This window comes from Lichenostomus cassidix, chromosome 10, assembly GCF_008360975.1.
Source record: "Lichenostomus cassidix isolate B80296 chromosome 10, HeHo_3.0, whole genome shotgun sequence".
NCBI classification, from domain to species: domain Eukaryota; kingdom Metazoa; phylum Chordata; class Aves; order Passeriformes; family Meliphagidae; genus Lichenostomus; species Lichenostomus cassidix.
This window is the reverse complement of record NC_139491.1, coordinates 8239258-8485482: the sequence shown is the minus strand read 5'-3', so window position 1 is coordinate 8485482 and position 246225 is coordinate 8239258. Positions and strand designations below refer to the sequence as shown.

The following is a 246225-nucleotide window of genomic DNA, read 5'->3' as shown; positions in this document are numbered from 1 at the left end:
AGCGGCCGTGAGGGGCAGGGAGCCATGGAGTGCTTAAAGGGGCGAAAAGCCTTACAGATCATCCCGTCTGTCTGTCTGTGGGACACTGCCATGTCCACGCTAAACCGTGTCCACAAGTGCCGCATTTATATATTTTTTAAATACCCGCAGGGGCCGTGACTCCACCACTGCCCTGGGCAGCTTGTTCCAGTGCTTGACAACCCCTTCGGTGCATCAATTTCCAGTCTGAACCTGACCAGAGCAACCTGAGGTTGTTTCCTCTTGTTCTACCGCTCACTGCTCGGGAGAAGAGTCCGAAATGTTTAGAGCAGCTTAGGTCCGTCGAGTGCCCCTCCTTGGGAATTCTTTTACATTCTGGATTAGACAAAGAGGTGCCTCAGTTTAATGAGTGAGTTCACTCCACTATCGTTGCACTGGTGGTGAATCCTGTGAATCATAGAATAGTGTGGGTTGAAAGGAAGCCTTAAAATCATCTCGTCTCACCCCTCCCCTGCTGTGGACAGAGAGGGATTCACCAGCCCAGGTTGCTCCAAGCCCCATCCAAGCTGGCCTTGGCCATTTTCAGGGATGGTGCAGCCGCAGCTTCCCTGAGCATCCTGTGCCAATGTCCTACCACCCTCACTGTGAAAAACTGCTCGTGTGTTTAGCGTGAGTGAATGCATCAGGTGAATGTTTTGGTTGTAAATGTTTTGGTTTATTAATATCTTGATTTGAAATCGACACTTAGCAAGTTAAGCTGAGTGACTATGCCATGTGTTTATTTACTTTCCAGATGGCTTAAGCCAGTGACCTTCATCAATGGTGTAGATCTTTGCACAACACATTTAATCCCTTTACAACTGTCACGATTTTTCTTCCAAGCTTGCTATTGTACGGTTTCAATGCTGGACAACTTACAAAGATTAAAAGAAAATGGATGTTTTGCGTGGACAGCTGGGCTAAATGTTATCGTCAGGCAGTTTTGACGGTAATTCACATGAAACCTGGCTCTTTTCTGTTTGTTTTTTAAGCCAAAAGTTAATACTCAAAAAGTTATTTAGCACATCCCAAACCTTTTAAGGACCAAATACTGTCCATTTTTGTTCAAATAGCACCACTCAGTGTTCAGTTCTGGTTAGTGACACTTTCCTACGCCTAGCTGTGGTGGCAGCAATGCTGAAACTGTTTAATTAAAATAAGGAACAAACTTTGCTTATCTTAGCTGAAATGTCAAAAGCCAACAACTTTTTCTTGTTTCACAATTAAGCCACTTAAATCAATATTCAGTAAAAAGTCATTGTTATAAAACTATATATTATACTTAGCCATGTCATTAAGAGCACTTGTACTGTCGTGCTGTGCATGTAGCTAACATACAGAATTTGCAGCAAACTTCCCTAGTTTTGTAGCCTTATGCACTGTCTGTACTTAGTTACTTAGGTGCAGAAAGAAGTATTTATACTAAAATATAATTGTATACAGAAATATCTCCAAACATCTCTTAGCAGGATTATGCTGTGAGTATCCTTGTCACCTGGAAGGATTTAATTTCTGATTACATAGTATTTCCTGAAAACAAACAAAAAGAGCTCCCTATAAACATGTTTGAAAATTGAACATCTTTCCTGCAGGAAAGGTTACAGGCCCATTCAACACATCTCAGTTTCCTTTTGAGCAGATAAAATCTGTGTTTACTCCTAAGAGTAGTTTGCCTTATTAAATGGTGTGAAGAAAAGCTATACTTGTGAAAGAACTGATCTATGTTTTGTGTGTCAACTTATGCCAGAATACAAATTGACCAGAATTAATGGTCTGTGTGATTTACTGAAAACAGTCATATTACTCCCCCTGCCACATGCCCTTTTTTTTAAAGTCATTGCTAAGTAAAATTATAACCAGGTAATTTCAGAGACTCTTCCCCTACTCTTTAGAGTTACAGATTTTTTTTACCCTTTTTGTCTTCTTCTTTTTTTTTGTTGTTTTTGTTTTTTCAATGAAAGAGTTGGTTGAGAAGACCCCAAATAGCAAATAGAACTGTCTAACCCCTTAGTTTACATAAAAGGCTGGGCTGGTTAGACTTTTAATTGCCTTAAGCTTGTCAGAAATGTGTGAGCTAGAGCATGTTTTAAATCCTTTAAATCATAAATCCATTGGTATATATCAGTAATACAAATCATCATGTTTAGTCAAATCTGGATAAAAGGACAAGGTCTGAATGGGAGTGAACATATATCAAGTCCATGAAAGACAAATGTGATCTTATTTAGAGAAAGAGCAAAAAATACTAAAAAGAAGTCATTAAATGAAATGCATGTTGGATGAGAATGTTTTTAATACTTGCCTTTTCTGCCTTGGGAGTGTGTCTACTTTTTTTTCTTGTTTTATTTACTTTTTTCTTTTGAAAATTGCGAGTATGCCCAACTTGATTAACAATACAGACTAAATAATACTGCACAGGAGTAAGACATTCTCTGGGACAATTTGTCACCTTTCATTTAATTATTTCACACTAGCATTATTCTGACACATACTATGAATCATTTTTCTTTGCTGTTATTAGGTTTCTGGCTATTAAAGTGATTAATCTGCTTCTTAATGATATAACTACAGTTTCTTATTCTAACCTATTCCCCAAACACTCCTCTGTTCACAGAACAAAAGGAATTAAATAGTTTATGTGATGTGATTTAAGTATTGTTTTGCAGACACTTGTGGGGATGCCTCCCATTTTGGCTGTGAATTCAGTGTGGAGTTTTTCTGTAATGCTTGTTGCTGAAAAGCAATGAACCTGATCGTGGTACATTATTTTTTGAAATGTAGCAATCCATTAAACAGACCTTTCATTCTACCTTTTACAAGAAAGGGGATCAGGATTCTTGTGTGTTATATTGGTAGTAAGTTTGCTAATAAAGGTACATGAGCGGAAAATTACCCTATATGGGATCTGGTTAAAGACATCCAAAATGGCAATAATTGCTCATTTGGTGTTTTATAACCAAAAGATTCTGCTGGAGAAAGAGGGAATAATTTTCAATGTGTCTAAGACCACCAAATACTTGCCAATTAAAGTTTGGATTGAGTTTTTCACACCTCCATGGTGTTTTCTAGTGGTTTCTGATTTAGACTGTACAGAACATTCCCTTTAGAGAAATTGTATAATGAATATTTTCTCTTCAAATTGAGCTGTTCTATCATGACTGACTGTGTTAGCTATTTGAAGATTTTCTCTTCTGCCTGGCTAAATTTCGTGCAGCAGATGGACTTGGAAAAACACTAGAGTTCTGTATCTCTCAGAAAAATATTGTCATTTCAGAAAGAGTAATTTATGAAAAGAATATAGGAATTTTAAATTATGTCTCCAAGAAATACCACTGTATTTTTCAGAGATCTGTGTTAACTCTGAATAAGCTAAAATAATTTCATCAGCAAGACATAATTCAGCTGAGAACTCTAGTGTTTATTAGTGTAATCAGAAACACCATTAAGAAAGCTCTATGGCTTTTCATATTTCTCTCTTCACAGAACTAGGCACTGTGTATGTTTAGCCTTAGGCAATTTAAAAATGCTTCTTTTCCAAGCTGTGGAGTATTTCTGCAAGGTATCATGAGCAGAACGAGACCAGCCATGTTGTTGGCTAAGGAAATGTCTCAGCTGACTTTTAAGAACTGCTTGCCAGGCACCTGCTTGAAGAGTACTGTGATGTTCACCCACTTCCAGGGTATTGAGTGCATTGCATGTACTGAACTAGAGAGTTCTGTCATCAGCCACAGGCACTGACACAAAATCATTGTGCATGAGGCGTGGTCCTATTTATAACGGGTGGAAATCAGGTCACTGTCTCTCTTGGTTACTGATCTGTTTAGTTTCCATGAATACTCATGCTTGAGATTTTGAAATTTGCTTTTTGTTAGCAATTTTTGTGTGTAAGAAGCAATAGCCTGATTGTCTAGAGAAAACCCCAAACTCCATGACTTAAACTGACTTTGACCATGTGGGTTTTTCAGTCATGAAGTCCTGCCAATGTGAATGCTGCTCCTGAAAGTGGAAGGCAACATTTCTGAATGACCTCTTGTGACCCAAATCAGTCTGTTTTTTCCCACTTTAGGGCTATCTATAGATAGCTCTTCGTGTTGTCTTTACTTCCCTTTTTAGCCTCGCCTGCAGCCTGATCCCTCTCCTTTATTGTCAATTGCCTGTTGGATCAGTCATTGCCCCGCGACATCTTTTCTCCTTTTGGATTTTACTTCACTGTGATGATAGCGTAAAGATAGAAAGCAATCTGTTCCCTTCATTTTCCATGGTGCAAATATATGCTTCAGTCTTGAAGCAAAGCAATGATGTACACAAAGAACACTGGAGATACATAACAGTCTGTCTTCAAATCTTTTCTAAACTTGTTTGGTAGATACTGTATCCCACTGGGCCCCCATCAGAAGCTTATTTGTGGTAGTTAAGGCTTAGAGATAAGGAAATCATAGAGATCAGAATACTTTGGTTCACATGAATCCTTGTTACATAAAATGAACTGTCCAGAAACAGGAACAGAAACTGATTTATGTATTTATACCACAAAACATGAATCAGTTAAATATTTCTGGCACAGCAAAAAGGAACGTGATGAGAATCTTTTGTCCTAAGGGGGAAAGAACATGTGTATTGTAATTGTTTTTAACATTTTCTGCCACCATTCTGCTATTTAAGGGTTGGAGTTGGCTGACCCTACTCTGGCAGTGTATTTATGTCAGACATCACGGCCTACAGAAAATATTTTATATGTCTGAAGACCCTGGCAACTGTTCTAATTTGAGGCTTGGAACATTTTGGTATTTCTGTGTCACAGTGAGTTTGTAAATTAGCAATGCTTAGTTGGTGGGTTTTCTTTGAGCTGTGGGAGAGCAATGGTGTCACAATGAATGCTGAGGATGCAACAAACGGAGTACAAATAATGTAATAAATAAGGAAATTGCTAAAATGGTCATTGCAATGTACAATATACAAAGTGTATTTGCTAGTCCAAACTGAAAAGCTAGACTATCCATTCCATAAACACCCGTTCTGTGGAGAAATAACTTTCTTGCTGAAAGATCTTTCCAGTATTGGAGTCTTCTTATTTATACTTTTCAGTGGAATGGAATGATACAGAATAGGTAATTTTTTCTCCAAGGTTTAACTAAAGCCTCCTAAAAACAAACCAACAAATGAAATGGATTCGTTTAAAAGCAAGGGCTGGAGCTCTTTAGAAAAGAGGCAGAGTATCTGATCTGTCTGCAGGAACAGTATTTTTGTGCTGCTCTGCTTGGGTTTGTGTGCTCACACAGAGCTCTGGGCAGCTTCCACAAGGGGGTCTGTGCTCCCCTTCTGGTCAAGGGAACTCCTAGAAACAGCACAGAGCTGCACTTGTGTCTCATAGATGTAGGGAACTCTTGGTTAAAGTTCAGAATAAAATGGTTAAAACATGTTATTGATGTTCATTGAGGAAATCAAAGAGCAGCATTCCCTTCTCCCTGCTTCTGACAGCAAAAAGGTGTTTTCAGTGATAGATCAGAACTAATTAGAAGGTAAGGACACATTATGAAGATCACCAGACCATAAGCATTGCCATTATTTGAACTTTTGAGAATCCATCCTGGAGGGAGGAAGGAGATACACAAAACAGTGCATAGAGTCATCCTAATCCATATGATCTGTTCATATCTCACTTGGTCCCTAAGAAAGTTTGTTTCATCTAGATAGGAGTTACTGAGGAGCAAGGAATATCAAATAAATTTCAAGGTTATTTAGCCTTTTAACTAGGGCTTTCACATGGAAAGAGAAACCCCAAATACATTTGAGTAACTTTGAGTAGTAGCTATGGCAAACAATAAATGAATGAAAAAAATTGGTGATTTAAAAACTAACTAATTATATTCAATAAAAGAAAAGCTGGTAGATTTTCTTCTTGTTGCAGGGTACACCAGTGATGTAAGTGGACTGATATTTACATAAGATGATTATCAAAGAGGAAATGCATTTGCATTTATCTCCATTTTATGTAGTCTTTTGGCATCAAAAACTGTTCTCTCTCTTAAAAAATTCATGTGGTGATAGTGTTCTTGGTGGAGAACAATCACTAAATCCACAAAGGACGTTTTAATCTCTGTTGATCCTGGCAGCAGTCCTTGGCAAAACTTAAAGCAGCAATGGTGTCTTACAGAAGACTTGCATGATTTCCCATGATGTAACAGGGTATGTAAATGATTCAGTAGAGTCAACTTCGAGATAAAAAAATTCTGAATGGAGGTGCTCATGTAGGGATGCAAGTTCCAAGGCTTGAGAGTACAAATATGCAATTAGGGCAACAATGCAAGCTTGTATGTCAAAATATTAGTGAAAATGTAAAACAAGAAACATCAGAAAACTGGTTACATTAATAAAGAAGTTTCATGTGGAAATCTAGGCCACTTGTGTATGATATCACTTGGGAAAACAGAGAATAAATTCAGAAAGGAGAAAGGTGAATTAACCCTGGGAGACAAGCTAGATCTGAGCACTAGCTGTAAGGAGAGACAAAAGTTTGCCTCTCAGTGGCTGGTTAGAGGAATAAGTGGCATTCTCTTCATTCTTTCAGTCTTGGGGCATGAAGAAACAATCACATCTGACCATGCGATTCTGGTTGATGAGGAATGCAACAGTGACATCATGACACAGAAGGAATCATAGGATCAGAATATCCTGAGTTGGAAGGGTTCCACTGGGATCGAGTCCAGCCCCTGGCCCTGCATAGCACCACTCCAAAATCACACCATGTGCCCAAGAGTGTTGTCCAAATGGTTCTTGAGCTCTGTCAGGCTTGGTGCTGTGACCACTTCCCTGGATAGGCTGTTCCAGTGCCCAACCACCCTCTGGGTGAGGAACCTTTTCCCTTCTATTCAACCAAAGCCTCCCCTGACTCAGCCTCACACCGTTCATTCCCTTGGCTCCTGTCACTGGTCACCAGAGAGAACACTGTCTGTCCCTCCTCTGCCCCTTGAGAGGAACTTGTAGACAGCTACATTCTAAAGGAAGATTTAGAATGAAAATAATTTTTTTCCTCCTCCTGTTTTCGTATCTTTCATGGTCCTGTACCTCTCAAGTTCCATTTACTTTTGCTACCTCTCAAGTTCTTTTCTTCATTCATTTTAGGGTAGTTTTTTCCCCAGTCCTCTATTTCATAGAATCTGTCAGGGCTTCTTGGTCCTTTGGGAATTCATAGGCACTTCAGATGAGACTCTACTGTTATAGGTATTTTTGCTGATATGAATTCCTGTAGGTACTTAATATCATAGATATTATGTGTTATTTTGCCCATTATTTTTTGTAACCACCTGTCTCCTTTCCTCTCTTGTGCTTATTTGTTAAATCCTATGTAAAATGTAGACCACAATATAATTGAAGGGCAGTGCCTTGATCTGTTCTGAAAGTTATATTGAAAATCCTATGGCTTCTTACATATTTTTTTATAAATGTGTCTTATTTGGGAGTGCATTTATAACACTATTTCTGTAGCAAGCATCTTCTGTTTGCTGCATCTTCCATATTATGGAGTATGAAAGAGACTAAAAGCAACAATTATTTGTGGAAATTATATGTGGCCTTTCCCAAGTTACAGGTACATCCCATGGTTCTGTGAAGTTTGTTTCATTTTATTCAGAACAAGATTATATGCTTTCCTGCTTTCATATTATACAGTCAGCATTGACTTATAATAATGATTTTTAAATCTGTTTTTCTTCCTCAAAAATGTTTGTGAAGTCTTGCCAAGGGAAAAAAAAAAAGAAAAGAGAAAGCAACCAAACTGAATACACTGAATAAAAATTTATCTGCAAGAAGAAATGGTTGCAACCAAGAATGGCTGATTCTTCTCCCTGTGTATTCCTAGGAAATGCCAAAACAACTTATTAGAAATAGCCCTGGCTATTGCAAACTTACAGCCTAAGCTGATCAAAGTAATGAGCTTCAGTCTGTAAAATCATGTGGGATGATTCTGTTCCCAACAGCAGGAAAATATGCTGGAAGCCTGGCAATATCTGGTGCTTCTTAATTTTTTTTGTATGACATCTTTTGTGCTGCTATGAATCCTGCACGATTCTAGTTAAATTTGGAAAGCTGGAGGACAGCTTTGCTGCTTTAATAACTTCTACTGCTCCTGTAAGAGGTTTATATTTGCATGCCAATTTAGCATGCTTAATTTGCTACTGAGGTTCACTGTTCTCATTGTTTCACATATCCTGGCATGAACTCATTTAATTTATTCTTTTGTTAGCCTGTGTCCAGCTGGTGAACTGCTAATCCTAGCAAAGGTTATCAAATGTAACAAAAATTAAGCTGGATTTTTTTCTTTTCAGGAAGTAGTAAAGGAGATATTTGACTATAATATCCTTCTCACTTTAATGGCAGATAAATGCAACCATAATCTGCTTATAATGCATAGCTGTGTTTACTTCAAAGAACTGAAATTACAAAATATCATCCTTATCGTTATTTCTGTTGTCCCAAATGAATCTCTACCAAACTCCCATGAATGTTCTCTGAGCCTTCAGGTATTGTTCAGCCTGGAAAAGAGAAGGCTTTCAGGGTCTCCTTGCAACCCGAGCCATTCTGTGGTTCTATGATTTTCATGTTTTCAGACTGAGGTTGGGCAGCATAGAGGACCAATTCTGGATTGTCATCTGTACATTGTAATGTCAGCTCTTAGAGCTGTAAAAACTTCCAGCTCATGCTTCAGCCTTCCTCACATCTTAGACAAAGCCAGGGTAATGGGTATGCTGGATAATACATTATATCCCTGGGAGGCATGTGAAAAGGTTCTCTTTAGCGATTTTTGTTGGCAATTATTACAATGATTGTTGAGACATGCTGGTAAAATTTTCATTTTTTGGCCAGGTGTAATAAATTAACTTCTGTGTCACCATTTCCGCCACTAGGATTACTTGCAGGCTTGGAAAGAGAAATGAACTTCTGAGAAAAAAGAAAATTAAGGACAGTTTTCTTCGAGTAGCATTTGTAATCACTGAATGATTTAAGACCAGCATTTCAGTACAGTATGAATAGGTGATATCCAAAGCTGTTCAAATTTTCCTGTTGTAACTGGAGTAACATTGCTTATATGCTTATAACCAGTCATTAGTGCAAAAAGGAAAAAAGGCAATTCAAAGCACTGAAATTAAAAACATCCCTATGGCAGTTTTTGTTGTCCAGACTCTTATTTGCAGTGTTTCCATGCTTGTCGCTAGAAGCAGCTTGTTTGGAGCAGATGGAATCTTATAGTGGCCTTACAATTCTTTTCAGTAAGAAGTTATTCTCATGTATTTCTGTGTTGTCCTAATCCTCAGGCTTTGCCTGAATAATATCCTGAATAATATATTTGTGTATTAAAAAAAAAAAAAAGTACTGAGGTGCAGTTTTTACCTCAGCTGTCTGGGCAGCCAAGGATCTAGAGTCAGAGCAGGCACTGGAGGCAATGTTGTATAGACATGAAGGGTAAAGACAGGAGGTTTGGAGAGGGAAGTTGAAACCTGTTAATGAGATTCAAGGAGGGAATGAAACGTGATGAGTGTCAGGCAAAGCAAATGATAATTCCACCAATCTTGTGGATACAATGGATAGCAAGGCAGGAACTTCAGGAAGGAAGAGGAGGCAGTGAGACAAAATGATTTTTCTCAATTCAAGAGCAAGAGTGTTCAAGAGCAAATAATGCCTTGGTGCTTTTTTTTTTAACCATAGATACTCCAAAGCACTCTGATCCTTGGAAATTGATTTGTTCTGCTTGTTACACTGATTATTTCGAGAAATTTGCTGAAGATATGAACAGGAAAATGTTTTTCAGTGGCAGTCAGTCCTGCTAAACAGTGTTATGGTGCCACAGTGTAATTAATGACAAATGTGTCATTGTGCCTTAGTCTGAAAGGAATCTAGGATGGATGCCTGTTTTCTCAGGGAATAAAATATCGTTTCACCCTCATTAGACTCATTTTTCACTGAGGGCAGTGGTTAACTTATTTTAGCTATACCAACCTCTTCAATATTCCTGTAAGCCCTGATGGGGACATTGCATTCTGTACCTGTGACTGTTCCTTTGGTTGATGTAGAACTGTACCTGTGGGAGACATTTAATCTGGGGACAGGACCAAATCTAGTTCAAAGAGAAACCCTAGAAAAGTTCATTGTGTAAGCATAAAGGCCTGAGAATGAATTGTTTTGGCATGCTGATCCATTCCTATTGTGCCCAAATTATTAATGCAGACATATGTTAACAAACTGACAATTATTCAAATCTATTTTTATCTTTTATTCTGAGAATTACTCCAAACCTGTGCTTTAGTACCTTCTAGTAGAAAAGAAACAGCTATTTTTGGTTTTGCAAACTGGATTTGTTCTTTAGCAGAAAGTCTCCAGGAGAAAGATTTCTAAATCAACCATAGGTTCACCCAGCCATAGGTTCAGGGAAGGACATAGGACATACCAAACCTGCCCTAAAATCCTGAACTGATTGCTGTTTACTTTAACTGCAAGGTTACTGTTTTGTAACCTTACAGCTGGAAAGATTTGCACTGCAAAGACACAATGGAACTGTGTCATCCTTGAGATTCCCATACACATCACTCATTCCCCCACTCATTATTTTCCCTCACATTTTATGCTGTAAAGGTGATTCATTTACAGAGACAGAAGAGAACAAATACCACTAGGCAGAAATCAATCTGTCTGCACAGAAGCTATTTCTAATGCTCTTTAGAATAGCACACAATTTTTCCTGAAATGTGTTCAAAGCTCATAATTCATATGACAGAATTGTGTATTTGCTCATGTAATTTCTGTCGGATATTTTGGATTTCAGAGAAAACAGGAGTGGCTTGAGAGCAAAGAATTGCTAAAATGATAAACATGCTACCATTTGAACTCTTGAAAATGAACTCTTGAAAATGTAAAAAATGACACATCAGTAATGGATTAACATTAAAATCTCTGGTATACAACAGGAAGCAGGGCTTAAATCTGGGGAAAACAATAGGCACTAAGAGCCTTTGTATCTGGGAAGGATTTCCTTGTTTTATATTTGCTTATAAACATGGCATGAATTCTACTGAAACATGTGGGGCGGTTTTAGTGATTTACATGTCTGAGAACTTTCCCTGGTGACAAAAATAGCAGGAATTTTATTTTTAAAACTTAAATAAAGTGCTACCTAATCTGATTGCAGGAGCACAGAAGCTTCTATTCCTACCCACTGTATTCAGAGCTATTAAGCTGCAATATTCCCAATCAGATGTGTAACAACGCTTCTGGTTTTCAAAGTCAAATGTCTCATATAGAGATGCCACACCAACCAGGTCTTGTTCTTTCTTACTTCTAACAAAAACTAATCTTATTCACAAATTTTCTGGGTGTGTAATCTGTCAGAACAAAAACAGTGCCCTGAGCAGAGTTCAATTGATAATTCTTAATTCCCTGTTTGACTGCTTGCCATGTTTGTAAAAAGAAAATTGAGCTGATCTTTTAAAATGTTCAGAATTGGTGTTTTGTTACCTAGTGGCACAAGCACTTCTAGCCTTTTAAACTTGTTTTGTTCTTCTAAGTTAGTTTCAAGAAGAAAGTGATTTACTTATTAGTGACTGAAGACATTTAATAATGCAGGATTTCTCTGAGATTTTCTAGGTTGGATCCTATCACCTCATATAGCAAGATATTATATAATATGAAGAAATAATGCTTTGCAACAAGTGCTTGAAGTGACTTAATAATCTGAATTTCAAGGTTAGTGGTACTTTTTGTGCCAAGACAGCTATTGTTGCTTGGCACTGCTGGTCTCTGCAGGCCGGAAAATGGGTTTAAAAAGACAGTGAGCTAAGGAACCAAAGTATTGCTTAATGACATACACATGGTGATTGAAGACATGGTGCTACTGGGAAATTAATCAGTTTCTTTAGTCCTCTCATAATTAGGTTTACAGCCTTTAGGGAAGAGCTATGGTTAAGAAGATAAAGAACAAATGTTTCTAGAAGGAGGGGGGGAAAGCCATTCTCAAACTCTTTCCAAAATATGGACAAATGAAAAAAATTGCATTAATACATCAGCTGAATTAATCTCTAAATATAAATTCCAGCCTGGCCTCTCTCTGCAGTCTAAATACTAAATTTACTGGGTTTTTTCTGCAGATAGGAACTGGAGGCCATGGATGCAGCTGCTAGACAGGCATTTTCATGCCACTATTTCCTAGTCAGTGCTAGTTTGCCCAACAGAACCCTAAAGGTAAAACAACCCCCTATTTCCATGTTATGCTTTCAAATGGGAGTTAAACAGCTCAAAAAAAAAATCACATCAAATGCCAAATTTATACACCCAAAGCTGGACACAAAATGATGAGAGATGTAGTGGATCTGTCACACAGATTCCTCTTCACACAGACCAGTTTCAAAGGATTTGTGCAAACCAAGGAAAGACTGATTAGCTCAGGATGCAGAGCAGCATGCTTTGCCTGTTCCAGTAGATCAGGGTCAGCAGCCTTGCAAGCTTGCCAGACAGTATTTTCTTTTCCCAAATTAGAAGTTGTGTGTGCCAATAGTAAGTTTCCTGGTTAATTCTGAACTGTAGATTGAGGGAGAGCCAGGTGCCCTGGCCTCATCCAGAGTCAGGATAGAGCTAATCAGTGAGTCCAGAGGATCTCACTGCTGTGACATTTAGCAGGAGCTCTGAGCCCCTGGTTGCCATGCAAGGGCTATTTTGGCCAGTCACCAGTGACAGTACCCCAGAAGGCAATTCTTCTATTGCAGCATCCAGGTAGAACAAGAAAGTTAGGATTGTCAAAAATCTAGCAGATTTAAATAAAATGGAAAAACAAACCATCACTATGGGATTGTGCAATATCAAGACAGGAAAACATACACCAAAGTTAAAAGAGACCTTATTTCAATTATGGAAAAAGCAGCAAATTAATTCTGACACTCCTCTACCACTGGATTGAAACATCAGTAAAGTTTCTCTTTCAGTTCTTGATAGTTTTTCAGTGCTCATGTGGCAGATGTTCCTCAGCCCAATCACTGTCAGACACTCCTTCATTCTGTAAGTGCATAAAATGATGGTTGACAGCACTGGGGGTATGGAGTGAGTGTTACATGTTGCATTGGTGCAGCTGCTGCTAATATTAGAACAGAATGAAAGCTCACTTCCTGGAGGCATCAGCAAGCTTTATTTGCAAATTTTTTTCAGTTGCATCAGACATGTGGAATAAATTATCATAAACTGCTTGTGATTAAATGTAAAGTACCAGGAGGATTTGCAATAGTTAATCCCTTTATTTCTGGAGTCTGTGAAGAGCAAATTATGCTGAAGACTGATACATAACTGGTTTTCATTAAACTAATGCTCTTATATTATAGTATTGTTTGGTTTAATTATAGAACATAATTTTAGAAATTATAAGCTTTAGAAATAAGGCAGTCATCAATGTGTACTAGTCTATAACTGATGTTATTCTGCATGAACCACAAGTTTGTACTGTGATCCTTTTAAAGTGACATTAGTGGTATTAAAACTTGCTCCAACATTTCATAATAAACTGGATCTTACTTTGTACCAATGTGTTACATGGCTATAGCCAAAAGTAGATTTTTCTCCTAAACTCTGCTGAAGGATAATCCTCTATTTCCATATGTTTTGATTCCAGCAAAGTTTTGAGAGACAGTTTTGCTTTCCATTTAACTAAAATAGATGAGATTCTGACATCTGAAAGGATTTACCACAGCAAATGTGAGTCTGTGTTAAAAAAAAAAAACCTAAAAACGCCTCAAACAAAATGAAGTCAAATTTTGTTAGCATGCAAAAGGAATTAATCTCTGGTCTGGGAAAGTGTGTGAATAAAAAAATAAGCAAGCAGAGAGCAGTAAATGCACTTAGTTTCTCATTTGGTTCCTTCTCGCTTTCTCCTTTTCCCTTTATGTCTCTACCAAAGGAGCAGTCCTCACCGATGTTTGTGATGTAAATGCAGCCATGGCTGGAGCTCTGGACAAGAGGGGCTATGAAGAAGGTGTTCTCCTCCTCCAGTGGCAGAAAAGGGAGCTCTGGATTGCTGGTGAGTTCTCTGGGTCCAGAGAGCTCAACCTGTTGGCTGAACACGTTCTTTCCCCACAGTCCCTGCAAAGATGTTGGGTTAAGTGGATTATCTGCATGGCTCCAAGTGTTGAGGTGAACCTCTAAGCCTGTGGTTTCATGAAGCAAGGTGAGCTGATCTAGTAGTTTACCACTGCTGAAAGGATAATCTTGTTTTTTTCCTCCCAGCTAACACACCCAGCACTTTCTGTGTGTTATCTAGCCCTTGACAGAGTCCTCTGTGAGCCACTTTAACCTGTTCACCCAGCATGAAAAGGGCAGGATTTTCTTGAGTTAATAATCTGAATTGATTCGTGAAAATGGGTAATTAGTGTAGTGGTTTGGACAAGTAGCAAGGGTGGGACCACAGCAAAGAAGGAAGGAATGGCATGAAAGAGAATGCAAACAGAATCTTACCCCTTTTTTTTTTTTGCTTTTTTTGCTCAGATTTATGTGAAACTGCACCATGAGATACAGCCATAATTTATGTGAGGAGGTAAATGAAAGCATTTGTTCAGGTAACTGGAAAATATTTTTAAAGGCAAAGCAATGGAAGAGCATGGAGAGATGCTTTGGGTTGGCATGTGTGCTTCTTGTTTGCCCTATTTATAGCAAACATATTTTTTAACCACATGCCAAGTTAATTAGGCAAGGTCTCCAACTAAATGGCATTTTTGTGTGTCACATGATACCTTTGAAACACTGACTTCTGCACTGAGGGATCAGAAGACTGGAATAGAAAAAGGGGAGACTATGTACACACATCCTTCTTCACAAGGGAAAGCACAGCCATTGCAAGGAATCTCTGAATTGGGGTCTGATTTCCTTGTGCATGTCTTCTTTTTCCATCTGGAAATTTGTTTATTGGAAGAATTTGAGCCTTCCATACACTTGTCCAGGATTTATGGATGTTCAGTAGCTTAGGCAGAGACACTGTACAGTTTGGAGATTCCAGATATGTTCATGTTACATTTTCAGAACAGACACAGAGTGCATTTGCAGTATATCAGATAGTTTTTGGGCAGTATCACAGAAGCCTGCTGTGGAGCTAATATGAGTATTCTCGATAATTCCAACATGAACCAGAAGCATTGAAGTATTTTATAATAAGCATGTAGTTTTCACAGTCCGTGAAATCTTGTGAAGTATGGCAGCCAAACCCTGCTGTAGGGAATTGGGGGACTGTAACATGCAGGAATAGAAAAGAATGGAAACAAAAGTCTCATGTCAGTATGTGCAGCGACCCTGGCCAAAAGACAAAACATGCCACATTCTGTAATTAGAACTTGCCAGGGCCATACTGAAGGCTGTGAACATCAGTTCACAGAATGCAACTTTTCCTGGAGGGTAGGATTTTTTTTTCTGATTTTCTACAAATTTTACCCAATTTGATGTCCCCTCTGTTCAGCAGGTGCACCATATTCTCAAGCACTCACATGCATTTCAGTGAATTTAAACCCTTGGGAACAATATTGCTTAAATTCTGGCTGCAGGGTTTCTGTTCCAAGGCACTTCAAACATCCTTCCCCCAGGACACACCCTGACTTACTGTTGAAGGTGGTACACAATCAGTAGCAGTCTCCTTCAGTCAGCTGGGTGTGCTAATAAGCTAAACACAACAGGCAAAGGAAATACTATTCAGAGGTCTTGAGGTCCCAAGGGCTATGACTCAGATTTGGGACAGGGTGTGAGGAATTGCTTTATTTGGTATCTGCTGCCTTCTCCAGTGCCGTGTCATTGTTAAAAGTGAAAGACTCTCATCCCCACCTCTTTTCTCCTTGTTTATAAGGGTGAGGTATGTGGATCATACTCCTGTTAAACAAACGGAGTGATACGAGGTTTTCCATGTTCTAGATGTAACTTGGCAAAAGCTGAGGAATCCAGAGTTCAGACTGCTGTTGCAGCCATAATTAACTCCAGCACCATTACGTGTAATGCAGCTATGCAGCTCCATGTGGGCCATCCAGTGCCTACCCAGCTCCACGTAACAGGCTCAGCATACTTGCTCAAGTGTTCTGATTTACCGTGGGACTATATAAACACCTCACAACATCTGAAAAATTTCTAAGAATGTGGTGTTTAAAAGATAAGAAAGTACAAGTGGGTGCCCTAACTACAACTGTAGCAGCAATTACCGAGGTAATGTGGCATGAGAGGAATAATCATAGTAAAATTATAATTATAATCCTCTGACCTGGAACTGATTTGCAGAAGTGTTGTGGCTGTAGTTTCTGAATGCTTGGCAGAGGATTCTAAGCATCCTAAAACCATTCCTTCAATCAGATACCACATGCTTTAAGTTTTAGATTATTTAAAAAAACTTCTTTATTTGATGCAGTCTTGCATTAATTTTATAATGAAGGAGACGAAGCTCATTAACAAAAAACTGATGCTTTTATACTCTGTGGTTTTGCAGCTAGTGGCTGTTATGTGAGGTAAATCATTTACATGAATGCACTAATATCCACCATTGAGCTTGTAACCCACGGCAAGTTTTGGTACTAAATAAATTTTAGCTTTCCTCTGATGGCAGTCAGAACAGAGGTTTGCTCATGTCAGCAACCACATGTGTTGCTGTACTGCTGGTAATTGTAAGGAGTTACTGAACAAACTCAAGGCAGGGACTGTGCATTCAGTTTCTTATACTACTCTCATGCCCTAAAGATCAAAATGGAATACTGGGAATGTTGCATTTAAACCAAATCTGACAGGAAGGATTAACCAGGACAAGCACTGATTTAAACTTGGCCGTGAATGTTTCTGAAATACACAAGTAAGAAAAGGTAAATATTGAATGTGAGGGGCATCCTGATCTTTTTATCTGAGCTCACTATTTAGTAGGGAGGGGGAGAAGTTACTTTTACGTTTTATGAATGCCTAAGGATCTGAGCATGCTGTGTCAAGCAGGATACAGAGCAGACTGCAGCTCTGTTCTGTGTCTGTTAAGGAAATGAGCCCCACCTCTGCTAAAATGGGCAAAACATCCTTGGTAAACAGAGCATTGGGCAGAGCTTACACAATTAGCAATTACTCCATGAAACCCAGTCTGGCCACTGCCCAACTTCAACTGAACTTTTATCCTCCTACAACATTTTGTTTAGAAACTATTTTTATTTTTAAACAATAATAGTCTCTACCAACACCCATCCTAGAGGACATCAACTGCTCTGACAGTCATCCCAACTCCTGCTTAAACTGGGAACAGCAGATGCCATCTCTTCAAACAGAAATTATGAAAAGTCAGTGACCAGTACTTCATGTCCTATACATCTTCATTAATGAAAAGGAAACAAATTACTTCCACAATGCTGTGTTGTTACACTCAGTCCTGAACAAAGGCTTCTTTAGAGTCATTGTGACAGCACGTTCTTCATGACAGAAAGGGAATATGTTGGAAAGCTGTCAGTCAGGGAAGCGGCTGAAGCCCTGAAATCATCTCTGCCCTTGGTTTGGATTCGAACTGTGTGCCAGAGACAAAGTATTGTGCTGATTCCAGTTTATGAGAGCCAGATTATGCCTTAGTTGCCTTTCCACAATCAATCTCATTTTGTAATTTGACAAAAAATTTGAATCTTTAGTGCTCTGCTACTTCAAATAATGTCTTAGAACAGCTCCTGGAAAGTGTTGGCAATATAACCACTGTTCTGCAACAGTTTTTGAGTTCAAAGTAGATGGGTACTTGCCCAGAATTACTTGAAACAGTATTAACCACTAATGTTTTCCCAAATCAAGTATCTCCTTCCTTTCCTACCAGCATATTCAGCTCTTCACAGCCCACAGCTTCGCAGCACTATTAACTGGCTGGTTACACTGTGAGCATAGTTATATTGCAGCCATAGTCTCCCCTTTTTGAAAATAGAATTGAAAGCAGCACATTTGAAGAGGAAGTGATGTAGAGAAAACAGGGGGATAGAATTTACTTTTGTTTCATAATCCAATTACTTTGGATACACGGAATCAATGGGGCTATTCCAGCTCTGAGAATAAGGCCTGCTCATGTGACTACGTGCTTGGAATCCCAAGCTCTGCAATTCATGCTGGCATAACTAAAGAGATTCCCGCTTCCAGCTCTCTGTCTGTTCTCCTAGATGCTGTCAGGCCAGTGGGAGGGGTGGAAGCTGAGCAGTGTTCCTGTCCTGAGATGCTGCAGTCTGGGGTAGCAGAGCCAGCAGCCATAAAGTTCAGTTCTTGCTGTCCTGTGAGCAGCACTTGCTGAAGGCTCCAGTTCACAGTCCTTCATGGATTTTGACTTCAGCAGCTGAAAAGGTCACTGTCCTGCTAGCACTCATAACTCCAGCAAAAATTGTAGCCAGAGCCTCCAAACTAATCACAGGGGGTTAAACCCTGTTCTTCAGAGTCACCAGTATGGATCTGTCAAAATCATTGCTTGCATCCAAGGTCAGTGAAGTCAACTAGCCACTGTGTATTTATATGCATGTACACACATACTTTTAAATACACTTCTGCCTGTTAACTACGAGCTCCTGGTGAGCGTTTGATTCCTCTATGGTTCTAAAATGAAGCTGGCTTTGTCAGCAGTTTGTCAAATCATATACTGAGAGTTTTTCCCACCAAGAGGAGTAGTAGCAGAGCAGCACTGTGGGAAAAGTGATTTATTGCACACATGTTATAAGGGAAGTTGCTCTGAGGAATATTTATATTTATGATTTAAATGAGATCATCTGGGGATTTTTCTCCAGAAAGGAATAATAAGAAAATTTTAAATGGATGCAGCTCTGTGTTGTTGTGAGCAGTGACCATGATTTTTTGTGGGAATGTATGAAAAAAACACAAAACTCTTGTTCTGATTTTGAAAAGTAATGTAAGAGTTATTTTGGGAGTATAGCCTCCCAATTCATACCCTTTGGGTGTAAAGCAGGCAAATGTCTGGGTTTTCGGAATAAAAAATGATGCCAGTAGATAAATGTTTGGAATTATTTTGACTGCAGCCAGCAAATATATCTCATCACTATGGTTGCAAAAACAAACACCCACCAAAGAACTGTATCCGACAGGGAAAATAATTAAGGGAAATGGAACAATTTGCAGCTTGTATTAAATTCTTCACATTCCCTCACACAAATCAGTAGTTAGAGGGGTGAACTCTGACCTTGATGTGAATATTCTGCTTGAGTTCTTGCCATTCTGACAGTAGCAAATAGGGCAAACACTACTTAAAAATAGAAAGGAACTTGAGATATATCTTCCCACTCAGAACCATTTTCCATCCCACATTTTTGTTGATCGATGTGAATTCAAGAGTATATTGAAAATAATTTTGATTTTTTATCTCTGGTTTGGATGTAGTTAAAGACAACAGAACTTTCCAGGAGTGCCTTACTGTTAGGAGTTCTGCCAGTTCAAGTTCAGTGGGACCAATCCATAGCTAAGCAAGCAATGCAGTTCTGTGCCACTAACAAAAATAATTTCCTATAAAATATGTTATATTATATAAATATGTTTTGAACTCCAAATATTGTAATAAAAAATAACAATAAAAGGAAGAAAATAAAAGATTGTATATCCACAGTTAGATAGCCATAAAAGGAATATAAAAGTCATCAGAGATTTTGGTGCCCAATGGGGTACAGCTCCCATTGGAATGGCTGGTGCCCTTCCTTGTTGATGTGTTGTGCAGCTGCTAAACCATCAACGTTTAGAACCAGGCTGAACATGAAATTTACACTGTGTTTTTATGAGCAGGGTTGGTTGTAAATAGCCATTAAGCATTGTCTCTTCCAGGACCTAAGGTGACCCTTCTTAGTAGGGCAGTCTTGGAGAGAGGAGGAGCCAGAGGAAGACATCCTGCAGCTATCCCAAAATAAGGTTCTGGTTTTCATGAATCCAAGCCCTGAGATGTAGATGATACCCCTTCCCCTAAAAAATGGCAAAACAAATAAACCCACCACAAAAACCATCTCTAGGTAAGAACCTTAGTCCCACAATGTCCTGTCTGTAGTTTTCTGCTGAGACAGAGGTTGGAGAATCATTGCTCATTTTACCATGAGTGATTCTATCAGCACAAGCTGTGTTAGCAGTTGTAATGGTCAGGGTTTGGGTTACCCTTAGGGTTAGGCTTAGGATTAGTGTTAGGATCTAGAGAGTCAAATATTCTACAGCTCCAAGAACACTGGAGCTGGAAAAGGCATTCCAAGGTGATTCCAGCAGAGCTCAAACATTGCTATTCCTACAGCTTTCTAAATAGGACCAGCCATGGTATTGGGTTTGGGTTATGTTCTGCCTTGCCTCTTCCTATGTATTTTGCACCAGAAAATATACTAAAATATACTGAAATTAATAATTTTCAATTAGTTTATGTAATTTGCCTACAAATTTTAGAAAAGTAAGTCGTAAATCCATTTACCTCCCCTCCCAGACAGCAGTAGGGGTGACATCATACAAAGGGAATGAACACAATGCTGAAAGTGTCCTGCTGGTTTTTATTAGCCTCCATGATCAGGCACATCCTGTGTAGCACCAGTTAAGCTTTACCAGTTTGAAAATAGACAGATAGTCTATGTGAACAACGAGTGAACCAAGAGTTCACAGTGTAGAGAAGCCTCCCTGAACCCAGCAAACAGAGAGCAAAGCTGTTGGGAGCTTTTCAAAGGTGAATGCACAATCAGTCCTCTTCAGACACAGTACACTTTCTGTACAAATTTAACATGTCCTCCTCCTTCAAAATAGTAATGCAGGAATGAACAGGATGAGAGATAAAAGAGGTTAAACTTATTATAAATAGTCTTTCTAAGTGACACCTTTCATCCACAAATGTCTACACACTTTCCAAAACAGAGGAAGAAACTAACCTGGAAACTAAGGAGAAAGTGGGTCCATAGGCAAGGAAGAGAAAAATAAATCCTGTTGTGTATTTAGAACAAATGGGGTACTCTGCAGGTATGGTAAGGTGGTTTTGCTTTTTCCTATATTGGAAACAGAAGATGTAACAAAAACAGATGTTGCTAATATTGAATATTGAAACTATTGTTAATGTTATGTCATTCTTCAGATAATTCTTTTTTGTTCAGTTTTGGTAGACTGACAAGCATTAGCTGAGCTCTATGTGCCTTTATTGGAAATTATGTTTTTCAGTAGTTCCCAGATGAATTAGTACTTGATTGTAAGTATTTTGGGATTCAGTGCTGTGAAAGTTTTGGGGTTTGTCCAAAAGTTAAACTGCAGAAATAGCTGTATGACAGCAGCAAAGGCAGTTTGCTCTTTTGCAAGTTGTAGTGAGCCATAAAGTAAATGAAATGCACTGGTAATAGATATCAACTGAGAACCTTCATGATTAATATGCTGTCTTCTAGAACAGAGAGTCAAATACACACTTGGTATAACTAGGTTAAATAAATTTGCCCCGAGCATAATATTGTTATTGGTGTACTTTTCTTCTGATGCTAAGTGTGATTGCAGCCTGACTGATCTGGGACTGCTGTTGAAGGCCAAGTTCTCCTGTTGCATTTTTATTTTGTGACCTGAATGCCCTGAGAGCAATCATTTGATTTCTCTTGCAACTTTTATATTTCCTGTACGGAATCAGATCTGTAAGGGTCTGGACAACCTCTCTTAAATTCAAACATACATTTCTGACCATTGTAAAAGGACAATAGTCAAATGTTGGTCTGACTTTGTTCTCTTTAATCAAGAAATATGAATATATGTAGAGTACAATATTTTGGTTTTGCTCCAAAAAAACAAAAGCTGCACTTCATTACTTTAACTTATAAACCCCTCAAAATGCTGTTAAAAAGTAGTAATACTGTTCTTTATGAACTCAGGTCATGCAGTCAACCTCCTGAAAAGTGCACTGAAAATGTAATTCCCACCCTCAAGATGCACTTGGTCTGAAGAATTTGCTGCAACATCTATATTTTCTGTTAAAGAAAGCTGCATGAAGATTCTAAGGTTCTCAACTGAATTTTTTAACATTAATTTTTGTTGGCAGAAGACTGTGGCAGCAAATATATTCAATTAACAAGTAGCTTCTAAAACATGCATGTGTTTTTGTGTATGTATGATTAAATAAAAAATCTCCTAAATGACCATTCTGTATATACAGAACCAGGTAGTTCTGTTGTCAAATTTTCAGACATTACAATTTAAAATAAAGCTACTGGCCCACAGAGAAAGCCACTCTTAGGTACTCTATGGTTGGTTTTTTAAGGACTTTTTTTAGAAAAGAGGGAGGTATGAAATAACTGCAGAAAAAGGAATGTGTTTATGTTTGAGATGAACAATCCTGTTATGATATTTCCAAGTCTGCTTTAATGCAGCATGTTTTCATTAAGTTTCAGAGAGATTTAAAAAAATCAATGAAAATGCAGACAGAGCCAAGTAAGAGGGAAATAAAAAATGAATCAAGAGAAGTCTGTGTGTAAAGAAGCAAAGTGAGAAAATGAAAATTTTAATGCATATAAGTGTCTGTGCCAGTCTACTTTTTAGAGACTGCTCTGTTTCAATGGAAGTTCAGTTAGTAGAAACTCAGGATAATTAAAACTAGGAAAAGGGAGTCATTATTTGAAAGTAATGTGAATTTAGCTGATGGAAGAAACAGGTCCATAAACTGTAGCAACCTTTATGAACACTAAATTTAATTTGAGAAGTTTGAATTGCTCTTTTAAATATTTTGATTTCTACTGTATACTTGTAAATCATGACAGTTCTCCATTTATGAAATGTGTAACTTAGTGAATTTCTCCTAAAACTGCAATGCTGATTTTTTTTTAAGTGTTCTGCATATTCCTATTTGTTCTCCTGTGGTGTCATTGACTAGAACCTTATACTTACTAATGTATCTCAAGAAATGTTATGGAATCTCTTGACCTATTATGCAACAGTCTAGTAGTGTTAGCTTATTTAACCAGATACATCTGAGGTATTCCAGCACCTGCCTCAGAACATACGCATAGCTGTAATAGAAACGTGGTGTTTGGGTTGCATTTTAGACACCCACAGTGCTTTATCTTAGCTAATCAGTCTCCTTACATGACATGCTTTGTTACAGCCATAGTACTGTTTTTCACAGTTGTGGGAGTACAAATCTATTAAGACATGGCCTGCAAATCCAGATCAGCCATTGGAATACCATATGAAACCTGGATGGAGTGGTAAGGGTATTGCACAAACAAACTGGGAAGTTTTTTGTGTAGACGTATTGATTTTTGTTAAGTGGGCGGATATTAGGAGTGAAATTTAGAAAATAATGCTGTGGGTCTGAACGAATAACCTCCCAAGTGAGCAGTGCGCTTGTCAGGACTGTGATCTGTCCCCAGCCTGAATCAGTGCAGATGCTCAGGGCCAGCAAACCAGGGGCTCAGAAGAATCAAAGGGTAATTGTAATTGGAAAGGCAAATAGTAAAACGATTGGCATTTCTTTTCACAGCTGGCACTGCAGATTTACCCCACTGAGCATCCTCAGAAGACCTGCATGCTGGGAAATGTACAGTTCTGCAAGAGGATTAGGAGAACCAGCTTCCCACCACACTCCAAACCTGGAGAAGTTTTCAAGAGTCAATCACAGCTGGAGCTTATACTCCCAGCCTGAGGTAACCCATGAAATTTTGCTCCTGGACAGTCATTTTTCTGAGTGCCTCTAAATCAGGTTTTGTAGTCATGCCAGATAACAAGCTGACAGTCAATCAGCTTAAATTAAAAGAGGTGGTGCAAGCTTTGCTGTCCTCAATCCTGTGAGGCTGCTCTGGAAGAGACAATGTCTGCTCCACCCTCCCTCCCTGGGGTACTGCAGCTCCCTATAGATTCTGACTGATGGCTGAGCAGCACAAGTTTCACATCTGATTGGGTCATTACTGGTGTTTTACTGTAGTGACTGATTTATTATGCAACTCTGTGGTTGCACTTTAATCAAAAATCCATATGACTTGAGGAATACAGGATAGGACAACAATCATTAGTCTAGAGTCAGTTCGAACCCTTAGGTGTTGAGTTGTCACCAAAAATATTTGGTTTCCCTTTAATATACAACGCAGCAGATTGCTTTCTTACTCTAAGCAAAAAACTGATATTGAATTAGAAGACCTTGTTGTATATGAAAGAAACTCAAAATACTTAAAAGAGGGGAACATAAGGGCAGTCATGTAGAATGTGATATCTGAAACAAGAGCCAAGTTAAAAAATGATTAGCTGTTTACCAGCCAAAGAAAATAAGTCTCTGTGAGACCTAACCTGCCTACTCCTCTCCTAAGGCTCACATACCAACTCATGGGAGCTCTCTGGTGAAAATGTACATTTAATTCTGATTTGTTTTACTTGGCAATTGTATTCCTCCAACCTTATTGATTTCAGCATTCAATTTTTTAATGCTGCATTTGAATAAAACATACCTAAGAGTTTAATCAATCAATCCTGAAAAATAATACCAATATCACTTCCATTTAATGACACATGGCATTATTCCTAATGATTGATGCAGAAGAAAAGGGATCAGAGCTACACACAGTACTATAGGGTGTAGGTAAGTAATGTGTTTACATGGTGCCAAAAAGATGTTTCTTTTTTTGTTCCTATTCATTCCTGATTATTCTTTCTTAGGCTTTTCTATGTGAATTTATTCTAAGAGACACTGAGTAATTTGGAAAAAAAAAATTAAGAAAACTTTTCAGTATTTTGGGTCTACTTTGAAAACCTTGGAGCACAGTAAGACTTAGATACCCTTACTATCCATGTGTTCTTCAGAAACCACTTAGATTTCATTTTTAACTATATAATTTACTAGGAATGATTGGTCCAGTTTTCAGAGACACATCTCTATGTCATTTCATGTGTATTTGCAAGGACTGGTCATTGATACATACAAATCTTTTAACAAAATCCTCATCACTTTCAACTGAATGGGTTTCTCCCTTAGAGAAATGCCATATATATTTTAAACCTCTAGCATAAAATAGAAATGTAATGTAGACTGAAGACTTTATGCTTGGAAAGTCTGTGTGCTTAACATTGTCTTACATGAGGCTTATGAAGCTCTTTTAACTCCTTCATGTAATGGGGGGGGGGGGGAAGATACATTTTTTTCTTTGGCATGTTTATTACATTACATAGGATGTTTTAGGAATAGCAAAATTATGTACTATTCCAATAAATTCTGTAGATTTTCTTCTGTAATTGATTTGCTGCTAATGAGTCCACTTGGTGAAATCATGTCTGCTACCATTTTCTATGTCTTTTTATGATCTTTTCTCTTGTCCCTGTGTCTCTCAGACAAACCTAATTTTTATCATATTGTGTGCTTAAATCAGATTATCTTCACTGCAATCATCTCTTCAGAGCATAAACACTCAAACCAGGTTTACCTAGTTGGTGTATTTAAAAGTAGTAGTTTACAGAATAAGTAATTAACTGAGTTTCACCAGCAAATGACAGATTTGACTAGTCATTGAACAATCCTCAGCAGGCAAATTTAGGACTGGTTTGAGGTATGTCTACATAAAGCTATGAATGCATATTTGGATAGTTATGTTTTGTTTATTTCTCCTTAGCTCTTTGAAAGTCTGGCTTCTGTTTTATAAAGTTTGTAATTTTTTCAGTTTGGAAAACAGAAGAAAATGTTCTGGTATTTACCTTGCTCCTTCACATGCCAAACATCTCAAACTGAAATAATTTCTGTGTTGTAGTGACTCATTCAGTCGGAGAAACTTAATGCATTTTACTCACATGAATGTTTTCACAATCATAATATTTTTGTGAACTAGTTAAGTGTTATTAACCCCATTTTACAGCTGAAAACCACAGAGAGAAGAGAGAACCCACACTTTCAAAAATGACCTCTAAAACCAAAAGTGCAAAAACTCAGGAGCCCCTTTGGAATTCAGATATGAATCATTTTGCCAGTGTCTCCTAAGAAATATAGCAATTTTGGCAATGCATTCTCTGACTCTTACTTCTTAATTTTATTTGTACCTTAACCATATTGTTTCAAAATGAAATAAACATACACTTTATTCATTAGCCATCAGATCTACTAAGAATAAATAATGCAATCCTGACTTCATGGTGCTGGTGAGTGCTATGCTCCAGCCCTTTATTCAGTAGTGATGCTATTTATAGAAAGCTCCTTCATGTGATGATGTTGCCAGTAACACAGATGTCCCTTGAATGCACTCTATTTTAAACAGAGGTGAAAGGCTAAGGAAAATAGAAAGGAACCCACCTTTAATATTTCAATTTAACAATAACAAGCAGGGTGTGGCCACCCTGAAACTGCAGCTTGTCGAATGCTTGGGAGAAGGGAAGGGTGGGAAAGCTCTCTGCTTACCAGTTCCACAGTCTCGTTAGTAAAAACACATCTGACACCAGTGATTGTGGCCTGAGAGATACAGTGAGAATGGGTGGTGCTTTCAGTAATTGCTGTGAATAAACAATCTTTCTAGTGTGTGGAAGGTAGCTGTGGAATGAGCAGTTTTATGAGTGTTAATGTACTTACATTTTAGAAGCTGTGAATGAAAAGTCAAGAATTCTTGGCTGTTAAAAAAAAGAAAAGAAAAGTTATTTATTTAAAATGCTTCTTTTGCCCCCAAGGACACAGTGACGCTCTGCACATAAATCTTTTCCTGAAAGTTTCTTCTTCATGCTTTAATTGGTGTCCTTAAGCTGGATACTCTGATATTTTCAGTGTTTAAAATGAGACTTAGTGGCTGCAAGTTACAGAAAATGCTGTCACTCCTATTTGACAGTGGTTTGATGGTAAATGAAATTCACAGGAAAGTGTGTAGGTCAAAGACAGAAAGAAATGCTCATTTTACACATGGATAATCCACCCTGGAACAACATGAACTTGTTCTTTTGGGTTTGGGGGGTTCTTTTGTGTGTGTGTATTGTTGTTGTTTTTTGAGGGAAGTGTTGGGTTTTTTTGTTGTGTGTTTGTGGTTTGGTTTTGTTTGTTTGTTTTTAATTAGAGGGTGACAATCTGAACTTTCTGTGAACCAAAAATTTCAAGCTTAAATAATATGTATTTACCTGAAATCAGCTTAATAGAAGCTAAGCTAGCTTCATCCTAGCCCTGGAGAAAAAAGAATTCACATAAATTTCCAACCAGAATAGACTTCCAGTAACCCACAGTCACCCAGAACTTGCTCTCCAACATATGAGGTCACCTGGAACAAGCACTTGATTTTTTTAATTCTCCTTTTATTGGGATTTATTCATTTAGTTCTGATTCAAGAGGAGTTGGAAATGAAGAAAAAAATATGAGTGCTGTGTAGAATCACAGCTAATGTGTTCTGCTATTCCAGAAAACTCTACCAAATAACTTCCACTCTGTTTTATCTAGCTATGAAAGAATTTTATTCTGAGAAAAGGGAGTATTTTTCAGACTGTGTAGCATGGTTGAGTGTCTGCCATAAAATAGGCTGTTCATTCCTCAAAAAAATTCTACAAGTAGGTTGTAGTGAGTCTAGTATCTAGACAGATTTTGTCTGGGCTCATTCGACACATGGAAAAAATATTTCATCTCATTTCTTCGCAAACTGACACCACAAAGCCATTTCATTTATTTTTCCTGACATGTTGTTGTGTTGTTCAGTACTGGATGTAGTCTCCCCTGACTTTGGAACAAACTGGTAGGATTGAGCAAAACTCTTTCCTTTTCACAGTGAGAAGGAAAAATGAGATCATAAAAGAGAAAGTTAACTACGGAGTACCGATTGGGGTCCTTGTACAGAAATGTCAAGCACACCTGAAGTAAATGACTCTGGGAAGGCTTGCTAGCCACACACTATGCAGCTATTTTTGTTGCTTTCTATACCTTAAGGCCTCCTATAATAAATTCTCATCTAGTGAGAATCTAGTGGGCTGTCAACTTGAACAAATTAATAATGCTGCTGATGGCAGAAAATAGCAGTACCTTCCCATCTGGGTCACCTTCTAATCAAAGAAGGAAGAGATCAAACCCCTTCCAGAGATAAGAAACACTAAAAAACTTGCAGGGAAGCTAAATATTACAACTTTTTTCTCCTGCAACTTCCAGCTGGGTGGGGGTGGAGAAGGAAGGAAGATCTGCAGCCAGCTCAGAGAAAGCTATAGTGTTTCTAGAATGAATGGGAAGTGCAGGGGTGTAAAACTTACTGCTATCTTAGACGTGAGTCAGGCTTTACTGAACAAGGGAGATCTGTTTCAGAGTTCCCTGCTGAACTGTGAAGGTGATAGGAGAACAAGATTCATTACAAAGATATTCAGAAGGTGCAAAAAGCTTGACTTGCCACTCTTCTTTTGTCTCTGTGGTTCTCTTCAATCTGGTACCCATGTTAGCAGCGAGGAAGCAAGACAATCTATTGTTACACTGATCCAGTTTGCTTAACAGTTTCTCAAATCAGTGCATAAGCAGCACCTGAGAAAAGAAGTAAGGATGTATCTGAACAAAAAAGTAAATCAATGATGGGGAAGTTCAGGAAATGCAGTGATTGCAGAGGATCCTGATAGAATAAGAGCAGAAAGCCAGCAAGCAGAGGCAAGTCCACCATAAATGTGACTCCAACAGAGTCCACTTTTAAAGAGTTAGCTAATAAATTATTCTAGGACTATAGCTCTTATTCTTGTCAAAGACTTCTGCAAAGAGATCACAGTTTCTCCGAATTTACAGCCAACAAATCAAAGGTCTTTTCATATATATCTTACCAGAACTGGAACTGCTGCTTGCTCACGCTGGCTCAGATGAGTGGCAGGGAATTATCAGTCTTCCCTCATGTCTTTTATCATCTTTTGTGAACCAAGATGTCTGCAGATGCTTAGATATCTGGGCCTCAAAACTAATTTCTACAAAAAAGAGTGCCAGTAAAATGTGAACACTTAAGTGGTCCTAGAAAATGTGAAGGGCAGAGAAGATGGGTGATCCCTCATAACTGAAATCCTAATTATTTTTAATCAACCATGAGTTAACTGTGAGTCACAGCACATCAGGGGTGCAACCATGAGCCTCAGGAGATCTGAGCTTAGTTTCCTGCTTGATGGCAGTTCTCACTCTCTGAAGCTGGACAAGTAATTTAATCACTGTTGGCCATCTCCAGCACAGGAGTGATCAGCTCTGACCTTTTGCCTCTGTTGCCTCTCCAGACTGAAGGCTCCTAAAGCATGGCAGTCTGTCACTACAGTGCCTAAACTCTGTGCAGCCTGATTAGACAAGGGGCCCCTTGCACAGTCATCTGGCAAACACCATAACACAGTTCATAAATTATAATATTTTACAATAGCCCTTTCCGTCAGTTCCCAAGGAGAAGACATAACACATTGTGTTAAAGGAAAAACTCTCATCTGGTAATATTAAAAATGTTCTGAACTGCTCTCTAATCACCCAAGAAGTCAAATGAAGTTGTAAAATCCCTTTCAACAAGTTGGTGTGATTTTAACCTGTCTTCAGGTCTGAGCTTGGAAATTCCTCCTTTGAAGAGAGTTCCTTTGAACAACTAAGGTATGAAATGAATTTCTCGAAATGTTCATGGTCTTTCAGGGTTTCAGGTTTTGTTCTAATATTTATCAATGCTTTTTGGCTTGCTAGAGCCTTTCTGTCTTGAATTCATCATTTAAGAGGGGAGGACAAATTCAGCTATTGCACGTACCTTAAATGCAATGTGATTAATTGCATGTGCACTGCAAAATGACAGCAATGACTGTCTGAACTGTCCAAGCACAGAGAGCTGTTTCTGTCAAATACTTATGGTATGACTGAACACATGCTCAAAGTAAGATCTTTGTTTAGTAAATATTGAATATTCCCTAGTCCTTTATATCCTGTCGTCATTTCCTTTGTACAGCTTGCAGCTGTAGTTTCAAGCCAATGTACAAAAATAATTGGTTAGACAGAGTTCATAAGTGTATTTAACTATGTAACAGAGATATTTTTGATGTTTTTTCTTCTCAACAAAATTCTTGGAGTTCTGTACCTAAACTGTATCCTGCATCCAAGCTGGCCTACACTGACATCTTCTGTGTATAAGTCAGTAGATTCATTTTTTATCCATTTAGTGAGTATAAATATACTGTAATGCACATAAAAATCTATAAATATAAATATACACTTATCTACATAAATATATATTAAAAAGTAGGGAATATATACAAATATATATAAAAAAGTAGGGAACTTGGCTGCAATGTAGTCAGATTGTGGTTTTGGAGACCAACAGGCTTTAGGGTGGAGATAGCCATTGTGCTGCATTAGCTATGTTCTCACAGTTTAAGAAGCAGTAGCTCAGAGCACTTTGGTCCAGACAGAAAAATACCCAACAGGAAAGCAGTTCCCCCATGTAGAACCATGTGTTTCACCAGGCCTCTGAAAAGAGGTAGGTGGAAGGGGATATTGGCTAATTTACAGGTGGTCACAGGTTCCTGTGTGTTGGGCAGGAATGGGAAAAGAGGGAAATTGTGTAGTGGTGAAGCCTCGTGAGAAGGAACATACACTGAGCTGTAGGAGACGTGTGGAGGGTTAGGAGGACTGTTCCCCCTTAGTCTCACAGGACTCACTCCACAGTAATGCCTCTGTGTGTTGGATTTCAGAACAAACATGGAAACCACAATACTGCAGGGTGGTTTTGTCAGTTTTGTGTTGTGGGCAGAGCACACAGGTTTTGGATTGAAATCTTCATTTTATTTTTGCCCAATAAATATTGAAATGGATTCTTGGTTTTGTGATTCTTTTTTTTCTAGTTTGTTGTCCCCTTTCTGCATGTTTCCAATCTCTGAGTTGAATGTGGCAGTGATTAACACGAAGACGGAGTTAATTAATTGAATAGTAAATCTGTGTTAGGGCTGCTGCCTCTCTCAGTTCTCACTCTCTTTTTAAGCTGTGCCAGAGGACTTGGGCTGTGTAGGGCTAGACAGAAGAGGATTTTGGATGCTGTTAACAGCTCTAGATTAGGAGGTATTGAAGGTGTAAGCACCATTTAAGTATGCTGCTGAACAACTCTTAGAAAGTAGTATGATTCAGCTCAGTGGCCTATAGGTAGAAGGCAAACCATTATTTTCACTTTTTCTGCCTTGTAGAATTTATATATACTTCAAAGCCAGGGGATGAAACCTGCAAATTCTGAAAATATTTAAACTCGTTACTTCCTGAGAGTTGTTCTGTAAATGATATCAGAAAAGTCACGGGGGAAAAAAAGTAATAAAAAACCCCCAAATAAAACTGACCAACAACTTAGATGGGGTGGAATTCATGCTCAGTTCTCTGGAAAGGCTCCCAGCCTATGCATAGCAATCCTGAATGGGTAGTGTTCAGCAGGCAGCATCCTATTTTCCATCCTTACCAACTCCAATTGTTGTGATTCATCCAGAGTTGTTTTTTTCCAGTTAAGATAATGGAACAGCACAATCTTCCATGAATATGAAAGTCAGAGCCTCTGACTGAAATTGAAATTGTTCTTTTGACAGAGTAGCAAAAGAAAGATGATAAAGTAACATTATCACACCAAAGGAAGCAATACATTTGCAGTGTCAAGGGTATCAAACCAATGATTAGCATATTCAGTTTCAAATTAACCTCATTAGAAATTGTAACTGTAAAATCTCTTTTGAAAAATTACTTCAAAACTGAACCTTGCCCCGGACAGATGGCTGGAATTTGACCTCTTTGTAATTGCTTTATTTTTTCTCCTTTTACTTTAATTCATTATGATGTCACCAATAAATACAATAATCTGTGTCTTCTGCCAAAATACTTCAGAAAATGCTATCTGTCTTCTAGGGGGAGAGTGGAGGGCAGTTCTGTTTGGTTTTTTTTTTAGTGAATTAAAAAAGAAAATAAATATTATCTAGAACACGTATTTTATGATTCAACAGTCTGAGGCCATGTTAAGAATTAAGAATTATTTTATTGGTGTTTCAGTGCCAATTCATTTACATCATTAATTCTGTTGCAGAAGTAAAACTGCTTCATGAAGTCTCAGCTCCTGGATCACAGCCCACAGCTTCACAGTCATATCTCCTCATGGGAATTTGAACACAATATTCCCCCAGGTGCTACAATTGGGTCAGCAGCTCTCCTGGGAGCTCGGCTGTAGACGGGGCTCTGTGGGAGTTGGAAAGCTTTAGCACTGCTCCCAGACACCATCCAGGGTACAGGAAGGGAAGATCTATTTATTTTCTTCAGGCAGAATATGGAATAGGAGCAGATCTGTATAATGGCTTTTCTGCTCCACAGTTCCCCAAGGCTATTGCTCAGCTGGAAGCAAGGGTGGGTGAGTCAGCAGTCTGTCTCTGTCCTTAAGGTGTCCTTATCCTGGGCACTACTTAGGCAGTAAAACTGTTAAGATTTTTCATTCAGATCCATGACAGGTGGTGGTGAACATATTTCACTGCTATTTCCAGAACAAAAAGTTGTCAGTGTAGCAAAAAGGGTAGCTCTAGCAGCATAGATTTTGAGAAGTAATTTTTTTCTTTCTTTCCTTAAGACTCTGGATTAAGCTCTTTCAGTGTTATCTGGCTCTCTCACCTGTTCCAGCTGCACTAGCAGGGCTGTATTTAGTTTGCAAGGTTCAAGGTTAGTTTGAGGTTGGGCTCAGACCATGGTCAAGAAATGTAAACAGGTGAAAAGCGTGTGAACACATTTGGGAAATGCCAAATGGTGTTCTTCCTCCTCCCCATCCTTGCTAGTGAAAGCCCACTGACATTTTTGCAGTGAATTCTGTAGGAAAGAACAGATAAGCACCAAGACAAAACTGCAGCATAGCCAGGCTCGAGCTCAGATGAGAGTTTATCCCTCCTCTGAAAACCTTAATCAGGCCAAGCTTACGTGGGACTGGTGTTTGCTGACTTATTGTTTCTGCCTGTCCTTTGTGAATCATGGAAAGGAACATATCCCAGTGCTGTCAGAGATGCATTCAGGCTGCTTTAACCTGTTTACAGAGGCTCTCGGGGTATGTCTGCATTGCACAGTAGAAATACCTGTTTTGGCCACACTCAGGTTTCCTCTGGAGCCTGAAGCAGTACCATTGTGCCAGTGGGGCTTTGAGTAAGACTAATTGTCACATGCTGCTCCCTCTGTGTGGCCATGCTGAGGGCAGTGCAGTCCTGCTGCCTTGTGCAGGAGAATGCAGGGAACTCAAAAAGATCTGCACCATGGGGCACAAAGCTCTGCTGTCCTCACACATATTTAGGATTTCTTCTGATTTCAGACTTTCTAGTTTCTGCAAGTGCTTCAGCTTATTGTTGCCTTTTATTTTAACAGGAGACAAACTCACATCCTTCTCACCAGAGAAATCAGCCCTCGTTGCTAGCAGTGCTGAACTATGGTCATATAATGGAATAGTTGGTGATCTCCCAATACCTTAGTTTCTGATAAAAGAGACTGACATCCAACAGTCAGGTATGATGCAATGCTCTTGTTCTTGCCCTAGAGATCCTGTTCTTACAGACCAAAAAGCCCAAACTCACACAGGATTGCCCTGGAAACCCCACTGCTTACTGGGAATGGCTGCTCTCAGTCCTTTTCTCCCCAGCTCCCCTGCTAGCCCAGAACCTTCTCCTTTTCACCTCACTTTCCAGACAGCATCTGCTTTCCACCAAAAGTGTGCTGTACAGGCTCTGAAGAGAGCAAGAGATACATGCTTCAAATCTAACAGAAGTATGAACTTCACAGGACTATTGCTTTGTACATCTCCAGGGAATTCAGAGTTGTATTGCAGTGCCCAATTTCCGTGGCTGATTGGCCAATTTAAGGGACTCAGTTCCACAACCAAGTCTCCTCTGCAGCATGTGACTGGCTGGATGGTACCCCACATGTGGATTTGACTTCGAAGAACTGGGCAGCCATCTGCAACATCTAAAAGTTTAAATTGAGTTTGCTATTATTTGGTTTCTCTTGCCTGAAAATTCCCTGGGTAAAAGCACAGTGCTTGCTTTTATCTCCCTTGCTACTTCCTCAGCTGCCTTCAGCCCATTTGAGCTGTACCTCTTTGCTATCCTGGTTCATGTGAGTAAGTCACTGAGGTGAACTAAAATCACCTAAGTTAAGGTTAAAATTTCTATCTATAACCATGTTTTCTAAGGTGAAAATCATCTACTTCTTTTCCTTCATTCTTATCCCTGCTTCTTTTTTCACACTTTCAGGCACAGCTCTATGAAAGCTGGTAAAGTGTTGATGTAAAACTTTAACAGTTGGCATTTGGTCTCACTCCCACTCTGCATTTCTTCATTTCTTTAGCTGTGATCCTACAACTGTGTGTGGGTTTGTGTTAGAAACAGGATCACTGACATGGTACAACATTTATCAAGGGAGGGAGGGAGACAGGGAGGAAGGAAGGAGGAAAGAAGGACAAGCTTGTTAAATTGACTTCATGCAGGTCTCTTAGAGGATGCCCTTTCCTTCTGTCCTGGCAAGGCTTTCTCTCCCTCCTTCTCTGTCTTTGCTCACCTGAGCAGTCCTACCTGCCACTTGTAGGTCACATTTCTTGTAATCAGCTCTTCATATTCTGTGTGTAGAGATGTGTAACATCACATTAACAAAGTCTTACGTCTTTGTCTTGTGCACCTCTTCACCAAAACAGAAAAGTGTACTTGTACCACTAGGGCATGTGGCACACAGAAAAGAAGCAGCACGTCAGATTAAAATAATTGCAGTTCTGTATTGTAAGGAGGATGTGTTAACAGGGCTTTTCAGGCAAGTCTGTTAGCCTCTGAGTGCTCATGGGGGATGCTGGGTGGTATAATGATAGAATTTTCACATGACCAGAACTTCATTACATCATTTGTTAGCATATGGAATGCCACAAGGGAGTTCTACTTTATTTAACACAGTAACAATGAACAGCTGGCTGCATTACAGTCCTCTGTGTCAGAGAGGATGCAGTCAAAATACATTAGTCTAGTTTGAAACATTCAAATTACTTTTTTGTAGGCTGGCCAGTATGCCCTGTGAGTGAGCAAAAACAAGGAAAAGACAACTCAATAGTGGAAATAAAATGTCAAACATAATGAGAGACTGAGCGCTAAGCAGAGAAAATATTGGCATGAAAGGTGTTAGAGGGATTTAACCTGTTTAAGTGACATGGATTTTAAAGGTATCTAGTTTCCAGGACTGCTCTGTTGCCTACCAGGACTTTAAGCCAAGGGTTATATATGATACAATGTTGATATCCCTATTCTGATAAAATTATGATTTTACTTGCCTGAAAATTCCAGTGTTAAAAAAGTCAGCTATTAGCTCCTTTCGTATTCCTGTCAGTTTAGCAGGGACATTTGATCATTCCCAGCTACTGGCATTGCCTTGTCTATTAGGATTGTTGTGCAGCACCTCTGCTCCCTTCCCCTCCAGCCATATCACACAGCATCATTGCTGCTGCACTGAGGGCACCAGACATCCCTGACAGCTTTGATATGTATTACATAGAAAAGTCTGGAACCTTCTGCACACTAGCACTGTGTGATGTGTCCCAAAAGCTGGCATGTGCAGTTGCAGTCCCTGTAATGGCTAACAGGCTGTGCTACATTCGCTTCTTCTTTCTCTGGGCAGCCTTTACCAAGTCTCCTAGTTTTTCCAAGTCTCAGCTCACCAACTAGAAAATTAGGATTAAGCATAATTTTCTCACGTGTTTTGACAGATGGATGGTGTTCTCTGATCTATTCCATAGCAAACCAGAAATACTCTGCACAAACTCCCATTTATGTAGGATTTTTAGAGAAATTTACTCAAGTACATACAGTATTATACAAGTTAATAATAGGAAGAAAGGGACTTAGATGTCACTTCTTGACAGTTTGTGGTATTACCCACAGACCTTTTCAGAGTGCTTTGCAAATGCAGTTTTACAAGCTGAAAAGGACATTGTGTTCCCACAGTTCCTATAAAAGATCTTTTCGTAATATTAAAACGACATTGACAGGAAGCTTTCTCTCATGACTGGCCTGATTATTTTTTTATTTAAGTATGCATGGTTACATTTTGGCATTTGTATTTTTCTAATGGCCAATAGAATAACACCATCATTAGCTTTTCTTGTCATTAGGCACAGTTAGACATATTTAGCAAGTCCAGTCTTACAGGAGCTGCTGGTGTCTTTGGGCACTGGTGTTTTTCTGCTTTTTCCCCAGCTCACCTGCTATTCTGCTTTGGACACAGATGGCCAGAACAAAGAAAGGGTTTCCAGCTTTGGCCTTACCAACTGCTGAATGAACAACTATTTGAGGTTTTGTTACACATTTAAATCTTACTTACTCATACTTAAATGCCCAGACGAAAGGGGATTCAAAATTGGGAAGGAAAAGAAAGAAGAGTAAAAATTCAGCAATAGTCTTGAGGTATCACCTTGAAAGGAGATTTTAACAAGATATCCCTGTTTAAGGCTGAACAATTGGAAAAAGGACTGAATGATATATTACAGATTTTTTTCTTCAGACACACTTTTCTGATCTGTGAAAGACAGTGAGGGTGAAACACTTTCTTCAGTCCCAAATACAGTGAAACAAAATTCATCTTTATGAAGATGAAAACTAATCTTTGATCAGTTCCTCTGAAACAAATACAAAAAGACTGACATAGCCTCACACCTAACAGTCACTGATGGGGAAAGTGAGGACTGAAGGTGTTCAGGGTGGGTGAAATCAGCCTAGTGCATTGACTTTCTGCTGCTTGGGTCCATAACTGCCAAATGCACCTTTGGAAATGGACAGGAAAACACAAAATGCAAAGGTTCTGCCAGTCAGCAGCAAGAAAACAACACTCCTGCCTTTCAAGCAAGAGACATTCAAACACAAAGATACTGTTCTTAAACACAGCTCCTTGTGCTGAGGTGTTAAATCAGCTTATTTACCTAACACAAACATGCCTGGAATCTGTGAGAAGGAAGGTGCCTGCCTCCTGCAGCATCCCAGCTGAGGAGACAGGCAGTGGGATGTGCAGGCAGTGCTGGTTAAAGGAGGGATGAGAACAGTAACCTGACTCAGCTTGGTCTTTGGATGGTCTCATTCTAAGTGAATTAAAGTAAGAGATGTAGCATTTCATGTTGGCTTGAACATTTCAAATTACACAGAGGACACAAACGTAATAAAAATTTTATTGCCTTCAGAATAATGGAGGGATTTATTATGGCTTTTGTGTGAGAGCAAATGCTGTAATTAAGGCTGCATTATAAAAACAAGTGTGACAAGAGCTATTTTTAAGGTTCTCAAACTCTTTGACAAATTCTCCTTTTAAGCTTTCTTGCTTCCTTTAACAGTGGGGGAAAAAACATATGATGTAAAAAAAATCACAATCACAAGCCCATATTAAGCTTGTTTTAAAAAAGTAGAAAATTAAATAAAATACATATTCTGATTCCAGTTTTCATAACTTAACAAAAATAGGTTTAGAAGCACCACAGTAGGGTTCAATGGGGAAAAGTAGCTCCTATATAGCATTTTCTATGCCTACATTTTTTAGATAAAGAACAGCTTAACACGGTTGTTGCCTAAACTATGCATCCTAAATATTTCAGCACTGAAGAGCTAACATGTATTGCTTAATATTCTCCTTTTTACAATTTAGCATTGCCATTATAAGGCTTTGATGTATTGTATCACTTTACAAAGTCAGTCACTTCACTGTTTGCTCAATGCATGTTTTGCTATATAGGGATGAAATTAAGCATTTCATAATTGATAATTCAGTTTATGTTTCTGGAGTATTTCTGCAAATGCAGTGCCACAATGGACATTTCATCCTGGGACATTCTGGTGCTCAGCAAGAGCTGATCCTAGACGGGGTTTCCTACCTGCTGGGAGGATACTCAGTAGCTGGAGTTATAATGATAAATAGCCTGCAAGTAAAACCTTTTATAAACCCGACTGGATTTAGCCTCTGTGTTTTCATTATAGCCATTTTCCAGACACCAAAAGTTGAGTTTATTTTTTGAAAGAGACTCCACAAGTATAAACTAGAGCATAACTTATTTGTAAATGTTACATGTTTTATTGCTGAGGAGCAGTACCAAAACTTTACACAGGACATTGAATGCAGTGCTAGTAAGGGAAAATGATCCATCCTCCCTATGTAGAAAGCATTACGTCACGAAGGGATGGAAACAAAGAGCTCTGAGGGACTGGGATAGGCAAACTTCCCTCCATTCACAGGAAATGGGTGAAGCCTTGCTTGAAATTATTATTCAGACGTTTTGTGCTGTGAAGGAAATGTCTCCTGATAGCACAAGCTATTGGTTTCCTGTTGTGAACTAACAGTTTTGGCATAACCAAGAATGGACAGGAAGGGCAAATGATTGGGGGTCATTGGAAGGACTTACTTTAATGAAAAGACCAGACCAAGCAAGTGGGAAGAAATTCAGCCTGAAAAAAACCCTGAAATTAAAATGGGGGTGAGGGAAGGGGGAAGAAAGGGGCTCAGATGATGATTGCTACAGTGGAAATAAATCTTTGTGGAAATAAACAGTAACAAAAAAATGTCCCCATGAAATGTTCACAGGGTTAGCAGGGGGAACACTGTTGTTGGGCAGGAAGTATCGCAGGGGGAGAAAGCCCTTTGTGTCCTACCTCATTAAGAGCCTGCTTCAACAAATACATATCCGGCTTCTACCCTGAGGAAAGCAATTTTTGGAAGTTTTCACAGATGCAGAATTGTTTTGGGTTTTTTTTACAACTAGGACCTTAGACCAGAGGCCCTTTCAAGTGCTCTTTCTCAGCCAGGGTGTATAAATAGCAGTGCCAGCAGGTCCCTGCACTGCCTGAGCCAGCTGAGTGTGCACCTTCCAGGCAAAGGGAACTCAGGCAAAGGCTCACACCACATGTTCCTGCCTCAGGCTTCCTTCCCAGCCTGCTGCGAGAGAGGAGAGGCTTCCCTTGTCTTTCCTGAGGCGTCTGGGGATCTGTGCCACCTTCCCAGGCTTGCTGATGCCCTGCCATGTGCACTGCTGTGTCACTGTGGCTCTTCTCTCGAGGGGACAGTGCAGAACTGGTCACAGCTCCAGAGGCCACAGAGCTTCCTCCTGGAGCATGGCAGGGCAAGGAGGCAGCACTTGCTGAGCTCTCCCCTGTCACCCACAGCATTTCACTGTCAGCACCAAAAAGGAAATCTAAAAATCCCTATGGTGTTGCAGACACTTTTTTTAGATGCCAGCCCAAGTTTCGCTTCAAGCATTTGAAGTGCTTAAAGGCTTTTTCTGAAAATCGATAAAATCTGCCTGGATTTTTGTGTTATGTGCTTTTGGCTGCAACGATTTTCACCCTTGCAAAGATTATTTTGATTGTATGAAAATTCAGGTTGTAGAAAATGGCTGCCTGGTTCAGAAAAAACCATGGAAAGAGTCACTTTTTTTTTGCTGATTCTTAAAAGGCAGCCTGTAAAGAGTCTTTTAAGATGCCAAACCCACAGGAGTTTGTAACAATGTGCCTGAATTTGTTTTTGGATTTAATGTATGTAGACTTTTAAAACTTATATACAACATTTCTGCTTTTTACTCTCAGAAAAATACAAACTTCAGTCACATTGGAATCATGCTTTTTTTTTAACATCTCCTTTTAAATATTTTTGTTTCCATTTAGGACTGCCAACATTACCATGGAAACCCCCAAAAATAAAGACTTTCCCAGCCTTGTGAGAGTACACCTGCAAGGGCAAGAATTGCCTATCAGAAGTGACTTCTTCATTATGGGTGTCACCTAAGGACATTTTGTGTGGTCAGTATGACTTTTTATCTCAAAATATATTGAAATTATATTCTTAGCATCAATACAATTTGGTATCTTGCCACAGACCAGTAACAAATGTCTGTTGCTATCCAGTGTGCTCTCTTTAATATACAATCTCAGTTTCAAGAGAAAAACCAGCTCTTGACAAACTGTGGAGTTGAGTTTGGAAGCCCTGAAATAACAAATGAAATAAGCACTCATCTCAGTGAGACAAACATGCAAAATGAAGATCTAATAAGCTGTTTTATTATAAATCATGCCACTGGCTTCAGAAGGACTTGGATCACAGTTAACAGAGAATTGCAAGAATTCATCTGCTGCTTCCTAGTAGAGAGGTGGAGCATATTTACTAGTGAGCAGTTGGCTACTATCAAAATGGATCTGTTTAGACTTGTCAACATTGTTAATTTTATACTTTTTTGTTACAGAATTAAACATTTTGATCTGAAATCTTATAGCTGCAACTAGTTCTGTGCAGTTTTCAAATAACAAAAAAATTTTAGTTAATTACAGTGGCTTAGCATGTATTTTTTCCAAGCAGAAGGCATCTATGGTGTTAGGACTGAATTCAGATAAACTGGCAGTATCTATGGATAAGACTTCAAGACAATGTTCTTATAATTACAAACCCTCAAACCAACATGATATTTCCATTCTTTTGGTGCCTACACTCTGTTCCTAACTATATGAATTGTATATTCTACTTGCCAAATTGTTAAAATTTCCAGTATATGAAGGCTTTTGATATGTGTACCTCTCTGCAGTGTAGTGGAAATTTGACAGCAAGTCTGCATCAGTAATGAGCACCACTGGGAAAATAGAATTTTTTTTGTTTGTTTTTCTGTATTAAGGACTTTCCATTATTCCAAAACCAATGAAAAACTGAACTTTAAATAATGCTAGAAATATACCTTTGTATTATTACCAAGAGCACAGGAAAATCACCTACATATTTTTTGTTGTTATTTAAGCATACTGAAAAACCTAATTTAAATGCATTCAGGTGTCACCAAGATTTGCTTTTCACTGCTGTTTTAATGAGCAAAGTCCTTGGCAAACAGCAAAGAGCTGTTTTTCAGCACAGACAAACCTCAGAAATGTTAACTGTAACATCTGCATGATATGTCTCATACCAAATGATCCTGTTCAAATCAATAGACACCTTGGGAAATTAGATGCTATTCCACATGAGCAGGAGCATCAGACCTCAGCTCTACAGGAGTATTGAAATACTAAAGGAAGAACAAATTTTGTCCTCAAACCAAGTGTTTGCAGTACAGAGCTGAGTCTAAAGAAGGAGAGAGTCATTAAAGCAGAACATTTAGCTGTATGTGACAAATCACTGTCATGAATGTTGTACCATCTCTGACTATAATCTCATTAGAATATTATATTTTTGCAGGACTGGAGCTCCCTGTTGTACAAAAGAAAAAGTTTCCCAAGGAAGTCTGGTGTTTGTAAGAAGAAATCTTTCCAAAAGTGCACAGGTACTATCAACAAGACACAAGAGTGTTGAAGTATTTTTTGCTGAATTTACCAGCTTTAAGTACTGCACTATCAAAGTTTTGTATATTTGCAGTCAATCAGGTTTCTGTGTCACAAGAGAAATGTTTCTCCAACAAATGCTGATTCAAATGCTGTACATTCCCACTGCTTCAATTTTCGCTCTAGGCTAACTAGATGATTATTTAGTGTTGCTACAAGCTGTCAGATTACTTATGCTGCTCACCAAAGAGGTGGTTGTGTTTCAGCGTTAGGCAGGGAGTGTTCCTGTGTGTGCATCTGTGCCCAAAAGGACCATTTCAAAAAGGTTTGTTGCCTATGTTCATTAATAACCTTTAATGTTGGTTGTTCTTGCAGATGGCAGCAGAAGTTGAATTTCCCTGTGAAGGTGGGTAGGAGTGGCAATCAGATGAAACTGGGAATGGGTTATAAGTGCATTAAATTCTTCTGTGACAAAAAGTGTGGAAACTGCAGATAGGTTAAATGCATGAGGGGTTACCATGCGGGGTTAATTTTTCAGGAATGAAGTGGAGAAATTAAAATGAAATTAATTGTAGTGGAATTTGCAAACTGGCATAGAATTGAGGTCAGTCATTGTAAAATTATTCTTCTTCCTCTGGCTGGATGCTCTGCACAAGCTGCAATTCCCCCTCCTACAGTGTTAAAATCACTTCTTTTCATTTGTGCATGCTTTCTGGAACTGATGAGATTAAAACAGCATAATACCACTTCAACTCAATAGGGAATGATTGCAACTGAAAAGCATTTATTTATTTGATGTGAATCATTCTGTAGCACATTTCAGTTCCATACGGGAGAGAGGAGCTTTTTCATCTTTTAAATGTTTACTTAAACAGGAGAAGCGAGATGTCCCTGTCCCTGTCACCTTTACTTTGCTAATGCAGCTGACAAGCACCTCCCTTTATAGTGCTGATGTATGGCAAGAGGACATCTAGGATAGTTCCAGCTATTCTAGTATTTATTGTTACCACAAGTCTTTGCAGTTGTTTATGAGGATCCTGGTCAGTGTAAAAAAGAAATAATGATGTAATATTAGTACCATAGAAAAGGTTACAAACAAAGAAAAACAAGTGGGATTTTTTTTGATATTTTTGATAGTCACTGTGTGTTGGCTCCACCTTGCTAGTAGATTTTAAAAGGAGATAGATATTAAATAGCCACAGGTTTGTCTAAAAATAAAGTAGATGCTTCATGGGGAAAATTTTCTCTTAATTAAGATGACAAGTGAATTGTTGGGAGAAAAACTTAATATTATGGTAACCATAGTATTTGACTTTTAACTGTATTAAAAAACACTGCCTGTTTAATGACAGCTTTCTTACACTAATGCACAGCTTTGGGGTTTTTTTTTTCAACTTAGTTAACAGTACAGATCAGATCCTTTTATTCCAATTTACATACATGCCAATCATTCCAGGATGGAACTAACGATTGTATTGTAGGAAGAGAGAAACAGAGTTTGCAGAAAAAGAACATACACCAAAAAATCTTTTTTTAGGACAATTAATGTAATTGGAAGGAACAGGCAGGCTTTTGGACTCAAAGTCCTTTCTCTGGGTCTGAAAAGGAGTGGCAGAATCTAAGATAGAGATGAGATTAAGGCCCAATTCCTCTTAGTTTAATCTAATTATGTTAGTTAGGCCACTGGAGAGATAAGGGTACTTAGCATGTGTAGAGCAGAGCTCCTGTCCATGTTACAGCAACCATGCTCTGCTGGGGAAAGGTGTGCTGCAAGGAGAGCTCCACAAGGCTGCACATCAGTTTCCAGGGACCTCCTGGGGTCCCTAATTGCTGGCAGGCACCCAGCCATCCTGGCAGCACACACAGCACTACAGCCCAGGCCCTGGAATAGAGGATCTGGAGAGTGTCCATACAGCCCAAGTTAATGATCTGAGGTTTGCACACTGGGACTGTGCCTCCATCAGTGACTGACTGACTGCTGAGGAGCCTGAATCCTTCTCAGAGACTGAGAGCAGCTCAGTGCCTGTCATTTTGGGAGCCTCTCTGGAGTCTCCCCCTTTTGCTGGTGGGAGGACAAGATTCCAACCAGGCAAATGAATGGATTACCAGTAAGTCTTGTTCCTTGGCCATCTGGATGTGCTGCTACCACCAGGCTCATTTTTCAGCTTGAAGAACGTAATGATTTTGGCAATGGCTGTGGCTGCTCCCAATCATTCTTTTAACAATTTCCATTACCCTGGCCAGTTATTTCCAGGGTCTTGGCCTTTTCCTTCAGAGCTATGTGTTTTTATGCTTCAAGATCTCTGAATAGCAACTTGTACAAGTATGTCCCTTTGTGTCTACTCCTCATCTTGGAGCAGTTTACATACAGCAAATGCCTTTTGAATGGGCATGTGACAAAGTGACTCAGACAATGCTCTCTAAATAACCTTCCCATGGATAGTGAGTAAAAAGGAGACAAGTATCAGCTCTCCATTTTGCTGGACAGGGCATGCACACTAAGCATATAGTCAGGTGGAAAATAATGTGGGTTTCACAATGGTGTCAGTAGCAGACCCCAGCTGTTCCCTCCAACATAGCACACGTAGGGACTCCCCAGACAGGGCTGGTTTCAGCTCCATTTTACTCTACAGTTTTGTCTATCTTTAGTTTTTTTTCCAGCCCCAACAGGCATCTTCTTGTGTATTTTAAGCTGAAAGAAAAGTCAGCAAACAAAAACTGAGCCTACACAGGCACCCAGAAACAAAGCTGTCATTATAGCATATGCAACTGCTTTTTCTGAGGCATTGCTAAGTCTTATTCTCTCAGATCTGTACACACTGTCCAGTTCACATCTTAGACCATTGGGGGAAGAAAAAGTTCCCAAACGTGCTTGAAATACTAAACTAGTCCCAGGAGGAAAAACCTAAACAAACACTGTCCCACTCCCTGAACACACCCGATCCTTCCCTAACCTAGGCAGCCACTGACACTCTTATCACTTTCTGCCAGCAACTCTGACTGTCCCATTCTCAGAAGGAAGGCTTACACTGCTTGTACAGCTTTTTGTCACCCCTGCAAATTGCGTGCCTCAGTCACTGAGCCAGCTGTTCTGCTGATGCTTAGAAGGGCTTTCACACACAGAAAGGAACTCTGTAGAAAAATGCTGCTGCCCTAAGACTAGGTGGTGACTAGTGGTGACTGCTCATTAGGTCACCCCCGGTGACTTGTGGTGACTGGCGCCATTCGTTACACAAGGGGCCAAACAGCAGACACACATTTTGGCAGAATGGCTTCTGAATGACAAGTTTCCTGTTATCAACCTTTACCAGTGGATGTACACATCACAGTAATACAGACCAAGCATCTCTAATTACCATTGCTAACTCACAAAAGTAGGCTTGGAGAGTCTTAGCCCCTTGACAGAAGAAGTTATAATAAGAATCAAAGCTGCACTTGGTGACAATTATCAGTTACCACCAGAAATAAAGACATTTCCGATGCCATTTCCTTGAATATATGGTTAATAGTTTCAAATCTTAGAAAGCATGTGCCAGCTCCTCCCCATCATCCAGCTGCACTGACTCCACAGTTTTTGGATTCAGTTCAAATCTTGTTTTCAGTATGACAAGAACTTTTGCCAACACTGTAGTTAAGCAACAAGAATAATGCCAGTAATAAGACAGACAAATAAAAATACCTTAGCAACCAGGTAAGGGTCTCAAGCCTTGGAAAGGCTGGGTAAGTTTTCAGCACAAATAGGACCATAGCAAATTAAGCAGGTTTGCTTAAATTATACCTGAGATGGCCATTCCTAGAAACAGGTCTTGAGCCACAGCCTAACTTCTCCTTTCCACATGGCCTCTGCAGCCAACCTGAATCCAGACTGTCTAAAAGTGCTGTGTCCTCACCTCAGCCCTTATCAGAAAGGCCACAGAACATTTTTTCTGTCTAGCCTTAAACATATGGTTTCATCACAAGGACAGGTGGGATGTGGGGAGGTGAAAGGGACAGGTGATGCTCAGAGCTTGCCAGCACTGCAGGATAAGGGTCAGATGCTGGGAGTGAGCTCAAATTTTCTCCAAGTGTACCAGTTAGTTCATCAATCCCAAATGTGATCCTGGGACCTGATGGGGAGTTTAATTCAAAGCAGTAAATTTGTTCTTTAGGCTGTACTCAACTCACTGAGCTTCCTTATCCACTGCCTCAAGGAAAGCCCCAAAAATTACACATTAGACATGCACAGTTTCATAGCAAATGCAAATACACGCTTTAAATGTCATATGAATGCAGTGGATTGCATTCACAGTATGCTGGTGGCCTACTTAAATACTGGCATTTTCTTCTCTTAAATGCATATGTAATTTATAATAACCAGCTAACATCAGGAAGCTCTTCATGCTCCAAGGCTGAAATGCTTGTATATTATACTTGTATACTGCACTACCCCGAAGACTAATAGTAAAACAAAATAGGAAAATTCACTCCCTAGAGAGAAGACTCCTCGAGGCTTTAAGGACATATAACTTCCAATGAAGGCTTTACAAAAGAGCTGAAAAAAAAGCAGTGTGACTAAGGCTCAAGACTACCCCAACCTATGTCTGTCTGATGAGGTGCCTGTGGCACTGCTGTAGCATTACAAACATGTACCAGTAAATCCATCTCTGAATGCACTTCATCCCTCTTGGGAATGAAGTTCATCCTTCACAATACAACATGGTCTTCTAAACAGAAGGAGAAAGAAAAAAAACATTTATCATTCTTGTGCCAGGCAGAGTTCGACTTGAAAGAAACCGGATGAAATGTGTACCATTCATCTAAGGAACAAATCCACACTACAGATTTGTCTGAGAGACAAGTGAATGCGATCCAAAAAAGCTATCCATTTCAGAATGGGAGGCTTGAATTCAGTCCAACCAGAAAATGCATGCTGAGTAGCATCCATTTATTCAGAGTAGTAATGGTTTCTTCTAAGAGCACGCTGCCTTGATCATTGTGTTAAACATAGTGTATATAACCAACAAAAACTCCCATCTTTGCAAATGCAGGCTATCTGCCAGTTCCACAAAGGGATTTTTTTTCTAAATAGCTACTGCATAAGGGCTGTTGCCTGCAGAGCAGGTTTTGTATGCTCAGCCTACTGCGATCATCAGGTCTGAGTGCACAGTAAATGGAATTCACAAGCCTTTCCAAGTCACCTCCTGTGTAAAGCCCTGAACAGACAGTCCCAGAAGTGAAGTAAGGAACAACTTCCCTCTCCGCCCCTTTGGGCAGCTCACATAAATGCTTTTAGCAATACCTAAAACAAGAAAAACACCTACAGCCACTTCACTGGGACTGACGGAAACAGAACGGAAATGAGAAACTGATTAAGTGGAGAGCCAGCTTCACATGCAGAGAAACTTCCAACTTTCATTCCTAACGATTTTTTTTTAAAAAGTGATTCAGTTTTGCTTGTATTCCCTTTAAAAAAAATAAAAATCTTGGCCCATGAGCTCTCAGTGCCTACACAGATGAAAGCTGTGTGAGGCCTTAAATGACTTCAGCAGGAAACTACTGGGAAGGGGAGGGGTCTGTTTTCTGACAGTCCCATTACACATTTCTAGGAAAAATCTTTCCAAGTTCTGTGGACGAAAACGAAACAGAATTACAGCACTGCCTCTCTTTTGGAGACAATCAAACAATACTTTTCCTGCTCCCATGCTGGAGTGCTGCAAAGTAATCCCCTTCTTTTTTTATCTCTCCTCTCTTTCTCAGGATCTTGAGGTCAGAAATAGCACTTCAGATAGAAGAAATTGTTAGAATCAATGCATTCAAAGTCTGGTCAAATATTTGTTCGTTTCAATAGAACCTTGAGGAATACTTTGTTCTGCAGTTGCATTCACAAATCCTTCTTCTATTTCCCAAACCCCTCAAAAACTGTTTAGTGAGCTCAGGAGTTTTCTGCTTAGGAGCAATGACAAAGCACTCAACTCCTGCAAGACCCTGGCAGGGAAACTGAGCAATAGCAGACATCAGCCAACATCACCCCCAGATCACTGGGGTGGAAGGTCATCTTCAAACAGTATTTCCATTTTTCCCCTCTCGCTAAATTGCTCTGGGAAAAATCCTCTTTTTTAGTGTAATGTAATTAAAAATTAGAAAGCCACCACCACTTACACAGAGCTGCAATTCCTGGCCACGTTGGGAGTTTTAACTGACGTCTCCACCCAAGCAGTGTGTGGAACCAATGTAATGGCTAAGACAATTCAGACCTTAAAATGGAGAGATACTGCAGCTCTAGCTGTTTTTATACATCAGTACAAGAGATTATTGGAAGCATTAGAAAAGAAATAGAAACAGAGGTGAGTTATGGCTACTAGTCTGATGATGTGCAATAAGGAATATGTGAATTACAGTGTAAAAAGCAAGACAAAAGTACAGCATCACTGGACAGTATTACATAGTGCCATGCTCAGGACCAAGACAGGCACAAAAAAGTGATGACTGCTGGGACATACATCATGGGAAACAGGTGCACTGTTTTTTATCTGTGTTTTTAGAAAAGCCATAGTCCTCAAAGGTACATGACAGCCTGGGATAGACAATACAGCTTCTGTTCTGATGAAGAAGAAAGGTTCACTGTGAGCAGACTTGGCCCAACTGCCTAACAGTTACAGTGACTCGATGTGCTCTGAAAATCCCTCAGTTATCAGAAAGCTACAGCTCCCTAGTTATCAGCTCATCCAAGCTAACTCTGCAAGGGCTTTTTTGTTTCTTGAGAACTGAGCTGTGCTGTTTGACCAAACAAATTTCTACCTTTTTTCCCAGTCCTTACATGCAGAGACCCAAAATCAATGGCAGGGCACAATGATGACAAGCATTTACCTTATTGCCAAATATATTTCCATGTAAGTCCCTGCTTACAAGCAGTTCTCAACTAGGTGCTAGTTCTAGATGCAGATTTGTAGCAATTTAATAATTACTTAGTATTTAATGAGTATTTAGTAGTACTTTGGTAGATCTGCTGTCTATCTGGAGATGCTAGAGACAAAGAATTTATCCAGTGAAGAAAATCAAGGTATAAACTGTGTCCCCACTGAAAACAGAAGCTGATTTGCTACCATCAGTGCTTCATATTTTCACAGGGTATTGTGCTGTGTATTTAGAAATTAAGTTAATAAATAAATAAGCAATGGAAGTATTTGACAAGAACTGAAGAGGGGTGAGATAACCATAAAGCACTTCTGGGGTTTTCATCCACATAAACAAATTAATGGTTGGAAGGTTGCTTATAAATAATGAAAAATCATTGTTTGTTTGAAAAGTCGAAATACCCAAACGTCAGGTAATGCAGCTCTTAACTAACAATGTAACAACCTCTCTCAGAACATGTTAAACCTGAACATCCTTGTTCCATATCTGTAGGTAGGACTCACTCTGCAAACTAGATCTACCTAGGAACATTTTTGCACATTCTAAAAGGCTCTAATTCCCCCCAAAAAATGGTGTAAGAGAGAGAATTCTGTATTTTCTGGAATGGTGATAAAATTAAACAGGTTGAAAATAACACTACTACAAATACAGCAGCATTTAAAATTATTAGATTGAAATTATCAATCTGACTTCAGCACAGAGTTAGCTTTTTCCATTAGAAATATATTTAATATCATTTCACTCTGTTACTAACCAGGATTATTTAATTCTGAGGACAAATTTATATAGTTGATATCACTGAAGCACATAAACAAGCTGGGCACTTTTCTAAAATAAAACTGTAGGACGTCAATGCAAATCAACTGTAAAAATATATTTTAGAATTATGTAAGAAGTAGAATAACTTAGTTACAGAGCATCTTAATGAGTAAAAGCAATATTGTTTTGCAGCTCACTTCTGAAAACCAAAACAAAGACTTCCACTTTGCTTTTTCCCCATTGATAAAAAAAAAACCTTGCTATTTTTTGGCGTAAACCCCCAACATTTAACCTTTTTTTGATAAATAATTTTGATAAATAATTTTGATGTATTTTGATAAATTTTTGAAAAGAGCAACACATGAAGGAAGGTCTTCATGAATCATGTAGGCTATATATTTTTTTGACAGCTGAAATTAAATTTTGGAATTAACAGTATTGAGGTAGAGGGGTAGTTCAGAGTTACTGGAAGAAAACTGTCCATCTTAAAACATTTTCCTACAGGTGTACTCTGAACATTCCTTATGCTCTATTCTTTTGACAGGAGTGATTTTCCTTGGACATTAGTGATTCATGATTAGTGACTCCAGATCACTTCAACAAAATGCAGCCTCACAAGGAAGAACCTGCAACAACTCAGAAATCACAGCATTAAAAAGAATCCAAACTCAGCTAACAACTGCCTCTTCTGTAAGTGAAACCCATCCATCTTCCAAAATCATCTCACAGGGGAGGAGATGTCCCCAGCAACAGTAAATGACTGTAACAACCCAGGTAAACTATGGTTAAGGCAATACTTTTGGGAAAAGCTTTGAAAAAGTACTTTGACTCTTTTATATCATGTTTCTATCAGATGGATTTGCTAGATTTTAGCAGTCTGTTTTACTTAAGCTGCTTTCTGATCATCACTGTACATTTGCAAAGTGTATTTATCACCCAGGGAAAGTCTTCTACAGGCCACCATTATTTCCACAGGAAAAGGGAAATATACAGCAAAGGCTTCAAAGATGGGAGTGAATTATTTCATTCACAAGTGCAGCATGTGCTCTCTCTTCTGTAATGACACAGTACAGAAAACAAGATGTAATTAATGCAATTCCTTTGCCAAATGAGTGGGATCTTATAAAGAATTGGCACATAATTCTAATTTGAGCTTTCTTGTTTTAAACAAAACCAAACCCAATACAGAACAACATAATGTACTAACACGGTCTTTCACCATATTTTCCTTTTTCCCCCAATACAAGTGTCTGCAAAGTGCTGGGACTGTAATCAAAGGACACTCAGTGTCCAAACCAGCGTTGTTGATGCAGCCAGACATTTCTGGGTACTACGGTACAGTCATGAAAGTGAACCAAAGAACATTTGGTCTTTTGTTGTCTTACATACCGAGACAGAAAAACATGGCTCTTCCTCTGTTCTACCCAATGAACAGATGTTGGTTTAATCACATACAAAAGAAAATGCTCACGAGTTTCAGACTACGGCTTTGATATTTAGGAGTAAAATTACTTTTCAAAGAAAGTGATTTTCATCTAATTATCTTGAAACTGTTCATAAAAGGCGGAGAGGTAGGGAATTGGATAAATACACCAAATAGGGTTTCCTTTGGAGTTATTTTCTTCAGTTGAAGAGAAAACTAAGGTAATTTTAATAGACAAAAAACTTGTGGCAAGATAGGGAAAGAAGCCTCAGGGTCCAATATAGGAAAGTTATAGGAGATTCCTCAAGAATATGATTTCACAGACCTATGTAAATTCAGATGTCTCCTCTGTTGCTGAACTCAATGCTGAAGACCAACTCAATACACAAGGTTGGCAAAGAGCAGAGTTATTTAAATAGGGGCAGAAATGCCATACAAAAGCCCAAAAGGACACCTTAAAGGTTATACATTTAAGCTGTCCACCAACCTACATCTCTTAGCATCCAGCTCCCCCTCCACCCTGCCAACTCAAATCACCTCATAAATACCTAAGTCAGATTACCCTCCCTTCTGAGGAGCATTAGAGCTCTGACAAACTGTGAAATGCAGATCCAGGGAACACGGATCATGGGCAGCTCTTCAAGACCCCTTTGGAGAGAAGCAAGGTGGCATGAAGGTGGTTGGAATTTGCCCACAGAGAGAACAGGTCATCTGGCCCTTGGTCACCAGGCTCTCTCCATGTGGTCTCTATGGGGATAACGTGCACAGAATACAAAGGGAGCTCCTCTTCACATCTGGGTGCTGCACCAGGAGCAGAGGGTGGAGGGACAGAGATGAAATCTGCGATTCTGATGTGAAAGTAAGATGCACAATGCTGGCATCTGGCAACCATAAAAGACATATGAGGTTGAGCCTCTAGCCAGCCAGGGCATCTGCAAGGATAACAAGAGCTTGTAAGCCATACAGAGAGGTCAGGATGGCAGCAACACAATTATGGCCCATGCTGGTGCTTCTGCTGCAAATTTCCTAGCTTCCTAGAGTTTCAGTAAGAGCCTGCCCAACATCCTATAATTAATTTTAAAACCACAGGCATTCAAAATGCATTGCAAATAACCAGACCCACAAAACATCCAGACATACACCTCCCACTGCAAATCAACGGGAGTTAAGCCCCGAAATACCCCTACAGTTCTGACCAAATATTTTCCCTTTTTTCCCCACTTAAACTCTGCGTTGTGCCCTCCCATTGAGCCTTTCTTGCTCACAGCTTTTTTCAGTGCTGTATTTCACTGTAACTTGTTGAGTCTCACACCCTGCAGTGCCCAGGCAGCAGCACCTATCTGTGGAGTTTCAGAGATAACACTGTGTCTCTGGAGCTTGTAGAGTTCACTTCAACAACTGCTCTTCAGCCTACTCAGATGTTACCAGATCCATTTACAGCCTGTTGGGACAAACTCCTCCAACGACAGCCACAAGATTACAGATCCTGAATGAATCCATGTCTAAAGTAGTATTAAGAAATTTTCATGCAGTTTCACTTACAGATTTTCTTGCAATGCCTAGGACCAATCTGAGTTTCTAAAAAGTGAGTTTTTAATTATGAGCAGAGAAACAATGGCTCACTTCAGCATGAAAAGGAATACACCCACTATTTTTCCATGCTTTGTAATTTAAAAATAGGTCAACTCATTAGCTTTAAAGCTTTCAAAAATGCTAAAACTGAAATGTAGGGCTCAATTTCTTTTTGTTTTTTTAAACCAGACCCAGAGATTGAAGAGTTTTAGACCAATGACCACTTTAAGATGATGAAAGAGGATAAAGTTTTTGAACTATGAATCTAATATAGCCAGAACAGATTGATTCAATAGTAAATTTTTAAACAGAAAGTAAATTTTTAAACATTGACTAAATTTGAAGCATTTAAATAAGACCAGAGCATTAACTGCATGCCAATTCAGAAGTGCTCCAGGGCCTATAATTTGTCACACTGCGCATAGAGATTGAGCTGCTGACTTTTCTCACTTTTTTCCATCGTGTGCATGTTCAGAATGCAAACAGGGGCCAAAGTACACCTGAACAGCCAATTGGGAGACTTCCTATATGTAATGTGAACCAGACAGAATCAATACCTACTGAAAAAAATTGACTAGAAAAGGGCAATTTCTTACTCTGTACTTGAAAACATAACCCTGGAGGCCAAAATTGCTCTCTTGGCCTTTTGTAAATTGACAACAACAGAATTGAGATTAGTGGGACATTGACTCCCAGGGCTTCCCAGGTAACTTCTGCATGACCTGGGGAACACCTTGTGTGCATTCAGTGTGAGACAGAGGTGCCTCAGCTCATCAGGGCCAGTGCCCAGCTGGATTAAAGGCTGTGCTCTCCATCCCCAAACTAAAGTTCAGGTTCCTGCTCCCCAAAAAAAAAAACTGGAGAAAAACTGCTGGTTTAAGATCTTGGTAGGTAAATCAAACCCTACCAAAACCCTACACTGAGCGATCTCATACTTGCAGTCACTCCACCTCAAAATAATTTGATTTTAAAACTAAATTTAAGCAAGTTGTTAGTAATCGCTTTTCAAGTATTTATTTATTTTATAGAGGGAGGGAGAAGAGGAAAATCAAGCAATTTAGCTTTCCAAGTATTTCACATAAAACCCAGAAGAGCTCCATCTGGCAACCAGCAGGATTTCTAAATAATCTAAATAGTATCTTCATAAGAACCAGGCTGTCTATGGAGTGAGACAACTTCAACTTTTACAGCCACAAGAAGCCTTTATTAACATAAAAGGAAATTATAAAAAATTAAGTTAGAACAGGAACAAGAGCCTGGCAAGCTGACAAAGGACCCCAGGAATCTCTGCATTAATCTTGAAATGCTGCTTTTGACTTTGTTGGAATATAGCATCATACTCTGCATGGCTTTAAAAAAACAAAATAAAAAAACCCCCTTAGGTTCAAAGGACTCCAGTGCAATAAAACCAGCTCTAGGAAAATACTCAGTTTAATGAAAATCAATATATAATTCCTTACTTTACCACACAAAAAAACAACCCTTAACATTTGAACATAGTGTGGAAAACATTAGTATTTAATTACAGTCATGGACAAGGCCCTTCATGTCCACAGATGTCTGTCTTCATTAAGAAAATGATTCTGAGTACTGCTGCTAATTATGTAAATTAAATATACTTTTGAACTAGTCTTACATATAAAAAATATGATAATTCTAATTCCCAAGAAAATAAACACCTCTGAGTACACAGTATTTAATTTTCTGAGTTATTCATATGAAGTATCTGGCCTTGCACTTCATACCTAGCCATTCTACTTTTTGGGTCATTTGAGAGTGATCCAAACCTGGTGGTGGTTTGGTGTCACAGGGGAAATATTTAACTGGTCCTCAATGCCCCTGTCAAGTTGCCATTGGGATTTTCTATCAGTTTCTTGGCAAAAAATCAAAGAGTGAAACAGTGGGCCCAAAAAAACATGTTATGGTGATCCTGTGAGTATAGGGCAGCCTTGAAGCTCTGCATTTCCCGCTATCCCTGGGCTACAGGAAGAGAATTTCTATCTTTATCATTGCCCATCTGGCACCTTTCACAGGCAGCAAGAACAAAGAAGTAAAATGTACTGGCCCCTACCATCTGCTTCTGCTTGTGAAGTCTGGAGAGAGCCCGATAGGGAAGAAAGCAAAGAAAGATAAAACCCAACCCTTTCGTTTCCCACCAAACAGTTCTGGCAGGTACAAGTTGTGCCTGTACTTCTTACATATCTTAGGGCCACCCCAGAGACCTCTGGTTCCCTACAGCAACACAGCTGCTGAGCATCCCAAACGCTCCCAGCCCCACGTCCTCATTCACAGCCTTCCAAGGGCCCTGAAAGAAAGGTTGTGCTGTCTGAGATCTGCTTTATTGGATCAGCCACTGTTTTATCTAGAATAGGAAAATTCCTGTGGGTTTAATAAGAGGTATTACCCTACAGATTTTCTCTGGTCCCACCTCCTTTCCCATCAGCCACATCCCCTCTTGCTGCAAGGCTGCATACACCATGTGTTGGCTCGACCCCTTCTGTCTCTGACAGAAGTTTGGCCAAAAAGAGCAGATTTTCTGCTACTTTGATCATTTCCTGTGGTAAAAAGTGAAGGGAATTATCTGACCCAGGGTCTTTTTTTTTCTTTCTTAGTTTTGAAAAATAACATGGCTTTACATTTGCAAGTTCCCTTAAATAGTGTATTTGCTTTCCAACAGCATTTTGCTGCTAGTTTGCTGGTTGCCTTACAGAACTTACTTTTTTTAGAATCAGAAAACACATCGCCCTGCTCTCAAACTCGAATTCAGCTGCTGTATTACATCAATAATGACCTTCCCTATGCTGAAGCAGCAACCACAAGATCATATCAAATTCACAGACAATACAAAGGTGGCAGCTTCTTCCCTGTTAAAAAATTACTACATTTAAAAAACAAGCTTACTTCTCTTGTGGTGGGGATAGCGTTGTTTTTGGCTACAAATCTGCATTGCATAATGTCTTTAGAAATAAGTTAACCATTCTATTAAATGCACTATTAGACTGTGACATATGTGATATAAGCACCCTAATTTTTTTTTTTTTCTGTCAAAATCATCAATATTCCAGATCAGAAAACATCTAATGCTTGTGTAAGCTCATGTTGAAATAGTGACAGTACCTGCTGTCTTAAATGGTGTGGAAGCATTTGGGAACAGGGGCCTAAGTATGGTGCCAAGTGATTATCAGTGACCTTGACAGGCCCTGAAAGTGCACCCTGAAAACTCATCATTTTGTATTTTTTATCCCAGAGAGTACAAAGTAAGCAAACAGCCACGAAAATACCTACTGAATTAATGCCTTGTATCAGAGTTAATATTCTATAGGAATAAATTCCAAGTAAATTATCACAATATACATTAGGTCTTTATAAATGTGGCACTACTGCATTTAAAGTAGATATATTCACACTTAGTAGTGAGACTTCACTCTTCTCATCTCAGAAAAATGCCACAATGTGCAAGTTGTGCTTGTTGGCATCAAAACCCCTTTTTTTGAACTTCGCTGTGCTAATTACATGAGTAGCACAGATTTTGACAGATACACTGTTGAGCTGAGGCCAGGGAGCAGTGTGTGCCTCCCTTTGTGCAAGTTGTACTCTCAAAAGAAATGATTGAACATTTTGTACTGTTAAAATTACTATTGTTTTAAAATGTTATAGGAAGTTACTTTGGTGAATTTACTATTTGTGTATATGTATTTTTTTTAATCAGCCTGTTAAAAAATTGTGGCCTGGCTACATTTCCCATTTTATTTATAAAGCAGAATCGTTTATACATAGCTGAAAAGCAAAGGGAGATCTAGAGCAGTTTGTGTCTTTCAGTATTAAAAGAAAAAGAATATATGCATTTATATATATATATGTATGCATGTACCTCACTTAAAAATGTAATAAGGAACGGGAGGAAGAATCTACAGCAACCTTGTTAAAACAAAAATTGCACTAAACCACTTCAAACAAGATCTTACCACAACAAAAATCAGCATTATCATTGCTAATAATACAGTGCCTTTCATATGCAGAGGTAATAAGGAGGCTGTACGGTGATCCATATAACCTCAATAATGTATAAATGAATCAAAAAGGATCTAATTAGTTCAGCAGCACCAAAAATTATTAAGTAGAAACATCAAAAGAGCCAGCGGGACATTACTTTTTTCTTGTCAGACGTGCTGCAGAGCTGCCCTTCAGAATTGTCTGGTTTGTATGTGGAAGGAGGAAGCATCACTGATGTAGGTCACAGTAACCGAAAAGACCTGGAGCTAAGGGATGCTCCCCATAGCTGTGCCCTGCAGCTGCCCAGCCCCATCCCTGCACGTCCCACACGGAGCTGTGCACCGGCCAGGATCCGTGCAGAGGAAGGGAAGGGTGGGGCTGGTTGCTCAGCTCCTGTGTGAGCCGCAGCAGATAGATAGCACATCCTGGAACAGCCCTGCTCCTCCTGCCCCCGCTGCCGCTGCGGAAAAGGAGGAAGGGTCGCTCGGGAGGCTATCGCAGCTCCCACGGAGACACCCACGAGGGAAGGAGATGCAAAGGACAGCTGAGCAGATACTGCAACCACGCAGAGCCACAGACCTCCCTGGAGATGGCCTTGGCCTCCTACGAGTCCCTCTGGACTCCTCCAGCTGCTCCTGCCATACAGATGGGAAAGCATTCATGTGTGCACACGTGAGAGCTTCTGAGGAAATACCTGTGGAGGCATCTCAGTCAAAGTCAGAACATCGTGTCCATATATCTATTTATGACAAAGCAGTGAGAGGACTTCCATACTTGCCCGCATAGCTGTGGGCAGCCATCCTCTGCAGCACACACTGCTGGGCTCCCAGGGCACCAGAGAAAATCATACCCCGCAGGAGTGTAGCCTGGGCTGACTATGGCAAAAGGAAGTCTTGCTCATACAATTCACTAAAGTCTGAAAAGTTCAATTGAAATAGAAACAAAACCTAACATGGAGGTCCACTGTACTTAAGTCGAGGAATTATTTTTTTCTAACCTTTAAGATATGGATATAGCTTTTATCTCCTCCAACAGATATGTTTGTCCACTACCCGGTAACGTTTCACTCCAATTAAGTGAAAGCATCATATGCAAGAGAAACAATAATGCTATAAAACAAAGACTTTTCACTACTCCAAGTCCATTCCACATCCAAATCCCAAACGTTTCCTTCTTCCAAGGAATAAATAGGACATTCTTTGTTTTGGTTTAAGCCATGGTAAAAACATTTTTAAGGTGCTTCCTCCAGTATCTTTCAATATTGTTCGATCTGCAAACCTACAAAAAAACCCCACAGTTATGCAATGGAGCATGGCAGTCAAACAAACCTGCTTGCCAAAAGACTTGCTCTTCTATTTACCTTTAACAGAACATACAGAAGGCAACAGATCTCACAGACCCACAAAGACCAGACTGACAAAATTCACCATTGTAACCACGGGAACTACTGCAGTATGCACTAAGCTCCACTCACAATTCCCAAGGAATTCAACTGGAGGTCGAATTGCTGCACCTCAAAAGTTAGCCATCTTCTCCTGTAATCTACAACATCAAACTCAAACTGCTTTGACAGAAATCTCTACTGAGGAGCTCCATCACAGACCTCTGAGGAATTAAAGCACCCACTCCAGCAAACCTTCACAACCCCAAGCAGACAACTGGAACATGCCGGGCTAACCAGCAGAGTAAAGTTTTTCAAGAAATAATACTGAAACTCATAAATGGCCCCCAACATCTGCAAGAATTAAGATACAAAACCTTCTCAAAAGGTACCAGCACACACTGATAAAGACAAACAAAGGCAGGCTGTGCCCTGCTGCAGCCACCACCAGCGCTCTGCAGAGCAGTCCCAGTGCAGAGCAACCCCAATGCCACGCAATCCCAAAGCACAGCAATCCCAGTGTGTGCAGCACTGCCCAGCTGTCCACAGATGCAACTGGAGCAGCTCTGTCAGAGGCTCCTGAGGAGGAGGGGTGGTACTGGGAGAGGGACAGTACTTATGAAAATAAAAGAACTGAATTGAAGCCTGTATGCTGCTGTCTAGAAGTTACATTTGTACCACCCATTCCCTGGGGGAAATGACATACAATACAAACAGGCCTAGTTGTTCAATTATTCAAGTATTAAGAGATTCAGAGAAAGGCATCTGAGAAACATAACATTTTAATAGATGAAATAAATACTCCAGTACATGCAAGATAAAAACTGACATTGGAAAAAAATTAAAAATCACTTTTGTTATAGTGTAATTTTGTTTGTTTGTTTAAACACTCACAGTAGCTTTTCCCCCAGTTTGGAAATCAACACATGGAAAACATAATCACAACCTCCAGTCCTTCCACTCCTACACACCAAATGCACTTCTAACCTAACACTTGATGCAAAATAAAAAAAGTCATACAAAACAAAAACAAACAAAATAGTAGCTACATCCATCATCTATGTGTTGTTGGGTTTTTTTCATTTTTTTAAATGAGTAAGAACTGAGGTAACCTTCTTCCTGCACAACCGAACAGCAAAATTTAGAAGGGAAATTTCGGAAGACAAGACAAGACAAACTTTAAAAACCGCACCCAGCGCGATTAAAGCTCTTTTTTTTCTCCTTTTTCTAAGATACCCCCACCTCCCCAAATATAAAAAACTTTGAAACAGTTTTACCATTTGTGTGAAGACCTTGTTGAATAAAGGAAAATTTATCTGCAGATACTTGCTTAACTCTAAAGTAAAATAAAAAGAAGCCAAAACTGGCTACCTTTATTAGTACATATAGTTTGAATATGTTCTGCTTCTTCACCACATGAAATCAAAGGATTGGGCTCATCCAAGCAAATTCTTTGGTATACAAAAAAGGGGTGAGGAGGTGGGATATTATTTTCCTTTAGCAATGACTGGGATCTGAACAGAAGATGTGGGGGTTAATTCACAGAATTGGAGTTCACTGGCGGTAAAGTCCTGGGTGAAGATCTTTCTCTTAGTGCCTGAGATAGCAGGTTGCAACCATCCGAGACGGCGCAAGCTGAGTTCCTCAACCTTTCCCTGTAATCGCTCATTTTGGTGCTACTTTCGGGGTGTTGGGCTATATCCCTGAGGCATTGGGTCAGGAGCACACAAGCAGATACCACACTCATGGCTCCTCCTAGGATGGCAGTTTGCACAGCTTTGCCCTCTGGATTAATGGTGGCAGCTTTACCCAAAAACTGGGGCTCAGTGGCAAAGCCCACCAGAGCATAGACAGACTGCACCAAAGGTCCACTGAACAAGACGCACCGGTTCCTGGTCAGCTCGCTGGGCGAGGTCTTGACCTCCTTGACACAGGCCAAGAGGGCAGAGGCGCTGGTGCTCATACATTTGACACTGAGTTTGAACTGCTCCTTAGCAAATTTATCCTTGGATTTCTCACTGGCCAGCACACAGGCGTCTGTCAGGAATTTCAAGTTCTTGGACATGTTCTGAGAAACCTCCAGCAGGAGCTGAGGGCTCATATCTGCCAAAGGGGTGGTCTTCAAGACCCCGCAGCCGTGCTCCACCTCGTGCCTACATCGGGTCACCTTGTAGCGATCCACCAAGCCAGGCATGGCGGGCTGAGCGCCCGGAGTCTCCACGGCAGCCAGGTAGGCAGCGTGGGCAGAGCACTCGGTCAGGGAGACCACCAGCTCCCCCATCTCCATCAGGCTTTCCCCCACCTCCCCGAAGCGTCCCATGTTGAGCTGGCTCTGGACGTCATGGGTCAAGATGGAGAGTCCTTTGGTCCTGGCAATGATCGTGTCCCTGCACTTCTCAAAGGACTCACCGAAGACAGACAGACTCTCGGTGTTCACCGGCCTGGTCTCGCTCGACAGCAGAAGCAGATCGGCCACCAGTTGCATCTTGATCTTGCAGTGGTCGCAGATAGAGATGAGCTTCTTCCTCTGCAGGGAGCTGCTGCTGGGGATGCCGCCGCCGGAGAGCTCGCTGCTGGACCTGCCGGAGCCACCGCTAGCCATAGCGCCGGGGGGGCACTCGCATGCCGCTCGCTACCCCGCTGCCGCCGCCTCCGCCGCCGCCCGAGCAGTCCCGACTGAGCCCGGCAGGATCGCTCTGCCTTTTCCGCAACATCATTCCATTAATCGCCGGGAGGCAAGAAAAGGCTCTGGGCGCCGGGGCTGCCGCTGCTGCGGGGAGCGAGCTCGGCCGGGGCGCCCGCCCCGCTCCGGCGCCAGCCTCCGCTCCTACGGCGCTCCCGCGGCGGGGCGGCGCTCGCCGGGCGCCCCCGGGCCCCGGTCCGGCATCCTTCAGCTAAAAATACGTAATCTGGTTGGTTTTTTTTTTTCCTTTCCTTTTCGCACGCTGGCTCTCCTCCCTTCCACCGCCTCGTCCGGCTTCCCGGCTGCGGGCTGCTGGGCGAAGTTCCCTTTCCCAGACGCAATACCTCAGGGACGCGCCGCCGCCGCGCGGAGTTGGGGCAGGGGCGCAGCCCTCCAAGTTGCTACCGCGCCCCCGGCGCCTCCGCTCGGGGAGCGCCCGCCGGGCGCAGCTCGCAGGGGCCGGAGGGGCGGCGGCTGCGCACCATGTGCCGCCCCCGGCGCCCGCCGCGGCCCCGATCGCAGGAAGCGCGGCGGAGGGTGTGGCCCGCCCGCCCCGCACGGCCCCGCCGCGCACCCGCGGGGAGCCGGCCCGGGAGGGGAGAGGGGCAAGGCGGGGAGCCGGGACGCGGGGGACCGCGGGGGGAAGGAAAAAAAAAGAAGAAAGAGAGGAGGGGAAAAAAAAAAAAGCTCCACCGGATCCGGGTGCTGGGCCGGGCGGGAGGATCCGTTCCCCTTCCTTTGCCGCTGCCTCACTCCTTCCTGCCGCGATCATTCACGCGGCCGCTGCGCGCTCGCTCCCCGCCGCCGCCGTCCATCCCCTGCGCCCCGGGCCCTCCTCGCCGGCTCTGCCGCCGCACCAACTTAGGCTCTTCCCGCAAACAAGGGTGGTGGCCGCGGGCTGCAGCCGCGGATGCTGCGACCCGCCCGGCCTTGCGCTCCTCCTGCCATCTTCCCTGGCTGAGCAGCCAACTCCCAGGGAAAAAAAAAAAAAAAAAAAAAAAGAAAAAATTGGAAGGAAAAAAAAAAAAAAGAGGGGGAGGAAATCTTCGTTTAAATTCCCTTTCTCAGGCGTTCAGACAAACTACTGGGAAGCGGCGGCTGCGACGGCGCTGCCAGCCAGACGCTGCACGGCTCTGGGGGAGCTCCCCCGCCCCGCTGCCTTTGCTGTAACCTCACTTGAGCCTATCGAAATCTTTTGTGCGGTGTCACCGCCCTTCGTTTAAATCCTGCCCTCCCCCCGCCGCCGCTCCGCGCCCGCCGCCGCTCGCTCCTCCCAGGCGGAGGGGGCAGCAGCGCCGGCACCGCCCGCCGAGCGCTGCCGCTGCCCCGTACCGCCGCTCGGGGCTCCGGAGGGGCTCCGTGCTTCCACAAGCGGCGCGGCCGTGCCGCAGGGAGAGGCCGGCGGGAGGAAGGCGACAGGCGCCGGCAGAGCGCGGCCCGGGTGCGCACGGAGCGCTCGGATAGCGGCGAGCGAGCAGCCGCCCCGCCCCAGCCCGGGCACCGGCGGCCCGGCTGTCGCTCCCCGCCCGGCCCTGCCCCGGGCAGCCCGCCAGGTGAGTGCGGCGTTCCGCTCGGGCTGCCCCGCTCCGGGTGGCAGCAGCCGTTCCTGTGTCACCGGTACCGGCTGTCCCCGGCGGCGGGTGGCGGAGCCGAGTCACCGCGGGGCTCGCCGCTCCATCCCGCGGGTCTGCGGCTGCCCCAGGTACCCAGTCTGGAGCTGTCAGCACGGGATGGGGCATTGCTGCAGCTTTATTCACACAGAAATACTGCCCTCAGTACCGGCCTTGACCCACGCTTTAGACTAATGAAGACAAATTTGGCCCGTTGCTCTCCAGTTCCTGTCGCTGTTCTTGAACACCGGTTACTGTTTGTTAGACTTTAGCAGGGAAAATGTAAACCTACTGACGCTGCTGAGTACTGAAAGCCCTACGAAGACTTTCCCTGATCTGTTTCCATTCTGCAGCACACCGAGAAGTTTTTTAGACGATTCTTGTCAAATCGAGATGTTATGCTCAGTAAGCCTGAGGCACACATAAGATCCTGTCCTGATGGACAGTATCTCCCCAAACAATTCTGATTAATCAAGGCCCATGTTGAAACCACATCTTACATTTGTTACAGATTTTGCTGTAGCTTAAGCTGCAGATAAATAATACTATTTTGCTCCTTTCAATCAGAATTCTCTTTCTAAGTTAGCCTCCTTATTCTGGGGATTTACAATGCATTTAGCAGGTTCAAGAACTCGAAATACATTTGTCCCAATTCACAGTTAACATCCTGCTACATTCCTACTACTGCAGGGGTTTAAGTGACCTTGAAATAAGTGGAAATTGGACCAGAGTCCTCACTTTCAGTTGCAGGTCAGATCCAACGTTGTCCTGGCACAAATAGAGCTCACCTAATGGATTCCGTACATTTAAAGAGCTTCAGACAAGTTTATTTGTACATATTCTTAGCCATTAGAAGAACCTTTGACTTTGTACTTGTAGAGCAGGATGTGAGCAGGATGAACAGAGACGTGAAAGTGGGGGGTTAACAGGATGTACGTGTTTGGGGGGCAGGGGAAGCCCTTGCCATAAAGCCAGGCTTGAGGAAAGGGGCAGTACTGGTCTATGGGTGTGTCCAAAATAGGGTAGTTCTCCACCCATCCCTCCTCACAAAAACAGTGTGAGGGAAATTCTGTTTATTTGAGTCAGATTATAGCAGTTTCAAGAAGGTCATGATTTGGGCCTAAACAATTTTGGCTTACTGCCAGCAACTTGTTTTCAAAAGTATAAATAGGAATGATTTCAGAGTACTCTGAAAAATAAAAATCAATGGGCAGAAGAAGCCATCTGAACTGTATTTCAAAGTACTTTCAGATATGTCTTTAAATGGGGTGAGACAGTTTGCAGCACAAGGAGTGTCTCTCATAAATATTAACCTAGTTTATCTTTAATAAGGATTGACTACATTTAATTAGGGTTTGAAAGATTTCATTTTAGAAAACGTAGGTCTCATCCCTGGCTAGAAGAGATGGTACATGACCTAATAATCTTTTCCATTTTTAGATGCTGCTCCCTGCCATGATGCTCTGTGTGATTTGTGCCGTTCCCCAAGGACAAAGTGGAGAGATCCTTGCTTTGGACAGGTCCTGCAGTGGCTCCTCCACCAGCCTCTCTCCACAGAAACCCAGCTGTGCCTTAACTGTGGCAGTTCCTACAAGCTGACAGGGCCACCAAAGCTCTTAGTAGCTCCTACAATATAAAGCAAATATTTTTCTAGCTCTTTTAATCCATCCACAAGACTGATCCAGTGCTTGTCTGCCTCAGTATTGGCCAGGGGGGATACTGGTAATTTTTGTCCTGTAGTAGGTGTTGCATGTGGACAGTCTCCAAGGAAGTCTTGCCAAATGCCATTCTCTTCCCATAGTAGCCCTGGGTGTTCAGCTTTTCTGCACGTTAAATGTTCAGTGAAGAGTGACCTGGCTTTTGCTTTTTGAAAAAATAATGTGGAAATTCCACCTTACTTAGTCATTTTAACCATGGAAGTGGCATTTCCTGGAGCAGCTCCCTGTTAGATCCTTCCTACAGACTGCAGGGTTGCTGCCCAAGTACACCTGGCCTGGCTGGATTCACTCTTAGTCTGTGTTTACCATGGACCTACAGTCTCGTTCTAATTCTCCTGGGCTGGTAATCTGAGCAGAGCTGAGAGTCAGCATGGTATGTGATTTAAAGTGCCAGTACAGGCCTCTCTGTGATTCAGGAGGAAACCTGTACTCAGTGATGTTTGGGGTGGGTATTTCCTCATAGGTCTTCTGCACACCTCTTCCAGGGAGAATGTGTTCATACCCATCTATTTCCTGGCTGCTGAGTGCAAAGGTGATCCACAGGACTTGGGCTTCTCACTGAATGGGTGTAAAAACTGGGAAGATGTGGAAATCAGGTGGCCATGCTTGGCTTTAAAAAGATTTCTCTGACAGAGTCTGAATGAAATAACTCTCTGGGGTTCAAACCAGCAGGCATTGTCAGATACAAGGGATTAAAAGGCTTTTTAGTGTGGCTTAGTAGTGTACAGAAGATTGGCTTACTTGTATGAGCTCTTCTTTTGTCACATTGATCTTTATTTTGCATTGTGCTTAGTACAACAGAAACTGGAGGCTGAACTCTTCTTTCCTGAATCATCTGACAGGACTTGGCCCTTTTATTGCTTAGCAAATTTTTTTTTTGTGAAGGAGGAATTGATTTTTGCCAGTGTAGCCACTGTTGAGTAATAGCTGAAGAATACCAAGTTGTAATAATTTCATGAACACTGTATGTGGCCAGGTTGGTGAGAGGAAGTTACTATACGGTGGGTTGTACTTCTTTATATTACTTTGCTGTATAGATGTATCGATCTAACCTAATAGGGAGCTAGCTGATGAAGGAATAAAAGGCAATTCAGTGGTTCCCCTGTGTCAGCTCTATGTGACTAAACCCATGAGGTGGTAATTACAGGAATGATAGCTCCAGTTCTGAGCGATGCAGCTGGTTTGTCAAGCTGCAAACTAAAAATCATAGGAGAGTCAGCAGAGACTGATGGAAGAAATACTTCAACACAGAGGCAGAAGCTGGAAGAAGCTGGGCCTTCCTCTCTGCAGCAAAGTCACACAGAAGGAAAGGCAAGTTTGCTCACTGGTTTATTGTTCTTAAGATGCATTTTGTCTTAAATGTTTTGGTGCTGAGTAAGTGTTTTGTGGTCAGTACTTACAGCCATTACTTCATGAGAGACTAAAACTGTGAGGTCTGGGTTTCTCTTGGGTCTGCAGAGGTAGCCATGGTTGATGCACTGGGGATGCAACTTGAGAACTGGTCTGATTGTAGCCAAAAACACAGATCTGGAGGAACAGTTAACTGGGCACTTGAGACATCGAAGTGCAAAAACACAGTCATAAGTTTTGTTTCTTCTTTGGTCGATAAATAAACAGATTTTAAAATAGTGGGTGGGCTTTCACAGGTTTAACTAACTTTGGTGTTCTGATGTGGTGGTTTGTGTTTGTTCTTTTTTTAATATGGCAAATATAGTCAAAAACACAGTATCAAAGGTAAGAACACCATTAATGACACCATTAATGTAAATATCCCAGTTACAGGATACTGGTCAGCTCCCATTTCTCAACTGAAAGATAATACAGCAAAAGAGGTTTTTCCTTTGTTGTCCTTTTATTCACCATTTATGGCACTGTTTTCACCACTTGCTGTATAGAATTGATTGGTTGTCCCCTGCTGTTACCATGGATATTTAATACATCGTCACGAAAAAGAGAGACATTTTTATGAAAAGGGTAATGCAGCTACAAAACTCTTGCACGGAATGGACAGCTGTGCCACATTTGATGTGAACCCAGCCAATAATGGCTTTCTGCTTCTTTTTCTTTTTGCCATCTACACACACAGATATCCCTCCTGCTCCTGGTGTGTCGTGAGGCTGGTGCCCAGGAGAGCATCAGGTGCCAATGTAGCTCCTCATGTCAACTCTCCCTCCCTGGAGCAGGTGAGAAGGGCCAGAGGCAGGTTTGTAGCTCAGTTGCCTTGAAACTCAGAGGCACTTAATGGAAGAATGGCAGATGCTGTTGGGGAGAGTGATCCAGCATAAACAAGATCCAAGACCCTCCCTTAGACTCTTAGGTCTGGGGTTTTTTGAGATCAAAGGAGAACACAGTATTTTGAACAAAATGTGCAAGGGCCCACCCTTCCTGAACTGCACTTTTGGTGCTATGTTCTGCCCTGCAGCTGTAATACCCTACAGAAGGGTTTGGGTTTCTCCCCTCCCTGCCCTCTTTTAATGTATATCATGAGAGAAATTTAATAGATGTTTTCACAGGAGTCTCTGATCCTACACAGCTCTCATTGTGCCTGTGTGTTCTGTGAGCAGGGCTGCTGATCATTAACAGTTTAAGCCTAGCACCTCTAATTCAACAGAAGTTCATGTAATGTATTACTTACATTAGATGTAGGTGCCAAAACTGACCTGTAAACCTGGAATTAAATTGGGACTACAAAAATTAATTTCATTTAGATTGTGAAAATTAGACTATAAATGGAATTCCTGTGGGAACTGTGTAAATCTTCTTTGACATTGATTTCATGTAATTCTTTTCTTAATAGGGTAACTTTAAATTGTGTAACCAGTACATAGTTTTAACCAGCACATTTTTGTAGCTAATCTTGCAGTAAGATGAGTACTAACAGAAACATTCTGGGGTATTTCTGAATTTAAGGATCACACTGTATAGCTTTATTGCAGTTGACTAGGCAGGCATCATACCCCCTCCCCAGCCCTGAGCAGACAGGTAATGATACAAAGCAATCATGTCATTTGTCAAACATCTCCATTCAGCCAATAAATTTTAATTTATAGAATGCACATGCATAGGATAACACAAATTCAGGCTATAGATCTATTTTATGTTCAAAACTGAAGTCAGAATCTGAATTTCAAGGTTAGTACCTGAATCAGAATTTCATGTCTGAATCACAATAGTTAATCCCTAGTCTGGGAAAAATTTGAATTAAAGACTTAATTTTTTGAATTGGATCCAGGAACTCAAGGTCTGACTAGCTCTGGAACAAAAATTTGTGTTATCTTAATAGATGGCAAGTAAGTGTGCTTGTTTTATGCATGAAATTAAATTGAGGACTGAAATTATTCTGAAGCATTCAAATGCTCATGCTCTAGATGAGAGCATATCCTGCTTGCTACACTGCTTTTTCTTGATATTTAGACATGTTCTTGTTGTTTTTAAAGATAACATGTTCAGGTCTGATTCTTCAAGTTTTATTCTTGCTGTTAGTAAATTCAGAGGGTTGGATTAACACATGCACTGTCTGTGCATGAGAGCTCTGGCATTAGATTCTCTCTGCAGGGGAACATTAAAGGCACTTGAGATAATTTGACCTATGAAAACAATAATTTCGAATGTTTTACTGCAAATAACTCATAATATCCTGACATTCTGTAAAATGTATGATAGTGCTTTTGAAAAGGGAAAGATATGCTGAATGTTGGGACAGCTCAAAACTTGTTTGGAGTTTTCTGGGTCTCTTATTCAGCAAGTCTTCTGTATTGTTGAAACCCATGTTGTCCTGGTCCTGCTCTAAGTCAGTAGGTGCAAATCAGTTCTGGTGCCTGTTGGGTTGTGTGAGTCAGATCTCAATCATTTTCGATATTCAGAGTTACCACTACAGGCCTGCCTTGTGCAACACTTAATTCATCTGGGCCTCTGTTAAACATCCTTTTGTGTCAGTAGAATTCTTGACATGAATTGATTCTTCCAGACAGAGCATGTGCTGATAGCAGGTAACCCTTGCATGTTCATCTTCCCTTCTGCATGCTTAGGGCAGATCTTCGGTCTTAATTATCTATATGTCCTTCTGAGAAAGCAGGCACTGCCTTTTCCTTAGTGGAGTCAAGTTCTTTGTTCTTTCTAAGGTTTCATTCCAAGGAATGTCAAGGAACAAGCTTTAAGACCCTACTGTGCTGTATTTGCCAAGAAAAGTATAATGTGACAAATAGGAATCCACTTTAAAACAGAAAATTGCATACAAAACTCTCCCACCAGCAAAGACTTGAGAGAGCTTTTGGGAGTTAAAATTCACATTCTTCTCCCAACTTATAAGAAAGAATGGTATGAGAAATTTTGCACAAATATAGTCCCAAAAATTAAAAAAAAAATCCCAAATATTAACAGAAATTTAGAACATCCTGAATCCTCTCATATTACAGCTTGACCCAACCCTGTTCAATAATGAAAACAGTTGACATCAACAGGGGAAAGTAGATTTGCCTTTCTGATAAGGTGTAACTTTATAATTAAAGGTACTTCTAATAAAACTTGTGTGTTGCAGTAGCAAAAATGACAGTCACAGCCTGAGACCTTCCCTGGCATGACTAGATGGGACTTTTAGCTACAAGGTAAAGCATTTAATACCTTACTCTTGCAATCTGCTGTGAAAGTAGCCATCTATTATCAAATACATTCTGTATTGCAATCCTAATAGTGTTAGCTGCTAGGACTATAAAAACTGTTAAGGAATGTGAAAATGCTTAAGCTATAAAAACATATTGGCATGATTCAATAGATGCTCTGATCAAAACAAAATGTGCTTCAATAAAAAGAAAATGCAATTTAATTTGCTCCTGTCAGTGGTATGTGCTGCATTGCTTTTGTTTCTTGCCTGGGAAAGAGGAACAGCAGAGAACAGGGGCTGAGCAGGTGTTTGTCCTGCAAATGACCCCAAAACAAGCAGACTTGAACAAGTCTTCCCAGACACAGAATTTTGCCTGAACAGAGGTAGTTGCAAAGTCAGAGCCAAGCATGAAAACTAACTCCCTCTCAAATTAAAGCTTTTATTGGCATGACAGGGAAATGTAAAGTGTTATTTGGTGCAGTGCTGGGTGTACTGAACAACTTGTTGGCCTACCAAAGGGAATCAGGTTACTTTTGAGATCCATACCTAATAGTAGTATCAGATCTTAAAGAAAGTAAGTTGGCTTGGTTTGTTCTAACAAAAAAAAAGCAGAACTGAAGAAAATATTTCCTAGTAGAAATTCAATGAAAGTATTTTAAACTGTAAGTTCCACCATTTCAAGATTGGATCTTTATTTTTTTCCAGTGAATGCATGCACGATCCAGTAATAACAAAAGTTAGCAGAAACCTATTTTAGTAAAACCTCATTAATCACGGCAATCTGATATGGTATACCTGATGTTCATTATATTTAATGAGAAATCACCGAGCAAATGTGCTCATTAGTGACTCTGGTATTGGACAGCTCTGTGAGAAGTACTTGTCTAAACCCTGTTTCGGTTATGTACATTTAACAAGCTCCACGAATAGCTCTGGGCTGCTTCCTGTTCCTCAGGCACTGGCAGAGTGTCTGTAATGTTATAAAAGGCATGGAGCTGCAGAGCAGGCTGGTTGTTTATGGGGGTGCTGAAAGCTTGGATCCCACATCCTCCTCTGCTGTTTCCCATGGTATGTGTGTGCTTGGCAAGCTGCTGCTTCGTGTGCTGTGTCTCCCTGGAGAGCCTCCCCAAACCCACGCCTCCTGACTGCTTTTGTTTTGTATTTGCACACCTTGCCCATAAAGGCAGTGGGTTCTGGGTTCTTGACAGGGTCAGAACGAGATCATCTGGGGTGGAAACTAAATGATCTTTAAAGTCCCTTCCAACCCAAACTGTTCCATGATAACAGAATTCTATGGTACAGTAACAGAATTGGGGTTGAAGAGTTCTCTCAATAGAATTGGTTCCTCTGCTCTGAACCTGGTCTGCCTTCAGTGCTGGAATGGAAAAGCAGCCTGTTCACTAATCAGCCTGACTGCAATTAATATCTACCACTAGCAGTAACAGTGATGCTTCCTTGAATTCCCAAGTTTAAACTTACTTGAATCCAAGGTGAGAGGCAGAACATGGTGCTATTTTGTAATTAAAATGCTCCCATGAGGAAAAAAATGAAGACTGAAGAGTGAAATAAGGCTGTGCAGACATTCATCCATGTAATTTGATTTAGATAATGGAAAAATAGCCTGTACAAAGAAAAACCCATATCCTTTTTATTTTTTTTTAAATTTTTTGTGGTGGTCAGATGTTCTGCAGTTGTATTTTAATAAAAAATAACATCAATAGTTTTCTTTTAGAAACTCAGTATTGCTGAGAAGGTAGTCAATGGGCTCAGTTCCCATCCCACAGATTAGCGAACCCGGATACTTCTCATCCTGCTTTGAAAAAAAAGCATCAAGAAGCAACCACATAGTTTGGATGGGGGGCGCTGAGCCATCAGTTATTCACTTGTTTTATCCTCACAGAGCCCAGCGTTCCCTCCCTGCCCGAGCCCTGCAGGGCCGCACCGGGGGCTGCACCGCCTGGAGAGGGACTGCCAGCGGGGCTTGAGCGGGGCTTCGAGCAAAGGTTCGAGCGGGGCTTTAAGCGGGGCCAGGCGGCGGGGGGAGCCGGCAGTGCCCGTCAGCCCCGGCAGCTCTGGGGATCCGCCCGCAGGCCAGCCGGCCTCTGCCTCCTCCCGGCCGCTCCGGCCCAGCCCGGCCTGCTGCTCTCCCAGCTCCTCCTCCCGGCCCGTCCTGCCCCTCTGCTTTCCCAGCTCCTCCTCCCGCCCCGCTGCTTTCCCAGCTCCTTTTCCCGGCCCGGCCCGGCCCGCTGCCCTTCCAGCTCCTCCTCCCGGCCTGTCCAGCCGCCCGTCCAGCTCTTCCTCCCTGCCCGGCGCGACCCGCCCCGCTGCCCTCTCGGCTCCTCCTCTCAGCCCGGCCGTACCGCCCCTCCAGCTCCTGCTCCCGCCCCGCTGCCCTCCCAGCTCCTCCTGCCTCCCCGCTGCCCTCCCAGCTCCTCCTGCTGCCCTCCCAGCTCCTCCTGCTGCCCTCCCAGCTCCTCCTGCTGCCCTCCCAGCTCCTCCTCCTCCCGCTCCGTCCCGCCCCGCCGGCCGCACGGCTCCTCCTGCCCCGCCCCTGAGCGGCCCGGCCGCCTTCCCGAAGCGGCAGAAGATGGCGGCGGCCGCGGGCTGGGCGCTGCTGGCGCTGCTGGCGCTGTGTGTGAGCGCGGCGGCCGGCGGCACCGAGGGCAAGCGGCGGGACGGGCCGCCCAAGAAGAAGGACATTCGCGACTACAACGACGCGGACATGGCGCGGCTGCTGGAGCAGTGGGAGGTGCGGGAGGGGCCGGCGGTGTGACCGCAGCACGCGGAGGGAGCGGCGGGGCTGCCGGGCCGGGCCGGGGCAGCTCCGCGGGGCTCGGCCGCTCTGCCCGGCTCTGGCGAGGAGCGGCAGCCCCGGGCCTGGTCGGGACCGGGCGGGAGGGATCCCCGAGCCCGGCGGAGGGCGGTCGGTGCCGGGTTCCTTCCTCCGCGGCTCTGGGTCCGTGTGTGGGGGTTTCAGAGTCGGGGCGAGCGGCCTTCAGCCAGCCCAGCGCCCAGCCAGGCGCTTGGTGCCTCCAGCAGCCTCCTCTGGCTGAAATGTCTGGTTTTTTCCAAAATATTCACAGATACACATTTTGTGACTGAGGGATGGATACCAGGAGGAATATTGATTTCACGTTCACACAGTAGATACGTTGTTGTTTTGGTTTAGTGTTTTTTTTCCTATCTTCCCTCATAGTAACAACTTCTAATTCCAGCTCCCTCTCATCGCCTCCATCCTTATCAGCACGCTGCCTTAACTTTCCTTGGCGGTTTCCCATCACTCTCTTCTCCATGTGGTTGTCATGCCACTGTTCGGTTCTTTCCACTATTTTGTGTCCCATCATCTTCTGGTGAATGCCAGAACACTGCTCACTGTCATTTATTCTATCCCGAGAGGTTTTTCCCTGGAATAATTTGCTGAAAACCCTGAAGGAATTAATAGAGTGAAAACTTCTACTTTATGTAACACCAGTTACAGCTGTAAGTCAAGATGGAAAAGTGTGTTTTATATGTAAATTATAGGTAAAGTGAGGAGAAGTGTGGATGTCTGCCTTGGTCCTGGTTGGCAGGTTATGGACTTGTTCATCCCATGGATTGTTACTGCATATATCCCTTTAGGAAGGGAGGTTCTTAGAAAATTGAGTTAAAATTTTATCTAAATCAGTAAAGAGGTTGAAGTTCACTTTTCTTGGTATCAGCCAAGGACCCAGTAGGTGCAGCTGCTAAAAATATCAGGGCTTAAGTGATAATATTGCCCAATTTGAACGAAATTTGGCCTTGTAGGAAAAAAATCTTTGAGGTTTTTTCCTTTTCAGGTGGAGCAGGTCCCTGCTGTGGGTCACCATGTGCTGCACAAATGCAGCTGTGTGCAGATGTGGCAGAGCAGCTGAGGAGACACTGCTGGGCTTGTTGGTGTCACTGAGGAGAGGCACATGGAGCAGAGCAGGGACTGAGGCAGGACTCAACAATTCAGGGCTGTTCAGTCTCTGGGATGGTCAGCTGCATGGCATTTTGCCTGGTGGGAGTCAGGAACATGAAAGGCTGGAGGGCTTGGTGGCTGGAGGGTGGAGGAGAAGAAAGGGCATGAGTGCACTTGGAGTGGGCTGAGAAACAAAGGGGCCACTGTGAATTTGGGTGAGAGCAGGAATTATGCCTGGGAATGAGGGGCACAGGGCATAGATCTGTACAGAATCAAATGTCATTACTTTCAACTGAATGAAATTACTCCAAATAATTTTTTATTTCCCTGGCAATTCGTTTAAAAGCATTGGAGCATGGCGACAAGGCTGAGTCTGTGGCTCCAGCAGCTTTCCCAGCAGGAGCAGCCACCTCTGCTGCCCCTTGCACCATGTGCATGACTGCCTGGTGATCTGGGAGAGTGATCTGCTGGAAAACGAGGATGGGCAACAGGGAGAAGAGGCAGAGGTGCTTCAGTTGCACAACTGGAGCTGAAGGAAGCCACCAAGGGATTTTCCTCAAGGAAAGGCACTCTCCAGAAGCCTCAGGTCCTGGGGAGCTGGACATGGAACTGAGAATCTGGGCTGGAGGCCTCTTTGTTACTGAAATGGCATGTGCTTTAAATATTCATTACTGTCACAAGCTCAGGGTTTCTCAGGCTTGACTCTGATCGTTGCATAGGCAAAGGAATTAAGTGACACTTGGTGCTAATTTTAAAAATAAAAATGCAGGCCAATTGTGAGAAATTTGTGAGAATGGGACTGAGGGGAGGAGCAAGGGAAGGAATATGTAGTTTTTCCTGTGTCTGTGTAAAGCTTTCCCTCTGGAACCTCATATTACTGTTCAAGTGAGTGAGTCTGCTAGACTTTTCAAAGCAAAGGCTTACACTTTACCTTCAGTTTTTTACTTTTTAGATGCTTTAAACACAACTGCATGGTAGTTTGTATGGAATCAAGAAAAGAAATGCCACGTAGGGGAGCTTTTGACATCTCTTTATAATACTCCCATTCAAACTGCAACAATACAACTTCAGGAGCATTTAGTTGAATAGTTAAGGGAAAAATAGGTAATCCGTGTTAGCAGCTTGTATTGTCACTAGATCCAATGTCAGTTTCTATTTCATACAGAGTATTTGGAAATGTTTATTTCTGCCTTTCTCTTTCAAAACTCTGAAATAAGCTGGCTTTGTGCTAGTCAAACCAGAGTAAATTAAGGTTCAGTTGGCTTTTAATTCTGAGACATGTTTTTCAGTCAATCACATGAGATTTTTTTATTTTCACTATACTTTGTCAATCTGAGTATTTTCCAACTTCCTCTAAGGTAGTCATGTTCCCACTAAGTGAGATCAGGGACTTTCCTTGGCCTCTCCTTTCCTCCCACTTCACTTATTATAGAAATTTCAAGGCATGTGAACTAAAGAGTGTTTCAGACTTGCAAAATTGAAACAGAGACACAATTAGTAAGGAAAGAAAGGATAAAATCTAAGGCCCCTACAGCTTCTCCTCTGTGGTACCTAAACTTTCAACTCTCTTGTCAGAATTGAAAGAACATGGGTCACTTCTATAGAACAAGTGGGGCTTTGAGGGGTATGGGATACTCCATGGGTGTGGTAAGAGCATGCTGTTAATGCATTCTGAGATGTAGAAATCAAGCTCAGCTCCTGACCTTTGAGGCTTCTGAAGGAGAATAACTTTAGCTGTTGCTACAGTTCGTGTTCCTGAAATAGAGTGATGCATCTTTGAAGTCACAACACCACCTAAAATATCTGCCTTAATTCCTGCTCATTTAGCAGTGCTTGGGTGGATGCCAGTGTAAGACTTCTGTGGTTTTTTGTTCTGTTTTTTAACTTCTTAATTCTGTGATACCAGCACTGTTTCAGAGACCAAGTTCTGGCTTAATGTAAGTTGTCACCATATTCAGTTCACAGTTGTGAAATGTTTTAAGGGCAGCAGTTTGAATTGTGCCTTTCCAAATATTTAAATGGCTGTCAGTCTCAGCAGAGGCATCAAGAGGTTTTTTTTTTTTTTTTCTTTTTTGTAGGATTGATTTACTCTGGGTGATTATGTTGTCAGAATGTGAGCTGCATCTGTGCATTAGAAAAGTCATGAAACCTTTAATCAAAGTCTGTCTGTGGTATAAGCATTGAAAATCTGAATTCTTGTGGGTTTAACTGTTTAAAGACACAAAGTAAGGAAACTTACATTCTCAAGCAATCACATGATTTCCAGAAGTGAGTTTTGACCTCTGAAAGCAATAGCAGATAAATGATTTTTTATATATGTGTATATGAGGCTTTTATTGCAACTTTTGCATTTCATCTTGCACACTTAATATGTTTTTATGAAACTGAAGGGAAAAAAAAAGTTTCCTAGGTGGAATTGTATTGAATTAGCCTTAAGGCTGAAATACTTCTCAGTATGTGATAAACTGAGATTCTACTTGTCAGAATGAAAATGTGCATCATTTTGAGGGGAGGGTTATAAGCTGAAAGAGCACTCTTGGTGAAGGATCTTGAAACAACAGTCAGGATTTCTTTTCACAATCTCCATCATTCAACTAAGAAATATTACATCAAAGCACAATTGTTCTCTAAACAAAGAGAAATTAGCTCCCCACCCTCCCCCAAAAAAATTGTGGAACAGTTGAGTTTAAAGCTTCCTTATTCTTTTCAAAACAGAAAGATGATGACATTGAAGAGGGAGATCTCCCTGAACACAAGAGGCCTCCAGCACCAATAGATTTCTCAAAAATTGATCCGGGCAAGCCTGAAAGCATCCTGAAGCTGACAAAAAAGGGGAAGACTTTGATGATGTTTGTCACAGTGTCGGGAAATCCCACAGAAAAGGAGACAGAGGAAATCACCAGCTTGTGGCAGGGCAGTCTCTTCAATGCAAACTATGATGTGCAAAGGTGAGCTGTTCTGCACAAGGATAAAGTTCTTTATCTGCCTTGCAGAACCCTTTCTTTCTTCCTGAAAACCTTTTCAACTGTTCATCTTTAGCCATTCCCCAGCTCCATCATCCATTACTATTTCTCTGTTTCTGTAACAGTTCATATGCCATTTTGTTTCAAGTCACAGTACAAAACTTGTGGTGTGGTGCAGAAATCTCTTCAGGGCTTATGCACCATGTATAGCCCAGATTCTTTTTATCTCACTGTGTTTCAGCTATTTATCAGTTCTAGCTGCAGGAGTTTGCCTTTATGTGCTTGATGGAAAACATCACACTCTGAAGGCTTCTCACCACAAAGGCTTTTTGTTCGCCTGGCTAAAAAATGTGACTTTTTTTCTCTCCCAGAGAGAGCATTATTTTGAAACAGAAGAATGTTGCACTCTTGCATTGAGGCTGAGAAGGGTTACAATAAGTGTACAAAGCACATTTAATACTCATTAGTGGATTTTACATAGTGCCAAATTAGTTCTTCATTTGTTTCCTTATTCTTATTTCCTTACTTATTTATATACTTCATATATTTTATTCTGAAACATCTTATAAGGTTTGTTTTCTTGTCCCTATCCCCAGGCAACAACACCACCAGCTTCTTGCTCTTAAACATGCCTCAGTCATGGAGGCTCTCTGAGCAAATGCTGGAGTGTTTGAAAAGCACAGAGTTAACTGAAAAAAATACATTTTTTTCCTCTAGGTTTATTGTTGGCTCCAATCGGGCTATCTTTATGCTGCGGGATGGTGGCTACGCCTGGGAGATCAAAGACTTCTTGATAAATCAGGAAAGGTGTGCAGATGTTACTCTGGAAGGTCAGGTTTATCCTGGCAAAGGAGCAGATGGAAGTGAGAAAGTGAAAAATAAAACGAAACCTGAAAAAGCAAAGAAGAAAAAAGACACAGAGAAGAAATCAAATGGTGTCAAAGAGGACAACCGAGCAACCACCCAGAGAGAGGAGCTATGACAGCCATGGTACCCAGACTGAATCCTGCTCTGCTGCTCCTTGAAGGGAATCTGATGAGTCCTGGCTTTGGTGGGGTGGGGAGGAAGGAAGCAGAGACTACTGAGGTTTAAATTTGTGTTGAAATTCACCAGTTTACTGATTGCTGTTGGCCGTTTGTTTAGTTACAGGAAAGGTAATGCTTCATGCCAGCAATTGTCTGCTTTAGTTTGTAATTTTTTTTATGCTTTTGTTGTTGTTTAAAATTAGCATACAAATCTGTGTGTCTAACATCACGGGCTTAATTTAAGTGGAAAAGAAAGAATCATGGTCTCAGAATACACTGATGTTCATCTATAGTAGCTGTGTCCATCTTGGGTGTGCAAATCATTGATTTACAGCTGCTGTCAGAGAGGCAAGTGCAGTGTGAAAAGATTCTCTTGGAAGATGGCTTGATTGACACAGTTGGCATAAAACTGCCCAAAGTTGCAAAGAATAGTGGCCAAAGATGCCTGAAATGACAGGGTTTAGGACATGCTTGGTTAGGCTGCCTGTTTCTTTAAAATAAAGTCAATCTGTTCTGTCCCAAGAAATCTCTGGCAGTGCTTAGGAGTGTGAGGGAAGCTAGGTGGGTACTCAGCTAATGCACTCCAGATGTGTACAGGAAGGACTCTCTGTGCCCTTCAGAAGTGAATAGAATCACAGCACCTGACAAGCAGTGTCAGGGTGAAAAGAGAAGATGAATCCAGGGCATTCAGGTTGCTCCTGCTGCTGAAGGACTGTGCCTGTGGAAGCAGATGTTCCATGTGCCCCGTTACCCAGGCAGTGAGCTGGAAGGATTAGCTTTAACTCTGAAGTTAATTTGGTTTACTGATTGAATGGTTTGTTTAAATATTTGAAAAAGCACAGTTAAACTTTGAGTTAGACATATCACTCACTGATGCTTAATAACCAGATTTTGGTGGTTTTCTTTTCTTGGTACAGATTCCTGACTGACGTGGTTGATTGTAAATGACCATTTGATTTGAATACCATGGAGTTGGATGTATGGGAGCAAAGATTTTGTATAACTGGGGAAGTTTTATTATTACTGGGATTGTATTCAGTCAAATGCATTGCTTAGAATTGTTTCCCTTCTGCCTTACTACCAGTTAGGGACTAAATGCACCAAGTAGTGTGGTCCACATCATTTTGCAGAGGATGAGCACAGTGTTAACTGTCTTCATTCAATACTGGGAAGGTGTTACTTTTTCTTTAAGGTGCTACAATCCAAGTGTTTTGGATAAAAGGTCCTAATTGAACCATAATGGTTGATCTTGTGGAATACTTGGGTATCAAAAGTACAAAATTGTGACTGAGTCCTTGGTCTAAAATAAAAAACCTCACTAAACTCACTGTTTCGCAGAGTAGTAAAACCTTTTAAATAGTTCTGCATTTGATTATGTATTCAAGAGGCAGACTAGCTAAGCTTTGGTTTCTGTATGTAAGGACTCAGTGATGTTGATGAAGGTTCCAGTTGATTCATTTTATTTAATTTTAATAATATTTGTATGAATTTAGGATTAAAGAAACCTTTGCAGTTGCACTTCATTAAACAGGTCTGTCTGTACCTGTTTGAGTGGAAAATTAAAATTTGTTTCTTCAGGATTAACTATTAGTTTTTATATTTCACTACTAATCCAGATGTGCAGTGGAGTTGAGAAGAGTCTCAGTAGATACTTGGATAGTTGAGGTGTGCACTCCAATTCTTGTCTGTAACTAATTTATCATTTGGTCACATATTCTGGGTTTGCACCACCTTTTGTAAACAATATTGCTTCTCATCTCAAGGGAAGACAAAACTATAAAAATGAAATATTAATGAGTTTTGGCTTTTCACAAATTATGGTATAGAGATGACAATTCATATTTTGATCAGAAACACATGGAAGTGCAGTTTTGTATTTCTCCTAATGTTGTTATTTCGTTTTTGATCAAATTGGGTTTGAGACTGTTGGAGAAACAATTACTACACTATAGCTGTAGCCCAGCTTTTGAGTATAGATACCTCAATCTTTCAAAATCTGTATTTACAGTAGATTGGATTTTTCCCCTTTATAGTTAAAAGGAGCTTTGTTGAAATTGAACCAGCCAATGGATCAGGTTTTTTTTGTTTGGTTATTTCTGAGTCAATTGCCTATGCCAAATGCAGGTATGTCTTGTGCCATATAGCTTATTCGAATTTCAAATTGTTTGGGGGTTTTTCTTGTTTGGTTGGCTGGGGTGTTTTTTTAGGTTTTTAATCTATGTGATGACCTGGCAGTTGCTTTTTGCTATAAACCACAAAATGCTGCCTTCATGTTGATTTCTTTTGTCTCCCATTTTTCTTCTCCCTTTTTCGTGCTTTACACACGACAAATACTGAAATATACCAGTAAGTGTAATGTGGCAGTCTGGCAGGATCTGCTTTACCCCAGCCAGTCTCTCTCTGCTATTGCAGTTCAGTACTCAAGAGTAACTTGAATTGCCTTTTTTTCACCGGTAAAGTCTTTGGGACAGTTGCACTTGTCCTGGGACAGTGTTACTTAACCAAATGTTTGGTGATCATTTAAGAAGCTCAAACCCTATCACACATGTAAATATATGCATATATCGAACTAAATATCCTCAAAAAGTTATGTAAGGTCACTTATGGTCTATGAATACCTCAAAAGATTGATTTTTTTCATTGGAGGCTTATCAGACTTTAGAGAACAGGTATTTTGGCTCCACTTACAGGACATTCAGATGCCTCCTTTAAAACTAATTTCAACAAGTAGGGTGGTAATTATAGCTTCTACTATTTCCCTTTTTTTTCCAGTTCTGTACAGAGGTACGTGGAAAATCATTTGTTTTCATGACAGCGAAACATCTGCTGCCTTTCTCCTCTCAGCTTAGTGGTTTCTCTGTTCTAGTGCTATAACTAATTTTTCTGAGCTACTGCTAAATTTTTAACCCAGCTGTCCTACTCAGAATAAACAGTTTGTCATTGATACTACACAGGATGTGGTTGCACTTTGTGAAAAATTTCCAATGGACAATCAACTTTTTATGTAATAAAATACTGGAAAAAATATTCTGGGTTTTGTTGATTCAGGGAATTTGTTGATTTTGTTTTCTTTAAGCTGTTATGATACAAACTGCAACAGGATTTCTGATCTTGACTTAGAGGGGTCAAACTGTTTCTCTAAACAGTCAGGTCAGCCTTGACTTCCAAGAGAATCTGCATTCCTGTCACTGTTCCTGAACTCTTTCAGTTTTGTCCCAAAAAGGAAATCATAAATTTAAACACCATTTTGTAAAGATACGGAACAGCCTACTTTTATCTGATATTTGGCCACTGTTCTCGAGGGGTTTATGGTAAGGCTTAGAAATTATTTCCATTCTTTTATCTCTGGCTCATTTCCTTTTTTATTCAGGAAGTAACATTGTCTTTTCCAGAGGTTTTTTTTTTTTTTTATTATTTGCATCAGACATTTATAGAAATTCAAAGAATCTGTGCCTGAATAGTGGGGATGCCTGTTTTTTAAATGCCTAATTCATTGGTACTCTCATGTTTTCTTTATTAAGAATGCCTTCCTGTGAGGTCCACTGATACCCTTCTGTTTGATAATTCTTACTCTGGGATAAAATAAACTATTTTTGAATATCACTATTTTCTATCTTTTATACTGTGCCCTTTAACAGAACAAACCCTGCTGTATTCAGGTAGTGTCAAATTGCCAGGAGGGCTGGAGCTGCTTGGATTCAAGAAGGAAAACCACTCCACTTGGGTTTTTGGATGATGGTATTTTTCTCCTGCAGCAGTCAGGTTGGACACACAGTGGCTCTGAAGCAGAAGAGCTCTGTGCAGAGCCATTTTTGATTAGCATTTAAAAAGCTGCTGTGACACACAACAATCAAGCTTTGCACAGTTCCAGGCTTTAGCCAAGGAAAGCTGCTAAATGCTTTGTTGCTTTCCCCTGTGATGCTACTTAACAGACCAATATCAATACTGGCTGGGTTATCAGTGGCATTATATCAATTGGTTGTGATATGAAAACCAGATTTGTTCACCCTCATTTAAATTAACAGTAATAGTAATAATTGTTTTTAATTAGTATTATATGTATTTATTATTATTACATAGGCATTAGTATTTTGGGAGGGAAAAATGGGACAGTTAAAGGAGCTTCAGCCTCTTCCCCATCCTACTGGCAAAGGCATTGACTTCTCAGAAACAAACTTTTTTCTTTCTTACTCCAGAATTGCTGTGTCTCTTGCAGTGGGACACAAGACATCCTCATTTTTCTTACAGAAGAGTGGCTGGAATGCTGTAATTCATTGAGTTTATAACCAAAACTTTTTTTCCCCTTAGGTAATTTATTGATACTCCAAAAAAGCTGTGGGCTCATCTTTACTGCCTATAACATCTGCTGCTTTTAAAGGTAATTATCAGCTGTGTCTGAACAGAGGCTGGACTGCTGTGGGAAGCACTGACCAGAGAATTGGGCACTCATTAAATCATTAATATTTAAATTAGTTCGGCTGCCTTAATTGGTGGCAGAGTTACATGTCATCAGGGCTCTGTCTGTGTGCTTTGGAAGGAGGTGAGCAGCAGAGCCCTGGAATTTACTTGCAAGGTGGGAGGACTGAGCAGCACCATGAAGTGAGCTGGATCTTGCTGTAACTTACATAAAGTTTTCTCTGGAGTGAGGAAGGCTGAATTACACAGGAATAATGCAAGGGTGTATTGAAAACAAGGTCATGGTTGAGCACCTGCTGAGTCAATAAAGAAATAAGCAAAGAGGTTTAATAGGTGTATTTATGTGATAATTGCTATTATTTTTGAGAATCATGGCTGCAGGCCATCTTATATATTTACTTTTTCTTTAATTTGTCCTTAGTGCAACTCCATTTCATTCAACTTCTTTTGCAAAAAAATTGGAAATGAGTCAGTTTTCATCCCCTCATCTAAAATATTTCAGAAGTATCCAAAATAGTGCATATTTGAAATTACATTAGACTTTTATATGAGTGTTTTATTATTCATCCTGCCAATTGTGTCCACAGCCATACCCTGTGACTTGCCAGCCCTTGATAGTCAGCTGCTGTACAGCCTGTTAATCACTGTGTGGACTTTAGATAATTGCACTTATAATAGGATGGAGTTGCCAGGGAGCTTAATGGAAGCACAGACATGCAAATGCTTTGGCATTTAAGGCAGCAGTTGAGCACAAGATTTTGAAAAAAAACAACTTTCTTGGCTTTAATGTGGGTGCCAGCTAGTTTGTTGTGAACTAATGAGCTGTGTAACCTAATGAGGGAAAGACTGCTTTCCATTTTACCACCACTCCTCCCAACCTCTGTTCCCACATCACATCCCCATTTAAGCCATATTGCTCAGTTCTCAGATAACCCAACTTAGGGTCTGAAATGTATTTCAGCCACATTGTTATTTCTGTCAGTAGTGATTAGGCAGGACAGTCTCACTTTCTGGGATGAGGAAATCAACTTCAGATTCGTAATGAGAGCAGACCATGTTCAAGAGATGTTGCTGTACCAGCTGAATACTGGAGCTGCTCTAAAGGAAAGCAGAAATAAAAGTCAAAGCAGCTGCATTAATTTCCTTAGGTGTTGCTATCAACTGACAGGTTTGCTTTCAGGTGAGCTATCTGTGCTTCGAGTAACATTATCCTGCACTACTCATCCTACACGAGCACAGTAGGAGAGGAGATGAGGTTAAGGTGGTGCTGGTAATTTCATTGTAGTCTCACATTACACCCTCTGGCAAAGGAGGAGAGAAACTAATTTGTTAGGGGGCTTCCTCCCGAGCAATTTCCTGTTGAATGCTGTCCTGTTCCCTTACCATGTCCTGATAGTGCTGAGACACTCCAGCTGAGCCTCACACTGAGTAATTGCAAACTGATCTGTTTGCAAAGTGCTGGGGCTCTCCCTGGTGTTTTGTTTTGAAGGTTTTACAGTGTACGTGCTGGGTTCAGCTCCATGGCTGAGGGTCACCACAGGGAGGAGCTTCTGAAGGTGTTTTTGAAGAAGCCATGCAAGAAGAAGGAAGGGTGTGGCTGCAGTGGTGGTTTGTACACATCCCTTCCCCCTCTCTGGTCACAAGGTGGGATGGCAGAACAGTCCCTCAGACATTGCTGGGATCGCTCTTCCAGGGCCAAAAGCCCGGACACTTCCCAGTGGCTTCAGCTTCTGCTGGAGGTGATGGACTGGCTGCTCTGAAACTCTGCAAGTGATAAAAACACTTAATCTGGGGACACAGGTAACCTGTTTGCTGCGGTCCAGAGGACTGGGGAGAATCAAAGCTCTGTGAAGCAGCGGAGGGAGCTGGGAGCAGAAGCTGTGACAGCTCAGTTTGGCCCCTGTTGCCCAGGAAAGACTCAGAGTGTGGCTCTCGGCAGGAATATCCTGGCAGTGCCGGCAGGAGGAGGCGCTGGGAGCCGACGGGAGCGAGCCCGGGCGCGGCCACGAGAGGGCGCGCGCGGACGGGGAACGGCCTGGGCCAGTGAAAAATTAATAATAAATAATATAATAAAATATAATAAAATATAACAAAATATAATAAACTATAATATAATATAATATAATAAACTATAATAAACTATAATATAATATAATATAAATATAATTCTTTATTATATTATGATATATTGATTATATTGATATCATATGTCTAAAATACATTATAGTATATTATAATGTGGCATTTCTGGACATGGTTTAGCAGTGGACTTTGGAATGCTTGGTTATGGCTGTTCTACTCAATGACCTGAGAGGTCTTTTCCAAGTTAAACGATTCCATTCTCTTCTAGTCTGTAACATCCTTTTAATAATTTATATTACCTTTATAATAGATAATCTAAATATTAAAATATATTTTGTTAAACATATTAAAATGTATTTTATTACACATATTAAAATGTGTTATACTTTTATGGTTTTCAGTCTTAGGTAACAGATCCACTCACCCCCTCCCTAGTCCCAAATACACACACACAGAGCAGCAATGGCACAGCAGTGATGTCTGCCTGTGTGCTGGCAGGAGGTGAGCTGGGGGGAACCTCTTCACACCTCTCTTTGAGCCCCTCGAGTGGGCAGGGTGCATTTCCAGTTTCCTGTGATCCAACAGTCCCCACCTGCCCCAAACACAGGTTGTCCCCTGGCTGCCCTCTGCAATATCCCCATTCCCATCCCCTTCCTGGCTCTCTCTCTCAGATCCTGCAGCTGGGACTGGACAGGCACTGAAATGTGCTGTGGTCTGGCCAGCAAATGCACCCAGGAGCTGCTTGTTCCCCTAGGTTTTGTCTTTTGAAAGAAGTAGGGAGACAAAAATAAAATAAGAAATTTGCACTGAATATTTATTGTGATAAACATTGTGTACTCCAAACAACTACGTGTTATTTCAGTTGTAAGCCACAATCTTTTGGAAACAACGTCCCAAGAGCTCTTGTCATCATAAACCAGACAGTCAATGCACCACCACGGTCTGTGGACATAGAGAGCTTTCAAGTGCAAAGCAGATTATCAGAAAAGACACATTGCCAACCTCCTTAACAACCTGGACAATGCTCAACTCCAGTAAAAATGCTTCATATGTCTGCAATTTAGTTGTCTTAGTGCCATTGTAATAAATTAATAGAAAATATATCTTTTTTCATTGGAAAGTCTCTAAGAAAATGTACAAACATCTAACTCCGAAAAAGGACCAGCTGTTTCGGCGACAGGTAAAACAAGCATTTGAACAGAGGCAACAAAACCCAAACATCCAAACAAACAAAGAGACAAACAAACAAAATGCAATCACAAAACCCCCACTCCACCAATGGCAACCGTGTTGGCAAACATGGAAACATCTGCAGTGATAAAGCCTTACAGAGAGAGTCCCTGCAGGTCAGTGCAGGATGGGCAGAGAAGCACTCAGGGCATTCACTAGTCAGAGTGTGCAATTGCTACAGCAGTCAGAGGTTTGACAGGAATCCTGTGGCACAAAGCTTTGCTGCCTGGCGGTGGCACCAAGCTCCATGCTGGCTCCAGGGGATGCTCAGGCTGACTCCAGTGGAGCTCTGGGCATTTCCCAGTGTGGCTGTGCCACGATCCCTGCTCTCCCTCGGGCTGGCAGCCTGCAGTGATTCCTGCTCCACATTCACAGCGTGAGATCCACCCCAAAACAGGCCCCGTGTGACAAGCTCGGCATGAGAGAACAAGCTGCTTAAAGGTTTTCATCTCTTAATCAGGTGAGATTGTTTTAGGAAAGGAAAAGAAAAAAGTTTTTCCCTAGAGCCAAGTCGTGTGGTTTCACCCTGAGGATTCCCAAAACAGTAAAATCAGAAGCAACAGTGAAGGCAGCATGCTCCTAGAGGATGAACAAAGCAGTCTAGGGGATATCCCAGCTGGTGGGATGCTCCTGGGCATTGACACACTCACAGGAGCAGGAGAGGGGAAATGGCTGTGGCTAGTGGAGCACAGCAGAGGGCAACCCTGCACTGGGGCTCAAACAAAGCCCAGTCCCACTCCAGGCACATTCCAAGCCCAGCTTTCCTGCCCATCATCTGCTAAGTGCTCATGAAAGAAATATTCCTGCTTTGGTCCATCTCCTGGAAGCAAGTGTGTTCCACCAACACCTCTGCAATGGCATCAGGGCAGGGAGAAGGTTTAGACAACCCAAACTGAGAGACCCAAGGGAATTCCTGTCACTCTGTTCCCTTGACTTCATGGATCTGACACTGTTTTAGCCATCACAGGACATCAGATAAAAATTTTGGATGATCATGGCTGAACCACCAGTGAGACTGACTCTTTATTGGAGTAATTTGTGAAATCCCCAAACAATCATAAGAATTTTGGGGAAAAAAACAACCCACCTTACTGGCCTTTTACAAATGTTGCCCCTTCACTCTGCAAATGGCACAAATGCCTAAGGAGCATTCATTAACAGACTCTTGTTGGGAAGCTGGGAGGGAACACTTGGCTCTTCTTTTTTTTTTTTTTTTTTTTTTTTAATACAATGCACATGACATTCAGTGAATTCAAGACAATTCACTTCACTAGTAAGTCTGAAAAACACATTTCCAGTTTCAAAACCCAGGAGAGGCTTGAGGGGACATACAGTGCTATCTAAATTTTGCTCATGCTTGCCTTGACTTTCAGAGCAATTGATCTAAGCCAGCATCTGCCCAGCCTTTGGAATGACACACAAAATCCTTGCTTTTTAATCTAGCTGCAAGGCAGCATTTTGGATACTGTGGGGAAAAAACCAACAACTTAATTATATAAAAAAGTAGCCATCAGCAATTAGAATAGTTAAGTGGCAATGGAGACAGGCAGAGATAAAGTGGGGAAAAAACCCAAGTCTTACTGGCAAAATTGACATTCTTTGAAAAGCTCATCATGATGTCTTTCACACTTCCCCCCTGCCCTTGGATTTCTTAGAACAGCCACAACCTCCAGAGACACCTTCATGGCATTTCTGTGCGACTGACAGATATATCACTGAACACTATAAATGCTTTCAGTGTTTTACAAGATAATGTTTAATTTCTCAGCTTCAAGAGATGCCCCTTTAAAGTCCTGATTCACTCTGCTCTGCCTTCATTACCCAGGTATTGGTTTGAAGCAGGGGGAAGGAGGTACAAGACATCCAAGCAATGCATTGGGATTCCCACTTTAATTCTTCAGCCACCCAGTCAGACCTCATCCAGGTCTCATGAAACTCTTCCAGGAGGACCAAGGCAGTAACATCCTAAGCTTGAGGACAGGATCAGAAAGGATCAGAAACACACAGCAGAGCAGTCTGATCCTGTTCCCTCTGATGTCCTGCAAAAGGTGAGGGCAGCTCACCCCATTTGATGCTGAAGAAGGTAGGTCCCAGTGTTCCTAGTTAAAAATGGGAAGCCTTGAATGGCATGGCTTTCACTGGCAACCATAAACTGATCCTGAATGTTATAGAGATGGAAAGGCTGTATGAGAAAGGCTGAGAAAATACATGTGCTAATTGACATTGCTCTCCTCCTAGCCTGCAGCTGCTTGTTGAAGGAAAATTTCCTGTTTGCACAACCACTATTAAAACTCCTTGATCCATAGGAAAAACACAGTTTTCTGAGGAAGCAGAAATAGGTGGTTTCATCAGTCTCTGCTGGCATGTTTTGTCCACTCCTTCTGCCATCTCTTCCCCAACTATGTGCCATGGGTTGCATGTACAACACACACCCCAGAGAGCTTGATCAAACCTCACAGAAGCTTTAGGAGAAATGCTTACTGTCCAGTTAGACCTCCCAGCATCCAGGCAATCACTCAGATACACTCTTTCTACCCCAGATTGTCAACCAGTCCTTGAACTGGCATTCCACATCTATGTGAGCAGCTAGTTACACTATGGAAAAGAAAAAAGTCTTCAGACAACTCAGAGGCTGGAAAAAGCAATAATCCTCGATGGTCTTCAGACCGAGAGCTCCCCTCCAAGAGGCAGCACTGAAGTCAGTCTGTCCAGTCTGTCAGTCTGTCTGGTAAAACCAGCACCTGGTGACACAGCTCAGACCTTGCTCAGTCCCACAAGAATCAGCCTCGGTGCCCAAGCCAGCCTGAGCTGCCAGCACGGAGCACTCTGCTCACAGCCAAGGCTCTTCTGTCACACGTGGCCTCTAGCTACTTACAGTGAGATTCCTTTTTGAACAGCAACAGCAACAAAATGCTACACCAGTGGCACAGGCAGGTGTGTCCTGCGCAGAGCAGGCAGTAGTCCATCCGTCCGTCCCTCTGTCCGTCTGTCCATCCCACGAGGCAGTGCTGGCGGCCAGGAGGCACAGCAGGGTGTCCTCACAACTTCATTTTCTTCACCACAGGAATTGGCAGCGCTTGGTAGATCTTGGCTGAGTCCTCGTTAGTGACCAGCTTCACCCAGACGGGGCGGAAGCTCCCTTTGAAGCCCACAAAAGCCATTTTTTCTGCAAATCAGAGCAAATAGATTTGGAATGTGCCAGGACTGAACCACAAACCCCCCTGTGTGTGTGGCTACACCCCGTGGCTGGAGAGGTGCAGGTGCACAAGAGCCAGAATAACACACACACCAGATGGAATCAAGCCAAAAGCTCACTGGAGCAATGACTGGAGCAATGTGTACATGGAGCTGTATTCTAAGGAAATATGGGATGCTCTGGAATCAAGGTGCTTTGCACCATCAGGTCAATGTTTTGAGAGAAAACCAACTAAAAATAAGTTTAGATAAGTAAAAAATCTTGGTTTGGGCATTTAGTGGGGGAAAAGGTGCAATAATCCTATTATTAAAAGGTCTTTTTATTTAAAATTAATCTGGAAAGCCAAACCCCCTGAATTATTTACTTCTAAGAACAACTGCCAGAGCTTTCCATTCATAGCTTTAAACTGAGCATGTTACCCAAAGCTGCAGTGGATACAACCTTTCTGAATAAATAAATTACTGGTCCCAGGATGTTTGAGCACATGCTGATAAGAAACAAGCAAGGCAAAATTTAGATGCAGAAAAAAGGTCCCTTTACTGGAATCATGGGAGATTAGAACTGAGATTTTAAAAAGTGGTTACCTTTTAACCTAAACCCTTCTCCTGCTCCAAGTTTCTCCAGTACTTTAGTCCATGGTCCTCTTGAAATGAATCTTCCTTTAGATGTCACCAGCACTATGGAGCTGAAGGAAACAGAGATGTGTAAAAGGATGAAGAGTCAGAACACATTCCTTGCTTGTTAGTCCTGAGCACTGGTGACTCCTGCCTGTGTGTTCACACACCCATGAGCTACAGTGGCTTCAGCTTTAATGGTTTTCAAGGCTTTCCAACAGTTTGGTCATAGATTATTTTTCCAGTCATGCAAAACCCATTAGAAAGCAGACAGAAGCCACGTTTTTTTATTTTTAAACATGGTTTTCTAGGATGGTTTAAATGTTTCCATCCTACAGTTCCATCCTGCTTTGCTCAGAAAGACCTATCTTCTCCCTGGGATGCTCTTAGTGAGTCTCAAGTAATTTCTTGTTCTTTCATTAGCAGATTAAACCTGAATTCACTTTTCTGAGACTTTTGTTGCCCTGATGCTTTTCCTTTCAGTGTGCTTCTGTTTAAAAAGTGTACTAATATTATTACCGCTATTCCTGACCAGGAACTGGATTTAGCCAGGATTGAGATTGGATTTTTTGCAAAGCAGGATGATGGCCTCTCTGAAAAAACTTCTTACTTTTTATAAAAGAAAAGTCAGCAACTACCATGCTTCCCTGAAGTAACTGCTGTGATGTGATGTGATTTTTGCAGCCTCTAGAATTATTTAAGACAATAGAAACACATCTGACTCCACCTGCATGGAATTGCTCAAACTTCCCCCAAGCCTCTAGAGTAAATGCCAGAATACCCTGTTGATATGCCCACAGCTACTTCAGATGATTTGTCAACAAAGCACTCATATTTGTATTAAATGTTACATATCAGAATTCAAATCCAAACAGACTTAATAACAATTTATAACAATTAACTTCCCACGAGCACTCCACAAGCTAATATGGGAACAACCCCTTTGGTTAATGGGTTTCTGATGTGGTTCCAATTCTCCTTCCAGCAGAAGAACCCAGTTGTCCTCCAAATGCAGGAACACCTATTGGCTACTTACCATGTCTTCCCAAAACTCTGCATTCCTGGCTGCCAGTACTTAAAATATAAAAGGACCCAGCCTTTAGGTCTGTGCAGAGGAATGTGCAGAGGAGAATGTATTTTATTAGTGAATTTATCTGCAGTTTGAGAGAACATACAGGCAGTAAAACATGCAAGCTGTGCACATCTGCATGGATCAGTGCTTTGTGAGTTTAAGCCTGCAGCTTGTCTACAACCCACAACATAAATGTAGCTCTGCAGCTTATTAATCACATGCAGCTCTGCAAATTATCTGGGGTTCAATCAGCCCCTAAATCAGTTTGCATCCTGCTGCTGCCTGCATGTCCTGCACACATCTGGGCTCTTTTGGAGTCAATAGGCACAAAAACACATTGTTGGATGTCTGGAAGCAGGAAAATCCAGGAAAAAGATGAGTGTTATTCAGCATTCTTGTACATTGCACCTGAGTGACAACAGGTTATTTACTCACTGATCTTTGATGTTGTTGACATAATTTTCTAACTGTGCTGGGATTCCTTGCAGAATGGAGTTTTTGAATGTTGCTCGATCAACAACTTTTCCATGATGTCCATCAATCACAACCAGCTGGATTCCCTCATCAGTGAGGAAAAACCTGACACCATCAACCTGTGCAGGGGGAAAAACACTCTTATCTACCACAGTAACACAATTGCAAACAACCACCTGTAAGAAGCACTGATAGTCTTGAGCCATGGGACTGCTCTTTCCATCAAAGGACAGAATTCTGTCCTGCTTAGAAGAAGATGTAGCTGTTTTTTTTTGTTTGTTTGTTTGTTTTTTCCAAAATACAAAGCAGAATTGACCTGGCTCTAACTCTCCAAGGTCACTTTGTAAGCAAGTTTTCCACGAAGATGAAGCAAATCTCTTAGAATTGCACCCCATTAAGTTGGTTGAGAGGATTTGCTCACCTCAATGTATGCAAAGTCATCCTTTAGGTGGAAGTATTGTTTCTTGTAAGTTTCTATTTTCACTTCTATTAGGTGGTCCTTGGTTTTCTGTTTGCAAAACAAAATAAAAAAACATATTTTCTAGTGAGACTGTCCATTACCTGAATGCTGCATTTTCAATGAAAACATTTTAAACCTTGAAATTCAATCAACAAGGAAGCTATGTAATAAGCACTGACTCGCCACATTAAATTGCTAATGAAACTGGGCACAATGGTCACCTCTCTGCTCATCCTGTCACCAGTTAAATTGTTTCACCGAATGGCAGAGTGATTCTTACTTTGCAGAATTGACACATAACTCTCTGAGGCTTTGCTGTGCATTCCTCTTTCAAGGGTGATGAGTGAAAAAAAACCAAATAACAGACAAATATTCCACTTCCTCACCCAGAACCAGGCTGGATACAGGATGCATTATATGAATGAGAATAATTCAACTCAGCTATGCAATCCCCTGTCTGACACTGCTGTTCTTGCAGCCTGGAGGAGCTGGAGGCTCCAGAATCACATCCACTGTCTCCCACCTCATCAGTTTCCACCCTGTGCTTTCAAGCACAGCACATCACATCAGAGCCCCAAAAGAACAAATATTCAACTTCAACCCAAGCCTCATGAGGCTCTCTGCACATTGCAGGAATCTGTTTTGTATTATTTCACATGCCTGAACCACTTCAGAAAAATCAAGCAGAGCTTTCTGACCCTGGCACAGAGATTTTCTGTGTCTGTGGGCACAATATGTGCCAGAATGACAGATCTACATGAGCCATGATTCTGTGGTAAGAAATCAGCTGCTTTACCAGTTGTGCACTGGAGAGTTTCTTTGGCATTGGCACTTCCACAATGGGTGTCTCGATGTACTTGGGATAGGCTGTGGCTTCACAGTCGCTCACACCAGCTGTCTTTGGGATCACAGCTTTGATTCTGATTCGTTCACAGCCCTTCACGGAGCAGAAAGCAAATTTCTCCTTCTCGTTTTGAGCTTTGAGTTTCAGAAACAGCAGCCTGCAGGCAGGAGAAAAAAGCAAACAGCATCCTTCAAACTTCTGTGCAAAAAAAAAATGACACCCAGTTCTACTGAACTCCTTCCTATGCTTTGCAATAGTTTTCACTGCAATGCTTGGTGCAGTGTTTTATAGAGCCCAACACCCCAAATGAAAATAAAAGGGAACACTCATCTCAGAAATGCTTTAGGGAGCTCAGGGAAAGTAAAGCAGAGAAATCAGATAGCACTTGAACACCCTTTGAGCTCTCTTCTATACTGATACCACTATGTAGAAACACATGTTTTGTGTTTTAGGTATTTCTTTCTTTCCCATTGTTGTAATCCTTTAAAAGAAAATAACAGGCTTTACATTTAGTTCCTGTGCATCCCTGTCATGGTGTTTATACATGGTTGCTGTTCAAAACAACAAGGGCTGTGCATGTCTTCAGTTAAATTTTATGGGCTGCACTTTGCTTTTGTCTTTTTTTTTTTTTTTTCCAATTTGTATTCACTTGGTGAAGCATTTCCCAGAGTATTTGGCAGTGCAGCAGAGGCAGTGAATGACTAGCAGCCATGGGAGTCCCAGCAAAATTAAACACTGGTCACATTCCCAGAAAACCTTCCTGGTTTTGTTGTGATCCCTGCTAGTGGCATTAGCCAAATGGCTCACAATTCCAGCAGCATTCCCAAAGCAATGTCCCAATCAGCAAAGCCTGCTGTCCTACCCAGTGTCCTCATCCCAGTAGTAGTAGCCTTTGGTGGGATATCTGTGCTCCAGTTTCTCCATTTGAAAGGTTCTGTAAAAGGTTCCAGTTTTGTATGTTTTCTTCAAGAGACGATTGTGGATGTCTGAGAGAATGGAAAATGTCGTCCCTTTAGGATAGCAAAACCCTACTTGGATCCAGTCATTCCTAAAAATAGCAAAGACCCACATTGTAACAAGTTATAACATAACTGTTATTTTCCTGAGCATGCTAGAAGCCAAACTAAATAATTCACAATAAGTTTTTTCCTGGCCAGTTGAAATTTTCACAGTTTAGAATGGATGAGTGCAACATAAATTAGACACAACAACCATGGGTTAGCTAAGCAATGTAGGTCAGATCTACTCCTGACTTCTACACCTGTGATTTCCACACACCAGGAATGAATTAGCTCCAAACTCCCCAGAATGAACTGTGTTATCTTACAGGGCTTCCCGGGGGAGGAAACAGGAATCTGAGATGTCTCATGAAAAGATGGTGAACTCGATGGACTTCCTGTAACAAGCATGTTCATTCTGGAAGGGCCCAGGAGGTGCTGACCTCACCCATTAAAAATGTGCAGTGACAAGACTGGGCTGGAATGCTGGAATTCAGATCACTCACTTGTTGAAGTTGATGAGCCATATGGCCAGCTCTTCAGGGGCTGTCTTGTCCCAGTGGATGGTGTAGCCTTTCCTCAGAGTTATAACTGGCTGATACTGCTGGTAATGAGTGCTTTTGCTCAAAGCCCCTTCCAAGTAGAGTGGGTGATTGTGGTAGTCATTTTTTATTATTTTCATTTTCAGGTTGGCTGGCTTGTAGGCTTGGATGTAGATCTAGATGGGGAAAAAAATAAAGAGATCACCAAGGGTTTAATGAACTACAGTGAAATGTGCAGATACTCAATAGATGTGAGCTGGTGCAAGCCCTGTGTGCTGTGCACTTATGCTCAATTCCTTAGGCTTCCATTTCCAAAAAAACAAACTGCTTTCAGGCAAAAAGTAAAAAAGGCTCATTTCTTCATCCGCTGAGTTCAAGTGCATGTGCCAGAGGAGGTTACAGCAGGGCTGAGATATTCCACAGCATCCTGCAGCCCTCAGCAGCAGGACAGTATCTGCCTCAGACATCTGACTTGTGCTGAACAAGGACCCTTCTGTGTGGATTTCAGAAGCCTGAAACCCAGCTCAGTGGTTAGAAATTGGCTGTAGTGGCATCACACAGAAAAAAAAAAACCCAACAGTTGCAACACCCAGGAGAAAACCAGGCACTCTCAGCAGAGGAAGGTGCTTCTCCTGGCAGAAGCACTCAGGGCTCCTGTGGTGGGAAGGATGGTTTGGTGGTCACACACAGGAGGAAAAACCAGGAAAGCTGAAGTCTAATTTTGACTGATCAGCACATTTCCCATAACACTGTGGGCAACACTTCCCTCCATAAATCAGGGGGAAATAACCAGCCAACAGCCCATGGATTTATGAATATTAATCTGTGAATGCCCATGGAGCTCTCAGGAGGCTTTGGGCAGAAGTTGTTGGAGCTGTCAGCAGCCAAGGCCAAAGTTCCTGAAAATGTACCACAGGATTTCTCGTGTTCAAAGGCACCTGTGCAGACATGCTGATAAATAAACACTGAGCAGCCTGGAGAAAGTCCATTTCTAAAGGTCACGCTTTACAGTGCCAAGAAATTTAAAATGAGCCGAAGTGATAATGATACTGCAAGGTAAGCAGCCTTACCTGTGCAAAGTGTCCACTGCAGATGGAACCTCTCCAGTCAGGCACATCAATGCAGTCTGGGTGTTTGATCAACCAGTTATCTTCTTTGATCAGGTATGAGCCTGGATATTCTGACACAGAGCCATCTACATCATGAAAAACTGATGTTTTGTCACCATCCATATCCAGATCATTGAACCAGGGGCCAGGTTCTCCGAAGAAGACTCTTGAGGTAATCTAAACAAAACAGTGAAACACATTTACATCTCCAGAAAGGAATTCATCACTTAGAGTACAAGACAAGGATGTCTTCCATCACTTAAGTTGTTCAAATTGCCCATTTTCTGATTTTTTTTTGGCATTGCAAAGTAGCTTGGACAAGAAATAGTGTTGGGTTTGTGGGTCAACTTCTGCATGAAGAAATCTGTGTGCACTAACATCACCTTTAAACAGCCACAGATGTTGGCTGCTCAGCTTCAGACATTGTAGCCTTGCTGTTTGGTGGCTCTGAGGCCTCATGGCTCAGGTGAAATCTGGGCTTGCAGGTCCTCTGAGACAGCACTTACATGGTAATAAACTGTGAACTTCTGAAACCAACCATCCAAAGATGAAAATAATTTTCAGCTGAGCAGGTCTTGTAGGTTGGCAGGAGGATGTTTGATTTGTCAGGCACAGCAGACCCACATTTCCCTGCTGACCATGGGGGAAAGGCTAAAACAACCAGAATTCCAGTCTCACCAGTGGGAAGGTTTGTTTTAAAATTCCAGAGGAAGGTTCAGGGGATGGGGCAATTTCATGAGAGCCACTTCACTCTTTGTTTGCTAACACAGTTTTAAGGTTCCAAAGCCACACTAAGTCATTCCAGTATGGGGAATAGTCAGCTACCTCCCCTGGGAAATGGCTGGTCAGGCAACTTCTGACTGATATTTTTATCCAGCATAAATAAATGTCACATCAGCAGCCTGCCTCGTGCAATGTGAGAGTGACCAGCCAACACTTTTAGGGGAATTTTGCCTTTCCCTTCACATTTGGCACTAGTCAGCACTTTTCCTGACTTGTGGGCAAGCCTGCTAATTTTTTGAAAATTAAGCAACACAAATCATTTCAGCCCAACCACTTTATTTATTTATTTGTTTGTAATGTTTGGTAGTTGCATTTAACAGCTGCTAAAGGTGAACCTCAGCAAAGCAGTTAGCACATATTTGTGCAGACAAATACAAAAATAGCTCAAAAGAACAGGCCCCAGGACAGGGTCAGAGCAGCACCCAGAGGTTCACACTGTAATTCAAAATTTGGCAAACCATTTCTGGCTGGACTCTGCTCTCATTTATGTCTGCAGAACTGGAGTCTGGAATTACCCTGGTGTGCAGGGCTGCAGAATTACCCTGCATCAGCTCAGTTTCTCTGGCTGTTCCCCAAAATCAGTATTTTCTGCTTCTAGGTCAGTCAGGCCTTTTAGAACAGACTTCCTTCTGTTGTAGCTTTAATATTACACTTCTGTTGAAAATAAAGGGGCAGATTCTTCAGTTTCTGAGTTGTACAGAAATGGAAATTATTTCCCCTTCAATGTCACTATTTTCAGGTTTTTGTTTTTTAAACTGATACCTGCTTCTGTTTTGCTGCAAACCTGACAAAGAATTGGCTTTTCTTGTTACTTCACCCATCCAATTTTCTTCCTCTTGCTGTTGTCAAACTTCTTTAAGAAGAAGTCTTTTAACAAAGACAATCGGCAACACCTTGCGTTTCCTCCTTTTTGCCCACAACCCCATTTCCAAATTTCCCAAGGCAGGAAGGGGTTTCTGAGGAGGGTGACTCACGGGGACATCCTCGAAGCGGATGGCAGTGACGTTGTTGTTGGGGCAGCTCTGCCAGGCGTTGTTGAGGCGGAAGGCGAGAGCACTCGTGTGTCGCCCGTCCAGCGCCGCGAACTTGCGGAACGTGCAGTTCTGGACGTTGATGGGTCCATCGTAGAACTGGATCCCCCGGATGGGAAAATCCCTAGAAAGCGTTTGGAGGAGACAAAAAGACTTGGTCATGGCATGTTGGCATCAGGAGGGGATGTATTCCAGACAAGCACAGTCCCACAGCGCTTGTTTCTCGGCTGCTTTCATTTCTCGCAGCCCATAGGGTGACTCCTAAGTTCCTGCTCTGGAAGAGAAGGGATTTCCCTCCTTTTTAGCTCTGTGAAGTCCTCTCATCCTTGCAGCTCAGCTCAAGTTCTCTCATGTTGAACAGATCATCTTTATTTAGTCTGTGCTCCTCCAGGGAAGGAACTTACAGCAATGCCAAAGCATTGACCTAGAGATGAATAAATTCGTGTTTGCCATCAGAAATGAGTTCTGCAGCAGTGAAACCTGAAACTGCAGAGCTGTGCAGACTCCTTGGGCTGAGAAATGGCAAGGCTAAAAGAAGTCCCACCACATCTTTCAAAGGGACTTGGAGAGAAACACTGCAGATCAATTGCAATTAAAAAAAAAAAAGAGTTTTTGAAAACAAGGAAAGATCCCACAACCTATAGGCAGATTATTGAACCTTTATCAGCCTTTTCTGATATCATCTGCAAGGTAAAGAAGACACCATTTTCACACCAATTAAGTGAACAAGAGGCTTAAGCTCTTTAAGAGGCCAAGATAAAATGTCTCAAATTTCATTTATGATAAATGAATTTGATCCCTTCCTCACATGAATGGTTCCCCTTAGAGAATTCCTGCCTGCTCCAGTGCATTTGTTCTGTCTGAGTTTCTGCACACAGCATCCAAGATGAGATATGTCCACATATATGTGTAAAGGATATTAGGAGAGGCATGGCAGATTGGGTTTTCATTATTGCTATAGTTAATAATAAGCTTCCAGCATCACTGCTGACAGCAAAATTGAGGCTGTAATATGGCAGGAAAGCATCATCTGAGCTGTTTATTCACCGGGGTGCTACTGTTAGGATAACTAGGTCTTTAGGAAGCAAAACCATTGTACTTGCAAGCCAATCCATAGGACTAAGGTATAGGAAGAGGCCACACATGAAGTTCACTGGCCATTTCAAAACTCTTTTACAAAGGCATCAAAGTCCTTTGCAGGAGCAGCAGTAACAGCAGCACTGAGCACATCCATGACCACAGTTCAACCCTAGGAAGGAGCTTCTGTGAGCTTTCCCAGCAGCTGGTGGGGACTGTCACCTTGCTCAGCACTGCTGATCACACAGACAGAGGTGCCCTGTTGGCACAGAGTCCTCTTGCTGTCCTCTCAAATCCCCTTGCAAAGGGGATGGGGAAGCAAAGAGGAGCTGGATCTGTCTTGGCAGCCTGCAAGGATGTACCTGCCAGCAGCAGCTGCACAGTGGGGACTCTGGGATCAGGAGACATGAAATGAAATCCTTCCTGTGTAATGGTTATTAAACTGAGGAAACCACACTGGGCTGGAGTTTGTGCTGGGAGCAGGGAGTGCTGGGATGTGCAGAGCTCAACTCACGGGCCGATGGGCAGCGTTCTCCCGCGGTGATCCAGACCCCCAGGTCCCCAGATCTCATTGTCCATCGTCTCAGTGCCCAGGTTTCCACTTTCCCCAACAAACAGGCTGTTCTTGATTTCTTGCTTTGAGCCGTCATCGTGAGGGAAGGTGCCACCACTGAGGAGAAAGGGCTGGAGGTGAGAGGGCTGCTCACACCCAGCCCAGCACTGTGCCCAGGCAGCACACAGTCTGTGCCACACTCACCTCGCCAGGGTCAGCCCAATGCCATTGTCAGCAAACCTGCCAAGAGAAGAGAAGTGCTTCAGGAGAGATTTGGGTTTGCTTTGGTTTGTCATGTCAAACTATAACAGGAAAAACACTGGAGGACAGCAGGGATTAATTATTCTATAGTGCTCAGGGGGGACTCAGGTTTTTCCAGGCTTGTCCCCTGTCCAATTTTGGAAGATCTCTTTTGACCTATCTTGCAGTATATGCAGATCCCATGAAGCAACAGAAATCACCTGCTTGCTCCAGCTGGGGTTGAGATGGTGATTACTAGCCATAGTTTACTTGCCTGATAAAGCTTTATCCCTTTTTCTAATGATCACACACTTTTCTCTGTTAGATAAAAAATCATGCTTCTCTCCCACTCCAACCAGCTTTTATTTCATAGTGCCTTGCCTCACACACTGTGCTTCCCTGTCTTCATGCACCACAAATTGCTTCCATAAAAGAGCTTTGCAAAGGGAACTGGGATTAAAAGAGAGAAGCTTGGCTTCTCTTTCATCAACAGGAACACAGAGATCAGAGCTTCCTTATTAAAAACAAAACCAATTAGAACACCTTTCTATTTTGCTGAAATTTCAAGATAAGATAAATCACAGCTACTGGTCCATGACTTCTGCTTATAGAAAGGCTACACTGAATTGATAGTTTGAGGCTTGGTGGTGTCTTCACACCTCATCACTTCCCAGGATGTCACTGATGCCGGCAGATATTTGGGAGCAGATCCCCTCTCGGTGCTGCTGTCTGTAGGTGGCAGCCCTTCCCACCTTATGGCCTCCTTGCTCCCCTGCAGGCCACATTCACCCTGGCCTTCTTAATGGGATACATAAGTCCTTTTGTAGCAATAGAAATGGAAATTACTCTGGCTGTAAAGACAATTACAGTTTGATGGCTGCTTCCTCCGAAATTGCTGCTGGAAGCTCATAAAGCACTCAGTGTTTTAGCACCCTGCACACACTGCCTTTGCTCCATCAGCAATGCAAATGTCCCAGTGACCTGGTTGGGACCTCTGAGGACACCACTTGGTGGCCATGGAGTGGGCTGGGTACTTGTGGGTCATGAGAAACACAAAGTGTATTGCCCAATATTACATTTCTGACTGTTTGCTACAGCCCTGTTCTCACCAGGTCACCACTGCCAGCTTATCCCACTGGCTGCTTTTAGAGGTTTGTGTCACCCGAAGGTAAGGCAGCTCTGGCTGGAAATTGGACACCAGATATCAGCATGGCAGCTATTCCCACCAGGGTTATCACAATATGCCTTGGAAAGGGGCTTTTTCCTTGTTCTCCTCTTCAATCCTGAGATTGATATCAGGAGCCTGGCTCAGCAAAAGAAACTGCAGCAGATCATCTGTTTTCAAGTGCAAAACAAATATCTGCTCTGGCCAGTGCAGGAAATGGCCTTCAAAGAGCACAACACACACTGCCCAGACTCTCTCCCTTGCTGCTGCCATGCATAGTTTTATGTCTGCTTCATCAGTACCTGCTTATTCAGCATAACCCTGAACCACATAAAACTCATCTGTGACCAGGCTGAGCCAGGAAAGGTGCTGCATTTCGCTGCTTTCTTTTCAAAGCACCTCATTTTTCATGTAAAAACCCCTAGGTTTTAATTTTAGTTATTTGCATCTGTGTGTCTCTGTATGCATTGTGACCATTTTTGAATGCTGGTCAGCATCACACAGAGAAACAATCTGAGTGATCCTCAGCTCAGACAAAGCAGGTTTTGTTTGTGTCAAATAATGCCTGTGGTGGCTTAACATGTCGTCTCCATTTCAGTCTTGGCCATAGGAAAGGTGCACAGCGATATAAATAGTCTGAACCACAGCTATGCTCCCCATAAACACCAGGCTGAACTCTGAGAGTTGAAATGAGGCAAAACTCACTGGCAGTTGTCCAGCCACACATCTCCACCTCGCAGCCAGGCCCCGTGGTCCTGGTTCTTGTAGGCAATAAAGCGCTCAATTATTGCAGGTTCCCTGGGCTTCAGAGGATCAGCATCCTTGTGTGGGCTGTATCTGCAAGCAGAAGAGAGGAAAGGTTGGCCAGGGAAGGTGGCCTTGCTCCCTGCATGGCCCTGCTGAACATCTGGTTTGGGGTAACTCAGGAACAGCTTTGGGACCACAGTCCATCCACGTAGCTTGGCTAGTCAAGCTGTGATGGCCAAACCCAGCTGCCAAGGGAAGGAAGGCAGTTGTAAAGATCTACTCCAAGTTTCCTTCCACCTTTCCAGTATTGTATTGCTGATATATTGCTGAAAGCATGGAAAGTTTGTTATTGCTCCCAAAAGTTCGAGATATTTTTTAAATACTGTTATCCTTTAGCATATTCCTGTTATTTGGATAAATATCCCTTTGTTTTCCCTTTTGAGCATTCTTATCTCCTAACTCTGGCTATACTATGGCCATGAGTATCACTGCCAAATTTTTCTTGCTGTGGAAAGGAATTAAAAAATCTTGGAGAGGGGCTGAGAGTATGTCCTTCACTGCTCCCACTACACAGGACACATGTACAAGATTTATTAACCATGAAGTTCTCAATATGATGGAATACTGGCCTGATTTGGTGAAAAAAAGCAGACACAAGTGGGAATTGCAGGGATGTGTGCCCTCAGCTGCTCCCTGACAGCCTCTGCTTGGGCCACAGCATCTGAGCAAGGTGATGCTGAGCTGGGCTGTCGTTTGCCCTGTCCTGAGGCACCACTCTCCTCTCTGCTGTTGGAGGAGCATCTTCCATCACACTGCACAGCTTAGAAAACCTGGAGGAACATCTTCCATCACACTGCACAGCTTAGAAAACCTGACAGATGAGTATCCAACTCAGTGCCAGCAGCGGATGGTCCAGAGATTAAAATTCATTCCTCACCAATGGGTAGTGAGGCCAAGCTGTCAAATTGCTAACAGATATTCAATAGCACTTTGCTTTGCTTAATAAGCCATCATATCAATCTAAAACTGAGCATCAGGCTGATAGGGTTCCAGTAAATGAATGTTGCTTTGGCAGCTTCATCACTGTGAATTTACTTTCAGCGAGAGATTTAGTATCAGCTCATGTGAATTCCCCAGGCATTGTTAAATACAGATATTTTGAGATGGATTCCAATTTCATTCACATCCATGATAACTGGAGGAACATTACAGGGTACAGAATTTGACTTGGACATTTAATGCTGTAACTGGATGCAGAATAATCTCTCCAACTCTGTCCAGCCTAGCTCACAGTTTGCCCAGCCAGCCCAACTACAGTCATTTATTCAGTTGTCCAGTCCTGACACACGAAAAGTAGGAAACTGAATAAATAACCTGAGGAGCAGCCTATGCTGGTGGGTAATCCCTGAGCACAACCATGACTGCATTATGAATTGTTTGGCTTCCAGGGGCCATTCCTGCCCTTGTATGGCAAGAGAGAAATTGCGTTTTGTAACCATTAACTGTGCCTGTGGCATCAAGCACTTTCCCAAAGCACTTGTTGAGCTGCATGGAAAAGCAGCATCAGGCTCCCAAGGGCAGGCTGCTCTCAAGTTATTTTTTTAGCAGCTACTTTTATCATTTAATTAATCACTTCAATTAACTAAACATTAAAATAATGTAAGTAACATTCACTTTTGGACATGTTTTAGCACCAGCTGCTAGCCAGGGCACTGGTGTGATGTGGATAACTGATATCTGAGCTCCTGGCTGGGGAGGAAGACTGATCCCACCCCTGTAATGCTTGCCCAGTGCATGACTACAGCAGTCTGGGTAACCCACACCCCAGAGATGGGAAGGAGAAAAGGATAAAGTTGTCATTCTCCCCTGCTGAGCTGAGGCTTTCAGCAAGTTTCTCTTCCTTACATGGTTTCTTCTGTCAAGAAATGCAGTTGTGGGGAAATGTAGGTTAGGTGCAATTGGTCTGTCAGGAAAGAAAACCCTGAAACTTGAGAATATTTAAGTCCTTTTATGTGTCTGGGGGTTGGAAACTAAGTTAGGAGCCAGACTCAACCTCTAATGAGATAGAGAGGTGCAAGTGCAGTCCTTACATCAGCCTCCTCTGGGGCCAGCTCTGGGGAAAGACTGGGAATTCTCAGTAGCCACCAGACCACAGTGGGTCTGCTGATATGATACAGTCTACAGAGAGGTTTCCAGTATTTCTAAATTACTCCATTACACCACACAGAGGTTTTTCACAGCAGCAGAAATGAAGGATTGCTGTGTGTATTTAATTGTGATTGTTATTGCAGTGTCAGATTTGGAGCTAGACTGAAGTCAGAAATCAAAGCATGAGCTCCATGACATCAGCACTCCCTGTTCAAGCAGATTCCAAAAGAATGAATAAAATCAATAGCATTCCCAAGAAATGCTTAAATTTCTTATTCCTAAGAAACTCTTGCAGCAGGTTCTGCCCAGAGGGACTGTTGACCAGGCAGTGAATTTTCTTGCTTATCTAAAAAATTCAAAAGTCAATGGAACACCCTAGAGCAGATGTAGCATCCACGCTAGCTCAGCTCAGAGCTAAAGAATGAGGACAAAACAAGAAAGGTGTGGGTATTGAGGGTCCCTTGTAAAGGAAAAATGGAGAAATGAAGTTAGAAATGGCAAGGTGTATCTAAGTGAAGACCTTGCCTCAAAAAAAAGCCACCCCAAAGGCATTGCAATTCTTGTGAGCTTCTTTGGGGCAATTTCGTGTTTTCAGCCAGTGTTTTAGAGAAGTCTTTTCCAAACCAAACCATGCAAAACACTTTACCTCCCAGAAATCAGTGTCAGGATGGGTCTTTTGTCCTTGGCAGAGGCTGGAGTGGTTTTAACACCATTATCAATGATCATTCCAGCCTAAAGGAAAACAAAAAAGCAGTATCACAGTATGTTCATAAATTTTACAGTTCTTTCCACATCCAGACTCTACCTCCATTTGTTCTAAGCCAAAACCACTCACATGATGCTAAGAAGAGCTAATAGCATGTGAAACAGAGAGCTGCCAGGACTACCCAGACATGAATATATCCCCCAAAATTGCTGCAAATTTCCAGAGCTGCACTTTTCTCCTAATTGCACGTATTCCCATACACACAAACCCTCTGCTTGAGTCTAAAGCCCTCAGTAACACACAGCCCCACAACACTGCACACTAAGGAGTAAATAAGCAGACAAGGCGATTAGACACAGCGGCCGTATTTATCCCTCTAGAAGCTGCTCAGTTAATTGCCAACATTGGCAGCGGAGGTGTATAATTAGCCAAGCTGCCAATAGATGCTCCTGGAGGCAGTATTTTAGGAGCTCAGAGGCAGGGAAGCAGTCTGAGCAGAGGGGAGAGCCGCTCTGGATGCCAAAGAGCCCAGCAGAGCAGGTGCTGGCTGTCTCCGAGCTGCCTTATCTGCAGACACAAACAAGCGTGCAGAGCTCTGAGCGAGGCAGAAAGCACAGGCACTAATAGCTTGCAGGCCCAGGGAGCTGGAGCGAGGGGATGGTGTGGTTTTTTCCATTTTTTCCGAGGGTTTTTTCTGTTTTTTCTGCTCCCGTTACGTGCAGACTCACGCGGTAGTTGGAGTGCGCGCGGTTGTTGGAGAACTTCCCCATCGGCACGTGCTCGGAGTAGCCAGGGGAATACATGCCTGCCGAGGGGCCTGTTGGCACGTGGTGCAGGACGAACCAAAAGCCTGTTTCCTGAGGAAGAGAAGGGACAGTGACACTTTGCTGGTCTACACTAGCGCCAGGAGATCTTGGCAAAGCCACAGGATTTTGGGACAAATCACAGCCAGCGGTGCTGAGCCGTGTGACACTCTGCAGCAAAGAGTTTAACTCACATGAAAACTGACATTCACCCTCCTGCATCTTCAGGGTGCCTTGAGTTAAGTTTTGGCATCAATAGTCAAGCATAAGTCAGACTTTTGAACTTTAAAAATCAAATGATTTTTATTTAGTTGCCGAAAAAATTTCTCAAGGAGTCCTAATCGAGGTGCTTGAGATTTGGAAGCTTTGGAAAGACCACACCTCTCTGTTTTAGGCTTGTTTTTCTTGTTTTTATGTCTTCTCAGGACAATAAGGGCTCCTGATGTGACCAAAAATGCCTGTGGAATTACCATTAGGGCTGGCTGAAGTTTCAGAGCACCATTACTGTACTGCAATCAACAAAATCATTGCCAAAGGCTTCTCCAGGACTCCACAGTCACATTTATTTAATTTATTCAGGCTGCACACTGTGAAATTTTGTTAAAGCCACCCAGCTCTAGAAACAGCAAGTGACAAGAAGTGTGGAGCAAAAGGAAAAACATTGTTTTTATTGGTGGCACCAGTCACAACAATGTGTGTCTCAATCAAGCAGCTTCAAAAATGTCTGTGTCACAACAGCAGGTTTTATGCCAGAGTCTCTCTCAGCCTTTCAGGGCTGTAACTGGCCCGGGGTGTTACCAAATAAGAAACTTGTGCACTCACCTCAGATCCAGCAGCTGCACAGTTGATGAGGTTGTTGTGTGGGTTGGCTATCCAGAAGGTGGAAACTGCACTGCAGGTCAGGAAAATAAAGAATGACATGAAAATGACACTTTGAGCACACACCAGTCACCCATCAGTGCCCCCAGTACAGGCAGGGCTGATACCTCCCCAGATAAGGGGTCCTGCCCAGGGACTGAAGGAATGTGTTTTTTCTTTCTCCTCTCATACCTTGTGTCCTCTGTGGGTTCACAGAGAACATGGCCTTATCTTTTAAAATGCCAAGTATTAAATGAGGAATTTCAACTGCAGTTCCAAGCCTGCTATGAAGCTGTCAGGTGTCAATCATGTTTTATGATAAGGTAAATATGTTATTGCACAAGTCACAGAAAAGAACTTTGGCCCCATATAAGCCCTCAGGTTCATTACAGACTCATTTAATCAAGGGACCCAATGAATTGGCACTTAAGGGCTTTTGAAATCTACCCCAATACCTGCCTTTTCCAGAGCTGCTGTGGTTCATTAACTTCATTTGCTCCCACCCTCCTGCACCTTTCTTTTGGGACAAAAGCACTCCCTTTGTCTAAGGCACATAAAACACTCTTAATTGCAAGATTCCCATCAAGGAGGAAAGATCAATCCATCCCTGTCCAGCATTCACTAACCAGCAGGCACAGAGAACTTCCAGCACTTACAGCCAGCAGATTGGCCCCTAAATTTGCTGGGTGAGATTTGCCCTTCTGCAGGGGATGATCCTATGGAACCCTTATGTCTATTTTAATCTTGCCATGAGGAACTTCACAGGGGCTTTAAGCCAACTGATTTTGCTGATGCATTTCCGTTTGTCTGGCTTTATCATGAAAACATAGCAAATTTTTTCTATTTTGGGCCCGGGGCTGGCCTAAAAATAAACAAATTTGGATTATTTACAGACCACCTCCTGCTGCATCAGCAAGGGCAAGGACAGTGTATTTCCACAGTGACCTGTCTTTCAGGCTGATCCCATTCCTCAGAGCCACACGGATTGGGCAGGTTATGGTGTCATTTGGCACAATCCTATTGTTTTCATTCCTAGGAACAGCTCCCTGCCTGCCTCTCCCGAGCTGATGGAGCCACAGCTGTGCTCATCCCCTGCCCCTGCACTGGGACCAGTGTTAGTGCACTCCTGCACTTCCAGGCTGGATGAGCCCAGAGCAAAACAAGCTGTTTTTCTGACCAGACCTTGCATTCTTTTATAAAGGAACACAGGACAGATCAAAGTACCCTAACACCTTTCCATTAGAAATCACTCATTCACATAGCAGTCTTCACAATGACACACAGAATATGTCCCTGTGACTATTAAATGAATTATCAGTGGAAAATGAGGACAATGGCTGATTAACCCTTATTTTATGAATGGAGACATTAGGTGTATTTTATAAACAAACACATATGCAAGAAAGAGCATTGCATGAATTCCTCTCTTTTCCTTGCCAAATTAAAAAGTTAAAAATACACTTATTTGGAAAAAAAGTCTTTTTTTTCTGAGGACAAAATGGATGACACTGAAATCTTCTCAAAATCAGCTGCGATTTGAGATGAGAATGAATGTCAGAGCACAGGAACTCAGCAAATTTTTGCTGAGCCACTGAATTCAAGACTTCACAAGGCATCAGGAATGGCTGCACACTTTGAAAGACAGGTTTTCAGTATTTTAGGTGGGAACCATCTCAATGGGCTTCATGAAAAAAAATTAAAAGTACACCCTAGATCTGTTGGCATCTGAACAGTAGAAGGATAAAGATGCCAAGGAAACTGCTCTCTCAGCTTTGGGGCCAACAGCCCAGACCCCAACAGATGACTACATAATCACATACACAGAATGCTGTCATGGCTAAGTCCTGCAAGGAGAAGGAAGAGGAAAGGAAGGCTCCCACTCACCTGCAGTCCTGCCTGGGTTTGGGGATGTACCCTGGGTAAGCTCCCTCTGTGATCAGCTTGCACATCCTGCTGTCGCGGTCGGAGGGGAGCAGAGTGCTGGGCTTGACCAGCAGCCCCAGGCAGTGGTCAAACGTGTTGCGCTCCTCTGGTCCATCCTCGGTGAAAAAGCAATGGCCCAGAGCATCATAGCCCACCACATCCTTCACCTATGGGTGCAAAACAAAGGGCAGGGTTAGGGTTTTATGCTTCAGCCACTGCATAATTGGATCAAACTTTACAGCGATGGCAACACAGGAACCTCAGCACCCTTTTGAACTCAGAGTCTGTAACCAAAACCAAAAGCAAGGTCCCTCTCAGCCCTTAAGAGCTGATAGTCTGAGCAATAACTCTAACTCTTAATTAGAATTTGTCATCACCTACGAAGTGCTCATTCCATTCTTTTCTTGGCCTGTGAAATCAGAGACTGTCTTAGCATGAGGCTGGAAAAAACACAGGGTGCGGGATGAAGAGAGGACCTTAGATGTTCAAATCACATCTGGGCTCATTCATCTTCATGTGCAATTACACCAGCAGCTACATAAAATGCAACTCAAAAATGCAGCTGAGACTAAAAAATATTTTTCCAAGCTATCAGAGAAGCGGAAAGTTGTTTTCCAGACAGGCTGGCTTGTTTTAGGTTTGACCTAATCTTTGTTTTCAAGTTGTTGACAGAAGCTTTACTTGACCCTGAGACAAATCAGCTGGCATTAATCAATGCTGTTCTGGTTTTGGTTTGGATGATGTTAACATTGCAGCACCGTTGGTTGGACAGAACAACACCCATCACACCCTGGGAGATCTGAGAGCAGGGATGGGAGTTTGAGGACTAAGGAGAGGACTGGATGGGAAGCAACAGCCCTTGGGCACACAGAAAGTGTGTCCAGAAAGGCAGTGGATATATCTGGGATATGGAAAATTATTTCAGGTCTCCATTGACCAGGGGAAGGTCTGGGTCTCCTGGGCTCTTTCCTTGCTGTTCCCATCAGCCATCATCCAATCACCTGGGAATGAGGAAATCTTCCTAGCAAAGGGTAACCTGCCACCATTGTGTTCCTCTAAATGCTTCTGATGAAACAGTGACTGCCAAGGGACAACAGATAGTATTAACCTGGATAGAAGACCTGTTCATCGTGGTGCTCTTGAGAGACCTGGGCATTGGAGTGCTTGAATTTCTTTTGTAAACAGGCTTGAGGCTTCTTTGTCACCTTCATGTCTCATTCCCAAGGCAAGAAGCACCAATTTCAAATAAAATCCCAGGATTAGTGTTGAAATTATTACAAATGTTTTCACATGAGAAAAAACACTTTTCTTGCCAAATCCCCAATACCAGTTTACAACCACAAAGACTTCTATTATGCAGCATCCATGCTCCAGTGTAAATACTCAAATCTCTGAGCACAAGTCATCACAGTAAATTAAAACTGCTAAAATGACCTGCAAAGTGATACATTTCTTTAAGCTACCTCACTGAAATTTACTGCTAACTTCCCTGGTCAAATAAAATTGTATATTTTGCAAGGTTTAGGCTCCTTTATTTAGGTGTAAAATATATGTAGTAAACTTTCCTGCCTTGGAAGAATGAACTCTCCTAGATTTGTAATGATAAAGGTTTACAGGACAGAAGAATATTTCAGGAGAGTAAGCAACATTCAGATGAAGCTTTCCAACATGTAGAGGAAGTCTTTTAACCAGAGATGTCAGAATTCCCCAGAAACTGCTGCCAAATCCTCTCAGTCAGCTCTGACTTGTTTCCTGTGAGTATTTTCATGCACAAGCCCACTGCTAAAATGCTTGGATAGCAAACGAGATGCTTGTTCCAAAATCACTCTTCTAATGCATTTAATTTTTTCTTTGATTAAAACCTTGCTAATAGTCCATAATCTTACATTAACCACGAGTAATTTAGAGCCAGATAATGCCCTTCCTGGCAATTGCTGTGAAGTATAGCTGGATTAGTAAAAGCAGATAGCACTGAAGCTGTTAGATAGCAAAACCTCTTATTCCATGAAGGACAGGTCTCCCCTGGATCCTGCCAGACTATTTACTGACCCCCAGTTAATTTCCTTCCCCAGTGGCTGTTTCTATTTTTGCTTGCACACTGGGATCCAGTGGAGAGAGTGCAAATCAGAGCAAAGTGTCATTCCTGGGATTGCAGTGGTGTAACTAGGTGGGTTTTTGGCCAATATATTAAATAAAACATTGGGTAACTGCTGCATTTTAAAACTATAATTATGGTGAGAAACTCATTTCCACAGATTTGTTTCCAGAAGGACCCTCTGTGCCTTCCAGCTAATATGAATTTGTAGGCAAGTGCAGAATAACCCATCAATGAGGTGAGCTAATATTGGGAGAGTAACTCCTAACAGACTGTGCAGACCCACAGAAAAACACCTGTCATCAGGAATAACTGGATACTCTTTTCTCCTAGACTTTCCATTATCTATGAGTGTCTCTGAAGTGACATAAGTGACAGCAAAGCAAGCAGGGAAATATGTAAATTACCAGCCTGCTTTAGTGACAGTAAAAAACAACTGATGGCCCTCTCCCATTTATTAAAACATTTGCACAGCTACTCTACAACACTGGTGCAAGAAGCCTCTCTGGAATCAACAGCTTAACTTTGAGGACATCCTTAAGTGCTGTGCAATGCTGAGGTTTAATAGTCCAGCTGGAATTTTAATGGCTATTCCCAAAGTGTGGTTTGTGCACATCATTAAGGCACATTTTCCCTCAGCAAAGTACACTTTGGATCTACCTGATCTCAGAGGGAATGAATGTTACCTGGGGAAAGGCAGAGCTCATGTCTGCTTGCACAAATGGAGTTCTTGCATGTATGAACAGGTGGTGCTGCCCAAGTCAAAAGATAATAGGCAACTGGGAAATGTACATAATGACTGCTGTAATCATCAGAGGGCTGTGTGGGTTTCTGTGAATATATCTGGGGGAGAAGGAAGAGGAAAGGAAGGAAATTGGAGTCAGAAATCAGATGAGGAGATGGTGGTGGGATCACCTGATGAATCAAGGCAAGGAGCTGCTGTCTGCAGATTTGTATCAGAGCAATGGAACAACACCTAAGTGATGCAACCTTTGGAGCACATTTTCTATTATACAACTGAACAAACTTGATCAGATTGCTTTAGTTCACTGGGGCTTTCTTTTCAGCCATCAGCAGTAACGATGAGGTTAAAAAAAAAAAACAAAACCAAACAAGTATAAGTAGAGTTTCACATTCACACATTTTGATAAACTAAAATCAACATGGATTATATTCTTGACTAACTAATGTCCTAAATTATAAGATTTCTCTTGGGTGCCTTGACATGGAGGCAAAGTATGTCTGTTCAGGGAATTGTGGTTGTTCAATAACAGCAAGAGAATCAAGTTCCTTTCATCAGCTACATCAGCCTGTCTGAATTTCACCATGCCATCTTGGCTGGGAAAGCTTGAGCACATGGATTCCTATGCCACAGACCCCCCATGGCACAGCTGTTGCTCAGAGAAAGCACAAGAGACAAAATTATTTCCAAATTCTCTGCATGAACCCATCCATCTGACTAATAAGAAAAGTGCCAGGCTCTGGGTTTTTGGTTTGGCAAGTATGAAGAAGCAGGGAAGGAAGCTCTGATATGAGATCCGTGAGCATCTGCAGCTCATCAGCAGCTGTGCAGCCTCTGTGCAGCAGGGAGGTGTTTATGGTGCCACTGGTGACAGTCCATCATGGTGTGACAAATGGAACCTGCAATGCCACCCTGCCACTCTGCACATTAATTGTGTGCCAAACCCCTGGGCTGGCAGCTTCAGATTGGGCAGACACCACATGGCCCTGAATGACTTCTGTAATTTATATGGTAGAATGTCTTTAATTCAGAACCCATGTTCACTGGTTGGTTTTTAAGATCATGTTATAAACTTAGAAGGACAGAGGGCAACCCCAAAACCTCAGATTCATAAATAGCAGATAAAAGCTGCTCTGCAGTTTAAATACCCTTTGTTCAACTTTTGTGCATTTTAATTATGTCTGGGACTCTCCCTTCCAACACTGGCACTTCTAGAGGTATGAACTCCTAATGCACAGTGACCATCCCTGTTACCACTGCCAATGATATGTTTCCACTTAAAACTCTGTTATATATAGTAGCAGGGCTCTTGACAGTACAACTTCTCCTCTTCAGGGCTCCAACACACTTTTTTCCTTTTGGAATCCACTGCCATTTCACTGAATTGGTGAGAGTTCCTTGCCTAGAGAAATCCTGCACCTTTCAAATTTCCTTCTTGAAGACCATCCAGTGCCCCTGGACTTTTCTGCCCTTCAGAACTGCCTCCCAAGGGACTCTGTCAACCAGGCTCCCAAACAGGCCAAAGTCTGACCTCTAGAAGTCAAGGGCAGCCAAGCTGGTGACCACACTCCTTAATTATCCAAGAATAGCAAACTCTTACCTTTTTGTGATCACTATGCCCAATTCAGCCTCTAACCATTGCATCACCCACAAGTCCTTCTGTGTTCACAAACAGCAGGTCCAACATCCTTATCCCAAAAACAAAGGCACCTTTGCATCTGGGGAGGATCTGAACATGTTCTTAACATCCCTGGTGTGCTGTAACTTGTCTGGTAACCATCAGACTCAAATTCTACAGGTTTATCTTAAAAGATTTCTCATTTTAGAGTGCAACTCTAGCAAATCACAGCTCTGAGAGTGCCTAATGTTGTGACTGGCATTGCAAACCCAAACCTTCATTACAGGAAAGATGAGGCACACTTAGAGCTTCTGATTATCCTCTTTAAATAGCAAGCTCTGTGTCTATGGAAAGATCCAACCACTCATTAGAGATGGGCTGGTCTGCAGACACTGCAGTGCCCAGACAAAGGCTCTGTCCACTCTGAGCCACACACAGCCCCCAGTGCCACCCTGGCAGGTTGAGATACTCCTTGTATATCCAGGGTGGGAAGAGCCAGACTTTGGTTTCAACAATAAAACATACCATTCTGCAATAATTAAGCTCTATTCATGCTATGAGGAAGTTTTTTTGCTGCTGCCATTATCTCTAAGGCAGACACTGGCACTTCTTACCAGTAAACCATTGGATCCATGGACTGTGACGCAGCGGGAGAAGGTGTGGTGGATGGAGGTGTCTTTCACATACGTTGGAGGATTGTAGCCTCCTTTCTCATCCACGTCTCCAGCCATGTGGAAATGAATTGGGTAATGCCCCATTGTCTGCTGGCCCATGTATTTCAGTTCTAGACCTTCGATGTGGGTAGCCTTAAAATCAAGACCAATCTGGAGAACAAAAAAATATCAGTCAAGAAACACAGAAATCTGTCAAGGGCAAGGAGAGGCAACACAGGCATAGGAAGGGTTGTACTGTGGCTGCTAGAAAGATTTAGTGTGTGCAGAGGAGTGTATGGCTGCAGGGTGAGTGAGAGAGGGGCTAAGGAAAACAGAGCTGCTCTTTGATTTTCCCACTGCTGCCATAGACATATTTAACTTAATTTTAGAAGGAAAGCAATTTATATTTGTTATTTTCCATGAGTTTCACCCAGCTGGGTTTAAATCAAACTTCCTGAGCTAAGCACCACCGAAATCTAGCGACAGCTGGGGTTGGGATGTGGCGACTGCATCTCAGGTGTGTTGATCACCAGACTCAGTGGCTGAGCAATGTCTGCAGTGGCATGACATACACTTCAAAGCCAAGGGACAGGCAGCAGCAGCAGGGTGGATCTGCTGCACTGTGGGAAGTGGTTTTTTGCTCAACAGCTGACAAGGAATTTTTCCCTTCCTGCATCTCAGTATCTGAGGGAGTGGCTGGAAGGAGGAAAGTCCAAGCAGAGAGCTCCAGCCCTACCTTGATGTGGCCACCAAAGGTGTCAAAATCAAAGAAGGAGCAGAGCTTGCTGCCGTACTCGTAGCACTGCTGCTCCATCTCTCCCATGACCACCACGTTGCGGCTCAGCAGCCCCACCTCAGCCCGCATGTCGATGCCGTCGATCACCTCGCCCACGTGCAGGTATGTTGCCTTCCCTAAAGGAACAAATCCAGTTTAGGATTGCTCTGCCAGTGCTGCTGGTTCCCCGTGGGCTTCCTGTGGTGGGGTTGGTGTGAAATGAAAGGACTACCCGAGTCAGCACTTGGCCTCACCTCAAAGGAGGGAAGGCTGGAGCACAGGTGACACTCAAGGTCTTGGTGAGGTATTTGCAACAGAGGAAGTGGGATTTTTGGTCTTAAGTTGCTTGATTTATCCAGGGAGTTAAACCGACAGCCTGTTAGACCAAACACATTTCCTACCTTGCAAAGGAGCTGCGTACTTTGGATTACAACCTGCTCTGTATGAACACCCGATGCAAAAAAACCTGATGATGCAGCTACTGAGAAGTCTGAAACACCAAGGCTGGCGTAGCATTTCCCATAGGAAGACACTGGGAGCTGCTCAGATCCTACAGCACTGCTCAAGGGTGAGCATCAGTCTGATCCTGCAAACACCACAGCTCTTGATGCAAGCAAGGAGCAGAGTGGGCGGAAAGTCTCATAGGAATTGCCTGGGGACAATCACAGCCCCTTACCAAGTTTGTGGGCTGTAAAACCTCCCACTTCCTGTCCTCCCAAGCCTCTCCATTTTAGATCTACCCTCACACCTCCAACTTGCTCCCAAGGCTTCCTCCTGCCCTGGTGTAGTCAGAGTCAAGTGGATCTTCCATCTACCCCAAGCCACATCTCCCTTTGCCAAGCCAAGTTACTCACAACATCCTCCACACACACCCTCCTCCATGGAGGGGTTAAAAACACAGAAGAATTTCCCTGGCCTGAACAGAAAAAGGGGGAAGTCCAGGCAGTGGGAATGTCTAGAAAGCAAAGCATCTCTTTGTTGTAATTTCATTCAAACATATTCCTACTACCTCCTTCCTTCCGCAGCTTTCTGCAGAGAAAAGCCAGTTGGGAAAAGGTTCATCTTACTGACTCCATTCTGTATTATTCCAGTAAAAATAAGTAATAAACTCTTTAAGTAAACACTGAACTTTAAGGAATGCTTTACTTGCATGTATTTAATTTCCATGGAATCGTTCAAATCCTTAATTAGAAACAAATGGCAAGCCTGAAGCCTGACCATCGCTGCAAAGCACTTTATGCTGAAGCAGAGGTGCCAAGTCAAGGGGAGGATTTTGAACACTGAAACAATATTATCTTTAACCAAAACATGATGCTTTGAGCGTATAACAAAGACAAGCAAACACCATCCACTCCCTCTTCTCCCGAAGCTGGAAGCAGAGTCGTTTGATGGGAATATTGAGATTTGGGAGGGGTGAGTGCTCCGCCTTGCTCTGACCCTGCTGTGCTGTGGGACAGAGCTCACACCACACGTGCCTTCTGCCTTGGCACCTCTGCCATCAAAACCACCTGATCATGTGAAAAACACTCTCTGTTAACTAGAGGAGTGGTGATGGCCAAAGAGCTGCCTGCTCGTCTCAGAAATGAGGGGCTGCAAGGAGCCCTGGATTTGCACCTCACCTACTTTTTGCACTTGTCTCCCTAGAAAGTCCTGGGCTTACCCATGCTCGTGTTGTTGCCCTGAAGCCAGTGAGCTTCATCAGGTGTGTGGCCAAAACCAGACCCAACCCATCCAACACTGGCAGCTTCACTTCCCTTATTCATACACATTAAAAAAGCCTCTGCAGTGAGCACCCTCCACATGAGGATACTCCGTGCTGAAGCCTTGAGTGAGTCTGTAAATGAACACAGCTTCTCCTTATGGAACTGTTTTTAAGCTGTTATTTTTCAGTTTTCCCCAGAGCTGACCTTTCCTTGATTTACTGAAATGCAGGAAGAATTTTAGATAATCATAAGAACATCCTATTTGAAGCCACATTTCCAGGATTTGTGGCAGTGAAATTAGATAGGCAGTTTTGTTATTCCTGTGCTGAGCTCTAGAATAATAAATGTCATGCTTGCATGTATTTAATTTAATTTAACACCAGTCCAGACATGCAAAATAGGGTAAGCACTGACAGGAATGTTAAATACGGACTAACCAGTTTCTAAATATAACTTCTTGGGTGCATGTTTTTCACTCTAAGCTTTTGCTGATTTGACGTGTTTGGAGATAAAAGGAGAGACGGAAAGCAATCCCCTTCCAAAGTAAAAGCAGATTTTGAATAATAGCTCCTTTAATAGAGTTTTGAAAAACAAACCACTTCTCAAGGCAGACAGAAATTCAAGCTCCCTGCAGCAAGGGGGCTGAAAGAAGCTTGTGGGAGACAGAGCCTGGCACAGGAGCCCTCGTGTGCTGTAAATGCTGAAAACTCCAACCCTGGGAACTTCCCATGGGATCAGGAGTACTGCAAGGGGCATTTACAGACACGTGGCACTGCCAGGGAGCTGCCTGGGGTGTGCTTATCGGTGGGCAGGGAACAAAAAACCACAAAAGAATCTGCTCTGTGGTGAGTTCAGGGAGTTCACACGAGGATGGGAGAGTCTCACTCTGCAGAGCTATGAGCTCCCAGAGGGCAGCCAGGATATCTGAGATCCAGAGCACTGACCATGGGCAAACCCCAGCCAGGGATTTGCAAAGGGGCACTGAAGTGGTTTGATAATAAAAAGGCAACCCTGTGCTTTGAAACTGGGAGGAATGTGTTGCTGCTTCAGCATCAAAGCCAATGCTGTGATTTCCCAACCACCAGCAAGCCCTGAGGCCACTGATTCACCTTCTCCTGCTTTGGGTTGGAGCTGGCTGCATCCCTCCTGGATGGATCCTGCCCTGCAGTGAGCTTGTGCCATGGGATAATCTAAACCAAACACAGCCTTGCAGTGGAATAACCTCTCCCTACAACAGACCCAAGTGAAGGACTGGGAAAAACTCCCTGGCTTTGCTGCTGCATGTGTCACCCAGTGCCTCCAGTTAGCCCTGTGTGAATCCACAGGGAACAACCCCTTTAATATGTGGGCTTGCCTGGTGGAAGCCTTGATTCAGCAAAATATGAGCACATTTCCATGCCTGTTACTCAAGACAGTGACTGTTGAAGTCACCAGTTGTTGGTAAGGACAAGGTAATTACTAAAAGGAAATACACATTAAAATAAACAGAGATGATCCACTAATCAAGGGTGTGCTTATGTCATCAAAGCAATTCAAAGCAGAGTTTCTCTGAATGGTACAAAGCTCCAGGAAAACCTGCCATATGTGAACCCAGCCATAAAACCTGTCTCAGGCCTTATCAAACCTGGGAAGGGTGGAATTTTAAAACTATTTCAGCTGCTGCAGATGTGGAAGGGTGCTCAGGTCTGGTCAATTAGACAGAGCTCTCAGAAAACCCTCCCAGGTACACTCCTGGCATTCCTAAATCCCTTGGCTCTAAATGGCTCAAACTGCTAAATCTCCCTTTGAGAAATGAAAGAGGCTCTTAAAGGTCTGGGTTTGGTGAAGATAAACTGAAGTTCTCCTGGAATATCCTTTTTCTCTAAAGAGTCTTTTCTTCTCCTTTGGGCTCTCTAAGGATAATATCCAGTGTCTCATGGTCTTTTGATGTTTCCTAATCAAGTTTTTAAAGGAAATGCTGAACAGAATTTGTCTGTTCAACCCACATGATCCACTGACAGTGAATCCTTCAGGGCATCTTTAAAGTCAGTGCAACTCATTGCAGATGTCAGCCCAGATCTGACAGATTTATCATTTTTGCCAAGCACTTGTCATCACTGGTGGTAATGCCCTTATTGCTTATATTTAATAGCCAACAAATGTTCACATGGGCATCTTTCAAATCCTCATTATTCTGAATTATCCTGATGGGTTTTGCTGTTGTATCCCTAAGCCACAGGCCTGTAACACAGCGTGGGCTTGGTGAGCTGGCTGTCTCCTTGACACAGCACAACCTGATGTCTTAATCAACAAATATTCCTCCAATTCATAACTTTCACAAGGAAAAATAAGTTTTCGGCAAACAGGCATACAGCAATCAGGCACAAACTCAACGTGAACTGCTATGTAAAACTGAGTGTGATTCTGTCAGCTCAGCTTCCAGGCAATGCCCAAAGGTAGAAGGAGCTGTTAGAAAGGACCATTTCACCAGATTTCCTGCCTGGCCCTCAAGCACCAAGGTTAGCTTAAAAAAAGAGCTTTTGGCGAGTTCCAGCCAAAATGATGCCAACTTCTAAACAGAACACCCTAAATCTCTAAAAATATCTGAATTTTGATAGTGGAGTAAATTCTCCCATCCTTACAGCAGCAGATGAATGCTGACACAGGCTGTGAATTTGTGAGACAGCTAGGTATTTATACTTTTAAGTCAAAGTTCTCTGCATGAACAAGATCACAGCAAACTCCTTATCTCTCTAATATTCACCACCCAGTAAGCAGGATTTAAGAGATGTGTTCTCATAATCATAGATTCACCAGTATGTGGGATAATTGGAGTAATTATGCCAGGCATGAACAGTTTTTTCATCCTTTATCAAGAGCATATAAGAGCACAAAAGAGCATTTCATCATTTCTGTTCCATGGTGAAACTTATCAGCATTAGTAGAAACTTCATACAGAGCAACCAAGATGCAGATAAGACTTGTTTCCCAGGGAAACTAGACAAAATACTTGATCTTTCCTACTATCCAGTTCTATCATAACAACACAACCCTTCCTTCCTTCCTTCCTCCCCCCTCCCTCCCTTTGCCCTGCACTGTTGTCCCTCCCCAAACCTTGTGAAGTTGGAAGATCAAACACTTTTAATCTGTTCCCACAGTGAAAATAATCTAGGCACAAAAACTACAAGCAAAAAAAAAAAAAAGTTAAACAAAGAGAGCAAGTGGAGGAAAAAAGTTCCATTGAACACTGAAGTGAGTGACCATTTGACTGGGATCAGGACCTGCAGATCTGAGTCCTCATGCAAACCACACTTACTCAGGGGAGCCACAGTTTTTACATTAATGCAATTACTCCAATAAAGGAGCACAAGAGATCAGAGCCTGTGTCCTCCCTCACTTCCTACACTGAGATTTGAAAATGTCCACAGCTAAATAACTAAATCCTCCTAAAACCTGATGGCAACTGAGTCTTAACTCCCTTAAGTTCTTTTGAAAAGCTCCAATCAATCCATTTCTAGCAAGTAAAGAAAGTATGAGTTTCAGCAGGAAGTATCAAATATAAATAGGACATGAGCTAACTAATGAGTTTGACTTATTTGGCACAATATGCTAAACCATGTCTATTAAAATACCATTAAATTATGAGAGCATAAATTATATTAAAACTTGGTATGCCAAGTGGCTGCCACACCAAACTGGCTGTCCATAAAGCAATCAGACATTTTCTGCCTTTTTTTATATCAAAGAGACTCTTAAGTAGTTCAGATCTGACATTTAGGTTTCATTTTAAAAACAAATAGAAAGGAAAAAAATAAAGATTAAGAGGGAAATAAATCATCATGGGTAGGAATGGTTTTATCATTTGTCTTTCAAAGGGCAAACTTTTAGAGTTCTCAGCTTCTAAGCTAAACCTCTTAGGAAAATTAAGCCATTTCACTTATTACAAATTACATCCCTCTGAGACCCTGTATATAAATGTATGTGTGGAAGGCTTTTGTCAGAAGGAGCAAAGCAATCTTGCCTATCTGCACAGCAAAAGGCAGGTAGACATTTATGATGAATGTTCTGCACCCAATTACAAGCCTGGGCCAGGCTGTTTCAGGGCTGCTCACCTGTGCTCAGAAAGGGGCAATTAGAGATCCTTATTCTGCTAATTACATATCATGGACAGCAGTGGATGAGGTTACACCACAGCCAGGCACAGAGCAGCTCCTGGCTCCTAAAGACAGGGCACATCTTAGCCTTGCCCAGGTTCTATTTCATCTAGACTGAGCTTAGATTCAGGCAGATTACCTTATTTTCTAGTGCAAATGTGTTTTTGTTAGGAGAAAGTTGGATGTGATTTTTATAACTGGACTAAATTTTGCCTTGATTTATATAATCAGTGAAATCCCATTGACGTCAATAGGGTTGCCTGGATATAAGAAAGGAGAGACTTTGGCCCTGGTGTTCATGCCATTTGTGGTTAATAAAAGGAATGTCCTAATTCTCTGAAAGAGCAATTGGAGACCAAGAACACAATTACTTTAACAAGTGTTTCCACTGCTTCTTTACTTGAAATTCACATGAACTTTTTTTGTTGTTTTTAACCCATTATTTGTTTCCTTAAATTAACCTAGTTGTCATTGTTGCAGAAGATGAATGTGATGGCATGAATTTCACAGCTCCATTAGATTATGCAAGCCCTAAATTCCTACATCATCTTTATTTTTACTGGCAATCTTCCAAGACCATCTTCATGATGTGACTTGTATCATACCAGCCTGAGTCCAGCAGCTCAGAAGTTGCTCAAGAAAAATATTCTGCTTGGAAATGTGTCTTCTTTGAAAGCAACAGACATTTGAAGTCATAAGACTATGATACATCCGAACTGTGAATAACATTTTTCTTGGCCTGATGCACATCCCCAACAATGAATGGCTACAGCTCTGTCCAAAGGAAGTGTGTTGGTACCTTCCAGAAGAAGTTGCATCAGAGATAATGCTGAAGTGGTTCATTTCAGAGAAACGAGTGAACTCCCTGGGTGTGTTGGAAGCTCCAAGTGCCCTCATGGCTTCTCTGAAAGGTCTTACAGTAAATGCAGACAAAACCTCTGCCTAGAGCAACAGCCAGTGTGCAAGCAAAGATAATGGCACATGTGTGATTTACCACCAGGCAGGTGCTGCCTCTGAAATACAGCCTGCGTTGCTACAGACTTTTATACTGTAAAATAATGTTTGCTTTTGTAAATTAAAGATGTAAAAAAAAACCTCCATCGATTCAGATAAGGGGCAGTTCATGTGCTATTTCCATGCTCTGCTTATCAGTGTGCCAAAACAAGGCTCTAGAAGGGAAAGACAACTTCACAGACTCAAGTGAAGATTAAATCTCCCACTCTGGATTTCACTGTTATACTCATGCTGGTAACAGTCTGTGCTTCATCATGATTATGCTACTTAATTTGACTCAGTATCCAGAGGCCACTTTATAATCATTGGACTACAAAATCTATTCATCAAAAGCAATTTGTTTTGCATTTGAGCTGGCCACCTACAAGAGAAGAATGCTGGGGCTCTGCAAAGGCTCCCATTCCTCCTTCTCAGACTCACTCTGGCAGCACCCTGCAACTCCAGCTCCCCAGTGCAGAGGCTCAGGACAACTCCCTGGCCACCAGAAATGTTTGGTTAATACATCACCTCTAAGCAATGCCCTCTGGAGACACAGTAAATGGGAAACAGTAGCTTCAGTAGTACAAAACAGTATTTCTAAAATGTAAAATTACAGTTCTTGTTGAATGAAACTTAGGAAAGCAGCCAGCTGGACATTACTTCATAGCCTTACAGTCTCTCAGTCTGCTCCTGCCCTAGCTCACTCTTCACGTCAGCTGTGCTCATCTGCTTTCTAAGAAGTGGTATTTCAAATAGAGTTATTGAAAATTTCAAATACACAACCTGCATCTCTTCCTCTTAAGTAAATACACGTGCTCAATGGCATGCTTGGGGACAGAAGGGGAGTCAGCTATGACAAGGGAAAGCAGAAAGAAACCAAAACCAAGTTAGACGGTTTTCAAGCACAAAAGTTATGTATCCCAAAAGCATCTGACAACCAGCCATCCAATTCAGGTGTCTGTCAATGCTTTCAAATTCTTCATGGAGTCATCTCAGTGCAAATGACAGAATGTTTGAACTGCAAGGCCAGAGCGATAAGATGAAACACCTCACCTGCTACCTTGACCTGGGTGGGTCTGCAGGTTTTGCAGGGCAGCACCTGGAACTCCTCTGCCTGGTACATGGAGTAGTCAGTGCTTGCCACCACCAGCCTGTCCCCAGGCTCCCAGGAGCTCACATCATCCACCAGATTCAGGATCGTGCTGTTCACGTTGGTGTCAATGGTTACTGTGAGCTTGGGTTTCACTGAAAAGCCAAATGGAAGGGAATTTCAGTCAATCTTATCAGAAAAGGCTTGCTCTTTTTTTGTCTTTCACACACACACCGCCCCCTTGGAGTGCCACCAAAAATTATGATTTTCTCATGCCAAAAAAAAAAAAAAAAAAAGAAAAAAGAAAAACAATTAACTCTTCCAAACATGTTTTTTCCCAACTTTGGCTTGGCAAGCAAGAAAACAGGAAAGTATTTTCCTTTAGTTGCAGGCAGGTGGATTTTCCACTAACCCCAGGATAAATTTAAATGTAGCTCTTAGTGGCTCATTCTCACCACACCCACTTTGCAGCAGCCCTTGTGGGCACTGGGTGCTGTTTACAGCAGCCAAGTGGTCTTTAACCTAATGACTGTTTTTTCCAGCAAAACAACAGTCTTCCACCCTTCTTTTCCTGCCAGCGCCAAAAATCCTAATGACCTAATGACCAGGTCCTAATGACCTAATCCTAATGACCAGGTTAGAGGCAGCGGTGTTGGAGTTAATAACTACAAAATGAAGAATTAGTTTCAGACCCTGTTGTCTTCACACGTTCGGATTGACTAATCCTACGTCATCCCAAAATGTTTTTGCAAAAGACAAGGAATTTATAGGAAAAATCTTGCCAAGTATTTCCCACAGCCTTGCTGGGCATTTGAGAAACCACCCTGCAGCCTCTGTTAGCGCTCAGGAATTTTTCCTGAGATAAATCTTTGGGTGTTCTATCCTAGTACATGTCCATAGCCCAGCCAAAGCTTTAGCTTGGAGAAATTACTCAAGTTGTTCTGACACCAAACAAGAGCCAGCCATGGGAAGACAGGATTTCTGCTCTTCTCTGTCCTGGCTTTCAGAGATGGGGCACGTACCAGATTTGCCACACAGGAACCTCACTCTGTAGCTGCGGCAGCCCTCGCCTGTCTGGTGCTTGCCGTGGCACAGGAATTGGTAGTCGTGGCCACTCTTGTAGAACACCTCCGTGGTTAAATTTGCCCCATCGAGGGTCATCGCCTGCAATGAGGATGGAAATACAGCATAGGTGCTGCTGGGAGGTGAAGGGGTTTTACCAACACATCTGTGCCATCAGAAGAGGTCTTTGCTTTGTTTTGGGTGGATGGCACAGCTGTTGCAGAGCAAAGCTCTGTGACTGTGCTCTCCAGCCGGCATTTCCAGCTGCACACACTCTTGCCTTGGTGCATGTCTTTCTCCTGTGTCTATACTGAGACTGTTTTGGGAGGAGTCTGTGAGCTTCACAAACATCTGCCTCGGTGCCCTAGATTTTCTCTTGCCTCTGGTTTGAGGGCAGATGGAAACATTGATGCTTGAGCCCGAATGAACTCATGGTTTCAAGCCTCTGCAGTGCGCTCATTCCATTGCTTGTGGCTAAGCTCTGTCTGAACCTTGCAGAAAACGGGGGTAGGGGTTTTATTTCTCCATTTCATGGATCAGTCAGTCTCTAAAAAAACCCTGAAGCTGCTGCAATGCTACTGCCTGCTCCAAAAGAAACAAGGAGAAGTGGCCTTTTCTCACAGGCAAGTGCCAGCCTGCAGAGCTGCCTTGAGAAAAAAGGCTGTATCATGCCAAGGAGCAGTGAGATATGTAACCTCTCTGGTGCTCCTGCTGGGGCAACATCAGGGTCATGTCAAATTTCACATTCTGGGTCTACAGCTTCCATTTCTCTCGACCCTTTCACAAAAATGTGGCACATTGCATTGGGCAATCCAAATACCACGTGCATTTCAGCAAGGCACCAGGAGAAAAGGCATCTCTCAGTGAAGGGTCTGATCCTGATTCTCTCACTCCTGCAGGCTTTCCTGATTAATGCATCCACCCTGCTGCCCTGGGTGAGATTAGCACCGTCAGCTGGAGGAATGTGCCTCTGGCTGTGCTGTGCTTCTGTTATTATCATCATATCTTCAATTTTCTCGCGTGTAGCAGAGCTGGGGCAGACCAGCTGCTGTAAATCAGTGTAACTTTATGAAAGCAGTGAGCAGCACCAGATTACACTGCTTGAGGATTTGCCCTAAGATCGGCAGGATAAACTGAAAAATGTCTCACTTTTAATATATATGGGGGAAAAAACTTAATTCACAGGAGAGGGAAAAAATGTTTGTTTCTAGAACAGAAGAATATCTTTCTTCTTTTTCTTTTAATACACATTCTAGAAGGGGCTGTAACAAACACCTGACCTCTGTTTTGAACTAAGTTGTCATTTGTAACACACATATATGAAAGCAGAAATGACTGTGAATTTGGTAAGACCTGGCAGAAAATTATAGGGCAGTTTTTTCCTTTCTGTTCAAGAGAGATTCTTTATAACATGTAGCCCTGGAAACTTTCACTCATACTGTCAGCATTCCCATTTGCCTCAATAGCCACATTCTTGTGAGAAAGGACAACTCCACTGGCTCAGAGCATGCAGGGACCTTAGGCTCACACAGGTATGAAGGATTTTATTGTCTCTTTCTAGGCAATGCTTCTGCTATAGCTGTTTTACCACGTGAACATAAAAAGTATATGGTGAACATACACAAAAAAAATACCCTTGTTCATTGCTGGGGTGTTTTCATCCTTAAAGAGGCTTTTGCAGTGTCAGGAAAGGTATCTGACTGCTCCTCAGCATCCTGGCCTGATGGCACAATTATAATACTTAGCTCCAAACAGAATTCAAATTTCTTTCCACAGTAATGAAACAATTGACTCCAAGAAATGTCTGAAAGCTCACCAATATTTCTGACAACCTGCTACAGCTGGTAGTTTTACCATCTCATTACATTTTATGATTAATTTTTTAGGTGGGGTCTATTCCAGGACCATTTAAAACCTTTGAAATTTTCATGTGCTTGCTCCTTTTAATCTTCCAGCAGGGAACCACATATTTCATGATAGCATCTGTGCTGTCCATGACCCCATCTGTACACCTTTTCATGCCAGAAGCCAGAATTTACTGAAAGGAGCTGAGTTCTACCAAATTTGTCTCAGAACAATACGAGACTGTACACAAGATCTTGTTGGTTACATATTAGAGTGGTAAATTAATTGGTGTGTTTCGTTTAGAAACAGAAATTACTGACAAGAACAATTATTTTGGGGGGTTCAGTATCAGTCCAAAGAAGATTTTCCCCTCTAAAGCAAGTGGTAATCCTGCCTACCTGGATGTCAATGGGCTGCCTGCAGATTTTATCAGGATGAGCAGCTTTGAAGTCAGACAGCTTCTCCATGTCCTTAGATCTTGCTTTGTCAGGCTTCTCGAACCACTCTGTCCATTCTACATCTGGAGACAAGTGCAAACAGGAATAGTCATTTGAAAGTCAAGCTTAATGAGTGCAGCAAAAATGCGTGAAGCACAATATGATCTCAGATATCATTCACAAGTTTCTCCACTGATGATCTGATTCCTGCCTCTTCCTGCCAGTCTGTCAGCCACTTTTAATGATGCTGTGAAGTGCAACCAGCCAAGGGAGAGCAGAGTTATTAAAAGCTACATAATTGGCATGTGCACTGTGAGCATCATTAATAGATATGGATTTTGGATCTGTGTCTGCCTTAGCTGCCTTCTCTGATCTTCAGATCAAGTTGCAGCAGTTAGTGTATGTTGTCTGAAATGTGGACATGATGACTGTGCAGTGAAAAGAAGGGAGAGGTTGTGTGTGAGCTCTGAGACCATGGGAGATGGAATTTCATACCCAGTGCAGAAAAGGAAAAAGGATCCCAGTTATTCAGAAGGTCCTGGAGACAACTGGGGAAAGAATCTTTGACTGTTCCTTACTTGGGTTAGTGATGACATAAATAGCAGCTAGCAAGTCCACTCTTCCCAAAAGGAAGAGGATTGCAGTAAAAAGGATGATTCACCATATTTGTCAGCTGTCTACCACTGAGTTAAATAGCCCACAGACCTCTTACCTTGAACCCACTCACTCGTCGAAGAGACGTTAAAATGTTCTCCATTCTCAGCTTTGAATAGTTTGAATACTTTGGCCACAGCTGACCCTTTGTGACCTGTTAAAAAAAACAAACATTGGTAAAATCATGGAATGCAATTGGTAAAATCATGGAATGCAATCGATAAAAGTCAGCACTGAAAATTTAGTGGTCTGTGTGCATGTTTGCATATTTTCGCACCTTTTATCTAAGGGTTTGGATAACCTAAGCTATCCCCCACTCAGCTGCTTCGGATGCATTAGTGGGGAGAAGCAATATAGAGAGAGAGCATTCAGTTAAATGTGTCAAACCATGAACTGCTGATAGCTTCAATGTAATGCAGTGGGAAGTAAAAACATCATTGACCAAATTAATCTCAACTGTAACTCCAGAAACTTCCAGAGATCATGTCGAGACAGCATTTTGTGCAGTAAATACCTTGATATTCAATGTGGTCTTCAACAGAAGAGGAGGGATTTCCTTTAATGGTAATAAAACTCCATGGGTGCCTGGAAAATGAAAATGAGAAATGATCAAGTTATGTGAAGTATGAGATGCATATTTCTTATAGCCCAACGTCCTTAAATTTCTCAGAGACACCACATTCAAAACAGTCTGATCAGTGTCATGGGCATCTTAGTCAAAATTATCTTAACACTCTATATTTCTTCAGTAAATATATCAGAAGAGAAGAAAGTTTGAAGACAAATCCCCACTTAGAACACTCCTGTCACAAGTGTGTTTCTTTTTTGGATAAGTGTTTGAAGAAGCTTGTGTATGACAGACCCAAGAGACATTGGCAACTCCCTGGGGAGCCTGAAAATAAATCTTTTGTGTATGTGTCTGTGTGCATGTGTATACACTAAAGAATATGAAAAGAAACTACTTCTGCTTAAATAAATTTAGCTTATGCTGAAACCTTGCATATGACAATTGTCTTTGGAATGACCCATGAGAATTTCTAACAGACAGACTGGCTGGCAAAGGACAATAAAAATGCTTAGATAGTCTCTGCATGTCTAGTTTCCTTCTTCTGAACATTGAACAAGGATAAAATTTTATGGCTCTGAATTGTCTATTGAAATGTGATGCTATGTCAGAAGTCAGTTCATTACCATCTGATGGTTATGGATCAGGGAGGTCCAACAGCTCTCAGCCACACTGGACAATGACCACATGGATGAGAAAGCAATGAAGACAGGGACTAAAGTGCCTCCCAACACTGGAGGTGAGCCCAATTAAAAGGGGTCAGGGGGGATTTGTACCATCAGGATGGAGCTAGTTCAGGCCTATCTGCCCTTAATGACCAAGAGAATTAAAAAATATGTTTCGAGGTGGTAGGGAAACTGTCCTGATTTTAGCAAAAACTCCCATAGGTTAGGTCATGTCTCTACAGTTATAAATATCTGATCCTTTCAATTGCATCAAGGGCCTTGCAGGCCACCTTACATTGCTGTAAGTGAAGTTCCAAACCACCCTGGGGCTCCAGAAGGAAACACATCCAGACCTTGACAGAGAGCCACTAAAACACACTCAGATCAGCAGTGCCATGAGCTGGGCTGGATTTGCTGCTCTGGGGGCAGCAGGGGCAGGCTCTGGGTCAGCTCTGGTGCAGCCCATGCCATGCCACAGCCCCACCAGACAGGGCTGCTCAAGGGGACACCATCCTCAGCCCCAGCACTGGCCAGGCTCAGTGGGAGCTGCCAACACCACTGCCTTGCAGCCTGCCAGCCAGCCAGATGCTCCTGCTGGAAAACTTGCCTGTGTGCCAATTGCCAAAGGCACTGATGGGCTGTGATCTCCATCCAGGCAGAGAGGGGGATGGGAGCAGGAAGAACACTTTATCACTCACCAGTCAAGATAGATTTTTTTTTCTTATTATTGTTATTATATTATTTGGTAAACCAAATTCGAAACAAGTGACAAAAAAATTACGATACCGCAAAAATAATTTCAAAAGTAATTTTGAGGATAAGCAGCTATTCAGTTCAGCAACTCAAGGCTTGGCCCCACTTCATGTGTTAAAATACTTGTTTCTCCCAGTTATTTTACTGCTAAAAATAGTTTTAAAGTCGTTCAACCCTGACACATAAGGACACATGCAATCTATTTGGGCTATAAGAAATGAAGTGACCAGTAATTCCAAAACCAAACTGGAGATGTTTGTGTGGAATTCCAAAGAGAACAACTATGTCATCAAGTGAAAAAAGGCTTTCTCTTCATTTATTAAAAAAAGGGGGGGGAAAAAGGGCTCACACTGAAAGAGTAAACACACTTTTCAAAAGGAAAACAATTGAGGAGGAATGCAGGATTTTCCTTTCATTCCTAATGTTCTGGACTCAGCAGATGGGCAATAAAAAGAGATTCCAGGAGCACAGAAACATTTTTGAATAAATCAGCATTGCTCATCAGCTGTGCTACAGCAAGGGGGAGTTACACAACTTCACAATCTGGTTGAATATGGAGCAGCTGGAGGTGGACAGGAATTTGCCCATAAGCTCCTGCCAACACCCCAGCCAGGAACCAACACAACCTACGGCTGCAGAGCCTGGCCCAAGTGGCACCTCACAAAATGTGAAACAGAAACTTCCTAAGCCTGGGGCTTCCACTCTTATTCTCCCAGGGATGCCCATGGCCAGCCCCAGCCATCATCAGGAGCTGAGAAGGTCTGACAGCCAGGATTCAGCAGGACCAGCCAGCAAACCCCAGTGCTGGGCAGTGAGTGCTGACAGGCGTGTTAGAAAGAAAAATCCATCTGCTCTCCTCAGCCAGAGCCTGCCTTGGCCACAGAGGTTTAAATGTGTACACGTGTGTGTAGTTTTCTCATTCTGAACATTTTTTTCTGAGTTACTCCAAAAAAAATTTCAAAAAGCACCTGTCAAGTGCATACAACCTTACTCATAGTTATAAATATGTGCCTCAGACATAAACCATTATGTCTAAATCTTGTTACACTGAAGTGGAAGTTCAATTTTCTTGAGAGGAAAAGCTTGGATACACCTAGAGCTGCCTGTGTTCCACTGGGCCATCAAACTGCTTTTCTAAGTCTGGTCCCAGCTGCCATCCAGACAATGTGGGTTTTTGAGAGCTGATGAGCCTAAACTCTGAGAACACTCCTAAAAATATGTTATTTTAAATAATGCACCAGATATTTTTCCACACACCAGTCTGACAGTAGAAGACAGTACTGACCAGCTACTGCCGCATTATTTATCCACATCTCTATAATTTGTAGAATGCAGTTTTGTGGTATTCCAGATAACAGCGTGGCAAGGATTAGCTTTTTGACTGAAAACAATAGCAATGCTGAAAGTAACACTTCCATGGATGAATTTCTGTGGTATTTCCATTATAAACACTGATGGCAAAGTGATGAGAAACTTGCATTAAAACAGCAGCCTAAAATAATCAAGTGCCATTTACTTTTATAAACATATGCAAAACCCATCAATTCCTTCCTGTTGCACAGTTGGGGAAAAAACAGCATAATGTTCAAAAATCATGTTCTGTTTCCCTAATTCCAGCATTTGAAAGAAACCCAGCAGGCTATTGGGCTCTAATATGGGGTCTAGATTTGAGAGCAAGAATTGCACTGATGGAGTAGCCTGGTTTTGGAGATAATTTCTGCCCCTCTGGTTGGTTCTTTGAAATGTGAAGTCTGGTGCACAGGAGTTCCTGCAGCATTTGACACAACCTCTTCATCAGCCACCTCAGATCTTACTCCATCTGTGTGTGCCCAGCTGATACATCCCTTCCCACAGACTCCTTTATTGAAGCACTTCTCCCTACAAGGCAGATTTTGTATGTGTGTGTGTGTGTTCTACAGACACCCTCTTAGTGCCTCATAAAAAACCCCTACATAAATTCAGATAAACACAAAAAATATAATGGCTACAGTTGGGTAAATAGCAAGTATTCTCAACAGTGTGTGTGCCAACACAGACACTGTTTTGGCCACAGAAGTATTTACAGTCCACACCATAAATCCATGTTTGCTAAATTTCTGTGCTGCACAAGTCCCCAGACCTGTACTGGACAAGCTGAGGAATGTGCTGTATGTGTCTGTATGGATGTAACCAGGGCTACACAGCAATTCTTGTACCCTCCTTAATGCTCAGCCCATCTAATCCTCCATGTGTGTATAAATATGCTTCTTAAATCTTTGGGGGATGGCTTGAAAATAAACTGGAATAAGCAACCTGTGGGAACAATATCTTGGAAAAACATCTTTTTTAATGTGAATCATATGCTATTCCTCAATCTGCTAATAAAAATACCCAATATAGACTCTGAGAGCATCTGAAACTATCTAATTAACTGCTAAAACTCCACATTGAGACGTTCCCCTCTTTTTTTATTTTATTTTTTCCCATGTGAAAGAACTTTGTGACTTTGAAAGAGTGGAACTATTTGGACATCTCAGGAACATAATAAAGCCTCTGTGCTGGGAGAACTGGCAGGACTGGCACATACCTAAACCCAAGGTGAAGGAAATGCTTGCTGCCCAGTTTGGTCATTGCTTTCCTGGCCAAGTCATCCAAGTTTCTGGATCCTTCATCGTTCACTGCAACTGACAGGATCATGCCATTTGCAACTCTGCCCAAATACTGAGCCAGGCGAACACTTTCCTCCTTTGCTCTGTAGGTGTCGAACCTGAAATGATAAAAACACCCATAAAAATTTACTGTAGTGATCACCACATCTCTAGGAACCAAAAAGCAAGTTTTTTTCCTGTAAAGAAAGTACTCTTTTGTATTGTTCACAGTAATATTATCCTGTTGCAAAAGCACTTGCTAACAGGGCATTTTCTAACATTGAACTCTAGCTGACAGACTGCAGGGCAGTAACACTACTGGCTCTGTGGGTTTGGAGATTGCTGGTCTAGGAAGAATTGTACAGACATGCAATGCCACCCATTGGAACAAGGTGCTAAAATGTGTGGTTTTGAGTTTGCTGAGATGCTGTCCCCAGCCTGTTCCCAAAGGAGTCAGAAGGTCACTCACCGATCTGAATGGACAACTGCCCCAGTCTTGGGGTCAATAACATGGACAATGACACCCCGGTGGCCCCAGCTCCTTTCAAAGTAATATCCACCTTCTTCCATGCCACCAGGATGAAGAGTCTTGTTTAAGAAAGTCCAGGACAGCTTTTTCTTCCCATGGATCTCAAGAGTGCCTCCTTTACTTACTCCAAGGTACTTCTGTCCAAAGTAAGGGTTTGGCTGGCTGCCATCATCAGCTCTAAAGTAGGAAGGGAGGAAAGAGAAAAGGTTTGGGTTCATATCTGGAGTCAAAGAGCTCTCTCCTTGTGCTGCTGTGACCGAAGGAGAAAAGTATCATGATTTGTAGTGGATTTCTTTCAGCTGCTCCAAGAATCAGGAGCTTCCCACATTGTACAGGAAATAAATTATTTTAAATAATAGTAGCAGCTACTGAAGACCAACAGCAATCTGGAACACAGCTTATACATGCTATTTTCATTATATCCAGGCCAGAGGAAGCCTGGAGCCCAGGCTGAATGCCACAACTGTGTTTTTGAGTTCTGGAGGCAGGCAAGACCCTAACCAGGAGCTAAGGGGTCTAGTGGTTGTTAAATATGAATTCAGAATCCTTGAAATTCTAAAAGATTTTGTGCCAGTCTGCAAGACATAAACATATTTCCTTCAGCTCACCTTTCTCATGCAGACAGAAAGGATGTTGATTCTTTGGCAAGCCAAATGCTTGCTGATTCTCTGGCAAGCCCAAACACCCCAGTGTTCATATCCCAGTATGAAAGAAAAACCCCAACCCTGAATCAATTTTTGTGGGCCATTTAAATTGTTGAAAACGTTACTGAACTTTCCACACAGCACAGATGATAAGTCAACCTGAGAACATGTAATTTTAAGGAACATTTTCCTTCCCTGATGCAGAAGAGAGATGCCAGAACGTTCTAAGGTAGGATTTGATCATGCATACATACCTCCCATATAAGATGATAACCACATTGCCTTGGTAAGGGCACAGCTCACTGCCAATGTGTAGCTCTCCATCATTTTCAATGAGTATGCTTCTAGTACGCAGAATGATGGGCTGCACATCATCTTTAATGACCAGTTTTCCTAAGTAGAGAAGGTTGTGACATTTGCTTTATCACACAGCAGCTCATCAGAGGTTGTGGTATCATTGTGCTAAACCCAGTGCTGGGCTCTCATCTCAGTTTTTGAAAAATTCTGTTCATACACCCCAAAAGAGTCTCAATGCAAATCCTGAAAACATTGATTTTTATTCAGTCCAGTTCTTAAAGAATGCAATTAAGATTTGCATGGAAGAGCACCCATTCAAAACTGAGACCAAAATTCAGAATTAAGATGAATAAAAGCCATTCATGCCAGCAACACTGTGGCACTGTCCTTGGAGACAAAGAGGCACATATGCATCTGCCCTGTCCTGAGGCCCTGATAGCACAACTACTGCAGTATGATGCTAGCAGGCCAGTGGTTTTTTGAAAAAAAAAATGTTTTTTTAAGCAAATTACAAAAGTAGAACTGATCATTCCACTGAGCTACTTGTGTAAATTCTCCAGGCAGGACAAAAAATAGGTTGGTTATGATGGCTAAAGAATCTCAGCATCTCAGCTACCACCCAGCCTCATACTGAGGCAAAGCTGTGCTTGCCCAGCAGCCACCAACATCTCAGCAAGAAGCAGAAAGCTCTCCCAGCATGATCCAGAGGGATTTAAAAGTCCCAGCTGGGAGCAGACTTCACCCAGCCTTGCCAGTGGCACATTTTACCTCCATCAGTGATGTGGATAGAGTGGACAGTGGCGGAAGAGGAGAGAAGCAGCTTCCTGCCCTTGCGGATTTCAACGCGGTTGTCCTCGTTGTGACCTGGGTTCCAGATTTCTAGCTCAGCATCTCTGTCAGGACATGTGACAGCTGCTTCTGCTGGGGAGAGGTGGAGAGTGAAGACAATCAGAGTTTGTGTGGAGTGAGACAGAAGGCTCTGCACCTGGGCATCTTTACAGTATCGCTCAGCATCTCCCCCCTTGGCTGACTCCCTGGAACAGCAGCAGCTCAGAGCAGCCAGTGCATGCAGGTCACGGCCAAAAGAAAACAAACAACACCTCAGGCTGTATGGTTTTCTGTTTTCTGGAAGCATGGAAAAACCCAATGCAAAGGAGCCTTGCAGGGGATGCAGTTTCTAGAAAACTACTGAGAATGGACTTTAAATGAGGCCTTCCTGCAGTGACATTCAGCTCTGTTCACACCAGCTGGACAAAAAGCCTTTCACAAGACTAGGGAAGGTGTTGATCAAAGGATAAAACAGCTATTACCTTTAGAAATACCCCCAGATGCCTATTTTGGTATATATCTTTCCATATAAAGATGTTAAAATATGTTTGTGTTATATATTTTCACTGGAGATGGAAAGAAAAAGAGATCAAACCAACATGAAAACACCAAGCACCAAGCAATTACCAGTACATCCAGCAACAGAGAGCAACAGGAATCCCACAGGTGTGCCTGGGTTTGTGAGCTTTTCCAGGCAGAAGCAATAAGGATTCATTCACTTTGGGATCAGACATCTCCAGCCTCCACACACAAGTTTGATGATGGGCTGCCATGACGTGTTAGTCTGAGCTGCTCTTATATCACATCCAAGAGTCTCATGCTGCAACTATTTATTTAAGATAAAATATTTCTCTGACACAAGCTCAGTTGATATGTGAGCCTCGTGTCTTACCCAAGTGAGAGTCTCACATGTGATGGGTATTTTCTGAGGGTAGAACCCTTTCTAATCCTGGGGAGCTGAGGTCACTGGAAGTTTGAACAATGAGCCCTTTGCTTTCAGAAATGGCTGGGAGTTCTCACCAGCTTTCCAATTTTTATCCCTTAAAACAAAAAAACACCATGAAGGAAACTGCAGGATTGACGAGTCAATGGCAACAGACATGGGATAAACACCTTGCCACTGTGGGACTTGAGGGACATCTGTAATTCCACAGCAACAGAAACAAGATCTGTCCATGTGCACTCAGTTTCCTCTCACATTCCTCCACCAGCCTCATGTCTTAAGAAAACAATATAATTGGACCAGCCATGGCCTTAAAGTCTCCAGGGCCCCAATAAATAGCAATTTTCAAGGTGAGCAAGGGATATTCCATGTGGGCTGCATAGACCTTGTCTCTCTGCAAACTTTTCCCATACACATGAAGTAAATCAGAGAGGGCCAATAATCTACCAGGTAGCAAGTCAGATACAGATAAACATCCAGAGCCTGATTTTGATACCACTTGTGCCAGCTGGAAGCTGGAATTGTGTTAGTAATGTCAGAGGTACTCTCTCCGATTTACAGTAATTGAGAAAAATGAGGAGGTGTTTCTGGGTTCCTACCAGAAGACACACAGAATTAATTAAAGTTAGAAAAGATAAATATTTCAGACAGGGAATGTGGCTTGCATTGTAAATAGATGTTCAAATATAACTGCAATGCACGCTGACAAATTTTTTTTTAATAAAGAGCTGTTATTTCCCTGAGAATAAGGATAATAGAAAAATTTGCTCATGATGAGAAGTGATATAAAACCAAAAGAATAAATTGAAATGTGAAGGTATAATTTATCAGGCAGATAAAGTGAACAACATTAAAAACTTGTTCATTTTTCCATTTACTTGAATATGTTAGTGCCTGAGGAGCTTCCTGCAGTCTCAAAAGATGACTTGTGCCCCCAAATTCATTATTTTGAAAGAGAGAGGTAGACAGTGAAGCCTAAGGGGAAATCAAGAAGAATTTACACTGGTGTTTGGGATGGCAAACAGCAAAAGCCAACAAACCAAAACCAGAGGACCCAAATTCCCAATTTCATCAGCCAATTTGTACCAGGAGCTTTGCACATCACCAGCATCTGCTGTACCAATGACACCATCAGGCTGAGCATCTTCTGCCAGCTGCTCCAGCTACCTTGACAGCTTGATTATTACTTGTGTTGCCATTTTTTAAAAAATAAAAGTGCAAATTCCACCCAGCACAAGGAATTAACTGAATGTTTGGCCAAAAGGGCCTGAGCATGACAATGAGAGGATGCTTGATGCAGCTGCAGTGTTTTGGGGCAATTTGGTCTCTTTGTTCCAAACAAACACAAACCTCCAAATTAGCTGTATATAAATATGTAAATCAAGCTTTTCTTTCCCCATTCCCTAAACTGCTTAGTAAAAGGATTGCTTGGAAGAGACAAAGCCCAGGGGACAGGGATGTCCCAGCCCAGAGCTTTTTGCTATCCACATCTGGGCTTGAGGAATGCAGGCATATGCTTCCCTTGACCTCCCTCAGCCACAGCTATTAGGACCTGAGGTTTCTTTTGCTGTTTCCTTGTGGCAGTTTGTTGGGTTTGTGTTTGGTTGAAGAACGTGTGGCAGCTCTGAGGGATTGCTGAGGGTTCTTTCACCTGCTCAGAAATTTCACTCTTTGCCACTCCAGCTGCCCTTGACTGGGAATATTGGCACATCAGAAAACTGCTTTTCTCCTGAGCTTTCCCACTCTGTCCTTGACTCTTCTTGTACGGAGAAGAGTGAAAAGCTGGTCAATTTAAACCTATTAAAAATAGCATTACAAACCATACCCTTTTTCCCCACGGCAGGAAAACTTACCTGTGCTTACCGAAGAGACTACGAACAGAAAAAACCCCAAACTCCCAGCCAGATTCTTGAAGGTAGGTAGAGCCATTCTTCAGGATTTTCAGTTCTCTGTATGGATAGCTGTGAAAAAAGAGCATCAAGAAAATGTCACTTTTTTTTTTCCCCCAGCTCATTCACGGCGCACAAAAAAAAAAAAGTTAAATCTAGTTTTTGCGCCAGACCAAATCCCAAATCCACTGCCGTTCAGCTTGATGGCTGAAAACACTTCTGTACTGATTTAGGACCAGCCTGAACAGAGCAAGGAGCCATGGGCAGCTCCTCACCCTTTGTTTGGTTAAGGATAAACCCACTCGGGAATCCAAATAGACACTCCGAGAGCAGCCACCAGCTGTAACCAAAAACGCCTTAGGAATGTGGGATAAACACATCCAGTGACAGGGCTCTCTAGGGCTGCATATTCACATGTGCTAAAAAGTAATGAAACACGAGAGAGAAGGCGTTTGCAGAGTGACAAATTTTCACAGAGTAACCTTTGGGTGGCTCCTCTCTTCCCCCGAAATACCCTCAGGTTTTTTGGAAATGGTGTTTTGTGTAACCCCGAGATAAACTGTACTCACACTTCCAAACCTGAAGCATACAGTTTCTTAGATTTCAGATCTAAGAAAATATTGTCTATTTAGTGTGCCAGCTCAGAATTTTCTTGCAAAGCCAAAAGCTGCTTTTGAAACCAGCCTACCTAACGTTGTTTTTGCTTCTTCCCTAGCCAACCCTGAGCAAAAACAAACAAGCAGTGTCATGAAAGTCAAAGTTAGAATTAATATGATTCTCTCTGGTCTCCAGTGATTGATTCTGCAGCTCTGCCCCGGGCTCATGACAATTTATTGACATGTGTATTCAAAGGGAGGCAAGGACACCCACTTCTGTATTCATAAGGCACTGTTTAAAATTCACATGTAGTCCTTGGAGTCTTTAGGTTTTATCATATAAGCCAGTGTCTGAGGAATATCAAAGACATTTATTTGTAGCTGTCATGTCACATCCCGCTGGTGAAACAGGATAAACGTGTGCATCACACCTCTCAGTTCAACACAAAAAAAAAGCATTGGAAAAAAGAATACCAGGGTGCCCCCATTTCTCTAGGGCAAAAACACATGTTATTTTTCATGTCACTTGTTAATGTAAGCTAAATGAAAAAAGAAAAAGAAAAAGAAAGAAAGAAAAAGGAAAAAAAAGGAAAAGGAAAAAGGGAAAAAAAGGAAAAAGGAAAAAAAAGGAAAAAGGAAAAAGGAAAAAGGAAAAAGGAAAAGGAAAAGGAAAAGGAAAAGAAGAAAAAAGAAAAAAGAAAAAAGAAAAAAGAAAAAAGAAAAAAGAAAAAAGAAAAAAGAAAAAAGAAAAAAGAAAAAAAAGAAAAAAGAAAGGAAAAAGAAAAAGAAAAAAACACAAGAAAAAGAATGGAAGAAGCCTGGGTTAAGCCTTGTGTAAATTTTGCAGTGTATATATGCAAAACACACCTGTACTGTTCATAAAGGTGATACAGCTCAAAACACAATGGCAGGTTCAAAACACATGTAATCCAATGATTGCATTCAAAACAGCATTAGGACCAGATTTTGCAGGAAATATTTTGTCAGGGAAATGTTTGTTTGCTTTGGTACAGCATATTTGACAGCCCTGAGCTCTGGAAAGAGCATAGGCTCAGGGCTTGGTACAGTCTGAACTCAGGTGCTGAAATGCTGTTACAGAGCAGTGGGAGAGAGGAATGCACTTAGCAACGCTATAACTTTGAATGATATACATTATCAGAGAGCAGGGCTGTCGCCATGGAATTTGTGCCAGAGCCAGGCTGCACGTGTCTGACATTTTAACAGCATTAACCATCAACGGTGGATAAGCCAGAGCTCTTTTAAAGAAATGTTGTTAGAGGTATGCCCAAAGTACAGCAGTCACCATTAAAATGCCAGGATTTATTAGTGATTATTGCCCAGCCTGAGCTGCAGACCCAGTCATTAGGCTCTGCTTTAACGATTGGGGAAGAACTAAACAAGAGGTAATACCACATGGATGGTCATTGCAGATAAACAGTGTTTCTTAGAGCGTAGGCAAAAGTGTGTGTTAGTGCTCCATAGAGCCAGATTCCAGCTGGTGAGGTGTTGGTCATAAATACATTCAGATGATATGAGAGTTCACAGGAATAAAAGGTTTTCTGACAGTGATGGAGTGCATTTGCCCTGCTGTTGCTGTGTAGGTAGCAAAGAAAAGTCTTTTTTCTGGCCCATCAAAAGCTCAGAGGAGCACCTCTGTTCTGCCCAGCTCATGACTTTACCTCAGACACAAACCTGTAGCAAACTGGTAGGAAACTGCATCAAGGAATTTCTCATCCTTTGCCTTCTCTAGAGCCAAGAACTGCACAGTACTCACCATCAGGTTGTGCAGAATGGCTTCTGGTTTCATACCCCCAGCTGCTCACCAGGGACAGCTTCCCTGATTGCATCCATCTCCATCAGCAGAGATCAAAACAAGCAATCAGACAGTGGGAAGACATCATTTTCAGAGGCATCAGCTGAGTGCCAGGGCTGTGTTGTTTTCACAGTGTCTGATCTGCCACAGTCCAAAGAATATCCTGCTTATTTTGTGGCTGAGGCAGGGTGTTTGATTCGGCTCACACCAGCCCGAGTTCATTGCAGTGTTAGTATGAACTGGCACTGGGCTTGGAAAGGCTGGGAGCCAAGAGGGCCAAGAGGATCTGACTCCTCTGATTCAGCTCTGACTAACACATGGCTGGAAAAATGCTGCTCGGAGGATAATCTCAGGAATTTTCCTTCAAAGCCTCTCAATTAGCATCTCTCCCAAATCCTGGGTGCAAGCAGTGGCATGTTTGATTTTTCTGTTCAATATAAGTGACTCTCCTCATCGCTGTGAGCTGCTGGAGCAGGCTCAGGAGCAGTTATCTCCTGCCAGGCAGCTCTTCCTCGGCTCAGCGCTGGGAGCCACATGGGGATCCAGCCTTGATCAGGCTCCATCCTTGAACAGGCTCCAGCTCTGATGTCACCCCAGTGTCAACAAATCTCCCTGCAGATTTGGACACTCAGAGAGCACAGGGACCATGCAAGTGGCTGCCTAAGCCTATCATCTCCAGCCTTCCTCAAATACCATCTGGGACTTCTCTCTTGGGTGAGAAAAGCTTTTATATCTAGCCATTAAAAGCTGCCTGGCAATGGCAAGTGGGACTCATATCCTTGGATCTGGCAAGGCAGACTCTCTGAAATGATTCCCAGCTGCTGAACCTTTCCAAAAAGTGAACAATAGCAGCAGACAATGCTAAAAGTAGATGCAGGAAGCCATTAGTCCTCAGCTGGCTGCTACTGCAGGTGTCAGCAGTGATGCTGTACTAGAAAGCACACTGCAGAGGGGAATCCCTATCCGCTGCCCTTCCCACAGTTTTAATGCTGGAGACAACGAGCTGCAGACAATTCTGAGAACAAAACAGCAAAGAAATGCTCTGAGGAAGCTGGATTGTCACAGGCATCATGGTGGGGTCACTCAGACACCCTGAATCTGCAGGGTCAGAGCAGAGCTTTCCCAGTCAGTCATTTCCCAGTCATTCAGAAACACACACACCTTGCCTTGCCCCCTTGCACAGCTCTGGGCCAAGTACCCAAACCTGGCAACAACAGTTTTAAAAGTTACTCCCAGTGTTGGATGTTTTAAAGTGCTTTTTAAAATTTCCTTGACTCTTTGGACGATGTGCCTTCAGCATCTGCTGGAGACAGCTCCTTTCAGTGTGTCAAGCAGAGCATAATGGGATCATTCACAATCTGTTAAAAAGGAGGCAAGGGGTGGAAAAAAGCAGCAGCTACCTGATCTGCCCAGACAAAGATGTCAAACAGGGGCAAGAAACCATGTGGCTTCTGTTGCTGCTACTGCCCAACAAAAGAGACCACCAACCTGCATGGGGGCAAAGTGGGGATCCAGAATCACCCCAGAGAACAGGGAAAAGGCACCTTTTAGCCTGGTGGGGAGGGAACTCTCAGCAGCCACGAAGCTGCCCAGGGGTTTGAGATGACCTGTGAGTAAAATCTCTGTCCCCAGGGCCCACCCCTGCCAGGGAGATGCTCTCAGAGACCCCGAGGGGTCAGTGCCAGGGCTGTGGTGCACCAAACCCAGACCATCCCACATCCCAACCCCACTGATGCTGAGGCTGCAGCAGTTTGATATCAAGGTCTGAAGCCTTGCTGCATGTTTCCTCATGCATATGCAGAGAGGCCAACATCGATTTGGAAGCTGATGCTGAGAGAGGGAGGAGCTGTTTAATTAACGCCTCTGCTCCCTTCTTGCTGACATTGCATCTCCTGCTCATGGAATTCTGTGTTTTAGCCCCAGCTGGGAAGATGGATTTGAGGTGCACATTAGCTTTTCCGACCTGAGAACATGCCAGCCCTTGCTGCAGTGACATTCCTGTGCACAGGGGGTTTTCACACACCCAGCCACAGGCACAGCTAAAGCCTTCAGAAAATAAACACACGAATTTCTGGGGATTGCTAATGGAAATGCTGTTCAGTCCCAGCAACATAGCTGCCTCTGCTCCACATCTTACTCTGGTGCTTGCCACCCACACATCAGCTGCTCATTTTTACTAGCAAGAGGAGGAGGATTAAACTCAGGAACAGACTTTAATTCTCAATGAATCAATGCTGGAGTCAAAAGCAACACTCTGACTGTTTTCCCAGTGAACCTCAGTTTCTTATAAATTTATCTAATAACTTTCCCAACAAGAAGGTAATGCTCACATATTCTGTATAAACATCACTGCAAGTTCCTTGGTTCTTGATGTCCATAAAAATAGATTCTGAATGAGGAGTAGGAGTTAGAGGAAATTTTTACAATGAATAATTTACAGAAAACTGAGGTGTTTGCTAATTTGTTGTAATATTGGCAAACTATTTTGAGACAGAAATAAAAGGGGGAAAAAGAAATTTTTTAAGCTATAATTTTTTTGTAGAATTAACTTTTTTTCTGTTTTTTTCTTTTTCTTTCTTTTTTTTTTTTTTTTTGCAGAGGCTTACAGACCTTGAAGAGGAAAGGAAGCAATTTTTGGCTCCGTTAAAACAGAATCGTTTGCAATTCCCATCACTCCACCCATCCGAGGCTGACTGACTCCCAGGTCCACATGCTTTCCAAGTGCTCAGCATTTCACTGAATTAAATCCTGCTCCACCACTGCAGTTTTCCAAGCACCAAGGCAGTGGGAAGCTGAGGCTCAGGGTGCACTGGCTGTGCTGTCCTGCTGCCAGGCACTCTGCACAGCCAACCCTGTGCTTCCAGGGAATGCCAGAGCCACTGTGTCCCCACTGCAGGAATGTTCTGGGGATGGACAGCCAGGTACCCTGAATGCCTGAGATGTGCTGGGCACACCTGGATTAGCTGCAAGCCCACCAGGACACACACAGTCCCTGTGGATATCAGTGGATATCCTGGGGAAATCCCCAGGAGGAGCAGGGCAGCTTCCTTCAAACACAACACCGCGCAGCACTTACCCCACAGCTTCACACACACAGCCTCCTGGAGCATGCCAAGCTAGCAGCAGCCTTTGAAAACATCCCTCGAATGTCCCAGCAGTCCCTGGAGGAGCTGTTCCCTCTGCAGAGCGTCGCTGCTTTGAGGGCTCTTTTCCCTCCCAAGGTAAGGAAAGTGAGTGCTGCGGCTGAAGAGGATCACAGCATCCTGAATCCTCTTCAAACTGCTGCTTTTAACTACCCAAATAGCTGCATCAGGATGTAAATATTTTTCTTTTTGCTTTTGTGGTACTTCACTGTTTGCATCTGGCTCGCCACGACTCCACGCCTTCCTCTCCAGGACATTTGCCATTTGCTCTCCTTCTGGGAGGAGGAATAGAGATTTTTCAGAGGTTTAGGCACATTCCTCTCCTTCCTTCACCAGGCTCTTCCTTTGCCAATTGTTTAGTCTCAGCCTGGTGTTAGAGCTCTGCAAAGTTTTATTGGAATCCAGGGTCTGGACATGTCACAGATTATTATCAAATAAATCTCCAAGAAGCTAAAAGCTTGCTCTGTAAGTACTTGTTCCAATGTTGGGCTTATGCTCATGAGCCAAAAACATCTTGCTTTTTTCCCACTGTACAGCATCAGAAATCATAACAATTAGGTATTAATAGGAGTTCTAAAAGACTTCAGGGATCTCCCTAGAGGGTCAGTTCCAGCTGCTCAGGCTGCTGCACCAATTCTCATCCCATGATGTCCTGTGCACCATGACTTATCTTACCTTTACTGAGCAGCATCAGTGATTTTTTCACACTTTCTGCCAAGCCAGGACCTCTCCCCTGGCCAAACCAAACTCAAAGCTCTCTTACCTGGTGTGGAGATGGAACCACAGTCTCCATCTCTACCTGTGAACCTTCTGGGTGTCCTCTCACCCCACATGCAAGGACCAAGGGCAGAAGGTGTCTGATGGTGGCAAGTGTCCCATCCAAGGCTCTCAGTCCCCTTGCAGAGGCACAGTCAGCTGGCCAGAGCAGGGATGCCAGAGCTACTCACTCACCAGGGAGCAAAAGTCTGGCCAACAAAACACTAACCTTCCCCTGTTTGGCCATTTCTGAGAATTCCAAAGAAACGACGGGACATTAGTTACAAAACCTTCACCTACCTGTCTGAACAGCCCATGCTATTCAAGGACAGGCATAGTCTGAAATCACCTGGTCCTTCACTGTTGTCACCAAGTAACATCATGTTCAAACCAAAGTGAGTCTTTCATCATTTCAGGGTCACTTTGTGCTTAACTGCAGTCAGCGAGGTCACCAGTTGTTTCTCACTTTGCATATAAAGCTCTGTTTCTGTCTTTACTTCAAACAGCAGCAGCATAAACATAAAGCACAGAGAATTAGCCACTAATACTGACAATATTTCAGTCCTCAATGGGAGCAGAAAGTCAATACAAGCATTGCCTGAAGGAAACGCAAGACTTTACCCTAAGCAGCACATATTTTATCCTGGGTTTTGTTCCTGTAGGTCTTTAATTAAATGTTCACATCAGTTAGACAAACATCATTTGACTAGTCATTAGCTTCAGACAGAAACACATTTATAACTCCTGGCTGTGCCCTGTGCTCAGCTCGATTGGAAGTCACTGTCACAAGAGCTCTGCCCACTGACCAAGCAGATGTTGCTGAGCTCACCCAAGATGCCACAGCAGATGGACACTTCTTTTTTATAAAAGCAGACATTAATGGATGAAAAACAGGACTGAAGGGAGAATTCCCTACCTCTGCTTAAGTTCATGTTTTCCTGAAATTGCTAAATTTTCACGCCAAATTTCATTTCCAGTCCCACTGTTACCAGAGAGCAGCTCTTGCTTTTAAAACTCACCTTTTAATACCAAATCACAGATATGTTGAAATGCTTCCCCTGGGGAAGGGCAGCTTGCAGGCTGCTCCTGCTCTGCTCTGTAAGGCACTGGTTGATAAATCAAGTTCTACCACAGAGGGTCAGATGAGAATACATTTATTGGTTATAAATTATACAAGTGAACAGCATCAGTTTGGTACAATGGTGTAAGAACAGCATCAGTTTGGTACAATGGTGTAAGAACAGCAGGTTTTGGTGGCTGTGCTTGGCTCTGCTTGGCTGGTGCTCCCCAGCAGTGCTAACCCCAGGGTGCCCCAGCCTTTGCAGGAATGAGCTCCAAGCACCTCCGAGAAAAAGCAAATTTTAGCAACTCAACAGCATTGTCTGGGCATTGAGATTGTTTCAGCTTCAAGGGAACATAATGCTGTGGAGAAGCAGATTTCTGATAATCAGCATGATTAAGGACTTTAATCCAGGATGATTTGGCTTGTCCTTTATAGCCAAGCATGGCAAAACTCCCTGAAAAAGAGACACAAGGAGAGAAGTGACCCTCTGGGTGTGGCAGTTCACTCACCAGCAGCACAGCATGGACTCCTTCCACACATCCTGGAAACTTCTTAGCTCTTCTTTCTTTCCTTGAATTAAAATAACAGAACATAAAGGAGAGAGAAAAGGTGATGGAAGTAGGAATGAGCCTCACTGAGGCTGTAAACTTGCTGCATCACAGATCTGGGGGTGTTTCAACAAGCTAAGCCAGGTACCCAGATGTCAGTACGACGGATTATTGCTTTACTCTTTATTTTTAAATAATATTGGTACTCTGACACTTTTTCATATTTGATTACCTGAAAATGGTTAGGCACTTGGAATCCTTCTTTTATTAGCTTACATCAGTTTCTTCCTGTTATGCCTAAACTATCCCCCATGTTGACTCTGCTCTGGTCCTCTGCTGCCCCAAAGTACAAAGACATTATGTATTCTTCCATTTTAATAATAATGTCTTGTGTTTATATTATGCTTTCCATTGCAAAGACTCCCAAGGCTATTTGCAGCTGGTTGGATCAAGACTATTCCTGTAAACACTTCTAATTTAAATAAGGTTTTGCAAAACCAGGAAACAAGACCCTGAATCCTGATCCCGCTGGGGTCAAGATGATTGGGGGTTTTTTGCATTTTCCCTGGCACAAGCAATGTGCACTTGGGAGAAATGCTCCAGCCTGCCCTGAAACTCAGCCCCCCCAGCACAGAGCAGTCCTGGAGCTGTGAAGTCAAATAGTCCAAATACCTGAACCAGCAGGAGGAAGCTCATGGAGCAGAACAGAATTAGCCAGACTGGAAACCAGGGCAGACACATGGGTGAACACCCTTGCCCTTAGGAAAAGCAAAACAGGGGCAGCTTGTGATCAGCCAGCAGCAGCTTTGTCCCACTGCCAGCCAGCAGCATCCCTCAGAAGGGGCAGGGTGAGGACAAAACCCCAGCCAGTGTCCCCAGGATGCTGCTGGCCCTGCCTGCTGCTCTCTGTGCCCCTGGAGCAGTCGGGGCAGGAGGCTGAACCAAGCTCCCAAAACAGCCAAGAGAATGGCACAGGTGGTTCAGGGAACAAAGTTTGGCAGAACAAACAAACAGAAAGATTCTTTTCTAATCAAAAAATTCCTTTCAGAAGAACTCAGGGCTTTGGCGGAAGAATGAAACAATGAAGTTTCAGGACAAAAACAGAAAAGGAAACCGCAAACTTTTGCTTTTCAAATGATGAAAGAAGAAGAAGCTTCTCAGGAATCAAACACACTGAAGTGAAATCACTGCCCTTGCTGTAAAGACTCTGCTGTCCTCCCCTGGAATGGTCATAGCAAGGAACTTTGAAACTTCAACCAGAAATTGATACGAATTTCAGTAAAGCAGTAGGGGAAAAGTCCCCAACCCCCTGCAACCCACTTCCCCTCCTCCCCTCCAAAAAATAAGAAGCTGGAAATACAGCCAATTTTCCATCTGATCTCTGCATGAGGGCCTGAAATCTGACTCAAGTTAGACAGCTGTTTTCTTTATTTCCTTATCACTCACATTATTCATCCAAACCTGGACTCAATAGCCCCCAGTTCTCCAGCAGGAAACCCAGCATGGATTTTCTGGACCAATAATACCAATGGATTTCCTGCAGCAATCCAAGGTAAAATTGTAGTAAGGACTCTCCCAAATTGTTGATTTCATAATCCTTCCATCCAAACAAAGCAGCTGAACTTTAGGGATGGAATCTTTATCAAATTATTCCTTTTCCTTTTTTTTTTTTTCTGAGAAAAACAAACTCCCTTTAGGATGAAAAAAATTTTTAGCATAGAAGTTCTCATGGGCAAAATGGGGCCAAAATCCTGAAATTACTCTCCTACTCCTTACCATCCCTAAGCCAAGTGGTTTTTATGGCATATTGTGGTGGGAAATTTATATTGATAAGCACTGTATAAGTGTGTAAGTGTGTGCACATTTTTGGCTGGGAAACACACCAGTAATTCTGCTGTGTTTTCCAACATAATAAGAAGCCAAGGAAACATGAAAAGCAATAAAAGGCCAAAGAAACATGATAAAACAAATATATTTACCTGCCTTGTGGAAGATAATAGGCTTTGCTGAACCTAACCTGACAAAAACAGACATTTCAGAGCTGCCCAGCATCTGTGATATTTCCAGAGCACACAAGAACAAGTGATCTGAAAAGAAGAACAGTAATTACTGCATGATTGCAAAATATTTCTTCATTAAGAATCTTCAAGACCTTTAAGCTCCAATTCAGAGAAGTATGTAGAAGCCTGCTTGACTGTAAGAACACGTCTAAATCCCCTTAATTTCAATCCCATGTAACATTTCCCAAGTTTAAACCTCCATTTAAATGATCCTAAATTAAACCTGTGCTTCAACAATCCAAACAAGCCCAAAAGGCTGTGAGTGCAGAGGGACACTGAGTTGCTCTGCAGTCCTGGGACTCTGAAACCACCTACATCCTGGCTCTGATTTTCAATCAATCTTCAATCTGCCTTTGGTCCTCACAGATGTCCTTTCAGCCCCCAGCAAGTTGTACCTGCAGAGAATTGCAGACCAACTGGTTACATTTAGCTGAGTGACTCATTGCAAAATACTCATCCTACCCAGAAAAAACCTGAATGGATAGACATTGCATGGATATATGGCACTTCATGCACATCTAAAACATGTACATACTCATGCAGAAATGCAGATGTAATAACTCAGGAGTGTTCAAGTCTTTGGTCATGAGCTGCTCCGAAATTTCTTGGACTGAAAGCTGTTTTCTGGTTACCTGACCTGCTTCTTCCAGCAGCCAAGAATATCTCTATCAATCTCTGTTGTTCCATGTTTATGTGGCAGCTCAGAAAACCACAAGGAATGTGGGGCAGACACAAACAGAGATGATCCAGACCATTGCCAGGACACAGGCGAGGCAGGAGAGCCAGCAGGCAGGCAGGAATAGTCATTGGCTCACCCAAGAAAAGTCCCACTGGAAAGTCTGGCACACCTATGATTTTCATCTGTCACAAGAGGCAAAAACAATCAGTAAGAATAAACAGAAATGGACTTGTTTCCCAAATGGAAAACTGAATCACTGACTGCCAGGAAGTGGCTGGACACTGGGATGGGTGCATGGGATTGCCAGTGTCACTGCAAGGGCCTTATCTGCTCCATGCTGGAAAATGACTGGTTTATTTAGAAGAAAATGCCAGTTTTCTGGAAAAGCTGTTTCTATCTAATCTGTACAATCCTGGGAGAGAGATGCTGCTTCTCTTATCTGGCCAATGCTTGGGATTTGTATGTGTTTAATCTGTGGCAGATTTCTCCACAGCTCAATTTTGGTTATGAAATTAGGTAATTTTCCTTTCTTTGTCTATTAACCACAGGTTGGTACACGAAATGGAGTCTCAGCAGTTTTCTTACCTCTCTTTTATGGATGTTTGAACACATTCAGTTATTGCACAGGCAGCATTTTCACTGGTGACTGTGCCAAAGTGCTGCCTGCCCACAACTGCTCCTGAACATGCATCCAGCACCACACAGAATACCCCAGCTCTGGTAGACACTGTACCATTTACCTGCAGCAAAAAAACAGAAGTAGGTTATATGGAGAGAGGCTGAGGAGCCTCAGATTATGATCCTGCTCATCCATAAGGGAGTTACAAGCAAGGAAAAAATCTACATTTTAAAAATACCTATAATTTTAAATGTATCATTAGTACAGATGAAGTGACATCATTGATTGTCGGTCAGTGGAAGAAGGAAGCAAAATTGCTCCTCAAAGTGGTATAAAACCGTGAGCAATGAGCTCATCACATCTTCTGTGGATTAGCAAGACACATTTAGGAAGCCAAGAATCCTGAGAGTAAAATGCTTAGTTCAGCCCTAATACATTTTCCTTTCATGTGGGGGAATTTACTGTCACTGGGCAAAGCAAATCTGACCATGGAGCAGGGGAGAGGTGCTGAGACAGCAGATGGTGAATAGAAGTGACATATGCACTTTTTTTGTTTTCCCTGAAAATGTAAATATCCAAACCCAACCATTCCTTCTCGGTAGGCCTATTCCAGTGCCTCAGAGAAGCTGCAGCAGAAGTGGCTCCTGCTCTTCTCCCTTCCTACAGCAAGAGCTCCTTCCCCAGGTTACACACCTCGAGATGTGCCACAGTATTTACTTTAAAAAGCCAAAAGCTCTCTGAGGATCACTGGTGTGACCTCCCAGAATCCTGGGGAACACAACCTCCACCAAGGAGAGCAGCAGCACAGCAAGGTCAGGCTGGGACAACACTGAACCCAGGATACATGAGATTGCAATGTACAGAGCCTTCCAAAGCCTGCAGGCTCCAGGAAGTTCACATCCCATCCATCTGAGACATGCATGTCTCCAGGGGATATAAGGCCAGACTGAATGTGGGAGCCAAGTATTAAAAAGTGGCTTCTGCAAGATGTCAGAGGATGCTGAATGCAATGTGGGGTCAAGGGTAAGGAAAACATGAATGTCCAGGCCATGGGTGGCACAGGGGAGTGGGGGAAGCAAAGACAGACAAAATCTGCCTGTCCTGTCTGTCCCACACTCCTAAGGGTGGGAAGTGTGTGCAAGTCTGGATGCAAGAACAGCAGAGAGCAACGACCCCTGCAAACAGACCACCATGTGAGCCCAGGAAGCAGCTCTGATGTGTGTCCTGTCCTGTCCTGTCCCATCTGCACACTGCAAACCCCTCGAGGAGCAGCACACAGCCCTCTGGGACCTGGGGCACATCACACCTCAGCCAGCTCCCTCAGCCCTCAGGGAAGCTTGGATCAGAAATGTAGAACATCTCTGACTTTTGCATTTCATTCAGCAAAACAAGAACAAAACATGCCCTTCTTCATTTTCCAAATTTTCCGCGCCTGTTAAGATTCAGGGTAAGAATCCTCCTTTAGGCATTAACCTTTATCTTTAGCTAGGAATACATGTGTTCAAATTAAAACTTCCTTAGAAAGCCTCCAGTTTGCATTAAATCCTTAAAAAAGACAGAGAAGCTTTGAGGATACTCCACCTGCCCCACGAGTGCTGCACACACTGTGCTTCCCCAGACCATGCTGCCTCGAGGAACACCTGCTAGCTAATGGCTTTGAATAAATTTTTGACGACGCAGCCAGTGCAGTAGCAAGGAATCTTGGCTGCTTGTATTCCTGAAGGATGCTGTACCAGCTTTGCTTGGCATTTGTTAGCATTAATTATAATTTAGTAGCACGCAGGCATGTAAGCCTGGGCAGTGTCCTTGCAAGAATGATTTCAGTCACCCTTCTCTGTTCAGACAGACATATAAGGCATGTGCAGGGACAGCCTGACAGCTCCAGACCTCTTCAGTAGTGAAATATAGTTATTTTTATCTTTTAGTGCAATGCCAGCAGAGAAAATCAGAAAAACAAATTTGTTTTTTCCCCTGCATCCTTTGTAAACAATGGCTTCTGGTTTGCTTTTTCCTCCCCTTCCTCTGCATTAGAGCAGTGGTGTTAATTCTTCTTCTGAGGTGATAAAAGGCCTTTTTTTTCCCCCTAAGAGCTCAAATCCTTATTTGAATAGAATACGAACTCCCAGTGACTTTAACTGAGTTAATTGTAAGGGAGAACAATGCACTTGCCTCTTCCAAGGGAACTTCCCATTTCCTTCTGCCAAGGCTCATCAAGATTCTGCAGTAACCTTCCTTGGAGATAAAGTTTCCCCTGTTTAACCACTAGTTCAAATGCAGTAAAACACAAAATACCTCAATGAATGCAGATGTCGAGTGGTTTTGTCTGTCTGCCCTGCCAAGGGATTGGATCTGGATCCTTATATACCCAACTGAGGGTGTGCTGGTGATAGCAACCTGCAATTGCACCAGAGACAACTTTAAAAATTGGCTTGTTAACTCACTTTCATCAGCCAAATTACACTGGGTATCAATGCCTGTACATACATGATCCCAAAAGCAAGAATCCTTTACTCAAACTGTGATCCTGATTCACATTTAAATGTTCATTCTTAGGACAGTATTTATGAAAGGGTCATTGCAATGCAGTTTGAAGGACCCTCTGATAAACACTCTGGCTAGAAGCAAGCTGAGGATGGATTTCATATGTTTTGCCTGGCTATAAAATCAAGTTCAGATCTGTACTAGCCTGAAACATTTCTGCAGGATTTAGAGTGGGGTGAATTTACAGTAAATGAGAGGAAAAGCTGGCTCTAGTTTTCCAGATATTCCTGTTAACCAGAATTACTTCCCACTTTGAAACACAGCAGCAATGCTGTACTTTGGAATTCAAAGCTAATCCAAAATAAGCCCTCCCAAGAGCCCTTTTGTTCTGGTTTAAAAGAAAGAAATGGTGGGGAGAGGTGCCATGAATGTGCACCCACATGCTTCTGGTTGAGCATTTTCTTTGAGGCAACATTTGAAGCAGAAAACCAGAACAAAAACCCTTCCCTCCACACGGGTTACAGGATGCTGGGCAGATTCACCTTGGGAATTCCCTACAGCTCCTCCTTACACGGCTGCATGCACATTGTGCAACATCAGGGGCTGTTTGACCCACCAGGGTTGGTACCTGGGGAGCCCCAAATGCCTGGCAGTGGGACTTGGGGTGCTGTGACATGGACATGAGGTGCCGGACATGGATATGGGGCACTGGGACATGGACACAGGGAGCTGGACATGGACATGGGGTGTTGGGCAGCTGCCACCCTTTTAAAGGACTTGGGGCCACAGCTCCAGGGGTGCCCAGGCCACATGTGCTCCATGATTTTAATCCATTCAATCCTGCCCATGCTGCAATTCAAGCTGAGGAAATTATATAAACAGCTCAGTCCAGCTCTGGGATCAAAAAGATGCATGAGCTTTGTAGGGATTCTTCGTTCTATTTCTTTTAAAACTAAATATTTGTTTCTATTTGTCTGGAAGAAAGAATGAGTAAGCTTGGTTCCTTTCCAAGCATCCAGCATGTGGGGTTAAAAAAAGAAGGGGAAACATTCCCACTCATTATGAAATAGTCTAAAAAACAACAACAGGAAAAGAAAAAAAAGCCAATCCCCTAACTTCTGTACTCTGAAAGGCTAAAAACATAACTGCTGAACTAAACAGAGAACCAAAACGCTGATACTGCCAGAATTCAGTTAGGTTAAACCCATCAGTCTGCCTGTCCCAGGTCCAGATGGCTGCTGGCAGCTCATGGCTCTTCCCCCACAGACCCACACGTGTGACCATTTTTCCTGCTATTTAGTAGTAAACAATCTGTTTATAGAACTTGGGCAGCCTTTTTTTATTACTTTTTTTTTTTTTTTTTAAAGGAGGATTAATTACCAGATTGGTGTTTCACAATTCCTGTGATGAGAGAGACCTGGCCATCACCAAGGAGCCTGGTTAGCAGGGAAAGCATTCTGGGGTTGGATTGCTCATGGGTTATGGTTGAATGAATAAATATATCCCATCTTATTTTCAAATCTGGCATTTGTGGATTGATTCCTGAAGTAGCTGCCTAGTCAGGTGAAGCATCATGGGACTCATGGTTAAACCACAAAACACTTTTTTCCTGCCTAACTATTTTAGCTGAGTGAGAAACAGAGTTTCGTAATATGTTTTTTTAACCAAAGGTGTCCTAAAGTCTCACAAAGACAGTGCAAGAGTTTTAGGACAGTCTTTGTACCTCCAAAATAAAATATGTGCTTTGGTGCTCTCCTTTTTTCACAACATCTGATTTTTAGAATGTGATTATCTCAGAAATCTCTTTTTATGGGAACATGAGGAGGTTGAAACATCACAAACTGTCTCAGTGTTGGTCATGAGAGAGCCCTTTTTCATGGCCCTTTGGGGCACAGTGAGTTTAAACAAATATTTACACCATGCCCACACCTGCAGCAGTGTAAGCAGCAGGGATGCACGAGGAGCTGAGCCCAGCCAAGAAATCAGCCCTTTTGTGAGCAGCACTGCAAATCCCTGCTTGAATACAGACACAGCCTGGAAACCCATTCTGACCTGAAATCAGTGAAGAGAGCATGCAAGGTGGACAGACCTGGATTTTAACTATGAGAGAGACAAAGGACATGCTGGGGTAAGAGAAAGACCCCAAGGAATCACTGCCCACCCAGGGCACAGCAAGGCTCACCCCAAAACTCTGTTGAGCTAGAAGAGTTTCTCTCCAGTCCCATGGGGATTGCTGGCCCAGGAGAGAATGGCAAGGCAGGGCTGGACACAGGGCACTGTCCCTGTCCCTCTCTGGTGGATATCTGCCACCACCTGGAAAAGCCAGGCTGCCCTGGGATAGCAGAGGGTGACACACAGCAAGGCTCCTCTGTCGGCACAAAGGGCAGGCAGGGGCAAAGGGAAAAAATGAACTTGAGGGCTTGAGTACAGGAGAGATGGTCTGCAGCCAAGAGTACAGTCTTGAGGGGAAAACAAAGAAATGTCCTTTGAGGTTCTCTTTCTGCTTAGAAAAACACAGCAAATCCTCAAAGCCAAAGAAAATCAGATTTTTTTTGCTTTGTCTGGAAACAAGGGCTGCTTATTACCAAGGTCTGATCCAGGCACTCCGGCTGACCTCAGAGGACTTTGAGTCAGGTGCCAGCATGGCTTAAAACCAGGGATTTTCTCTTCCTTGCCCCATAAGGCTGAGGTACAGCCAGTCACATACCCACTCGTGTCTCCTGGGGCAGCTGGTTCATCCAGAGCTGCTGCAGGAGAGGGAAGCAGCATCCAGCAGACATTTCACCAGGGGCACAGATTCAGGAATTAGAAAGTAATCTCCAGCTTGAACCAGAGCCACAGTCTAAAGAGACCTGCTTCCTCCACTTTACAGCAAAGTTTATTATTATGGTTTCCATTAAAATCTCCCTCTCCCTGGCTGTTTCGTCAATGTCAGTTTAGAATAACTAAGGATAAAGTTAAATCATCTTTTAACTCCTGTTTCCCCAAATTTCAGCATATGCATTTACAAAAAAAAATTGCCCCTATGGCTTTCCTTCATCCTGTGATTCCCACTGCCACCCTCTTTCAGAGAAAAAGTCTCCAAAATAAAAACCTCCAGTACAAGCCTTAGAGCCAAAGCTGCAGCTATAGTACAATTCTTATACTGATTCAAAAGGATCTTCCACAAAATACCCCAACACCCCTTCCTGTCTGTGGGATGCACTTGTGCTGTGCAAAGCAGAAATCCACAAGTTTACACTTGAAAAGAAAAGCTGAACACAAAGATAATTAGGTCTTTGGGTTTTTTCTCCTTCCTCCCCTCTTAAGTGGCTCAGCAGGTAACACCAAGATGCCTGAACCATGGTTTGCTTTCCTTGTGTCACCAAAGCCTTCCAGGGTTTAAAGGTATTCTTTGAAACACCTGGAATCCTGGTTAAAATGGAAAATATAGGTTTGGCTTTCAGAAAGAAAGCAACACCTTCATCATCTTTCTCTCTGCGTTCTACAAAGCTCAGGAAGTCAAAGTTTCTCCAAAGGGTTCCTTCAGGTAACCCATCACCCATCCCTGCCTGCAGAGCAGTAAATGAGGGGAAAACACTTCAATTTGGTGAAATCAGGGGATCTGCATGCCTGGACCTTTACTTCTCTTTACACACAGAGAGCAATAAAGCAAAGCTATTTCGGCCTTGTTCTGTTTTTTCATTAAAACAAAACAAAGCTATCTACAGGATGGAAGAGGGGACAGGCTGTTCTAGAATAATAAATCAAAGCCACACAAAGACCCATCAGCTTAAGCCAGATGCTGCCCTCTAGATTTTAACCAACTCCAGCTGTGTCATAACACAGGACAGCTCGACAAGGGATATATTTTCAGATGATCTGGCCTCTGACTAGAGGAAATGAAAGAAATGCAGCAGAGCTGTATTCGTGGAATATTTTTAGGATGGAGTCCCAAGACATTTGGCTGTTTCATAAGGGTGATTTGCATTGCGTTAGCACATTTCACCCCCCGAAGTCACCATCACAAAAAGAGCTTATCACTACCCCAGATGCTGGGAGCCAGCTTTGGTGCTGTACTGCACTGCCTGCCACCTCCCTGAGGAATGAGAAAGGCATCAGAAAAGGAAAGCAGAGGGTGAAAGAATTAAAAAAAAAAAAATTAAAAAAAACCATAAAAAACCACAGATGTGACCATCTTGAGTGGCCAGGTCATTTGGGAATAGGAGTGCTACAGTACAGTGTGCACAGGAGAAGGCTAAGTGAAGTAATGAAATAAATTGCACCAGGACTGAAAAGATGAAATGTAAAGCACCTATATTGGGGTTTGTGGAGGAAGAGATGGAAATAAGTACTTTGCCACAACAAAGGGCTTGGGAAGAGCTGTGAGAAGGGAAGGTATTAGAAGTTATTCTCTGTGTAAATATTGGAAAGAGTAAGTGGGTTGTTTTCTCTTTACATCAGTGGTGTTTAACAGCTTCCTATTTAGTTCTGTACTTCAGTTCTGTCTCATCAGCTTGTACAAAACCCACTGTAAACACCCAAAATACCTGTGGGTGTGGCTGAGCTGGGCTCCAGGAGAAGCCAAGGAAGAGAAGTCAGCACAGCTGAAGGATGGTTCCTGTGACTCTGCCCTGCAGGGGATAGGTGAGATGCCTGTGCTCAGCCATTGCCAAAACTGAGAGAGAGATGCAGCCTCAGGCAAGAAGCAGTAATCAGGCATGGGCTGCCTGGGACATGGAGCTCAAAGGGAAACAGATGTGTGTGCATCTTCCTCAGCCACTGCCTTGGCCACCGAGGACCTCCTGGCTGCCCCAAGCATGGGAAGCCTTCCTCTCCTTCAGGGTGGTCAATAAACTAGGGGTTCTGCCTTATTTCCCTGCTTAAACCTCTCAATTCTGTATTATTTACCATTCTGGGGTGAACATTTGTGGGCAGAATAAGAAAAATTTGAAGCAACCTAAGCATCTTATGAAAATTCTATGTTTCACCACTTGGCACATCAGGAATTCCACAAGTGCCTGGTGACTTGTGGCACACACAGCACAGGCAAGAAATGAAAACACTGAGTTTATGGTAGATCCCAAATGATGAATTCAAAGTCATTTCAGAGCCCTACCTCAGGACTGGGGGAACATATGTAGCTTTAGATGCTCTTGTGATTAAAGACGAACACAAAGGAGACAAACTCACTTAAACCACAAGGGGTAGAAGTCAGACCTGATAAACAAAATGCCAATCTAGCAATACACAGGAGCTTTTCTTAGTCTTCTATTTTCATTCTTAGGAGTTTCTAGCAAGAGGAACAAGTGAAAATATTTTCAGGTAGAAAGTCTAACTTTCCAGATTAAATGACAGTCATACGAATATGTGTAGAAAACTAACTTGAGCTATTTAAGGTATTTGCACCCCAAAAGTAAGTAATTGTGTTCACAACCTTTTCCAGAGAAAAAGTTCATTTCATTTTATAAATAAGGAACATTCTTCTTTCTTTTTTTTTATTCTTGTTCTCAGTCAAGCCAAATTTTTTCATGTGTTTTTACCAGAAAAAAATGTTCTTTGGAAAAGAAAAACTAAATATACACCAGCAAAAAGCCAGTGTTCAGTGGGTCCTAACCATTTCAAACATTGCTTTGAAAATTTTTGAGAATCTGCTGACACCAGAATGTATAAAACCTGACACTTCTGCCCCTCTGTTACTGTCATTCATCAATCCCCAGTGCACTTCATGTTTTTACCACTGCCTTTAGCCTTCTTGTTTTCTTTTGGAAATGGCTGGATGAAACAAACCCAAGACGTCTTTGGGGTTTTTTTGGTTTTTTTCACCAGGATATTGGCATTTGCAGTTCTGGCTCTTTCAGGTGAAGCAAAAACATCAGACAAAGTGTTAAAAAAGTGTTCTTATGTCTTGGCAATGAGCAGGCTTCCCGGGATAAGCAAAAGCATAAAAAGGACAAGGGAAAGGCAAAAAAGCAGGCAAGAGGTTTCCTGTTCTGGAACATGTGGGAGATAGAGATCTGCACGTACACACATCCATACCTCATTTACAGCCCTCAGAACAGCCCCTCCAGTTCAACCCTGAACTCTCAGCAGCAAAGACTCTCAGAGAAATGTGGTCAAGCAGGCAAAGGAGGGGAGCCTTTTGTGAGGGGTGGGATGTAGAGCGAGTCACGTAACTTGGAGATGAGATTTGGCTGGAATAAACACCGAAAAAAATGCATGTCTGGGGCTCTGACTGCCTGGGAGAGGATGAACAGCACTTGTTCAATATTGTGAGCAATACACAATATTGGTTGCATCAGGTGGAGGATGAGTCCTGGGCAAATGGGTGTCATCTCGTGCTGGGTTTTCTGGTTGTGCTGGATGTCAATCCTGCCTGTATTTTAGCAAAGGGAACCTCTAGGCTGATGAATGTTTTTCTAGAAAAGAGCTCTACTGTGTTTATTGACACGGTGTGTCACACAGCTGATGGACATGGAAGGGCACAGTCCAAACCCTGACCTCACTGATGAAAATCTGGGGTAAGCTAACGAGGGAATGCCATGGAGTACAACTAAAAATTACATATTTTTTCCTTGGGCTTGAAAAAACAAGAGAGTTCCATGCAGTGAGTCAGTCTCCCCCAACTGTTATTCCTCCTATTTAAAAACAACCCCTCTGACATTTTGGTCAACATCTACGTGAGCTGAACTTTCAAAGGGAGTGAGAGAACTGGGAATTTAAAAGTTTCCTGTTCATAATATGGGAACCAAGCAGAAATCCCCACATGTTGCTTTGGTAAGTTTGCCTCTCACAGACTGAATTTTAAACTTCAAAGGACAAAAAAATGCATAGCCCCCATTCAGCCTCCAACCCATCCCAAGAATAAATCACAGCAGGTCAAGGTTTCTTGCTCTCAGTCAGGATACAGCTGCTTTTTCTCTCAAAAAATTTCTCACAACAACTTGACCAGCACTTGGCTGAATGTCCTCTGGCACAAAACCTGCTTTCAGGACAGCTCACCTCATCTTCAGTCAGCATCACTGGTGGGGGAAGAGGAGCAGAAATACCCACACAGCCCACAGGTGCTGAGAAGAGCAGAGAAAGGGCTGCAAAGGATTTGACCACATCTCTGCCACTTTCTCCCAGTTCAAGTTGGTTTCCTTGGACCCCCCATTCCCCACCAGCTCCCTGCAGCTGTCACTCATTCCTTTTTCAGATTTTTTTTTTAAGTTTCCTGTCTCTAACTCAAGTCCAGTAAACACACCCAATCCCCCCACAATGGCAAACATGGCTATTGGGTGAACATCCAGGCATTTTTTTCAGGACCTTGCATTGAGGACAGACTCTGCTGGAGGACTGCTTGTTGCAGGGATAGTTACAAGTCAGGTGTGTGTTTAGCTAACTAGAGTCATATATATTGGGATTTGAACGCCTTTCCTAAATAATGTTATTTAGGAAATGCCATTAAAATTTCAAAAGCATAGGCCATATCTTCATATAAATTAAAACTTTTTATCCACATCTCCTAAGGCAAAAAGAATTTTTTTTTGCGTTTGTGAAGCTCAACAAATTACAGGAGGGATCCTGCCCTGAGGTACAGATCTGCTGATCCTCATGAAACCAAGGTCTGACTCAGACAGCATTTGGCTTGCAGACAAATGTATTCAAGCAAAAATAAGAACTTCCTGCATTTAAATACAGTACATCATCTTATCATCTTTTTTCCCACCCTACATGTTGTCATGGAGGAATCACATCCCAATTCAATTTCTATCTTTGAAATGTCTTTCCCAATTCTCTGTCACTGACTATTGTGTATTTTGTGTTTTCCTGCTGCTGTGTCTTGGATGCACATCAGGTCAGCAGATCCCTCAACACACCCAAACCTCACTCCCTGGGCCAGGAGAAGGGCAAAATTAGGGAAAAACCCTCAGATTTCACATGCCAGGCTGCAAAGTGACGAGCAGCTTGGTTTGCCATCTGGGGACAGTCTGATGCTCAGATTGTCCTAATTCCTGCTGTAAAGCAATCATCTCAGGAAGGATGTGTCTCCTCAGAGTTAATCCCAGCTGCAGAGGACAGAGAGCAGCAAGGGAGCAGGGGAGGAGCAAAGATTTTAGGGTTTTAGGATTGCTCAGACACAGCAATGCCAGCACTGGCTTCACCCACCTGTACTGAGTGGTGCAATCTGCAACCTGGTGCTCTGGCAAATGTTTTAGCTTCTTTCCAATTATTAAAAAAAAATACGTATCTTGTGGCTTTCATTCATGGGCTGATCTGTGGGTAATTTAAGGGATTTAAATAGACAGAAGGGAATTGAAATATATCTGCTGACTTCTGTGTTGTGTGGATGATTAACTCTGAATCACAGACGTTATCAGGAGGAGCAGGCTATGAAACTCAAGTAGCACTTTCCTTATTATTATTATTGGAAATAGTGGTGGTGTTCCTTGTATTGCATCCAGATCTAGGGGCTGGAGGGGTCAGAACTCATGCATGTACAAGAACAAGAAAGCATTCACAGCCTTAGACTGTGAGCTCCACTCTGAAATACTAATTATGCCTTCCTGAGCATTTATCAACCTGGGAAGCAAGAGGGAAAGCTCATTGGGAACGAATGTGAAAGAGAAACAATTTAGAAAATATCTCCAAACTGGGCAAGACTGCAACAAGCACATTCTAGCCTTGTCTTGTTATCTTTGTTTTTCTCCAGGCCTTATCACCACTGAGGAATTTAATCGCAAAAATGACAAGTAGCTGAAAGTATGAATCAGACTGGCATTGAATAAGGAGCCACAGGAAAAAATCTACCTACACAACCTTAGCAAACACAGATATAATGAGTCCCCCAGAGCCTCAGTGCAGGCTTGGGCTGTGTGAGTTTCCCTGCACTGAAATCTCCACCTTTGGATGGGTTGCAGCCTGTGTCACCCCAGGTCAAAAGGGTCCAGGATTTTTAAAGAAAAGTTCAGACACAAGCTCATCCTGGGCTCTTGAATTTTCAGATAATTAAGGTTATTCACTGGTGAACATGATAACAAGCCCCAGCACAGGTGTGCAGCCCTTGAAATAGAGGAGTTGAGCAGTGAACCTGTGCCCAAACACACAAACACCCCAGCAGGGGAAAGACAGAACATGTGCCTGAGCTCACATGGGCATCTCCCCTTTTGTTTGCTGTTGACAAGAAATTTGGACCTCCCCTCCCTAATTGTTTTTTAGAAGACTCTCATAAGGATCAAACTCCTGCCTCAAAGGCACCAGAGAACACCAATATGATGAGCCTCACTGTACCACTCTAGGCACATTTCCCTGAATTCTCCCTGTCAAACCAGAGAGCCCTAGCAAGGGAAAACCCTTCCCTCTGAGCCTCAGCAGACCAAGTACAGAGGTATTTCCCTGCTCCCATTAAAAGCAAGGAATGCTTAATCTAACTGCCACTGCTTTCAGGCTGCTTCAACAACATGACTTATTACACTACACTTCAGATATGTGCTTGGAGGAGATATAATTCTTATCTTTAGATGTGCTGATAGCACCAAGAAGCCTGGCTGACTTACTGAACAGCCCTGTGCCTTTGATAATAGTATTTGCCTTTGCTGCTTCTGTGATTAGAAAATTTGCTCAGGCACAAAGCCTGGGTCATTAAATTGGAGGATTAAATTTCTGACTTTGATTGCTGTATGAAGTGCCAATCTTTGTACTGCTCTCCAGCACCCAAAAGAAGGCATTTACTCACAACCAAATAATGTTTTCCAGCCTCTCCTCCATCTTTTAACAAGCCTGAGATTCTCTGTGGACCTTTGTGCTTCAGGACAATAATTTTGAGGAAAGCCCTTAACTAAGTCTTACAGATAATCCTCAGACTTCTGTGAAGCAGAAAAAAAAAAAGTACCAGAAAAACATCCCCCTAAAAAACAACTCCCAAAACCCCACAGCCACACCACCCCCCAAACAGAGAAACCCAAAACAGAAGGAAAGGAAAGGAAAGAAAAAGTACAAACAGCTTGGAGGGGGTGAAGGTCATGGAAACCACTCCAGCAAAGAGACAAAACCAATGGAGAAGGGATCTGAGAGTTCATAAAGGTGTTGCACGCTTTTTTCTGCCCTGAAAGAAACCCTCAGCAGATCTGGACTGACTCTGGAACACACTTCATTCCTTGGCATTAAAATTCCAGCCTGTGCTCTCCTGTTCACTTGCCAAAGCCTTCAGAAGTTCCTTGCCCTGCACTATCCCTCTCCAGAAGCATCAATAGCCTTCTTCCTGCTCATCCTGGCAGGGAAACTCCCAGGCATTAATTAGACAGACAACTCTTATCTGTCGCTTCATCAGGCATTTCTGCTGAGCCTGCAATGTTCCCCAGCAGCCTGAAAACACAACCTGCAGGTCTCCATCATGGCTTTATGTTTGCCCATCAGTCAGTGGGAGACACAGATCCCATGACAAGCCAGTCCATCTCTCCCTGGGAGCAATGCTGGCAGGAATGGAACATCCCTTTGCAGCACATGGAGACACAGGAATTCTGTTTGCTTCAGCCACACAGCTTGATGAAAGCAACAAAACTGAAGGATTACTCTAAACATGGTTTGGGTCAGTGGGAGGAAGGCACAAGTACTGCAGCAAGATAGAAAGAAAGGAAGCAGGATAGAAAGATAAAGATCTGCTGGGTGGCTGTGCTGTGACTGGTGTCCTCCTTCACTGAGCAAATCCACCCCAGCGGTGCCTCTGAACTCACTGGACAAGATTCTCAGCTCACAGCGCTGCCAATTTCAGCTGAGTCATGTGAATTCATCCCCACCAGCTCCTGCCCACCCCAGGAATCTGGGCGTTCCAGCCTTCTAACAGATGTCTGGACTGGCATGAGTTCCGCTGGGTCTTTCTGCCGTGCCTCAGAGGCAGGGAAAGTGTTAATCATGCAAGTATTCTACATTAATGCTGTGCCTGACTTCCTGAGAAATCCAAATCCTGGTACACATCTCCCTGTCAAATTCTTTATTTCCCCTCTGACCTTCCTTCAGCCAGCACAGAGCAGATCACTCCAGAAGCAAGGGCAGCCTGCAAAGGTAGCATCCGGATATATTCATCCATCAGCTCACAATGACAAGACTGAAAACAGTTTAACCATTCACTGAGGTTATTTCTGAAATTATTAATCCTAGAAGATTGCTATTAAAATTCATCCAGACATTATTAGGTTTGCAGCATGTGTTTGGCACAGATGTTACGATATTCAGAGCTCATTTTTTGGAGATTATTCAGTATCTTGAATTTAAAAAGAACAAATATAACATAAAGCCACTTGAGACAGGTAAAAGTCTTCCCTGTTTTTCTGTCTCTGATTACTCTGGGCTTCACAATCTGAGATTTCTTTCATTCCAGAAATCACTGGAATACAAGGCTTAGTAAAGGTCATACATGAAATTGCTTAGGCAGGCACTTATTTTCCTTCAAACTCCTAAAACCTCTTTTTCGTCTCAATTCCTTCACCCTTCCATGAGAATCTCATTTCTCCATGTTTTTCCATGCAGTCTGGAGATTTCACTGTTGCATCAGCCTTAAGTCTCATATGAGTGAGCATCCAACATACTTGAGGTGGAGACAGAGCAGCCACACAATTCACTCCCAATTATTTCTTAGCAAGATGCTCTAAACGAAATAAAGTAAAACTGTGGTTTTCCTTTGTTACAGTATATTTCTTTGTTATAATTCTTCAAAACAGATACCTTGCCAGCTGTTTCTGGATCAGAAAACACTGCAAACATTTGCCCAGTTCAAATAACTGCTTTCATACAAGGCAAAGGGAGCCACAACCACATTGTGGTTTTCAATAGTAAAATGTAGTTAAATTGATGCTTGAAGGAGAGTTAAACTTCAGGCTGAGCTTTACCAAAGCCCTGGTGCTCCCTTCAAATTTAAATCTATGCTTGAAGATTGTGGGCCAAAGCTTTGGCAAGTTGGCCACCAGTGACTTGGCAGAAGATTTAGCTCTGCAATTGCAAGGAGAGAGCTCACCATTTTAAGACAGACAGTAATTGCAAAGATCAGATTGTTCACGAGCAACTAATAGGTTTTCCTCTTCCTTAAAGTGCACAAAGATATATTAATACAGAAAGCAGTGATTTAATTCTGATAATTCCCCTGTGACAGGATGTCTGAACACTGACCATGTAGCCACCCAACCATGGCCCTACAGCCACTGCATCTTTCAATCAAGAGGCCCAGGTGTGTGTTGCTGGCTGGAATGGACCTTTATAAAGAGGAAACACTGCCCTTCTGGGGTGCATTCCCATGGGACTTCATCATGGCATCAAAGGACAGAATTTTTAGATTTTTTCAGCTCCAAAGTTCGGGAGAACTAAATAGAGCTCAAGCTTTGGCCAAAACTATCCCACCCTAAAGCCACAGCAGGGACACTGTGCTGGAGGAGAAGCAGATGGATGTGGGGTTGGGAAGACAATACTGTAGGGACTTGGGAACCCTCCAGGTTTACCAGCAGAACATGCAGCTTCACGTCCTCAAGCGCCTTTGCCTTCTTTCATGCCAGCAATCCCAAACCTGCTTTGGAAACCTGAGCCTGTGTTGTGTGTAATCAGCTGAGGTTTCACTTGCAGACCTCTGTTCTTTCACCCTAATGTGTTTTTAACAATGACTGAGGGCTCAGGCAAGCTGCAGAGCCCAAGGTGGTGGCCAGGCTTTCTTGTGGTGTTCATCCCTTGCAGCTTCTCCTCTCTGCAAACCATGGCAATGCCACTCCTGCTGAGCTGACTGGGTTGGGGACTCTCTGCTAACAGGGGAACCAGTGCAAAGCACAAGAATTTTCACTAAATTTTCGTTAAAAACCATAAATGAAATCATGCAAAATGAAGAAGATTGCAAGGGGGAAAAGTAGCATCTAAAATGGATAAACTCTGTCTTTATTCAACACTAAGAAAATGTGGGAAATAAATACAGCACAGCCTGCAATTCTGCTGTGCTGAGACCTAAGATTTTAAAAGTTTAGTTTGAAAGGAGCAATGATTCCAGTGCTGTTTGGATTACAGAAGATGCAAAGTTTTGTGCACATTCTGATGTATTTCTGCACTTTATATATATGGGAGATAAATTATGTGTGCAGCAACAAGTACAAATAAACGAACCAGAGCCAAAGCTCTTCTGGAGGGATTTCAGGGACAGCAGGCCAGGACTTATTTGGATTCTGTTTCAAAACTTTCTGGAAAGAGAAGCCTCTCTGCACATCAAAAAAGCTGAAACAGAGTGAAAGCAGAAGCATCTCTTTGCATCACTAATTGTCAACATTTAAAACTTTGCTTCCACATTCTAAGAAATTGCTGAGACCTTCAAAAAGTCACTTGTGAATAATTTGGGAAAATGATAAAGCTCCAGATCTTTAGAAAACAAAACATTTTCTATCAACATAGGGCAGTACCTGTTGAAGTTGAGGGCTACAGGATGACATCCCCAGGTGCTCTGCCATCCCCCTGGATGATATAATCCTGCTCGAGCATGACGCCAGGCTGGTACAGCTGGAACTTGGCTCCATGGGGTGGGAAAGGAATGCTGCTCTGGCAAAGCACAAGGGCAGGTTCTCAGGGCATCTGGCCTGCATATAAAGCTGAGGGCGAAAGGAAAATGACAAACACATCCATTAAGCCAGCCAGGCTCAGCCATAACATGTGCATTTGATCATCGTTGCCTGTAAATGGTTTTTGCCAACGAAGAGTTCAGAACATTTGGAAAGTCACGGAAATGTTTCCAGTTCAAATAAAAAGGTAAACCAGAAATAGCATCTGCAGCCATCCATGGGGACACCCTGAAGTGAGATATGAGTTGTACAGTGCCATAAAAATGTTCACTATTCAAAATCTTTAGGGAGAAGGGTAATCAAGGAAGCATCACAAACTCTTTTTTTTATGAATTCAAATAACTGCACTTTAAAAACAGGCTTATTCCATTGAAAATACAGAAAACTGAAGTTATTTCAATGGGTTTTGGATTAGGTCCAGTTATCTAATAGAATCCACATCTTTGCTCTCAAGTAGCAGACTAGGCTGAAATTCTGGGGGCTAAAACTCGATGACCTGATTATATGACTTTATACACTAAATACCACAGGCTTCAGCAAAGCTCTGCTTGCAGGGACCAGCAGATGCCTCTGACCTGTAGCTCAACTACACAGGGTAATTACAAAACCACACTCCACCTGTGTGCTTTTTCTGCCCTGCCAACACGCAAGCAAAGGGAAATTCATGTGGCAAACATTAGATTTAAGGCTGAAGGCACAATGCACCCCTGCTTTCCACCATGTGAAATTCCAGTGCAAAAGGAGGATGCACAGCCAGTCATACAAATCTGTCTCTGCATGCAGGGCTGTTGCAGGCAGCTTGTCATATTCCCTGAAGGGTTTCAGATGCACAAAGGACAGATGAGGACACCTATAATCCTGCTGCCTTCATTCTCCTGCAGTGTAGAATAACACTCTTTGCATCAGGAATTTAAATCATCCAGCATAAAAATCCATGGCAGCTCAGAAATGTCTAAGCTTCTACATGAGCATCCATCCATCAAAATTATTTTTAAGCACAATTTATGTCTTTGAGGTAGATCTAAATGGAAGCAGTAGTTTCTTATCAGATTTTAATTTCTCAAGGATACAAGTGCAGCCAAGAAGAGCAGAGAGGTTGAGACTCCATCTATCAGGATATCTGCCTGCTAATGCAGGGCACTCACATCTCCAGATCTGCTTATCTTCCTCTTGTCTACACACACTGAAAGCTCTGCAAAACCACATTCTCTCTCATTGGTTTGTATGTGGCCTTGTTTTAGTTAGGCATTTTGGTGAGTTCAGTTCCCAGCTCCAGTTTCATGCCCAGGAGGATCCCATGCTTGTGCCTTTTCCTGGTGTTGACATTGAGCTCCTGAGGATCTCAAACAGATAGATACCTTTGCCTACTCCTCCCCTCTCCCCTGGATCCAGCAGCCTCATGCTGAATGCCTAAGTTCAACATTTGGGTCTCATGCCAAAGGAACAGTCCAAAAGAGGCTGTGGATGTCCCTTGGATATTCAGTCCACTCCTCCTTTCACACCATTACACTTCAATGATGAGAAGCTGTTCTGAGTGGTATCTGCAGATACTCAAAGATTAAAGTGGATCCCAGAATGATATTAACATAAATTCCTCCTGATGGCTGAAACTATTGATCAGGTAATTCACTCCAAACAATCTCTGGGCAGCAGCCCATTTGCTCATTCTTGACGGATCAAGGAAGAATAAATTATTTGTACAGTCTGATAAAAAAGCCTTTTTTATCTACGAGTGAAACCAAGAAGAAAAACCTATTTTGCATTCACATTCAAACCACGTTGGAAATCCAGTCACACAGTGCAATAAACTACATTTTAATCTCACTCAGCCCCATCAGGATGGGGTAGTGCTGGGGTCAGAGCAGGGGATCAGCCAGGTACCTTCAGCCCAGAAATCCCATCAGGGTATTAATTGTTCTCAATCAAAACAGCATTTTCTAACAAAAACCAGTTGGAATGAACTCTTATCCTGCACTCACCACAAAATTAAATGCACAAATGATAAACCAAGAAAGGAAGGAAATGCATTCAGAGAGTCTCAAAGATTCCTACATTACAGACTACCAAGAACAAGCTTCCTATGTAAAGCTATTTGTGTAAAGATGAAAAAAAGAGTGAGCAGGTTCTTAAGGTTCTTGCTACTATTGCTAATAAGTCCAAGGAAGGGCTGGAAGAGTTTGCAGAATACTTCAATAAGATGATGAGGAAAGCAGGTCAGAGATTTGTTGGTATCATTTTCCTCCTGATGTGTAGGGACCAAGTCACAGGTCTGACATTAAGGATAAAGATCACAGCTGTTAGGAGAATGAAATAATGATAACAAGAACAGGGGAAAATGCCACATATGCATTATAGAAATGTTTGTAAAATTACTTGTAAATGACTTGTAAAATGTCATGTGGTCTCCTGCAGTGACAAACTAGCCACTGAGTGAATGCTCTCCAGAACTGCAAGACAGCAAGAGTGTGATCTTCAGCCCCATGGAAATACAATAGTATATCTGACAGACCTTTAAAAATGTTTCTTACTAAAGGAGGTTACAGCCCTGATCAAGAAATTCAGATCCTGTGTGAAGAGACTGTTTGTCCATGTGAGGCATCACTAAGTCAACAGGAATGAAAAATTCATCTGCTTTCTAGAATGAAAAATCCATCTTCATTAGAGCCACCTCCATTAATTTTGGTCACTTCCATCAAAATCTTTAAAAGAAAATGGGTCATAAAGAGACTTTACAATAAGAGAAGTGGTGACAGCTTAATGTGGTAGGAGAAGAAGAGCTGGTTAAAACATTATAAAATGTGAGCCTTCTAAGGCCTGGGTGGCTTAATGAACATAGTTGTCATTTTAGCTGCTTGACACTTCATGCTGAAGAGATGTGTCAGATTTCCCCATGCTTACATGGCAATTTTCCCAAGGAGATGATGAAACTGAGAAGATAAGTTCTTTACAAGTCAAGGGGATCTGCTATTCAACTGGAGAGTGAGTATGAAGATAAGCAACATGCCAAGTTTGGAAATTACAATCTTGATTTCTGAGAACAAGTTTTCTTGCTTTCTTGTTTTGTTACTCTTGTTTTGTTCTGCAGTGCTGTCAGCTGTCAACTTGGGGCAAAAAACCTTAAAAATGAGGAGAATAAAACATACCTTCTCCCCTTCTGGTTGGCTGACTGTTCAAAAAATGCTAATGTCTTAGGGAAAAACACTTTCTCCATGAAATATCCAAGTAAAGAGTTTAAAATTCTTGCAGGAGGAAAAACAATGTAGCTTTCTTTCTCTATACATGCTAGGATGCCACTGGCATCAGGAAAACTACTTTGATTTTCAACTGGTATACATCAGAGATCCAAATTGAACATCTTCATCCAAATACAGACACCAAGAACTGAGAAACATCTCACAGGCTTTTCCTTCTTCCCAGTCTGTGAGGTGCTGAGAATCCCCAAACACCACAGATATCCTGAGACTCTACAGTTTTCCTGTGGCTAGAAAATCACTGCTTGCCACCTCCTGCATCTCTTGCTTGCTTAACAGTTTGGAGCATCACCACCAAAACCAGCCACAGAAGGAGTGCACAGAGCCAGCTGAAGATGTGAGACTGAGAGATGCAGGATCAGCACAATTGCAAGCATTCACTGCAAGAACAGAGTTAACAAAAATGGAATAATTTCCATTTCAGCCAACAGCGGTGAAGCAGTGACTAAGTGAACTGGTGTAAAATCAACAGCACTTCCTACAGTATTTTAGAATTGCAAGGCATCAATTTTTGTTAATTCAAAACTGACACTAATTTGGCTATGTGGCAGGCTCTTGTGACTGTCTAACACCTTTTTAAGCTTATAAAAGAAAACAGCACATACTGCCAAAAACTCTGCTTATTTTAATAAAGACCTGTACCAAAAAGGAGAAGTTTCACAGCTTCCCCTGATGAGTTGCTGTGATGTCTGCAGGCAAGCACTTTGTGCACAGCTTCAACCGCCCAGTGGGAACCAAGGCACTGTTCCTACAATTTATATAAAAATCAGAAAAAGGTTTGGGAATCTCACCTACATTTTAACAAGTATTGCAGGTGTCAAGGAGTCTCCAGTTCCGTGCCACTGGAAATCTCACACACCTATGTGGAGAGAACTATGAACTGAGCCTTTCCCTATATTTTACTTCCTTTCCTGGCCTTTGCAGCAGCTGAAAGTCAGGTTGAAGGGACACCAAGGACCTTAGTGCCCTGCTGATGAAGTCTGAGTGACCCAGAGACTGCCAGAAGACGTGGAGCTGACAGCTGTTGTGATTTCCCTGCGAGTTTCCCTCTGTTTAGGGTTCCTCCTCAAAGCCTTGCTTTATTTACATTACAACATGGGAGTTTCGGCTGTCATGAAGGAGCAGTGGGTTGGTCCTGTTTGGACAACAACAACCCTACAGGCTCCAGAATCAGCAAGGGAGGACTGAAAGACCTGAGAGTTCTTGATTACACCAATCTCATGATTTTTAGGTGGTCCCAGAACCACGAGGCGTTACCTAGTGCTCCCTGCTGAAGGAAGGGCTTGGATTCCACAGGGGGAACAAAACATGAGTCTCTTGGAGACACTGAGGGGCCATGAACCAACCCCAGAGGGTGGGAAAGCCTGAGCAGCCAGATTAAAACACCCTCAGGAAAGCCTGTCCCCAGGATTTTTGGATCTAGAAACACTGCCAGAGGAATTGTTTTTCCCCAGGCGTTTCCTTTCTCGGGCAAATTACATCCAGGAGAAGAGGAGCATGAAATGGGAATGAAAGAAACCAAGCAGAAAGGAATTAACTGTACTCTAGGCACTTAGCTCAGAAAGGATTTGCCTGCAGTGTTAGCTGAAGGACTTGGATCTCAGTTTTCCATGCCAAGAGCCCATCCCTAGACTGACTATCTTGGGCTCCATTCAGCACTAACACAGGAGTCACTATTTCCTGCAGCTGAAAGGATATTTTCACCTGCTTGCGCTGGGGAAGAATAAATGTTCTTGTCTACCAGAGCTACATGAAAAGGAACAGAAAAACAGATTTTGTAATAAAGTTGTAAAGATCAAAGCAAACCATCTTTCTCCATAATCGGATTCTCTCTTTTGGGCTTTTGATCTGAAGTGCGATGCTCAGAATTTAGCAGACAAACAAATCACCAGTCAGGGTGCTGAGAATCAGAGGCTGAAATATTCTAACAGCTATCCTCTTCAAATTAATCAGAACCTGCTGCACGAGACCAATTCCTTCTACCCTGAACATACATATATTTCCCTCCCGAAAACCCATAAAGTAAAGTATTTAATATGACCTTTACTCATCCTGCTGGATGCTGATTAGTTGAAAAATGCTGGTAAGTAATGGATCCCAGAGAAGTAAATGTTTATGCTTGCCTAAACCTAGCCAAGGAAATTTTTCTATGGTGGAAAAACTGTCTCACCATGTAGAGTGCCATAACCAGGAGGATATTAATAGAAATAAAAATAGAAATAAAATAGAAATAAAAATATAAACGTCTACTTGTTTGCAACTCTGAATTTAACTGTTAGGTTGCCAGAGCAGGGACAATAATTTCTCTAGAGACACAGAGCCAAACTAAGTGCCAAGGACAAAACCCTGTTTCAAAGGGACTGTTTCATAGGATCCCAATCCTGTTTCTGCCCAGCCAAAACACACCAGGGTTTCTAATGACAGTGTTTAGATACTTAAATAGCAACTCCTGCTCTCTGCTGTGCAACTAAAGCAAATGCCTGAAGTTTTTCAGCTTAAGGAGACATGAGTGCTCAGGATTTGATTGTGACATTCACTGCTGGAATGGTTTAAAACCATCCCTCAGGCAGTGATTTCCACATGGGAAATAAGATATAAGTGTGAGTTTGCATCTCATCCACCCATTTCAGCATCCTTCACTGCCTCCCCCCCTCAGCAGCCAAACTGGTGCTGCCTGGGCTGCCCCATTACCTGTGAGGATTTCCTGGGACACTTAGCCCCATTGCAGTGGGGACAGCAAGGTGACACAGCAGGGACTTGTCTGCTCTGCCTGTGAAGGTGTCTGGATACCATCACTGAGCCATCCAGGTCATGGAAGATGGACATTTGGTCATTGTTTCCAAACCACTGCTCCAGTCTGCCAAAAAACCCTTCCAGTCCAACCTAGAGGAGAAAAGAAGGTGCAAAATCACTGGTTAGCTCAAAGTAAGGACGCAGCTTTACAGTGTTTTGACAGTGATACAGATGGAACTAGGGAGTTGTATTGTCTGAGCAAAGAGTTTTGGTTTGCCTCTTCTATTCAGAAAAAAAATCCCAGCCATGTTGGTTCTCCCTCTCTCAATCTCAGGAGGTACTTTCACAAAAATTAAATTTTTGCTTCTTTGAAATGCACCCACACCACCTCGTGTTGCTTGAAATCACACAGCAATAAACTGAATGGTGGCAAAAGGAAGAGGATGACTGAAAGTGTAGGAAAGTATTGGATGCTTATGAAATTTACTGAGAAATATCACTGCTGTTAGTACAGAAAAAAAAGGTAACTGGATATTTGGGGAATTTACTCATATCTTTTCAATGTTCATTTTAAGTGGTTCGGCCTGGGCCACTTTTTTTCTAATTGTTTCTCCTAAAACCGCTTAAAACTTATAAAAGTTTTAAATTCTCAGAATTGGCTCTCATGCACATTCTAATATATCCCATGAAGAACTTTTTTTTTTAGGAAAGAGAAATAACAGGAGGAAGCATTATCCCCATTGTGCATAGCTCTGATCTCAAGATTTTTCAGTAGCTAAGTAAAAATATCTGTCCTGATATGAAAATCCAGCAAAACAAGGAAACTGCAGATGTTCAGCAGAAAAAACATGGAATATTTTAATGTCTGCAGATGAAATTATTACAGTGTGTGGAATAAGTTCCGAAGTCAAGCACTATAAGTTCCGAAGTCAAGCATTATTCCAGGTCAAGCACTCCAAATGAATCCAGCAGCAACGTGTAAAAAAGCAGACAGCATAAATAACAACTGTATCACACAAACCCAAAGGACTGTAATTTGTTCCATTTAGCCCAACTAATTTTAATTGGACTGTGCACATGGGTAAGAATTAGGGTCAGCAGGATCAGGCTGCAAGTTTACTAAGGGCTTTAAAGGCTTTATTTTAACAATAATAAACAGAAGGGCTTAGGAGAATAGGAAGGTTATTGTGATTCTGAGTTAGATGGGAAGTCCACTGCCTTAAAAAAAAATAAAACCCTGCAGCAACAACTACTTGCAGAATAAAAGTCTTCATTCCTTTAAAATTAAATTAAAGCCAAGAACCATTTTTCTGCCACCTTCTTGTCTAAATAGGAATCTCAAACAAACACTTGAACCAGTCTCATTTAAAGGAGGCTCAAACACTTGGAAATTTAAGGAGTATTTTCAAGATGTTTAAAATCTTTTCTTGCTGCACCACAGGAAGTTTTCCCCCAAAAGGCTACTTGGCCTTTGCCTAGGAAGATCCCAAAAGTTGTTTTTTTCCTCTAGTTTTAATTTATCAAAGAAGAGATATTAAAAAAAGTAAACGCTGTGCTGCAGCTGAAAACTCCATCATAAATACTTTGTGATGGCACTTCTGGGGTTGCATATGAAAACAGGAACTTCACTGGGGAGGAGAACAAAGTCAGCTGCACTTCAAACCAAACGAAGGCACAGCCAGTGAATCTCACATTTGATCAACACTCTCAGTGTTTCCATCCAGCAGCAGACAGTTTGGGTGCTAATTTTATTCTTATCTCCAACATTTTCCTCTAAGAAGTCTGAAAGTCAGAATTAAAGTGGAAATGTTAATGAGCAGTGTCACTTCTTGTATAAGCCTCAAGGTTACCTTCCTTTGGTACACCGTGGGACAGGAGTGTAACTGAGTTTGCAATTACAGCTGTGGCAGTGAATGTTTTTTCTAAGTGAACACACAAGAACAAAGACTCAGCTCCTCAGGTTTGTTCACATGGAGCTAGAAATGAGCTAGAAGAGGGTGCAGAGACAGGTCATGTCTAGGTACCACACTGCTATTCAGACACCTAATTTTCACTCAGTGTGGACTGCCTCAGAGTGATATGGTGTAAAGATGACTTGAATTACCTGTCTGAAGCCTGACAGCATTCTGTGTGTAATCTCTTAAGAATGTGCTAACTCAACCTGTCCAAAGGCAGCACACCTAACACACCTGCAGGGAATCCTGACTACTGCACTTGCTATATTAAAAAATAATAAGGTACTGGAAATCATTATAGTAACTTGTAACTTTTTGTCAAATCCAAGTGTTGACATGAACTGCCAACAGAAGGCATCTCACTGTACCACTGTTACCATTTTAAGGAAACCATTTTCATCCAGTGGGAATCTTCCTCTCTTTTACCACCCAAGATCTCTGTCCCCATGGCTTTTCCTCTGCTGGAGTGATGCAAACCTTCACCCTGCCAAGTTCCCTTTGGTCAGGAGTCTCTTTAGGGTTGGGATTGGTTTTTCCCCTGCTCTCCATTTCAGGAAATGACAGACTTCAACTCAGTGTCTGCTTTTCTTTTTCCCATCATGAACTGTTTGCAAATGGGTGATTTGACGCAGAAACCCAGCACTAAAACAACACAGGCTAAACATAGCAAAGTCAACACTAGGAAGCTCCCATCTCCTAGCTGGGCAGGACTACAGTCCTGTGGGAGTTGCTAGTCCATAGCCAGGAGTCAGTACTGGTCCCTGTGAGTTTTCTGGGAATCCCAAACCCACCCAACACAGGCTGCTGGGATTTCTCTGGCAGAAGTAATTCCTGAGATGCCATGGTGTTGGCACAGGTAGGAGTGGAACAGGCTGGAATCCACCCTAAACTCCTGGCTGCAGGGACAAAATGGCCAGAGGGGCTTTTAGCAGTGGATGTGAGGTGGGACAGTCTGGGAGCTTTCTGCTCTCAAGGTCACCTGCTGCAGGTGGCCTTGCTCACACTCCTCACCTCACTCTGTGCCTCTCAGGGGTGAATGAGTGGCTGTTTTAGGACTAAAAACAGATCTGTTGGGTCTTCTTAAACGATGCCCAAGTGTTCTGTTTGGCCATGGCTCAGTCCTGGGCTTGGGCATCTTCTTTGAGCTCTCCAAGTCCTACTGAGTGACAGATCTACAGGAGATCAGTCACCCCTCAGCTGGTTACAACCAACTACTGCTTCCACTGCTTTGAAATACCTTTTTCAAAGCACTCTTCTTAAAAGAAACAAACAAGCCCAGCAATAACATTGCAATGGATAAATGCATAGATAATATGTGAGGTTCAGCTTTGTCAATGGATAGACAAGTGGAATACTTTGTGTGGAGTGTAATGCTTAGGCCTTCTGTTCTGCTTCACTGTTATTTTTATGCTGGAATTAAACAAGACCTGACTGGCTCTGTTATTTTGTTGTCTAACCAATCTGCTGATTAGTCTGATTAATTATACAATTATCCTTCAGTATGACTAATAGTTTTGTCATCACTGTACAACTTGCAGTAATGTTTAATTTCTTCTTAAAGAATAACAGTAAAATGATTATACTTTAGGGAATTAGCACTTAGCCATCCTTTAAAAACTAATAAAATAAAGCCTGGAGATGGAAAATTAATTAAAATGGTTGACAGGTTCTATCTTAACTAGGCAAAGATATATTATCCCATATAGCAATGAGCAACAACAACAACAACAACAAAAATTAAACCAACTGTGGTGCTACAAGTCTGAAATCAGATGTAGCACATCTGGGTTCAATCTGGATAAAAGAGAATCAAAGTGAAAGTTGTTGGGATGCAGGTGCTTACAAACATACATGGTTTTTAAGCTGGCAGAACACCAGCTTCAGAAATTGATATTTTCTTGTAAATACACGTACAATAGACTGTTATTGGGATAATGTCATTAGGGTTTGTTTGGGGTTTTTTGGGGTTTTTTTTTGTAATAGGCTTACACTTCACTGGTTTAATTTGCTTTGCAGAATTATTTAGGAAATCTTCTGACCATTTTTGCTTTGAAAACCTTAGATCTTAAAGGTGTTTCAGTACTAAACTGCCTCCCAAACACAAAATGCTGCATATTTAACAGGCTCATTGGTCTCAAATATTGTGACCGTATTAAAGAGCAGCATTTTCAGCCATTCAAGGTATAATCATCCCTTTGCTAATATGCATAGATATCACCTGTCTGAAGCCATTCTGGTGGAGAGTCCCACAGCCATTACTGGAGGAAATTTTCCACTCTCTTCCACTCCACTGATGAATTTTTTTTTCTCTAGGCTCCCCTCCCCAGCTGATTTTCTTGTTAATGTTCCACATGACCATCTCATAATCATTTCCCCAAGGGAGCACATGAAGAAGGTACAGCAAATTACCCCTCATTCTTGTTCCAAAGGCCCATAAAGCATTTAAGGTAACTAAGATCTCCTTACTGAAATGCACAGGGACCATGTTTTCCTTAGAGGAGCAGGCAAGTGACTTCAATCAACATCATCCTTTCATGAAATACCCCCTGGTTGTTGGTCTAAAGTGTACCAGAAGGAACACAGACAAACTCTCTGCTTGCCAGAGGCAGTGATATTGGTCAATCTCAGAGCAATGGAAATTTTCCTCAAGATAAAGCCAAACCTCAAGCCAAAGTTACGACAGTTCATGGACATCCTAACAAGTATGGACCTTGTTTGAAAAAAGCTGAGAGGTCATGATTCCTGAGAGAGAGCCAGGTGGAATCCATCATTCCCCAAGCCAAGTGTCCACAGTCACGATCCCTGCAGGAATCCAGGACAAGGACTGGGATTGCTCAGCATCCTACAGCTGCTGCCAAGGCAGAGATACAGAGCCTCATTCTGTTGTCACAGCTCAAGGGAAGTCCCTGTTGTGCTCAACAGGAATTTCACAGCTGATCTCAGAAACTGGGTCATGGCTTTGCTTCTCAGTGCATTTGCTATTTCTGCAGAATTGTTTTGCAGCTCACTGGCTCCTGGTATCTCATGTGTGACCCTCTCAACCTCTGAGGCCAATCCTCACCAGGTTCTCAGCAGCTGGCAATGCTGCCCCAGCTAACAGTTGTGCTCTGGGTCTTCTGGTTATAAAGTGAAACCTTTCTCCAATGCAGATTTCTTTATGTATGTCTGCCCAGGAGAAAGATATCATCCCAATTTACTTGCTTATAAATAACCTTTATTACTAAGAAAAAAAGGGTTGCAAAATGAATTGATGGAATGCACCAATGAAACACCCATCACTGCTTGGAAATTCCACTCTAGGATAGATCTCTCACCACTGCTAAAAACTTCAAAACCTTTCACATCTAACTGCAAACATTTCTGCTCCTCTTACTTACACTTTTCTCCATCAGGATTGGTGACACATTGCTCTGGGGGATGATCTGCCAGGAGCTTTTCATGAAGAACCCAATGGCACTTGAGTATCTGTCAAAAGTCAGGGTGAATTTCTTGAATGTGCATCTTGCCATCCTGACAGGTCCATCATAAATCTGGAATCACTGATAGGAAATGTCCTAGGAGATTTAAACACAATCACAGTCCTGCATTAAAAGCTTGAGCAAACTCCACCAAGTCTTCTGACACCATAGAAAGATATTAACAAGTAGCTAAACCACCTTTTCTTCCCAAAACTGGGATCTGCAAACTCATCATGTGTGAAAGATGAAATTCTGCTGAACATCCTCTGTGGGATGAGGCTCAAAAAATTCACTCATAATCTTGCCCCAAGCTTGTAAGCTAGGATAAAGCAGCTCAAAGCCCTTGTCCTCAGCCACCCAGGAAGAATTCATCACCACAAGAAAGACCCAAAGGGCTGTGTGGGGCAGCACTGCCATCAGGTTCCTTGTTTCAGGGCAGAAGGGTTTCTCAGGAAAACATCAGCATGACTGAAAGAATTATAGCAGTCAGACTTCCTGGAGGCAAGTGTCTCCTTGGAAGCAAGTACTGAAAGGACAGATCTGGAGAGGACAGATATCAGATGTTTTGTCATACTCCTTCCCAAGAGTACATTGCTTAATAACATGATTAGAGCTTGTTTGAACTGCAAAGAAGCAATTTTAATTTAAATAACAACACCAGTAATAACTGAGGATAGCTCTGATTATTCTTGCTGCCCTACAGAGATCCCACTCTTGCTGTCCCTTATGACTAAGATGTATTGCCAGAGCTGTGTGTGTGACACTTCTAATTATTACTGCTTATTACTTAATTTTGTATACCTCACAGAAGGTTTAATGATTGGTAAGCATCACCAAAAACATACATTAAAGCAGAATTTAGGCTTAGGGCAGCACAGTTTACTGTGAGGATGTGGGTAGACACTGTGGTTGCTAGAGAGGAGGCTGTGCTGCTGAAAACAGAAAATAACATACAGCCAGCGAAAAAGAAAAAAATGTAATCAAAAACTGTTTCTCCTTTTTCAGATTGGCTGAGTTTGCCCAGCTATGCCCACAGGAGGGAGGGTGTTGTGAGCTTCACCCTCACCTTGATGCTGTGCTGCTGAAGCACCACACAGGAGCTATTTGGGATGTGTCAGATTCTCTAATCCATTCTCCACTGACTAATAACATAAGGAGAAAACTAAATCAAACACATTCAGTCAAGAATGCTCTCAAGCTGTTGGCCTGAAGAGTGAGTTTATTTGGATGCTTATTATTTCTGGCCTGAACAATAATTTAAGCACCTGGTATAAATTACTCATTGGTAGTTGCATTAATTCCTGAGGCTTTTCTTCTACCTTAAGCTAACGCCAAGAAGAAATGACAGAAGAATAACTCACTTGTTTCTGGGCTGTGTTCTGTATTCTCCATTTGCCCCTTTTCCCCAGTAGCTGTTTTGGCTTCCCTGGGAGTCAAAGTTGCTGCTTTCTCCAACAAAAATGGAGTGTATAACCTCCAGGCTGCCGCTGGGAAAGTCCCATCACTGCAAGCAAAAAAACACCATGTAAATATGCAGAACAGCACAACCAATTAATTAATGCTTTTAATTACACCACAGACACGGCAAAATTTTTTTCCTTAATTTGGAAAAAGGTGCATGCACTGTTATAACAGCCTTCTCTAAAGAATGTTTAGAAACCAGCAAGTTAGCGCCAAGGTGGCTTCGTGCTTGAGCATCAGGACCTCCTGTCCAGCAGGAAATAGTCAGAAATTACAACGTATTCCCCAGGCAAGCTGAGGCAAAGAGAATGAAAGGATAAATTGCCCCTTGTATTTATGGCTGCCCAGGGAAGATTTGATGTGGTCCAGGGGGGGAAATATGAGCTTTTCTCCTGTTTTACATTAATTACCAGGGGACTGTCTCAGTTTCCATTCTAGAGCATGTTACACTGGGGGAAAAAATGGGAAGAAGAGCCATTTTAAGAAATTACCTTGGCAGAGTGAGTTCAGTCCCATTGTGTGAAAACCTGGGACAGAGGAAACACAAGAGTGTAAATTATGAGGAATGTCTGCAGTGGATTTGGCCTACAGACCTACTTCTGTCTGCTGTGAGGGAAGTGATAATAGCAACCTACCCTGAGTTCTGGAAAAGAATGTCATCACCCCTGGCCCAGGCACTGTGGTCATTATTTTTAAGAGCAATAAGATCATCAATCATGGCAGGAACTTGTGGCTTTTCAGGATCAGCATCTTGATGTGGGCAAAACCTGAAGAAAGAGTCTTAATTAACGCACAAGAGACACAGGAATCAACTGCAGACAGAGGCAGTCACACCCAGCAGATTTTGTTTGGCTTCCAGTTACTGGCATGGTGAGTCTAAAGAGGTGACATGTCCTGAATCAGAGTCAGGCTGTTAGCCTGATTTCACTTCTGAGCTTTGGTATAAAGCAGAAAACAAGAAATGTTCATAAGGACAAAGTTCTGACCCCGGTGAAATGAACAGGTGATTTCTCACTAGACACCAATGGGCCCACAGCTACTCCTTAATTTAATTCAGTGTGATTTAGAGGCATGGAAAACATTTTTCCCAAGTCACTTGGATCCTTTTGTAGATGTCCTTACAGGGCCCATTGAGAATCTCTGTGTTGATGCTAGAAAATCAATTAGACACTTTCAAGAATCTTATTCAGCAAAGATAACACAGTAATTGGAGCTGCTCTCCTTGCATGCACAGACCAAACCCACATATGCTTCTCTGTCTGCTGAAAGACAAGCTGCTGAGAGCAAAAAAGATTCTCTCTGGGAAGTGGGTGCATCTCAGCTGAGATCTACTTATTTTCCTCATTAATCCTAGCCCAGTCTCAGCAACCTCTTACATCATCTCTCAGATATAAATCCTTCCAGGTAATTAGTGATAAATATTAGAGTTTGCAAACCTATGATGGGCTGTGGATCCCCTTCCACATGCTTCACTGCTTACTCCTCACAGCCCCAAATGCATGGGTGTCCTTTTTGGTTAGCAATAACACAAACAAGCCAGTGCATAGCTAAGGAGTAATTGCCTCTGCACATCAGAGAGAGCTTGTGTGTTTTTTTCAGATGCTCCGGCCATAATGAGGCATTAATGATCTGCTAAATGCAGTGCAGAAGCCAAGAAGCAGTACAGCTCTCCAAAACACCGAGCCATGCAGCATGTGCTTACCTGGCATTATGGACAGTGAGATCCTCCCTGGGATCCTCAGCTTGCCTCTCGTTGTCTTTGCTCCTTTTCCAATAAACAACCCAGCCTGGAAATGCACACGACTCCAATTACTTTAACAGATCTCTCAACAGGGACCAGAGATCCCAGATTTTATCAATGAATAAAATAGCCAGTGCTGCAGGCACAGGAGCAGCCGGGGCTCTCCCTTCCCTTTCGGTGTCACTTGGCACTGCTCAGGGTGACATTAGCACAGGATGTAGCACGCTGAAGTCAGGACAGAGCCTGCCCTGCCATATGTTATGCATCAGCATCTTGGGCTCTCTTCTGACCCAAAGCAAGGCTCTGAACTCCCACTCTCTCTCTCTCCCTGACAGAAAGCAATAAGGGACCCTGCCAAGCTCTTGATAACTTTTTGGAAAAAGAGTGTTGTTAAGAATTAAGGCTTTAAATAACGAGTGACGAGTCCCCCGACAGTCAAAAGAGAACATGAGCTGCTGTAGCCAACATACAGGCTTTGGGCTAGAGCAGCAGCTGCCATGGACCAAGATGTAAAATATACAAAGCACAGAAAACAGAAACAATTTCAATCTAGAATCCTGAGAAATTAATTAAAAGCGCTTTGTATAGCTTGCAGGTTATGTTTTCCTGTCAATAGTGTATTTGGGAGAAAGTGTTTTTCTCGGAATTACCCATGAATTTTTGGTCTCATTTTCCAGAGGTGATGAGCAATCCTTGGCATAAATGACTTTTGCTCATCCCCTGTATCCTGGCACCACTGTGGCCAACAGCAGTGCTGAGTGTCCTGCCTGTCTTTCCTTAAATCCCTCTTAGAAGTAGATTATGGCCTGGGCACATTCCCTCTAACACAGCCACCCAAATGAAGTGCCTGGAATGGGTCTTTCATTCTCCCTCTTTAACACTTAGAACAAACATGGCCCCCAGTTTGATTGTGCCTTGATCCAGTGTTAAAAAGACCTTTATCAAAATGTGAGACACCCACAGTCATCACAGACCAGCACACACCATCAGTCAATGCCCAACTATTATATTGACAGAAACATAAAAACCATCCACATGCCTTGAAACTGGAGTGACTCTGCTGTTGTAAAGCTTTTCCAAGGGTGTGTCCAGCCTGTCCCTCTGGGTATCACTGCTCACACTGTCCGGTGGGGACCTGGTGGAAGAAGTCCCACATCCCACATCCTAAAAGACAAAGGGAGCTCTGAGAAATGGAGCACTGCAGTTAATGATACAGGTTACCTCGGGAGTTTAGCTTTTCACACTGTGCTGGCCTCACTGCTAACCTGAGCCTGTCCAGCATGTGGCTCCTGGGAACACACAGCAGCCCATAACTCCTACACCTCCCAGCTTATCCTTTGACATGCACAGGAGGTCCCCAGGGCACACACATTTTTAAAAATGCATTTATTGTGGGTGAAATTCAAGTGGTTTATTAGAAAACAGCCAGGTCTATACAAGCATATCAAACACAAACATGTTTTGGATAAATGTAGGAGATAATAATGAGAGAGCGTGTATTCATATACAGAAAAATAAAATTTTATTGCGCATTTAACCATTAACTACTAATAAAAATCAACATTTTCTAAGAGGTATCACATACTATTTCCAGGCACAATTGTGAGAGAAATCAGTGGGGAAGTATAGGCAAATATTTGTTCTTAACAGAGACAAAGGTTGCAAAAATACACATTCAAATTTTATGTCTTACTGAAAACTTATTACTCATTACATCAATAAGAGCAAAATATTTGGGAAGTGGAGGCAAAGCATAGCTCTGGCATTAAATGGTTTTACCTGAGCACCAGCCGCTGCATTCTCTATTAAGTTGTTGTTTGGATTTGCAATCCAGAACGTGCTGACAGCCCTGAAAAATCAAAACCAAAATGATCCTAAGCAGTTACCAAACAGGAAGGGATACATTTTCATAGCACTGCACTGGACTTGAGCCACAACTCTCCTATTGACTTTAAAACTCCACACAACCTTTTAATGACACTCTTTAAGGAAAATAAACCATCCAGTAATGTCAGACGTGGTCATTTATGGAGCCACATGCTGAACCTATTGTAAATTATATGAGAATGTTAACACAAAATCCATGCTCTGTTCAATGCAGCTGAAGGAAATCCAAGGGGTTTTTTTTTTAAGTTAAGCAGCTTTGGAAAATGTCTGAAAAGTGAAACTTCTGGTGTGTTTTTTGAAACTATAGGGGCAATAGCAGGAGTTAGGGGATTCTCTATGAATTTATGAAACTTTTATGTGAACAAACAAAACAATGTCCTTGCAAATGGCCCATTAAGCAGGAGATTAAGGAGACATAATTTTGATGTTTGTCCCAGCAAGGAGTTTTTCTTCAGAGGGAAGATCAGTAGTGGTACACAGAAGCCAGAAATAGCTATGAAAACATTGTCATCTGTTGTCTTACCCCATTGGATAACATCTTTTGCAAGTAAGTACTAAAGACCATGTATAAAAACACTGCTCACCTTCTATCATGACTGTACCAATCAATTTGATCATTCTAAACAGAAAGTTTCAATCTTTTTTTTTATCCACCTTAATTTTTAGATAATCAATAATCCATTAAATACATGCAAAACAGATTATTAGCCACATGAGCCCCATTCATGGAAGGGTTCAAGGACAGGCTGGATGGGCTCAGAGCTACCTGGCCTAGGGAAGCTGTCCTGCCCATGGCAGAGGGGTTGGAATAAGATGATCTTTAAGGTTTTTCAAACCCAAACCCTTCTATGGTTCTATTATATGATATTATGATGCTTAGAAAACAGTGACAGGAATAACCAGCAACAAATATTTTTTGCCTAGGATTGATGCAGGCATTAGCAGATGTCTTCATAAGAGAAAGATGGTCAAGCAGCTAAATTATTTTAACATGAGAAGTTTAAAACTGCCCTCAGCTCTCAGAGAGAATATTTGATTCAGTGTCATAGAGTAAATATCTAACATAAAGATAAGTGTGTCTCGCATGATAAACCAACAAATCAGCATGGTTAATCCAGAAATTTTTATGACTGCAACATTTCCAAAATTACACAAGATATTCTTTAAAATGCACCATGCAAATTAATTTATATTAACAAGATTCCTGCTCTTTCTCCTCCATTCTCAGAAGGTGTGGGGCCACTTCTCTCCTGTAATGATCATCTTGGGTAGAGATGGTATTTTACTATTTCAGTCCATTTAATATTAATTGACATGCTCAGGGATATTGCATTAAACCCTAATTTGACCAAAAGGACTTAGCACAAGCCTCCTTTGATGTACAGTCTTATGAAGATAAATTCAGAAATCCTTCCTTTAAATGTAAATACTAAGTCAGGCTAGTTAAAATACCAGCTATTTGTTACTAAATCTTACTGAAAACTTAACTTTGGACTCAAATGATCCCTGTCAGCATTTATATTCCCTCTTCAGGCATACAAAATTCCTGTTGACGTCAGTTATGTCTGTGCAAGACTGCAAGATTAACTAATATCAACCTACTTGGTTATTTTTGTATACAGAGGGATACTTGAAATAAATCCATTTCATGGAATCATATCCTGTAATTTCCCCTTGATGGGCTGCAACTGTACATAACATCTGGAGCCACAAACAGTATGGTCCCCATAGGTATAGCTCTGCTGGATTTCATTGTTTTCCTGGCAGTCACTCCTCAAACTTGTTTCTGCCTCAATGAGGTGTCCAAAAGAGAGTTAAAAATAAGGCACAGCACAACTAGGTACCCATTTCCCACTGGCAGAGTGAGGAATTCCACCAGGATCCTGCACAGGTACAGCACCTTGGAGGGAGCCACAGGGAGGGCAACAGAGAACTCACACTGAGCAGGTCCCACCTGGCCAGCTGAGGCTTGGGAATACAAATAGGAAATGGATTTAGACAAAAATGCAAGTGTCCCTGCCAGCCTGCTAAAATCAGCAAGCCTGGCTTCTCCAACCCTCCCAAATGATGGGCAGAGGCTGAACTAAGCAGGCAATGAAAACTAGTTTTGGACAGAAAACTGCAACAACAAACTGCTCATTGTTTTAAACAGCATTTCAATCATAGAGTTTAATTCTTCTGCATTTAGCTGCAGGTTGTCCAGTTGTGCTTCAGATCCTTCTATCCAAAACCAGATTGTAGCTTTAATTAATATGATTAATCCCAGCTTCATAATTGCATGGCAGCCCTGAAAAGTTGAAACTGTAGTGATCACTCTCCTAACCAGGAATAAAGTGATTTAAATATCACTTACATTTGCACTGCAAGATAAGGGTCCATGCCATCAGAACAAAACCCCAATAACAGATCAATTCCAGCATATCACTGATAGAAAACCCAAGCCTGGAAAGGCACCCACCTGCAGCACTGCCACAGTGGCATTTTGCTGCCTGTGCCAGCATGAAACACTGTCCTGAACACAGGCTGCAGCCTCGCTGCTGTGGCCAACACCAGATGATTAAGGTGCCTCTAAACACTGAATTATATATAGTTCAGCAGCACAATAAACACTGAATTATACATAGTTCAGCAACACAATATAGGTGACCTTTATGCTGTGCAACACTAGACAAGAAAGGCTGCAGCAGCCTGACATGTGCCCAGCACAGAGCCCAGCCCAGCCTGTCAGGAACCCAAGCTGCCAAAGCAGCACCAGCCTGGCACAGAGCAGCAGATGGAGAAGGGCAGAGCAGACAGCTCTGTGTGACCCAAACACAGCAGAGCACAAACCACCCTGGCAATGTGCATCTCAAATTGCATCCTCTAAAACCTCAGGATGGGAGAGGGGAAACCTCCTCTCTGGTTTACTCTGCCTCAGGGGCTGGAAATTCATAATCTGATGCTGAAGCAGGTGCCTGTCAGTGTTATTGAACTGCCTTGCTCTGATACACATGCTGTTCTCTGCAACTGCAATTTATTTTAAATTATTTTTAAGCAAGGCTTTGTATTACATTTTAACTACGCTCCATTTTAATGACTATATATCAAAGCCATACAATTCTTTCAGAGAATCACATATTTAATCTTTACTATAAAATCTACCCAGCAGTTCATGTACTCAAAGCACCCTGAAGAGTCACACAAGCAGGGCTGGATATCACACTTGGTTTCTTGATTGCACTATTGCACTCCACACATCCACATAAACCCCTCACTACCTCCCTTCTGATAAAGAGCAAGACCATACACCATTCTTTTAAGGACCATTATTAGCATAAGGCTTAATTTTTCATTCCAGACACATTACTTGAATTCCAGAGATTTAATACCCACAAGGGAAAAAAAGAAAGTTAAACTTCATCCACAAATACTGGACAAAGCCTCCTGTCAACCTAAGGACTCTGTACACAGATTCAGAGCAAATCATGAGTATGAGAAGACAATCAGTAACTGTGAGTGATCTGAACAATATAAATCAAGTTTAGGATACATAAAGAGTGCTCCCAAGTTGTGTATGTCCACTATTGCATTTTCATGAATACATTATTTTAGGGGGGCTTTTCACACATAGAGCACATCTATATTATGTCCTACACAGCCTTATGTCCAGGATTGAGAAAAGGTTGTCAGAAAAAACCACAGGAGGTCAGGGAGTGTCTCTGCCTGAGCACACACCCAGTGAATGAGGAAATGCACACAGACACCAAAATATCACTCAGGGTCCTGCAGAGCACACTGGACATGTTGGGACTGGAGCAGGAATCTCTCTTTTCCATCTGGGGCATGTATGGCTTTTGTTGTGACCTTTTTTTTTTTTTAAGTTCCTCTTCACCATGCCCTTGCGAGGATCTACATCAAAGCCAAGGATGAGGATTTTTCTGGCACTGAAGCAACCATTTGGGTCTGTTCTGCTCATATTTCACTCCCTTTGTCATGTGAACATTTTGGGATATCTTTCACATTGCCATGACTTGAACAAGCCCTGTCTTTTTTATCTCACTGAAAATTAAAGGTCCATTGCTTCAGTCAGCTCCATTTAAACTCCATTGCTTTAATTTAAAATTAATGTTCCCTTTATCACTAACTATCCAAATAGCAAAGATTTCACTATATCTGATCACACCATATCTGATCTGATAATATTAATTAGTTTTGTTGAGAACCTGACATTTATTTCAAAGAGCTGCATTACCAAAGGAACAGTCCTAACTCCAACAAGGGAGAAGTCAAGACATTGCTTGAGAAAAAATTATTTCAGTATTTTGATTTCTCTTTGCATCAGAAATGGGTCTTGCTATTTAGCCCTGGCTAAGCAAAGAAGTGAACTTGTTACTAATAAAATACATCTCCTACCAGAAGCAGTGAATTCCATATATTGCAACACACCTGGAGAAGCAGTGATGGATAGCCAGGTTATTGAGGTACATTGGGTGTTCATATCCTCCTCTCTCATCCACATCCTCAGCCAGGTGAAAATGCACATTTTAACTGCCCAGGATTTGTTGCCCCATGCTTTTTAACTCCATTCCTGACATGTGAACAGAGCCAAAATTCCTCGGGATCTGTTGAGACAAATGTAGATCCAAGTAAGTCATTACAATAGAAACACGCACAAAAAGAAAAACAGGTTTGGGGTTATTTTTTATCTCTCATTAGGCAATATTTTTGCAGAGTGAAATGCAGTCTGGTCCCAGGAGGAAGTGTGAGCTCCCTGTTTCCACCCAGAGCCGCTCAGGAGCTGCAGAGCTGTGTGCCAGCAGCTGCACACCTACGGGCAGGAGCTGCCAAGGAGCAGCTGCCAAACAGCGTGAGCTGTGTTTAGCAATAGCACTGACAGACACAGAGCTCCTGCCAGCTACAGAAAGGGGAGCATTTGCCACCAGGCTCTATTTCCTGGCAGCTTTCACTGTCAAGAGATTTTAGCCCAGACCTGCACAGCTCCCCAGTTTCCACTGCTTGGTACAGGAGGAACTTTACACAAAGCACCTGCAGTAGCAGGACTGCATCTCCACCCAGAACAAGGGGGACAACCAAGAGGAGGCAAAGCACAGCAGGGTGAGACCCAGTGCTTCCCTGGGCCAGGGAGGGAGCAGGCTTGTTCTGCAGGGACCACAGTTTCTCCAGTGACATCTCGTGAGCTAACTTCACACTGGCCCTTCTGACAGCAATGCTGCTAAGGAATCCCCTCAGAAGGTATCTCCTTGGAAGGGCATGTTTCTGCAGACATGGTGAAGAAAATGGCACAGGCTCATTGAAAGTCTAGTTTTGCAAGACAGGCCAACAAATTTCCCCCTTTTTCATAAACCAATATCCTTTTTCCCACACACATGATGGTAATTCGATGCTTTATATCACTGGTTAACAAACCAGGAGAGAAACTATCTGAAACCACCTACAAGCAAATGTATTAAAAATTACTCACTTTTATGTGTCCTCCAAATGTATCAAAAGAGAAAAACTGGCTTTGATTTTGTCCATAACAGGAGTCTTCCATTCCTCCTTGAGTAAGTATATTTCTAGTCAGAAGACCAACCTTGTCCTCAAATCAACACCATCTATGACTTCTCCAATGTGAAGATAAGATGGGCTGCCTGTGAAAAACAGATGCTTTTTATTCAGGGTGAGCACAACATCTTTATCATTGCATTGCTCTGAGCAAGTGCACACCTTTGGTTTAAGCAATCACCAAATGTGGGGACACACCCAGTTGTTAATATCTGATCCCAGAGGAGATCAGCACTTCCCCTGCCTGCCACGAAGGAATGCTTCCTCTGGCCAAACTTTCAAGCCCCAAAATAATATTAGAGCCTTCAGCTCTAATGTATTCCCTTGTGTTTATGGGACAAAAACAGGTTAAAAAATCAAGTAAATACAGAATGCAAAAGAAAAGACAATGCAAATATTTATCACAAATTAGTACCTTGATAAAAATTTTTCAGACCATCAATTTTCACTTGATTACTTCTACATTCAGGGCAAAGAAGGAGATTAAACTCTTCAGCCTGATGCATAGAATAATCTATACTGGCAATGACGATATGATCACCAGGTAACCAACTTGTAACTTCATCCACCAGATGAAGAATTATTCCTTTGGACACTTCCACTTTCAATCCACTATAAAGCACCCCTGAAAAATGAAGGAATAAATTGTTTTTGCAGTTGCACATGGCAGAATCATGCAATTAGATGAAGAGCACACTGATTTAATTTTGATCTAGATAACCCTGTGCATGATAGAAGTGCTCTAGCCATTAAATATGTCAGTGCCATCTCTTTGTAGAAAGCTAAAACGTTACTTTGAGAGAGTACTGCTGTTAGCTTGGTCAACATCCATGTGAGCCAAAGGCTACGGTGTGATTATCACCACACTGCTCAGATTCACAGCAGCCAGGAAAAGCAGAGCAAAGCAACAGAAGACAAGTAATTTTCAGGGAAGACTGAACCTTTTATCCATTCACTGAAAGCAGCAACAGTAAAACAGGTGTTGTCATATGTGAGGAGATCTCTTTGGGCTATGGCTAACCCTGCTGTTCCATTCCCGTGGTACTCTCGCTTATCTTCTGCTGTGGAAAGCTGATCCTCCGAGGATCCCCACCAGCACCCAGGGCTGCCTGAAGGAGACCGAGAAGGAGCAAACCAGTGTCATTCCGAGCCGTCCACCCTGCAAAAATCTTGGGCGGGAGGGAGCTCGCAGCGTGGCACAGCTCCCCTACCTCTGGCACGAGTTGTCCTCTGCACATTCCCCCGGGTACCCAGTGCATCCCTGCCCGGGTTCCCCCCGCATCCCCCCCGGGTACCCACTGCATCCCTGCCCGGGTTCCCCCCGCATCCCCCCCGGGTACCCGCCGCCCCCCGCCCGCAGCCCGGCCGAGCCCCGCTCCGCCCCTCGGTCGGGAGAGCCCCCGGCGGAGCGCGGAGCTGTCCATGGTGGCTCCGCTCCCGCCCCGCTCCCTGCCGCCCCCGCCTCACCTGTAGCGCCGGCGGACGGTGGAGTTGCTGCCCGGGCTGTCCCGCAGCACAGCCGCGGCTCCGGGGTGAGGCTGCGGGCGGCCGAGTCCCGCACGGCGGTCGCCACCAGGCTGCCGGGGGCTGCCGAGCCGGGGATGCGCTGAGCCGCCGGCCTTCTCCCGGCCGCAGGTGAGTGTCGAAGCGCCCCGCCGCCAGCAGCCGCTCCGTGCCGCCGTCCAGGACGGCAGGTTGAGCCCGCGGCTGCCCCGGCGCCTCTCGGAGAGTCGGGCCGTGCCGGACCTGCCGGCAGGCAGCGTCCTGTCCAGGAGGGTCCGAAGCGGCGCCGTCGGCCGGGCAGGACATCCGCCAGCGCCAGGACATCGCCGCGACCCTCGCCCACGAACTTCTGCCCGAAGCCCTGTGCGGCTGACCCTCGGCGGCTCGCCCGTCCGGCGGGATAGTGGCCCCAGCAGTAGCGGCAGCGCTCCGAGCCGACGTGCAGCTCCCCGCCGTGGGACAGGAGGATGTAGCTGCCCGCAGGTGACGGGCGGCCCGTGGGGGCGGCCGGCCACCACCAGCTGCCCCGGGCGGCGAGAGGAGCGGAGCGGGGCTGGGGGCGAGCACCGCCGGGCCGGGAGGAGCCGGCAGGGCACCGGGACATCCCCCGCAGAACAGCGCTCCTGGCGCGGGCGGCCGCTTCGCTTACCTCCGCCGCGGATGACGAGGGAGTAGAAAGCGGCGGAGTTCCCGAGGTGCAGGGCTGCCCCACGACCCAGCACGGCGGCAGGGTGGCTGTCGGAGCCTGGTGGCCACGGGGCTCGGTGCGGGGCGGCATCCGGTCAGCGCCCTGCAAGAGACGGGCGGCGGCAGCGGCGGCAGGGTCTGCGGGGCGAAGGGGGCGGAGGGAGCGGTACCGACCTGATGCTGCTGCGTTCGCTGCTCCGCCGCTCGTCCCGCGGCGGCACCGGGACCGGGACTGTCTCCGGGTCCGTCGGGAAGGGCAGGAGGAGCCGCGGCTCCCCGGGGATCCCCGCTGTCCGTGCGTCCCGGGCGGTCCGGCAGCTGCTACCTGCAGCCCGGCGCCGCAGCACGTGCGCCGCGACTTTGCATGGAGCCGGCAAAAGGCGCATTTTGCTTTTGACGCGTTTTGGTTTCGTTGTTTTGGTCTTTTTTTCCTTTCCCCCTTCACTTAACGTCGCGGCGGCGCAAGCAGAGCCTCCCTCCCTCCCAGCCGCACACAAGCCCGGCGGCGGCGAGCACTGCACGGACAGAGGGAGCAGAGCACGGACAGAAGGAGCAGAGCACGGACAGAGGGAGCAGAGCACGGACAGAGGGAGCCGGCGCGGAGCAAACCCAGCGGCTGCTCGACGAGCGGCACGGCCCGTTCCAAACTTCGCCGCAGACTCTTACCTGTCCCGACAGCGCCGACCGTGGACTCTGCCCGCAGCCTGTCGGAGCTGCTGGCCCGGGCTACGGGCACCCGGCGGGGCAGGCAGGGCAGGGCAGGGGTAGGCAGGCGCAGGCAGCTCCCGCTCCGCCGCTCCGGCTGCCTCCCCTCCGCCTCCCTTTTTATATCCATCTCCCAACCGCTGGCGGTGCCCGCACTGTTTACAGCGGCTGAGCCGCTGGCTCCTCCCAGCCGGGGACGATCCCTCCAGCCTGGACGTATATCTAGGAGCGGCGCCCTGATGCCCGGGGCCAGCCCCGCTGCCGCACGGAGAGCTCTGACCCGGCTCCGAGCCTCCGGGGGCAGCGGGCTCCTTGCCGGGCTCCCCGGGGCTCTGTGCAGACCCGCTGAGCGCCCGGCGGGGCTCAACAGCCCCAGGCAAAGCATGCGGCTGGGGGCCAGCTACCTCTCCAAGGGCAGGGGGCTGGGGCACCCCAGACCCCAGCTCCCCATGTCCGAACCCGGGGCTCGGCATGCCTTGGTCTTTCTTGGAAGGCAGCTGAACCCCTCTGCGACCTTCCCCTGGGGCTGTTTCACCCTGTGCTGTCCTGCCTCCGGACGACACTGTAACCCAGCAGCTGCCAAAGCTCCCCCAACAGCAGGTGAGCAGAGAGGCATTTGCCACTTCACCTCCCATCATCTGCCAGACCAGCCTCTAGTCAGAGTCTGCAGCAAGAGGAAAAGGGTTAGAAGCTGCTCTGGCACGGCACAGACACAAAAAACCCCAAATGCTTTCATTGCATTTACCCGCCTGGACTGGGACTGCCTTGCTGGCTTTGGAGGTTCCAGTCTCAGTGGCCACAGCACTGGCTTTCACACCATCACATCTATCACACCTGGCTCTGGCCATCACACAGTGGTTTGTTTTCCATGAACCACAGCCTCACACGTTTTTATAAACTCTGAAATACAGCACAGTTGAGTTTCTGGGTGACATATAAATAAATACAGGTACCTGCTTTACTGCAGCCACTGCCTTCTCTCTCCCAGGGCTGTAATCCCTTATCTCCACTGCAGAGCCCAACACCCAGAGAGGACAAGCCAGCAGTGGCTAGGCAATGGTGCCAGCCACTACTCCTGCCTGGGGCCAAAACCAGAGAGGTGCAGAGCCACAGGTGCTGTCGGCCTCAGAGACATTTGTGTGCCATCATCTGGTCAAACTGTTCCAATCTGTCACCTCTGAAATTTATTCTGGTGCAGGATTTCTTCTGACAGAGGGCACAAAGACACTATAGTCATGTTAATAAGGAACAAGTGCTGTCAGACAAAATATGGGAACAGACTGGAAGCAGAGGGGTGGGTGAGGGGCACAGCCATGCCCCACACTCCAGGCAGCAGCTCTGGAGAGGGAGAAACACTCACTTGTGCTAAACAAAACCCATCCACTCTCTTACACCCGATCCTGGGACCCAGAGAAACAAATCCAGATAACACTCCCTTATTTCAGTACTTCATAAATACAGGGAAACATTAGAGCTGCCACCTTTGCTACCAGCTGTTCATCTGTCATTTAGTGCTGGCACTTCTATTCCTGTCTCAAATAGCTTTTGTCATTTTCCTTCCAAAAAAGCAGCATTAGTCAGCGTTGTGCCTCCTCCTTATCTGAATATGACACATATGAATGCAGGTCATGGGAAAGCAGAGCTGTTACCAGAAGTATAGAAGGCTTTGCTAATTTTTTTTTTTTTTTTTGAGAAATTTTATCTACTGGTGGAAGTTTTGGGCAAGACAAGACAAATAAGAATATTTTGTCTTAAAACACACTAAATTCTCTGAACTCAATGTTTGTAGTGGTAGAAAATGCTAAGAGGACCTGAGCCTTTCTTTTACCTCTGCCAGGGCCCTAGAAATCTCATATGTGGTCATTAAAATATTGACATCATGCAAAACATTTCACAAACTTGCAATCTAAACAAAAGGCATCAATAATTAATCTAACATAGTAATAGTAGAGGTAAAGCACTGTGGTTAGTGCTAAGCTTTGTGCAGGCCTTATGGAACAATCAACATATGGAACAATCAACAAAGCCAGAGTCACTCCTGCTTACCTGGGATTTTTCCTGAAAAAGCAACCAAAATTTTCAAGGTGTGAGTACTGTTTAAATCCATTAAAGGCGTTTTCCCTCTGTAGCCTCAAAATCCACAGAAATACACTGGTTTGGGTTTTTTTTGAAAGAACTACTCTCAGGTGAAAGACTTCAGTGCCATTTCACCCCATATTAAGTTTTCACTGGCCTGAGGAAGAAAATTTTAGACTAAAAGGGATTGAACATATCACTCTTTTTGCTAAAGATTGCTGTCTCTTTTTAAAGTAAACAAAGAAGCATCTATTACCATCTGTAGAATGGTGCTTGGGAGCTAAACCCTTTCACTCTTCAAATTTCATTTTTCCAAGCTGATTTGTGCTCTGCAGCAGCACCAGGATGAGGTTCACCCCACAGCTCTCTGTCACAGGATGCATCCACAGCGTGAGAACATTCCCGAACAGCCTCACACCTGCACATGAGAAATCGTGACTAATGCTCTCTGCCTCCAACACACGCCTCGTGGAACTCTTCCTCACAAAAATAACCAACCCAAGCCCTCCTCCGAGTGCTACTGCGGGTTATAAACTGCGGTTTACCTTTCTAAGAAACAGAAATGGGTCATTTTCTGTAAGGGGCTGCCAGGGATGAGACAACCTCGACAGTCCTCTGTCTTGGCACGTCGCGGTGACTGTGATGCTTTGCCTGCAAACACAGCTGTGACTCTCAATACCAGATATTGATGGCTGAGGTTTTCATGGCAAGGCAAGGGCAGGGAACCAAGCTGATCTGAACGAGTGGCCTGCGGGAATTGCTTGCAGGACACACACCCCCCTGTCCAGGGACTCAGCTCTCGCACACCAGTGCAGGGAGGTTCCTCCTCTGCAAGTGATTTTTTCCCGGGCACACTCCCTCGCTGGGCGGTTTCCTGTTTCCTTCGAGAAAGGAAGGAGAAAGGGAGGCAGCATCCCCTGAGCAACACCCCGTTCCCACGGAGCAGAGTGCTGGAGGCGCCGCGGGATAACTCCGGCAGTGGGGGGTGTGCGGTGAGCTGGCAGCAGAGCCAGCGCCAGCTCAGACCCCAAATCTGCGTGGTCGGAGCGCGACACGGACAGGGGGACAAGGGACAAGGGACAAGGGACAAGGACAGCGGGACGGGGGCGCGACTGGCCCTGCACAGCCCCGGCCGGCCGGGAGGGGGCGCCCGTGCACAGCCGCTGTCCGGACAGAGCGGAGCGGCCGGAGCGATCCTGTCCATCCTGACTGACCGTGTCCATCCTGCACTGATCCTGTCCATCCTGCATCGGATCCTGTCCATCCTTACTGACCATGTCCATCCTGCATTGATCCTGTCCATCCTGACTGACCCTGCCCATCCTGAATTGATCCTGTCCATCACCCATCGATCCTGCCCATCCTGCATACATCCTGCCTGTCCTCCATCGCTCCTGCCCGTTCTTCCCTGGTCCTGTCCATCCTCACTGACCCTGCCCACCCTGCATTGATCCCGTCCATTCTCCATCGATCCTGCCCAGCTTCTATCCATCCTGCCCAGCCTCCATCGATCCTGCCCATCCTGCAACCATCGTGCCCATCCTTCACTGACCCTACCCATCTTCCATCGATCCTGCCATCTTTCATCCATCATGTCCATCCTCCACCACTCCTGCTGCCGGATGAGCAACCCAAGCCCAGCTGTCCCTCAGCCTGGGCTCTGAGTGTGGCTCCTGGCACAGTGCAGGATCCCCATGCACCAGGCTGCACCCAGCAATGCCCACCCCACACTGGCTTCACTGTCCCCATCAGCCAGCACCAGAAAGTATTTGGGATACCAAACCCACACCTCCTCCTTGTGTACCTACCACTGTGTTCCTCTTTGGGCTTTAACAGCATTTTTCTTGGTTTAATCTCTTGCTTCTGGAGCAGAGAGAAGGCCTGGAACTGTTGAGCTTGAGGAAACATTCCCATATTCCTGAAGAGCCAGAGCACCTTGTATAGCAAGAATGGCTTCACCTTACGCTGAACCACCCTGAGGACACTGATAAGAACTTTGGGCAGGTTGGCTTCTTGCTCACAGCTATAAAACTCAGATTCCAGGCCAAGCTAGGTCTAAGGGTATCAATTGAAATATATCTGAAGATTTTTAAGGAATACACCACAGGACAACCACTTTTCTTGTTGCTTCTGGCCCAGGTTCTGACTTAGCAAACTTCTCCTTCTGTGATAACTCAAGAGAGAGCTGCTTCTGAACAGGCTGGAGGGTTTGTAGGAGCCCACAGTCCCAGGGATAATAATCCATTCATAATCCATATCCCACAATGAACTTCTGGGACTCAGGCTATACTCTGAATTAATCATAAATATGGTAAAACCTACTAAACATAAACAGCAAAGAATCCCAGAGAGTTGTTTCCTCAAAATATGTGTATAGATAACTACATTTATGGATGTTCTGCTGCAGCCCTGGCTACAGTGCAGATCACTGCTTTGACAAACACTGAATGTTTCCACAGGTCAAATCAATAGATGTGTGATAGACAAGTTTTTAGGTACTATGATAAAATAATGATTATCTACAATTTTTCATTTAAACTACTGTTTTCTGTAATGCTCAGGAAAACTGCCTTTGTTATTCATAGACCCAAAGAATCCACAGATTACCCCCCAAAAATTAAAACCAACCCAATCACTAGAAGAAAATGTACTATTCCGTATTAATTTTCTGAAAAGCATTTTTAAAAGTAACAATTCTTATTAAAGACTATAAAGACTTTTCTATACCTGATTACGAAGGGAAACTTTTGCACTCCTGCTGAGCAATTTGCACTTTGAGTCCAGCCCCAGAGTCCAGCCCAGGCTCTGCTTTTCCAATAGATATATACTGGGTTTAAAGGCTCCATTTTGCTCTTTAGCTGCTCTTTGTCTCTGCTTGCTGATTAAAGCCATTAGTTTGGTGTAACCAGCTGAAGCTGCAGTTGCTCAAAGGCCATAGCAACTTCATGCTGATAAAAGGGTGCTGGTAAGGGATAACTGGGACTCTCTGGAGCTTAAACTTTCTTCTAAGGTAGTGCCCCTATCCAGCTCTCCTTCCTCCAGGCTGAGCCCAAAGGTTCCATTGACACTCTGGGAATTGATCAATAAAACAATTACATGCAACATAAGTAGTCTGGGACTTCATGATAAGTAGGGCTGCAAACACAGAAGAAAGCTCAGATAATTGAAAGGGACAAGGAACACAAAACTCAATGGCCTCTTGCCAGAAGTGTTTGAAATGGTGAAAGTTTTAATGTGACAGCATACTGCTGAAGGCTGGAGGTCATGTCCTGGGAACCCTGGAATGTGCCTGAAGCCTTCCCTTTCATTTCTAAGCAGAGAACAAAAATTTTTAGACTGTTCTTCTATTTCCTAGAGAGGCATCCCAGACCAGCAAATTTGAGAAGCTTTGGGTTTGTGGTTTGTTTATTTGATTCAAGATTAAAGTTATAAACTTCAAGTAGTTGTTACTTAGGGTCGGGAGGATTGCTTGAATGTTATAATTGTATTAGTTCAGTGTTCTACTATTGTGGTGGAATTTCCCTTACCAAAATGCACATTTATGGCTGTGACTCGTCCCTGGAATAGAACATTGTATTACTTAGCTTATTCCTAACAGTTATATTTTACAGATGGTCCATGCAGAGGAGCACATTAGGCACCACTGCCATCCCACTGGTGCTGGTCTGAGCCAAAGGGAAAGGTCTGGGGGCAGATCCAGAGCATTCCTAACAGCACTGCTGCAGCAGAGTGACTGGAAATGTAAGTGATGTTAAATCTTTTAGCAGGTCTGCAAGTTCCAAGAATAAACTGCCATGAGAAATATTATTTGGAATAAACAAAACTTTGGATCGATGTCTTCTTAGTTTAAGGCAGCCCTTAAACTAAAAAAGGCCTAGAAAGAAAAGGAGAAAATAAAAGAAAGACCCACTGCATGCAGTCACCTCCAAAGGCACAACAAAGCCAGCCACCTGTGCTTGCCTTGAAGTCCAAGTGTAATCAGAGGTGTGTGCTCGGGAAAAGCAAGGCTCAGAGGCAGAGCTCCCGCACCTCCTCCTCTCCCGGGACAGCCCCACTAGGGGATTGCAGAGCCGCTCCTGCCCCGGGCACATCCCGAGGGGCTCGGGGAGCCTCTCCCAGCTTTTTCCCCTGTCCCCCTGCCCGGCAGAACCGCCCGCCTCGCTCCCTGCTCCCCGGCAGCGCTGCCGCCTGCGCCCCGGGCCGGGAGCCCAGCACCAGCAGCATCCTCCCCATCAGCACCAGCAGCATCCTCCCCATCAGCACCAGCAGCATCCTCCCCATCAGCACCAGCAGCATCCTCCCCATCAGCACCAGCAGCATCCTCCCCATCAGCACCAGCAGCATCCTCCCCATCAGCACCAGCAGCATCCTCCCCATCAGCATCCTCCCCATCAGCACCAGCAGCATCCTCCCCATCAGCATCCTCCCCATCAGCACCAGCAGCATCCTCCCCATCAGCATCCCAGCACCATCAGCATCCTCCCAGCACCAGCAGCATCCTCCCCATCAGCAGCGGCCGGGCAGCCTCGCAGAGCCCCCTCTCCTCCCCAAGCCCGGCGGATTCCCCACAGACACAACCAGGGCTGGGGCTGTCCCAGGGCTGTCCCAGGGCTGTCCCAGCCGCCGCGGGCACGGCGATGCTCCGGTCTGGGAAGCGAGGGAAGCTCAGCCCGCAGGGACAGTCAGCACACTCGAAAGAGAGTGCTGTGCTCCCAGCCCAGCACCCTGAGGAAAGACTGACCGAAGCACCTTTCCCCTTACAGGAAACAGAAGGCCATTTATAATTGACCTACTCGTGATGTAGGGGTCTTCTTGGAGTTTTTTTTTATGAGAGCAGGCACATTACCCTTACACTTCTTGCAAAATTAGTTTGGTTACTGCAGAAACCCATCTTCAAAACCAGACATGGGCACAGGCAAAGGACCTGCAGGGCTCACTCTCCTGCTGTAAGGACCAGCTCCTGCTTTTTATTGTTGTACCAAACAGTACAACTTCCCATGTTGAAATTCACACCCCTCTGACCTCAGCATTCCCACTGGACTTGGAAAGCAACAGAGAGCCAGCAGGGAGTTCCTGTGCCTGACCTCATTGCCAACAGCAGAGTGCCCACCCTCAGAGAGCCACCCTACCCTCACCCAGAGCTGGAGCACAAACCACAGCATCTGCAACTAGAAACTGCAGAGCTCAGATATTTGGAGAGCTCCACACAGGATATACAGAAATGAGTTAAATGGGCTTCACAGAGATCATTAGTTTGCATTCACAAGAATAGACCTGGGGAAGAAAACGTTTTCCAAATGAGAACAATCAAGGTTCACGGCTGAACGAATAACCAGAGGAAGCAAGTGCATTGGGTCTCTACTTCTATGTTTAGCACCATTTAGAAAAAGCAAATACAATACAGAGTTTATAGATGTGTACAATGCTAAGCATAAATACAGGTTTGGGTATTTGGAGTTCTAGGGCCAGCACCCCGAGGAGAGCTGGCACAAGTTACAGGAGTGACATGGAAAAATGAGGAACAAAAGCACAGCAGAGGCAACACAGGTAACAGGCCTCCATGTGAGCACAAGTTAAATTCGTAACAGTTACATAAATTTTAAAAGGATACATATCAGACTCCTTGGAAAATGACACCTTTGAAGCTGTAACAAATATTCTCCTCTGGCTTTTTCAAAGTACAACCACTAGACAACTACTGAGAGTGAACAGATGTACCACATCTTACCTTCCTGCAAACAAGCCATACATCATCTGTGGCTGTACTACATGAACAAAAGTGGCCAGTCACACAGGAAAAATGGACAGAACATCCCCATCAACAACAAAATGCCAGTGATCACTCACACCTTTGGGAGACCCATTGCATAATTCATCCAGGCACACAGAGCCATTTTTACAGTGACACCTTGATAGCTCTAAAATATTCATAACAAGTTCTTATAAAGGCCCACATTATACATTTAAATTACAGAATGTTAGCAGTTTGCTGGAACAGACTATTTTTTTTTTAGCCCCAAATTCCTTTTTCATAACCTCACATCATTCCCTTTCCTAAAATTTAAAAAGATTAAAAAACAAAAAAGAATTTAAAATATTTTTTTCTTTTAAAAAATGAGGACCTGAAATCCACTGCTATGGATGAAACTGCATCTTTATGACTTGGCCACATTATTTCAACTAACAGTTCTAAGGTTGACCAGCAGTATTTTGAAATGCTTAAAACTTTGATACAAGTTTTGAATACAAAGCAGCTCACTATTAGCATTTATTTTGTGCAGAGCATACATCAGGAAACTAATAAAATTCCAGAATTCATTTAAAAACTATTGGGTGAGAACAGGGCTACAAGGAAAATTATTTAAGGGAACAAACAGGTAAACAAATTACTGAATTAAAAGAGAGGGAAGCTGATCCATACCAGTGGATCAATTATAGGTCATTAACATTTTAATTAAGAGCAAAACATCTGTGTTAGTTTAATGCAGATGAACTTCACAAACCAAACCAGACAATGCAGAAGCCAGAAAAGCAAGGTCCCTCTGAGAATTAGTTAAGCAGGAATTCAGACAAATAAGAGAGAGTACAAATGAAAATCCATGTTCAGCCAGAACACCGTGAACTGGGGCTGCAAGTGCCAAGACCATGAGACATATTTAACAATGTTGAATTCATATTCAGGGTTCTCATTAACACAGGAATACTGGCAAAAAAAGCAAGCAAATGCAAAGACAAGTCACTAAACTACTAAAAGAGTTGCAAAAGTAGCAATCAAAAAAATAAATTTTTAGGGAAAAGGTTAAAAGTATGAGTTTGTTGAAGTAAAAGGTCAGCTACAAAGGGTCATGAGGAGAAGAAACATTGCAAGCTGCAGTTTCAGAGCAACACAAAGTTCAATGTGGGTACCAAAAAAAAAGAGGTACCAAAAAAATCCCCCAAGTCACTACATGGACAGGCTGAACCTTTCAACATTACCTTGAATATCTGCACCACAGACAGCAGCTTTGCTTCCACAGGGCTGCAGTCCCAGCAGGAACACATGTAGGAACAGAAGAAAACCACTGTGGATTTACGAAGGTACAATATATATATAAAATCAGACAAGCATCTGACTATTTACTTAAAATACAGGAGGAAAGTGGTGAGCTTGAGGTGGTGATTAGACAAAACCTGTCAATTTTGGCTGAAGAGTCAACCAAGGGAATTGCTGGGGGTCCTGCTGCTTGGGACAGTTAAAACTCACAACTAGGCAACACAGATGCCCAGACCCAGAGTATAAGGACCTAGGTGATGTGGACCAGGATGCTTGTCCTCATTTCCCTCCACTGTAAGTGAAAATACAAGTATTTCTTATTTTGCAGGAATAGGGCCAAGGCAATAATCAAAGACAATACACACTTGCAGCACAGAAAATCAACTGCAGGCCTGTCATAAGAATTCATAAGAACTATGTTCAAATATTTCTTTCAGGCAATGAATCATGATTTTTCAATACCTAGAACCAGCTGAAAACCATTTAAACATTACCCCTCACATTTCTGATTTACATACCCAGGTTGCTCTATCAAGTACTCTGTATTTACACTTTCCTCATGTATGAAAATTATGCACCAAATAAGATTCCAAACTTGAGCAAGCTCTAATCCATGCATCCTTTATTCCATTACAATCACTGTGTTGCTTTCTAGCAACAGGACACAAACTGCAATCGATCGCGATCAATTTATACAACAATCTGAGGCTTACAGTACATTTAAGGCCTTTAAATTTGGAAAAATTAGACCTATGCTAGTAGTGTAACAATTTTTAAGTGTTTTGCATTTCTGATGCATAATCTGTGCGATTCCAGTGTCAAAGAATCAAATTACTTCTAAACTAAAAAGATCAGCTCAATGAAAATTTAGTTACATAATTCATCAAAACATAAATGTGTAAATTTTTTTTTTGTCCTGGAAACTTTATAAAACTTTAATAGCAAAATAATATAGGGATAAAAACATATTTTAACAAAATGTATTCAATCATATACAAACCAGAATTTTGCAGTTTATTGTAACTAGACTTAAATTAAAACTACCAATTAAGAATCTATGCACAATGTAAATTCAAATATGTACAGTACTTTTAAAAAGTCTACAGGAATGCTTTACAGAAGGAAATGTCTGTTATGGCTATTATTCAGACAATCTGAATATTAAAATGAGTTTTCTAGTAGTAAATTTACACATTTATTTTTAAACAAAAGCAGTTTTGTCCCTAGATCCTTTAAGAATATTCCAGTTATGTTTATACAAGTAATGGAGAGGTCGTTACAGAGTTTAGCCCCATATAGTAGTTCGTTTATTTTCAGGTAAAAGTATATTTAAATAATTTACTTGGGAAGATCAGTAAGTTAACAAAAGAACACTAGAAGGGAGGAGGGGGAACTTCATCACAATAACTTCCCAGTTACAATACCACAGCTAGAAACTTCACAGAGAAAGTACTCCCTTAGATTGAACCCATGATTGTTCAGAACAAGCTGTAGCTCATAACAGTTGTGTTTTCCACACTGAGAACACGGTGGGGAAAAAGTCTTTGTAGGACAGCATTATAAATGATCTGAAGTGAGACAGAGAAAACTGATCTTCGATTAATACAGCACTAGGTAAAAAGTGTCCCCATAAGCAGCTAGGATTCCCACTTCCTTCAGGGCAATGAAGCTAAAAATTGTTGGAATTACAGTAGTTGACCATATTTGTGTGCATTAGTAGAATCATTTCCAGATATAAAAGACAAATTTCATCAGATGTTTGATTAGAACACCCTCAAGACAGGGTATTTCTTCATAGTATAAAGCTATTACAGCTATCCAGTTAAAGCATGTGCAAAAACAGGTAATTTCTTCCGTTCACAGTAACTGAGGTAAAATCAGGTAGGCTTCTTCAGGAGTTGGGAAGTTCATGAGATATGAACTGTTTTAGTCTCTCTAAGTACTGTGCATAAAGCTCTATGTCATTATGCCCAGCCCCTTCCACCCAGAGGGGCTCCACTGCTCGTGGACATCGCTCGTACATGGCCAGGCCATGGGAGAAATCGATCACCTCATCTTCAGTACCGTGGATGACCAGCACAGGAGAGGTCACTTTAGAGATCTTGTCAATGCTGGGGGAGAGAAAAGAAAGACACAGCTCAGCTTGGGGCTTTCAGCTCCACACCATTAGACAAACAAAGCTTAAGTACTGACACACAACCCAGTTAGCACTGTGTGTTTTTAAACGGCTGCAAATCATTGGAATTGAGCACAAGTGATAAGGGACAAGGTTCATTCCCAAAACACACACGTGTGTAGAAAGGAGCCTGCACTGCCATCACCACCATCCCACCACTGCTAACATCAACAAGTTTGAGTGGGCAGCATGCAAGCAAAGTTTGGCACCAAAAAACCACCAGCAAAACAGTGAGTGTATCTATCACAGAGCACTGTGAGGCAAGTAGGATTCCATGGGACATTCTGCAAGCATGGACTCTTCACATGACACATTATCACCTTCCCATTTAGCAGCTTAGGAACTAATTAACTACATTCCAGTCAAAAGATTTCATTAACCCAAAAAAAAAAAAAAGCTTTGGCTCATGGAGCTTGTACCTGTCTTTGAACCCCCAAATTACACTGATTCAGCTAAAGCAAAAAAAAATCTGTTCTAAGCACTGACTGTTTGAGTTCAAACAATGAAACAGAAAACTGTGGGAGAAGAGCATTACATAGGGATATTTAACTGCAAACCACAGAAATAACACAGGATTTTACTTTATGTAACCAGATTCTTTGCCAGCTGTTTGACTGCAAAGAGTCATATTAGAGTAATATTTTCCTTTTATTCAGCTACCCTTAGCAGATCAATATAGCTTGAGACTACCTGTCACAGGAATGTGAGTTCTGAGGGAAGGGAAGAGTGACAAAGGCACCTTCCCACCTAAGAGGTCAGACCACAAAACCCCAGTTATGGAGCACCCTGCTAGCACATGGACTTGCAAGGAGCTTTCTCTGACTCTCCTCAGGCACACACCAGCTTTTATTTCCAGACAGCCATTTCATGCTGGTAGTTACCAATGCTTCCAAATCTGTACAGACACCACGTGCTAATGAACTCTCAACTTCCTACCAGCTCCACTTCCATCAACAAATGGAGAAGCTGGCTCAGGACATTATGTGGAGTGGGTGGAAAAATGAGTGTTGGTAATACTCCATTTGATCTTGGGACAAATCTGTTTCTTTATGGTAGCTAATAAAAGGTGTTTGGATTTTCCTGCTGCTGAAGAACAAGAAGGTATGCAATTCTGGCAAGATCATTGATTTTACAAAATGATCAAGAGTGCATAAAATGATTTTTTAAATACAGATGCCAGCATACCCTGACATAAAAACAGGTTCAAAAAAGTTTTATGAAAATATAAAGTTAACTAAAAAGATCTAAACTGAAGCACTAAGCCTCACACTTACAAACCTCAACATTTAGTATTCTAGAGAACTGCCATTCGTATTCCAGTGAACAGCTGAATGTAAATACATTTCTGTCTCTGTCTCTATATCTCTCAAAAAACCCACAGGCTTCATGCCATTTAAGGTGCTATTTTAAATTAAAATACAGCCTATTTCACTTTACCTGTCTGGAATTTGAGCTGTGGGCAACTGTGCTGATTAAAAAAAAAAATCCCAACATAAATGAGGCATCAGAATAATGCAGATTTTGTTTTTCCCCATAATTTTCATCCCAAAATTAGTATTAGAGCCTAATGTAAATACTTGATAATCAATAGGCTATACAAACTAAAGTTTTACGCCCATGAAAGGTCTGGTGTGACAGACCTATCAGCTACATACAGCTACAGAGAAGTTAAAGCATAATTTTTGTGGCTAGACACTAAGTTCTCATTTATTGTAGGAAACCCCTTTCACTTCAGTATTCATATAATGAAACAGGTTTTTTTTTCCACATATATTCACAGACCATTAAGCCAGATAATATTTATACTTTGCAGAAAATTGGAAGGCGTCCCATTGCCAACTCAGCGACTCATAAAGCAGTATTTAAACTGCACATTAGCCTTACTTAGTATTCTCAGCCACACAGCTCTGCAGCTAGAAAAATCTACAGAGACCAAATTCTCATGGAGTCCCAACATAAAATGCACATAATAGCAACTCACTGTAGGTGCACACAGAACTATTTTGTTTCCCACTGTGAAGACAGACAGTTGAGCTGCACACATTCATAAAGTGCACTGCTGTTTATTTTCACTGCTCCCAGTACCAGGGAAGTCAGACTGACAGCAATGAACAGCTCAGTAGGGCAAGAACAAAATACTCAAGTGCTACAGCACATCTGCTGTCACTGTTCCCCTTCCCACTTTGCTTTTCAGAGCTGTTATTTGATTTGGCTGGTAACAGCTAATCACTGTTACTTCTGTAATCAGAGCTATGTTTAAGGCTTTGTTTTTTCCTCTCTCGCAGAAGCATTTGTAAATATTGGATTTCAGGTTTGAGGATGATGAATGAGTTGGAGTATAAGTGCTTCAAATTCAGTCTGCACCTCCAACAAGTTAATTAATTAACTAATAACCTATTTGAAAGGATTCTAAATATGGGGACTGTGAGAGCCACTATTACTTCATCACCATTCCTTCTAGCTGTTCTGGCATACAGATTTATACCTACAGCCTCCCACAACTTCTAAATTTAATCTGTTGTAACCAAAATAAAACAAACATAAGAAATGCAATGAATATTCCTTACTATACTTATCACAAGCATGACTTTCTGAGGCAAAGCTAAGTTTTGCACTTAGACTTCAGTGAGTGTCTGTTTTTTCTTCTGCCTTCCATGGACCACTAAGCTTTTTACCTGTGCTTCCCCCCACCCTGCCCAGGTGTATGTGTCCTGTTACAGAGAGACTGCCTTCCCCTCTCACATTCTCCTGTAACTTAAACTGGATCAAATGAGAAGTTCTAAAAGATTCCTAGAATATCTGCTATTCTCATGACCTCTACTATTCCCAAGCATTTGGGTACTCCAGGACTGTTGCAATTGCTTTTCCAATGAAAACTAGACTATAAAAGCAAATGTTTTATCTTAAAACCAGTTGTATATAGTTTTCTAGAGCTTCTTAAAACAAGCTTAACATCTAAAAGGTGAGAAAGGGAATTTGTTTTGGTCACAAAATCAGGCTCCTACAAGATCTCCACCAGGGAGGAAACAATACAAATCTTGGTATCTTCTTACACCACTAGTCCCTTTCAAACACCTACAGAGCATGGTGAGGACAGAAAACCCTCCTTGCAGCATTGACACTTACCTGGGGAAAGCATCAAAGCAATAGGTTTTCCTGGTGTCAGGAAAAGCTACCCGTAATCCAGACATCAGGGGAGAATGGAGGATTACTGCTGCACACTCGTACCGAGATGCCAGGTCTACTGTAGGGACAGTACCAATGCTCTGACCATACAGGATGATGTTCTCAGGACTCACACCATACCTGCAGAGAAAAGAAAGAGATCTTTAAAAAAAAAAAAAAAGCCAAAACACAACACATTTCACATCACGGATGCAAAACCCAAACCAAATAAACAAAAGTAGAGGAGGATAAAACCCAAAGCATCCCTCCTATCCTTTGTGGCTCTTTAAAATCTAATCCTAGGAGATATGAACTTACAAGCTTAAATTTTAAAACAGTCAAGCAATGTAAACAATCTAAATATTACATAGGCTGAAGAGAGCTATCCTCAAAGAAGGAATGTCAGTTTGGTCATTAATCTTCACCTTCTTCAGGAACAGCTCTTACCTTTCACTCTACAGCACAGCAAATTATAAATTACACTTCCCCCCTACCCAGAGTCACTCTCAGGAATTTCAACTGGATGTTCTAGAAGCTAACAGCCCTTCCACCATTAAACAAGACAGTTACTCCTCTGCCCACCTTTCATTCCATGCAGCTGGAATAAAAACACAAAACTGCCTTATTAGTGACAGCAAAGACAAAAGGTCTCTTCATTTTTCCAGTTTCTGATCAGTAGAAAATATTCCTCATTTTTCTTTTCCAGTTTAACACGTGTCAAGTCTATTTTGTAACTATAAAAATACATAATTCCATAAAATGCAGGGTTCACAGAGTCCTAGATGGCTCCCCCATATTCCCATCCAGTCTATAAAAACTGTCCCAGCCTGTGTGCTGCTTCACACTGCAAAAAAGCTGAGAATGAGACTGCTTCGGCTTTCATTTAAAGTATGCAAATTAGAAAGGAATTTGGAAGGGGCACAGGAAGAGGTGACAGTGGATAGGAAGAACTGAAGAATATTTGGCCTCCACAACTTGTTAGGGAAGCTGCAAATCAAAGCTGTTACTCAATTATAAAGTATTTGCCCAGAAGATTTCTCTCTGTAACCCCACCTCCCATTGCAAGCTGTATAAAGAATAATCAAATGCAGAAGAGAACACCGTTCTAGTGGAAAATAATTTGTGTAAAACATGTCTTTTTGACAGTCTACACAGTCTACAGTCCTGTGGTCACTGCTGTGATGATGAAAATCAAACCCTCCAGTTTAGGCTGTTCCCCATGTACACCTGAAAGGTTTCAATTTCCTTGCAAGGCTGTTTGCAGGGTGTATGGCAGGCTTGGAGAGTACTCGACTTTAAATTATTCGGTATGTGCAAAAGAGAAAATTACAATGGAAGAAAGATCAATTAATAATTAAAATTAAGAATAACTGTACTAATCATCCAATTACAGGCTGTCAGGATTGCCTCATTTTATGATGAAGTATAACTAGACTGGATTGTAGCCTCTGTGAAACTGAAATTTTCTTAGTATTTTTATACTGCTGAGCATAACGGTGCTTTTGGCATCTACTGTTATATGAATAAGCAACTGTATAAAAATATCTCTCTGGAGTAAAATTTTATCCTCTTGGTAACCAAGCAGCAGCTCATGCTGGCGGTCTGTCACCACAGCCACAGCCTGATGTTTTTCAAGACATGTTGTGCAGTGCTTTCAGCAGGTTTTTTCCTCCCCTAGTGTAAGACATAGTCCAGCACACAGCAGAGCCTGGTTGACTTGGTTAACAGGACCTTGGAACAAAGTCTTGTCCTACTAGACTTTGCTCCAAATGCTGGGTGGGAAGGGCTACAGGCATGCACCCCAAAGGTACTACATGCATCCAACCTATCTGCCAGCTGTTGCATCATATTAAAGATAGGCAGAAATGCGTCAGGGAACAAAACATAAAACACCAGGATTGGAACATGATCATCTACATGGTACTTCTGTGGACAAGGAATGATATTAATGCTGGTAGGTTTTGCAATACCATCCTGAACTGTAGTTTCATGATAAACGTGAAGTTCTCTTTCTAAAAGGTTTACAGTAATAGCAGAATTTGGAAAAAGACATTAGAATGAGAATCACAGGATAACAGGACAGCACAGGGAGGCAAGAAAACTCAACACATCAAATTGCCTTAGTGTGGCAATTTTCTTCAACACTGATCTGCTTTAGATTCACTCCTTTTGATGTCATTTTGTTTCTGGAAACATCTCACATTGTATGTGGAGTACCTTGTACTCTAGAGAAAAATCTCAGTTTCATAGTATGCCAGTAAAAGTCAGATACAGTCTATAGAATCATTAAAAAAGCCCACAGATATGTCTAAACTTAAAGTAACCCTTTGTCACTGCAACTATTCAGTACCCAAATTCATAGAAAGGCAATGTGACAATTCTGACATCATGAATAATTGTAAAAGGGTATTAGGACAGAGTTAGTGCACTCTTAGTCTATCATTAGAGCAAATATCTTTTCTGCTTTACATTCCCACTGACTGACAACTAAAAGAATCTTGGAACTGTTTTATTTAGAGACAGTCCCTTTTTCCACAACAGAAGAGTTACTGTAACAGATTTATCTTTTTAAGCCCTTTACCATTAGGTCATCACTCAGCAAGCGAGACATTGAGCTTACCGCAAACATCAGCAGAAACAGCTACATGTAATATTTATTTATCGTGAGGCCAAAGGACACAGAGCAACTCACGAGCTGAGGCCATGAATAATTGAGCTGTGCAAGGTTCTCGGAGCTCAGGGCCAGGGCTTGGCTCAGTGATATCCTCTGCTCCTCACAAACTGCCCAGTGGTGACTCAGCAAGCACCACTCACCTGAGGGACAAACCCACCTGGGGGCTTCATATTTAAAACATAACATTCCCAAAGCAGAGGCCAGGTCCACCCCTCACTATCTGCAAACTTCCTTGTGCTAGATCCTTGCACAACAGGAGCAGTGATACAGAAAGTGAAAGAGAAGAGAGGAGGAGCACACATGGGCAAGAAGGCAGCAATGAAAGAGAAACTGACACAGAAAGAGGGTATGAATATGGTAGAAAAAGGCAAAAGACACTCTGGAAAAAGAGGAATCCTGTTACAGTCTGCTCTCCTATTAAGGAAGAAAGCCTTTCCACCAGCTAAACAGCAGCTCCTAAAAATAACTTCCCCGAAACACACAAGCTTTGGTCTCTGTGGAAACAGAGCTCCATCCGACGGAGCAGGAGAGCCAAGTAAAATTTCTGGATATGCTTGGGCACTTCTCCTGTGGAGCCCATCAGAGAGTTCCAAACAAGAAGGGCAACACTGCAATGTGGAAACCAGCCTTCAGCAAAGCCAAAGCAGGAAACAACTCTATGAGTTACTGTGGGCATATGCAAACCCCTGATTTGACAAAGGGAGGAAAAAGAGGAAAAAAAAAGGGCTGGCATGCTTTTTTTTTCCCAGAGAACTCCATTACTGAGAACTGCAGCTACTGCTGTATAAATGATGCAATTTCTGCTCCCTTTACCCACAAACTCTTACAGGTGGCAGAGCTCAAAGCTCTCCAGCCTATTCCACTGTTAGTAACCCACAAGTACACTGTGGCTAATGGATTCCAGAGAAACCCCAGCAACCTTCACAAGCAGTACAGCTCTCTATACCTAGAGCTTCAGGCCAGGTCTAGCTAAGGCCCCAAAACACTCCACAGTTAATAACAGTAGTTTGGAGGAGTAGTTTTTTCCCCTGTGTTAGTGCCTCAGTTTATACAAATTAGGTTTACCAGCACTTCTGGTCTCCCCATGAACTACGTGCACAGCAGCTGGTTATTAGGAGTCCACACCCCAACTCTCCTACTTATCCTGCACAGAGTAATGAGATCTCAGTCACGCCAGCAGATCAGCAGGATACAGGAGACTGGGAATATTGCTGACAGAGTACAGCAAAAGAGGATGAGACACAATTATATAGTTCAGCTGCTCAGCTGTATGGCTGTGGCTCAGGCCATGTCCCTCCTCAGTTTCCTCATACAACACCGATGATGGCATCAACTGGTACCTCATACTTGCTGGCTAACAGCACTATGTGCAAACTATGTATTATCTCAAAGCATCTTTAATTATGAGCTAAGATACTGAATCCCTCCTCCCCCTAGGGGTGCAGCTTTGAGCCATGGAGCTGGAAAGTTTACCATTGCTATTTTTACTGTCTCCTTGCTCAGTGCAGAGCCCTGGTGGAATGCTGCTGTGGGGACTCCAGACGTGTCACAGCTGAAGCCCTGCAATGCTCAGGGCCAAAGCTTCTGTGCCAATCCTCAAAGGTGCCAAACACATATTCATTAAGGAGGCCAGTCTTTTTTTTAGGCTTACTGAATCCATGAAGTTAACCTCACCCTGTATTTTCAGTTTGAACTTTTATGGTATTTGCTGTCCCACTGTCCCTTAGCTGAACTGGAAAGCACAGAGAGCAGTATGTATATAGCAACAGCAACAAATTAGTTTTCAAGAACAGCCACAGAAACTATCTGTGCAGAGCAGTTTGATGGCACAAACCCCTTTCCACAATGCTGCTGAAACCTGTGTTTAACTGCCACTAAACTAAGGCAGGGACTGATGGGCGAGTTCTTCCTTCCAACACATAAAGTACATAAATTTACACGGCAGGAAAATGAGGTAAGCAGCTCCTGCTTTCTCACAGGCAGACTGAATTTGAAACTGGGCACTCCCCTCTCCAGCAAACACCAATGAAATCAGTAATTTTCAAGACACAAAGAAAATCCAGCATACATCAGGAACAACACAAATCATGCTACAATTTGCAGGAAATAGTGACTTCTAGGGTTCCTTTGCTAGAACATACATGTGCTTGCTTCTTCATAATCTATTCAAGTCTGTTTCTTTCTGTTTATACAAACCCATTGGTAACAACGTACTATTTACCACCTTCTGAAAATGCATTACATTTAATAATCCACAGAAATTTCAATCACTTGTTAAGAACCACAGATAGATATTCTCTAGCATCATTACACACTTCCATAAGATATCCATGTACGTTTTCAGAAATAAATTGGCTATTTAATCCTCTATGAATCTAAAAATCTAATTTTGGGGGTAGAAAGAAAAATAAAAACCCTCAATTATGTCAAAGTCACACATGAAGATTGCATATCTTGAGTATGATTTCATGTTGTGTGACTTTTAAATTAAAATAAATCAACACTAGTAATTCAGTCAATAATGATCATTGCAAGAAATTTATAATATCAGAAAAAAACATTGAATCTTGCATTGTTCTTCTGCAAGTACCTCTCCAGCATGTCAGCCAAAATGCCATAGAAATTACAGCAGATTTTTAGTCTAAATGCCAACATTAAACTGAGAGGAAGCCATTAGATTAAAGATTTTTGAGTTAACCATAACAACAACTGTCAAACGAGAAAAATCAGATTTCAAGATTCACAGGAAACCCTGGCACACAGCAAATGTCCCTGTGCCAGTTTCTCCTCAATTTCAAGTTTCGAGTTTCCTTGAATTCATACAAACATAGTTCTAAAATTCTTCACTGTTTTACTGACACTGACTCTTTAAATTTCCTTCTCCTCTACCTCCTACCTCTCCAGATCCACAAGTGCTATGCAATTCAAGTTCAGGTACTCCACACTCTCTTTCACTTCACATTTTCATGATGCTAAGAGCCAAAACCAGGTTGTATTCTGGCTTATGAAGCTGCAAAACAGAGTCCAATTTTTTTGGCATATGTCCCAGCACACTGTCACAGGAGCAGACAAGTAATTCCACAAATGTGTTCACTCTCAAAATAATTTAAATGGCTGACAGAGAAATTTAATCAAGGAATCCACCACAGTTTTATATCACTATTACTTTTACTACCACACCAGAGAGTCATTTGATTATGCCATGGAGAAATCCCAGTGCTAACCAATAGAAGCCAACTGATATGGAATTACAGAACGAGCCCATGACTCTTGAAAATGCCCTCTTAAAGGCAATTTTGGAAGTTATTAGCAAATATCACACTACTACAGGCTTGCTGGACTATGTGACTAGCATTAATCCAGTGATGTACCAGCTCCTCTTTTCATATAAATGATAAATGGATCAAGTGGAAGCAACTTCTAGGCACTTCTGAGGATGATCATTTGCCCTGCAGTAACTTAATTATACCAAAGCATGAAATCACTGCACCTGGTTGCTGATTACTGTTCTGTGGCAATCAGTGATCTGTTATCAAACACTGAACTGTGCTCACAGTTCAACCAAGTCCTGACAAGGATATTGAATATCACTGGAGAGCTCAAGCATCCATGACAAAAGCAGGGATCTACACACTGCTGAGTGGTGAAATCCTAGCAAGTCTGCCCTGAACAACCAGGGTAGGTAAAGGTAAATTGTATTTCATGGCATTGCCTAGTACAAACTGTAATGAGATTACATTTTAAATTAACTGAATTATGCTAATCCGCACTGAGTAGCTTTGGGGTGACAGTTGGTTGATTTTTTTTTAATAATATCCAAATAATAGTTTGTCTGAAAAATTATTGCTTTTTCAAATACAGCCTTAAATTACCTTTTGTTCACCTGCCTCAAACATAAGCTCCTGAAGATGTCATGTTACAAGGTGGGAAACACCTTCTCTGACTAAACTAAAACTGCTCAGGACTCAGAGCAAAACCAAGTGCTCTTGAGCAGTAAATCCACTCACCTCCTTTTTTCCCCTTAGCTTCACCATTACAAGGAAGTTCCTCTTCCCCCAGGCAAAAAATAGGCAATCTGTGCTTGCAGATCTATTTATGTTTTTAAGGAACTAAAAATTAAAACCTTCTTTGTTTTCTCTCATACTGAGGACTCAGCTGTATTTATAACATGACTTTTCACCACCACAATAACCCAGGATACTGATTTGGGTGTCTGGTTTATGATAGATTGCTCATTTGTCTACCACATGAACTAGCAGTTTTATGTATAAACAACAAACAGATTTGGAACAGTTGCTTCTGCCTGACTGAGGGTTTGTTGGTTTTTTTGGGGTTTTTTTTGTTTGGTTGTTTGGTTTTTTATTTCCCTCGATAGCAGGGAAGCAGGAAACCAAGTTTTCATTAAATGTGCACTGAAATTTGAACAGAAACTTGTGCCACGGGCATGCTGATGTAATAGAATAACTTAGCCCCTATAATCATTAATTCTTTCATATTGAGTGAAAGCAAGGACACTGACAGGCAAAAAGGACTCTTGTAAAACATCCAAGAAAAACCAGCAATGATGTGGCTGAGCAGTCTTGAACTCCTACCTTTACCATTCCACTGCTTTATGACAAAAGGCAAATAACATTCCAAACTCAGTGCACACTCATGCAATGACAGGGAAGTGAACACCTTCCTAAATTAACTCCTAAATGCCCTCAAGTTTCTTTGCTTTAGCACCCTTAAAAATCAACTAGGGTTCTGCAGCCAGCACTGGCACAAGATTATAGTTTTGAAAAAACATGAGAACCCTCTACTCTTCATAGTTTGCTGCTTCCAAAGTGCTGTCTTAGAACGATCTTGATTCACACCATTTAGTCCCAAGATACAACATGTAAATGGCATATAAAATGATTTTTTTTTACTCCAGTTATTTCAAAAATAGAGCACTGGAGTTAACTTTAATGAAGTATTTTGCATTTAATTAAGATGCTCTGTAGCAAATAAACCTGGAATACAGAAGATTGGAAATTTTTGCTGGCCATTGAGAACTATCTTTATGACCACAGCATCAATAATTCACAAAATCTCAGTCAGCTACATTCTATTATATATTCTTTACTGCAAGCAGTGTACAAAACCTATAGAGTCATTCTCTGAGGTACATTTAAATAAACTGAGATGGCAGAAAAAATTCAGTTACTTTCTCAGAGAAGCTCAGTCTACAGTATCTTCTGAAGGAATCCATTATCTTCACCCCCAGTTTCTACCTCATCTCTATCCTGCTTGGGTATTTTTACTTCAACTGCACACATCTCCTATGCTCTGATACATCAGAGCTGAGATAGATGAGTGCATTCCTCACAACACTTGATGTGACATTAAAACTTCAACCATCTTTTTACTGTTGCAAAAAGCCTGCACTTTCACTTAGGGCATCCTACCCTCAAAACCTGAAAAATAAGGTAAACTACTCCCTAAAATTGTGCTCCTAATAAAGGTTGTTATGAAAAACAAGGAAGATTTGATGATATCCATGTACATAAACATATTATCTTTTAATGTAAAGACTTCAGTTATAACTGAAGTTAGTTCAACTAACTCAGAAACTGATTCCTTAGGAAAATCTGAGTGAAAACACTAAGACTGGTTATGCATTCCCACAAGTTTTGTGCTTTCATAGCTGTTTCTTCAAGTTCAGTTACTTCCAAACTGGAGAGCCTTGCCTTACTCCTGAGGCTGAAATTTCACAGAGAGCCAATGCATTTTGGCTCACCTCCCAGGCCCATCACATAACCCTCCTCACCAGCCTTGGCTCAGCACTGGGAAACTGAGGGTTTACAAGCCTGCAGGAAACAATCTTGCAGCTCTTCCACAGTTCTCAAAGCATTTTTCTTCAGGAGCACTGAATTATTCTTCTTCCAGTATTTCCACCTGTTCACTGAAGCCCCTCTGACACCTGTGTCGAGCACTGCTCTTGCCTGGACTCCTCACATCAAACACCAGCTTTCTGATCTATTTCCCTCACCCCTCCACACCCAAAGCACCACACTGAGGTGAGGCCACCCTGCTGTGGCACTAATTGCCATGAGCTGCACCTAGGCAAGGCTTAAACCTCTGATTCATGAGCTGGGATGATTTATGGAAGGAGAGTGGTGGCTTTTGACCAGAGCTGCTGCTTTTCCACCATCTCAGACATTTCTCCCCTTCCACTGGGTGCAGCCAGCTGCCCACAAAGCAAGGAAAAATTCAGTGTACAAACCAGGACAGTCAAGACAAAAAGAAATGGCTCTGGTTAAGTTTTCTGTCAATGCATCAGGCTGTAGTTTCTGAAAATAATTATCACTGTATGAGCACAGAATGAAACAAGACTAACCTAGGCTGTAATCAAACTGCAAAGCTCACCTAAAATGTCACACCAGAAGATTTGCACAGCTGGTTGGTCACACACACTGTAGCTTCATAAAACAGGTATTCCTGATCTAAGGATCCTTAACAAGAAGTACATATGCAAATTCTGCTGAAGGCAGTTAGTTGTCTGGATGCTATAGCAGCATTAGATGGTTTGCTCACACTGGAATTAAAACATTGGAGATTAATATTTGTAAAGACTGGATGAAAAAAATTCAACTCAGCAGTCAGAAACTGGTATCTACAGATCTTCATCCTTGAACTGTTCAGGTAATGAATCCCACCATTGTTTGAATTCAACAAACTAAATATTGTCTTTTGTGTGGGGGGCTTCTGTTTTGAGGTTTGTTTCTTGTTTGGGTTTTTTCCACTCTTACCTTCCGTCTGCATTCTCTTTCATCTGTTTAATGGAATTTTGTTTATGTTTCAATCTCTAAGTAAAAGCTATTTCATCTACAGGTTTTTCTAAGAACTTCACATTTTCAAATATTAGCAGCATTAAATGACTTGATTTTGCTAGCATTATTTAATATAGCTGGCAAGCCATTAAATGTGAAATATGTGGCACTGATACAGCATTTTCCTGACATCACTCACAGACAACTGTAGCTACATCTAAAACACAAGCTGGTAGAAAAAAGATTCAAGTGTTATCTCCATAATGCTAACAGAGAAGAACAAAGAAAAAACTGAACTGTCTACACAAACAGCAGGTGCTCGTTTCCAAAATCCTATTACAGCCGACATTTTCACACTGTTCTTCAAAGACCCCTGCAAATCTGAATGCTGTCTCTCCCACAGAGCACCAGAGCTGGAGTCCAAGAGGATTACACAGGAGCTGGAATGGATAAGGCCTTGCAAGTATGCAACCAGACAAACTGGAGGCAGCATTTCTTCCATCCAGAAGCATTAGTGTAGCTCAGGCAGTGATTTGAGTCTTCAACAGAAAAGAGATGAGAGCAGAAAGGCAGGATGGAGAACAAGAATGGCAGAAGTTCTGATACAAAAGTGGTCCATGACAGTGAACTGGCCCAATATTCCTTAAAAGAACCAACAGCAGATGAATGCATCTGTCCCCAGAACATGTCTTTTAGCAGCCAGCATTGTATGAAGATGACTCAGCTGGCAGCAGGATTTCTCTCTCCTTTACAGACTGACATTAATATGCTCAAGCACTGTAGAAGAACTAAGATATTAAGCAAAAATGAGCTTCTCTCAAAGAAATGCAGCATCCCATAAACACTGAAGGGCTCTATACAGAAGCCAAGTGAAGAAGTGTCATGCCCTGTGTTATGCAGGAGGCCATATACCCTGCTTGGATACTCCAATTCTCTGGAAACATTTCATCTTTCTTTGAGTTACTCTAACCATTTCTACAGCCTTGAAGAAAGGCAGTATTTTCTTTTGATTTAAAAATCAAAACAATAGGCGCTTCCTCTGCAATGACACGTCTCATGAATCGTAAATAGGAAGAAATCCTACTTGGCTAAGTGACACTGTAACCTCTATTTTTCCCCACCCCTAGGTAAGGGGAGAAAACACATACCGATTTTTTATTTGCTCAGAACACTGAGCTTTGTCACAGTGTGAGTCTGCATACGTTTAAACATCTGCTTTCAAAAAGTGCCAAATTCACAGCCTTACAGAGAAACACAACTCTCCTGATGAGTCTCTCCTGTCTTGCTTAATTATCCATTTTCAAGTAGATTCGTTAAATATTCTAGCAAATACCAAGAATGATAAGTGGCAAATGGAAGATGACAGTCATTTCATGAAAGCAATTTATTACCTGAAAAGATTCATCCAGAATCTTTTCAGAGACAAGAAAACCTCAGTGTTCTGTTTTTCTCTGTGCCATTTTTATATTGGCATTTTTGACTTTTAAATCAGACTCATCTATTCCTTTTTTCCCAAGCATCCTCATCTTGCACATGTTCCTTTAATGAACTTTTAGCACAATCAATGTTCAACCCCCAGTAACAGTCAATATAAACCTAAGATGATTAAAAAAATATATAGCAATCACCAGGATTAAACAGCACCAGATGTTTTAGAACAGCAGACCACAGATAACTAGTTCAGAGCTTAAAAATCAAATTTCCTAGCCACAGTCTTTATCACCACAAACGCAGGGGGCTAAATCCCTCTTCCCTTCTCCCAGTAAATACTACTTAGAAATGTGTATAATAAAATTTAGCACAGAGTCAAAGTTTCTTCTGTGTACTTCTGATTAGTTGAAGTGCTCATAAAACCTGCCTTGTGCTCACTAAAAACTTACAAAAGTGGCACAAAAAAAAAAGTTATTACAGAAATTTATATCTCCATTTAATGATGTGTAGAAACATTAAGCATCAGTAAACTTAACCTGTCTTAAAGCAACAAATGTTATTCTGAAAAACAGGAAGAGCACTTCTGTACATTTAGAGAAGAACTAACTTTTCTAAACTCAGATGAGAAAATTCAGTCCTGAAACCAGGTCATACATACTTGTTCAGCTTATCCAGCTGTCTTATCTGGGATCATCCGAGTCTATGGAGTAAAAGACATTTTGCCCAGATTGTGGAAATCAAGAGGTTTTAACAATGATCAATCAGCACACTTGAAGAATTTGTTTTCTGCCAACACACCTAGTTAACAGGGCGAATTGCTATTGTAGTTTCTTTAGTGAAAGATTTCTTGCTGCTCAACATTTTCCTTTCAAACCAGGATGGTAACTAAGCAATTACCAGCTATGCCACACGAAGCAGAAGTACCTCACAGTGGATCAAGGACAACTGTTAATGCAATCACTTAAGGTCATTATTTCAGCTGATGCTAAAGGTAGCAACTGACCTGCAGCTGCATCTTAGAAATTTAAAAAAATAAAAATGAGAAGCAGCTTCCTGATGTTATTCACCACCCTATTTGCCTCTATTTCTGATGCAGTCCTTGTAAAGCATGCAGACTCCCTACTTGACTGCAGTATCACCACAGAACAACTGGTTATGCAGGAAAAAATGTTAGCAATTCCAGTCCATGCCACACCGGCACTTAACTGCCTCCCAATAAACCGGCACAGCATAAAGAAGTCTTGTACTGCTGGAGTTTCTATTTTTGAAATAACAGATAACAGCACAGTGCTTGGAAAAGAAGTGTAATAATGTCTACATTACTATCCAAGTTGGCATTTGGCCATGCAGGTTTTCTGCAGTTCACCATTTCACAACACGGACACTTTCAGCTATAAGCTACTGCTGTTTCCTCCCCCAACAAACATTTTTCCTATTTAGCTCTGCACAATTACATTTTACAAATGGATATGGTGTTCCCTTTTCCCTAATACCATAAAGCTGCCAAGAGAGAGGCAAAATAGAAATATTAAATGACAATTAAGGAAAATATTTAAGGAGGAAGTCTGGTCAGTTCTACAGTGAAGAACAGGAAAGAACATAGTTCACATGGCCCAGGAAACACTAGGAATAGTGGAAGGATGAAAAACAGAGTAACAGACAACAAATGATGCCTGGTAAATTGTTCTCTCCCCCTCAAAATTTCAGTAATTAAATGAGCTAAGTTTAAGCTAACACTGCTACCTTTATTTCAAATTAACACAAAAATTAATGTACTAAAAAAAGAAAAATAGAAAATTGCTGTGAAAGAAAGCCAAAGATAATAATAGTCTTTTGTGCAATTTTTCCTGCTGCTGAAATGCAACAAATTGGGAACTACATCCAGGTAAGATCCTTAGGGTTTATGTTCTTTATTATGAATATTAAAGCAGATTTTTGGATGGAAAGAGTAATTTCCTGAAATAATTGGAAGGTGCCAGATCTTATTTGTGTAAATAGTGTCTGTTCAATGCTCTACACAAAATGATCTACAGATCTCAGATGAGCTTTGACAGAAGGACATCCAATTTGGAAGGGTGGGATATTTGGCACCAGATTCCTTAATCTCAGGATAGAAAAGAACTCAATAAATCAAGGAGACATTACAACCCACTCACTCTCTACAAAACTCTATGAACATTGAGGATTTATGACAATACTATCTTTCAAGATCCATCAAAAATTCAGATCCAAATTATATTCAAGTACATTCAGTCATCTTCATCTTTTATTAATGTAAACACATATCAGAACAATTTCTTTTTCTAAAAGCCAACTTTGTGCCCGTATTCCTTTTACAGATAGTCATTTCCGTATTATCAGATTGATTTTTAGTACACATTTCAAGGAGAGGATAAAGAACTAATTGTACTGGGCTTATGCACAGCAGGCTTTAGAAGTGAACATCACATTACATGAATAATTAGCAAGAGTTCAGGGGAGAGGGCAGAGGGTTTTGCTATCAGAGAAGCAGAAGGTTGGAAGCTGGCAGAGATACAAGAAATCAAAACCTTTTAGGCACACTGGACAGGCTTAAGGTTGAAACCCCACTTAATATCTTAAACTACTGAACTGACTCCTCAAAGGGTGCTGCTTGCATCAGAAAGTGCTGCCTGCACCACATGGTGACTCCCAGTGTATTTATTAACCAGTGTGAGCAAAGGTTACACGTTCATAAACCCGTAGGAATAAAAATAGCAAAACTGTAGCTGAAACATTACCCTGCCTCTTCCCACAACTCTGGTTCTTTTACAGTTTGTTAAACTTGATGAGATGCTCATACCCGGAATGAAACAGTAACTTTTTCTGGAATACTAACACACATTAAAGCCCATGCTTTACCAGAAAAAAAACAAGCTCATTGCAGCAGGGAACTACAACAAAAAATACTACAAAGAAAATGTGTACTACAACTTCAATATGCAAGTTGAGGTACATTTAGATCTTAGAGGAAGGAGGAAACTGTCTGGCTCTTGAGTAGATGCCTCAAGGTAAGAATTGTCTAGGGAACACCTCCAAAATTACTATTAAATCAGCTACTTCTTTCAAAAATAACTCAAAACACCACTTAAACATACAAACACCTTTGTAAGAAATTAAGTTCTAAACAACAAATAGCATGTTGGAGAACTTTTGTAAATTTGCCCTGGAGAGCATGCTCCAAAACCAACACCATTTTCTTGAAAGATACTATTCTCCCCAGGCTGTCCTACAGCCAACATCCCACCTAAATAAATTCGTCAGATGTTGTGGAAGACTACAGAGAGTTGGGACAATGATTAAGTTCTGTATAAACTGGTCCAATGCTTAAGGCAGCAAGTTAATTTCTCAAACTTTCCTTTAAAGTGTAGATGGTTACATATACCATTTTGGCTGCAAAGTGCTCAACAGAAGTTTCCTTTGTATTACTGCTGGCTTATCTTTTACTTTGCATATTATTAAGGCTTGTGATTTATTGCATAATGTAACAGTTAAGACAAAGTGTCTTGTTTAATTTATTATAAAGAACCACTAAGATTCATAGAATAATGCTAATAATCTGAACCTTATCTCCATTTATCTGCACACTAGAAAAATACACAGCTAGTTCTGCTTCTTTGCTGATGTTGAACACCTTTTTTCCAGTTCTGTAAGGATATTCAAAGCAAAGCTAACTAAAAGTTAGGAGGAATGTTTACAAAGATTTTACAATCTGAGCAAAACCCATTATAAACAACCTTATTAAAGGAGAAACATTTCAAGTCACTATTTAAAGGGTGTTTTCCTGAGAAATGTGTTGAAGTTGGTCACAGAACTTTCAGACTTGCTGGTTCCCATTATTCATTACTCCACAGTTGTTGTTCTGCTGCACACAGAAACAAATGGCCATGCCATGGCACAAAGTTAAAATTAACTGGTTTAACATACTGAGATCTTGAGAAATGTGGCAGTGTCCTGTAAAATAATAATAATATAAAAGAGTATCTTTGAGCTTCTAGCTGGCACTGCATGCCTTGAGAAGGGTTGCTTGCCAGCCACTGAGCTATGCAGCTCAGTTAGCAGCATGCCTTGGCTGATAAATAAGGCTCCCTTGAGTCAAAGTTCTTAAAGTAACATTTCTGTATGTAAGCAGGATTTTTTAATAAAGCACAATAACACTGAACTTCCTAAAACCATAGCCCAAACTGTCTATTCCAACAATCAATTCCTAGTCAACAGCTGAAAATAGAATTTTCACCTTGAAAGGTACACCTAGAGAGAACTTCAAGAGACTGTACCAATAAATAATATTACAGTCAGGAAAGTTCATACATGAAGTTTTTCTAACAAATTTGCAATACAAAATAAAAACCAGAGGCAATACTTTGACATTACCTCTAATTTAAATTTTTCCCTCTAGACTTTGAGGCGAGTGTACTAACTTAAAACCTCATCTTCCACACCAACATCATTCTTCACTTGTTAACCACGTGGAATTCACCTTTTTGAAAGTTGAGAGACTACAGATTTATTTCATGATTATAGGGATTTTCCCAAAGACATGCATGTGCTTATCAGGAGCCATGAAACCAAGGGTGGGAAGGTGGGTGGGCATGGAGCCAGTTCCTGCTGTTTAGCCCAATTTTGTGCCTCTGTATTATTTGGTCTCATAGTCAACAAATCCAACCACAGTGTTTCATTTTAACAGGAGAACCTTTGTTCTGTAAAGCTAACATAGTGGTTAAAAAATATAAAGATATGGACACAGATAATGCCAGTACAACTCTGTCATTATACAACTGGCCTATGCTTGCACCTTTCTGTGATTGTTTGTGGGCAGCAGAGCTTAATGTGCAAACAACAGTAACCCATTTTTCTCAAATCAGCCCTCGGAATAAAGAATGCAAAGATGCTCCTCTGTCCTTAAGCTGACACTATGCACTATTCATCCATTCCATTCTACATTCTTAGCCTTCTGTTAAAAGCATCTTTATTCCTCTGTGTTCATACAGCGTTTCCTGGGTTTACAATCCCACATTTCCCACTGCTCCCAAAACCTGACACACTGAAAAGAAACACTGCCAGCAAAACGCTCAGTTTGAGGCAGGAATGAAATTGAGCTTCATCATCAGATGTCAGGCTGAGCACACAAGACCAGTGTAAGTCATTCATCTAAAAACTGGAAAGCAGGGCAGTCAAGATGAAGCAGAAGCAAACGGGTCACTGCAACTGCTTATTCAATTCATCAGTACTTGTCTGCAGCAATCTCAATTACCCACCACCAACTGACACAGGAAGTACAGGAGGTTTGCCTATCGGTTGGCTTGGTTTTGTATTTTAGGCCATACAAACCCAAGCTTTAAGAGTTAGACAAAAAACAATTCTTAATCACTTAGTTTCAGACACCTAGGAGCCACCAGCATTCAAAAATTGTAAAAAGGTTTTTTTCCTAGATTCAGGAAAACACAAGGAACCCTTCATCTTGTACACAGGTAAGTGCCTTCAACATCTCTCAAGTTCAGTGGCAACTGAAGCTATCTCCTAATCCACAGGAACAGATTTCTGATCTTCTTAGGGGCTACGTGGCAAAAGCAAGCCTGTACGTGCACAAGCATGTTGGTACAGCAGATTTGCACCTTATTTTGAGACTCATTTCAACTGCTTCCAATGTAGCCTTGTAATTGATTTACATTTGTGAAGGAGGGCAGAAAGGATTCTTAGTTATTCATTAAATTTATTATCAGCATTAGGAAAAAAAAATCCTACGCTATTTGTTCGTTTGCTTAACCAGTGCTACGTAATTTTGAGACTGTTGGCCTTAAAGCCACCAGAGAACACAACTGTGAAACTTAAAAGTGGATTTGGGGCAGGGATTAAAATTTAGTATCATCACATTGACCTCTCCACCAGGCACATCACATTAAAAGGAAATAGGAAATTCACACCTATGCTCCAGCAGTTAGGCTCCAAAGAGCTAATGCTTGGCACTGCCCCTGTACAGTCCATCTCCACACGAGGAAACATCACAGGACCAAAACCCACTAGAAAACTGAAAAGAATCTGTTCTCTTCATTCAATATGAAATAGAAATATCCATTTGCTGACTGCCAGTTTTTCCCACAAAGCCAGTTGCTGGCAGATAACCACTTGCATACCATGCAATGGTTTCCACCTATTAAATCCCACATCTATCTGCAGTCCTGGATAGCACTGCTACTTTCTTTTCGTTCGTTTCACTTACATCTGCAAGCAATAAACCAGTATAAACCAAGCCCAGCACTCTGGAATATTTCTAAGTAGCAGAGTAACATAGAACAAAGGGTGAATTTGAATTTTTGGAGGGGTTTTTTGGTTTTGTGGTTGTGATGGACTGGAGACTGACCCTGGCTTCAGAGAAAAGCCATTGAGGTTCACAAAGTCCAGCTCATACTCCACTGTCAAGAACAAACTGAACAAATCTGAGTTACCAGGAACATGCAGAGGTCAAACAGCAACAGCAGAGCAACCATCAGCTCAGTCTCAAAAGGTGACACTTCTCTATCTAGTGAGAAAGAAAAAAAGCCATCTTGTGCACTTTATGTAGTCTAGTGCTAAAAAGCAGACAGCGTTAAAAGGAAACCTTCAGTTACTTTGGCATGGAGAAATTAACATGTTCCTCTAGAAATCTTTTATGTTCAATGCTCTGATGATGTTGAGAACCAGGTCCCACAACCTTTGTACATCAGGGTAAACCAACAGCTCCAGTTCAGGCAGTTGAATTTCAGGACTGTCTACACTCAGGAGAGCACACGCTGTTAGCCAAAGGCTCTTTGGCAGCTTATTTTTCCTCCCAAATAACACCAGTTGTAAAACATTCTTGACAGCGAAAATTTTCCCTTTTTTTTTCCTTTTAAACAAGCTTTGATCTTGCAGTCCTGACACAAACAGGGAAATATTTAACAAAACTACTTTTACTTCAGTGACTAAAAGACGTAATACAACACCAAAGCTCAGTAAACATTTTGAATAACTTTGAACATCAGAGCACCTGTTTTGAACAGTTGTTGGTATTTGTCCCTGGGACACTCATCATCTGAATTAATCTCTGCTCATTGCATAGACAACAACAGCAGAGGATTCTGTATGCTTTTAATTTTGCTCAAAGCTCTATACAGCCTTTTTTGAAGGTATTGACCATGGCAGGTAAAGTAAGTTAAACTTTGGAGGACAGTACCTTTAAACAATCCTTTGGAGACATTGTAACAATATGATTGAAAAGCTGGTAGTGGGAAATACCCTATTAAAGTCAGTGACTGAAAAATCTACCGGGTGATGCTCCATGAACAAAGGAAACCCTATTACTGCAGGACTATTAAATGTGACTCTGCCAAGCACTGCCTTTGGTCATGGCATGAATTTAGCTGGTAACTTTTTATCAAAACCTTTAAGTACCCAATCTCAAGAACTTGGCTTAGATCACACACAGAAACACAGCGCTGGTGAAAGGAGATTCTGCTGCAAAGAAAATTAAAGTAGAAATTGACTATTTTGACCAGCCAAGGCAAAAAACGCCTGAAGCTGTTATTCACCTGGAAAGCTGTAACCACATCATCACATCAGAATGGAGACAAAGTAAACTGACACAACCTCAGAAGATTAGTTATCACTCTGGTCTAATCCCATTAGGTGTGTTTCCTGATTTTACTCAATGTAAGACTTCCCCACCAGCTCCCACAAAGGAAACAGCAATAATCTCCTGATAATCAGCACCACAAATAATTAAATTCCTGCATAATCAAATGTTTGGCATGCATGTTTTCAATATTAAATTTAGCAAAGTAGTTTAAAAAACTATTTAAACATTCTGTTACCCAATGAACAAACGCCCTTGGATTTTATTACTCCATTTCACAATTCAATTCCTTTCATCACACCGTATTGATCAAGAAGCACAAGGAAAAATAAAAGTGAACCAATGCTCTCTTATGGATTGAAAGACAAATTCAAATGCACCTTTTTTGAGAATTACGGATTTAAACCTTACAACAATATCTATAATTCATTAAAAGCTTAAGAAAAATACTAGTTTATATTGTGCACCATGAAAACTAACTAAGCTGTATTTTGTTAAATGCTACAAGAGCAGCTCTTCTAAGCTATTTATTATTTACATTTCCTTCATCTCCTTTCAGGATCCAAAGGATGGCCTAACAGGTTCTGCTCTTTGATACTTTACTACAGAAGCAGAGGGAGTGGGACAGCTGAGCCTTCTTTCTTTTGACTAGGATTTCAAAACATTTCACCAACCTTCTCCAAATTTTTAGGGAAGATACAAATTGATCTTAATATAAATAGCATGTGATCCACAAAGCAGTCATGGTTTTGTGCTTAAGCACTGAACCCAAGCCCTACATGTGTATCCTGTTTTTAAGTACTGTACATTGTCTTAATGTAAAAGTGTTAGAAAGTTCAACCTCCCCATGTGGAATTCAGGAAAGGGGGGAAGAGAAGGACAATCGAGTCATTTTGCACAGATGTTGCATTAAGACAATCAGATATTAGGATAAGAGACACATCTGAAAAAAACCCCAGCAACATAAAACCACATGGACAATGAGAGAAGATAGCCTGCTATACCTTCTCTTCAATGTGGTTCTGATTTTGAAACAAACAGAACACACCCAGACTGACCTGCCTGAAATAAAACACTTAAAAAAAATATGATCTGTAGCAATAAGACAGAAAATTCTTCTTGAGAAACACTGAGATGCCAGAAGGAAAACTGTTAATCAAGTGGAAAAAATTTATATAAAAGACCAAATTAATTACTGATCAATTATCGATCTTGGAATGAGAACAACCAATGCTATAATTACAACCTCTGAAGAAAAATCTATAAAAATTCTCTTTAAGTGAATAAAATTCTATGTCAACATCTTTACTGGGCTGAAAGACAGTATTCAAAATTAAAAATTAGCAAAATTATCATTTAAGAGTATAGTTTATTCATGAGAAAGAATATTAAATTCCTTTAAATTAAGGAAAATAAATTTCTTTTACAAAGACTAAAAGAATGGAGAATAGTTGAGACTGATTTTGCGAAGACAGGCTGATAATTGAAACTGAACAAAAGAATTTGAAGATTTTTTTCCATCCACTGTTTACAGAGTTTTATAAGCATTTGTTATGTAAGGTTTGATTCCTAAATCATGTGTATGTGATAGCAAGATGCTTGTTTCAAGGACCTTGAAAAAATATTGTCAAAATTTGCAGCCATGATGGCAACCCCTGCCAGCTCACCATCATTTCTAGAATTTGACAGCTTTCTCCAAGAACAGGGTTAATCCCCTGTAAGTTCCTCAAGGCAACTTTGAAAACACACCGCTAAATTAACGATTGCTAAGTATCAGTGGTACTTCAGAGGCACAATTAAAAAGGGAAAAAGAAAGAGTCTCAGTCTTCCAACATTTTAATGATTCCTTTCTGCTGCCAGGTGGAATGTCTGGTCGATTCAGAAGAGCAACAGCTTCCCACGGAACTTAGCACAGATGACTAAATGCTTTTGATGGCACAGTGAACCTCTATTTTAAGACTTCACTTTTAACTTTGCATTACAGTTCACTACCATATGACTGGAGGCCAAACGCTAGGAATTTGCATTTAGAATGAAAGCATACACAATCTCCTGGAGCTACCAAGGAACTGCTGCAGCAGGAATGACATTTTAACTCAAGAGGCATACTTGTATTTCTACTGCAGAATATTTCACTTAATTGTGAGCCACTTGGATTGAGGACTAAGAAATGATCAGTCCCATAAAGTTCACACTGCTATGTGGAGAATTCATCAGCAGAAAGATTAAGGTTTCAGCTCATGCCCATTACAAACACAGCTGTCTGTTAATAGAATTATTAACTTTCTATTGAAGCTTGCCTTTTACAGTGGACACCTACAATACTGTAATCATAGAATCACAAAATTGTTAACACCAGAGAAGACTTTGAAGTCCAACCATTAACCCAGCACCACCATGTTCACCACTAAACCACATCCCCAAGTGTCCCATTCACACGTCCTTTGAACACTTCCAAGGGTGGTGATGCCACCACTTCCCTGGGCACCCAATTCCAATGGCTTTTGGCTCCTAAAAATCTAACCAACAAAAACTACTCTAACTGTACTCTCAAGGTGCCCTAAAACGTGGGATTAACAAAGTATGAGTTGGGAAATTTCAACCCTCAATTTAAGGAGGAAAGCAGAGCCTAGATCTTGTATAAACCACAGATGGGACACTAATGGAAAACAATAGACCTGTCCAGTCACACTTTTATTGAAGAAGCCCAATCTCTCAGAACAAGTTGGGCATGTGCTGGTATCACCTACAGGATCAGGCTTCATTAAAGAATTGCAGGAACCCCTTGTTTCTGAACCTACACAGAACTTAACCATGTATTGAATACCTGTCAGCACAGAAGAAGCACCTCCAGACGGATGTGAAAGTGCTTTTTGAGATTTAGAACATTTAAATAAAACAGTATCATCAACTAAACACCAAGTGAAACAGAGAGAAACTAAACACTATCATCAACTAAACATCAAGAGAAACAGAAAACACAGCAACTGAAGGACAAACATTAACTAGGCTTGGTTTAGACATAGCACTATTCCTCCCTTGAATCCTATTTACATCACCCATAATGTGTTGTAGTGGCACTTTATTATGCATACAGCATATCAAAATTACTTCTTTACATAAGACCATATCATTTATATTCAAGGAAACAAATATTTTATAAAGTCCTGGAAAACGAGCCCAGAATCTGGTTTGCTCACCAAACGGAACACATGCTATGAAAGGGTAACTTCTCCCTACACCTTTCTCCCCCCACTCTTGCCTTCACTTAGGCAGAGCAATGTCAAAAGGCATTTGGACTCCACGACTAACCAATCCCCGGATTCTTGCAAAGCCAATTATCTAAATTAGTAACAACTCCTGTCACTATTTCTGAAGCTGGCATGTATCCCCAAGATAGACATTAAATACGCATTTCACGCAAGCCAAGTTCATCCACACAACGCCAGAGCCAAGAACTGAAAATGTTCATCACTCTTTTTCTCTCGGCCTCCTATGACAATTTAAGCTTTTTAAAGCTCTCTCTCTCAGGACATGTTCTGCGAGGTCATACTTTAAGAACCACTTATGCAACAGTAAAAGGAGCTCATGGTTTCTGTGGACAGAAGCGAGAGGCCCAGGGATGGCCATCAGTTGTAGCAAGGAGCCAGAGCCAGTAGCTGTGCTCAGGATTTTCTAGAAGCCAAGGGCTCACTATTTCCACTCACCATGCTGCTTTGCCAGAGACTTCTCATTGCTGTTCCATCCCTTTGGATACCACATACTCTGGCATCTCCTGGCAGAATACTCAGCTCTACTTCTAGATGTCAACACTTTTTCCTTCCACCCTGCTAGCATACCCATTGGATAACAGTTGTTTGGAGGCCAAAAGAGAAAGATGTCTATGTTGCACGAGCTTGCGTGAAACCCCAAGCATGTCACACAACACCAGCAGTTTCCTGGTAGGCCCCAGCCAAGGCTACTGCCAAATTCAGCCAGAGCTTTGGTTCACCTGGGTTACCTCTAAGTGTAGACAGCGGCGGGCAAGTCTCAAACAACAGGTTTTTTGCAGTCTGCAAGCTCAAACTGCAACCAGTGCAATATGTCCTACTCAAGATGGAGATTTTCAATGGTGAAGGAATAGCTAACATAAATTACATCTAAATAATCCTCTAAATCTGGAAAAAGCCAGAGGATGAAGGTTCGCCTATCATTTTAGCAAATGAAGCCAGCCAGCAAATCACACTGTAGCTGGTCATGGAACATCTGGTGAGGCCACCAAAGTAACTGAAACCGTCTACAAACCCTTCCCTTCCTCTCAGCAAGGTTAACCGTGCAGACTTCCTAGGATTAAAGGGAGATACAGAAATACCTCGTCCCCAATATCCATTTACCTTGTCCTGAGGGCCTGCCAGGCTGCATCAATGTCTGCATACAGGTTTTTCTCAGAGGGCTTGCCGGTGCTCACCCCGTAGCCAGAGTAGTCATAGGAGAAGACGTTGCAGTTGATGCGGGAGCCAAGGCCAATGTAGAAGCTGCACATCTGGCCCAGGTCCACAGCATTGCCGTGCGAGAAGAGCAGCGTGTACCGGCCGGTGGGGGCACAGCGAACGAACATGCAGCCCAGCCTGTTATCTCGGGCCGTGCGGGAGAAGAACACTTCCACGGCATCCAGTTCCCGCTGGGAATACTGCCAGTCGGCCCGCTCGCTGAGGTGCAGGCTGCAGGTGGCCGATCCCGTGGGGGTGCTCGCCCCGGCCGCCGCCCCGGGCTCCTGCTGCTGCTCGGGCTGCAGCACGGTGTAGGTGGGCTCCGGGGGCAGGAAGGCCAGCTTGGCGGCGATGCGGCTGGGGCAGGGCGGGCAGCAGAACAGCCAGCACAGCTCGCCCAGAGAGAAACCGTTCATTCTGGGGCCTTGTTCTGGCATCAGAGACGCCGGAGAAAAGCTAAACCCCTCCTGGAAAGAAGTCACACGGAACAGACCCAGAGCCCTCCTCCGACGCGACCTGCCGCCTTCCTGCGAGGCCGCCGGCTGCCCTCCCAGAACGCAAACAATGGCAACCTTGGAGCAACTACAGTTCGGCAACAGCAGTGCAGCTCTTCAAAGCCTGGAAACTGCTTATACAAACCAAAAACACAACCCCACGAAATACAGATAGGCTACGACCGGCCCTCGACCCCCCCCGCAACTAGCGCTACAGCAAACGCAACTCTCCGAAACACGACCCTAGAGCCCCCGCACGGCACATGAGCCACACGTACACATTTAAAAAATGAACTCCCCGATCCCACGGCTCGGTGCGGCACTCCAGCCCCGGCGCCGGCCCCCCGCAGGGAACATGCAGCACCTTCCCGCACACAGCGCGGCTCCACCCGCTCCGCCCGGCCCCCGGGACGCCCCGCACGGCAGCGAGGGGCCCCGCAGCGCCACCGCCCCCGGCCCGGCCCGGCAGCGCCCGCGGGAGGAGGAGGATGAGAAGGGAGAGGAGCACGAGGAGCAGGATGAGGAGGGTCCGCGGGGAAGGGGAAGGCAAGGTCGAGGCTCAGCCGCGCGCGGCCGCGGGCAGGGCCATGCCGGCTGCGGCGCGCAGGCAGGAGCGGGCAGCGGCCATGTCCCGGCTCCCCCTCCGCGCCGCCGCAGCGCTTCCGGGTTACGGGCGCGGAGCGGCGCCGCCGCAGGTGCCGGGGCGGGTGCGGGGCTGTGCCGGGCCGTGCCCGCAGCGCCGCCGCCTGGGCGGGGCGCCGGGAGGTGCGGGCGGTGCGGAGCGGGTCCCGCAGCGCCGGCCGGGACGCGAGAGCCACCGCCGGGCCCTTTAAGGGACCCCCCAACCCCTCCGCCGGCCGCCCACCCTCGCGCGTGCGCGGCGGGGCCGGGGGCGAGGGGCGGGCACGCGCGGGGGCCATTTCGCGCCTCTCTCTGAGGGGATCCCGCACCCTGCGGGCACCGGCTGGGGTCACCCCGAGTGCCCACACTAAGGCACTGCCAACCCCAGCCCGGGGCACCCCGAGCGCCCAAACTGAGGCGGTGCCAGCCCCAGAGCGGGGCTCCCCGAGCGCTCACACCGAGGCAATGCCAGCCCTGGCCCGTGGCTCCCCGAGCGCTCACACCGAGGCAATGCCAGCCCCAGAGGGCGAGGGGCTCGCCATGCCCCTGAGCATCGCTCCTCCAGTTGCCCAGGTTGTGCAGCAATACCAATAGAGCTGCTCCTCCGCAGTGCCCGGCGCTCCGCTCCCCGGCTGCCCGGCGGGCTGTGCGTCCAAAAGCCCTGGAGGATCTGTAAATTTGCGTGAAGCTTGCAGGCAGTTTCAAGAGATGCTACGGAGAACTTAAAATGGTGCAATTGCAGAAGCCTCATTTCCTTAGAAAATCAGGGTAATGACCCGTATCCCAAATAATTCATTGGATAAATTAGCAAATTGCTTCGAGCATATGGCAGACCCCATGGATCAGTGGTACTGCATCTGCAACGCCTTCTTCGACCCTGAGAGCAGAGCGCAAAGATTGTGGGCAAATGACGACACCTTTATGTGTAACATTTTGTTGGTAACATCGTGTATAACTACACCCTTTAATTAAGCAGCACTGCGTGCTTGCTGAAAAAAGAAAGTCACATCGCCCAAGTGAAAATAGAAGGAAAATTACACCTGTGCAAACTGCACTTGTCCTGCAATCCTTGCACATCCAACCGGTGCCTTAGCTTGAGGCGTGGGTGAGCATGTTCACCCGTTGGTGTTGCTCTCCTTATGTTTGTCCATTACACTACTTGCTACCTATGAGGAACAAAGTTTCAAAAACTCCAGACCTGGGGTCATTTCATTAGTTAAAAACCTAAGATGCCCTTCCCTTTCATGTTCTTTGGGTAACACTTGCCAGCTCTAAGAAAACTCAGTTCAAAACCTCTGTACAAAAGGTTGGTCATGTGTGATACGCCTTTGTCTTTGGGACGTCAAAAATGAGCTCAGCCCCAATCCACATCAGTCTTTAGATTTGCTAACAATGGGAATTTTAGAAATGCTAAAATCAGCCAGCAATAATTGTGTCTATGCTGACTGTTAAGGGAGAAAATGAAAGGGAGAAATGTGTATCTCCATCCAGCTTGAACTTGTGGCCTCTGGCATGGACAGGCTGTTCCTCTAGAGGACAGAGAATACTCAGTTAATTACACGTGTCCCAGGCATGTCCCACTGGGAGGGTGACGGTCCAGAGGTCAGACAGGGTAATGAAACATGTCCCACCTACTGATGCTGGGTTCCTTTGGGTGACAGAGACAAGCAACACTTCCATGTGGGGGTCATGAAATGATGAAAGGGACTCCTACTCCACAGACTGTGATAGGAAAATCTGCATAAAGAAAACACAGAGTAGATAAATGAGGGACCCTGTGAAATTCCGTGGGGATGACAAATGCCCTCAGGCTCCACCTCCGCTGTTACAAGAGACACTATTGATAATCTGTGGGAAGGCTGATACAACCCTGAGAAAACCTTGACTATACCCTGAGAAGTGATTTGGCTGAGGAGAGCTGTGAAGAGCCTGTCTAGTGCTGCCGCTACGCGTCCCTCTCACTGCACACACACTGAAACCAAGATAAGAGCTGGAATCTGGGCATTAGCACCAGCTGAAACTAACATTTCTCAGAACACTTTCAAAAGCTGTACGACTTGCCCAGAGCCAGACAGCAGAAGTTGTTCTAAGTAGATTGCTACTCCAAAGAATAGACAATTGAAAGGACAATATTTCCCATACTCCACCCTGGCCTTTCCTTAGGTTATGTTTGTAGTAGTGAGATTAAAGTGTCCTCTTTGAATCAAAGAGGAACTGTTATGAATTTGCTCCTTGAGTGAATGGGGCTGTGCAAACATCATTAGTTCTCATTAGTTATTGGACTTATTTCTTCATTGTTCACATCATACACTCTCTGTGGTTTACATTAATCTCAGTCCACTACTTGTACAATAAAATACTTTCTGCACAGCGGGAGCCTCTGCATGAAAGATAACATTTGCCCAAGTCTTGGAGAACAAAATGAAGAAAAGAGCAAGAAGGAGTGACTGAAATGGATATTGTGCTGGATGAGAAGGATGGAGAAGTAAGAAAAAGGAGTTTCTGAATATTCCTGCCATCATGGCAAGATGAAAACAGTCACCACGAGTTCATAGCTCAAGAAAGTAAAGCAAACACAACTTACAATTAGTACTCATGGTGGTTCTCCTGATGCTACTGCCTCAGTCCAGCAGTCCTTCTCATCTCAAATCTCTTTACTCCCACTCCATACTTCCTCTGCTCTTGTTTCTTTTCATTTTGCAGAGAGCAGGCATCTGCATAGTTTTCACTCACCCAAATACTCTGAAAATGCTCAAGAAAAACAAGTTTTTCTGCTCGTTCTGTTACCACAAAAGTAATCTTTTTAATCATATGTAAATAAAGATGTCCCTACTGCTGTGCCTTGTAGCTAACATGACACTAAGACTTTGTGAAATACCCTGCTTCTTCCCTAAATGTTAATATATGGCATGTAAGGAAAGAATATGCAAGAATTTAACAATAAATTGTCAAGCCCACTTAGAGAAGGGAAGCATCCCACAGGAAAATGTTACCTATGGAGTTTTTACTATGAAGGTTTAAGTAATTTTTGATGGACCTTGATAGATGCCTCAGGTGAGAAGGGAAGATTTTCAAATAGCTATCAAAAAGGCAAATACCATAAACAGAACACACAATAGTTGGTTATGTCTTGATTATTTCCATGTCCTGTAGCCTCACCATGCCAGTTGCAAGGGCAGAGCACTTTGCACCCCACTTCCTTTTCCTGAACACTGGATAGACAAAAGAATAGGCCAGGAGACAGTGAGACTGAAGCCAAAGAAGACACCTGGCAGCAGCTCTGTGAAGATTGTGTATGTCAAACATTAACCATGCCTGACTTCCTGCTGCTGCTGGCTGAGTGTGTGACTGTTACAGCTGGATAAACAGCTCCCATCTCATACCTGCACACCTGCACTGTCATCTGCTTCAGGACTGCTTACAAACACCAGACTCAGACAAGGAAGTTCCTCAAAGCATTTCTGCTTATTTCCTGGACAAATAGTGCATGAAGAGTGCAAGTATTATTTCTTACTGCTCATGTAAGTTAGTGACTTACAATTACAGTGTGTCCCAGGCCTGTTCTAGGATATGTTAAAGCAGCAGCAGCACTGACAGGCAATGTCTGTCAGCTAAAACAAAAGGTGAGAGATCACACTGGAATCTGCCAAATTCAGAGGCAGGGCAAATAATGAAGCACTATTAATGAGCATACTTGGCTGTGTTCTCATCAGCCATGTCACTGTTATGGTCTTTGCAGTTTCTGGACAAAGGTGTGCTTGAAGGAAGGATTTGAAATAGAAGAATTATTTTGCTTTGGGAATGCAAGAAGACCCTCCCAAACACAAGAGAACCAAATATAGTGGGAAGTGGTGTGTCTGGGAAAGAATGCACAGGCAACAGAAGGTGGCATCAAGAACTTATTGGAGGCATATATCACTCTGGTGCCAGTGAGATCATAGAATCAGAGAGTCATTTAGGTTGGAAGAAACCTGCAAGATCACAGAGTCCAACCATTAACCCAGGACTGCCAAGCCCATCTCTAAAACATGTCCCTTAATGCCATGTCTACACAATCTTCTAAACACCTTCAGGGATGGTCACTGAACCACTTCCCTGGGCAGTCTGTTCTAGTGCTTAACAACCCTTCCAGTGAAGAAATTTTTTCTAATATCCAATCTGAACCTCTCCTGGTGCAACTTGAGGTAATTTCCTCTTGTCCTATCACTTGTTAGTTGGGAGAATAGGCCAACCCCCACCTGGCTACAACCTCCTGTCAAATAGCTGTAGAGAACAATGAGGTCTCTTCTGAGCCTCCTTTTCTCCAGGCTCTCGTCTCTGTATAGTCAAAACTTGAAGATATAATACCTAAATTAATCACCCAGGGTAAGCAAGGTAAATACAGCCTTCAGTAGATGGCCCAAACTTGTGTTTTTTCTATTGGGTGTATCCTTCCCTACATTGTGACAATGGAAAGAATTTGGATTACTTATTTCTCTTTCTGCAGCTGAGCAAGACTAGCAATTTTCTGCCACATAAACCCATGCAGTATTAAACTTACAGGTCTGCATGGACAAAAGTGTAACAATTACTTCACCAGAATGAATAAAAAAAAAGGAAAATAGAAAACTCATGGAGCTTGAATGATCAATTTCTTCAGACATACGAGTCTAAGACAAATGACACTCTTCAGGGTTTAAAACAGCTTTCTTCTAGGTCTGCAGGGTTTTAGTCAAGACTCAGCTATCTTCAGATTTGCTGTGAATACAGTATGAGAAGAATGTGGAAAGGAAAACAAAGATGTACAAACATCAAAACTTACGGGAGGGATAGTGGGGGGAGGGTGAAGTGGCAGCTATGTGATAATATACAATGAGGGTTTAGAGTCGTGATTTGCAGTGACTGCATTTTATGCCTGTCACTGGCAAATTGACATTTTAAAGATACGTTCTTGACTGCTTTTTCATGTCAGTATCTTTGTTCAGGCTATATCTAGGCTGATGAAAGGAATTTCAATTAAGGATGAAATCCTTTCCGTACTGTATTGAAATGCACAGGGTGGGAGCAGAGGGAGAATGGAGCAATGAAAGCTCTATAGAGAGTTCTTTAAGGCATCTTGCTGACACAGGACAAGATAGTTTAGGAATGCCTGGGGCAGTGCACTCTGTAGTGGTTTACTGTGCCTTTACAAAGAAACAGTGTGCATTCACCTTACTGCCTACTGCCTGAGGCCAGATATCATTCAAGCAGGGGGCTAAGGGTTTAATAAATCCCAATCTAGTTTAGTCCACAAGGGAACAGCAGTCTTGAGTCACTCAGGAATGACGGGGAGGGTGGCCACATAACCTGGCAGGAAAAGGCTGATATCCACCCTGTGTGTGTAAGCAGTATCCTGGGAAATAAAACGGGTTGTAAATCTGCATAGTGAAAGCCTTAGGGAAAAGAAGTGTGAAAAATAGTAAGACATGGATATGAAGACAGTTCATGAGAGGGAAAGAAAAAAAGAGAAAGACAATAGAAAACTGAGAGCAGGGTGGAAAAAGGAATATTAATTGTAGGAAACCATGTCAAACCCACTTTATCTACCTACCTTGCTATCACCTAATATTTGGGGTGAAAGACAAATTAGTTTCCACTGAGCACTTTCATGGAGATGCATGCTTCTTTGCATGCTTGTCCTTGTCCACCATTTTTCCAGCCTATCTCGTGGTGAGCATTTTTAGTTTGCTGATACATCCAGGATGCTCACCCAGCCCTTGCAGCTGGGCTCCAGCTGTCGTGGTGACCTTCAGAGAGCAGCTGATCCACGCTCCACTCCCACTCTATGCATTCAGTGTGGGTGGAACAAGTGCACTCAAAGACTCCTTAGGACTTCTATATGTCCCTATAAGTAGTGCCTTCGTTCAGGTCTGAAGCTGGGCATTGAGGCATTACTGCTCAACAAAACCTGGACAGAGGCTGAGCTCTGTGTCACTGTGGCCAGACCCATAATCAAGCTATCAATTAAAAGCCAATTTGTGTATGTCTATAGCACTACAGAGTCATTAATGTGAATGAGGCCTAGATATACATTTTATTCGCTACAATAATTTGTCTATTAGGATGATCTGATTTATCAACAAGAGCCAGAATGACTGTTCACATGGCTTAACAGCATCCAGTTATTCAGGGATGAGGCTATCATATATGAAATCCTGATCTGAGTATTTGCATACAACTGCCAAATCCCATGTATGTTACAGGAACTGAAGTGGAAAACTACCGAATTCTCCTGCAATAGTGTGGGAGCTCTGATGGTGTATCACACTGTTCCCTGAAAAAGATTAAAACTAGAACAACTGGTTTTTGTGTTTCCTCACTTTCCAGAAATCATCAGAAAACATACGCTTCATTTCATCATAAACCTTCAGGGCATTTTCAAGGTCAGTGGAGATGGAGTTCAGGCTCCCATTCATGAGTGCTGGTCATGTAATCAAAATAGAAACACACATTTGGCTTCTGCATGATACTGTGTTTCAGAAATCAGAAATGCTTTCTTGAAGCATGTGGACTCTTCCAACTGTGTGTCAGTCTTCACATCCAAAGTCTGAACCAAATTCTTCAGCTGGAATCAACCTATGATAATCAGCTTGAATTTCATTTTTAAAAAGCACAAGCATGGAAGGGCCAATGGTGATTATTTAAAATATATGGAGATCTATCAATTTTTTTCTTCTCAACATCACTTAAACTTGGTTTTCTGAAATCATACAAACCAAAAAATGCCATTAGTCTGAGACCATCCCTCAGCTCCCTGAGAGATGCAAATTTGAAAAGCAAGTCACATGTTTTCACCTGAAACATGCATTTGAGGTTGGAAACCAGACAGCCCAACTCTCAAGATTTACCTACTCCTCCCTTCCTTCTCTTTAAGCTCTAATCTCCCCTATTCTCCCTAGAAAGCCTGGATAGAGCCTGTTGTTCTGTTAACATGCTTTTATCAGTGCATGAGGAGGCAGAGAACTGAACAGTAGAATATATTCCCCCTTTGGTGGTGCTGCTGGGGGTTACTTTACCTGTCACTAGGACACTGGAGTCATTCTTTTTGCCTCCTATTGCAACAACAGCAAGGCATCAAGAACTGCTGCCTGTCCCCAAGTGTGATCTTCAATTTTCTGGCACTCATCAGGAATTCTCCTCCCTGATATTCTGAAAGCAAATTTCTGAAGGAAAACATAGAACAGATATCCTGACACAATGAATCTGAAGGGAAGAGGTCAAGCTACCAAAACTGCTGTGATAAACCAGTTTATACTCCACATGCAGCACTGGCTGAGTGAATTGGACACATGGGATCAGTGGAAGAAGCAGGGTTGAGAGAGATAAGCAGAGATGATCCTCTCTGGGAAAAGAGTGGTAGGAGGCAGCAGAAATGACACATTCTGGCTTCATTCCTCACCAACTGCCTACAACTGTTACCATTAACTTAAACCCAAGTATTGTACCTTTTAGCTCAAGGACGAATTCTGAGAACAGAAGAAGAGGAGACAGTGAGCTGAGAGTCCTCTGTGCTGTCCAGATTCATTTTGTGGGCAAACTCAATTCCTCCACACTGCATTTTAGTCACTGTGGTTTCCAAAAGGTCAGACCCTGATGCTCATAGTCTAGGGGAAATTCCTAGAAAATTCTTCTACGTTTGGTCCCTAATGTCTAAAAAATCAGTTCAATTACATCCAAGCACAGAAGCCCACCACTACTTTTCCTATAATCAACCTTAAGAATAATTTCTTTCCCTGTTCACTGCAGCTTTTTACATATTTATAATTACCTCCATTCTGTCATTTCTTCAGATTATTGCAGTTCCTTCTGCTTTTTTCCTTCTTCAGTTTCTGAGTCATTCTTGTTCATCTCCTCTTCCAAGCTGACCCACAACTGTTCTCAAATGCTCCTGGGTGGATATGGATATGATACCCCAATCATGGCCTTACTCATGGTGAGTAGAATAGTAGGATGAGCTCATACCTTATAGACTGCACTTTCATGGTATGATATTTTCACTATCCCAGTATGATGTTTGGGTTTGTTTTTTTTCTTTTTTTAAGTCAGATCTGCATGACACTGCTGATTCCCATTGAGCCTGCAGTTCTCTCTAACCCTCATACCTTTTCAGCTGACTCCTGCTTGCTCTGTTGGCTCTTTACTCAATTTCTTTGCAATTGATTATTTCTACCAACACACAGACCATTGCAGTTGTCCTGATCAGGTTGCAGTTACTTCTGACACAATCAACACCCTCAGCACCTGCAGAGCTGCAAACAAACACAGCACTGAGTACAGAGCCTTGGTCAGGTCAGCCCTGCCTTTTTAGGAAGCACTTAATATTCTTATTATCAGACCCCTTCTTGTCTGTAGAAGACAAATGCTGCCATGGCTGTTGGCCAGCCAGGATGACTGAGAGGGTCTGCCTGGGAGCCCCTCATGCTGCCATGGGTGGGCAAGTGCTGTGGGGCAAAGAGCCAGCCTTACCCCAACTCATATCCCATGAGCCAGCCCTCTGTTCCTGAGCTTTAAAACATGACAGGCAGGAGCAAAGTCTCACATTTCTCCTTGGAGAACAAACATTTATTTTCTTTTTGACTCACAGTACCAGAAAATAAAAAGCAAACAATAAAAACTATTTACCATCTGATGAAAAAATAACTATTTTCCCTTTTTTTGCTGAACCTGTGATGCAACATTTGCTGATACATACGAGGTACTTCAGGACATATGTGCTTACTCAAAAGTTAGTTTTTTCTGAAGCACATAAAGCTTTCCACAGATTTGTCCCCTGTCTTCCAAAATCTCACACTGTTTTATACGTGATTATCAGACTGTATACATGTGAGTGCTGGCAATACAGAATAAGCCTCGTCATTCTTCATACCTTTGTCTGACAGGCGTGTTTAAAGAGATGTGCTGCTAATCACTTTGACTGCAGGAGTCTGGGTATGTAAGTACAGAGACTGATTACTTTCTGGTGAAGCAGCAGTAATGAAATCCAGCAACAGTGACGTGGAGGCTAGACCCAGAAAGAAAATAATCCAAGCTACTGTGATAGCAGATTGATGTTAAGTATGTAATTAGAGAACAAAAAATGAATGAAAAAGGAAACAGATGCAAACCAGCTCAATAGTTATTTTGTATCTTCCTGCCAAATATATCTTATTAAGGATCTGTTACTGCTGCTTTTAAATCTCTGCTAACCAAAATGTATCAGATTGGAGAGCAATGGCATTTTTCCTCAGAGTTTCAACCCTGGCAGTTCTGCCAAGTTCAGCTCATTGCGATAACCCGCCAGGATGCTAAATAGTTAATGAGGTAACAGCAATTACATTTATAAGAAAGGAAAACCAGTAGATGGCCAGTTCCTTTTGGTTGAAGTATTGAGGTTTTAAAAATTAACACCAAGGTGCTGATAAAATACATGCTAATTTCCTGAGGAAAGATTAGAGGCTTGTGCTGAAGATAAAACCCAAAGCATATGTTTCCCTGCCTGGGCTTTCATGTATTAATCCTATATAGATTGATGGTGTAATTAGAACAATTCTGTGACAGTCACAATTTGATGAGCACCATCCTATAGCTAAGCACACATTCCTTATTCTCCCAAGACCATGGGAATCTGAATATCTCACTGCTTTCACTTTGTCCAGTATTAAAAGGGAGTTTGGTGCTCATGTCTGTCAGCAGGTAATAAAGATTGGATTCCACAAATGCTGTAAGAGATGATGCCTCACAACCCTCCAGAGCTGTGACCAGGCTGACAGATCTTTGTGCACTGGTTATCAAGAGATGATCCTTCCTTCCCACAGCTCTCAGCCTGATTCACATCAGCAAGGCTTTCAGTGACTGCACTAATGCCAGAGCTGCATCCTAGACCAACCTCATGTCGACTCTGAAGTGATTTCTGCAGTGAAGGCACTGTCAGTAGGTGTCCAAGACTGCTTCATTGCTCTGTGTAGCTGCTGGTCCAGTCGTGCCACCTCTTTTCAGTCTGACCAAGACCATTCCCAGCTTGCAGGACAAGTATTGCAGAGCTGGAAAGCAGAGGAGGAAGGTCTGACAAGTTCAGCAAGATACGGGAAAACTTCCCTTGTGAAAGGCAGTGTTTTCCTCTTCCTGCACATCCGTCACTCAGGGACAACAGAGGAAAAAACCCTTTTGTCTGAGTCATTCTCACTGTACTAAGAAAAACACTTGCAACTGTGCTCCAGGGAGTAGCATTACACTAGGATATGGGAGTACTTGGGTGAAGTCAGGTTCCTTCGTTTTACAGCAAACATCACTACCTGGATGCTGCTGTTCATTTCCAGGCATTTTGGTGATTCAGCCTGGGAGGTGTCTGTATTCACAAATGGCAATTACTGTCTGTATTTCAAAAGGGAAAGTGATACAACACACTGCTTTAGTTATACTGAAATGGGACTGTTTGTTTCTTAGAGAAATTGGATTAATTTTGGCTCTGAACTGATTAAGTTCTTAATCTGAACCTTAACTTGAAACAGTTAGTCAGTACTTGTCAGTACTTCCACTGATATGACTAAAATTGTCCACATCCAGCTAAGTAACTTTCCTGTTTTTCTGGACTGTGTTCTTTTGGAACTGAGCAGTTAGCTTAATAAATCCTAGTCTAAGCATAACTGTAGCCTGATCTAAAAAGAAAGGGGGTTTAAAGGGTAGATCCTGTGGCTTCTGTATTTTTTTTTTTAAGAGAAAGCTTTCTGCTTCCCACTTGGGGCCAAAATGCAGTTTTTTGAGGTATGGAATTCCACTCTCAGAGTTCAAATTTCAACACTGATGGCAACATTTGCAGTTTTGTTTGCAGTAGTTTCCAACAGAAGGATTACTTCTCCCTCTTGGATACATTTGTGTTCTTGTAACGCTTGATGCGGTGCATCCATTTGGCAATAAACCCCTCATTGGGGAGTTACAATCTGTTGGTTTTTTTACTGTCTGAAGTTTCTCAAACAGAGTATGTCCCAAGTTAAATTTATCTGAACCATCATAAGCATGATTCGCACAGATGTTAAGTCACCAAACTCTCCTTTTCCTCACAGCACCTCCCAGGTGTTCCTCTTACAGAAACCAATCAATTTCACAAATCTGGTGAGACTGAGGTGAAAATGCAGCTTCACATGTCAGCAAAAAGGCTCCTCTGTTAAGAGAGAGTTGAGGCAACCTCCCACTGAACCTCGGTGTACATGATGGATGGTGACCCACTTCTCCAGCTTGGGAGGCTTGGCCAGTCTTCACAGAAATCAGTGAAACCAGGTCAATTAACTGCAGTGAAAGAGCTGGCCAAAGGAACAAACAGGATGCAAAAGGGATAAAGTGATAAAGGAGCTAAACACAGCTTGAGCTGAAGTGTTCAGGGACCACAATTCATGTGGCCAGAGGATAAAGGTGAAGTTCAATGACAAGGTTCCCTGGATCCTCTTTTTCCCCCATCTGCACACTCTTTAGTGTGACCCAGTTTCCCCTTGGCTGTTGGCACTGGGGAGAGCATGGTCCTTTCTGATCAGGATTTTATTTCTAACCCCACTGTACTGAAAGGAGGATCCCAATTTACACTGACAAGGTAACTGGGCCCTTGGGGTTAGATGGGGGCTCAACACCCCCCTCCTCTTCCCAGCAGCAGATAGCTCAGCAGGAAAATGGTAAAACAATTGGCTGGGCTGACAGATGTTCAGTCTGACTTCAAATGATGTAGGAAAGCCTGGATCTGCAGATGTTGATAGTCTTCTGATTAAAAATCCTCCACTGACATACAGATAGATTAAAAAAATAATTCTTTAAAAGCACAGCACAGCCTTGATTTATGTATGGACACTGAAAAGTTGTCACCAGCTTTGATACACGTTTCCTTCTCCAGAATCCCACTGACTGTGCAGGGCAGAAATCCAGCCTGTGTCTACCGTCAGGGAAATGCTGGGATCTCATTAGGGCCTCTCAGGTTGGGGCACAGGGCATTGCCTATCAGTCGTATTGCTTCAGCACCCTGACAGGAACTGCACTGCTGAAACCCAAAGATGATTGAAATGTTAATTGCTTCTAGGACAGTGTCAGCAGCAGCCTTGTCTGGCTGAACGAAAAGCCCCAGGGCATTTACCTGGAGGCAGATGAGGATCCTCCTTATGCCAGGTCAAAGCAGAGCAACTCCATTAATTTCAGCCCAGTTTGGGCTTTTTCCCCGGGAAGAGTGAGAGCTCAGAATCTGTTCTCAGTTCATTAGCACAACCTTACATGGGGAAACCAGCTCCACAAGATGAGGGGTCAGCCATGAAATACATGGTTAATATAAGTAAGGAAGTAATGACAGACATCAGAATTACACTGCTATGTTTATGCTGTGGGAGATGCAAAATCCCAGCAGATCATTAGCAGGTGGCAAATGAAGAAGTCCTTAGGCAAAATTTTGCCACTGCTCCCAGTAATTGCCTTTTAAGCAACTGGGAGTTTTTAGGTGAAAGGTCTTGTACAACCAGAATGAGCAGTTCGTGACTAAATTTTTCTGACTGTAAATCAGAAGCATTGAGACCCCAAATACTCAGGATTTGCTAATGCTAAGAGCAACACAATCCTTCAGAAACTGTTTACCTTCATTTTGTTGTATGTTGTACAGCCAATAGACACATCACATTTCAAAAATGTAATTTCTTACATACAGACGATGTTAGAAAACATCTCTGTATAAAAATTCTGCAAATACACAACGAGTTAGTGATCTGATACACAATAAATTAGTTTGCTGTGCAATCCTCCCAACAGGAAGCGACGCATGTCCAGTGACTAAAACCAATATTATTACTTGCTTAAATAGAGCAAAGCATCCTGTTGTTGTGAAGGATAATCTTTGATTGAAAAGGGCTGTTTTTGCAGCTTCAAATAATTCAAAACATTTTTTTTTTTAAAAAAAGGAAAAACAAAGTAAAAAAAAAAGAAGTTTTATTCACTTCTAAGCAGCAGCTCTTGGCATATTTCCTTACAGAAGACACTGTTGTGTCCGGCTATTACTCAACCACTAACATTAGAGACATTAAAGTTGCAGGAAACACAGTTCATCTTTTGCGTAGTTAGACAGGAGTTGGCTTCCCAATTACCCTGGAAACTGGACTTGCTGCAGGGCAGAAAACCACAATTCACAGCGGAAAATAGTAGTTGATATATGAATATCTACCTAAAGGCTAATCAGCAAAACAAACAATGCACGAGGAAGATGACCCACATGACGTTGTTTGGAGGAAATTAGTCATCAGTATTCTCTAGCTTCCTTTTGTTTTAAAAGATTGAATCACTGCTCCTCACCAGTTGAGATAAGAATGGGTTAACGCAAACTGTTGAGGATAAGAAATCAAGCTGTTTTCAAGAGCCAGGCTGTATTTTACAATTGCCTGCTGTTGACCATGTGCCTGTCGACTTCCAAGGGTTAGTGCTTCAGGCTAGTCTGTAATTCCAGGTGTTACTGCACATCATGTGGTGCTAAGGGTCCTAGCAAGCATCGGCACCATGAAAGAAAGACACGAGAAACTGGGGGTAGAGTTGGTTCAAGTTTGCCTTGTGCAAGGTCCCAGCATACCTTCAGCAGTTTCCTGCTGTATTCACTGGGTCAGTGAGCACACCTTTAAAAGTTTTCTTTTCTCCCACTTCCGGCTTCTTTGCACATTATTTAGGGAGGATAATCAGATAAACAATGCAGTGAGATAAACCTCTCTGGCTCTGAGGTAACTGCAGTGACTCTTTTTGATTTCCAAATTAACTATGCCAATGCTCAACCAAGCAACATCCCTCTGAAGCCAGCTGTGTGATACACAGGCAATAACTGAAAGGGGATGTTTGCTTCCTTCTCCATCAAGAGACTACACATAAAACATTCCAGAAACCAAGTACTACAGGACACACTTAATCAAACAAAAAGGCCATGAGTCCAGGACCTACTGATGTCAGTAGAAGTTTTTGCTGTTCATTCCACCTTGGCAGGTGGTTTTCCTGTCCCCAGTCCACAGGCAAGACAGGACAGAGTGAAGTTAGTGCTTGGAGCTTCCTGAATGGTATAACTTCTCCTTCAAGGTGGCTAACATCTGTTTATTTTCAAAAGCCAGTGCATCCCTTAGTTGTCAATGCATGCTGATCTGAAGCTGGTGTACCCTTTGCCTCTTACCTTTTAATTAGGCTCTAATTGCTAGCAAATTAGCTTGATTGCAGATGTTCACTTTTATTAGTCAGAGATTTAACTAACACGTTGTATTTAGAGTATTCTGGCCAAAAAAAGATCAAGACTCACCCCTGTTTCACACTAGGATTCCTTAGGTCAACACATGAGCTCTGGGGGCTTTAGGCAGCTTTGCCCTACATCACTATAGTCCAAAGGCATGTGGCTCACACTGAACTGGAAACTGCTGCCAAAACAGTCCATTTTGATGTGTAAACCAGAAGAAAGGTCACTGTGCTGAGGAGCAGACAGGCACCAGCACCAGTGACGTGTGCAGGAGCTGGAAAAAGCATCAACCTCTGCGGGTGAATATGATGACAAGACAGTCTGGAGCTGAGCCGCTTTGGCCAGTCTCATCCTCCACCCTGTGCTTTGGGCTACCTGGTGTGGACAGTCTGAGCAAAGAGCAACTCTGGCACGAGTTTAGGGGTTGTCAACCACTGGCTTTTGTTTTCATGCTTTTTAAAATGTAAGTGTTTCAGGGAAGGGAAGAATCAAAGAATCCTCAGTCCAATCGTTAAAACTCTGTTTTAAAGCTTTGAGAAAAATCCTACTTTCTTCCCAGCCCCCCATCCCAGGAAATGACTCAGTTCTAGAGAAACATTAAAAAAAAAAAATCAGCTTGTCTGTTAGTATAAAAATCAATTAAGAAACCCCAAAACACGAGATGTGCAGCTGGCTTGGCTGAATGTGTCTCCTAGCAGTGGTCTTCCCTCATCTTGCCTGTTTCTCCTTTGGCCTCCTACCCACAGTTGCATCTGCTCTGCTCCCTCTCCTTCCAACTGCTACTTCTTCAAAAAATCAGTGCTACTGAGTCATGAAAAGGCCAAGCTCCTACTCTCTCCCCTCATCTCCTGGTGTCAGAAGCTCCTGTGGAGCTGCCTCTCTGAGCTTGCCTCCTCTTTCCTTAGCCACAGCCCCTGGGATTGGAACCACAGTCATCTCAGTCCTGCAGGAGTTCAGGACAGTCAGGGCTGCTGCCAGCAGACCTACTGGGAACAGGATCTTCTTCCCAGTTTGCCCTGAGGCCATGATTTGCCTGTCCCAGCAGCAGGCTGTCTTAAGCAACTTGTTGGTTGAACTCCACGGATATATCCTTTAAACCCCATGATTTTCATGGCCTGATAAACAATGCAAATATTTTCTGTGATTACTACCCAGCCAACATTTTCAGCCTTGGCCATCCATCAGCCCCACACAAACCTGGGCAGGATCACAGCAGTCCCTATGGATCACCTTGCTCCCACACCACGCTGTGGCTGGCTGTGCAGGGATAGTTGTGTGTAACTCTGTAACCACCACTGCTCCATGGGGCCCTGGAGAAGGGGCTGCCTCAGCCCAAAAGAGACCTCTGGGAATAGGTCAGGTCTGTGCCAAGCTTGGCAGCTCCCCCAGCAGCTGTAGCTGCAGACCAGGGCAGCACATCAGGGGAATGGCCAGGGGTAATGAGCTCCTAGCAAAGTGTGAGTGTGCATCTGGTGTGGATCACAGAGCTGACTTCATTTCCTTCCTCTTGGCTCCCTTGTCATGCTCTGCCTGGCCATTTGGCCCAGGCCTGGCTGTTTTCCAGCTGGTACCTAGTTTCATCAGGGCAGAGCCACTGATAGCACTGGCTTCCCAAGGTGTGGGATAGCTGGTAATCACTCCAGTGAGCCTTTGTGAGCACATTTTCTTTCCCAGGAGCCACCAGGGCTCCCCAATGGCATCTGGAGAACATCCAGAGCTGACAGAGCAGTGAACAGGCACTTCCCTGTTATACCTGCCTGAACTGGAGACTGCAACCAGTAAAACAGAGAGGAAGACTTCCTGTCCCTTGGCCCATGAGGCTCTCTTAAAATCTGGAGACAGGAAACATTATCTATTAGGGACTGATCAGTATTTGTACTGCAGTGGCTCTGGAGGCTCCCACTGACATCCTGCTCCTGTTATTCTGGGCACAGCCACCAGATTGAAAACAGTCCTGGCTGCAAAGACTTTGCAGTTGAACTCATCTATGTGAATAAATCAGACCTGCTCTACCAACAGACCTGCAGCTAAAGGTTTGGCTCTTCCTTTACAGCCAGGACCACCAGGGATCTGTGGAAGTTGCCCAGCCTATTCCAAGCCCAATGTATCCATCCCCAGCCTGGGGGATGCTAATGAGTACCTGGAAGGACAGCAGCAAAGCTGCTGAAGGAAATGCAGCCAATTTCAGCCCTTCTTCTCCTTCCCAATAGCTCCTCATTTGATGGATGGTTTTACTCTTAATCTCACCACCTTTAGTAATTCCCACAGGTAGCAATGCAAGTCAAACACCACCAAGGGCTGGGAGAGAGACAAGGACTTTAACTCAAGGTCACAGTGTGCAGGTCCACAGCACAGCCAAGGGCTGTACCCAGGTCATCTGAAACTCAACCCTGTGCCCAGTCAGCTGAGCAACACCACTTCTCATGCTTTTCCTTGTTCTTTGTGTTTAAATGACAGGAAAGTTGTTTTGTCAAAGTAATTTTCTGAGGTTTTCAACTTGGAATGAGAAGCTTCCAAATGGTGCAGACCTGCCTATCTGGAACAGAGTGTTTCTTGTTCTTGAATGGTAAAGATGAAGTTAATTGCCAGGAAGTGGAAACTGTGCTATAGTATCTTGGCGAAAGCATACATGATGAAGAGCTGTTTGCTCTGCTGGACTTGCAGTGCTAATAACACACATGTGTCTGCTGGACTCTGTGCCATCAGCAGTCAGCAGGAACTGGAGGACCTGCATGGTGTTGGATCAACCATTAATCAAAACCTGGCAGCTGAGCCTGGGACAGTGCAGTGAGGAGTCTGCTGGGACAGGCAGAGGGACATGCAGAGGTTCTCCCCAAGCCAAGCACTGCCTGTGCATCCTTCTCTGGACTGAACCAGGACAACAGAGCAGAAATACCTGACCTTTGGATCAGTCGAGTACATGCATCTTAATTAATAAACTGTAACAAAGTGCTTATCAGTTCCTCGTTACTAAAGATTATTCTCCAATGTCTGCACCACTTGCAAAACCTGGAACTGGCTGGGTTTGTTCCTCCCTCATTCTTCCCAGGAGGTATACGTGCAGTCAGCACTATTTAACCATTCCCAGGAAGAGATGAGCTTTCCTGAAAGGAAATCAGTGTTTCATCTCCACCCAGAAAAGTCAGCAGGACTGGATAAAATCCACAGTCCTGCAAGCCCAGGGGCACAGCTAGTGAGCAAGGCTTGTATAAGCACTTTTGGTCCAGATGAAAGGTTCATGAAAAAAGACTTAAGCCTCTGAGTTTCCGTACTTCCAGTGTGAAACAGAGAACACCCAGCCGGGTTCTGCTCCCCCTGATCTCTTTCTTTCCCCTTGGCTTCCTGCCATTGTCTTTGGCAGAGCTGGGATGGCTGTGGGAACCCAGAGAAAGGGGGCACTTTTTTCTCTTGCCCACCAGAGCAATTTGTTTGTAGCCCTTTATGGTACTTTTCAGCCCTTACATGTTTTGCTCGAGAATACATATACACAAAAACATGTGTACACATTTATACATGCACACACACCTACTTCAGATATATATATTCCTGCATGTGCACACACTTTTACAATGACCTTGGTCTTTCAGAAAGTGTGGCAGACTCATTTCTGCCATGCTCATATAATTCCATCAGCAAGCATTCAACTCCCAACACTTTTCCTGCAAAATGATGATGCAGTAGGACAGGATGAACACACTATGGGAGTGCAGCCAGCCCAGTGCTGCCTTGCACTGGCACCACAACATGAAACTGGGGGGCAATGGGTTTGATGGTTGTGTAACACAGCTTGTCACAGCTCAGATCCTAATTGCAGTCCCCATCCAGGAAGGACTCGGAGCACCTACATGACTTTTGCAACAGCTGGCCTTCAGGCCAGGCTCTGGGCTCATTGGGACTTTGCTTACTGCACCTGAGTGCCCTGAAGCAGCTTTCAGCATCCTCCATCCCCTTCTGGGAAATCCTGGAAGCAATCCAGCCTCTGGAAGCAGCTTTATTTTGTGTCAGCAGCTCCAGTCCCCTCCATTGCCTGTACACACCATGTTTTTGTGTCACAAACACATGTCCTTTCTGGGCTTCTCTATGGCTTGGGAGATGCTGAGTGCTGGAGCAGGTTCCTGTAACTGTAGATTTTTAGGCTGCTGAGATTGGTTTTTCCTCCTTTCCTGCTCCTGGGACAGGCCAAGGCACCTGGCTTTCATTAGTTTTGGTGCTCTGCTCTAGGAAGCAAATTCTAGTTTGAGAAGGACTTTTTGCTTTTCCCATCTTGCTTTGAAGAGACTACTGTTTAAAGGAAAATGTTTTCTCATCCAATGTCATCACCAGTAATGCTGAAAGGCTTCTTTCAGCCTGCCGGAAACCAGCCTCAGGGAGACCTCAACACCTGCTCACATCCTGCCCTGAGCTGGGGCCTCTACAAAAACCCAAAACCCTCCACCACAGCCCTCGTCAGCAGAATTCAGAGCCAGTCCATCACCTCGGACAGCTTTCAAGGCAGCTCCTCCTCCAGCCTCAGCATCAGGGAGAGTGCAGGAGCCTCATGTGGGAAAGTTAGGTCTGAGGGATCCACCTGCAGCCTCACACAGCTGCCAACAGCTGCCTGGTCGGGACAGGGCTGGTGAAGCATCTCCTTCTGAGCCTGGCAGGACTGCACAGCTCATCCTCACTCCTGCTGTGTGGGAGAGACCCAGAGCTGCCCAGCCGGGGAGCAGAACACCTCTGCTGGTGCACCAGGCCAGGTAAGAGGTTAATCCACCTCACTGCTATCTCTGCCAGCTCCAAATCTCTGTCAGTGGGGCAGATACCACACTCAACACATCCACAGAGGCATTTTCTCACCCACTGGGTGGGGTCACCCCCTGGAGACAAATCCAGCCCAGAGAGGGCTGGGGATGGGAAAGGGAAGGGCAAGGAAGAAGGGGGAAATCGTGGAAGCAATGGTCCCAGCAGGAAACCCAGATAAGAAATAAGTCATGAGAACTCCCTACCCATGATGTGCTCTGTGAGAAATATCCGCTCTCAGCATTGCCAACCCGGGCGTTTTCTTTCACATCCAACACTCAAACTTTCTTCCTGCCTGTACCAGGCATTCCTGCTTCATTAGAACACCTGGAATTTCTGAATCATCTGTGATTTCTTTCACTGTGACAGAGTGCCTTTTGATTTGTATTATCCAGTGCCCAACACGATAACATGAGTGAGGATTGCAGCCTCCAACACAATCCCCTTGAACAAAGAATGAAATAATTCCTTATCAATGCTCAGCGCTCCAGCCTGAGTTGAGCTGTGCCTTTTTGCAGTGCTCAGCTCATAACTTACTGCTGTCATTCAGACTCCAGCCCCAGAAAACCTCTGAGGACCTTGAAGATTGTCAGACAAGCTTGCTGCAGGTGACACAGCAGGTCAATGTTTCTCTTTCCTGTTGTCACCATGCAGTCAGCAGCAGAGGAACAGTGTTGGATCTCCAGCCCTGCATGGGTCCACCTCCCTGGGGAAACTGGCTCTGCATGTAACTGCTGGAGAGAAACAGAGAAAGTACTACTAATAAACACTGCAGAAAGAACATGATACATGTGTTAGAGCAAAGCTGAGAGCCAGTCTGCTCCTGTGGCTAAAGCATTTCGGTGCTGTAGAGTGGAGTAGGGAGCAGTGGGATCAGGGAAATGCTGTCACTTAGCAACTGCATTAACACACGAAGCAGAACCAAAGTGTCTGAAGTGAGAAATGTCACTATTTTTTGGTGCAGCTGTGCCCACACGCTGGAGCAAAGGGAAGTGATTTGAGTCCTGGGATGCTGGTGCCACCTACACAGCCAAGAGAAGGGCCCTTAACAGTGAACAAGGGAGTGAGTACAGCAGGGATTTTTCTTTTTTAAGTCCCACTACAACCTGAAACATTTTGTCAGAGCAATCAGCTCATGCAAGTTCTGGGGCACTTTACTTACCCAAACCCATGGCTTTTTATCCTCAGAATGGCAACCCATCCTCTGTTTTTTTTAATAACAAAACTGGGCAAAAATTCATTGTATGAGATGCTGCTACAACTGCATTTGGGAGAATGGGTCACACTAGTGTTAAATACATCCCTTGTTCCTCTGTAGCCTGCAATGCACAGACAGAAAAGAGGCATTTTAATAAAAGAATAAAGATCCCTTGTTGGGTGGATGGCCATGTCCTACACCAGACAAAGTTTTGTCTTCTCATAATACAGGCAAAATGAGAAAACACAACACTGAGCATTGAGGGTGCTCAGAATCATTAATTGATAGCTTTGATTCTTACAGCAATGTATTTTTAAGCAGGGGTGGCTGGTCATCAGCTGAGAAAACCTCAAAAGGTGAAAAAAGTGCCTTTCCTACCTGCCCTATGGGCACCAGCCCATCTGTCCCCAAAACTAGCTCTCAAATCAGGAACCAGGCTGGAAAGTAGAGCCTGCTAGAGAGGAAGAGGCTCACTGTTCCAGGGGAAATGAACTTGGTCATGTCACCCACAACCCCAAACATCAACATTTTCTGTAATGCTTTTGTTTTTAATTTCCTTACTTTTTGTTTGTGCAAATATCGTCCTAGAGGAGGGATTTAGGATTTGTGCTTACAAATAAAACAGACTATAACTTGCCTAATGGGAGCAGTTCAGTTTTACATGGTTGTCTCTTGACATGTTTACACAGCTGGCCAGATACCATTAAAACATATTTTCTCAGGAGGCAGTGTGGTCTAGTGGAATGAGCACGGGCCTAGCAGTCAGGAACTCCCACGTTGTAATTTTGGGTCACCAGTGGTTTGGTTTGGTGCACAGAGTCACTGTGTATGGCAGTGTCCCAGAGTGACACCTCCTCATCACAGCACGATGCTGAAGATCCACGTGTTAGTCCTGGGCTGGGAGAGGATCAGAGTCCTGATGTGGCACCCAGGGCTGGAAACACCCAAACAAAGACTCTGGAGGGATGGATTGGCCCAAACTTGCTGCTCCTTCTTCACCTCTGGTGGGTTTGGGTTAGGCAGAATCGGAACTGATGCATTGGAACTGATGCATTCCTGATGCTGATCAGAAATGATGCATTTGACATGGTCCTGTGCAGCTTGTCCTGATCCAAACTGAGATCATCCATGAGCACTTGGACAGCTTCTCCCTCTTCCCAGCAATGAGCACAACCTTCTTGGAGAGACCCCCAGAGCTTTGCAGATCCTTAGTGAAGTGATAAAGCCAGCAAGCACCAGAGCTAAATTTTAGCTCGGGAATGGCTAAAAAGCATCCATTTCCAAAAAGCTGATGAACATATCGAATATTACATCTGAACAGGAGCTTGCACACCAATGGCATTTCAAGTACCATGGAATGACTGGCTCTAGTTCTAGCTCACTCTTAAAAATCAAATAAAACCTAAATTGATATAATTGATAGCTCAATGATATTGAACTAGGGCCTACACTGTGACACCACTAAAACTTACCGCCTTCCTTCTGAGATCCCTTAAATCCAGGATACTTTTGCCACAGCATCAAGGTTACTCAGTAGCCTCCACCTTTGTCCTCCAAACTGCATGGACACCAATCCATAGTTTTGGGTGATGATGATGGAAATAATCCTACAGGAAAACATTTTATCTGGTAGCTAAATTGTGACCTTATCCATTAAAGACCCTCCTTGTTTACTTCTCCCCCCAGTCACATCTGGTAACTGCTGTGTTTGTGTTTCACTCTGCTGCTAATATGGTTTTATCTGATGGGATATTGGAGATTCTCCAGCAAAACAACATTCCAAATCAGGCAACAGCTATTGTGTTACATCAAGATGGTCTCTCTTTCTCAGTGTCTCAGGGCCTATAATAAAAAGGAAAAGTTGCTTGCAGAATTCAGGGACTGACTACACTGGTAGACTCTGTCTGGGTTTCTGTCAGCAACCTCGGGGGACTTTTGTCAACAACTTGAGTCATTTTAGAGACCTGGTCTGCTCTTTAGAGAAGGATGGGTGTGAGAACAGCTCAGCAGCAGAACATCTGACAGGTGGTGTGGCACAGAGCACTTTCTCAGAGCTTCTGGGTATGGAGAAAGGATGTGTCAGTGGGTGAGCAGGTGGGTGCAGCTCAAGAGTCTTGTGGCTGTGTGTGTTCAGTCCTGCCTGGCTGAGGGGCCAGATGGACCTTTGAACTGGCTCAGGGTCAGTGACCACATCAGGGTCTTTGTGCTTCTCTGACACTGTGGCTGTGCTGGGGGCTGGAGCTGACCCCACTGAATCCAGAATACTGAAGGTACAGCACCCCATGGACCTCCTGGGAAAGCAGGGCTCCCCCAGCCTGAGACCTGGTCAGTCAAGGCTCTGTCCAGCCAAGGATGGAGACAGTAGGGCCTCTGGCAGCCTTTCCCTCACTGCACAAAGTCTCTGATAGCAGATGTCCAAACTGCACCTCCTGAGCCACAGGCTGTGGCTGCAAAGCCCAGCTGTGACCTGAGCTTCAGCAATCAGACTTTCTCCACCCATGGCCAGCTCTGAGTCTGGTGAGGAACAGAAGAAGAGATGGAAATCATTTCAGCAGCATTTCTGGCAGTTGAGAACAGCACAGTTTTTACCTCCATTTCATAGGTGACAGGGAATCAGCAAATCTGACAAACACAGCATTTAGTGTGTACTCTCTCAAGAGAAACAACTGAAATAACTAGCAGCTTTTTTTTTTTTTTCTTTTTTTAGAGAGAAACATTTTCTCTTCTGGATGGCAGACTTAAACAGCAAAGAAATCTGTGCCTTCAGGGTATCTTTAACCCAATTTTAGAACCTCCTGGAAGTCAGAGCTATTAATGGACTTGTTGCTGGAAGCTCAGCTCCAGTGTTTTAAATGGCTGTGAAACACGCTCCTGATGGGAGAACAAGTACAAAACCAAGAGGAAAACAGGAATCTGTTATCTGATATTC

The 246225-nt window shown here is 42.7% G+C and overlaps 4 protein-coding genes, 2 long non-coding RNA genes and 1 pseudogene across 10 annotated transcripts; 3 read left to right on the top strand and 4 right to left on the bottom strand.

The window, feature by feature from the left end:
* Positions 1–10426: 10426 nt before the first annotated feature.
* LOC146432667 (uncharacterized) lies at positions 10427–14600 on the top strand. Its single transcript, XR_014854273.1, has 3 exons — positions 10427–11751; positions 13946–14065; positions 14530–14600. It is a non-coding gene; the product is annotated as an uncharacterized LOC146432667 (long non-coding RNA).
* Positions 14601–23118: 8518 nt separating this feature from the next.
* Positions 23119–49677, top strand: LOC146432666 (uncharacterized). The gene is made up of 5 exons (XR_014854272.1): positions 23119–23192; positions 23468–23630; positions 39556–39690; positions 41105–41189; positions 49385–49677. It is a non-coding gene; the product is annotated as an uncharacterized LOC146432666 (long non-coding RNA).
* Positions 49678–57973: 8296 nt separating this feature from the next.
* Positions 57974–61103, bottom strand: TLNRD1 (talin rod domain containing 1). Its single transcript, XM_085070481.1, has one exon. It carries the CDS (start codon positions 59809–59811, stop codon positions 58744–58746), a length of 1068 nt encoding a protein of 355 aa, XP_084926607.1. The 5' UTR covers positions 59812–61103; the 3' UTR covers positions 57974–58743.
* Positions 61104–70331: 9228 nt separating this feature from the next.
* Positions 70332–78676, top strand: MESD (mesoderm development LRP chaperone). The gene is made up of 3 exons (XM_085070482.1): positions 70332–70569; positions 74455–74687; positions 75420–78676. The coding sequence occupies exons 1-3, from the start codon at positions 70408–70410 to the stop codon at positions 75682–75684; spliced, it is 660 nt and encodes a 219-aa protein (XP_084926608.1). The 5' UTR covers positions 70332–70407; the 3' UTR covers positions 75685–78676.
* A 5257-nt stretch (positions 78677–83933) lies between these two features.
* Positions 83934–184664, bottom strand: CEMIP (cell migration inducing hyaluronidase 1). Of its 4 annotated transcripts, XM_085070479.1 has the most exons (30): positions 138947–139678; positions 137824–138747; positions 132303–132410; positions 129447–129599; positions 128636–128774; positions 127678–127914; positions 127148–127327; positions 123113–123183; positions 122657–122752; positions 121906–122027; positions 119623–119764; positions 118564–118755; positions 110643–110818; positions 109868–110077; positions 104766–104965; positions 102840–102915; positions 101943–102071; positions 101155–101240; positions 98319–98450; positions 96413–96448; positions 96170–96325; positions 94522–94702; positions 92726–92941; positions 91620–91831; positions 90978–91163; positions 90068–90272; positions 89233–89319; positions 88773–88930; positions 87236–87336; positions 83934–86621 (listed from the first exon to the last, which is right to left on the bottom strand). In XM_085070479.1, the coding sequence occupies exons 3-30, from the start codon at positions 132376–132378 to the stop codon at positions 86494–86496; spliced, it is 4083 nt and encodes a 1360-aa protein (XP_084926605.1). In that variant the 5' UTR covers positions 132379–132410; positions 137824–138747; positions 138947–139678; the 3' UTR covers positions 83934–86493. The 4 variants fall into 4 exon arrangements, with proteins under 4 accessions (XP_084926605.1, XP_084926603.1, XP_084926606.1 ...); XM_085070477.1 differs by lacking the exons at positions 137824–138747; positions 138947–139678 and adding an exon at positions 184524–184664; XM_085070480.1 differs by lacking the exons at positions 137824–138747; positions 138947–139678 and adding an exon at positions 184524–184664 and having other exon boundaries at positions 129447–129596.
* On the bottom strand, positions 139788–190862 carry LOC146432662 (cell surface hyaluronidase CEMIP2-like; annotated as a pseudogene). Its single transcript, XR_014854321.1, has 24 exons — positions 190668–190862; positions 189616–189707; positions 188447–189081; positions 183135–183960; positions 182609–182776; positions 182104–182292; positions 181585–181753; positions 180516–180724; positions 177968–178023; positions 176016–176085; positions 175276–175419; positions 174198–174282; positions 173131–173262; positions 172987–173022; positions 172396–172538; positions 170954–171130; positions 165580–165771; positions 163981–164023; positions 159502–159667; positions 157943–158042; positions 145908–146030; positions 143582–143736; positions 142237–142344; positions 139788–140163 (listed from the first exon to the last, which is right to left on the bottom strand). The product of XR_014854321.1 is annotated as a cell surface hyaluronidase CEMIP2-like (transcript).
* A 3414-nt stretch (positions 190863–194276) lies between these two features.
* ABHD17C (abhydrolase domain containing 17C, depalmitoylase) lies at positions 194277–223137 on the bottom strand. The gene is made up of 3 exons (XM_085070476.1): positions 221894–223137; positions 198974–199153; positions 194277–195782 (listed from the first exon to the last, which is right to left on the bottom strand). Exons 1-3 carry the CDS (start codon positions 222424–222426, stop codon positions 195563–195565), a joined length of 933 nt encoding a protein of 310 aa, XP_084926602.1. The 5' UTR covers positions 222427–223137; the 3' UTR covers positions 194277–195562.
* Between the last annotated feature and the right edge of the window lie 23088 nt (positions 223138–246225).

Excerpts from the sequence above, each read along its gene's own strand:
- TLNRD1 (XM_085070481.1), bottom strand. The coding sequence starts at position 59,811 with ATGGCTAGCGGTGGCTCCGGCAGGTCCAGCAGCGAGCTCTCCGGCGGC.
- MESD (XM_085070482.1), top strand. The coding sequence starts at position 70,408 with ATGGCGGCGGCCGCGGGCTGGGCGCTGCTGGCGCTGCTGGCGCTGTGT. Across the intron at positions 70,570-74,454 it reads GGCTGCTGGAGCAGTGGGAG|AAAGATGATGACATTGAAGA; the intron begins GTGCGGGAGGGG and ends TTTTCAAAACAG. Across the intron at positions 74,688-75,419 it reads GCAAACTATGATGTGCAAAG|GTTTATTGTTGGCTCCAATC; the intron begins GTGAGCTGTTCT and ends TTTTTCCTCTAG.
- CEMIP (XM_085070477.1), bottom strand. The coding sequence starts at position 132,378 with ATGGCTCTACCTACCTTCAAGAATCTGGCTGGGAGTTTGGGGTTTTTT. Across the intron at positions 104,966-109,867 it reads ATGGATCCAATGGTTTACTG|GTGAAGGATGTGGTGGGCTA; the intron begins GTAAGAAGTGCC and ends TTGCACCCATAG. Across the intron at positions 86,622-87,235 it reads AGAAGGGTTTAGGTTAAAAG|AAAAAATGGCTTTTGTGGGC; the intron begins GTAACCACTTTT and ends TCTGATTTGCAG.
- ABHD17C (XM_085070476.1), bottom strand. The coding sequence starts at position 222,426 with ATGCCAGAACAAGGCCCCAGAATGAACGGTTTCTCTCTGGGCGAGCTG. Across the intron at positions 199,154-221,893 it reads TGGCAGGCCCTCAGGACAAG|GTATGGTGTGAGTCCTGAGA; the intron begins GTAAATGGATAT and ends TTTTCTCTGCAG. Across the intron at positions 195,783-198,973 it reads TGCTTTGATGCTTTCCCCAG|CATTGACAAGATCTCTAAAG; the intron begins GTAAGTGTCAAT and ends TCTCTCCCCCAG.